General features: G+C 42.9%; 5 protein-coding genes, 2 long non-coding RNA genes and 2 pseudogenes across 8 annotated transcripts; 6 read left to right on the forward strand and 3 right to left on the reverse strand.

The window, feature by feature from the left end:
* The first annotated feature begins 449 nt into the window (after nucleotides 1-449).
* On the forward strand, nucleotides 450-2,685 carry LOC115197385 (tubulin alpha chain-like; annotated as a pseudogene).
* A 634-nt stretch (nucleotides 2,686-3,319) lies between these two features.
* LOC115197384 (transmembrane protein 263) lies at nucleotides 3,320-8,037 on the forward strand. Its single transcript, XM_029758836.1, has 3 exons — nucleotides 3,320-3,699; nucleotides 5,587-5,654; nucleotides 6,258-8,037. Exons 2-3 carry the CDS (start codon nucleotides 5,594-5,596, stop codon nucleotides 6,554-6,556), a joined length of 360 nt encoding a protein of 119 aa, XP_029614696.1. The 5' UTR covers nucleotides 3,320-3,699; nucleotides 5,587-5,593; the 3' UTR covers nucleotides 6,557-8,037.
* A 39,466-nt stretch (nucleotides 8,038-47,503) lies between these two features.
* On the reverse strand, nucleotides 47,504-52,970 carry LOC115197386 (carbohydrate sulfotransferase 1-like). Its single transcript, XM_029758837.1, has 2 exons — nucleotides 52,829-52,970; nucleotides 47,504-49,795 (listed from the first exon to the last, which is right to left on the reverse strand). Exons 1-2 carry the CDS (start codon nucleotides 52,968-52,970, stop codon nucleotides 48,651-48,653), a joined length of 1,287 nt encoding a protein of 428 aa, XP_029614697.1. The 3' UTR covers nucleotides 47,504-48,650.
* Nucleotides 52,971-60,540: 7,570 nt separating this feature from the next.
* Nucleotides 60,541-61,652, reverse strand: LOC115197387 (uncharacterized). The gene is made up of 2 exons (XR_003879011.1): nucleotides 61,285-61,652; nucleotides 60,541-60,970 (listed from the first exon to the last, which is right to left on the reverse strand). It is a non-coding gene; the product is annotated as an uncharacterized LOC115197387 (long non-coding RNA).
* A 22,224-nt stretch (nucleotides 61,653-83,876) lies between these two features.
* On the forward strand, nucleotides 83,877-86,030 carry LOC115197388 (transcription termination factor 2, mitochondrial). The gene is made up of 2 exons (XM_029758838.1): nucleotides 83,877-83,951; nucleotides 84,372-86,030. The coding sequence occupies exon 2, from the start codon at nucleotides 84,383-84,385 to the stop codon at nucleotides 85,526-85,528; it is 1,146 nt and encodes a 381-aa protein (XP_029614698.1). The 5' UTR covers nucleotides 83,877-83,951; nucleotides 84,372-84,382; the 3' UTR covers nucleotides 85,529-86,030.
* Nucleotides 86,031-91,391: 5,361 nt separating this feature from the next.
* Nucleotides 91,392-107,212, reverse strand: LOC115197390 (cryptochrome-1). Its single transcript, XM_029758839.1, has 9 exons — nucleotides 106,447-107,212; nucleotides 96,058-96,166; nucleotides 95,505-95,647; nucleotides 94,586-94,859; nucleotides 93,930-94,382; nucleotides 93,667-93,818; nucleotides 93,129-93,331; nucleotides 92,699-92,794; nucleotides 91,392-92,432 (listed from the first exon to the last, which is right to left on the reverse strand). Exons 1-9 carry the CDS (start codon nucleotides 106,602-106,604, stop codon nucleotides 92,347-92,349), a joined length of 1,674 nt encoding a protein of 557 aa, XP_029614699.1. The 5' UTR covers nucleotides 106,605-107,212; the 3' UTR covers nucleotides 91,392-92,346.
* Nucleotides 107,213-109,354: 2,142 nt separating this feature from the next.
* LOC115197391 (ankyrin repeat and BTB/POZ domain-containing protein BTBD11-B) lies at nucleotides 109,355-218,490 on the forward strand. Of its 2 annotated transcripts, XM_029758840.1 has the most exons (17): nucleotides 109,356-110,475; nucleotides 180,236-180,385; nucleotides 190,807-191,011; nucleotides 193,151-193,303; nucleotides 194,126-194,288; nucleotides 199,666-199,755; nucleotides 201,498-201,599; nucleotides 202,357-202,450; nucleotides 205,378-205,513; nucleotides 205,733-205,965; nucleotides 208,625-208,803; nucleotides 210,513-210,618; nucleotides 210,814-210,916; nucleotides 214,666-214,747; nucleotides 214,964-215,032; nucleotides 215,975-216,088; nucleotides 216,747-218,490. In XM_029758840.1, the coding sequence occupies exons 1-17, from the start codon at nucleotides 109,608-109,610 to the stop codon at nucleotides 216,954-216,956; spliced, it is 3,057 nt and encodes a 1,018-aa protein (XP_029614700.1). In that variant the 5' UTR covers nucleotides 109,356-109,607; the 3' UTR covers nucleotides 216,957-218,490. The 2 variants fall into 2 exon arrangements, with proteins under 2 accessions (XP_029614701.1, XP_029614700.1); XM_029758841.1 differs by lacking the exon at nucleotides 201,498-201,599 and having other exon boundaries at nucleotides 109,355-110,475; nucleotides 216,747-216,956.
* On the forward strand, nucleotides 199,844-201,307 carry LOC115197392 (uncharacterized). The gene is made up of 2 exons (XR_003879012.1): nucleotides 199,844-200,781; nucleotides 201,028-201,307. It is a non-coding gene; the product is annotated as an uncharacterized LOC115197392 (long non-coding RNA).
* A 4,719-nt stretch (nucleotides 218,491-223,209) lies between the features above and the next one.
* On the forward strand, nucleotides 223,210-237,252 carry LOC115196686 (membrane protein MLC1-like; annotated as a pseudogene).
* Nucleotides 237,253-239,997: the final 2,745 nt, after the last annotated feature.

Below are 239,997 nucleotides of genomic sequence, written 5' to 3' on the forward strand. Positions count from 1 at the left end.
CATGTGCTCTTTATGACAATGTTAAAATTAGGTGAAATATTTTTTGGACTAGAATTTGGGCCTCCAAAGAAAATCGTAAGGGCAATTAAATTAATGAATCATGAAATAGACAGACTATAGCAGGGGTATTCAACTCCTTCCCTGGAGGTGCAGGGTACTGCTGGTTTTATGTTCCAACATAATTAATTGCACCCACCTGGTGTCCCAGGTCTAAGTCAGTCCATGATTAGAGGGGAATCATTTTTAAAAAGCGGTGGAACCAGCTTGGAGATCCGGATTTGAATTTGAGGGGGCTAAAGTATAGCCTGATTTCACCCTATTGTTGGGTACAACTTGGTAGCAATAAATGACATTAGCCCTGTAAATCAATGTCAATTGAAAGCCACACCCCCACAATTGATTGCTGAAGCGTCTATAAGCCTGGCCCATTTGACAATTTGTCTTGTGTTTAAGGTTAGTGGGCTGTTGTGGTGTGCGTTTGACAAATATGTTTTAGCTAAAACTTAGTTTGATATGAAGATATTTTTGATTGTTTGCACTTGTGATTTACATGAAGAACCTGTTAAACTGTTTCAGGATTTGGTCAAGCGTTTATTCCTAAATTACATTCCATTTGTAGCTGCTCAACAATGGTAAGGTGAGGTTTTGGCATGTTTTGTATTTTCAAATCTAATACCTATTTTGAGCTTTTCTCTTGAGTTATGTTTGCGCCAGTGGAGGCTGTTGCAGGGAGGACGGCTCATAATGGCTGGAACGGAATAAATGGGATGGCATCAAACAATGTATTTATTTGCTACTATTCCGCTACAGCCATTAACATGAGCCCATCCTCCCCAATTAAGGTGCACCAACCTCCTGTGGTTTGCATGTGTATTCAGGTCAAAAGTATATTTAATTTGAGCAACACTACCTGGCATTTTGACCCTAAATAGTTGGGCTCCAACATGCAATATAGCACATCTTGAAAATGGTAGGCTATGGACATAAAATTCAATTACTTTTGTCTTGACAGAGGGAGTGTATTTCTATACACATTGGCCAAGCAGGTGTCCAGATGGGCAATGCATGTTGGGAATTGTATTGTCTGGAGCATGGTTTCCAACCAGATGGGAGAATCCATGAATCCAGTACTGCTTCCCTGGCTGATTCCTCGTTTGGTACCTTCTTCAGTGAGACTGGCGGTGGGAAATATGTTCCCAGGGCTGTCTTCATAGATCTGGAGCCTACAGTTATGGGTAAGGAACATATAGTTGTATAGCTAGCTCTACAACCTCAATGGTATGAAATGGCATGGCGTACATTGACATGTAATATCTTGAATTGTTTTTACGGCACGTAGTTTCTTTTTATATAACACTAGTCTTTTCTGCATATACCAATCTAATGTATTCTAGATGAAATGAGGAATGGACACTACCGTCAGCTGTATCACCCTGAACAACTCATCAGTGGCAAGGAGGATGCTGCCAATAACTATGCACGTGGCCATTACACCATTGGCAAGGAGATTGTGGAGTCTGTACTGGACAGAATGCGTAAAATGGTGAGTGGTTCGATCTCTAGTTGCAAGTCCCACTATGGTGAAATTTGGATGAATTGTTAATGTGTGCTCATTCACCTCAGGCTGACCAGTGCATTGGACTACAAGGATTCCTTATATTTCATAGTCTTGGAGGTGGGACTGGCTCTGGCTTTGGTTCTCTCTTAATGGAGCGCCTGTCTGTAGATTACGGGAAGAAGTCCAAACTGGAGTTCTCAGTCTACCCTGCGCCCCAGGTGTCCACGGCAGTTGTGGAGCCCTACAACTCCATCCTGAACACGCATGCCACTCTGGAGCACTCGGATTGCTCTTTCATGGTGGACAATGAGGCCATCTTTGACATCTGCAAGCGTAATCTTGGTGTGGAGCGTCCATCTTATACCAATCTGAACCGCCTCGTTGCCCAGATCGTCTCCTCAATTACTGCCTCTTTGCGCTTTGATGGTGCACTCAATGTGGATCTGACAGAGTTCCAGACCAACCTGGTTCCTTACCCCCGTATCCACTTCCCCCTGGTCACTTATGCTCCCATCATCTCAGCAGAAAGGGCCTATCACGAGCAGCTCTCTGTTCCTGAGATCACAAATGCCTGCTTTGAACCGGCTAACCAGATGGTGAAGTGCGATCCCAGACATGGCAAGTACATGGCCTGCTGCTTGCTGTACCGTGGTGACGTGGTGCCCAAAGACGTCAACGCAGCTATCGCCTACATCAAGACCCGCAAATCCATCCAATTTGTGGATTGGTGTCCGACAGGGTTCAAGGTGGGGATCAACTACCAGCCGCCTACTGTTGTGCCTGGGGGTGATCTGGCCAAGGTGCAGAGAGCTGTGTGCATGCTGAGTAACACCACAGCTATTGCAGAGGCTTGGAGTCGTCTGGACCACAAGTTTGACCTGATGTATGCCAAGCGGGCCTTTGTGCACTGGTATGTGGGTGAAGGCATGGAGGAGGGGGAGTTCTATGAGGCCAGAGAGCACATGGCTGCTATGGAGAAGGATTATGAGGAGTTGAGGGCAGACTGGTGACGGTTGTGAGGCGGAAGAAGATGAATACTAAATCTGCCTCCCAACCAGCTTGTTCTCTACTTGTTCTCCAAGCAGCTTCTTGTCTAATTATAATAAAACTCAAAGCGTTTAAATTCTTAATGTGTCACTTACTTTTGATTTTTTACTTGATAAATCTGTTGATTTGGTCGGCAGGTGTGGCTGTGTATAACTGGAATGAAGAGGTCCTGGAATGGCTTATGAACTTTGTGGGTGGCATGCGACTTGGTCATGGAAGATTAGCGCTTGACAAGATGGCTGGGGTTGTTGGTACATCTGCACTTAACATTTTGTGTGCATTCTGACTACTTGACTGTAGTTAAGCCTTTAGCAGTGCATCTTGCACCACAATTATGATGGGGAGGAGTATCTTCATAACTGACTAGTGTAAATCAAGCTTTGTCAATGGGACAACAACCTGTCTGTGACTGCACATAGTATGCCTTACATTGACAAGTTTGACCATGATAGTGCACTATCGCCGCAGTGTCATCGAGTGGTTGAGTGATTAATATGCAAATAGAAAAGATTAGCACCTTTTGCATAAAGCGCATTAAATTATTCCCAGCTATCATTGTAGAGCTACACTTTTTTTAAATCGGCAACTTAACCGTTCTCAAAGACTAAACCATGTATACTACTACGTTGGAAAATGTGCCAAATTATGCCACCACAGCTCTGAGCTGTTCCACCCTGTTAATATAGTGGTAGACAGTATCCGCGCATACTGTCTAATACCAACAGGCTCAGAGACAATTTCTGTCTACAAGCCATCAGACTGCTGAACACGTGAACTGGGCTGACCACCTGCTCGGTCATCACAACTGCTGCTACCAGACTGATAATAGCTAAATACTAAATGTTAACACTTGCCCGGTGATCCCGCTTCCCCAAAACACTAAATATTGGACTATTATGCAAATTGTTTTCTTCTATTCTACTGTACCATTTACTTCGTTTGAATCTTTTATTTCTTATTGTGGCATCAAAGTACCTCGTTTACTGGCGACTTTAATAACCATATCTACTGTAGCTAGCTAGTTCCTAAGGGAAAAACAACGTTGCTAACAGTTGATAGCTGCAACGTCAGAGAACAGACACAGAAAAAACAAGGTAAGTGTACTTTTGTTAACGCGCGATAATTTAAGACGTATGAATCGATTTATATAAACGTCGTGTTATAAGATACAAAAAGAAAAAGCCATTCAACACTTGCAATCTCGAAAATAAATGAGCGTTAACTAGTTTGCAAATGATCTAGCTACTGTTAGTTAGCTAACTAACGTTAGCTATCCATGCAGTTTCCAATATGAGTGATTTCGCTAGCTAGCAAAAAGTTGGCTAACAAAGTTACTTTTCGCTTTTGCCCCACTAACTAGCTAATTTGAAACCATATATATATCAGACAACTGTTTCAAGTAGAACGTTTTGTTTCAAATTGAGCTCGCTAATTGAATGAGAGGATAGCTATTTTGCTAAATCGTAAAGCTAATTAACTAACGCTAGCTAACCATGCTATTGAGCACGCTAACTAGCCTAGCTAGCTTGTCAAACTCAGTTGGAACACAGTTTGGTTGGGCCATGGCTTGCTTGTATTACTATGTATTTGTATTCATCAGATAATAGTACCCAGCTAGCTCAGTAATCTGATATTCTTCAAATGGGACATTAATTATGTACTGTAACAAGTGTATATGTCCTCATCTATCCACTGTAAATAATTTTGGAGTTACCCGAATGACATTGGCAGCCTGCTGCCACGTCAGTGACCATACCCAGCTAAATAACAGCTTATTTCAATATTTTAGATTTAACCTCTTTTGGGTGTTCATTATGCTCACAAAACGATTTTGAAGTAGCTAGTACTTAAATGTAAGCGTGAATATATTAAATTTATTAAATTGTTTCCATCTCCACATATCTGAGTTATGTACCAGAAATTCTGTCTACTGAATCTATATTCATACCAGCTTGGCTCTATGCCTAACAGTTATAAACGGTCTTCAATTGTTGCTTACTTAGCACAACTGGACCCCTAACCCTTTTACTGTGAAATGAAGGTACTCTAGCCAGCACCTAGATAGTTTTTGGTCCATTTCTAATTTCCAGACTAGTGCTATGCCTAAAAGAAATAGGATAATTAAGCTTTTACACAATGGTGTATCTGTGAGTGTGCTATGTTGAACTGTGGGGGGCACGTGAAGAGCAACGTTTGCTTATAGAGGAGGCTAGTTTACTGTAGTTTGAAGTACAGTTTGATGCCACTGTAACTGCCACATAGGAATGCCCTACAGGCTACATGCACGTAGAGCTGTTGAACAGCACATGTTTCTACAACACTAATTAGGCCCATTAGATCATGTTCAAAGGTCCTCAGCAAGCATATGACTTATGTTGACTCTGTTCAAGGCTTCCCTTCTAAGACTTAGGCTTTATCATGTCTTTGTATTACTATCATGTGCATATCTTCTGTTTGGTGCCGTTAACTTGCCGCTCTGGTCTTGAAATGTCTTCGTGCTCCTACTTTGCAGGTGGTGCGCTCTGTCAGATAAGAACAACAAATAAAAAGCTACCGATTGACTAAAATAAATGAATTCCATGTTTTGTAAATTTCTTGATTTTCATCTTGTTGAGTTGAACATAGCTGAGAGCCCAGTCATCCCCCCCCCCCCCCCCCCCCCCCACTGGCTCTCTCAATCAGGCTCTCTATCTGCTTATTCTCTGTGGTTCAACAGTAAACAGGTCTGCCTTGTTTGGCGTTGTTAGAAGTAGGCAGCACACCCTGGCTTAAAGTCAGATAGAGGAATGGTTAGTCCAAAGGCAATCCTTCCCCACCTTGTTTTTCAAGAACTTGCCTAACCAAACGCCCAACTGCCAGAGGCAAAATGTTTGCTCTATGGTTTTCAGAGACTATGGTGCCACATTTGGGAAGAAGTCATGATATAGTCTACTTAAGTGATGATGAATTGGTTGACTTTACCTGTTTTCTCTCCTGCCTAGAGGGAATATGAGTCAAAGCGAGCAGCAGGATGAAATCCCAGCATACCTCAAAGACGAGCATCCAGCAGGTCAGTTCAGTCTCTTTAGTTGCCAATAACAAGCTGATGAACATTGAATGGACAATGATAACACGTATTGTACACTGACACTCAGTAATGTAGTAGGCTACATAACAGTAACTTGAATGCCATCCTATCACTGAAGATCTTATTAATAGGCCTAACTACGGTAAACCTGAATTTTTTTTAAATGTCCTCACAAATTCGATGTCTGAGTGAATCTTAATATGTCTGAGGCATTTTTATTTGTACCAATAGGTGGCATTATCGTTCCATCTTCTGCATTGTTAGTGGCTCTACAGTTTCTGTCTAGCCCACCACACACTGATTCCTTTGTCATTAGAAGCAATGAGGGCTATTGAGGGCCATCATAACTATATTTAGCTTTATCTTTCTAGTGGAGCTATTACTCTATCATGTGGTCACAATAGACCATTCTAAGCAGAAGACATGGTTCAATGACACAAACTTCCATGTAGAAGCCTATTCATCATTCTATTGTGGCACTGTCTGTACAATGTGGAACGGAGATCTTTTTCCATAAACTGGGGAAGTTGCTCTGTTCCTCTGCTTAACTTCTCTCAACACTAACACCCTATTGTGTCTCATCAGACGGCAACAAGGATCACCCCGCGCCCCAGCCAGGCATGTTCTCCAGAGTGACTGGAGGACTCTTCAGTGTCACTAAAGGTGCTGTGGGAGCCACTGTGGGTGGGGTGGCCTGGATAGGAGGGAAGAGCTTCAACCTGACCAAGACCGCCGTCACCTCAGTGGCTGCTGTTCCTGGCATTGGGGTGGGGTTGGTGAAAGGAGGTGTGTGTGCTGTAGCTGGAGGCGTGTCTGCAGTAGGCTCAGCGGTGGCCAATAAAGTTCCTATTGGAGGAGGCAAGAAGAAGGACAAGTCTGACTGAGGAAGGGGCGGACGGCGATGCCGTTTTGGGTCTCGTGTCTGTGTCGTCTACAGTGTGGAGGGGCCTGGAGGGCTACAGAGGATTCAAAGTTGTGTGTGTGCGTGCGCACTTTTTGTGGAGGCCTACACTCTGATCCGCAAGTGTCTATGGACCACTCTCATTATGTGGCATGGTCACTGAGGGGGAGACTAAATAAGGGGTTTCCTGGTCAGCAGTGCAGGGGCCACCCCACCCGTCTTTGTCTGTAAAAGTAACCAGTGCCTCAAACTGTTGGAATATGAAATGACTGCCTGTGAATGTTGTATTTACTCTGTAGATAAAAAACCAGCCAAGAAAATATTAGGCCTATTTTATTGCTTAGTATTTGTTCCATCTCCTGGCTGCTGTTTAAGAAACAGGCCAAGAACATTTTCACAATGTTTAAGGCGGTGTTCATGTTCATTGCTGTATTTGGCAGTCAGACAATCAGTGATCGATGCCTAGTCCGACACCTCTAACAGTAAATAAAGAGGATCTCATGGGGGGGTTTGGTGCTGGGACTGCACAGGGGGTTACTACCTTGACCCCTGAGCTGAGGTGTGGTTCAGATTGAAGAAGCCAGCACCGGGCTGCTCCAACCACCAAGGCAGCGCCTTGTTTTGAAAGGCATTGGTGACGGCAGGGAGTTGATGGCTGCACTCCATCTCTCTGATTGATTCTGTTTCTGAGATTACGGACTCTGTGCGTCTGGGGCCCAGCCGCTCAGCCTTGGTGCTCTTTCCCACAACAACACTCATCACTCTCCCGCCGCTCCCCAATAATTACCGCGGCACGCTGGGGTTTTAACGCTACCTGCCAGGGCTATGGTAGACTGAACACTGCTAGGGAAGTCAATGTTCCTGACTAGATGTTTATGCTGGTGGATATTGTTTTCTTTTGTTTTTTCTTCTTCCCCTGTAAAGTATACGATTTATATCTCAAACTCCCCGTTTCTGATGTGAGGGGGATTTTATTTTCATAGGGATTTTATTTCTCCACCAGGGAAATGCTCTAAAGTGGAAATGTTCATTTCCATTTGTCTTTTTCATCTTCAGAAAATGCTCTCTGGTGCAAGTAATGTAACCTCATGTTTTTCAATGACAGAGTAGTTTTAGGATCCGTTTCCCCTTTGATGGTATGGACTCTTCATTTTTTCACTGATGGTGCGTCGAATCACGGAGCGCTGTCACTGCTGTTCCTTCCTCTCTTGCTATATTTTGTTCTTTCACTTTATAACAAGGTGGCTTATTCCCACAAGAAAGCCTGAACTAAAGTAACTTATTCATTTTTTTAAACTTATCACTTATGTATCTATCATCTTATTCCGTAGTCCACATGTTGTTCTACTGCCAAAAAACAAACTAGCCTACTTTAGCATTATCCATTTTTTATTCAATTTAAGGAGTTGTCTTTTTCTATTGTTGGTATTAGAAATAAAAGGTATTCATATTATCAATATACAGTACCAGTCAAAAGTTTGGACACACCTACTCATTCAAGGGTTTTTATTTATTTGTACTATTTTCTACATTGTAGAATAATAGTGAAGACATCAAAACTATGAAATAACACATGGAATCATGTAGTAACCAAAAAAGTGTTAAATAAAACAAATTATAAGTAGCCACCCTTTGCCTTGATGACAGCTTTGCACTATTGGCATTCTCTCAACCAGCTTCATGAGGTAGCTATCTGGAATGCATTTCAATTAACAGATGTGCCTTGTTAAAAGTACATTTTGGGAATTTCTATCCTTATTAATAGGTTTGAGCCAATCAGTTGTGTTGTGACAAGGTAGGGGTGGTATACAAAAGATACCCCTATTTGGTAAAAGACCAACTCCATATTATGGCAAGAACAGCTCAAATAAGCAAAGAGAAACGACAGTCCATCATTACTTTAAGACATGAAGGTCAGTCAATATGGAAAATTTCAAGAACTTTGAAAGTTCTTCAAGTGCAGTCGCAAAAACCATCAAGCGCTATGATGAAACTGGCTCTCATGAGGACCACCACAGGAAAAGAAGACCTAGAGTTACCTCTGCTGCAGTGGATACGTTCATTAGAATTACCAGCCTCAGAAATTGCAGCCCAAATAAATGTTTCATAGAGTTCAAGTAAAAGACACATCTCAACATCAACTGTTCAGAGGAGACTGCGTGAATCAGGCCTTCATGGTTGAATTGCTGCAAAGAAACCACTACTAAAGGACACCAATAATAAGAATAGACTTGCTTGGGCCAAGAAATACAAGCAACGGACATTAGACCGGTGGTAATCTGTCCTTAGGTCTGATTTTTAGCCATGTCTTTGAGAGACGCAGAGTAGGTGAACGGATGATCTTGGCATGTGTGGTTCCCACCGTGAAGCATGGAGGAGAAGGTGTGATAGTGTGGGCTGCTTTGCAGGTGACACTGATTTATTTAGAATTCAAGGCACACTTAACCAGCATGGTTACCACAGCATTCTGCAGCGATACGCCATCCCATCTGGTTTGCGATTAGTGGGACTATTATTTGTCTTTCAACAGGACAATGACCCAACAAATCTCCAGGCTGTGTAAGGGATATTTGGCCAAGAAGCAGCATGATGGAGTGCTATATCAGATGACCTGGCTTCCACAATCACCCGACCTCAACCCAATTGAGGTGGTTTGGGATGAGTTGGACCGCAGAGTGAAGGAAAAGCAGCCAGCAAGTACTCAGCATATGTGGGAACTCCTTCAAGACTGTTGGAAAAGCATTCCAGGTGAATCTGGTTGAGAGAATGCCAAGAGTGTGCAAAGCTGTCATCAAGGCAAAGAGTGGCTACTTTGAATAATCTAAAATCTATTAAGATTTGTTTAACACTTTTTTGGTTACTACATGATTCCATATGTGTTATTTCATAGTTTTGATGTCTTCACTATTATTCTACAAAGTAGAAAATAATACAAATAAAGAAAAACCCTTGAATGACTAGGTGTGTCCAAACTTTTGACTGGTACTGTAGTTCTCTACCAAAGGATTTGACTATTAATCAGTGGATTCTTAAAATTGGGTGTGTAACCTACACATTTGTAACATCACATGGATATTTCTTTTGTTCAAGGTTTGTCTATAATTTAATGGAAAAATATATGAAAAATGAATAAGCCTCAGAGCAGTTGTTTTGCCCATTTGTCATTAAGGTTTGACGGTGTGAATAGGAACTAGGATAATCAGTTGTTTCCTATTTGTTTGGCTTGTCAACACTGCGGAGATGAATTTCAGTAGCCCCCTCCCATAGCTCCTACTGCTCTGTTCTCTAATCTAAAAGGTCTGTATAGATCAATATAACAGTAGAGTCACGTAGCCTGTAAAATAGGCTGCTTAATCCCAAATCTGCCCCTTAGGCACTTTGTGTAGATGTGAGAGGATTGGATTAAGCAATATGTTAATAGTGCCACGTTTCCCTCTGATATTGCTCTCCAATCCTTTCAGGTCTACACATATGCATAGGGGGTTGAGCGTAGGGGTCGATTTGGAATTAAACTTTTGTTGTTCGCCTCCACCATGTCCCTTTTACTTACTCTGTATCTAGTCTTCTGTGAACACCGAATGGGTAAGGGATAAGTGAAGAGTTTAGAATCCGAAATGGAACTGGTTCCATGACGATCAAAATGATAGTTATATTTTCAAAGCCAAACTGGTGGACGTTTCATCTTGAGATATTTCAGCAACAGAGCAGTAAATGAGTCCATTTGAGTGTGTTCACTCTTTTGCTTGCCGTACAATTCCAGAGTCCAGTTGTAATATCAGTATACTGTCTGATAGTCTACTCTCAGGACGAGGAAACTTCAGGCTGTCACACTGGAATAACTGATTCCTCACCACGCTACATAGACATAGGCAAACAGTTGTGGTAATACAGACCTTTCACACTTTTCCAAAGCAGTTGTACACTGAGTATACATTAGAAAGACCTTCATAATATTGAGTTGCCCCCAGAACAGACTAAATTCATCGGGGCCTGGACTCTACAAGTTGTCAAGTGTTCCACAGGGATGCTGGCCCATGTTGTCTCTAATGCTTCCCACAGTTGTGTCAAGTTGGCTGGATGTCCTTTGGGTGGTAGACCATTCTTGATACACACAGGAAATTGTTGGCTGTGAAAAACCCAGCAGTGTTGCAGTTCTTGACACAAACTGGTGCGCCTGGCACCTACTACCATACCCCGTTCAAAGGTACTTAAATATTTTGTCTTGCCCATTCACCCTCTGAATGGCACACATACACAATCCATGTCTCAATTGTCTCCAGGCTTAAAAATCCTTATTTAACCTGTCTCTTCCCCTTCACCTACAACGATTTGAAGTGAATTTAACAAGTGACATCAATATGGGATCATAATTTTCACCTGGTCAGTCTGTCATGGAAAGAGCAGGTGTATTTCATGTTTTTTTATACTCTGTATATGTACTGTATGGCACTCACATAAAAACAAATTACTTGTGGAGAATGAACAGCCAAATGTTGTATGATATGACTTCAGGTTGAGCAGGAAAGTACAACTGTGAAATGGTACTAGATTTTGTATAGAATCTGCATGTTCATGACTCTTGTCATGAACTGTGTTCGTGCAGCATTTCAAATCCAAATGTTCTCAATCTCAAACCTTTTGTCTTAGAAATGTCTCTGTTTCTCACTTATTATGAGGAAGAGGTGGTGAGAAATCCAGAATGGATCTCCCCTGCCGTCTAGACAGTCTAGAATTCACACACTTACATCAATGTGTAACTGGGGGCTTTTCTTCTTCCCTGTTCCACTGTCTATCAGTGCCTGGAGGGAATTGACGTGCGGCAGCTTCACACAGGGACTGTAACCTTGAGCCCCCTGTGCATTAGTCGTATGAGTTAGTGGCGATACCGTAGCTTTCACACTCGGCGGATGAAGGAGATGAAATGCCCCAGCCTTTTCCTCAGCTGCTAACAAGGTTGTGATTCAACCTTTTGGATGAATCAATAATGAAGCCCATTGGTGCGAAGTCCAGGAGCTAGAGATTTTACACTTCAAAGACCCAATTTAAGTGGTGGCTGCTGAGAGCGAGGCTGAGGTGACTGTTCCAAGAGTGAAGAAGAAATAAATCACTTATACCTTTTTATATCACTGCTCACTAGTGCTCACTGCTCTGCTTAACACTGTCGTAATACCTCTTGACCATCATAGAAACAGAATCTAAGTAGGCCTATAAGGGTCATTGTAAATAGTGGTTGATTAGTTGACAATCAGAAACAATCTAAGTAGACTTATGTGGATCATTGTAACTAGCGGTTGATTAGTTATGTGTGATTAAAATATGCTCTACATCTGAGACCTTGCCATATTCTTTTTAATTGACCAGACTTGGAAGCTTGTTTCGACCCAAGAATCATAGATGGTGAAGATTAAGTGGTCTTTTTTGTCTTTTAGTTCTTGATCGAGAGCATAAGGGAGATATATGCCTCAAGGCTATTCAATTTCCTAGACTCAGATGTGGTTCATTGAAAAAGACTTCTCCAAAATGGTTGTTCGCTAAAGCCAGACTTAAATGGTCGGTGACAGAGGATCCTGCACCAGTATTTGAAATTCTGTGTCGTATTTCACAGAACCAAGTCAACTCAGACTGAATAGGCTTCAGTGAAAGCTGACCAGGTGAAGAGCCAATTTGGCCACCTAATCTCTGGGATTAACTAATTGGCCTGTGATAATGAGATCACCTCAAATAGCATCAGAATCTCACTGTCCCCTGCTGCCGAGCTGCCATGAGTTTCATGACTCTTAAGTAAGAAAAATAACTATCAAAGTCTATACACTTACTTCTGTAAATCGCTCTGGATAAGAGCATCTGCTAAATGGTTAAAAGATGTGTGTGTGTGTGTGTGTGTGTGATATATATATATACACACACACACACACACACAGAGTGAGCTCCAAAAGTATTGGGACAGTGACAATTTTGTTGTTTTGGCTCTGTTCTCCAGCACTTTTGATTTTGAATGATACAATGGTTAAAGTGCAGACTCAGCTTTAATTTTACGGTATTTTCATTCATATCGGTTGAACTGTTTAGAAATTACAACACTTTTTGTACATAGTCCCCAAAAGTATTTAATTCACTTATGTGTATTACAGTAGTAATAAATTAAGCATTTGGTCCAATATTCATAGCATGCAATGACTACATCAAGCTTGTGACTCTACAAATGTGTTGGATGCATTTGCTCTTTGTTTTGGTTGTGTTTCAGATTATTTTGTGCCCAGTAGAAATGAAAATAATGTATTGTGTCATTTGAGAGTCACTTTTATTGTAAATAAGAATATAATATGTTTCTAAACACTTCTACATTAATGTGGATGCTACCATGATTATGGATAATCCCAAATTAATTGTGAATAATGATGAGTGAAAAAGTTACAAAGGCATAAATATCATACCCCCCCAAAATGCTAACCTCCCCTGTTATTGTAATGGTGAGAGCTTAGCATGTCTTTGGGTTATGATATTTGTGTGTCTAACTCATTAGAAATGGATCTGGCAGACTGACCTTACTTCACAGATAGATTACAAATTCAATGTATTCAAGGCTGAGACGGAGAGCTCTATACTGACATTGAGAGGACACAGAAGAATAGGTAAACCTACTGCAGTAGAGCAGATAACAGGCCTACCTATGTCCTCACAGTCCAGGATCAATGTCATGTCACATACTGTAGCTGTGGAATGTGTGACACAGTGTGGGTTTGATTAAACTCCATCACTTAAAATGATAGAGGGACTCAGTGAAGAAAGTCCCTTGATGAAGCTGTAATAATTTTGAGGAACAACTACAGAAACACAAAGTAACAAGGCTGAAAACGGAAAAAGTCTCCTGAATGTACAATGGCAGATTCCCCCTCTGGGTTCCAGATGAGAGATTTTAGTTTGCCTCTGAACATGTTTGGTTTCATAAGACTAATCACACAGTGGGGAGGAATGCATCCCAGAAGTCCAGTGTGTGCATAGAGTCAGTGCAATAGTTTTTTTTTTTTTTTTTTAAAGGTCAATGCAGGTAGCCATTTGATTAGCTATTTAGCACTCTTATGGCTTGGGGGTAGAAGCTGTTCAGGGTCCTTTTGGTCTCAGACTTGGTGCACTGGTACCATTTTCCGTGCGATAGCAGAGAGAACAGTCTATGGTTTGGGTGGCTGGAGTCTTTGACAATTATTTGTGCCTTCCTCTGACACCGCCTGGTATAGAGGTCCTGAATGGCAGGGAGCTCGGCCCCAGTGATGTACTGAGTCGTACTCACCAACCTCTGTAGCGCCTTGCAGTCGCGTGCCTTGCAGTTGCCATACCAAGCGTTGATGCAGCCAGGCAAGATTCTCTCAATGGTGCAGCTGTAGAACTTTTTGAGGATCTAAGAGGCCGTGCCAAATCTTTTCAGCCTCCTGAGGGGGAAGAGGTGCTGTCGTGCCCTCTTCACAACTGTGTGGTTGTGTGTGAACCATGTTAATTCCTTAATGATGTGTACTCCAAGGAACTAGAAGCTCTCGACCCGCTCTACTACAGCCCCATCGATGTGCAGGAGGCATGCTCGCCCCTCCTTTTCCTGTATTCCACAATCAGCTCCTTTTGTCTTGCTGACGTTGAAGGAGTGGTTGTTGTCCTGGCACCACACTGCCAGGTCTCTGACCTCCTCCCTATAGGCTGCCTCATCTTCATCGGTGATCAGTCCTACCACCGTTGTGTTGTCAGCAAACATAATGATGGTGTTGAAGTTGTGCCTGGCCGTGCAGTCATGAGTGAACAGAAAGTACAGGAGGGAACTGAGGGGGCCCGTGTTGATGATCAGTGTGGCGGATATGTTGTTACCTACCTTCATTGCTTGGGGGCAGCCCGTAAGGAAGTCCAGGATCCAGTTGCAGAGGGAGGTGTTCAGTCCCAGGGTCCTTAGCTTAGTGATGAGCTTGGAGGGCACTAAAATGTTGAACACTGAGCTCTAGTCAATGAAGAGCATTCTCACGTAGGTGTTTCTTTTGTCCAGGTGGGAAAGGGCAGTGTGGAGTGCAATAGAGTTTGCGCCATCTGTGGATCTGTTGGGGCGGTATGCGAATTGGAGTGGGTCCATGGTTTCTGGGATAATGGTGTTGATGTGAGCCATTTTAGTGCCTTTTAAAGCATTTCATGGCTACAGATGTGACTGTTACGAGGTGGTAGATGAAGGGGAGAAGACAGGTTAGAGAAGGATTTTTAACCCTTGAGACAATTGAGACATGGATTATGTGTGCCATTCAGAGACTGAATGCGCAAGACAAGATTTAAGTGCCTTTGAATGGGGTTTGGTAGCAAGTGCAGTGGCAATTTTAGCATGTAAATCTTGGTGGGGGGAAAAAAATGGGATGCATGTCAGCAAAGCTACAACACTAAACAATACATTAATTGCACTATAATGGTGACAAACGGTGCCCACAAACTGTTAGGGCCTACATAAAGCTGTCCCAACACCTTACCACTGCTACACCTGACTATCAGCAGAGCCTTGTCTGGCAGTGAAACAGTTCATTCAGCCTCATTTACTACCTTTTAAAAAAACAAAGCTGATATGGCTGACTTGCTTAAACAAATGTGGTTTCTACTGACAATTGAGATGTACAAACTATGGCATAAGGGGATGACAAGCAGATAAGAGGCAATCTGTAATTTCGATTAAGACATTAATGAGCGAGCTAGGATGGACGTAGTCAATATAACTATTTGTTCAGCACTTTTGAAATGTACAGTAACAGAATTCAGAACATGGGCCGTTCTTACAGTGTTCTCCCTGTACACCAAGTCAGAACCATAGGATAAATAAAGGGGGCATGTAAGCAGACAATGAAGCTCTTAAAATATTAAATGATTACATTTGTCAAAAACAGGTTATAGGGTACATCTGCACCCCCAAGTCAGAACAGTAGGCAAAATGAAGAGGTGAAAATTGAGTAAATTATTAGGGAGAGACACATGGGCTACTAACAGCTTACTACACAACATACACTTAGTATTACTGTCTTAGCTACAGTATACATATCTCCCTGGCATATTAAATCATTTATGCAGCAGCATACAATACATTTGTGGACTCACCTTGTTGTGCTGTGCTCACTTCAACAGGAAGAGGGTGCGGCAGTCCTTTGTGGGCAAATTTTGTCATCAAACTTTGACATCAAAGTCTGGCATTCTCTGGATTTATGGTGCTTTCAAGACAACTGGGAACTAAAAAAGAAGGTTGAATCATGATGACGTCAGTGATCTTCATGTCGTAGTTCTAGAAAGCGGCCCGAGTTCCGAATATACAATTCCAAGTTGGATGAAAGTTCAAAATGTATTTTCCCAGTCGTACCTTGTTTTTCCCATGTTCGCAGTTGTCTTGAACTCACTAAAGTCAGATTTTGCAGTTCTGAGTTAACAGTTGTTTTGAGCGCGGCACAAATCATGTTTCATTGACAGCATAGCCAATGTTGAATGTTTATAATTTTAAACTAGAGAAAAGAGACCCTTAATCTCAGATTTGGGACCACACAGCCACTCCACTGAATAGCAGGCAAATGATTGCTTTGCAATACTTGCAGTTAGCCACGGATTCCTTCCAAATCACTCATTGTTGAATTCGCGATTTCCAACTTGTTGTGTAATGTTTATGTCCAATGGCCGATGAGCACAGACACATGTTATCTAGAATCTCTCTTCATTATTTCTCTAAATATGACAAGGATAAAAAAGGATTTGCCAGTAGATTGTCGACTTGATTCATGATGATGACTGCTAGCTAATATTTTGAAAGTATGATGTTGACATGATCAGTCCAGTTAAAGCTACTGTATAATGTGATTTGATGTCATTTATCTGTGTCCAATAACCTTGAGCCTTCTTGGATGGGCACTTCTAATATAACTCTAGGGCAGCACCCAAGGGGCTAGAATTTTCGAGCTCTACCCTGAGACTTGGCGGTGACGTAGTGTCCCCATGAGTGACAGAACACTGAGCCAATCACGACGCAACGCTCCGTATTTTCTGCTGGCTTGCCCCACCACCACCACAAAAAGCACTGAGCTAGGCTGAAACACCTGCATTTTGGAGCTGCCTTACTCAAGAAAATAAAAAAGAGACCACGTTTGTATGCGGCTTTATTAACTCAATTATATGTGTGTCAAGAACTACAACGCTGCTGGGTTTTTCATGCTCAACAATTTCCTGTGTGTATCATGAATGGTCCACCACCCAAAGGACATCCAGCCAACTTGACACAACTCCGGGATCCTTGGGATGTCCCTACCCCATTTAAGTTGAAATGTAAAATGGTTACGGTTAGGGTAACGGTAGGTATTAATGGTAGGGTTTAGGGTAGGGACGTCCTATGGATTTCGAATAGTACTGACCCTTCTTCAGTCTGGCCAGAGTCCGTCGAAGAACAGGAAGTTACTTGTGGTTGTGGTTTTTGACGATGGATTTATGGGATCGCTACCAGCAACTTGTAAACAATTACACATTCCTATAAGTGAGTACTATTTTAATAGTATGTTAAAAATAATACACATTGGCTGTTAAGCCAATTATACTTTCTGACTGTTGCATCCCATTTTAGTTTATTGTGATGGTAATGATGTTTGTTTTTGATTACAATTACTATGTGGAAGTAGCTAGCTACAGAATAGCCTAGCTCAAGGATGGGCAACTAAACGATATCATAAACATTATCATAACCGCCATCGATAAAAGACAGTACTGTGCAGCCGTCTTCATCGACCTGGCCAAGGCTTTCGACTCTGTCAATCACCATATTCTTATCGGCAGACTCAACAGCCTTGGTTTCTCTAATGACTGCCTCACCTGGTTCACTAACTACTTCTCAGATAGAGTTCAGTGTGTCAAATCGGAGGGCCTGTTGTCCGGACCTCTGGCAGTCTCTATGGGGGTTCCACAGGGTTCAATTCTTGGGCCGACTCTTTTCTCTGAATATATCAATGATGTCGCTCTTGCTTCGGGTGATTATTTAATCCACCTCTATGCAGACGACACCATTCTGTATACATCTGTCCCTTCTTTGGACACTGTGTTAACAAACCTCCAAAAGAGCTTCAACGCCATACAACACTCCTTCCATGGTCTCCAACTGCTCTTAAATGCTAGTAAAATGATATGCATGCTCTTCAACTGATCGCTGCCCACACCTGCCTGCCCGACTAGCATCACTACTTTGGACAGTTCTGACCTAGAATATGTGGACAACTATAAATACCTAGGTGTCTGGCTAGACTGTAAACTCTCCTTCCAGACTCACAGTAAGCATCTCCAATCCAAAGTTAAATCTTGAATCGGCTTCCTATTTCGCAACAAAGCCTCCTTCATTTATACTGCCAAACTTCCCCTCCTAAAACTGACTATCCTACCGATCCTTGACTTCGGCGATGTAATTTACAAATTAGCCTCCAACACTACTCAGCAAATTGGATGCAGTCTAGCCATCCGTTTTGTCACCGAAGCCCCATATACTACCCACCACTCCGACCTGTATGCTCTCGTTGGCTGGTCCTCGCTACATATTTGTCGCCAAACCCACTGGCTCCAGAACAAGACAGGGAATTTTTACTAGGATTAAATGTCAGGAATTGTGAAAAACTGAGTTTAAATGTAATTGGCTAAGGTGTATGTAAACTTCCGACTTCAACTGTAGCTCCGTGTTATCTCAGCTCACTGGTCACCATAGCAACACCCACACATAGCACGTGCTCCAGCAGGTACAGTGGGGGAAAAAAGTATTTGATCCCCTGCTGATTTTGTACGTTTGCCCACTTACAAAAAAATGATCAGACTATAATTTTAATGGTAGGTTTATTTGAACAGTGAGAGACAGAATAACAAAAAAAAATCCAGAAAAACTTTTGTCAAAAATGTTATAAAATCATTTGCACTTTAATGAGGGAAGTAAGTATTTGACCCCTCTGCAAAACATGACTTAGTACTTGGTGGCAAAACCCTTGTTGGCAATCACAGAGGTCAGACGTTTCTTGTAGTTGGCCACCAGGTTTGCACACATATCAGGAGGGATTTTGTCCCACTCCTCTTTGCAGATCTTCTCCAAGTCATTAAGGTTTCGAGGCTGACGTTTGGCAACTCAAATCTTCAGCTCCCTCCACAAATTTTCTATGGGATTAAGGTCTGGAGACTGGCTAGGCCACTCCAGGACCTTAATCTGCTTCTTCTTGAGCCACTCCTTTGTTGCGTTGGCCGTGTGTTTTGGGTCATTGTCATGCTGGAATACCCATCCACAACCCATTTTCAATGCCCTGGCTGAGGGAAGGAGGTTCTCACCCAAAATTTGACAATACATGGCCCCGTCCATTGTCCCTTTGATGTGGTGAAGTTGTCCTGTCCCCTTAGCAGAAAAACACCCCCAAAGCATAATGTTTCCACCTCCATGTTTGACGGTGGAGATGGTGTTCTTGGGGTCATAGGCAGCGTTCCTCCTCCTCCAAACACGGCGAGTTGAGTTGATGTCAAAGAGCTCCATTTTGGTCTCATCTGACCACAACACTTTCACCAGTTGTCCTCTGAGTCATTCAGATGTTCATTGGCAAACTTCAGACGGGCATGTATATGTATTCTTGAGCAGGGGGACCTTGCGGGCGCTGCAGGATTTCAGTCCTTCACGGCATAGTGTGTTACCAATTGTTTTCTTGGTGACTATGGTCCCAGCTGCCTTGAGATCATTGACAAGATCCTCCTGTGTAGTTCTGGGCTGATTCCTCACCGTTCTCATGATCATTACAACCCCACGAGGTGAGATCTTGCATGGAGCCCCAGGCCAAGGGATATTGACAGTTCTTTTGTGTTTCTTCCATTTGCGAATAATCGCACCAACTGTTGTCACCTTCTCACCAAGCTGCTTGGCGATGGTCTTGTAGCCCATTCCAGCCTTGTGTAGGTCTACAATCTTGTCCCTGACATCCTTGGAGAGCTCTTTGGTCTTGGCCATGGTGGAGAGTTTGGAATCTGATTGATTGATTGCTTCTGTGGACAGGTGTCTTTTTTACAGGTAACAAGCTGCGGTTAGGAGCACTCCCTTTAAGAGTGTGCTCCTAATCTCAGCTCGTTACCTGTATAAAAGACACCTGGGAGCCAGAAATCTTTCTGATTGAGAGGGAGTCAAATACTTATTTCCCTCATTAAAATGCAAATCAATTTCTAACATTTTTGACATGCGTTTTTCTGGATTTTTTTGTTGTTATTCTGTCTCTCACTGTTCAAATAAACCTACTATTAAAATTATAGACTGATCCTTTCTTTATCAGTGGGCAAACGTACAAAATCAGCAGGGGATCAAATACTTTTTTCCCCCACTGTATATTTCACTGGTCATCCCCAAAGCCAACACCTCATTGGCCGCCTTTCCTTCCAGTTCTCTGCTGCCAATGACTGGAACGAATTGCAAAAATCACTAAAGTTGGGGACTTATATCTCCCTCACTATAAGCGTCAGCTGTCAGAGCAGCTTACCGATCGCTGCAGCTGTACACAGCCCATCTGTAAATAGCCCATCCAACCAACGACCTACCTCATCCCCATATTTGTTTTTTTTCCTGCTATTTTGCACACCAGTATTTCTACTTGCACATCCTCATCTGCACATATATCACTCCAGTGTAAATTGCTCAATTGTAATTACTTCGCCACTATTGGCCTAATTATTGCCTTACCTCCTTACTTCATTTGCACACACTGTATACAGATTTTTCTATTGTGTTATTGACTGTACGTTTGTTTATCCCACGTGTAACTCTGTGTTGTTATTTTTGTTTGCACTGCTTTGCTTTATCTTGGGCAGGTCGCAGTTGTAAATGAGAGCTTGTTCTCAACTGGCCTACCTGGTTAAATAAAGGTGAAATATATATTTTTTTAAATAAAAACTGACGTCTCAACTTACTGTTGAGAATTAGAGTAGTAGAATACACAAGGTGGAATTTTGAAATTTTGTTGTGCATCAGCAGTTTTTCTCTTGTTAAGTCAGTCAATCAATTAGACCAAGTCTAGCCAGCTATCTAAACTTGTAGAAATAATTCCAATTACCAATCTGGGGGGAAATTGATTTTGTTTGTCACGCTCACTCAGATATCATATTAAATATGTCAAACATTTCTCTTTGCCCGATGCCAAAATTTGTACAATTGCAGGAAATTAGCTGTAAAACTGCTGATTATTCTCTCCGCCCCATGGCAAAATTGGTAGAATAGCAGCCAACGTTGTTTCAACGTCATTTGTCAATGTATTGTGACCTGGAATCTACGTGGAAAATACATTGGATTTGAAAAAAGTAATCACGTAAACCTGTTTTGAGAGTGACAACCACATGATTATGTCATCATTGTAACCAAATTTCAAATAGACAAACTTGGCTCAGATGGTCCTATCCAAGCAGTAGATACAGCTTCTTGAAATGTTGATATTTGGTCGAGTTTTCAACCAAACAGAATTCAGTATGACCTTTTATAATACTGTAAATAGCCTAAGGTTAAGACTATTTTACAAACTAATGTAACATTCGACCTTAAAATGAGTAACACATCCATGACCACATTTTGAGGTTACTGTAACTATACATTTCTTTTTATGTAATCATATAAAGCGTGCATGTTCAGGATAGCATGCATAGGCCGTCACAACTAAATATCTGACATTGTATTTCCATTTGAACTTTGCTGTGCTTTTAAATGGTTCAAAGCGCAGTGAAGCAAGAAAGAGAAAAATATCTTGTTCGTGTCTCCCCTTTCCATAGTGTTCCATATTAGTTTGTAGCTCAAATGTTTTTTGAAGCTACATACAGAAGTTGGCATACCGACTTCAGACGAGTCCCGTGACATTTGTGGGGGTTGTAGAGCAAAAACGGAGAGTCTCTCCTTTCCATAGAGTGGTCATAATAGTTTGTAGGCCGGAATTTCTCAAGGTCTGACGAACACCGCTGTAGCTCGGCCACCTTCCACCGCAGATGCGGAAGGCCAACATATGCAGATGCGGTATTTTATTTTATTTTTTTATCCTGAAAACTCCCCAGTCCTTAACGATTACAAGCAGATTGTTTTTCTTTTTAGTACATTTTTTACCCCTTTTTTTCTCCCCAATTTCTTGGTATCCAATTGGTAGTTACAGTAATGTCTCATCGCTGCAACTCCCATTGGACTCTGGAGAGGCGAAGGCCGAGAGCCGTGCGTCCTCCGAAACACAACCCAGCCAAGCCACACTGCTTCTTGATACAATGCCCACTTAACCCGGAAGCCAGCCGCACCAATGTGTCGGAGGAAACACCGTGCACCTGGCGACCGTGTCAGTGTGCACTGCGCCCGGCCCGCCACAAGAGTTGTTCGTGCTTGATGGGACAAGGACATCCCTGCCGGCCAAACCCTCCCCTAACCCGGATGATTCTGGGCCAATTGTGCGCTGCCCCATGGGTCTCCCAGTCGCAGCCGGTAGAGTCTGGACTCGAACCCAGAATCTCTAGTGGCACAGCTAGAACTGCGATGCAGTGCCTTAGAATCCCGGCGCCAATCGGGAGGGCCCAACGATTACAAGCATACACATAACACGATGCAGTCACCATCATTCTTGAAAATATGGAGAGTAGTACTCAGTAATGTTTTGTATCAGATTTGCCCCAAACATAACACTTTGTATTCAAGACAAAAAGGTAATTGCTTTGGCACATTTTTTTCAGTATTACTTTAGTGCCTTGTTGCAAACAGGATGCATGTTTTGGAATATATACAGGCTTCCTTGTTTTCACTCTATCAATTAGGTTAGTATTGTGGACTAACTACAATGTTGTTGAGCCATCCTCAGTTTTCTCCTATCACAGCCGTTAAACTCTATAAATGTTTTAAAGGCACCATTGGCCTCATGGTGAAATCCCTGAGCGGTGTCCTTCTTCTACAGCAACTGAGTTAGGAAGAACGCCTAAATCTTTGTAGTGACTGGGTATACACCATCCAAAGTGTAATTAATAACGTCACCATGCTTAAAGGGATATTCAAAGTCTGCTTTTTTTATTTTTACCCATTTACCAATAGGTGCCATTTTTTGCGAGGCATTGGTAAACCTCCCTGGTCTTTGTGGTTGAACCTGTGTTTGAAATTCACTGCTCGAGTGACCTTGAAGATAATTGTATGTGTGGGGTACAGAGATGAGGTAGTCATTAAAAAATGATGTTAAACACTTATTGCACACAGTGAGTCCATGCAACTTATTATGTGACTTGTTAAGCACATTTATACTCCTGAACTTATTTAGGCTTGCCATATCAAAGGGGTTGAATACTTATTGACGCAAGACTTCAGCTTTTCGTTTTTTAATTCATTTGTAAAAATGTTAAAAAACATAATTCCACTTTGACATTATGGGGTATTGTGTGTAGGCCAGTGACAAAAACATCTACATTTAATCCATTTTAAATTCAGCCTGTAACACAAGAAAATGTGGAAAAAGTCAAGGTGCATGAATACTTTCTGAAGTTACTTTACATGTAAACAGGGCTGAAAAGTGACTGGTATTTTCTCTGTACTATCAGAAGAGTTTTTCCTGACCACATGACCTGATCAGGAAAAAGTCCAGACCCTAAGGCTTTTTCAATCTCACCTCTCCTTTTTCTTATGACCCTAATTCACAGAACAACACAGGTTTCTTCTACTGCAGCACAGTAGCAAAACAACAGGCCCACTTTGACTCTCAGTTGTAAAGACAAAGCCACTCCTTGTATTGTAAAATACCCATTAGAGAGCCTCTGGGGTAGAATCCAGGAAATCAAGTAAACAGTTCTCTGAAGGACTGACTTGGTTATTTCCCTTTATGGAGTGGAGTCGTAGTAACTGCACGGATGTGCCTTTGGGAAATACAACCCAGCCAAGAGGGTTGGGTAACATTGTGTGTTTGTGTGTGTGTGCAAAATAGTTTGTCTGAGGCTGTTGAACCATGTGTCTGGAGTTTCTGAAAATCTCAGTTTTTAGAAGTCATTTGCCTTTCAACTAATTTTAGAGTGTAATACGCTCTAAGCTCTGGGCATGCTGAATGGTGTTGGTACAGAGTCTCATTGTTTGGCCTTCATCAACCAGGTGCAGCGCATTATACACAATCATTAAATAATACCCAACTACCTGCATGGATTGACACTATGGTAGCTGGACTAGACATTCCAACAGGGTTGGATTGTTTATGGTTGTCACTCTTTTTCCATCCATGTTGGTGTAGTGTACAGATCAATAGTTAATTGGTCAACTCAGTAGTTCAACTCAGGTTATTATTGACCCCATACCATGATATCTCTCTGGTAAATGTTGGGATTGGTCCTTATTGGTAATTAATTGTCTTCACATCCATTTCTCCAGGACACTAGGTCAACAAGAAGGTCAGAGCCAAAGTTATTTTGTTCATATTTTCTTAATGGCATTTCCATAGTTGATCAAGGTCTTAAACAAAATTGTGGACTCAATATTCACAGATGGTGATTAGTCGAGGTTTCTCAACACAGTTGTCAGGAGACAACATAGTCCCATCGCAGCAGGTTATGCTCTGCACTTTGTTACGCCAGGGAGAGGGATAGAGAGAGAAGAGAAAGTGAAAAAGAAAGACAGAATCCCTGTCTATGATACGTGACACTCCACCACTCCATCGCAAGGTTCTGCCTTATCACACCTAAGAGCTTAAGCTGCTACATGTATCCCCTGGAGATGTGCTTAATCATACAAATGTCACCACAACAATATAATGAAATAGGTTGTTTCCCCCTCTAATGACTCCTGCTCCAAAGGCAGCAGTGACACAATAGGCAGTAAGGAGGCATTCTGAGCTTCCTGGTGGATAGCACATGCAGATGGAAGATGGAGTGTGCTAGCAGTAGCAGACCCGCTTGCCTCTTTAAATATTCCCCATGTTACAGTCGTAACATAATATCTTTGAGAAGTTAGGACTTTGATTTGTGAGTTTTCTCATAGCCAAACTGGTTTTCCAAATGTAACCGGTGGAAATCAAACCTGGGTTTCCGGCTCACTAACCCAATGTCTTAACTTTCGACTTCCTTCAGGTCAAAGGGCGACAATTGAGTTAATGTCTTCCCTTCGCTATACACAAATATTCCTCAATTTATACAGGAAACTTTTAGCTCCTTATACCAGTTAAGTAAAAAGACTGTCTTTCTGTATTCTTATAGTTAGCCAGCTTCCTCTGTCCATTTGACAAGGTATCATAGTACCCAATGGGACAAGGTCATTGTTGTTGAATTGTGTAACTCACAACCATTTAGTTAAACAAAGGTACAGATTATGGAATATGATATTATGAGTACTGTTAAATATCTGGATATTTAACAATTAAATGAACTGAAGGTGAACTGAAGACGTAGACTCAGGTGTCCTGACTCCACACAGCATTCCATTCACTGAGCACCCACTCTCTCAGACAACATTCTAGATAACATTTTACAAGACTGAGATTAGTGAGAAGCTCCCAGAGGCTTTTTCGCTGGCTGATTAGTGAGAAGCTCCCAGAGGCCTTTTAGCTGGCTGATTGCTTGAGAGTTGTTATTGTAGAACACACAAACCTGATTTGGTTTTTGAATTATGTTCTGAAAGGCTTATTTGTTGTTATGTTGATGTATTCATGCTCTGTCCCTGCTGTATGCAGTCCAGCTCTAAGGATATTGATATGCTCTTACTGTTCCTATTAGCCTGATGGACAAGCCCAGCAATCCATGAATGCAATGGAGAAAAAGAGAGTAAAATACAGGTACCTAAGAAACAAATTACACTGACTGATTACACTGACAGATTACACAAATTGAGAACACGTGGCTTTGAGTTTCTTTCACTCATGGTCATGGACCTGGCAGTATAAAGGTCTCATTTATTCCCATGTGATCAATAATGATCTTATAACTGGCCTAATTCAACTTGCTGCTCAAAGGTTTCATTGACTAATCTGTCAAACATACAATTTGCGCTGTGTGTGTTTTTAGATTCCCTGGGAAAATACAATCGAGCAGAGCTGACAGTTCATCTTGTGCAGACATCCGTAGACACCCTATTCATTCCACCTTTTGCTTTCAGCACACACAGCACAGATAATAGTAATGGAGAACAAACCCTCAGTCAATGTTACAAGGAGACTTGTCTTGCAGAAGGGTGTGTTCCTTGAATCTCGTCTTCTCCGCTTGTCTCGTCTTCAACACTTAATACACTGTATGAGTGGGAGGCTGCGGCAAACATGCTGTAAGCCTCTTGGGTGTCTGGGCTGGCTCGGTGGCCTGATTGGGGGAGAGAAGCAGGGTTCTCCTCCAGCAAAGTCACTGTGGCCCTCCCGGCTCACGTCGGCAATGGTGTACAATGGTCTGCAACCAGTCATTATGCTAAAAAGGCCCTGAGCAAGATGTAACAACCAACAGCCTCCGCCACTGCTCAACACAGTTCATATGCAGAGCCCATGGGCTGTGTGTACTGTAGGTTCAGAACTTCTGTGAAATAGCACAATTGAAAATATGTCAAATAAAAATCAGAACTGGATGGTCTTCAGAGATAGTCCATTTCAGAGATTGTCCATTTGGAAAACCCATTTGCGACCAAGCTTTCACTTCCTGACTGATGTTGCTTCAATATATCCACATAATTTCCCTTCCTCATGATGCCATCTATTTTGTGAAGTAAACCAGTCCCTCCTGCAACAAAGCACCCCCACAACATGATGATGCCACTCCCATGCTTCACAGTTGAGATGGTGTTCTTCGGCTTGCAAGCCTCCCCCTTTTTCCTCCAAACATAACGATGGTCATTATGGCCAAACAGTTCTATATTTGTTTCATCAGACCAGAGGACATTTCTCCAAAAAGTATGATCTTTGTCCTCATGTGCAATTGCAAACCGTAGTCTGGCTTTTTTTTATGGCAGTTTTGGAGTAGTGGTTTCTTCCTTGCTGAACGGCCTTTCAGGTTATGTCGATATAGACTCGTTTTACTGTGGATATAGATACTTTTGTACCTGTTTCCTCCAGCATCTTCACAAGGTCCTTTGCTATTGTTCTGGGATTGATTTTGTACTTTTCGCACCAAAGTACGTTCATCTCTAGGAGACAGAACACGTTTCCTTCCTGAGCGGTATGACGGCTGCGTGGTCCCATGGTGTTTATACTTCCGTACTATTGTTTGTACAGATGAACGTGGTACCTTCAAGCATTTGGAAATTGCTCCCAAGGATGAGCCAGACTTGTGGAGGTCTACATTTTTTTTTCTGAAGTCTTGGCTGATTTCTTTTGATTTCCCCATGTTGTCAAGCAAAGAGGCGCTGAGTTTGAAGGTAGACCTTGAAATACATCCACAGGTACACCTCAAATTGACTGAAATTATGTAAATTAGCCTATCAGCAGCTTCTAAAGCCATGACATAATTTTCTGGAATTTTCCAAGTGGTTTAAAGGCACAGTCAACTTAGTGTATGTAAACTTCTGACCCATTGGAATTGTGATACAGTGAATTATAAATTAAATAATCTGTCTGTAAACAATTGTTGGAAAAATGACTTGTAGATGCCCTAACCGACTTGCCAAAACTATAGTTTGTTAACAAGAAATTTGTGGAGTGGTTGAAAAGCAAGTTAACGACTCCAACCTAAGTGTATGTAAACTTCCGACTTCAACTGTATATATACAAAAACGTATATATGGGGGATTGGAAATAATGCTGACAATTACATTGATGGAAGCTGATCTAACCCCTAAAAAATTAAAATAAATATATATAAATGATGCCACTCTGTGTGGGAGGGGGAGAAGCTCAGAGATGTAGGCTATTTGCAGGGGGGCATAAAAATCTCAGTTGGGGTTCTTTACTAAAGTGAACATAAGATAATTCTAGTATGGTAATAGACCACAGATGTTGAAGGCAGGTTTGTGGTGGAGATTGCCAAGAACATTTTTGGCCCAGCATTGTGATGTGTTTCCTTGAAATTCATACACCAAGGGCAAGAATTAGCGCTCAAAGAAGGTCCCATCCATAAAATGATAACCCTGTGCCTACTACTTCTCTGAGGATATCCTTAACCATGGTGCCCTGTCTGAATTCAGTAGAGTGAGGTTTAATCCATTCAAGTTTTATCTTCATTTTTTCCTTTTTCGAGTTCCAATCTCTTCTCAGAAAGAAAGATAATGTTGTATGAGATTTCACACTTACCATCATACGACTTAAAGGCCTTTTCAAAATGGTGAAAGTGTGGCTTTCAGAGCCACAAATTTCCTGTGACTTTCGTGTTTATCAGAATAAAGGAGGTCCTTTCATGTTCTGCATGGTTGACAGAGTCAGTATTCATCTTTGGGAGCTGTAGAATGAGAGCCTTTTCATGGCTATATTCATCTCTTTGACCGCAGAAGTCCTTTCCCTCTCCTGAAATTGGAGATATAAACCAGTAGCCACACTACTAAGGAAAAGGTTGAATGCAGTCTAATGCTAACCATGCTGCATCTCTGTGTCTATGGTTTCTGACTTTAGTTGAAAAGTTTTCTTATTGATAATAAAGCCAGGCACTTTAATAACTTGAAAGTCTTTTTTCAACCTCTCACAGCCACTCTTGACTTCCAAGAGTAGAAAAGCTAAGTTGTTCACTGTTGTAGATGGAAACCGGTGCTCAAATTAGAATGTTTGTCATTTAGCAGGCACTCTTTTACAGAGTGATTTACAGGAGCAATTAGGATTAAGTTTCTTGCTCAAGGACACGTCGACAGATTTTTCACCAGTGACCTTTCAGTTATTGGACCAACACTCTCAACCGCTAGACTACCTGCCACTATCAAATGCACAGAATTGTATTATTCTCTTATTGCGTTGTGAGGTAGCCTACATTTGGCTATAAGCCTATTTCAAACCAATTCAGGTCAGTTCACTCAAATGCTTTCTCAAAAGGCAGCATACTATAGGACCTACAGTATGCTACTACACTAAATAGCTAAGTAAAGCTACTGCTCTAAAGATAATTTACTTTTAAAGTAATTTAATTTCAACATTCAAGCCTACTTGAATGGGGCCTGCCAGCAGACACAAGCCTCAATCATTTTAATCAGATTTTTAAAATAGCATGTGCATGAGTCAATGCTTCTCGGTATCTTCTTTAATATATTTGTCCATTGGCAAGGGCGGATCTACACAATCACAATTTGAGACAAGACCATTGTGTTTATTCTATTAGTGGCAAGAACTCGGATTCTAAAAGCTTGCTTAAAAACCTACTTTATGTCCCCGATAAGCCAATAAATTCTTCTTCATCAGTTTGTTTTAGACTCCATCATAGCACTGAGACTGCACTTGTGAAGGTGGTAAATGACCTTTTAATGGTGTCAGACCGAGGCTCTGCATCTGTTCTCGTGCTCCTAGATCTTAGTGCTGCTTTTGATACCATCGATCACCACATTCTTTTGGAGAGGTTGGAAACCCAAATTGGTCTACACGGACAAGTTCTGGACAAGTGCTGGCCTGGATTAGATCTTATCTGTAAATTTCGGTGTTCCTCAAGGTTCCATTTTAGGACCACTATTGTTTTCACTATATATTTTACCTCTTGGGGATGTCATTCGAAAACATAATGTTAAATTTCACTGCTATGCGGATGACACACAGCTGTACATTTCAATGAAATGTACAGCCCCAAAATTGCCCTCGCTAGAAGCCTGTGTTTCAGACATAAGGAAGTGGATGGCTGCAAACTTTCTACTTTTAAACTCGGACAAAACAGAGATGTGTCACGTCCTGGCCAGTAAAAGGGATTATTTGTTATAGTAGTTTGGTCAGGGGGTGTTTGTTTTGGGGTTTTGATGTATGTTCTATATTTTATATTTCTATGTTCATTCTATGTTCCCTATCCTTGTTTTGGATTTCTGTGTTTTGGCCAGGTATGGCTCGCAATCAGGGACAGCTGTACTTCGTTGTCGCTGATTGGGAGCCATACTTAGGTAGCCCTTTTTCCACCTGTTTTTTGTGGGAAGTTGATTTTGCATAGTTGTGAGTAGCCTGCAATACTGTTCGTTCGTTGTGTTTTGTTTATTGTTTTGCTGGTTCACGTTTATTAAAATATGATGAACCCAACCCACGCTGCGCTTTGGTCCCCTTCTTCTAACGACGGACGTTACAAGATGCTTGTTCTAGGTCCCAAGAAACAAGGAGATCTTCTGTTAAATCTGACAATTAATCTTGATGGTTGTACAGTCGTCTCAAATAAAACTGTGAAGGACCTCGGCGTTTCTCTGGACCCTGATCTCTCTTTTGAAGAACATATCAAGACTGTTTCAAGGGCAGCTTTTTTCCATCTACGTAACATTGCAAAAATCAGAAACTTTCTGTCCACAAATGATGCAGAAAAATTAATCCATGCTTTTGTTACTTCTAGGTTGGACTACTGCAATGCTCTACTTTCCGGCTACCCGGATAAAGCACAAAATAAACTTCAGTTAGTGCTAAATACGGCTGCCAGAATCCTGACTAGAACCAAAAAATTTGATCATATTACTCCAGTGCTAGCCTCCCTACACTGGCTTCTTGTTAAGGCAAGGGCTGATTTCAAGGTTTTACTGCTAACCTACAAAGCATTACATGGGCTTGCTCCTACCTGTCTTTCCGATTTGGTCCTGCCATACATACCTACACGTACGCTACGGTCACAAGACGCAGGCCTCCTAATTGTCCCTAGAATTTCTAAGCAAACAGCTGGAGGCAGGGCTTTCTCCTATAGAGCTCCATTTTTATGGAATGGTCTGCCTACCCATGTGAGAGATGCAGACTCGGTCTCAACCTTTAAGTCTTTACTGAAGACTCATCTCTTCAGTGGATCCTATGATTGAGTGTATTCTGGCCCAGGAGTGTGAAGGTGAACGGAAAGGCTCTGGAGCAACGAACCGCCCTTGCTGTCTCTGCCTGGCCGGTTCCCCTCTCTCCACTGGGATTCTCTGCCTCTAACCCTATTACAGGGGCTGAGTCACTGGCTTATTGGTGTTCTTCGATGCCGTTCCTAGGAGGGGTGCATCTCTTGAGTGGGTTGAGTCACTGACGTGGTCTTCCTGTCTGGGTTGGCACCCCCCCTTGGGTTGTGCCGTGGCGGAGACCTTTGTGGGCTATACTCGGCCTTGTCTCAGGATGGTAAGTTGGTGCTTGAAGACATCCCTCTAGTGGTGTGGGGGCTGTGCTTTGGCAAAGTGGCTGGGGTTATATCTTTCCTGTTTGGCCCTGTCCGGGGGTATCATCGGATGGGGCCACAGTGTCTCCTGACCCCTCCTGTCTCAGCCTCCAGTATTTATGCTGCAGTAGTTTATGTGTCGGGGGGCTAGGGTCAGTCTGTTATATCTGGAGTATTTCTCCTGTCTTATCCGGTGTCCTGTGTGAATTTAAGTATGCTCTCTCTAATTCTCTCTTTCTTTCTTTCTCTCTCTCGGAGGACCTGAGCCCTAGGACCATGCCTCAGGACTACCTGACATGATGACTCCTTGCTGTCCCCAGTCCACCTGGCCGTGCTGCTGCTCCAGTTTCAACTGTTCTGCCTGCGGCTATGGAACAATGACATGTTCTCCGGACGTGCTACCTGTCCCAGACCTGCTGATTTCAACTCTCTAGAGACAGCAGGAGCGGAAGAGATACTCTCAATGATCGGCTATGAAAAGCCAACTGACATTTACTCTTGAGGTGCTGACTTGTTGCACCCTCGACAACTACTGTGATTATTATTATTTGACCATGCTGGTCATTTATGAACATTTGAACATCTTGGCCATGTGCTGATATAATCTCCACCCGGCACAGCCAGAAGAGGACTGGCCACCCCTCATAGCCTGGTTCCTCTCTAGGTTTCTTCCTAGGTTTTGGCCTTTCTAGGGAGTTTGTCCTAGCCACCGTGCTTCTACACCTGCATTGCTTGCTGTTTGGGGTTTTAGGCTGGGTTTCTGTACAGCACTTTGAGATATCAGCTGATATAAGAAGGGCGATATAAATAAATGTGATTTGTTTTGAATGTTCAAATCCATTAGAGGGACCACTCTCTTAAGAAAAATCACCCCCCAAAAAATACCACTTAAGTAATATGAAAACAGACACACAATAGTCCTGGGGTCAGTGTTACGAGAATTTTCAATCCCAATGTTCATAAACTGAACTTCAATCAAACTACTCAGTCTGCCCCCCAGAATTTGTAAGATTCTGGTTGAATGAAACAGACGGAGGCCCAGCTTACAATGATCAGAATGTTTATTCACGAGGGCTCTGAATATCATACAAGTACACAGCCTTTTATACCTAACATTTGGTCATACCATATGTCATACCCCTTATAAATGCCCCTCCTCTTCTTTAACACTGTCAATGCTTATTTACAAGTCTTCTCCATCACATATATTGCTTATCATATCCTGCCCCATGTTACATAATCTACTGCAAGCCTAAAGGTTTCTCCCCTCCCTGGGTGGGGAGACCTTCTTCCTGTTATCAGTTTCACAGTGGTCACAGGTTGTCTGCTGTCTGTTAACAGTTTCTCTTTTCCTTGAATGTCTCACTTACATTGCTAAATAGTAAAGTCTTAGCTTGTCCTATGCACACACAGTTATAGAATTAGTCTTATAATCACTCAGTTATACATTTTCAGGGTGGAATCATTTTGTCAAAACCTTAAACATATAAATTATTTTATCAGTCAGAAAAGTATATTGGGTACAAAAGCCTGCTTCACAGATATCATTTTCAGACAAATCAGATCCTGTAAATGTTTTTCCAATCTTTTGGGGCATATTGTGTGTGTGCGTTTGTGTGTGTGCGCTTGTTTGCATTTGTTTGTGTGTGTGTGTGTGTGTGTGTGTGTGTGTGTGTGTGTGTGTGTGTGTGTGTGTGTGGGGAGACCAATGCTCAGGTGGCCAGGAAGCATGCTAATTAATTCAGCAAGTGAACTCAACAATGTGAATTGGGCTGGAAATGCCTGTGAATCCCACGCTATGGGCCGCTCTGCAAGGAATGGGCTCCACCAGGTCTAACACATCTATGGGGAGGGAGATGAGATGGTTTACACTAATTAAACATGCCATATGTTGCCACTCTCCCCCAGCACAGCAGATGCTCTGACAAACTATCAATTATTGTGAAAATTAAACCTATCAGGAGGACATAGACAGCAGAGACCTTCAACACAATGATGACTGCTCAAATCTAGGCTGTCCTGGCGTATAGACTATATGTTAGCTCAGCTCCAGCACTGAACACTTTGGTTTCTTCTGTTTGGGAGTCATTAACAGGTGCCCATCACTGTCCAAGTACCCATTAGCTACTTCTGCCCGTTTATAGTAATCAAATGAGGTGAAGACATAATTTCCCACAGCCTTTCATAATACAAAGTTTCAGAATTCATCATTTGATTTTCTATGAGAATAGATATGATGTGCTTTGTTGGTGTTAACACCTAAAGAAACGGTAAGAAACAGCAATGCTCGCTCTGCTTACCGTAGATAGCATCAAGAGCCTCCAGATCTCTTGCTGCGGCTGAGGGCAACGTGAGGAGCAGAGAAGATTTTCTGTTGTCAGGATACTGATGTTCTCAAGGGACTTTTGGCTGCCTACATCTGTGCTAATTAGACCCTCAGTCTTTGAGAACCTGCTAGAACCCGTCAATTGTATCTTTGTTAAGATCATTTGCACCCCGACATGTTTTAAATCTACAGACTGAAGCTCTGGAAGCCTAGTCAATATAGCTAGCGTTCTCATGGACCAAAAGCTGGGCCTCTGGATCGATGATGATGATCCTCAACAACCATCAACTGGGATTACCATTCTCAGGGTGCATTTGAGGCCAAGTAGCTAAGACTCGTTTAAAGCTAATTAGGTTTGCTATTATTGAGAGTGGAGGCTTTTGAAAGAGGCTCCGATTCAGCAGAACATGTGGTTTGAGCCTATTCAATGACCCTAAAGATTCTGTCAATGTTGGAAACGTTAGTACAGGCTATGTTCACGCAGGAACGAAGAGGATAAAGTATGTAAATTGCTAAATATTGGACAATGGGCATAATAGCTGACTATGGTCCAATTATGAATGAGCCATGCCATTGTTTCAAGTTCACTTCCATTCATCACTTGTGATTCTTTTAACCAGCAGTAGTCACTTACCTTCTGGTACAGTATATTCATTCTCTTCATCAATGTAAATGTATCTGGTGGAGTTCGAAGCAATACTATTCCCAGTCTCATACACAAAAACAAATAATCATGATTGCAGAGGGGGTATCAATTACTCTTTTATTAACCAATCAATCTAGCTGGGGCATTTTCACTTGCTACTTCCTCCTCCCATTAGATCGGCTGACAAATGGGCTGGCTGAATTGGTTTCCTGTTCATTATTATTAGGACGCAAAACAACGTTGGGTCTGATGGATGAACATCAATAGCATGAGTTTGCCATGTGGGCCCGTTCCCTGTTCTGTTGTTAATCTGGTTGCAGTATCTGTGTACTCTGAAAAACCGGACAGAGGAGAGGAGAGAGCAGCAGTATACAGACCCTCTGATTATATTTATGAAATTCAATTACTCTGACATAGACAGATGGAGCCGCTGTCAGGGGAGAGGTCCGTCATTTGTTAGCATCAGCTGATGTGTCAGCCAGGGGTGCCGATGGGACCCAAACTGTGTGACTGGAAACAAGAGGAGTGGGGAAGCAGAGAGGAAAGGAGAGGAGAGAGGAGGTCTGCAGTGACAGCGGCTGGTCTGTCAGGTTCAGGGCAGATTTTCCATTGGTTGCTGAAAGCCCAGGATTAGACTGTATGCCATCTTTCCCAACAGTTACTCACAGGTCCATTCAAACTCTTACTACTTCCACTGTGTTTGGATCTGTGGCATAAAAAATATGAACAGCATTAAAAACACTTAAATGACCACCTTTGAACCAAAAGAGACAGCTTCATGTGTGTTGTCACAAAAAGCTATTGCTACAATATCTCGTATATGGTTCTATCTCCCTTTCTTTGCCTGTTTCTATCCCTTTCGCATATTGAAATGAGCAGTACCTTGGGACTAGAAAGTTGTGTCTGACATTTTTGTCAAAATTTTGTTTGTCACATGTAATTGATCTTTAGATGTTTCTTCATAAGTCTGTGAAGTTAGATTTTTTTAATAAGTAAGTGAAAAAAATTAACAACTAGAAAATTCTGTCTGCATGAACCCATTTTAATTTATGGTTCTATCTGCAATCCAATCACAAGCCTGAATTTATACAGATGGACCGATCAGAACACGTCTTTGCCATCTCCCTTTAAGTATGGTCTAGGCTAGTCTAGCCAGTGATAATGGCACACAAAAAAAAAAAACTAAACTCAGAAATCTTAAGGTAAATTAGGTTGTCACATTGTTGTTCAGTGATGACAGTTATTAATCTTAATGTATTTCATATGTTCTGACTATATCTTGGTAAAATAAGGATATAATTTATGTATTCAAATAGCTACAGTTTTCTTAACTCAACATGTCTAGTTCAGAAGTGTCAGATAGAACCTCAAACCCAGATTGACATTTCAGAGCTTTAAGGTTCTATCTGTGATTGCATCCTCCTAAAAAAAAATCTGATTTACAAATGTCTCAGGATTTTGATACTCTGTACTTTAGGTACCTTTAAAGTAAGGACCTTAATGGGTTATGAAAGAAGAATTCTCAACAAACAGTTCTGAGATCTGGCATGTGAAAACTTTGATTCTCAATATCTCAGAACTATGCTACAGTGCCTTGCAAAAGTATTCATCCCCCTTGACGTTTTTCCTATTTTGTTGCATTACAACCTGTAATTTAAATTGATTTTTATTTGGATTTCATGTAATGGACATACACAAAATAGTCAAAATTGATGAAGTGAAATTCAAAAAATAACTTGTTTCAAAAAATTCTAAAGAATTACAAATGGAAAAGTGGTGCGTGCATATGTATTCACCCCCTTCGCTATGAAGCCCCTAAATAAGATCTGGTGCAGCCAATTACCTTCAGAAGTCACATAATTAGTTAAATAAAGTCCACCTGTGTGCAATCTAAGTGTCACATGATCTATCACATGATCTCAGTATATATACACCTGTTCTGAAAGGCCCCAGAGTCTGCAATACCACAAAGCAAGCAGCACCATGAAGGCCAAGGAGCTCTCCAAACAGGTCAGGGACAAAGTTGTGTAGAAGTACAGATCAGGGTTGGGTTATAAAAAAAAAAAAACTGAAACTTTGAACATCCCAAGGAGCACCATTAAATCCATTATTAAAAAATTGAAATAATATGGCACCACAACAAACCTGCCAAGAGAGGGCCGCCCACCAAAACTCATGGACCAGGTAAGGAGGGCATTAATCAGAGAGGCAACAAAGAGACCAACGATAACCCTGAAGGAGCTGCAAAGCTCCACAGCGGAGATTGGAGTATCTGTCCATAGGACCACTTTGAGCCGTACACTCCACAGACCTGGGCTTTACAGAAGTGTTGCCAGAAAAAAGCCATTGCTTAAAGAAAAAAATAAGCAAATATGTTTGGTGTTCGCCAAAAGGCATCTGGGAGACTCCCCAAACTTAAGGAAGACTGTACTCTGGTCAGATGAGACTAAAATTGAGCTTTTTAGCCAGCAAGGAAAACTCTATGTCAGGTGCAAACCCAACACCTCTCATCACCCCGAGAACACCATGTTTTTCATCGGCAGGGACTGGGGTACTGGTCAGATTTGAAGGAATGATGGATGGTGCTATATACAGGGAAACTCTTGAGGGAAACCTGTTTCAGTCTTCCAGAGATTTGAGACTGGGCCGGAGGTTTACCTTCCAGCAGGACAATGACCCTAAGCATACTGCTAAAGCAACACTTGAGTGGTTAAAGGGGAAACATTTAAATGTCTTGGAATGGCCTAGTCAAAGCCCAGACCTCAATCCAATTGAGAATCTGTGGTATGACTTAAAGATTGCTGTACACCAGCGGAACCCATCGAACTTGAAGGAGCTGGAGCAGTTTTGCCTTGAAGAATGGGCAAAAATCCCAGTGGCTAGATATGTCAAGCTTATAGAGACATACCCCAAGAGACTTGCAGCTGTAATTGCTGCAAAAGGTGGCTCTACAAAGTATTGACTTTTGGGGGTGAATAGTTATGCACGCTCCAGTTTTCTTTTTTTTTTTTGTCTTATTTCTTGTTTGTTTCACTAAAAAATATATTTTGCATCTTCAAAGTGGTAGGCATGTTGTGTAAATCAAATGATACAACCCCCCCAAAAATCAATTTTAATTCCAGGTTGTAAGGCAACAAAATAGACAAAATGCCAAGGGGGTGAATACTTTCGCAAGCCACTGTATGCGCAGATAGAACCTTATAGTCACAATTCACTGCCTCGCTAATTTACACACATCCTATTAAAACAAGACCAAGAGGTAAAGCTAGTTGAAGAAGCATATTGCCCATTTAGGTTCAGTTCCGTTCTGTGCCCTTTGCCAGTGAATTATGTATGAGTTTCCCTGTGAAGATGAGAGTAGTGTGGAATTCATTGAGGAACTGCTGACAGTTCTGGTGCACCTTTATCCAGAGGGGGAAAAGAAACAAAAATAAAAGGAGTCCAATGTAAAGTGAGCCTATCCCCTTCAGGGTGTTGGAATATTAGCATAGAGGGAGAGAGTGCTGCAGCATTCCCCCAGAATCCACCATTCTTCTGGCATAGCATGGAAGTTCTATAGAAGGGGGCGTGGAGCTCCCGGTAACAGGGGAGAGGTAAATGGTACTAATATAAGCAGCATGTGTGATCTGTTGAGATTCAGGGAGGTTGTGATCCTAACACACATTCTCACAGTCTCTCAGATACATTATGTCTGAGGTCTCTACCCACTGGGCACAGACATTGTACTTTTTGAAAATCAAATCAGTTTTCCATGTTGATTCACTGTCATCACATTACATTTTTTGGTTGATTTAACCAGTTTTTGCCCAGTGGGTAGTCTCTCAGGTGCCATACATACATTGTAACTCCTTACCTCCCCTAATCGTCAGGTCGGTATTCATAAAGCATCTAGGAGTGCTTATAAATTCAGGTCCCCCCTCTTATTCTTTATGACTTAAAAGGCGAATATGATCCTAGATCAGCACTCCTGTTCTGAAATGATTACAGACCCAGCTCTAGAGTTCCATGAAAACAAAACAACTTCCTCCTTGAGATGTCTATTAAAAGCAAAGCTGGATGAAATAAAAGAAGGGAGAGATGCAAGCCAGTAGGGAACAATAGCCACATTGAAAAAAGAGTGTAGCCGCTCACTTTAAGGGATCTGCCTGATGATAGATGTGAGTATCCCACTGAGATTGAAGACTTTTATAGTCTTGAAAAGTTTAGACGAGAGAAGATTCACAGGCACAAAGCAGCCTTTAGAACAGTGCTCTTAGCGATGTGCATTTCACATGTGAAACAGTGAAAGGATACATACTGTAGCCTACATTTAAAGAGCTACAGAATTTACCCTATAACATCTAGATTTCCCTTTCTTCTTTTACCTGGAACTCAAGCACTTTAACCCTTTCATTTAATATACAGTATTGTACCAGTTTCAGTAGACCAATGTTATGTTCAATAACTACAGTACTGGAATACTCACAACATCTATCCAAGCCTGTGTGAAGGTCTGTTTCTGATTTTGCTCATGGAATTGTCATGCCAAACGTGAGAAGAGAGCAGTAACAGACTGACACCCAGGCTACATCAATCCATACAGGGATGTACAACATGTGTCACTGTGTTTACCTTTCTATTTCAAGTCCTTATCTTGTCTATTAAAATAGCTTAAAATAGCTCTCCCCTCTTTATGAAAATATGCCGCTGTTTGAAATGTATTTTTATGACCTCTATTACCTCAAATTGTAATATGCCTAATTACCCTTAGCGTTATCACAGCAATTTAGCAATAACCATATGCCCTTGTGGTGCAGCGAGCATTCTACTTTTATTATTCATTTAAAAAAAAAAAAATTCACCTTTATTTAACCAGGTAGGCTAGTTGAGAACAGGTTCTCATTTGCAACTGCGACCTGGCCGAGATAAAGCATAACAATTCGACACATACAACAACACAGAGTTACACATGGAATAAACAAAACATACAGTCAATAATACAGTAGAACAAAAGAAAACAAAAAGTCTATATACAGTGAGTGCAAATGAGGTAAGTTAAGGCAATAAATAGGCCATGGTGGCGAAGTAATTATAATATAGCAATTAAACACTGGAATGGTAGATGTGCAGAAGATGAATGTGCAAGTAGAGATACTGGGGTGCAAAGGAGCAAGATAAATAAATAAATACAGTATGGGGATGAGGTAGGTAGATAGATGGGCTGTTTACAGATGGGCTATGTATAGGTGCAGTGATCTATGAGCTGCTCTGACAGCTGGTGTTTAAAGCTGGTGAGGGAGATATGAGTCTCCAGCATTTTTGCAGTTCGTTCCAGTCATTGGCAGCAGAGAACTGGAAGGAAAGATGACCAAAGGAGGAATTGGCTTTGGGGATGACCAGTGAGATATACCTGCTGGAGCGCGTGCTACGGTTGGGTGCTGCTATGGTGACAAGTGAGCTGAGATAAGGCGGGGCTTTACCTAGCAGAGACTTGTAGATGACCTGTAGCCAGTGGGTTTGGCGACGAGTATGAAGCGAGGGCCAACCAACGAGAGCGTACAGGTCGCAATGGTGGGTAGTGTATGGGGCTTTGGTGACAAACGGATGGCACTGTGATAGACTGCATCCAGTTTGTTGAGTAGAGTGTTGGAGGCTATTTTATAGATGACATCACCGAAGTCGAGGATCGGTAGGATGGTCAGTTTTACGAGGGTATGTTTGGCAGCATGAGTGAAGGATGCTTTGTTGTGATATAGGAAGCCGATTCTAGATTTAATTTTGGATTGGAGATGCTTAATGTGAGTCTGGAAGGAGAGTTTACAGTCTAACCAGACACCCAGGTATTTGTAGTTGTCCACGTATTCTAAGTCAGAGCGTAGTGATGCTGGACGGGCGAGCAGGTGCGGGCAGTGATCGATTGAATAGCATGCATTTAGTTTTACTTGCATTTAAGAGCAAGTAGATATAGGTCTGTAGCAGTTTGGGTCTAGAGTGTCACCCCCTTGAAGAGGGGGATGACCGCGGCAGCTTTCCAATATTTGGGAATTTCAGACAATATGAAAGAGAGGTTGAACAGGCTAGTAATAGGGGTAGCAACAATTTCGGCAGATAATTTTAGAAAGAGAGGGTCCAGATTGTCTAGCCCAGCTGATTTGTATGGGTCCAGGTTTTGCAGCTCTTTCAGAACATCAGCTATCTGGATTTGGGTGAAGGAGAAATGGTGGGTGCTTTGGCGGGTTGCTGTGGAGGGTGCCGGGCAGTTGACCGGGGTAGGGGTAGCCAGGTGGAAAGCATGGCCAGCCGTGGAGAAATGCTTATTGAAATTCTCAATTATAGTGGATTTATCGGTGGTGACAGTGTTTCTTAGCCTCAGAGCAGTGGGCAGCTGGAAGGAGGTGCTCTTATTCTCCATGGACTTTACAGTGTCCCAGAACTTTTTTGAGTTAGTACTACAGGATGCAAATTTCTGTTTGAAAAAGCTAGCCTTAGCTTTTCTAACTGCCTGTGTATATTTGTTCCTAACTTCCCTGAAAAGTTGCATATCACGGGGGCTACTCAATGGGCCACGTGGTTGACCAATATGTATAAAGCTTTAGTGCATCCAGTGGTAGGGCGTGTTGTGAGTGCTTGAGTACATCATCGTGCTGCCTTTGTGAGCTGTGAAGTGTGTAGTATCGCTGACAGTACTACATTGGGTGTTTCTGGCTCGCATTTAGCTTGAGGACTTGTATTCAAGACGCTACTCTGCTGACTGGACTGCTCACTATGAAAAGCCTGGCTCATGTGAGTCAACGCAAAAAATATTCAACGGCTGCCAGCAATGGAATATAGGCCAGAGTACAAGACAATGGAATAATAACAATGAAACTTAAACTCTAGAAACTACTATCTGATAGTGATGTTATACAGTGCCTATGGTGCATGTCAGAGGAGGCTGGTGGGAGGAGCTATAGGAGGACAGGCACACTGTAATGGCTGGAAAGGTATAAATGGAATGGTATCAAACAAATGGAAACCATTTTAGACTCCATTCCATGAATTCCATTCCAACCGTTACAATGAGATCATCTTCCTATAGCTCCTCCCACCAGCCTCCTCTGGTACATGTTACGCAGACTGTATATAGGCCTAACCATGTTGAAAAATGTAGTGTGTTTATGTTTGTGTGTGTGTGTGTGAGTGAGTGTGCCATGTGTGTGCCTTGCCCGTCGTGTGTGTGTGTGTACAGTGTGCGTGCACCGTGTGAATGCCAGAATCTTCCCATTAAATCCATCATGAGGATTCCACTGTCAGTGCAGTAGGTGAGGAATGAAGTATAGTTGAGGTGTAGGACTATGAGTGGGCTAGAAGAGGTTAGGAGGCAGTGGCGGGATGAGGATGGAGGGTGCATCTCTGAGCAGGAGAAAATAGCAGTGTGTGAGTGATGAGGATGACAGAAGCTGATGTGTGCTCAGAGCCTGTGTGGCCCCTGTAATAAAGATACGGAGCCACAGAGTGGTCTCTTCACCACTCCTTAATCCCTCAGTAAATGACATGTTCGGCTCCCCAAGAGGCGAGTGAAAAATGCTAACAGTTTGTCCACTGTTGGGACCTTGATAGCGTCTGGAAAACATTTTGCATACTGTATAATGTCAAGGAGAGATCATTTTTTCATCTGGATTTTGTATAAAATAAATATGAACCTTTAGGAAGTCTAAGAACAAGGTGTAGCCTAATGCTAGAAATATCAAAGAAATTACAATTGATCATTTTGGCTGTGGACTGATCTTTGAGTGCAAGCTGGTAACATTTCACAATTGGTTTCCGCAGCCGATGTAACTGGAAAGTCTGGGCTTTCTTCTTTCACCAGTGTGTGGCCTTTGCTTGATCAATGTTTCCTGAGAAGGAGGTCATTTGTGTCTTTCCCTGAAGAGCAGAGATGGTTCTCTTCTCTCCCCCCATTGGCTGTAAACTGTCCTCTTTATATTGGAATCAATGGAACAGAGTCAAACACGTTGTCTCCATGTGTTTGGTACCGTTCCATTGATTTCATTCCAGCCATTACAATGAGCCCATCCCCCTATATCTCCTCCCACCAGCCTCCTCTGGTGCACATGCACACAAAGCACTCACACTTTACAATGTCATCACTGCATCTGATGACAGCCATTGGTGATGGCCAGCCTCGATAAGTCCAAATTTGTCAGCAGGGTTAAGGACAGGGAGACGAGAGAGAGGGGTATCGAGTGTGAAGAGATGGGCGATTAGCTAGCGGACTGAGTCAGGCCACTCGCAGCTTTGTGTGTCAGAGTAGGATGGAAAAGCCAATGAAACACTTCTCTAAGGGTGTCATAAACCCTGCTTTATGGTTGGTTTGTGTAGCCTTGCAGATTAGGTTCAAAGAAAGACAGCTCCTCTCTTTCTCGCCACGCATCTTAAATCCTGTTTCTATTCAGTTTCCTCTGTAGATAGATTCTCAGGGCGGCTGTGAAATATCCCCGGAGTCAGCAGCTATGGAACAGCTACGGGGTCGGGTGAAGTTACTTTACCACAGGGACTATTTAACTATTTGAGCACCGGAGAGGAGAGCATGACTGTGCTAATCAAAGAACACACATTTCTGCCATTTTGGTATGATTTGCTCTTGGTATTGGCATTAATAGTTCCTGAGGAAGCTGAGAATATCTGTGTTCAAAGGGGAAAGCTGCAATGTGTGCACTTGAAAGGGTGGGAAATCAAAATCCAATCAATATTGCTAGCTATATACAATGATTAATGCAATCCCAGCTAGCACATTTGGCTCCTTGGAAGTGGTGGGAACGTACATTTTTGGTTTCCCATTGGTTCTGGAAAAGAAGCCATGAGTTTCCTGACCGGTAAAACTGAAACGTTCTGAGAATGGAAGTGAACATTTCTCCTGTTCTGGGAACATACATTTTTTAGGTTGCAGGGAGGTTCTGAGAATGTTTTACTATGGTTCCCTGAAATCTTTGCTAGGAGGTTTTATTAACGTTCCGAGAACAGAAATTATAGGTTATTTGAAGGTAATGAAATAACATTCAGAGAACATGTTTCAATAAGACTTTTAATAACACTGCTAGCTTAGGTTGATTGCTTTGAACCAATAAAAAAAGAAATGTGTTTGCATGATTAATGCCTAAGCAAATGTCCATGTGTCCTATCTGTGCTTGGAGTTCCCACCTGAACACACTCAACAAGATAGAGGATAGAGAGAGTTATGTCGATGTCGAAGAAAACTTGTGGGAGGAGGTCAGAGATCTGGCCGTGTGGTGCCAGGACAACAACCTCTCCCTCAACGTGATCAAGACTAAGAAACAACATTAAGAATGTTGTTTCGTAATGTTCTCTGAACTATTTGAGAACATTCCCAATATCAAACCGGTTGGAGAACCTTCCTAGGACATTAACAACATTTTAATTACAAAAGCAGCATTCGCAAATGGAGGATGGCTTTCACTTCAGCAGTAATACATTTATGAACTTCTTTGAGGAAAAGATCATGATCATTAGAAAGCAAATTACGGACTCCTCTTTAAATCTGGGTATTCCTCCAGGGCTTCATTGTCCAGAGTCTGCACAACTCTGCCAGGACCTAGGATCAAGGGAGATACTAAAGTGTTTTAGTACTATATCTCTTGACATAATGATGAAAATAATCATGGCCTCCAAACCCTCAAGCTGCATACTGGACCCTATTCCAACTAAACTACTGAAAGAGCTGCTTCCTGTGCTTGGCCCTCCTATGTTGAACATAATAAACGGCTCTCTATCCACCGGATGTGTACCAAGCTCACTAAAAGTGGCAGTAATAAAGCCTCTCTTGAAAAAGCCGAATCTTGACCCAGAAATTATAAAAAACTATCGGCCTATATCGAATCTTCCATTCCTCTCAAAAATTTTTGAAAAAGTTGTTGCGCAGCAACTCACTGCCTTCCTGAAGACAAACAATGTATACGAAACGCTTCAGTCTGGTTTTAGACCCCATCATAGCACTGAGACTGCACTTGTGAAGGTGGTAAATGACCTTTTAATGACGTCAGACCGAGGCTCTGCATCTGTCCTCATGCTCCTAGATCTTAGTGCCGCTTTTGATACCATCGATCACCACATTCTTTTGGAGAGATTGGAAACCCAAATTGGTCTACATGGACAAGTTCTGGCCTGGTTTAGATCTTATCTGTCGGAAAGATATCAGTTTGTCTCTGTGAATGGTTCGTCCTCTGACAAATCAATTGTAAATTTCGGTGTTCCTCAAGGTTCCGTTCTAGGACCACTATTGTTTTCACTATATATTTTACCTCTTGGGGATGTCATTCGAAAACATAATGTTAAATTTCACTGCTATGCGGACGACACACAGCTGTACATTTCAATGAAACATGGTGAAGCCCCAAAATTGCCCTCGCTAGAAGCCTGTGTTTCAGACATAAGGAAGTGGATGGCTGCAAATTTTCTACTTTTAAACTCGGACAAAACAGAGATGCTTGTCCTAGGTCCCAAGAAACAAAGAGATCTTCTGTTGAATCTGACAATTAATCTGGATGGTTGTACAGTCGTCTCAAATAAAACTGTGAAGGACCTCGGCGTTACTCTGGACCCTGATCTCTCTTTTGAAGAACATATCAAGACTGCTTCAAGGACAGCTTTTTTCCATCTACGTAACATTGCAAAAATCAGAAACTTTCTGTCCAAAAATGACGCAGAAAAATTAATCCATGCTTTTGTTACTTCTAGGCTCGACTACTGCAATGCTCTACTTTCCGGCTACCCGGATAAAGCACTAAACAAACTTCAGTTAGTGCTAAATACGGCTGCTAGAATCCTGACTAGAACCAAAAAATTTGATCATATTACTCCAGTGCTAGCCTCCCTACACTGGCTTCCTGTTAAGGCAAGGGCTGATTTCAAGGTTTTACTGCTAACCTACAAAGCATTACATGGGCTTGCTCCTACCTATCTTTCCGATTTGGTCCTGCCGTACATACCTACACGTACGCTACGGTCACAAGACGCAGGCCTCCTAATTGTCCCTAGAATTTCTAAGCAAACGGCTGGAGGTAGGGCTTTCTCCTATAGAGCTCCATTTTTATGGAATGGTCTGCCTACCCATGTGAGAGACGCAGACTCAGTCTCAACCTTTAAGTCTTTACTGAAGACTTATCTCTTCAGTAGGTCCTATGATTAAGTATAGTCTGGCCCAGGAGTGTGAAGGTGAACGGAAAGGCTGGAGCAACGAACCGCCCTTGCTGTCTCTGCCTTGTCGGTTCCCCTCTTCCCACTGGGATTCTCTGCCTCTAACCCTTTTACAGGGGCTGAGTCACTGACTTACTGGTGTTCTTCCATGCCGTCCATGGGAGGGGTGCGTCACTTGAGTAGGTTGAGCCACTGACGTGGTCTTCCTGTCTGGGTTGGCGCCCCCCCCTTGGGTTGTGCCGTGGCGGACATCTTTGTGGGCTATACTCGGCCTTGTCTTCGGACGGTAAGTTGGTGGTTGTAGATATCCCTCTAGTGGTGTGGGGGCTGTGCTTTGGCAAAGTGGGTGGGGTTATATCCTGCCTGTTTGGCCCTGTCCGGGGGTATCATCGGATGGGGCCACATTGTCTTCTGATCCCTCCTGTCTCAGCCTCCAGTATTTATGCTGCAGTAGTTTATGTGTCGGGGGCTAGGGTCAGTCTGTTACATCTGGAGTATTCTCTTGTCTTATCCGGTGTCCTGTGTGAATGTAAATATGCTCTCTCTAATTCTCTCTTTCTCTCTTTCTTTCTTTCTCTCGGAGGACCTGAGCCCTAGGACCATGCCTCAGGACTACCTGGCATGATGACTCCTTGCTGTCCCCAGTCCACCTGGCCATGCTGCTGCTCCAGTTTCAACTGTTCTGCCTGCGGCTACGGAACCCTGACCTGTTCACCGGACGTGCTTGTTGCACCCTCGACAATTACTATGATTATTATTATTTGACCATTTACGAACATTTTAACATCTTGACCATGTTCTGTTATAATATCCACCCGGCACAGCCAGAAGAGGACTGGCCACCCCTCATAGCCTGGTTCCTCTCTAGGTTTCTTCCTAGGTTTTTGGCCTTTCTCAGGAGTTTTTCCTAGGGAGTTTTTCCCAGCCACCGTGCTTCTTTCACATGCATTGCTTGCTGTTTGGGGTTTTAGGCTGGGTTTCTGTACAGCACTTTGAGATTTCAGCTGATGTACGAAGGGCTATATAAATAAATTTGATTTGATATGAAATTTGATTTAACCATGTTTGAACTTTTAGGAAAGGTTTTTTAAAGTAATGAAATACCAATAAAAAAAATGTTGTTGTCAAGTTACTTAAATGGGCTGAGAATGTTCCAAAGCCAAGCAACTATCCTGCACCATTCCCAGAAAGTTGTGGGAAGGTTGTATGCAAAATAACCATAGGACAACCATGCTATCATCAAGCTCTAAGAATCTTATGGTTTTTCGAACATTATTTGCTAGTTGGGCAATGCGTTTTCTTCAGGAATTACCTGCAGAACTCATCTCAATAAGTAAGACTGAGGAGAGTGTCTCAACAGTGAAATGCATGGGCTGGTGTCTCGAGATGGCACGTTACCGCTCACTGTTTTGGGCACTGAGGCCAATTGCAAATGGGAAACCTGGCAAAGGACCCATGGTTGTCTCCTCTCCTGTGTGTGAGATGCAGCCTGCCATAGAGAGGCTGTTAGCTAAACTAATTCAATCATAGGCTGCCCAGCTAGCACATTTGGTTCCTTGGATGTTGTGGAAACGTACGTTTTTGGTTTCCCATTGGTTCTGGGAACGAAGTCACACGTTTCCTGACATATAAAACTGAGCATTTTTTAAAGGTTTGAGAACATGAAAATGAATTTGCTTAGATATTTCAAAGATATTGCAAAGATATTTCTTTTTTTATTGGGGCATGGTGTTGGTGAGATTCGAACTTATGTTCTCTACCTATGGAATTAGTCCACTGCACCACCAGGACAGAGCTAGCATGCCATGTTTTTTTTTAAATCATTCAAGGCTGTTCATTTTAGTCTATACAAATCCCAATTTAACAGAAACAAGCACTCATTAAGATCAGGTGTGGCCAATTAGTGGGTGCGGCCAACACACCTGAACACGCTGAACAAGATAGAGGATAGAATTTTGTTGATGCTGAGAAAGGAATGTATGTTTTTAAATAACATTCTTAGAACGTTTTCTTGTGGGTTTTTTTATGGAAAGTTTTCTTAATGTTCTGAGAACATGACTTTAAATATAACCATGAGGAAACCTGTAGAAAATGTTATGATGAAGTACTGAAATTCTCACCTAAGAAACATATGGTTCTCAGAATATTATGTGCTAGCTGGGTATCCTGCACCATTCCTAGAACATTGTGGGAAGGTTGTATGCAAAATAACCATAGGAGAATCACGCTTTCACCAAACTTTAAGAAACATATGGTTCTCAGAACATTATGTGCTAGCTGGGCGTATTGTTATCAAACTTTTAACATTATACATAAATTCTGTCCACTAGGATTCTCTCAGAGTCAATACTATTGATTGTATAATTCCCCACATCAGCAATGACAAGATTTAGGTTTGGTTTGAAGACAATCCAAATTCGATAGGAGCGGAAATAAAATGATAGATGTTGAATTAGCACCAGGCTCAGTTACATAAATTATTCTAACCACAATGTCCTTGTCTGTAGGTTTTCATTTTGATATTGAAGGATTGTCGTGTGACTGACTTCAGCACAATTAGCCTAACTTAATCAAATTAACACTATTTGTTTGTTATGTTAAATCAATTTATTTAGAAAATATTAAATTTATAAACAGACCTTTTCGATATTTTGACAAACCTGATTTACAGTTGACAGTTACAGACTTAAGACAAAGCACTGACATCTTTTCTTTTAATAACACATATATTATAGTATATACAGTGCACCAACCAAAGACCTAAATCTGAAGTGTTCTGAAGTGTACATTTGAAATCAGGTTGCAATACAAAGTAGGATACAGGCTCTGATCTTCATGGTGTGGTTACCTGTGACATTTTAAGCTGTTTCCAGGCATCATTCAGAGCATTTTCGAAGATGCTTTGTCAGGCAAGCACTATAATTTTCATTTCACAAAAATCCCCTCAATCCCTTTAAGGTGAGCATAAATGGATGACCTGCATCGAGCCATTCTCAGAAAACATAACACCATTAGAGTGACTAGAATTACTGTACTAAGCGCTGGCATCAGTGCAACGTCAGCCATTGATATTCTAGGAAATAAACACGAATACAAAGTGTTGAACATAGACACATTGAATTTCCAGGATTAAAACCATAACATTTTAAGGTAAAGTATAAATCTGGCCTTAAGTATACATGTAGCTTCCTCGGGTCGTTGCTGTGAAAGTCAATTTACCAGGTAAAATAAGGGTGAATAAATAAGAGCAGAGCCAGGAACGTTGAATGGAGCAGCACATAAACACGTACACTAAGAAGCTTTATCTAAGACGACTCAAAAACCTGAGATTCTCCTCGATACTGTCAGGAAACATACTGGGCTGGCAGTTGAGTTCTGTTGGTTTTTGGAATGTAATTTTCAAACCACATGCAAACTGTAAATGAAACGCATTTAAATTCCCAACAATTTTGGGGGGAAATATCTTAAATTGCTAGGCATAAACAAAACATTCTTGGAGATATTAAATGCAATGAAGACACACACAGACAGACAGAGTCATTGTCATAATCATAGTCATAAAACGTTTACACAGGCAGCCCAATTCTGATTGTTTGCCCAGTTATAGGTCAAAAGATCAATTAGTGGAAAAAGATAAAAATTGGATTGCCTGTGTTCGAGTGAAGACACAGACAACATATCAGATACACTATGGAGCTCTTGTAGCATTATATCCAACCACCTGCATGGTCACAGTTATACGAGAGTCTGAAATGGCCTGGGCTCCACCAGACTATTAGACATGTTTCTCAGATCAGCCACAGAGTGGACCGCCCTGTAGCCTAGAAGAGAGAGTGTATCATTGCACAGAGTCTGCAAAGTCCTCACTATATCAAACCCTAGTCTCAGCCTCCAGCTCTCTGCTGTGTTTTTGGAGTCTCTGGTGGTGGAGTACTTATAGTTCCACTCGGATGTAGGAGGCGCGCTGTTGTTGGTGTTCTGTGCGATCCACGAGTGCACGCTTTCATCCATCTCCAACCCCACAAACCTGTAGATCTCCTGAGCCTTCTCCTTGGGGTTGAGGGCCAGGTCCTCGTAGCGCACCAAGAGGTAGCGTCCACGCAGCCACGCCGGCCTCTGCAGCCCTGTCTCTGCCGAGTCTGCCATGTCCCTGCAGGTGCTGGTGATCTGAGCTAGGTCTACGTAGCGCGGCTGCCTGCCTGTAGCATTCCAGATCTTCCAGGCACGAAACTGCTCAGAGAATGCCATCATGCGCGAGGCCAGGATGGCTCTGGGGTCGCGCACCAGGTGAACGATCCTCAGGTCTAGCCGTGGGTCCTCGGTCAGGGTGCGCAGGTCCCCCACCTCAGGGACACGCACTGTCTTGATGGCCACGTGACCCCGTGACAGACACGCAATGGAGGCCAGGGTGAGGTTCAGCGCCCCGCACTTCTTGGGGCACCAGGTCTCATCAGGCTGACTCCCAGAGGCCGAGGCCCCCTCACCACCCTCGGGGCACACAGGGGGGGAGCAGAGAGCTCGGCTGGAACTCCGGCGGAAGAAGGACCCAGTGACGTGGTCCTGGGGCTCAGGGCGGATGTAGTTCTCCAGGAAGCGTAGATCACAGGTGTAGAGGTTGAGGAGGAGGTCCCTGTAGGCCCCCAGCAGGGCCCGGCGGTCCAGGGCCCGACGCAGTCTGCCACTGGAGTTGGTGAAGGCCTGCTGGACGTGGTAGAGGGGCTCGAACGCATAGAAGATGGCCGGATGCTGGTTGAAGAGCTGACCGGTGAAGGAGGAGCCGCTGCGGGTGGTGGCGAACAGGAGGATGTGGCGCCGGGAGGCCATGGCCGATGTTTCCATGGGCAACGTGTTGTTCTCACACAGAGCTCTCCACCTGGAGTCTAGAAGGACAAGGGGACAAGGAGAGGATATCTGTACCCATGTAATACACATAGTAGCCTATTGTACTGTGATAGTTGCAATAACTACAGTAGCTGCATATGCTTCTAGAATATGATACAGTTGATTAAGTATTAAAAAAGTATATATACAACAGTATGGGTCTTAGTTGACTTATTTAGAGGGCAACTTCATGATTGTTCTTTATTTTACTACTTTATGAATACAACTTTTAATATTAATTGGTTGACTTTCATACAATTTCAGACAAACATGTTCTGCAACCAATCCTAAGCTCTTGGCACATGGACACGTGGAATGAAAGAAGCTTATAAAAGTAAAATAGAATCCAGTATCATCATCATAACAGAGGACTAAGAAAAACCAACTGAAGACTCTATCCAGCCAATTTGCTTAAATAATTCAGAAAGTAGGCTAAACATGCATGAGTAAGATGCTTGTCTGCCGATGTTTACCCAAGGACTGGTGAAATGTCTCCTCTCTAAATATAGAGCGGATTGCTAACGTGTAATTACTGCTGATGAGGAGTTGATTGCAAAGGGGTCGTTACTTTTATCTGGAGACGAGCTTGACGAAAGGCGTATACAGCCACCCCGCGAAAGCTGATTAATGAGGATAAACTGGTGGATAATTGTCAAATGAATAAAAATGAATCACAGATATTACATCTCTCTCATCCTCTCCTCCATGAAAAGGGGAATTCCCTTGGGTAAGGATTAGCTTACTATTTGCTCTCTCCCTCTGCTCCTCGAGAGTCACTGACTAATGACCCCACGCAAACAAACTTTCTTCCCGTATGAATACCACATAAGGGTTTTATGTGGGAAAAATTTCACAAACTCAAACTTGTGAACCCTGAATGTATATACTCAATTAGTCGGTTTTTGAAATATATTATCAAGCAATTGTAAAATAAAATGTCTATGTATGCCCTCTACTGGTCGCATTTAAAGTGACTGCTGGCCATCAGTTGAGTCTTGTACAAGTTATTGCTACTATGTCTAATCAGTGGTGGTCAGTGCCGTTTAAGATGAGGGAGGACCATTTTTTTTTAATGAGCATGGCCTTATTTCTATTACAGCATATTGGATGATTGTCATTCATATTCCATTCACCCAGTTCAATGTAACATTGATAGGCTTAGGCTACTACATGATACTCAACATGTTCCCTGTACCCATCATGAGTTTGCTACAACCTAGCCTATGGATTAAAGTTTACAATGTAGTGGCACACAGGTCGAGAGGAAAAAGATTTTAGGTGACAGACAGTGACACATGGACATACAGTGACACATTCAATACCAAGTTACACACTCTTGCCTGTACCTAGCTGATCAGGAGTATAATCATTAGTCCAGCAGTTGCAAAAGGAGAGTTTCTATTGGACAAATTCAGGTATCCCCGTTTCATTCTGTTTGCTTCCGTTTAAGAAACATTTTTCAACAGAATCCTTTCACCTTTTCCCTTTGCTTGTGGACTTCAATGCACAGCACATCAGCTGTCTGACGGCCAGGCAAAAAAGCCTTTCCAAGCCAAACCTTCATATCATAACCGCTACAGACAGCCTACATTGTTGTCACCATATTAGCTAAAGTAACATCATAGTCAACATAGCTAATAGAATTAACGCGTTAGTAAACCCGCTACAATCGTGTAGTGCAGTATACAGTCAGTAAGCCATTTAGTAGTTATACCGGTGGGACCCGGTGGCAACAAATTAGTAAAACCAAAAGCTTACCTTGACTTGGAAGAGTTCCAGTGTTGGATAGTCATAGCCAGCAAGCTAACATAGCATCCCTCTGTTTGAGCAGGGTGTTTGAGTAGGCTAAACTACAGTAGCTAGCTGCATTTGCTACGTAAATAAGTGAAAGTAAAAAAAATATATCTCACTTGCTCCTCCTTCATTTTTGAATTAATTAATTTGTTCAAAACTGTTCAGCTATTGTCTCTCTCTCTTTGAGTCAACTACTCACCACATTTTATGCAGTGCTAGCTAGCTGTAGCTTATGCTTTCAGTACTAGATTCATTCTCTGATCCTTTGATTCGGTGGACAACATGTCAGTTCATGCTGCAAGAGCTCTAGGTTGGAGGATGTCCTCCGGAAGTTGTCATAATTACTGTGAAAGTCTATGGAAGGGGGTGAGAACCATGAGCCTCCTAGGTTTTGTATTGAAGTCAATGTACACAGAGGAGGACAGAAGCTAGCTAGCTGTCCTCCGACTACACCATGGTGCTACCCTACAAAGTTGTTGAGGCTCCTATAGACCTTGTGAATGTGAATATATTTTGTGTAGTTTTATCTATATAAAATATATTTTCTTAAATGAAATTCACTGTGGAGGATGGTCCTCCCCTTCCTCCTCTGAGGAGCCTCCACTAGTCTAGCTACATAATAGAGGTATCAGTTTAAACCCTACCAGTTACTGAGCAAGACTAGAACACAGTCTCAATGAAAATTCTACTTTAATTAAAGAACAAAATACATACAGTCGAATGTACAGCTACTTCTGTTTGTTGCTCAGTCTTGTTATGTGCTTTGCAAATAGAGCCTTACCTCTGGGCTGTTGGCTCTCACAGCGGTAGACACACTAAGTACATACAGTACAATGCATGCTCCCATGTGTGCTCCCTAAGCCATATATACAGTCCAGCCACTTTGTGCTTGTTCTGTATTAGTGGTTACATGCTTGGCACTGATATGCCTATACCTTTGGGCAGCTGGCTCTGGCAGTGGTAGACACACACAAAGTAGGCTAGAACATACAGCAGAATGTGTGCTCCCTAAGCCATATACTAGTATAGCCACTTTGTGCTTGTTTTTCTGAGTTAGTGGGGACATGCTTGGCAGAGTTTTGACCCCACCTTTGGGCTGTGGGCTCTGGCAATGTAAGACTCCTCAGTAGACACAGAAAGTAGATACACTGGAATGTGTGCTCCCTAAGCCATGTAGAGTACAGCCAATTGTGCTTGTTGTTGTGCATTAGTGGTTTCATGCTTGAGTTTTCTCTTACCTTTGGGCTGTCGGTTTTGACAGTGGTAGACGCCACCGTGGCAGGGCCCGGACAGGGAGTCTCTCAGGGTGCGGATGGCTGTGTACTGGACCCCCAGAGAGGCACACACCAGCAGCAGCACTGTCTTCCAGGAGCACTCCATGCTGCGTCCTCCTCCGGCCTTACATCCTTCACGCTGCAGCCACCAGGGGAAACACAGAGAGGTGACACTCCTCACACATTGTCCTCAGGGAGAACAAGAGCGATGCAGAAGAGTAGTCCTCTGGGATTTTAACTTTCTGCAGACATTCTGACCAGAGCAGGAAAGAAAAAAATATTTTACGAGCAGCTTTTTTTCTTCTTCGTAACGTTGCAAAAATCAGAAACTTTATGTAAAAAAAGTATGCAGAAAATGTATCCACGCCTTTGTCACAGATTAAACTACTGCAATGCTCTACTATCCGGCTACCTGGGTAAGGCACTAACTAAACTTCAGCTAGTGCAAAATATGGCTGCTATAACCTTGACTAAACTCAAAAGTGTGATCATATTACTCCAGTGTTAGCTTCTCTACACTGGCCTCCTGTTAATTCTAGGGCTGATTTCAAGGTTTTACTGTTAACCTACAAAGAATTACATGGACTTGCTCCTATTTACAGTGCCTTCAGGAAGTATTCACACCCCTTGACTTTTTCCTCATATTTGTTGTGTTAACAAAAAAAATCTTTGATTTTGAATCACTGGCTTACACACAATAACCCATAATGTCAAAGTGAATTATGTTTTTAGGAATTTTTCCAAATTAATTCAAATCAAAAGCTAAAATGTCTTGAGTCAATAAGTATTCAACCCTTTTGTTTTACATTTTTTTGTCAATTTTTATTTAACCTTTATTTAACTAGGCAAGTCAGTTAAGAATAAATGATTTTTTTACAATGACTGCCTACACTGGCCAAACCTGGACGATGCTGAGCCAACTGTGCGCCGCGCTATGGGACTCCCAATCACAGCCGGTTGTGAGATATTGTTATGGCTAGACTAAATAAGTTCTGGAGTAAAAATGTGCTTAGCAAGTCACACAGTAAGTTGCATAGACTAAGTGTGCAATAATAGTGTTTAGCATAATTTTGGAATGACTACGTCATCTCTGTACCCCACACATACAATTATCTGTAAGGTCCCTCAGTCGAGCAGTGAATATCAAACACAGATTCAACCACAAAGACCAGGGATGTTTTCCAATGCCTCGCAAAGAAGGGCACCTATTGGTAGATGGGTAAAAATAAAAAAAGCAGACATTAAGTATCCCTTTGAGCATGGGGAAGTTATCAATTACACTTTGGATGGTGTATCAATACACCCAGTCACTACAAAGATACAGGCATCCTTCCTAACTCAGTGGCCGGAGAGGAAGGAAATAGCTCAGGGATTTCACCATGAGGCCAATGGTGACTTTAAAACAGTTACAGTGTTTAAGTTATAATTGAAATGTAATGTAACTTGCAATGTAGGATATTAGTCCAGTTTAAAAACAATAAATCAAATCAAATTTGTCTCATGCTCGAATACAACAGTGAAATGCTTACTGACAAGCCCTTAACCAACGATGCAGTTTTAAGAAAATACCAAAAAAATCTAGTTAAAAAAAGTAAGAGATAAGAAAAACAAATAATTAAAGAGCAGCAGTAAATAACAACAGCGGGGCTATATACAGGGGGTACCAGCAGTGGCGGTTCTAGACCATTTCAACGGGGGGGGGGGGGGGGGGGACAAGCTGGGGCCAGTTGTACTGTTAGAGGGGTCAGTTACATTAGACATTATTGTTGTCATATCGTTTTGCATGTGGTACGATACTGTTGTGTTCCGCCTAAAGCCGTCCCTCTAGAAAATATGTGGGTTAAATTAGTGTTCTGCGTTGCCACTGTCTAATAATGGATGTAAAAAAAGAACGATAGCAAAAATGTGTTATGTAAAAAGTATTTCATACTCCACATTTAGGGGGGCCACAAGGGGGTCCAAAATTGTTGTCACAGGGGCACTGGCCCATCTGCCCCCCCAGAGCCGCTAGTGGGTACCAGTACAATGTCAATGTGTCAATGTGCGGGGGCACTGGTGTCGAGGTAGTTGAGATAATTTTGGACACGCAAGTAGGGTTGTTAAAGTGGCTATGCATAGTGTGGGGGGGGGGTGCAAATAGTCTGGCTAGCCATTTGATTAGCTGTTCAGGAGTCTTATGGCTTGGGGGTAGAAGCTGTTTAGAAGCCTTTTGGACCTAGACTTGGGGCTCTGGTACCGCTTGCCGTGCAGTAGCAGAGAGAACAGTCTATGACCAGGGTGGCTGGAGTCTTTGATGATTTTTAGAGCCTTCCTCTGACACCACCTGGTATAGAGGTCCTGGATGGCAGGAAGCTTGGCCCCGGTGATGTACTGGGCCGTACACACTACCCTCTGTAGTGTCTTGCGGTCGGAGGCCGAGCAGTTGCCATACCAGGCAGTGATGCAACCCGTCATGATGCTCTCCATGGTGCAGCTGTAAATTCTTTTGAGGATCTGAGGACCCATGCCAAATATTTGCAGTCTCCTGAGGGGGAATAGGTTTTGTCGTACCCTCTTTATGACTGTCTTGGTGTGCTTGAACCATGTTAGTTTGTTGTTGATGTGGACGCCAAGGAACTTGAAGCTTTCAACCTGCTCCACTACAGCCCCGTCGATGAGAATGGGGGCGTGCTTGGTCCTCCTTTTCCTGTAGTCCACAATCATCTCCTTTGTCTTGATCACGTTGAGGGAGAAATTGTTGTCCTTTCACCACATGGTCAGGTCTCTGACCTCCTCCCTATAGGCTGTCTCATCGTTGTCGGTGATCAGGCCTACCACTGTTGTGTCATCAGCAAACTTAATGATGGTGTTGGAGTTGTGCCTGGCCATGCAGTCATGAATGAACAGGGAGTACAGAAGGGGACTGAGTACGCACCCCTGAGGGGCCCCCGTGTTGAGGATCAGTGTGGCGGATGTGTTGTTGCCTACCCTTACCACCTGGGGGCGGCCCATCAGGAAGTCTAGGATCCAGTTGCAGAGGGATCTCTTTAGTCCCAGGGTCCTTAGCTTAGTGATGAGCTTTGAGGGCACTATGGTGTTGAACGCTGAGCTGTAGTCAATGAATAGCATTCTCACATAGGTGTTCCTTTTGTCCAGGTGGGAAAGGGCAGTGTGAAGTGCAATAGAGATTGCATCATCTGTGGATCTGTTGGTGCGGTATGCAAATTGGAGTGGGCCTAGGGTTTCTGGGATAATGGTGTTTCAAAGCATTTCATGGCTACAGAAGTGAGTGCTACGGGTCAGTAGTCATTTAGGCAGGTTAACTTAGTGTTCTTGGGCACAGGGACTATGGTGGTCTGCTTGAAACATGTTGGTATTACAGACTTGTGAATGTTGACCTGTTTAAAGGTCTTACTCACATCGGCTGTGGAGAGCGTGATCACACAGTCATCCGGAACAGTTGGTGCTCTCATGCATGTTTCAGTGTTACTTGCCTCGAAGTGAGCATAGAAGTTATTTAGCTCGTCTGGTAGGCTCGTGTCACTGGGTAGCTCTTGGCTGTGCTTCCCTTTGTAGTCTGTAATAGTTTGCAAGCCCTGCCACATCCGACAAGCGTCGGAGCCGGTGTAGTACGATTAAAAATAGCCAAATAATTTTTTTCAAGCAACAAAGAAGTTACAATCAGTTGTTTGCATCATTTCTTGTTTTGTATCTCATGAAAGAGAAAAGAAACAGAGAAATGTGGTTTTAAAACTGATCTTGTTTCAAATAAATATTTTATAAATAAGAGAAAACAGACGATGGATCAACAACATTGTAGTTACTCCACAATACTAATCTAAATGACAGAGTGAAGAAAATAAGGAAGCCTGTACAGAATAAAAATATTCCAAAACATGCATCCTGTTTGCAATAAGGCACTAAAGTAAAACTGCAAAAAATGAAATGGCATAGAAATGTACTTTATTTCCTGAATACAAAGCGTTATGTTTGGGGAAAATCCAAAACAACACATCACTGAGTACCACTCTTCATATTTTCAAGCATGGTGGTGGCTGAATAAGGGTATGCTTGTCATCGGCAAGGACTTGGGGTATTTTGGGATAAAATGAAACAGATAGGCAAAATCCTAGAGGAAAACCTGGTTCAGTCTGCTTTCCAACAGACACTGGGAGACAAATTCACCTTTCAGCAGGACAATAACCTAAAACACAAGGCCAAATATACACTTGAGTTGCTTACCAAGTTGACATTTAATGTTCCTGAGTAGGGTGGTGGCGGTCACGAAATTTCATCAGCTGGTGATCACCAAGCAAATAACTGTCGGTCTCACGGTAATTGACCGTTAATTAACATAAACACATTTAGCATCTCCTGGTTTCCAGTCCACTGATGCAGACCTTTGGAACATCTACATTTTGAAAAGTCAAATAAATCCATGTCATATAGCATACAACTTCACAATAAATCCATTATTTATTTTAGACGGGTCTAAAGAAGCATGATATGAAAAAAATTTAGTCTATTTCAGAAGAACAGAATAGCAGACTCTGAGTTGTCCTTATGTTAGGTCCTGATCTGGCAATGCCAAATGGTTGTGGGCCACACTAGTTCATTTAGCAGACAAGATTTGCTTAGCATTCCGTGGCATTATTTTATATTCTGTTATAGTATGAAGAATACAATTGAACAAAGCTGAATGAAATAGAAAGAATATTTTCCCCAAACGATTTGAGGAAGTGTACACATGCGGCTATTATGTGTTGAGCGGTTAACAAAGAAATAGGTAATCCTATATTCTTAATTTAGAGTTATTAATGTAACTTGAGTTGTTCTACAAATGTTGAGCTATATGTTTAGATTTTTAATACATTGTAAGGCTGCATGATGCAACAATAATGATGATTTTTTTAAAGTTTCTTGAAAGGCATGAGCTCTGCTTAGTTTTTTTTGCACAGGCTGTTCACATTTCATCAGTCTCTCATTCACAATTTTAGAAGCACTTGATAATGCCTCGAATTTCCCTGCGGCATCCCCTTTGTGTGACCATGATGCACCCTAAGAAAATCCAGGCAATTTGCAGCCCTTCTCCCTAAATGCTGCTCGCTCTGAAGCACCTCTCATCTCACCCACACAGCTCTCCGTCACGTGATCGGGTCTTTCTCACAGGCTACAAGTGAAGACTTGACCTATTCTATTGTGTAAGAAACAAATATTCCAAACATGGTCTGGGACAGTTGTGGGATGCGGTAGATTCCAAATTAATACAACCACGCAATGAGGCTGACGCAACAGATGAGAACGTTTACCTTAAAATGTTAATAAACTATTAGGTTATTTCTTCATATTATAAGCACAGCAATGCACACATGGCAGTTGGCTTTAAGCGTGAATGATCCATTAGCAGGAAAACACCATTCTCAAAAGTGACCGCAAATGTGATTATGCATGTAATGCTTTTATTATAAAGGTGCATTTTTATGGGGAAAATTATCTTCCCCAAACTTGAAACTCACGCGCTGCTTATGTATGCCAGTTAGGCTCTACACCCCTTGTAAAGCGGATTAATGTGCTTAAATTTAAGAAGTTATTTGGCCACTTTAGTTGTGATACAAACCTTATTAAAACATATAGGCCTATGGACTAGACTACATGAGGCGTGCGACTATGATTCGAACAAGTTGCAAAAAAAGGCTTTATGCTGGGCATCATTCACAAGTGATAATATATAATTCACAAGGGATAAGCTAATATTGTCACCAATCAGACTATTCTTGATTTAATATTGTCTTTACATATACTAAATAATGTGTGTGAACTATTTTTTTATTTAGAATGGACCATTATCATGAACCTGTCTCGAAACAGGGGCAGCCGAAAAATAGTGACCGGAGAACACTTTTCCCCGGTGGTTTATTTTCATGCCAGCCAGGTAGGCTATACTCCTGCTGTAAATACAAGCAATGTGCTTAATATTAGGAAAGTTATATAAATATAGTAGGCCTAGCCTATAGAAAGCTGATCCTCCTCTTTTCAGTGGAGGCTTATCACTCAGTTTTCTCACGCAATTGCATAGCCTATTGAAATGGACTCTCATGAAGTGTATGATTATATTTTTGAATACATTTGCATTGGTGTCAGAGTGATTGGAGGGACAATAGAGTGCTGAGTACCAGGCAGTTAGCAAGTTTGGTAGTCTACTAATGACCATCAGCAGCATCAGAGCTTGGAGAAGCTTAATTACATGACTAAACGGTCACGTGGAATTTAACTGCCTTCATGACTCGTGACCGCCGGTAATACGGTCAACGCAACAGCCCTATTTCTGAGTGGCGTAGTTAAAGTTTTAGCTTAAATCGGCTTGAAAATCTATGTCAAGACTTGAAAATAGCTGTCTAGCAATGATCAACAACCAAATTGACATAGCTTGCAGAATTTTTTAAAGAATAATGTGCAAATATTGTGCAATCCAGGTGTGCAAAGCTCTTAGAGACTTACCCAAAATGACTCACAGCTGTAAGGGCTGCCAAAGGGGATTCTAACATTCACTCAGGGGTGTGAACACTTAAGTAAATTAGATATTTCTGTTCTTCATTTACTATAATTTTGCCAACATTTCTAAAAACATATTTTAACTTTTTCATTATGGGCTATTGTGTGTAGATGGGTGAGAAAAAAAAGTATATTTAATCCATTTTGAATTCAGACTGTAATAACAAAATGTGTTTTTTCTAGTTTCCTGTGTGATCTTAGGTATGTTCTCTCTCTCCCCTCCCAGAGAACCTGAGCCCTAAGACCATGCCTCAGGACTACCTGGCCTGACGATTCCTGGCTGTCCCTGTCCCCAGTCCACCTGGTCATGCTGCTGCTCCAGTTTCTGCTGTTCTGCCTGTGGCTATGGAACCCTGACCTGTTCACCGGAGGTGCTACCCAGACCTCTCTCTCTCTCTCTCGCTGCTCAGCTTTGAAAAGCCAACTGACATTTACTCCTGAGGTGCTGACCTGTTGAACCCTCTATCACCACTGTGATTATTATTTGACCTTGCTTGTCATCTATGAATGTTTGAACATCTTTGATGTGGCCTTAATGGCCATGTACTCTTATAATCTCCATCCGGCACAGCCAGAAGAGGACTGGCCACCCTTTGGGGCTGGTTTCTCTCTAGGTTTCTTCTTAGGTTCCTGCGTTTCTAGGAAGTTTTTCCTAGCCACCGTGCTTCTACATTTGCATTGCTTGCTCTTTGTGGGTTAAGGCTGGGTATCTGTATAGGCACTTTGTGACAACTGCTAATGTAAAAAGGGCTTTATACGATAGATAGATAGATAGATAGATAGATAGATAGATAGATAGATAGATAGATAGATAGATAGATAGATAGATAGATAGACAATGCTGACAGCTAAAAGTGTGAATACACCATTTTAAAAATTGGTTTGGGCCCCCCTGAGCGGATCCTGCTTGCCAGAATCTCTCCCAACTCTCTCCTCTGCCAGGGGGGCAAGTCACATACAGTAGCTGACATGCAACAGCCACAGGCAGAGCAGCTGAGAGAGAAGAGCGCACTCTCCCAGAGAGAGGAGCTCTACTGACCTGAGGCTACAGACTAACACCGGTGATATGACAGAAGATGAATCTGGTCCTACATGCCTCCCTGTGCCTCACAGAAAAGAGAAATGCAAACTGACACTTTGAGATGTGGAAAGGTCAATTGTGGATCTTATCTTGTACATTTTGACTTACAGCACTTGTCTTTACACTGAATGCATAGACATGATTATTAATAAACAGGACATAAATGCCTCATGCAATATGCAAACTTATGCAGGTGTGTGCATTTACACACACACAATCACATAGGCTATATACACCCCACAGAGCAACATCAAGTAGTTCGACAGACAATAGATAAGCTACAAAGGAAATAACTAACATTTTGTGGTGGTGGTGTTGGGGTGCTCATGAAAGTTTATAATCATCTCATGTAAAAAAAATGGCAAGTGTTAATAAAATATTGAACATATAGGTGCATTTTAAACAAAAGACTGATATCTAAATGTTATTCAAATAAAACTTTATATATGTCTCCTCCATCAACTCAGAGCAACAGGGTGGAAGGCGTCGTGTACCTGGGTGCCAAGAAAAATGTACAGTCAATGACATGTTCTCTAAGATATAAGATAAGAAATCACATAATAATTCAAGCTATCGGTGGCGCAGCGCCAACATCATCCAACATAACCGTAGCCTATATGTTGCACGGCTCGGTAACCTGTGCAGTCCAGGTAAGCCTAAACGTGAGTTCAAGTCCGTCGTAATTCATCACTGGCAGTTACTATATCTGATAATAACAGTGTAGATAATATACTAGTTCACAGTCACACAAATGTTGCCGTATGAACCAATACGAAATACAAAACAGCAATAAAAAAATGCATCTTACCATATAAACTCTTTGCCAAATCAGCTCGGTAAAGTCAAATTCATTGGTGGCACCCTTTTAGAGGAGCTCCGTAAAGCATCTTCGTGTTCTCGACGGTTTGTCCAGTAGCGGAGTGGGATGAGCACTGGGAACTGAGAGCGAGCAGCGCCCGGTTGTGGAAACGCGCGATTGAGCAGCAGAGAGCGCTTGAAGAGGCAAAGCAGTAAGCCTCCCCCGTGTCATTTTCAGCCCATAGCTGACTCAATAGTTGGTTTCTTTCGATGTCTTATATAATAGGCTTTGAATCATCACACATTTTAGAATAACTGTAAGACTATACTAGATTTGGGCAAACAGGTTCATATGGTAACCAAAACAACCTGCCCAGATAGCACATTTGGTTCCTTTGAAATTGTAGGAACAAATGTTTTTGGTTTCACATTGATTGTGGGATCAAAGCCATAGGTTTCCTGACCGGTAAAATGTAAAGTTTTTTAAATGTTCTGAGAACAGATGTAAAAGTTTTCACTGTTCGGGAACATTTATTTTTAGGTTGCAGTGAGGTTCTGAGAACGTTTTACTCTGGTTCCTTGAAAGGTTTCCTGGGAGGTTTTATTGATGCTGAAAATGGAATTCATAGGTTATTTGGATGTTTTGAATAACTTCCTCAAAACTTTAACTGAATGTTCCATTAAGACTTAATGACACTGCTAGATAATTTTGCGTTAACTGTTTTAAACTCCAAGCACAGATAAAACACATGGAAATTAATTTCCTTACGCATGCAACCACATCAGTGAGACCCAAACCTATAATCCTCTGTTTTCTGTCCATGGAATTAGTATTCCATGGACAGAAACATTCTGAGAATGTACTAAAGTTTTCTTGTGGTTTTAATGGAACGTTTTCTTAATGTTCTCGCAACAATTTGAGGACATGACTTTAAATAGAACTATGAAGAAACCAGTAGGAAACGTTATGCTGAAGAACTGAAATTCCCACAGAAGAACGTTGTTTCTTAACATTCTTGGAACAATTTGAGAACATGACTTTAAATAGAACCATGAGGAAACCTGTATTAAACCTTGTGCTGAAGTACTGAAAATCCCACAGAAGAATGTTGTTTCTTAACGTTCTCTGAACTATTTGAGAACGTTCCCATGTCAAACCAGTTGGATAACGTTCCTATAACATTACCAAAATTGAAATTAAATACAATCCGGTTTGAATTTTTATGAAACATTCTGTTAAAATAATGAAATACCAAGAAAATACCCACTGGGCACAGATGTCAGTTCAACATCTAGTTTTGTATTACACTTGGTTGAGTTGTCAATTAACGTTAGTTCAATGTGAAATCAGCCAAAATTGGGTGAAGAAAATAAGGAATTCCCTTATGTTGATGACTTTTTTCACATCCAATCAGTTTTCCACATTGATTCAACAATTTGTTTTGCCCAGTGGGTAACGTTTTTTTTGTCAAGTCCCTTAAAAGTGCTGAGAATGTTCCAAAGCCAAGCAACTATCCTGCACCATTCACAGAAAGTTGTGGGAAGGTTGTATGTAAAATAACCATAGGACAACCACGCTCTCACCAAGCTCTAAGAAGCATATGGTTCTCAGAACATTATGTGCTAGCTGGGTGATAGGATATTGGTAACTATTGAAACTCTTCTCTAACATAATATATCAGTGCAGTGTGTCCGTTTTGTTCATCTTTATGTGGATATATACTGTAATTCGGCAGTGTGCAGAATATCTCAACAGACACGGTCGCCCTAGTCAGACTCAAGTAGCGTTCATACCTGCCAAGTATATTACTCGCTAACGTTCAGTCCCTGGACAATTAAGTACACGAGCTCAGGGCAAGGATCTCCTTCCAAAGAGACATCAGGGACTGTAACATAATCTGTTTAACGGAATTATGGCTCTCTCCGGATATATTGTCTCTGTCCATCGCACTGATAGGAAGACAGAACTCAGGAAAATAAAAGTGGTGTGATTGTGGTAATGTACAGGAACTCAAGTCCTTACCATTAACTGTTGATGCACCCTGCCCAGCCATGCTCAAATTGATAGTCCTCATTAAAGTCCCGTAGATCACTTCATTACTCCCTTTTTGTTTACAAAGCTCTACTACACAAGCTTCTGACCTACCTCACTTCACTGTCAAAATAAAAAAGATTTGACACCAAACCCATTCACAGGGATGGTTAACTCTCGAGGTTCCACTAGTATATACCAATCTGGGAAAATACGCCTTCAATTTTAGTGCCCCCCCATTTTTGTAATAGCCGACAAAACTTCCTACATCTTGACTCTCTGGTGCCTCTAGGGCAGTTTAGGACTTTAATGTTGAATGACTTTAATGAGAATTGGAACTGTTTGGATTTAATGTAAATACTTGTATTTGTGGTATTTGATGCTGTAGTGTTGTTTCTGTAATGTGTAATTTATTACATTTTTATTGATCATTTTGAATGTGTTGTATTGCTGTCCTCAGGACACCATTGTAAATGAGACCTTTGTCTCAACGGGTTCCCTTGAATAAATAAAAGTAAAAATAAAATAAAAAATGTCCATAGAGTCATCTGTGACCTGAGATTTGATCTACTGTAACTTTTCATTAATTAATTTAGTTCAATTTCAGTTTGATCACAGAATGTAGGATTTTGTAGTAATGAAACGTTGAAACAACATCTCTACACAAACTTTGAAGATACTCGTTACGTAGATAATAAACTAAGGCTAAGAGACTGGCCAATTAAATGAATGTCACATTGTATAAAGTTAAACTATATTAATAAACAATTTATATTTCAAACTATGAAATATATTTGTAGGGTATAAACTGTATTTGTTTCTATATTACTGCCATATTACTGAAAACTCTTCAAAGAGTATCTTTCTTTTTTTGTACTTTTTACCCCTTTTTCTCCGTAATTGGTAGTTACAGTCTTGTCCCATCGCTGCAACTCCCGTACAGACTCGGCAGAGGCGAAGGTCGAGAGCCATGCGTCCTCCAAAATGACCCTGCCAAGCCGCGCTGCGTCTTGACACACTGCTCACTTAACCTGGAAGCCAGCCGCACCAATTTGCTGGAGGAAACTCTGTACAGCTGGCGACTGAAGTCAGTATGCATGCACCCAGCCCGCCACAAGGACTCGCTAGAGCCCTGGACGATGCTGGGCCAATTGTGCGCTGCCTCATGGGTCTCCCAGTCGGCTGCGGCACAGCCGGGGGTCTGTAGTGGTGCCTTAGACCACTGCGCCACTCGGGAGGCCTTCAAAGAGTATTTTAAGTAATCCCACAGCACCCCACTCCCCCTCATATCCCCATGAAAAATGAACACCCTTGCCTTTCGTGAACTAACACTTGCACTTTTATTTAAATTTATTCTACTATCTCTGACTTTGCTGATAGCTACTTTATTGAAGAAAAATGTACTTACTATGACTGAGATATGTGTTTGTTCCATCTAGCTTTCTTAAATGCACTAACTGTAAGTCAGTCTGGATAAGAGTGTCTGTCTGCTAAATGACTAAAATGTAATGTATTTATGTACTGCATATTACTGGAAATCAAGCAGAATAACATTGCTCAGGCTTTCTAATAAATTCATTGAACAGTTTAGGAGCACGTTACATTAGAGGAAAAGCTTGCCTTGTGTGCCCTTGTGGTTGTTTTCTGAACCAAATTTAACTTCCGCTGTTGGCATACTGGTAGGTTGAAATTAGATTTCCTTTCACCTGCATATTATCTTGCAACAGAGCCTGCTCTAAGAGGTGCTTTTTACTCAGTCAACTCAGACAGAGCATAGAGGGAACTCAGGGAAGTTAACTTTCCCTCATAGATAAAATCCTTTCTCAGAGAGAGCTGTACTTTTCCCTGTCACAGTCTGACTGACAGCTTATCTGATTGACAGAACAAACCTCAAAGAAAATAAATAGTGCAGGAAGTTACTGAGCCCAGATCTCATAAGAAAGGTTGTGTGTGTGTGTGTGTGTGTGTGTGTGTGTGTGTGTGTGTGTGTGTGTGTGTGTGTGTGTGTGTGTGTGTGTGTGTGTGTGTGGGGGGGGGGGGGGGTTGAGCTGTCACAAGTAATGTGGGGGTGCAAGCTCAACAATCAGGCTGGTCTCACAGACTAGACGTAACATAGTAAACAAAAATCCAGGCCACTCATATTAAAATGATATGTTAAGTTTGGTATGGTTACATAAGACAGAAGGTTACTTAAGGCAAAAACGGAAGGAGAGTGGTTGGTCGGGGTGGATGGGTAGGCAACACGAACGTCTAGCAAGCCAAAGGTTGCAATTCGTAACATATCATATGAAATGGATGATGGACATCCACAAATTAATACACACCATACCAAACGTAACATATCATACAAATTTGAGGGTCCGGGATTTTTGTTTACTATGTTACATCTACCCCTGAGTCCAAGTTGCAATAGTGGGCATGAGGCAACATGGCGACCCAGGGAGTCTTACATCACACACAGTAAAAAATCACTATTCTGTTAATGGCGGTCTAAACCCCCACAGAAATTCAAGATTAGTCGTCTAAGGGAGATGTGTGGGCATTATGTTGGTTAGAGTTGAGGATGGATGGTACAATATAACAGAAAGGCAGGAATGGAGGACCAGAGAGAGATACAGTTGAGAGCAACGCTCCCCCTCAGTGTTCTTGGCAGCTCAAACTCCTTTGTGTGTGCTTGCCTTGTACAGTACAGGATAACTTTGTCTGGAAATCTGCCTTGGCCTAGCTTTGTGTTTTAATGTAGCAGTGCTCTGTGTAGGTAGATACGGCCCAAAACCCTGCTTGGGGATGACTTTTGTTTTGCTTTGTTTTGCTGTGTTTTCTGGAGACGTTTAAAAGGTTAAAACAAGGGTCATAATAGGGCACACAAACTCAGGTGGTTATAAATAGCACTGTCAGAGGGACAAACAATTCTAAGATGAAAGGGCAGCTCCAAAAAATTATCCTGAACTGCAATAAAGGAAATATACTCGGACGTCTGAGAAATATCATCTCCAAGACAGATGCTGCCATGTGTAGCCAGTCTCTGAGCCAATATCCTACGTTTGCAATGTGACTATGTCATAGCGTTGGAAACAGTGGGATAGATCTGAAACACGGTTAACAAAATCGACCACCCGGGAGTAATTGAGCTGTTAAAGGTGAACACTGACCCCTAAATAACCCCTCGGTCAAGAGGAGCTAGAGGACCCTTCCCCCCACAGGCACAGAGTCAACTGAGCGAGCCTGCTAGGCTGCTATCAGGGCGACATGGGTTATGACAGCAGGTATCCTCCACAGAAAATGAAGAAAAATAGGGGTCATTGTGTCACTGTAATCTCGTGGGGAGGCTGTGTGTGTGCTGACATGGAGAGAAATGCTTGCTGTTGCCGCTCCATTTGAGGGGTAAGTAGCGGGTCCAGGGTAAATCCCTGTTGATAGCATGGCAGTGATGTATTGTAAACTGCCTCTGATGATCTGGGTGAGCAGTGGGGCATCCCTCCTGGCTGCATTGATGAAAATAGATCTTGATGATCAAATCAAAGTGTATTGGTTGAGTACACAGATTTGCAGATGTTAGGTGCAGCGAAATGCTTGTGTTTTAGCTCCAACAGTGCAGTAATAATTAGCAATACAAATGTTAAAACAATACACACATAATCCAGAGAAATTAAGAAATATCAGAACGAGTAATGTCAGAGACTGGAATATAAATATATATTCATACAGTATAATATATATACATTACCGGTCAAAAGTTTTAGAACACCTACTCATCTTATTTGAGCTGTTCTTGCCATAATATGGACTTAGCCATATTTGGTAAAAGACCATCTTCTGTATACCACCCCTATCTTGTAACAACACAACTGATTGGCTCAAACACATTAAGAAGAAAAGACATTCCACAAATTAACTTTTAAGAAGGCACACTTGTTAATTGAAATGGATTCCAGGTGACTACCTCATGAAGCTGGTTGAGAGAATGCCAATTGTGTGCAAAGCTGTCATCAAGGCAAAGGGTGGCTACTTTGAAGAATATATTTTGATTTGTTTAACACTTTTTTGGTTACTACATGATTCTATATGTGTTATTTCATAGTTTTGATGTCTTCACTATTATTCTACAATGTAGAAAATAGTACAAATAAATAAAAACCCTTGAATGAGTAGGTGGTCTAAAACTTTTGACTGGTAGTATATACATATAATATATATATATATATATATATATATATATATATATATCGGATGAGACATGACTCGAATACGGTATGTACAGAACATATAAAGTGGGTAAAACTGTATGTAAACATTATCTGTTGGGGCTAGGGGGCAGTATTTGCACGGCCGGATAAAAAAACGTACCCGATTTAAACTGGTTACTACTCTTGCCCAGAAACGAGAATATGCATATAATTAGTATATTTGGATAGAAAACACTCTAAAGTTTCTAAAACTGTTTGAATGGTGTCTGTGAGTATGACATAACTCATATGGCAGGCCAAAACCTGAGAAGATTCCATACAGAAAGTGCCGTGTCTGACAATTTGTTGTCCTTCGGTTGCATCTCTATCGAAAATACAGCATCTGTGCTGTAACGTGACATTTACTAAGGCTTCCATTGGCTCTCAGAAGGCGTCAGAAAGTGGAATGGGGTGTCTGCTGTCTCTGGGCGAAGAACAGCAGGAGAATTTGTGAGTGGTCAGCCTGGGGACGGTGAGACTTAGAGGCGCATTCACGAGAATTCAAATTTTTTTCCTTTCAGCCTTTGAATGAATACAACGTCGCCCGGTTGGAATATTATTGCTATTTTACGAGAAAAATAGCATAAAAATGGATTTTAAACAGCGTTTGACATGCTTCGAAGTACAGTAATGGAATATTTTCAATTTTTTTGTCACGAAATGCGCTCGCGCGTCACCCTTCGGATAGTGACCTGAATGCACGAACAAAACGGAGCTATTTGAATATAACTATGGATTATTTGGAACCAAAACAACATTTGTTGTTGAAGTAGAAGTCCTGGGAGTGCATTCTGACGAAGAACAGCAAAGGTAATCCAATTTTTCTAATAGTAATTCTGAGTTTAGTGAGTCCAAAACTTGGTGGGTGTCAAAATAGCTAGCCGTGATGGCCGGGCTATGTACTCAGAATATTGCAAAATGTGCTTTCGCCGAAAAGCTATTTTAAAATCTGACACGATTGCATAAAGGACTTCTGTATCTATAATTCTTAAAATAATTGTTATGTATTTTGTGAACGTTTATCATGAGTAATTTAGTAAATTCACCGGAAGTTTTTGCTGGGTATGCTAGTTCTGAACATCACATGCTAATGTAAAAAGCTGTTTTTTGATATAAATATGAACTTGATTGAACAAAACATGCATGTATTGTATAACATAATGTCCTAGGAGTGTCATCTGATGAAGATCATCAAAGGTTAGGGCTGCATTTAGCTGTGGTTTTGGTTTTTGTGACATATATGCTTGCTTTGAAAATGGCTGTGTGATTATTTTTGGCAGGGTATTCTCCTGACATAATCTAATGTTTTGCTTTCGCTGTAAAGCCTTTTTGAAATCGGACAATGTGGTTAGATTAACGAGAGTCTTGTCTTTAAAATGGTGTAAAATAGTCATATGTTTGAGAAATTGAAGTAATAGCATTTTTGAGGTATTTGTATTCTGCGCAGTGCGATTCCACTGGCTGTTGACTAGGGTGGGACGCTCGCCCAGGGAGGTTAAGTGACAAGTGTTCAATGACTAGAATACAGTATATACATATACAGTGGGTAAAACAGTATGTAAACATTTTTAAAGTGACCAGTGTTCAATGACTTAATGTACATAGGGCAGCAGTCTATAAGGTGCAGGGTAGAGTGCTGGGTGGTGCGTTGAGCTGACCGCACCACCCTCTGGAGAACCCTGTGGTTGCAGACGATGTAATTGTCGTACCAGGTGGTGATATAGCCCGACAGGATGCTCTCAATGGTGTATCTGTAGAAGTTTGTGACTGTCCGAGTGGCAAAGCCAATTTTCTACAGCCTCTTGAAGTTGAAGAGGTGCTGTTGCGCCTTCTTCACCACGCTGTCTGTGTGAAGGGACCCTTTCAGGGTGTCAGTGATGTGCACGCCGAGGAACTTGAAGCTTTGGACCCTCTTCACTGTGGCCCTTTTGATGTGGATGAGGGAATGCTCTCTCTGCTCTTTCCTGTAATCCACGATCTGCTCCTTCGTTTTATTGACGTTGAAGGGGAGTTTTTTTTCCTGGTACCTCTACGCCAGGGCTCTTACCTCCTTGCTGTTGGATTTCTCATCGTTGTTGGTGATGTGTCATCAGCAAACTTAATGATTGAGTTGGATACATGCATGGCCACGCAGTCATGGGGGAACAGGGAGTACAGGTGGGGACTGAGCACGCACCCCTGTGATGCCCCCGTGTTGAGGATCAGCGTGGCGGAGATGTTGTTGCCTACCTTCACTACGTGCGGTCGGCTTGTCAGGAAGTCCAGGACTCAGTTGCACAGGAAGGGGTTCAGACTGAGGACCTTGAGCTTAGTGATGAACTTGGAGGGCACTATGGGGTTGAGCTGTAGTCGATGAATACCATTCTTACATAGATATTTATCTTGTCCAGGTGGGATAGGACAGTGTGCAGTGCAATGGCGATTGCGTCGTTCATAGATCTGTTGGGGTGATATGCGAATTGTAGTGGGTCTAGGGTGTTGGGTAAGGTGGAGGTGATATGATCCTTAACTAGCCTTTCAAAGCACTTCATGATGACAGAAGTGAGTGCAATGGGGCAATAGTCATTTAATTCAGTTACCTTCACTTTCTTGGGTACAGGAACAATGGTGGATATCTTGAAGCAAGTGGGAACAACAGAATGGGATATGGAGAAATTGTATATATCCGTAAACACTCCTGCCAGCTGGTCTGCACATGCTCTGGGGATGCGGCTTGGGATGTCGTCTGGGCCGGCAGCCTTGCAAGGGTTAACACACTTAAATTACTTACTCACGCCGGCCACAGAGAATGAGAGCACACAGTTCTCGTGAGCATCGGGGGCCCACGTCGGTGGCTCAATGTGGTTTTCCTTGAAGCGGATGAAGGTGTTGCGCTTGTCCGGGGAGCGAGGCGTCGGTGTCCACGACATGGTTGGCTTTCCCTTTATAATACGCGATTGTCTGGAATCCCTGCCACATACGTCCTCACCAAGTCCTCACCATTAACTGTCGACCGTACGAACTGGCCATGACTGACCCAGCAGACTCGGACCAGCTCCGCAATGTCATCTCCTCCCAAGGAGCCACCATTGGGAGACACGAGGAGTTACTTCGAGATCTTATGGAAGGGTTCCAGACCTTGGCAGAATGCCATGACCGTGCCTTGAATGCATTTCTGGAGAAATTCCATGGATTATCTGTGAGGCAGCAGGCCACAACAGTAACCTCCCAGCCCGTCAGTAACACCGCTGTCAGCAGTGCGTCTCTCCAGACCACCCGGCTTCCCGAAAACCCCGCTTACCACCTCCGGAACACTTCGCTGGAGGGTCAGGAATCTGTCGGACATTTCTTTCCCAGTGTTTCCTCATCTTTAAGCTGCAGCCCTTGTCCTTCCCCTCGGACCGCTCGAAGATAGCGTATCTCACAACGCTAATGTTCGGGAGGGCTCTCTTCTGGGTTACCGCGGTGTGGGAACAACAATCTGCCGTATGTTTCAGCCTGGGGGAGTTCGTGGCTGAGGTAAAAAAAGGTTTTAGATTCTTCATTGTCCGGGAGAGAGCCTGCCCGGAAGTTACTCCAGCTTCGCCAAGACTCCCGCAAGTTGGCTTCCGAGGGTGCTTGGAACACGGAATCCCTGTTCAACACATTCCTTCATGGATTATCGCAGGAGGTTAAGGACGAGCTTGCAGCCCGGGATCTCAACTCGCTCATCGCCTTGATCATCCGGATCGATGGGCAGCTACGGGAACGTAGGAGGGAGAGGAGGTCTGATTCCGGTCACAATCGCTCGCCCAGGGATCCCACCTTGCCTCCGAGGAATCCCGGAAGTCCCTGGCGTCTACGTCCCTGAGAGAATCTGAGCTTACCCGAGTTCCCCCGAGAGTCTCCGAGGTCTGCCGACTCGCCTTTTCCCGGAGCCGATGTAACTCGGCAGAGCTAGACTGTCTCCAGCCGAACGCTTAAGCAAACTTAACAGCCAGAGTTGTCTGTATTGCGGAACTGCCGGTCATTATGTGTCTACCTGTCCATTGAAAGGACCAGGCTCATCAGTAGGTACGAGTACTCTGGTGGGCCATATGGATAATTTTTCTTCTCCCCTTACTCGCACCCCTCTCCATGCCCTCCTTCTGTGGTGTGACCAATTGAAATCTCCCCGGGTTCTCATTGACTCTGGGGCCGACGAGAATTTCATGGACGCCATCCTGGTGTCTGAGCTGGGCATCCCCACTCAGCCCCTCTCCATTCCCATGGACGTTAGAGCACTGGATGGGCGCTCTATAGGCAGGGTCACCCAAAATACTACTCCTATCCACCTGCGTGTGTCTGGGAACCACAGTGAGTCTATACAGTTTATGCTCATCAAGTCTTCTCAGGCTCCCGTGGTATTGGGGTTTTCTTGGCTCCAGTGCCACAACTGGACTGCTGGTACTATCATGGGCTGGAGCCCGTTCTGCCATGCCCATTGCCTGAAGTTGGCACAGCCTGCCCCGGGACATCTTCCTGTGGGCTCAGATGTTTGTCCCAGACGCTACCCGCTCCCCGGTCCTGGAACGGGCTCATTCCTCCAGGCTTGCCTGCCACCCTGGCTCCCGTCAGACCCTGGCCTGCGACAACACTTATGGTGGCCCAACATGGTCCCTGATGTCTCCGCGTTCGTCACCGCCTGCACTGTTTGTGCTCAGAACAAGACTCCTCCCCAAGCTCTGGCTGGCCTCCTTCAACCTCTTCCTGTCCCTCAGCGTCCCTGGTCACATATATCCCTGGATTTCCTCACTGGTTTCCCTTCGTCTGATGGAATCACAACTATCCTCATGGGGGTGGACAGATTTTCCAAAGCTGCCCATTTCATTCCCCTCCCCAAGCTACCTTCTGCCAAGGAGACGGCCCAGCACATGGTGCAGCATGTCTTCCGGATCCATGGACTTCCGGTGGACATGGTCTCCGACCAGGGTCCTCAGTTCTCGTCCCGGTTTTGGAAGGCGTTCTGCACACTCATTGGGTCGTCGGCCAGCCTGTCCTGTGGGTTTCATCCTCAATCCAACAGCCAGTTGGAGCATGCCAATCAGGACCTGGAGACGACTCTTTGGTGCCTTGTCTCGGCCAACCCCACCACCTGGAGCCAGCAACTCATGTGGGTGGAGTATGCCCGGAACACCCTTCCCTGCTCGGCCACTGGGCTCTCGCCCTTCGGGTGCTCTGTGGGTTATCAGCCCCCACTCTTCCTGGAGAAAGAGGAAGAGGTCAACATACCCTCGGCCCAGATGTTAATCTGCCGCTGCCGGCGTACCTGGAAGAGAGCTCGGTCCGCTCTTCTCAAGACCACCTCCAGGTATCGTCAACAGGCAGACCGCCATCGGACCCCGGCTCCCCGCTATCATCTCGGGCAGAGGGTATGGCTGTCCACTCGGGATCTAACCCTCCGGGTAGAGTATAGTTTATACCTGTGTTTTCTATTTGTCTGTTGCCAGATTGTCTTGTCTCGTCAAGCCTACCAGCATTTTTTCCCATACTCCTGTTTCTCGTTAGTTCCTGTTTTCTAGTTCTCTCGGTTTTTGACCATTCTGCCTGCCCTGAATGCGATCTGTAAGATGGTTCCAATATGTAGGCCTATATAAAACATTATATTTGGGAGCAGTATAAGGGTGAGTGGACATTCTCCCTTTCTCTTTATATTGGATCTTTGTCCAGCTACTGTAAAAATGTTAGATGGGCTTAAACCCCTCCATAGTCTGCGTTGTTTTATTACTATATGCCCAAGGGAAGCAATTACGGTGCCTGTAAGTATATCTAGACATAGCCTATTTGAAACAAGTTGTTGTTTTAATTTGTTTAAAATTTGAATTATTCACTCTCTTTTTAGTGAATTTATTCTTTTAACATTTGGCAAGTCCATGCTCAGCCATAATGCAATTTACAGTAGGCCTAGCCCCTCTATCAGTGCGAATGCTATGTATATATTTCAACATTGAAGCCATGAAATTAATCAGAACAATGTGTAGTGCAAACAGGTTCAAGTTAACATATTTAGCAAATATGGGATAGGTCTACATTTTGTTATTTTGTTTCTGTAAGCTGTATAATAAACTATAACTAACATTGTAATTGGAGTTGATTCCAAGGCAATACATAAAAGACTGTAAATACACAACTTGAAGCAACCACATATTTAGCCATGATACACGTTCTGATTGGCCAGTGAGGGACCAAGCCTCGAAGCACCCACAACTAGTTCATTCATCAAAACTCAGCCCTTTCGCGCCCACGCCAGCATCTGCGCTGATATGTTCTCATAGAAAAATGAACATAAATCTTTATCTCCCCGGGACAGAATAGACACCTGACAGGAGAGACCAAACCAGTCATTGAAATGGTTAGTGTGTGTGTGTGTGTGTGTGTGTGTTCAGACCCCAATGACTTGTCCTCACCCCTGTCTGGCTCATATTGTTTGGGCAATTCCCTCCCTCCCTCTCTCTCTTTCTCTGTCCCCCCCATCAGCGCTGCTCTCTGGTGCATAATTGGGGCCATTAACACAGCACATCGCTCTCTAGACACCAACAGCCCAGCCACCTCTCTCTCCTCTCCTCTTTCTCACCAACTATTTCTCACTCACAGTCACAGGGCTCGCATACATTATATTCACAGGCAGGAGTAATGGACCTGGCAAATTACAGCCGAGCACACTAAGCAGCACAACAGGCTCAGCCAGCCAGGCAGCTGCCAGGGACTCACCAGGGACACCAAGCAGCACATAGCCTGATTCTACATGCCCCTGATCACATGAGGCTGGAGGGGCAGTGAGGGATCTTGCCTGCATCTGTTGATTGTGATGGCGAGAGTTGTGGGATAGATAATCAGTGTATTGGGATTCTGGTCAGTGGCCAAATGTTTTCTGGAGAGGGGTGTACGGGCCCAAGTGAAACAAAGGGAGGTTTTGGGTAAACAGTTGGGCTAGCTTAATTTCCTTACATCATTTCATTGGTGAGCTTGTAGAATATTTAGTTATGCTCTTTTTTAATTCCTTACTGTACCATGTGTTGTTTTAATATCTTCCTCTGTTAAGATCCCCTTTTTTGCATTACAAACACACACACACACACACACACACACACACACACACACACACACACACACACACACACACACACACACACAGTTAGGCTGATCCATTTCCAGTCTTATCACTCCCACTTTCACCCTACAAACTAGAAAGTGTGTTTGAGGGGTGTTCTTTGCTATAACTTTTGCGTGTTTGAGCTCTCAGGGTTGGTGTGTGTCCGTTCTTAAATAGGCATGAGAACCAGCAGCAGCTGCTCATCTCTTACATCTGTGCAGTTATCGATCCACGTTCTGGCCTCCCTGTGACAAGTTGAGTTTAAAACTGACAGAAATCTATGATAGTTGATACATGTAACTGTGTGTGCGTGCGTGCGTGCGCGTACGTTTACTTGTGTGTGTGTGTGTGTGTGTGTGTGTGTGTGTGTGTGTGTGTGTGTGTGTGTGTGTGTGTGTGTGTGTGTGTGTGTGTGTGTGTGTGTGCGTGTGTGTGTGTGTGTGTGTACTGTGTGTGTTATTGAGTGACATAAAACTCAATGATCAATGATCAATGATCCTTTGTATTTCCAAATAAACCTTCAAAAATTGACTGTGTTTGACTGTGGGAAACCTAGATTTATAATGGAGGAAGTGTTCCTGTCTGCAGTGCATCAGTGTATCTAGCAGTGAATTATACTCCTGATTATGCACTGAGACTGCCCTTTGTTCTTGTGAAGGTGAGTTGTACAGCTTTGTCCCCTGAGTATTTATGTCTTCTTTAATGTAGTTATTTAATGTCATAATGTAATGTATTATAGAATCATTTATGAAAGCTGAGGGTCACCTTGCAAAAAAATAGGACTAAATATATATCCTTATAAAAAATGATACACGTTTATCACCGCAGCAGAAATCTTTTAAAATAAGATGTTCTATTTTCATTGGATGAAGTTATTTTTCATTCCATATACTGTATGTGGCAAATCCGTAAAGTGGTTTAAGTCAGTAATGCTATGCATATTTGTATGAATAGCCTTGTACACATAAAACGCATAATTATTAAGATCTTATTATGATAATAAGTGTATCAATTTCAACCCACTGTAAAATCAGATACTCATATCAGTTACAAGACGGAAACCTAATCCCACCGATATAAAGTATTCTCTTCTAAAACATATAAAAACAACAAAGACTTCAAATACATTTTGGCAACAATAAACCAGCATGGCAACATGAACATAAAGGACTATATGGTAGGTAAGAAAAATACCTCTCAAGCTTTGGGAAAGCTTTTCAAAGTACTTTTTAAAGTCTGTTTATTTTCGCATACCGACTGCGTTTTGTGCACATATTCGACAGGAAATGGCCTAGAGCTGTTTCAGATTACAGTCATACTTCATTTCAGTTATGTATCTGTGCCAAATATTTTTTTTTCTTTCTTTGGATTCAATTTGAACAAAAAAGGGCTGTGATGAATATTTACAGTAACGTTGCCTTGTTGTCTCTGATTACACTACTTTTGCAAATCAGACCTTTTTTTGTGGTGCGCATGTACTCTGTATACCACAAATCACTTTTTAAAACACAGCATTATGAGGGCATATCATCAGGAAATAAGGAGAATGACAGAAACCTAGAGCAATGATTAGTAAAAAAAATATCTGGAGATCAGCTGAGAAAGTCTCCATTTAAACCCATAGATTCATGGAGTGTCAGGTAGCCTAGTGGGAAGAGCATTGGGCCAGTAACTGAAAGATCTCTGGTTTGAATCCCTGAGCTAACTAAGTAAAAAATGATTTACCCTATAGCAAGGCACTTAACCCTAATTGATCTGGAAGAGAATCTGCTAAATGACAAAAAATGTCAAATGTATGTCTTATTGGCCCAGTACACATCCTTAGGATTAGGCTATCAAATGAAGCTCTGAATTGAAAACAGAATCATGACATGGGATCAACCATTGTATCCATCAAATCAGTAAATAGTTTTGAACTAAGTACTTAAAGGGTCATCAAATAAAAAAACACAACACAAGTCCAAAGCTGTTAGGGGCCTTGTCCATTTGGGTTCAGTTTTTCCTCTTCATTCATCCCAGTGTCCATTGTTTTCTGTCCAGACCCCATGGCCTCTCCTCTCTCTGTATCGGCGGCTTTTCTCCGACGCACAACCACCACAGCTGCTATGACCACCACGACTACAAGCACAGCAAGCACTCCACACACAGCAATTACCATTGTGTTGGAGGCATTGTCTGGTTCTGGTTCCGGTGATGTGTTGGGGTCGGTTCCTCTGCCTTTGACTATGTCCTCTGGTTTCTCTCTTATCAGAGTCAGAGAGGTCACCTGTTTAGAAATGCATATGTCTATGTTGTCCTCTAGCCAGATGATGTCCTTGTTGCCATCATCATCATTGCCCTCAGTGTATTCATCATCATCAAAACTGCCTGCGTAGTCGTCACCGTCAATATAGTCTGGGCTGCCCAGAACCACGCACCAGAATTCCCCTCTGTCCCCCTCGTTGAGGTCAGACAGTTGGAGAGAGGAATCCTGCTCAGAGAAAACCACTCTGCCCCTCAGATCAGCAGGAATGGCAATAGTTTTATCATTCGAGTCCAGAATCAGTTGTTCTTCTTCCAGTGGTCTTCTGTAATACCACTGCACACGGTGAGACTCCTCTTTGCCTTGGGAACATTGTAGAACAGCATCCCCTCCATCAGAAAACTGTCTCTCAGTGGGTTCTCCACTGGGGCAAAGAACCAAGGCATACTCAGCAACAAGTAGTGAGGCAGAGAAACATTTATATTCCCCAGTGTAGTTGGCAGAAAGTACATGAACAACCAATGAGAAGTTATCATCATCACCACTGACCAACATGTCAGACTTTACTGACTCAGACTTAACATTGCCCATTGGTGTCTCCCATTTCTGATCATGGCTCTTCGCCTCAGAAGGACAGGCGAGAAGCACTTTCTCTCCCACAGATGTGAAGGCAGTCTTGGGGTCGACATAGTCAATGTTGGGGATGTACATGTTCTGAAAGCTGAGGCATCTCTGTCTATCCATCACCAGGCAGTAAAAGTGATGACTGTCCTTCAGCATGCTACCAGAAACATTGAGAAAAACGCCTCTGTCCTTCACCTCGATGACCCCCTGTAGCTCCTCCTGTAGGGGTACCAGAGACACACTGGTGTCCAGGAAAAGGGTAGCCTTATATTTGGGGAACACCTCATGGTACCATCGAATGGTCTTCCCCTCCAGACTTGTGGCATTGATGTTACAGTTCAGTTCTGCCCCTCCGTCTGGCCGCTCAGAGATCTCAACAGAGCTGATTTCCTGGTTACACACAGACAGCTTGTGTTCATGCTTGTTGGCCAGCGCCTTGTCCTTCCAGCATTCCCTCCTGTACATGCCTGAGTCGGACTGTCTGAGCTGGCTGATCTGGAGGCCCAGCAGCTGGAGCTGGTAGGTGAGTCTGATGCGGCCCTCGAAGTCTGTGGGAGGCGAAAGGGGTGCCGTCTCATCCGAGGAATTAACCAGTAGCTGGTCTCCCTCAAGAGCTGATCTGAAAACAGTGATGTAGTCGACTCCAAAGCAGTATCCCATTTCTATGACACCTCCCTCTGTTCTGAAGATGGCCCCTGGTACCTCTGGCGCCTCACAGTAGGCTGTGTTGACTATAAAGAACAGTAGAAATTCCCTAACAGTGGTCATTCTGTTCTGTACTTTACTCCTTGTCCATGAGTTAGTCACACTCTGGGGATATGTTCTCCAACTATGCCAACTCAGAGTAACCTTTTATGGGTTGTCAATGAGATCCTCCCCCTTAGACCATATCTCAGCTGCCTCTTCTCTCCCCCCACCCCCACCCCTCCACACCCAGTCATGCACACACAAACAAACACACACACACACACACACACACACACACACACACACACACACACACACACACACACACACACACACACACACACACATACACACATACATACATACATACATACATACATACATACATACATACATACATACATACATACATACATACATACATACATACATACTTACACTTTCTCTCTAATTATTTTAGCTAGGGTGGACCTGAGTATGGAAAAGTGTCAGATGTAGGTGGAAAGTCATCAGAGTCATTCTTCTTTCATTCTCACTCTGTGAAGAGCGCTAAGAAGACAAAAATAAGTGTGTGGAAAGAAATCTGAATTAAAAGTCATGTTCCCTGATGTCACTTTGCAGTGTCTATGCATGGTTGGACTGGTTTGATTCAGTCATGGGTGCAGTTTATCACCATGCCAAGGGCCTCTGAGGGTGGATGCAAGTGTGTGTGTGTGTGTGTCTCCTTGCGTGTGTGCAGGCATGAGTGCATGTATGCAAGTGCATATGTGCATTGTTATGTTCCTCGCCATTGTGCAACGCGCTGGAAGTTGCAACTTGCTCTGTATTTGGTACGATTTGATCAGTTTTGTTGTTTGATGATAGTCATTTAATGTGCATGGTGTAATACAACCAACGCCAAATCCAAAGCCAAAATACTTTGGTAGGTTATGGATGGGCAGAATAGCGTGCAGAAACATCATTCTGCTGCACCACATTCTACATGTGGCTAACATTGTACAGTGTGGCTTTGATTTTAGGTAACAGTTTCATTTCACACCGTGCACATTGCAAGTTGCTGTTCTGTAATTTCTTCACACAAGGTATTTATTCATGTCTAATTTTCATCATTTTAGTCATGACAGGATGGCAGGAAGGGAAGGCAGGGTGCTTGGCCCCAGTGATGTACTGGGCCGTACGCAATACCTGCACTCTGTAGTGCCTTGTGGTCGTAGGCCGAGCACTTGCCATACCAGGCAGTGACGCAACCAGTCAGGATGTTCTCGATGGTGAAACTGTAGAACTTTTTGAGGATCTGAGAACCCATGCCAAATCTTTTCAGTCTCCTGGGTGGGAATGGACTTTGTCGTGCCCTCTTCACGACTGTCTTGGTGTGTTTGGACCATGATCATTTGTTGGTGATGTGGACACCAAGGAACTTGCAGCTCTCATCCTGCTCCACTACAGCCCCGTCGATGAGAATGGTGGCGTGCTTGGTTCTCCTTTTCCTGTAATCCACAATCATCTCCTTTGTCTTGATCACGTTGAGGGAGAGGTTGTTGTCCTGGCACCACACGGCCAGGTCTCTGACCTCCTCCCTATAGGGTGTCTTATCGTTGTTGGTGATCAGGCCTACCACTGTTGTGTTGTTGGCAAACTTAATGATGGTGTTGGGAGTCGTGCCTGGCCGTGCAGTCATGAGTGAACAGGGAGTACAGGAGCGGACTGAGCACGCACCCCTGAGGGGCCCTCATGTTGAGGATCAGCGTGGCGGATGTGTTATTACATACCCTTACCACCTGGGGGCAGCCCGTCAGGAAGTCCAGGATCCAGTTGCAGAGGGAGGTGTTTAGTCCCAGGGTTCTTAGCTTAGTGATGAGCTTTGAGGGCACTATGGTGTTGAACGCTGAACTGTAGTCAATGAGCATCCTGTCGGGCATCCTGTCGAGCTGTATCACCGCCTGGTACGACAACTGCACCGCTCCAACACCGCAGGGCTCTCCAGAGGGTGGTGCAGTCTGCACAACGCATCACCGCGGGCAAACTACCTGCCCTCCAGGACACCTACAGCACCCGATGTCACAGGAAGGCCAAAAAGATCATCAAGGACAACAACCACCCGAGCAACTACCTGTTACCATCCAGAAGGCGAGATCAGTACATCAACGTGCATCAAAGCTTGGACATAGAGACTGAAAAACAGCTTCCATCTCAAGGCCATCAGACTGCTAAACAGCAATCACTAACTCAGAGAGGCTGCTGCCTACTTACAGACTTGTAATCATTGGCCACATTAATAAATGGAACAGTAGTCACTTTAATAATGCCACTTTAATAATGTTTACATATCTTGAATTACTCATCTCATATATACTGTATTCTATACTATCTATTGCATCTTAGCCTATGCCGCTCTGTCATTGTTCATCCATATATTTATATTTATATATATATATATTCTTATTCCATTCCGTTCCTTATTCCATTAGGTATTTTTTTTTATTTATTTTTTGTCATTTAGCAGACGCTCTTATCCAGAGCAACTTACAGTAGTGAATGCATACATTTCATACATTTTTTTTTTTCCCCCCTGTGCTGGCCCCCCGTGGGAATCGAACCCACAACCCTGGTATTGCAAACACCATGCTCTACCAACTGAGCTACAGGGAAGGCCAAGGTATGTGTTGTGGAATTGTTAGATATTACTTGTTAGATATTGCTGAACTGTCGGAACTAGAAACACAAGCATTTTGCTACACTCGCAATCTGCTAGCCATGTGTATGTCACCAATAAAATGAAGTTGGCCTTGTCGAGTGTCTGAAGTAAATCCTTTGCATCCGACTCGTTAAAGAAAAAATCTTTGTCCAGTACGAGGTGAGTAATCGCTGTCCTGATATCCAGAAGCTCTTTTCGGTCATGAGGGACGGTGGCAGAAACATTATGTACAAAATAAGTTACAAATAACGCGAAAAAACACACACAATAGCACAATTGGTTAAGAGCCCGTAAAACGGCAGCCATCTCCTCCTGCACCAATCCTGCTTGGACTCGAGTCAGAATCACAAATTTAATGACTTAAGACTCAACTTTTTATTTATTTATTTTATTTATTTCACCTTTATTTAACCAGGTAGGCAAGTTGAGAACAAGTTCTCATTTACAATTGCGACCTGGCCAAGATAAAGCAAAGCAGTTCGACAACATACAAAAACACAGAGTTACACATGGAGTAAAACAACATACAATCAATGATGCAGTAGAAAAAAATAAGACTATATACAATGTGAGCAAATGATGTGAGATGATGGAGGTAAAGGCAAAAAAATGCCATGGTGGCAAAGTAAATAAAGTATGGCAAGAAAAACACTTGATATAACTTGATATAAAATAAAATAAATTGAGACTTGACTTGGAGCCTCAAGACTCGGGACTCGACTTTGGCTTGGGACTGATGACTTTAACTTATCTGGCCAGGTTTTGTAAGGTTTTGTCACTCATTTTGTGGCACAGAGTCTACATGAATTACTCTACACGCAGCAAGAGACAGAAGCCGCAGCATCGCCCTTGGCTAGTGAAACGGAGCGGCACATTGTCAATTAACACAGGTCGCGTAAGCTAGCGAACAGATTGCTGATTTACTGTGGTGTACAGCTTTAGGATCGGGTGCAACACAAACATCAAATTGTAGGAAGAGAGGATTGCCATAATAAATAAATATGCAGCTCCAAAAATGGTTTGGTGATCAAGAATATTAACTGTTTACTTTGGTCAATCTACTTGTATATTTTGTATGAAATGGCGCTTTCATCATTGGATCACCAAGACCTGTAAATAAATCTACACTCAGAGCACGTCAACATGCCTTGCCTTCTGCTGATTTCACGCCCTTACGACTGCTACAAATGCCCTATTTTACAATTACATAGACTAGTCAAAATGTGTTGTAGACAAAACATTTTTTTTACTTGACTTGAGACTTGACTTGAAAACTTGTGACTCTACTCGATTTGACTTGCTCTTAGAATGTACGACTTGGACTTTTCACCCGCTCTACTTGGGACTCAACTTGAGACATGGACCTTGTGACGTCAACTTGCTTGTGCTCGAATAATAGTGACTTGGTCCTACCTCTGTTAGATACATTGTAACCCATGTCCTTTATCAGTGGGCTACATAGTGATATTGTATAAGTATTGGTTAGGTTTTAAAGTTCAGACAAATGTGTAATGCCAGAAGAAAATCGTATTCTTTACAGCATAAAGATGAAGTTCACACAACTTTCTCTCTGTGAATTACACATCATGTACAAACTACATATCGCTAAGGACTCTTTGCTCAAACAGCCATGAGCAGACAGATAAGGAGGTTGTCAATAACTGGAGTTATTTTGCTTTAAGCACCAGCTGTCAGAGCAGCTCACAGATCACTGCACCTGTACATAGTCCATCTGTAAATAACCCATCCAACTACCTCATCCCCATACTGTATTTATTTATTTATCTTGCTTCTTAGCACCCCAGTATCTCTACTTGCACATTCATCTTCTGTACATCTACCATTCCAGTGTTTAATTGCTATATTGCAATTACTTCGCCACCATGGCCTATTTTTTGCCTTACCTCCCTTATCCTACCTCATTTGCACACACTGTATATAGACTTTTTCTACTGTATTTTTGACTGTATGTTTGTTAATTCCATGTGTAACTCTGTGTTGTTGTATGTGTCAAACTGCTTTGCTTTATCTTGGCCAGGTCGCAGTTGTAAATGAGAACTTGTTCTCAACTAGCTTACCTGGTTAAATAAAGGTCAAATAATAATTTTTAAAAAACGTAATAACTAGAGTCTCTTACCTTAATTATTCTATTCTCTTTAAGCATTTGGACTGTACTACAAGTTATGCAGCTAATTGAAGGGATTTTTACAATGTCAGCGGCTGCATCCCCAAAAATTGTCCAACTTCAGTCTTACTCCCTGACCTCTACAAAAACTAAGGGGTGCTGATCACATGAGCTACATACAATAGTACTGCTGATTAGGTAGATCAGATCTAATTATGCCATAGTACCTGCCTGGCTGCCTGCATTCAAGCCATTATCCCCAGGTGCCTTTACATATTATGCAGACTTACAATAATGAGCTCCAATTTCCTCTCAGTCACCAGATTGGGAAGCTACATACATTTCCTGAACTGGGCTGGCAGAACAGCCTGTGGAGCTGGTGATCAAGCAGTGTGATTAAGCCCCAACTGTGAGAAACTTTCCCTCTCTGTTCACTCCAGTTTAGCTCTGTGCTGATTACAGTGATCAGTGTCTGTCCCACATGTTGCTGCTTCTGAGATGCATTGACTGCTATTTGATTTGAAATATACATTTGCCAAAATACCCTAATTACTGGAAGTGTATGGTGCAAGACCAGAGCTCTGAGGAGAAATGTAAAGATAAGAAGATAAGACAGAAGGATACTGGGCGTCGTGACTGTTCTGCTTCCTGCAGGCAACTTTAGTCAGAAGCAGAATGAAAGCATTGCTACATTACATCTCTTCTGTGATCTATATGATCTATGTAAAATTAGTTTAGTATCCATTTTAAGCTGGAATAATTTTAGTCTGCCTTTCAGTGGCTTGAGGGATGAGTTTAGATTTTTGCATACGGTGTCAGCTGTGCACTACCGTTCTTGTACACTTAGTTGCGCTGTGGTGCATCTGCAGATAGTACCACACCGCCATACACCAAAGAAGCAAAGTTCAGTTTCATAACGAAACGTCACATCCTCTGAACGCTGCTAACAAACTCAGGTACTGTTATGTACTTCTCTTTTGTTTCTGTCTGGAAAGTACAAGGGACATGAAATAACATGCATTTTAATTGAATCAATAGTCAGTTTGCAATAGTTGTGTCTTCCAAGCATCGTCGGATGTCATCACTATTGATCCTGCTTGCCTTTAGCAACCTATCATAGCTGTCAAGGCAGCTAGCTAATTTAGCTAACCGTAGCTAGATGACTAATTCAGACATTGACAGACCAATGTTATGACCTTATGACTGATGTGATATTGTAACATTTTTCATTATTACTAAGTTGTTAAGTGCTGAGTTTATGTTCCCTTTGTTTTGATTCACAAATATATGTTTTGTATGTTTTATAGTCAAGAGTCCGTAGCAAGCTATCTTGAAAAAGAAAGGTCATATTACTATCTTTGTTATATCCCCCCTAGGTGAGACCTGCATGGTCTGTGACTGTGCACCCATGTTGCGATTAGTCACAACGTCGCTATGCCGCCACTGTCGGCGGGTTCGACATCTCCGCCCTCTCAGGGCCTTCTCAAACCCGGGAGGCACAGCAGAGAACCAGGTGACCGTGGAAGCCCTCTATGACCTTTCTGTGGACATCCAGAAGATCCGCCAGCTCAAGGGCTGGGTCCTGCATCAGAGCCCTGCCTATGTGAGTGAGACGGCCAGCCTGCTGCGGGACATGGGAGCAGAGGGGCCCATGATTGCCCGGGTCCTGGAGCTCTACCCCGAGGCGGTCCTCTGCAGCCCGGAGCAGCAGCAGGCCCAGAGGGAGCTGTGGAGGTCCATCTGCCCCAGAGAGAGAGAACTAGTGGGCATCATTGAGAAGTTTCCCGCCTCCTTCTTTACCTCCAGTCACCACGCCAACCAGAGGGCCAACATTGACTTTTTCCAGAGTTTACACCTAAACAAGCGCATTGTCACCAAGCTGATGGCCAGCGCCCCCCAGAGTTTCAGCTGCCCCGTGGGGCAGAACGAGGAGATGGTCTGCACCCTGCAGCAGGCCTATCTGGAGCTGGGGGGCGACGCAGATAACATGAAGACCTGGCTGCAGAAGCTGCTCAGTCAGAACCCCTTTGTCCTCCTCAAGCCCCCGGAGGTGCTGAGGGACAACCTGCTGTTCCTCAGAGACCGGGGTTTCACCACCTCAGACCTCCTCCGCCTCCTCTCCAAACTCAGGGGGTTTGTTGTCGAGCTCAACCCGGACAGCATGCGCCACACCCTGGCCTACTCGCAGGAGACCCTGGGCTGCTCAGAGGCTGAGCTCCGGGACATGGTGCTCAACTGCCCAGCCTTGCTTTACTACCCTGAGGTCATCCTGGCTGAACGCTTCGAGGGCCTGCTCAGAGCTGGAGTCACTATGGCTCAGATTACACAGACTCCGACCGTTCTGGAGCTGACCACACAGATTGTAAGTTACCGGATCCAAAGACTGCGGTCATATGGCTATGATGTACGGACAGGCAGCCTACAGGCCCTCAACGGCACTAAGAAGGACTTTGAGATGAGTTCTGGTAAACTGCAGCAGCGAAGGGAAAGACCACTCTTCAACCCTGTTGCCCCGTTAAAGGGTGATGATTGACCTTGATTTCATGGTCTAAAATGCAGAACATTCTTATATCACCATAGGGAGAACTTGAATCAGGATTTTCTTTCAGCTGAATGGTATTACTGAGGTTAGGAGACAAGCTTGCCTTGAAAGTAGTCTTGCACCGCAGACAATTCCTCCCCAAGTGCATTTAGCCTGGGGATAACGTTACCAAGTGCATTTAGCCTGGGGATAACGTTACCAAGTGCATTTAGCCTGGGGATAACGTTACCAAGTGCATTTAGCCTGGGGATAAGGTTACCAAGTGCATTTAGCTTGGGGATAAGGTTAACTTGAAAGAGGCAACGCTTCATTTTATCTGTGCAATATTTAAATACTATTAGGATAACAATAATATTTGCATATTATGATGCATTGTTGAATACGTGTTAAGCAGATGTTTTGCTGAGTGTTGGGAATTGCCTATGTATTGAAGCCAATATGTGTCAAAATAACCCCCTCAAAACATCCTAATAAAACCATTTTATTGATTATTCATGGTTTTGTGTATGAAAGGTATCATTGAAGGTACACTTTTATAAACAGTAATGAGCCATAAACTTGTTTGCTCTACAGCCAGTGTCATCAGTGTCATTGTGGATAACATAATCTCAGTGTCTTGATGGCAGCATCACTTTTGTCCCCTTAAGCAAGTGTTTTGTACAGGGTTTTTGTTTTATTGGCTGATAAGATTACTCTATTAGTCTTTGAAGTGCTGAAATCAAATACCAGTTCATTTCTGCCTGACAGGGAAAGCAAAATATGATTTCTTTGGTTGGATTTGCAAGAACTGTATTGACTGTGTGTATAGGTCTAACACACACTGTCATGTCTGATTTGTCATGGGTATAGAACTGATATTGATCTGTCAAACGCAGCTGCCAACTTGGCTTGTATTGAGAACTGAAGTGGAGTTGCATTTAATATGTGCAGAAACTAATTTGGTCAGCTTTTCACCTGCCTTACACCTGCCGTGGTTTTAGATTAGTGCGCACATGTTAATTCAAGGTAAAAATCGCTATGCAGCCTTGCTGAGCATATAGGCCTACCCCAAATACTGCACTGTAAGCTTCTTTTAAAGGCCTCGCTGAGAGTTTAAAGCCTGCTGGAGCCCTTGAAACATGCTCAGAGTGCTTTTTAATGGGGAATGAGCAGCACAGCTAACAAAGTCATGACTTTATGCTTCAAGGTTTCCAGCTCACTGCCAACCAACAAACTTTGACAGCATCTGAAGCAGCACCCCATTGCCTCTAGAGAACTACTTTTGACCAGAGCCCTAGTGAACAGGGTGCCATTTCAGATGCTTCTATAGTCCGACCAGAGGGGGAAGAGATCCAGCTCAACAAGACTGCTGTAATCATGGCAAAAACAAAATGCTATGTACATGTTCATGAATTTGGGTTCTCCAAAGGGTATTTTTATATGATTTGGGTCTAGTTCCGAGTCATGTACAATTTCAAAACCAGCCGGCTATAAGGATATGTTTGGGGATATATTGCAGTCCCAAAAGTTCACTTTTATTTTCTACAGTCGGTTTCAATGACAGTGACTTCGCCCTCATACATTGTCACACCGAGTTATATTCAGTAACCTCCAAATTGGTGCCATCTTTTTAAAGCAGAGTACTACCCACTGACCTCTTGGTACAACCTGAACTTGTTTTATGAGCTCAAATACAGTATGTTTTCTGTTAAAAGGTTTGCTTTCATTTGAGTGTAATGAACAAGACCATGCGAAGGGTACAAATGCAAATTCCGTTTTTACTTCTTTCTCCCTCTCTCTTCCTTGTTCCCTCTCAATGATGATCCACTGTCACCACGTCCTGTCTGCTGCCCCACGGCGACTATGTCAGTCTGGATTATCTCTTAAAGCAGGAGAGGTTAATAAGAGGCAGTATAAATTGTTATTTTTCAAATGTGACACCTGGTATTATTAGCCTGGGTTACACATTGTTTTTATGGGGCATTAATCAGGGTAAATAGGAAAATAGATGACACCTGCAATTAAAATGTATGATTTTCAGCTGCAGCGACAGCATTGCAGAGAATTAAGGTGGTAAATATTCCATGTCTGAGGTCAGTAGGGCATGGAGAATGAATGTGTGCTCAGAGACCACGGCTAAGCATCTTTCTCCTCAGCTGTTATAATACCAGGATATCCCTGACATAATGTGCGTCCCAAATGACACCCTATTCCCTATGTAGTGCACTACTTTTGACCAGGACCCATTAGGATTTAGGTGCCATTTGGGACATATCGATAATGTCCCTCAGTAAAGGTGACCCTTCTGGGATACATTTCCATATAGTAATTTCCGTTGTGTTGTGGTATACACAAGTTGTCTGAGTGGATGTGGGCAAGAAGTTCTTTGATACACAATTATATAGAGGACATAAGGTCCTAATCTGTCTGACAGTACTCAGTCAGTTTAAGTAAAGTTCTAAGAAACTGGTTCACACACCACATCCTATCCACATCCATGACATTGGATAAAAGTTGTATTAAGAGGGAGGGAAAATGGAAATTGGTTTCAGGGGCCATACCCACTCTTTTCTCTATGTCCTGTCTTATGTCTCCATCTAGAGGATCACTTACCTCAACACTGTATACTGAAAGATGGAGTTGAATGAATTATTACTGATGACAAGTATTCGATTAGCCATGATGACAAATACAATATCACGGCAAGTTGAAGAATTTAAAGGAACTGTATTTAAGTATCATTACAACTTACATCACTACATTGCAGACATTCTTCAATAGTAAACATTTGCAAGAAATCTAATCCTTCCCTGTAGCTCAGTTGGTAGAGCATGGTGTTTGCAACACCAGGGTTGTGGGTTCGTTTCCCACGGGGGGCCAGCACAGCAGAAAAAAAAAAGAAAAAAAATTGTATGAAATGTATGCATTCACTACTGTAAGTCGCTCTGGATAAGAGCGTCTGCTAAATGACGTAAAATGTAAAGGTAAAAATTTAATCGCTCTCCTACACCTTTCAAGAAACATAATTCAGAATAAACATTCAATAATATATATTTCCTGTATCATTTAAAGCACCAGTTGACATGAAACACTTTTGAAATCATCATAATTACAAGTATTAAAACCATTTCAGCCTTTGGGTGGTGACTCCATAATGTAAATTGCCAAATGATATTACATTTTCAGTCATAAATCGTCATAAATATCAGAGCATACATAAGAGCAAGAGTGGCCTGGGGTGAGTCATAGCAACGTGGGCACTTCCAGGAACAACCCCCCCCCCCCCCCCCATCCCTGGTGCTCATGTTGCTATGACTCACCCCAGGCCACTCTTGCTCTGACGTAGGCTCTGACTCAGAGAGAGCCATTGGTTTGGACCTTGCACAATATTACTGATGAGGGGAGAGGATAACAGGGGATTGATTATGCATCAGACAAGGAAGGCCACTATATGGGACAGCAGTGGCTCAATCGTCTGTGGCAAACATGAAAATCTGTCTATATTTGACAACACATGACATGACTAACAGTAACAAATCTGATTGGGATGGACATTGTCATGACATTGCCCTCTTTGGGTTTTCTATGCACCACCCCCCTACCTCTGTCTCCCCACACCCAGGCTCTGTGAGAGCGGTCGTAAATTCCTAATGAGAATGTCCTGCCTCATGGCCACAGTATGGAGACAGAGTGGGTTTCATAGAAAGAACCAAGGAGTTCTTCCACCTCACAGGACTGGAGAACCGAATGACATTTATGTTCTGGAGAAGGTATAAAAGATCGGTGAAGAATCCAGCTACGAACTGGTCCGTTTCGTACAGTTTTGTGAAGCTCATGAGAGACAATACGGCCACATTACCATGGCGCTGTTTATGTAATAGCCTCAGTTGTGAGACTTACATCTAATGGTTGTATAAAATGAATGAATAAGGATAAAGCTATTTGTGAAATTGTGTAATGTGATTTTGGACTGTTTAATGAAGGGAACTCCAATTCCCTTTGGAGTTTAACTCAATCAGAGGCACGCCCCCATGAACAGATGGGACCTGGCGTCATGAGACAGACTTTTTCTGTTATTCCGAATATAACCCCCAACCAGGGTTTCTATCACCAGACCAGCTTACCTCGATAACGAGAGGGCCAAGGTTTGACCATGCATTCCTCTTTCTGAACTTTAACCATACCACGTGGTTAAACTCTTAGACTATCGATACCGACAGAATAAGAACAAGTCTTTGATATTAATTACTAGTCTGCAGCTAGGAATTCGGTATTATTGAACGTGAAGACCGACGAAACATCTGTCCTATAACGACATTAATGAATGTCACTTTGAAATATCCATTCTAACCGAGAGAGAGAGAGAGAGAGAGAGAATGCGAGGACAAACTCTCCAACAGAACAAACTTTACAACAAAGAACCCGACGACACACTGAGCGTAAATATATATATTGATTGCAATTGATCCCGAATGAGTGAGCGTTCATGTGCAAAGGATTAGCATTTCAATTGTTATAATTATCAACTCTTATCAACCTTTTGTCTAACAAGCCGCCATGCCGGTTTAGCTCACTAGGGCACATTCTATCATTTCCTTGTAACCATATCTACTGTTTATGCATTTCTGTGAATGACTTAGTTAGTAAATAAATGATTTTAAGACAATTGATGGTGCCCCGACTTCCTAGTTAATTACAGTTACACGATTAATCAGTTTAGTCGCGCATATTCTCTCTTTGTTCTTGTTTCCTTTTTAGGATGCAGGTGGGCGGAGTTTGGAGGGTCGTCAGCTACATGGGAAACACCTGGGCCCGGGTGTGTCCCAGGATAAATAGACCTCTTCCACATTGATTGAGGAGACTCTCTCCATGCAGACACAGACAGATTTTGGTTGTGGCATTTTTGTGGCTATTTGGTTTGTTTGCGTTGGCACCTTTCAACACCCCTCATTATCACATGTATACACGTGACCACTCACTTACACTACTGACTGCTGACTGAACACACACCATTGTTAATTGTATTTACTTTACTTCAGTTAATAAATATATTTTGTTATTCTTTATCTCCACGTTGTCTCCCTTTTTGTTACGGGCTTTGAGCCGGTTCGTGACACCATCCACACTAACCAACCACGTTTTAGTTTTTGCCTTAAGTATCCTGTTATGAAACCATAAACTTAACATATAATAATTAGAACGTTCCAGATTTAAGTTCACTATGTTACGTCTAGTCTATGAGACCAGTCTGCAAGTTTACAAGTGTTTATATAATACACTGATATGCAGGCAAGTTTAAGAGGATCATTTAATTGCATAACGACAAAAATCACTGATTTGTTTTTCTGGGTATGACAACTGTGGACATCAATGGAGGCTGATGGGAGAACAGATTATTATCATGGCTGGAATGGAGCAATTGGAATTGGAGCAAATGGAATGGCATCAAGCACATGTGTTTGATGCCATTCCATTCGCTCCATTCCAGCCATTGTATTTGATAACTTCACGATTGTCTGATCCCTCCTGATGACCCAATTGGACATGACACGGCCACCAGGAGGGATCAGCCAATGAAGTTGGAAGTCCCACCCAGTTGACTACATTTTTATGGTGGAAGCCCTCAGCGGCGCTGCCCATGCTAATAGTCTTTTGGTTACACATCTGGAATTTGCGCACATATCTGGAACGGCTTTTTCTGGATGCAACATGACCAACTGGGCTGTCCATGTTTACCACTCATTACAGCAATTGGAAGTTTTTAGTTTTGATACATTTTACTTTGCATTCCTCATTGAGCTTTACAACAAACAATATTTGCATACCCATGACATAAAAAAAAACAGCCTACAATAAATATTACTTTGAGCCGGTGTTACATTTTGCACCTTTTATTACAGCACTATACAGAACAGTCAGTCTTTATACAAAAATAACAATTGGTTTACAACTTCACCAGAAAAAAAGAATAAAACATGCAATATACCCTTTTTACTGTATACATTTTGAGTTGAATTACTCACACGCTTATACAGAAACGTTTACATCATTCCCTTACAACGATTTTAGAGGTTATGCTGCCTTAAAAATGGTTATTGGAACCTCATATTTCTGAACTTCTGACAGCATTATACCCCATAGAATGATAAGTGTTTCCTGACCATTTAACCTGACGATTCCAAGTTGGGTCATCAGCTTGAGGCTGATGCCATTCTCCATGTCTAGGACTGCACATAACATCACATAACATGCCCTCAGGCTCAAACAGTCACCACCCAGTGTTCTTTCAGCAAATAACGTGTGCCTCCATCTTCGATACATGTATCCCCAAAGGGAGCACATTTTTCCATAGACATTTTGGGGAAAGAGGACAAACGTGTGTGTCATTTATTATAAATGGAACTGAGGCTTGTATTCCCAGCACCACAAAGAAGACAGTTTGATGGTGTGCATATTATAGAGTATTGGGAGTCATGTCGTGAAAGGGCTTCTGTCCTGACACCATCACCTCTATCTAGTAACACTGGGAACAGTGCGACTATGTGTTTGCGATTCTCCACAGAGGTTGAATGTCACAGACCGCGATGCTGCGATCAGTTCTCTGGGCATCATGTGATTTGATGTTCCCCATAGCTCAATGTGGGATGTTAGCAGCCTCCCTTCCTCTGCTCCATCTGTTCATACTGCTGCTCACACCACTGAGGTAGATGTGCTCCTGTACAGTTGAAGAGTCAGGGGAGGAGGATGCAGTGCTTCAGGTGCTGGTGGAGCCTACTGGAGGTCAACAGGTTAGCTGGTACCCCCTCTCCTCTACCCTTCCACATCAGGGACTAGATGCTGGTCTGTCTCTGGGCCTTGTTGCTACCCCCCGGTGTGAGGTCCTCATTGCTACGCTTCACAGCAGCCTGTCCTCTGCCTGAAAAAAATAATACAAAATTACATGATATTGTTCCCTATTACATTTGTTATGGGTGTCTGCTTTGACTCTTGTAACTTCCACCCACGGCCCACATATCTGAGATGGATGAAGTCACGGTTCAATCTCGATGTAGATGAGATGGGCAGATAACATGCAGGTTAAAGAAAAAGTTAATTTGTCCTTTAACCCTACTCTTTGGAAAATGCAGGTTTTGCTGTGGTAAGGACAGCCAAGGAACCGAGGAGAATGGAGAGGGTCTTTACCTGCTTGAGCGACTGCCTCATGCTGGATTTCTTCAGGGGAGGTCCCCACACCATTTCCACCATTGTTAGGATTAGCAGGCACTGTCGCGAGCAGCCCTGTGAAGTGCAGACAAAAGAAGAGTTGTGCAGTCAGTCTACCACACCCCCATAGAGAACAACTGATAATGATAATATAAAAGACAACAAAGTCACTGTATCGGCAAAGAATCTCAGAATAGGCATACTGATCTACGATCAGGTCTGCCCTGCCTTATTCATTATAATTTAAACGGCAAAACTGATCCTAGATCAGTATGCCTATTCTGAGACACTTTGAATAGCTGAATAGCTTATCATTGAAATCATTTGAGTAAGTACCAGAAAGTGGCTGATTTTAAGCAGATTTTCAGGCTATTAGCTGTAGTTTCAGCAGGTTGTGCTCGGTGCTCACCCAGACCGCGGTAGCAGGAGAGCTGTTGGTAGATTTGCGTCATCCTCTGGATGTTGAGGCGGCTGGCCTCGGTGTGGTGCACCATGGGCTTGGGGTAATGCATGCCGATCACGCACTTGGCTGCCTTCTGCACACACTCGGGCGCGTTCCAGGGGTCAAAGATGTACTTGGCCGGAAAGGCCTTCAGTATGGGCAGATAGCGCCTGGAAGAACCAAACAGAGAAATGATATTGCTTTAAAAAAAAGAACCGCGGTGACACACTTCTTCTGCAATGAACAATCCAGAAACAAATGTACATTTCTAGTGGGTACAGCATGGACATTTAACCAAGACTCTATGAAGTGTATGACGTGACATCGTGGTCTAGCAGTTTGTCATGGTTTTCTGCATGTCCCACATGTTGTCACAAGCATGGTGAAATAAAGCACTGAGGTCTATTACTTTGAGAGTATTTCAAAAGGAAAATAACATGAGTGTACCACACTGGCTAAATACAGTGGAGGGGTGGACAACTGGGTGTAGGTAGGGTCTTCTCACCGTATGTAGTCTCCGTTTGGGTCTGTCCTCCTGCCGAAGCCCACAGGGCAGTAGCAGTGGAAAAACTGCTGGAAGAAGGAGCTGCACGAGAGCCACATCCAGCTGCCTGCGTTCACACTCCAGTCTGCATCCAGGAGCAGCTCCTCAAATACCTGACAGGTAAATAAACACACACACGGTCAGATAACACAGTCATACATTTTCTACCTACTTGTCACTTCGTCTCCCCGCTCCCTCTACCATCCCCTTCCTCCAGTATCTACCTTCATGCCCTCCTCCCAGCTGATCCACAGGTCTCCCCGGGTCAGGAAGCAGGCCACGGCGTGTCTGGCCAGGTGGTGGATCCAGCCCTCCTGCCTCAGCTGGGTCATGATGGCGTCAATCCAGGGGAACCCTGTCCTCCCCTCGGCCCACTTGGCCAGCGCTTCCGGGTTGCGGTCCCAGGGGATCTGCACACACACCGGATTGCCCTCCATTTTGTCGAAGCGGGGGTTGTTGGTGGCTGTGGTGTAGAAGAATTCGCGCCACAACAGCTGGCCATAGAGCGAGAGGGGCGGAGAGCTGTTTTTCTTCACCTTCCTGTAGAGGTCAGTGAGTTTGAAGTAAAAGAGGCGACAGGAGAGGCAGCCGAAGCGGAGGTAGGGGCTGAGGCCTGTGGGGCTGGCCAGCAGGGAGTTGGCGTTCATCCGGGGACGCTCAAAGTTGGCCACCCAAGCCTGGAACACAGAAGGTTAGTGTTTGGGTCACAGTGCAACACACTGACAAGGAGTTCAGAAAATAAAATAAAGAGGGGAAAATAAAATAAAGAGGGGGGTTGAATTGACTGAATTGAAATGGAATTGACCCCAACCCTAGTACTGTATGTGTCCAAAACACTGGTTCAGTAGTGCTGGGATATAAAGAAGGGACTACTCCTCACCTTTCTCTCCAGGTGCCTCTCCAGGCGAGTGAGGGCCTCGGTCTCTCCCCCCGGCCATACTGCTGTAGCCAGGCCTTCGGTCTCAAAGCCAAGCTCCTCCAGGGAGGGCACGGCAAACTTGTCGTCATGGTCATCACTGATAGGCGTGGCACACTTCCTCATGACCTCAGCAGTGATGGTCTCAGCGGGCGATTCCACGGCATCCATGTGACTGATGAGCGCCTGGAAACGCTTGTAGGTGAGAGGGGACTGGCCTCCGTTTAGCTCGATGATCCTACAGAGACACATGGACAGACATGGAGGCATTTAGTGCATCACGTAACACTAGCATCATGGCATTATTCATGAATATGTTTCTAATACATCATGTTTGCGTATTTGCACAACTTGATCACTTGGGTTGTATTCTCACAATATCTACCGTGTGTGTGTGTGTGTGTGTGTGTAACTATTCTTGTGGGGACCAGAATTCCCCACAAGAATAGTAAATGAACAAAAACTTGACCAACTGGGGACATTTTGTTGGTCCCCATGAGGTCAAATGCTATTTCTAGGGGGTTTAGGGTTAAGGTTAGAATTAGTGTTAGAATTACGTTAAGGGTTAGTTTTAGCTCAGTTGGTAGAGCATGGTGTTTGCAACACCAGGGTTGTGGGTTCGATTCCCACGGGGGGCCAGCACAGAAAAAAAAAAGGTATGAAATGTATGCATTCACTACTGTAAGTCGCTCTGGATAAGAGCGTCTGCTAAATGACGTAAATGTAAATGTTTTATGGTTAGGAGCTAGAGTTAGGTTTCGGGTTAGGTTTTTGGGTTAAGGTAAGAGTACGGGATGGGGTTCTGGAAAATATCATTTTGAATGGGACTGAATTGTGTGTCCCCATAAGATTAGCTGTACAAGACTGTGTGTGTGCCACTCACTTGTCCAGGTCGTAGAGCGTGTGGGAGACTTTGACAGTTACCTCCACACCGGCCTCGCTGGCCAGCTTCTGGATGGCGGCGTCACGTTCCTTGCCAAAGGGCTCAGAGTCGTACTCATAAGACAGCTGGCTGGTCTGCCATTCCTGGGAGGCAGAGAGAGAGGGGAAACAAGGTCAGTCAACATGATACATAGGAGACCTTTACCGTTGTAAATATAGAGATAGTGGATGTCACAGAAAGGTCCTCATAGAAAATAACATGGATTCCAATGGAATTCAAATACTTTCACATATACACTGAATATACAAAATATTAATAAACACCAGAAATAATATTGAGTTGTGACCCCCCCCACTGTATCAGCATATCTGATACAGTGGATTTATGGTACAGTTACTGTGACAGTGTTTCTATGGGGCATACTGTATTTCTATGTGACATAGCCTAATGTATTTCTATGAGTTATAGGCTACATGAACAGTACCGGAAGTGTATGTATGGTACAGTAGTGTAATGGGTTTACTACAGTAAGGTAACTATGACTTGACTATACCTGGAACAGCCTAGGGAAGACATCAGTAGGCTGGCCCCGGATGACAAACAGACGGGAGTTGAGCTTGCGGAGGCTGGCGTCTAGGTCCTCCAGACATTGTAGTAAGAACCTGGAATCAAACAGAGGAGATGATCAATCAAGTGATTGTATATCGGAGAGGAAATAGTTTTAGGCATTGATTTAGTTAAATACAGTAAATGAATGGGTACTGCAGTGCATTTGGATACTTGTCTTCAGGAAAACAACAGGTATTTCAGTTGAATGATGATCCAAAAGCCACATTAGTGACTGAACAAATGATCCCTGTTTCATATGATCCATCATGTATCATAGGTCTTCGTGTCAGAAGCCTTGGCTTCTTCAAAATGATAATAGCTTGAACTGGAAAGATCAGAGGGCTAGTGGAGAGGAAGTACAAACATGCGATGCTACTTCTCTCAGTTCGTCACATTATTCAGAATGACTTAGCATCTTAGCCTATCGCACAATGTCCTCCTGAACAACAAGGCAATCAGTTAGGATAGAAGATGTTAGATGAATATTCCCTCAATCAGTTTCCCTCATAAACACTCAAACAAACAGGTGACAATATAGGCTAGGCTATATTGAAATGATTCATGCCCTCACAGATAACCTACATACATAGGCCTACTCCTCTGTCTGCTGGTATAAAACTGGCCTAATTGGCCTACCATTTAAAATACCAAGTGGAAACATCCAGTGGACAATCTTGACCAAATGGAACTTACATTCCATTACCTTAACAGTAAGGTCACTAACATCCCAGCCTTGTAGTACACTTCAGCTCACAGCAAAGTAGTTCAACAAAATGACTGCTGCTTGCCTCCCTCAACAGGCAAATCACAGCTAGTGCAACAAGGCCTCATAAGAATGGGAGTATTCATTCCTGAGTAAGCGTACACAAAGTCTGTATCAACATTTAAAGAACATCTCTGGCTAACAGTAGTTCTCCGCCGAGGTAAACTAGCATACTTTGTGATAATCCTGGGCCCCTGGGGCAGGACTGCTGGACTGACCCTCTACAACAGTCCTCGGCTCGACCTTCCCCATTCTGTTGTGATATTGTCCTCAAACTACATAGGCAGTGTTGATAACAACACAGCGGTCCTCTATAGCTCAGTTGGCAGAGCATGGCACTTGCAATGCAAAGATAGTGGGTTTGATTCCCAGGACAACCCGTTTGTAAAATGGATGCACGCATGACTAAGTTGTTTTGGTTAAAAGTGTCTGCTAAATGGCATATATTAGTGTCGTCATTGTGTTATGCAGCCAATAAATCTGCCTACTGTTGGATATGACAACATGGATATCAACCAAGTTAAGAGAGGGTGACTGACATCCTGTTCTGTGTTAGGTGACTAACTTCCCCTAGGGTGGCTTCCCATCACCCGGCCTATACCCTCAACTGAGAATGGTGTCCTCCTGTTGTGTTTTTCAATTCACACATCAGTAAATGCTGTCTGGGGCTTGTCACCAGCTGTACTCTACTTGGAACTCTTATGAAACATGCAGAGTGGTTAGCAGCAGCACTGCAGGGAGGTTTTAAAATGTGATATCTGAAAGGGTAGTGTAGCCTATGACTTATGACAACTAGTGGCCCTACAAGAAATGTCATCTTCATGCATACACTTGAACAGTCGGGTAATGCAAGGTGACCACAAAGCGAACATAGCACAATATTGAAAGGTTGCAAACTGAATTTCAATGGATGCAAGCCTCTGTGTCCAATGGTGAGATGTCACCAGACTACAAAATAGATGCTATGGGGCTCAGGGACAGCGTTATGGACGGGCCTTAGTGGACCTGGTCTGCCCTACTTCCTTGCCAGTCAAAATAAAATATTTGTATATTATTTATTTGCAGAGCCGGTGCCAGAACAAATCAGATGGACACGCATTTGATTTCTATAGGCAGGCCTGTTTTTTCCCCACGGGACCTCCTGTGTGCAACGGGTGTTATAGTAAAGACCATAGGCACAATGGGTGTTATAGTAAAGACCATAGGCACAATGGGTGTTATAGCAAAGACCATAGGCACAATGGGTGTTATAGTAAAGACCATAGGCACAATGGGTGTTATAGCGAAGACCATAGGCACAATGGGTGTTATAGCAAAGACCATAGGCACAATGGGTGTTATAGTAAAGACCATAGGCACAATGGGTGTTATAGTAAAGACCATAGGCACAATGGGTGTTATAGTAAAGACCATAGGCACAATGGGTGTTATAGTGAAGACCATAGGCACAATGGGTGTTATAGTAAAGACCATAGGCACAATGGGTGTTATAGTAAAGACCATAGGCACAATGGGTGTTATAGTGAAGACCATAGGCACAATGGGTGTTATAGTAAAGACCATAGGCACAATGGGTGTTATAGTAAAGACCATAGACACAATGGGTGTTATAGTGAAGACCATAGGCACAATGGGTGTTATAGTAAAGACCATAGACACAATGGGTGTTATAGTGAAGACCATAGGCACAATGGGTGTTATAGTAAAGACCATAGGCACAATGGGTGTTATAGTGAAGACCATAGGCACAATGGGTGTTATAGTGAAGACCATAGGCACAATGGGTGTTATAGTAAAGACCATAGGCACAATGGGTGTTATAGTAAAGACCATAGGCACAATGGGTGTTATCGTAAAGACCATAGGCACAATGGGTGTTATAGTGAAGACCATAGGCACAATGGGTGTTATAGTGAAGACCATAGGCACAATGGGTGTTATAGTAAAGACCATAGGCACAATGGGTGTTATAGTGAAGACCATAGGCACAATGGGTGTTATAGTAAAGACCATAGGCAACTCGTGAGTTTCAAGTTTGGGGAAGCTTACAATTCATCCTACAAATCTACGTGCCAGTTATGATCATTTTTTATATGCGCATTTTCGTGGTAAACAGTTTCATTTTAATAATAACATTTTAGTTTCTCAAAATAATTGTCACATGGTTAATCATAAAAATGCAAGATCACCAGCCTTATGGACACATTGGTACACCGTGATCCCTGGGCGGCTAAAGAAATGAGCACATGGAAGTCAGAGATAGCCTATAGGCAGCAGTAGGCCTAGAACTTCCATCGTCAACTAAGTAAAATACATAGGCCTAAAGCTGACCAAAAAAAAACCAAAATATTGAAAATATCCAGAGTGCATGCATTCTGGAGAGCTGAGTGCATGCATTCTGGAGAGCTGAGTGCGTGCATTCTGGAGAGCTGAGTGCGTGCATTCTGGAGAGCTGAGTGCGTGCATTCTGGAGAGCTGAGTGCGTGCATTCTGGAGAGCTGAGTGCGTGCATTCTGGAGAGCTGAGTGCGTGCATTCTGGAGAGCTGAGTGCGTGCATTCTGGAGAGCTGAGTGCGTGCATTCTGAAGAGCTGAGTGCGTGCATTCTGGAGAGCTGAGTGCATGCATTCTGGAGAGCTGAGTGCATGCATTCTGGAGAGCTGAGTGCATGCATTCTGGAGAGCTGAGTGCATGCATTCTGGAGAGCTGAGTGCATGCATTCTGGAGAGCTGAGTGCATGCATTCTGGAGAGCTGAGTGCATGCATTCTGGAGAAAGACACCCATATCTTTGCCACACACCCCTCCTATTCTTGTCTCAACATTTTAAATTATACTCAAGACATTATCTTCACACATTTTAGATGCTTTTCACTGACAGCCTGGCCTATTGCGTGTGGCCTATTGCCTGTGGCCTATTGCCCAAATTGCTGGCTTCCCAAATAAGCACTTGTGATTTGAAACAATCCACAGCAAAAAAAAATGTAAAAAGCTAATGATCCTCTGTGGCTAAGCCAAGCTCTATGGTAAAGTATTTGAATGATTTTATTTAGACTGGAGTAATTATATAATTTTGGCAAAACATCAATTTACTTTAGGGGAAGCCAGCATCCGAACAGTGCACCTGCCAACTTACCATTCTAATTCACAATTGGCTGAAACCACAGTTCTGTATACAATGACGAGATGCTCATGTCTCTGCTTAACAATGTGAGTCATTGTCCCAACGGCGGGAATACAGGTGACAAGCTTAGGTCTGCATATTATGACCATAGAAACACATTGGGCTTATTCAGGATAGATTTTGGCGAAACTGTGTCGCTCGGTCTTACTACAAGCATTTCGCTACACCCGCAATAACATCTGCTATATGTGTGTATGCGACTGTAGCGTGGTTCGTTCTGCGTTGTGTACTTTTAATCAGGACACTGCCACAACTGGAATTATGATGGTTGAATCATGTTTATTGGTCCTGCACACGAAGAGACAACACACAATAGGTTAGCCCTCGGTGCAGTCACAGCTCTCGGGCACCTTGCTAGCTGAAGGTCCGGCAAAAGAGCGGGAACTGCATACATACATTCAGTGCCCATCAGCACACTATACAATACAGTTAAAATTATATACAACATATTCTGAACAAAATAAAAGACATACCTGCACACGAAGAGACAACACACAATAGGTTAGCCCTCGGTGCAGTCACAGCTCTCGGGCACCTGCGTGACCACATAGCAACTCACTCAAACACGGTCCCAAATACTCCCGAGTTACAATAGGTACCCTAATTAGCGAGCTGGTGAAAGTTAACATAAATCTTTATAATTGTTCACATTGTAACAAACCCTATAATTGCGTAACAGCACTTTATGTAACTTTACCACAGTTTTATATTGCCAAATTACGGCGCCAAGGACAACATACCTTGCTAGCTGAAGGTCCGGCAAAAGAGAACGATAACAGGGTCCGCAAGTACAGATAACCCGCGATGGACCAAACCAAAATATACAAACTTTTACAATTAGGTGTATTTACAATATAGATATCAAAAAATGTTTGTACACTGAAAAATAACATTAACTATGCTGCTGTAATTAAATAAAGAAAACACATTGAATTATTATTATTGTTATTAACTTATTAACATCCCCTCTTGCCCTGGCCTACTTGAACTGTCCTTGCGTGCAACTTGGTGCATAATCTAGGGGAACAACATCACTCTACTACACGACCAATGCAATTAGATTTTACTATATGTAGCCCATGTATCCGATGCTGTCTGGACAGAAAAACATATGACATGCCATACTCTTTTTGTCCAGACAGCATCAGATACATGGTCTACACCTACGGCGACAGAGGGGCGCTGTTTCGTTCGCTCTGATGATTTATCTGAGATTGATGGGTCTCTTTCTGTCGGCTTACGTCTAGGTCAAAGAAAAAAAGCCAGGTTGACGATGACGTTATTTCGCGTCACCCAGAATGAGTAGACGCTGGAGCAGGGACGATGACTCCTACTTTACTAGTTAATGAGTTATTAGCCCAGGTATAGATAATGTGTAGTCAGCAATGTGGGAGTGGTTGCTTTCTACAAGAGCCCAAAATGTGGACATTTCTAGATATCTTTGAAAAGTGTGTTAGATAAGGAGATTTTTTTTGTCTTAAAGGGCCAATGTTATATTTGTTGCTAAGTAGCCAATAGGCAGTAGCATAATGTGTCTGATTCTCTGTAATAATGGCATGGGAATAATAATGCATTTTGTTTCGTAAAGTGGTTTCTTGCATCAAACACAACATTTACATAAGTATTCAGACCATTTGCTATGAGACTCGAAATTGAGCTCATGTGCATCCTGTTTCCATTGATCATCCTTGAGATGTTTCTACAACTTGATTGGGTTCCACCTGTGGTAAATTCAATTGATTGGACATGATTTGGAAAGGCACACACCTGTCTATATAAGGTCCCATAGATGACAATGCCTGTCAGAGCAAAAACCAAGCAATGAGGTCGAAGGAATTGTCCGTAGAGCTCAGAGACATGATTGTGTCGAGGCACACATCTGGGGAAGGGTACCAAAAAATGTCTGCAGCTTTGAAGGTCCCCAAGAACACAGTGGCCTCCATCATTCTTAAATGGAAGACATTTGGAACCACCAAGACTCTTCTTATAGCTGGCCACCTGGCCAAACTGAGCAATTGGGGGAAAAAGGCCTTGGTCTGGGAGGTGACCAAGAACCCAATGGTCACTCTGACAGAGCTCCAGAATTCCTCTATGGAAGGACAACCATCTCTGCAGCACTCTACCAATCAGGCCTTTATGGTAGAGTGGCCAGACAGAAGTCACTCATCAGGTAAAAGCACATGACAGCCCGCTTGGAGTTTGCCAAAAGGCACCTAAAGGACTCTCAGACCATGAGAAACAAGATTCTCTGGTCTGATGAAACCAAGATTGAATTCTTTGGCCTGAATGCCAAGCATCACGTCTGGAAGAAACCTGGCACCATCCCTACGGTGAAGCATCGTGGTGACAGCATCATGCTGTGGGGATGTTTTTCAGCAACAGGGACTGGGAGACTAGTCAGGATAAAGGCAAAGATGAACAGAGCAAAGTACAGAGAGATCACTGATGAAAACCTGCTCCAGAGCGCTCAGGACCTCAGGCTGGGGCGAAGGTTCACCTTCCAACAGGACAACGACCTTAAGCACACAGCCAAGACAACGCAGGAATGTCTTCGGGACAAGTCTGAATGTCAATGAGTGGCTGAGCCAGAGCCCGGACTTAAACCCAATCGGACAGCTCTGAAGAGACCTGAAAAAAGCTGTGCAGCAACACTCTCCATCCAACCTGACAGAGCTTGAGAGGATCTGCAAAGAATTGGAGAAACTCCCCAAATACAGGTCTGCCAAGCTTGTAGCGTCATACCCAAGAAGACGAGGGTGTAATCGCTGCCAAGGTACATCAACAAAGTACTGAGTAAAGGGTCTGAATACCTCTGTGATATTTGCGTTTATTTTTAATAAATTAGTAAAACTTGTAGAAACCTGTTTTTGCTTTGTCATTATGGGGTATTGTGCATAGATTTATTTTCACTATTTATCTAGCACTCTTGGTGCTTCTAATGATGTTTAGGCTACTGATGTTGTTTTCATAATTTAACCACGCATCTTGCTGACCGTGCATCTTGTAGGTTGGGGTATTATTCTTTTTTTTGTCATTATAAAAATAAGCCCTTTCCGCGTTCCATCACATATCTTTTCTGTTTCATAGTTGTAAAAAAGGCACTCCACGTATTTTTTATTGAATACTTGAATGTGTTTTTACATGCATCTTACAGTTACAGAAACAAATAAATGCTTTTCCTTCTAATATTACCTAAGTTATTCATAAACACAACCAAATGATTATTTTTGCAATACCATATATGAAATGTATTAATTACATTGTTAGAATGTTTTAGTCAGAATAATTGCTCCTTAGCTCGAGGTCCAGCGATTCTAATTTAAAAATGATTTATTGTGCAGTGCATGCACACATAGGAGGTCCCGTGAAAAAACACGTACCCCCTTATGGAAATCAAATGCCCGTCCAACTGATTCATTCTGGGGTGATCAGATGTGATCCAGATGTGATCCAACTGATTCATCCCTGATGATCAGATGAAGCAAACCATTCAGAAAAATATATATTAACAGAAACAATGTCTATGGCTAAAATGTGCATACATTTTAATGAATATTTCTGGCGTTGTTACAATTAGTCTAGTAGTAACGGTTTATATCCTCTGGACAGCGCACTCCGACACCAGGTCAAACAGACACTCTCCAGACGAAGCCTCTAAAGGGTTGGCTAGGCTAAATCCTGTCTAAGCTTCAGTTGTTCCATTGACCTGGAGCAGATTACACACACTGGGAACTTTATATTGGCTAAGCCTATTTATAAACTGGGTGGTTCAAGCTCTGAATGCTGATTGGCTGACAGACGTGGTATATCGAAACGTATACCACGGGTATGACAAAACATGTATTTTACTCCTCTAATTAAGTTGGTAATCAGTTTATATATGGCCAATATACAACGGCTAAGGGGTGTTTCCAGGCACTCAGCGTTGCGCATCAGAATAGCCCTTAGCTGTGGCATATTGGCCATATAGCACACACCCTTGGGCCTTATTGCTTAAATATACATTATATACAGTACCAGTCAAAGGTTTGGGCACACCTACTCATTCAAGGGTTTTTCTATATATATTTTTTTTAAACTATTTTCTACATTGTAGAATAATAGTGAAGACCTCAAAACTATGAAATAACACATATGGAATTATGTATTAACCACAAAAGTGTTAAATCAAAATATATTTTATAATTTAGATTCTTCAAAGTAGCCACCCTTTGCCTTGATGACAGCTTTGCACACTCTTGGCATTCTCTCAACCAGCTTCATGTGGTAGTCACTTGTAATGCATTTCAATTATTAGATGTGCCTTGTTAAAAGTTAATTTGTGGAATTTCTTAATGCGTTTGAGCCAATCAGTTGTGTTGTTACAAGGTAGGGGTGGTATATAGAAGATAGCCCTATTTGGTAAAAGACCAAGTCCATATTATGGCAAGAACAGCTCAAATAAGCAAAGAGAAATGACAGTCCATCATTACTTTAAGACATGAAGGTCAGTCAGCGCGGAAACGTTCAGGTTTCTTCAAGTGCAGTCGCAAAAACCATCAAGCACTATGGTGAAACTGGGTCTCATGAGGACCGCCACTGGAAAGGAAGACCCTGAATTACCTAAGTTCATTAGACTTACCACCAGCCTCAGAAAATGCAGCCCATATAAATGCTTCACAGAGTTCAAGTAACAGACACATCTCAACATCAACTGTTCAGAGCAGACTGCGTGAATCAGGCATTCATGGTCAAATTGCTGCAAAGAAACCACTACTAAAGGACACCAAGAAGAAGAGACTTGCTTGGGTCAACAAACATGAACAATGGACATTAGACCAGTGGAAATCTGTCCTTCGGTCTGATGAGAGTAGGTGAACGGATGATCTCTGCATGTGTGGTTCCCACCGTGAAGCACGGAGGAGGTGTGATGGTGCTTTGCTGGTGACACAGTCTGTGATTTATTTAGAATTCAAGGCACACTTAACCAGCATGACTACCACAGTATTCTGCAATGATACGCCATCCCATTTGGTTTGCGCTTAGTTGGCCTATCATTTGTTTTTCAACAGGACAATGACCCAACACACCTTCAGGCTGTGTAAGGGCTATTTGACCAAGAAGGAGAGTGATGGAGTGCTGCATCAGATGACCTGGCCTCCACAGCCACCCGACCTCAACCCAAGTGAGATGGTTTGGGATGAGTTGGATCGCAGAGTGAAGGAAAAGCAGCCAACAAGTGCTCAGCATATGTGGGAACTCCTTCAATACTGTTGGAAAAGCATTCCAGGTGAAGCTGCTATGAGAGGAATGCCAAGAGTGTGCAAAGCTGTCGTCAAGGCAAAGGGTGGCTACTTTGAAGAATCTCAAATATAAAGTATATTTTTATTTGTTCAACACTTTTTTGGTTACTACATGATTCCATGTGTTATTTCATAGTTTTGATGTCTTCTACAATGTAGACAATAGTAAAAATAAAGAAAAACACTTGAATGAGTAGGTGTGTCCAAACTTTTGACTGGTACTGTAGGTCACAGCTGCATAGGTCAGAGCTGCATAGGTCAGAGCTGCGAGGAGAGCAGAGTGCCGTAACCACCCTAATGACACAGTGCCCCGTTTCCCCTACAGCCCTGCCTTCCAGGGTAACTTACATCATTGTTACTGCTACGCATGTTCTCAAACCTGCAGAAATTGATTCTCCTGAACACACGTTTCAATGAAGAACACATCACAACGCTCACCATTGTTATGGTCATAGAAACAGAGTTTCCCACATACAAGGGGATGTTTTCCATATGTCATTCTCCCTTTCGCTTCTCTAAATTGAGTATGTTATTCTCCCCTTCTTTTTATGCTTTAATTTCAAATTGTCATAAGTGTCCAAACTAAAGCAACATAGTATCTGGGCTAAATGAAAGGGAATTCAAGGTCAAGCAGTTATTGCAACAGTCATTGGTCCCCTGGAATGCCCTCGCTTCCAGTTTTGTACATAGTTGTTTAACTCAATTTACTGTAGTCAAATAATTTTCTCTGTATTTTTTTGTAATAACTTAGTCATTTGCAGTCAATGTACTATAACTGTGTACATACGTGTGGAGCCTTTAGGGATGCTCTTCTTTCTTGCCTAGGGGCACACACACTGTCATTCATAACCACTACGCCCTACTTTTAAAATGTACTATAACTGTTTGCATGCACTGCATAACATTCTTCCTATTCCCTGTGGTGCTTCTAGGGATGCTCTACTTTACTGCCTAGGTGGCACACCAAACACACTAATGTCATTCATAACTAAATATTTCTGAATGCAGAAAGCAGGATGTGTGACCCACATCTGCGCTACACACATCTGTGTTTGGTGTGAGTGCAACACAATGTGAGATGGAAAAACAAAACAAAAACGTCCTTGCCTCCACCTGCTGATGCCCACGTTGGAGGACCCTGCAAACCAGGGGTCTAGGATGTAAACACAGCGAAGGGTGTCAGCTCCCCGGATAGACTCCTTCAGCGAGGGGTTGTCGTGGAGCCGCAGGCCCTTCCTGAACCAGTGGATTGTGTTGCCAACCATTTCACTTCCTGTCCCTTCTTGTTATGTACACGAGTCTTCTGAGATACCGCAGCGTTGACCACAAAACGCTCACGAATTAAAACAATATCCCTCGCCTGCCCAAAATGTGTTTCGGTTCTGTCGCCTTGCTGGTTTTATAATGTATAGCTACTGAAGTGATCTAACCTTGTTCCATCAATTTGTCCATTGTGATGAGTTCACTGCTGCCGCATTGATTTGGTGGCCTCTGATAAATACAGTGTAAGGACAGGTCTCGCTCGCATCAACTTTGTATAGAGCGCATTAAGTAAGACATTGTTTTATCTTTGCTAATTCTTTTCAACACGAATGTAAAAATAACACTTAAAAATGATGTTCGACCTGCTATTTTGCTTGTTTTCCTATAGCAGGTCGAAAAAAATGAATCCTTGCCTTGAGTCGTAGCGAGTGAACTAAAATATGCCTATAGCAATATATTGCTAGAAGGTTTTGATCAGAAATTAGTGTTCCAATATCATTCGAATGTATTCCAATAAGCAATTGTAATGTTCTTCGTTTACAGACGGCATTGTCAACCCCACGAAATAACTGTTATTTCCCAACATCTCCACCCACAGAGGCACGAGGATTGAGATGGACGAATCTGATTGGTCAATGTTCCCAGTTACGTAAGGTTCGTTCGCTCACGTTTCTGTGGTGTGCTTACGTTGGCTTACTTCTTGCTATTTTGTGTTTTTTTCTTCCACAAAGGCATCATTTATACTTACTATCCTAGCAACACAATGTGTTATGTTTAATCAGTTATTTACAGCCTACTTTAAACACCATAGTTTGAATATTGAGTTTATTTTGTAGGTTGTCGGCAAAAGTGTTTGCTGCCTGCCCGCGTCATGATTAGTTGCGCAGGACCCGGATACGCACGTGTACTAAGTCAAGGCAAAAAAATATTACACAATGTATAGGTAGGCCTAGTGGGCAGCCCAGCACAATCACAAGCCTGCGCATGTGATGAATCGCATATAGTCTACTCTTTATTATGTCTTGCCGTGAGACTATGTATGTACCTATATGTATTTACGTTAAAATGGTATCATTTCAAAATTGATTTCAACCAAATAACGCCTATTCTAGCCTAGAGATTAGCTCTACCAATGCAGAATTTCAGATGTGATCAAATTTCAATCAAAAAACTTCTGCAAGGATCATAACGTAAACACCATCTCTGAGATGAATCTAATAATCAAACCCTATTGTATTAGGGCCTACACTTGAATTACATTGTCCTTAAGCATGCGGTAAGGGGAATATCATCATTTGGGTGATGGTGACCGTGATACTGTCGTTAGTTTATATTCACGAGACAAGGGATGGGTGGGTAGTTGGGTGAGGAAACATGCAGTTTGAATATCTAGACACTAGATGGTAACATGCAATCACTATATAGATATAGTATAGTGAATGATATAGGCTACGTTTATCAAGGAAAGGTTCAGAGTCATAACTGTGTAACCTTTGCATATGTAAAACAAATATGTAAAAAAAAATTGATATAGTAGCCTTCCTTATCGGGAAATGTATGGTGGGGATAGATCTTTGACATAGTGATTGAGGTTTGTAAACTGAGCACCAGGGTGCAGTGTTGCTTCAATGATAAGCAGCCTACAACTACAGTCAAATGTACCAACAATCCTCTCCCTCAATCCCACAGATATCAACAGTGCCCCATGTCAGGATGATTTACAGCTAAATGAGAAATATCCTATGTCCCAATTATCTCTCCTTCCTTCCAAAGTGTGTGATAGTTTACTTCCCTTTACTGACTAATATGGTGGAACATCCCACTAGCCCAAGCCTCCACCAATCCAATGCTTTTAAATTTATCTGAAGTAGCCTCGTGAACAAGTGTACACTTTAGGAGAAAGGCAATATTATTGGGATGCAGCCATGGCTATCTATGGCATAGGGCTATCAATCACCTTAGGGACATTTTCTGTTGTTGCACATACATGTTGACAATATGGTATGTACATGTCTCTCTCTCTTTCTCTATCCCCCTCTCTCTACTCCCCTATCTATCTATATGTCTATCTCCCTCTCTCTCAAACACATTCCGTTTTTGAGTGCCTGTAACACTTTTCAGCTTGTCGAAGGCTCAATCCACACACACACATCTCTCTCGCTCTCTCTGATTGTGATCAAGCCTTGGTCAATACAATTATGCATCTTTAATAGTCGATGATGCAGTATAATGTCTGACCTTGGCAAGGAATTCAGATGTCTACTTTTCAATGAGCTCTAGCTATCTCCTTGTAAGGAACCACATTATGCATGTCATCCATTATTAATGGCCTTGAGTCATGTTACCATTATTGCTGTCAGAACAAATGCCTAAGGGACTTTGCTATCCATAGCATGACACATTATGTGGATAATCACATTATCCAGTTTATCCAATCCATTACAGTCAGACCATTAGCCTTGAATTTTGAAATCGTGTTCAAGTTACAGCATGTGAAAGGACTGCTTCATTTATGAAGGTATAGTTTCAAATAGTAAGCAAAAAAATAAAGAAAATTAGATGGATTTGAAGAGAAAATAATTATATAGATATTTCAAATCCACTCCCCATATGGGCTATACATTGAATTGAGTAGCCTAATGTAAATTAAATTGAATGATGAGGTGGTCCTAATTCAAAATCTCTCTCACTGCTCGAGTTATCCCGAGAGTGTATTGGCCGTTTGAAGAACATAGCCCCGCCTCCATCTACCAGGATCTTACTGCGTAAAACACAGACCACTGTAGCTGCTCTATGTGCTATGATGGAAACACTTCGAAGTTTTAGTTTGGATTGAGAAATATCAACTTGATTCGTTTCCACTGAAGGCAACGGGATAAAATATTGACACTTCAAAATACATCGCAGTCGGGCTTTAATTGCGTTCATTTAATTGCATTGGGCGACGTTGTGAGACATTTTGAGCCATTAATTCCAAAGTCCTCTTTACAGTATGAGGTGCAGTTATGGCAAGCAGTAGTAAGAAGTCAGTGGCGAGGACCCTGGAGGATCTGACGCTTGATTCGGGTTATGGTGGAGCAGCAGACTCCTTTAGGTCTTCCAGTGCTTCACTGTGCTGTTCCGAGGCACATATACCTTATGCGCATGGGGGGAATTTTTGGCATTTAACCGACTCCATGCACAGTCGCCACAACAGCCTGGACACGGTCAACACAGTCTTGGTCGAAGACTCCGATATCCTGGATTGCTCCGGCCAGTGCGCTAAACTACCCGAGCTCGAGGACGTGCCATGGAGCCTCGGGGAAGTAGAGAGCGCACTGAACAAGGACGAAGAGTTGAGGCTGGGGGTCGTGTCACAGGAGATCCTGGCTAGGCTCTCGGTCCTCATAAGCCGCGCACTCGTGAGGGTCGCCAGGGAAGCGCAGCGCCTGAGTTTGCGCTATGCCAAATGCACCAAATATGAGATTCAAAGTGCCATAAAGGTTGTCATGTCTTGGACAGTCTCGGTGAACTGCATCACCGCCGCACTCAGTGCCTTGTCTATGTACAACATGAGCACCGAGGACAAGTTCAGCCGCGGAAAGTCACTCAGATGCGGACTCATTTTCAACGTGGGGAAGTTCTTCAGGTGGATGGTGGACAGCCGAGTTGCGGTGAGGATCCACGAGCACGCTGCCATCTACCTGACAGCGTGCATGGAGAGTCTTTTCCGAGAGGTGTACGCACGCGCACTGCGGAGCGCGCTCGTGGAGAAAGATAATGGGATCCCTAAGTTCACTGTTGAGTCCCTCGAACAGGCCATCAACAACGACTCGGAGTTATGGGGGTTCCTGCAGCAGTATCAATACCTCATTTGTGGGAAGAATGCAAGTGGTAAGTTGTGTGTACATGACTAGTTCTGTGACGCATCTACTCAGTGCGTTATTCTAACGAATTCTTCATAATTGTGCCCAAAACATGGTGAAGGGATTTCTTATCACCATCTGTAATAAAGTCATTATCAAGTTAGGAGTTCACTTTCTCATACTACAACATTTCTCGATGGACAGGGAGAAATAATCATGACTTCCCATATCCCCTCTGAATTTGCCCATGTATTTTTTCCTGCGTCCGACATGGCAGGATCATCCTGGGTAACCCCTTTGTTGAGTTGCTGTATTCAATATGTTGATGTATGAGCACAGAGAATGGCCCCTTCTGTCACTGACATCAATGAGCATGGTTTATTTATGATAATGGAGGAGAGTGGGGAGAGAGAGCACCTAACCCCTCTTGGCTATGATCCATCTATTAAATAGATGGCGTTCTCAGAGTTCTTCTTCAGTGTTGTGGTACTGTGAATGCATGATACATTGAAGCAGGCTATAATTCACCAGGGAATATCTTTTGGATTTTCGTTCATGTCTTTAGCTTCTCATGTTTATAAGGGAAATTATCTCATTGCTGTGCAATACAGCTTTCAAACCTAAAAAAGGGCCATTTAAACATAAGCTCTTACCTTCAGACTTCTTCATTGCTCATCCATACAGCAATACATTTAATCAGTTATAACCCAATAACCTAATGTAATAATAAGGTAATGTAATAGCAGACTGTATTACCTCTGTGGTAGATGCATTTAAAGTGCTGCTGTGGCTCCATACTCCAACAGGTTTATGTAATACAGAGCCCAAGGACACATAAGTGTTATCATGCGTTATTTTGAGTGATGTGAATGGGACTGAGTTGAAAACACAGAGGAGAAGTCCCTACTGATGCTGTGTTAAAGAGAGCTCAGGGGCAGGAGAAAGAGGACATGTCAAATGGCTCACACAATGGTCAGAAGGTGGTGGCTCCTAAAGCCAAACAATTTTTACATTGCACATTGTCACACCTATTGCAATGGCGACAAGAGAAGGCCTTAACTGTGGCCTAACTGTAGAAGGTCATGACTTTCACAGCATTCTCATTTCCAATCTGTAACGATTTATCAATTATCTCAGTGCTGGTTGGCCTTTTCACCCCATCCCAACCTTAACCATCCCAACCTTAACCATCCCAACCTTAACCATCCCAACCTTAACCCCTTTATATTGTTCCAACATTCTTTCTCTGCCAAGTAGGAGTAGGCTAATTGAGGTGATTTTTCAGTATTATGGTCATGTCGGCTCCTCTCTCAGACTCAAGCGATGCATATCTTTATAGCATCTCTGTTGCAACCAGAGCTATTTTCTTTTGCTGGTGCTTTTCATAAATATAACTCCAAATACATTGAGGCGTTTAAATCTCCCTGTATGACTGCTCCTCCCGTGCCCCTCTTCATCCATCCTCTCCTCCCTGAAGCCCTGAAGTAGCCCCCTTTGCTGGCAGTGTGGGCTCCTTGGTCAGAGAGAGTGTATTTGTCCTGCAAGTTGGAGGTCAGAACACCTATTTTGCAAGTGTAATTGTTATAGGGCCCAGAGTTTCTCCTGACCATGTGATCTGACCAGGGAAAACTCTGGGCCTAATAGGCTAAGGTCCCAGAGGTCCTCGTCAGGTCATGTGGTTAGTAAATACTACTGGAACCTAGTTTTAGTTAACACCTTACTTTTCAAATGTCCAAAACCAAGAGAGCAGCATGTTATATCTAAAGAAAACACACTATCATTCATTGGAATAAGCTGTTATTATACAATCCTCTACATTCCCCACTTTCCGGTGTGAAGTAAAGGCGTATTAATGTACTGTATGTGGTGAGCATTTCAAGTCATGGAAACCATTGGAACACAACAGGGTCCATTACCTCGACCACACACTGCTTCTGCTTACACAACACTCTTCCTCCTATTCCTTTCCCCTGTTCTCACGTATACTGTAGCTACTAGCGGTTCTCCGTTGGCACGTCAGGCATATGGTAATGCTGGCTCACCCCTCCCACACACCCGGGGGTTCATTTCAGCAGTTACTGCCTCAGTATTCTGCTCAGGTGTTGGGTTCCCCTCTCTGCTTTTGGTATCCTGTCAAGACAGGAAGCTTGTTCGGTGGTGGAATTGCAGTGGCAGCCCCCGCAAGCTCAAGGCAGGGGTTGCTTGTAATTTCCCTTTGTACATGTCACGAGAAATGTATCGAGAAACAGGACATTGATGCCCAGGGGTTTCTAACCCCTGAGGATGACTCATAATCACACCTTGGCTGTGAGATGTCATGACTTTAGTGATGCACCTTTTCAAGTCTGGGCAGATGTTATGGAGATAGATGGTAGCTGGGAGGAGGGTCTCACCTCATGTGGTAGAACCCTCTCCCATGGCATTTGACCCTTCACACAGCTCCCACTCCATCAAACGGTGACATCCAAGTACAGAAATGCTTCGCAGAGTACATAGCTCTTTGAGATGCAGGAAAATACAGCACTAGAATGAATAGGCCTTCTGGGAATGGCAATCAAAAATTGACATTTAAGCAACAAAAATCTAAATATATTTTCCTCCATAATTGTATTTCTATTTTGCTGCATGCAGCGCAAGTTAGACACATGAGGCTTACTTTGTTTAGGCTTAAGATAATAAGATGTTTTATGTCAGTATGGTATGCTGTGTCTGGGTGTGTGTCTCTAGAGTCTATGAAGACTGCAGCTGTGAGAGAATGTGTAGGTTGAAGTTCCATTCAGGGGGTTCCATTCAGGCTAGGGCTCCTTTGTGCCTCATCCAGTGTTTCCCTGTGAGGTCGGTGCCTGGCGGCCGGTGCCCACAGTATGACATGTGCTGTGGTAAGCATTGTGGTCCACCAGGAATGACAGCGGTCTGCTGTGGTACCAGCCTGTACCAGACCCGGTAATGTCTGGGGCTGGGATATCTGTGGCAGATAAAAACACACACGTACACAAATTCATACACGCACACACACACACACACACACACACACACACACACACACACACACACACACACACACACACACACACACACACACACACACACACACACACACACACACACACTGTCTCACACACAGTCACACACACGTTATGTTATTCTATCCTCATGGGGACCTAAAATACATTTCCATTCAAAATCCTATTTTCCCTAACCACTAACCCTAAACATAACCTTAACCCATAACCCAAACCCTAAACCTAACTCCTAACCCTAAACCTAACCACTAACCCCTTACCCTAATTGTAACCCTAAACCTAACCCCTAAGCTTAAAATAGCCTTTGTTCTCATGTTTTACTATCCCTGTGGGGACTTTTGTGGATTTTAGGTCCCCACAAGGATAGAATAACCAACACACACACACACACACACACACACACACACACACACACACACACACACACACACACACACACACACACACACACACACACACACACACACACACACACACACACACACACACACACACACGTACGTGCGTACACAAGCCCCTTGCAATTACAGAGCAGAACTGGGTTTAATAATGAGGAGCTAGGGCAGGCAATGTTAATGTTAGATGGTGTGTGGCAGTGATTTCACAGACATTTGAGGCGAGGAGGGATTCTTGCCAACTTTACCTCAGATGATCAAGCACTAAGACGTGATCAAAACCAGGCAACTCCCCACCCAGGACCCAAGGTGGAGATACACTTTAGAAACACAATCTATCTTCAACATTAGGCCTTAGAGGCCTAAGAGGATTTCTGAAAAACATTTAGCCGTCTTCCTTTCTCATCCACTGCTGCGCATGATGACACATGTAGCTGGCAGACTGGCACTAAGTACTGTCACTTTGCACCAGAAAGACAGAAACTGAGCATCAGCACCATTGTATCCAAGAAGAGCTTGGAAATATCATCCTATGAAAAACCTGCAGTCTGCAGTGCTGTACCAGCAAGCAAGTGCATGCAATAGGGAGACCACAATAGTTATCCGCCAAGGATTTGAGACATCGGGGTGAATCCTAACTTCCAAATGTATTTGGCCTCCCATTGATATCACTGCATGACTAAGTAAACATTTTATTTAAATGGAAGTTAGGATTCAACCCATAGTGAATGGCTCATGGTGTGTGGAAAATCTGGAATTTTTGTAGAGAGGCTTTGGCATGAGGAAGTTAACAACAGATCAGTACTTCTGAATTTAGCTGGAAGAAGACAGTCTACAAGTTTCAACATGTGGATTAGTCAGACAAAACTGTGCTGTCACACAATCATTCTCTATAGCCTTGCTGCTAGTGATTACTTCTCTTACTGTAGCTTGGAGGCACAATCTAGTTCAGCATGCAGTATTTGGGTTGAACATTTGTTCTGGATGAAAATGTATTAAATCAACTAGCATTAGTTTATATATTATTTTGTTTTTCATTTCAAATTCAAAATGAATATAGCCAACAATAGAATTTGATTTGTAATTTGTTGTCATTTACTACAATGCTGCAAAAGGCTTATTGTCAGTGACAATGTGTATTTCACCTTGCTGCTGCCTATGGGAAGGAGAATAGCTCAAATTGACTCAGACAGTGTGGCATGTCGGGGCAAGACATGATAGGTGAACTATGAACAATGGTCTCTCTGTCTTTCTCTCTCTTTCTCTCTCTCTCTCTTCCCATTGTCTTTTCTCTGCTATGTTTATGTTTCCCTCAGCCGACACCAGATTTTGTCAAATAAAGCCTCTAATCTGGTCAAAGATCAACATCAGGGTCTTTCTATAAATAAAGGCGTCAATGTGTGACATCAGGGTAAAAAAAATAATGGTTTGATATACATTTAAATATACATTTTCTTGCAACTTCACATGTGTAGTTACAGGATTAAGAGTCTAGATAGGCACAATGAGACCATAACTCTTAGCAACAACAAAACATCTACATCATTCAAAATGTCACATGAAATATGGACATTGAATGTTGCTTCGTCATGCCTATTAGCCAGGTCTGTTTGTGCTTTAGTCAACTTCTCTATCATTTATAGCCATGCTAATCCTTCCAGAAGAATGAAGAAGATAAACAACAGCATTTCTATATTTTTTATATAGTTGATATAATCATTTAATACAATAATATAATACAATGGGTTCTGTCAACAAAGTCACTGACAATAATAATAATAACCAAGAATGAAATCATTATAATCAGTAAACTCTTCAAGCAGTGTGTGTGTGTGTGTGTGTGTGTGTGTGTGTGTGTGTGTGTGTGTGTGTGTGTGTGAAAACTCGACATCACATTCTTGCTTCCTATGTCCTTGTTTCCTCCACTCCTTGCTTCTCCTTGAAAGTGCATTGGAGACAGCGGGGAAGAACCTTCCCTCCTCTCCCCCAATGTGCTTTGAGAGGGAGGTGAGGAATGGAGGAAACAAAGGGAGAATCTCAATTGCATTTCCTTCATTCCTCATGTCGGATCTTCACCTCTGATTTTCTAATCCAATGGGTTTTGAGAATGAGACGAGGAGAGAAGATGCAGCAAATCAAGGAAATGCTATTGAGGACAGAGGAAGCAAGTATTTGACAGCTATTAACAATTTTTGACAGTGCCAGACTGACTGACTGACAAACTGAGCTACCATAAAACCCATGGCGTGTCCAGAAACATCCCCTAGCCCCTACTGCCCAGAGTCTAGACACTTGTGGAGATCTGAGCGGGATTGATAGGTAGTGACATGGTGAGAGCTCCACCTTACCCTCTGAAAGTCTTTGTGCAATTTTGGCAGTATTGCTTACACCTGTCCAGTTTTCTCAGATCTCCACAAGTGTCTATGGGTAGGACTAGGGGTTGTTTCTGGACAGGACCCCACAACCATTCAGGTGTGTGGTGAACCTACAGCATGACACTTGAGGTATTGGTTGGATGTTTCATTCCATTGCTATACACACACAGATTTGCACAGGTGTAAGCTGGACACACCCACAACACCCCACCAGGCTGATCAGACAGGTTTGGATAGCTGGAGACCTGCTGCAAACAGTTAAAGGATATATTTACATGTCTACTATTCACACCCGTGCTTCATTCCAGCTAGTTAGATGTGCAACCAGTGACTAACATTAGTTAAGGCATATCTCTAGTCTAGCAATAGATACTGTTGTTTTGGCTGTATACCATCATTTAATACGATTTTGTATTTATTTAGCCTTTATTTAACTAGGGCAAGTCAGTTAAGAACAAATTCTTAATTACAATGACGTCCTAGGAACAGTGGGTTAACTTCCTTGTTCAGGGGCAGAACGACAGACCTTGTCAGCTCAGGGATTCAATCTAGCAACCTTTCAGTTACTGGCCCAACACTCTAAGCACTAGGCTACCTGCCGCCCCTGCCTTCCCAGATTACCAATGGTTAGCTAAGTAGCTAGGAATTATCAATCAGCTAACCATTTACAGTAACAGCAGTTCATTAATAAGTTAATACACAGTAAATCTTGTGCAGAAATGTAGAAATCTTACCTTATCTTGGAACTGTGGCACGGTATGAGCAGAAAATAATACATTTATGGAATGGAGTTGGAAGGGTGACCTCCTACTTTGAAAGGACAGGAAGAGTTGGCTGTGCACTTGACCAGGCATTCCACATTTAACCCCAACCACATTTAACCCCAACCACATTTGAACATCAAAAAGTCAAGTCGTTTTTTTGGTTTATATGGGGGGATTTCTATTAAAAAACGAATAAACAGGCAGTTTTCATGTTCCCAATTGCTCAGTTTTAACTTGGAAAACAAAAGACCAAAACATACACAGACCGTAATCTTATCTTAAGAATCTTGATTTAATGTTGTCTGGGAAGTAGGCTAATTATCTTGAGCGTCATAACAACAGACACCAAAATGCTCTGTCAATCCTCCAGATCAACATTCATTCCAGCCCTTTGGCTGTTAAACTGCGTGCAGTATCACACTCTTTAACACTCGACTGTCATTCAGAAAATCCTTTCCTGAATCAGCTGATGTTGCGTGATAATGTCACCGTGAAACTAAACAGCTAGACATCAAACAACTATTATGTGTAATTATTGAAGAACCCTGTTAATGACAGTATCCATTTTTGTTTTATTACTCATATTAAAGTTACTCTTTCTGTTTGAAGCATTGTATTTTGCAATCACATACATTATTTTGGATCAATGTGTAATTGAATTGATAAATGCTTAGTATATTATATAAGACGAAGAACATGTATCATTAATGTAAGGAAAGGAAGGTATTGTTTAAAGTCACCAGATTTCTGTCAAATCTGTGAAGACTCCAAGCGTGAGAAAGGGTTTATACATAGATTTTGATTCAACTCATGAAATACATTGAATGTATCTATGTTCCCCGGTTATATCTTAATGTATTCACATGAAAAAAAAGGCTAAAAGCTCCAAACAGTTGTCCACTACAAGAAATGCTCACTGGTACCCTAGTTTATAGAAAGACCCATCAACAGAAAGGCTTCCAGATTACCAAAAATATCTTCTTGATTACAACAAATCCACCACCCTATTTCTCACCATTGAAAGAAACCGTGAGGACCTGCACTCCCAATAACCCCTAACAAACTCTGATTCTCTGACTGATGGGCCTCGGCTGGTGCAGTGCTGGTCCGTACTCCGCTTTAGGATTACCACACGTTCAGAAGAGTTTACACATTTACATGCTTCTCCCCACTCAAACACCAGCCATTACATCACTGTTGATGGCTTTGATAGGTCTCTGATGATCACCTAGTCTATTGACACTAAGACGATGGTGAATAGGGCCTGATTGTATGATTACTGAACCTATGGGGTATTACGTAGTAATGGTGTGTGTTTATCTCTACAGAACACCCTTCATATGTGTTATCCGAGGATAGCTGGGGGGAGTTTAGTTGTGGATGTTTGCGTCGCTTGCTATGTTCCATTATCCAGTCACTTGAATATGGAAGCTCAAGACTGGTTGATAGTCATAAACAGACCAATAACTACAGAGATTAAAACCAACTGAATGAAATAAAGATGGCTAGATACCTAATCGACACCACTGACTTAAAAAGGTATTGGTTTGGGATCATTTACTTTATTATAATTTTCACTTCAATCATTTAGCAGACACTCTTATCCAGAGCGACTTACAGTAGTGTGTGCATACATTTGCATACATTTTCATACATTTTTGTACTGGTCCCCCGTAGGAATGGAACCCACAACCCTGGTGTTGCAGCTGAGCCACACAGGATTATAATATATTTTGCTGCATTCTGAGGTGTTCTTAACCTTTAACAGCCGTTTGCTGGTATGAAATGTCAATGGGAACACTATAATATACTATTTCCACTAATCCTCAGCTATGGCAATGGGGCTCTGTCTTGTGGCTTTGTGAGATAAAGGTATAGGGACACTATTATTGTAGCCTTGTGTAAACCACTCTGTGTGCTTCCCCTACAGAGGGGAAATAAATGACTATCAGCTGTACAAACACAGAGCCTGATGTCGTTCATATAGAAGATATAAACATCTTTGCTCCAGGCATGTCACCGTCTCAGAGAAATAAACATGTACCTATTCCCATGTGATTTCTCATTTGTAGTGTTATTGAAGGTAAAGACGGTTCAGGACACGGGGAACAACATTAAGACAATTTATTCAACATACTGATGATGTCACCGCAGACATGCTCCGTGTGTGTGTGTGTGTGTGTGTGTGTGTGTGTGTGTGTGTGTGTGTGTGTGTGTGTGTGTGTGTGCGTGTATGTTTGAGAAAGAGAACAGCAATCACATAATTATACTTTTTTTGCTGGGTCACTTCCTAGAGCCCAGTGGAACTGCTGATGGAATACTGATTCTGCTCCGAAGGACCGCTATCCCATTACTCCCATGTGAGATCAGAACGGTGACCTCAGGAGTGTGTGTGTGTGTGTGTCTGCACTTCCTCCCTCTGCCCCTAACAGCTCTCACAGCCTTGGCCCTTGCTTCAGTCAGAAAACCCTCTAACCTCCCTCCACCCTAGTCGGATGGATTCCATAAAATTACTCCTGAAAAGAGGATATCTCTATTCTCTCTCTTCTCTGAGTCTCCTTTCTCAGTGCATTCATAATGCGGCATCTTTCTGTCATGGCTTTTATTCAGAGTAAGAGATAGGTCGTATTCACTAGTTCTATTTAGATGAATTAGGCAACAAATGGAAGAAAATGGACTGAAACAGGGAGAAACTACCTGAACTTGTCCAATAAGAAACACTCATTTTCTATGGAATTTTCTTTGCTACGGTGTTCAGAACCATGAGTTTGGGTGACCTTGTCCTTTCCTGGCTGTCTGGCGGGGGTCTAATAGTGCTGTCAGTCCAGACATTGAGGGCCCCGCTGGGAACCCATTCCTCCCTTCAGCCCTGCCTACTGCAGACTGAGAGACAGACACATGTGCCTGGGCCTTGACAGATATCCCCCTATCCAGCTTCCTTCTCTAGTTTCAGTATGTGTGTGTTAGTGATGGGTGGAGGTGGGTAGGTGGGTATGTATGTGTGTGTGGGTGCATGTGTGTGGGTCTGTGGAAGTGTGTGTGAGTCTGTGTAAAGTGAAAGCCTGTCAGAAACCATATTCATACAGGCAGCTCTCTCTCCCTTCCCCCCTAACTCTTAGACACTGACTGAGTAGCTCCGCTCAGCCTTGTCTAGTACCCACGACATATGTTACGCATTACTCCTCGAAACGCATTACTCCTCAAAATGCATTACTCCTAAAAAAAACATTACTCCTCAAAACGCGTTACTCCTCAAAATGCATTACTCCTAAAAAAACATTCCTCCCGAAACGCATTACTTGTCGAAACGCATTACTCCTAAAAACACATGACTCTTCGAAATGCATTACTCCTCAAAACGCATTACTCCTAAAAAACATTACTCCTCGAAACACATTACTCCTTGAAACACATTACTCCTCAAAACGCATTACTCCTAAAAAAACATTACTCCTCGAAATGCATTACTCCTAAAAACATTACTCCTTGAAACACATTACTTCTCGAAATGCATTACTCCTAAAAACACATTACTCTTCGAAATGCATTACTCCTCGAAACGCATTACTCCCAAAAAACATTACTCCTCGAAACACATTACTCCTCGAAATGCATTACTCCTCGAAATGCATTACTCCTAAAAAAACATTACTGCTGGAAACGCATTACCCCGAAAAACATTACTCCTCGAAATGCATTACTCCTAAAAACATTACTCCTCGAAACGCATTACTCCTAAAAACATTACTCCTCGAAACATATTACTCCTCGAAACGCATTACTCCTAAAAAGACATTACTCCTCGAAATGCATTACTCCTAAGACATTACTCCTCGAAATGCATTACTCCTAACAAAACATTACTCCTCGAAATGCATTACTCCTAAAACATTACTCCTCAAAACGCATTATTCCTCTAAATGCATTACTCCTAAAACATTACTCCTCGAAATGCATTACTCCTTGAAACGCGTTACTCCTAAAACATTACTCCTCGAAACGCATTACTCCTAAAAACATTACTCCTCGAAATGCATTACTCCTCGAAATGCATTACTCCTAAAACATTACTCCTCGAAATGCATTACTCCTAAAACATTACTCCTTAAAACGCATTACTCCTCGAAATGCATTACTCCTAAAACATTACTCCTCGAAATGCATTACTCCTTGAAACGCATTACTCCTAAAACATTACTCCTCGAAACGCATTACTCCTAAAACATTACTCCTCGAAATACATTACTCCTCGAAATGCATTACTCCTAAAACATTACTCCTCGAAATGCATTACTCCTAAAACATTACTCCTCGAAACGCATTACTCCTCGAAATGCATTACTCCTAAAACATTACTCCTCGAAATGCATTACTCCTCGAAACGCATTACTCCTAAAAACATTACTCCTCGAAATGCATTACTCCTCGAAATGCATTACTCCTCGAAACATTACTCCTCGAAACACATTACTCCTCGAAACGCATTACTCCTAAAAAACATTACTCCTCGAAATGCATTACTCCTAAAAAACATTACTCCTCGAAATGCATTACTCCTAAAACATTACTCCTCGAAACACATTACTCCTCGAAACGCATTACTCCTGAAAGGTATATGTATTTTTGTTTCATTACATTTTTTATTGCAAACATGGTGGTTTCTGTGTGACTCTTATTTCATCCTCACTGAGGATCAGTGACACACAGAATAACAGGCTCGTTGTGACAAAACAGATGGAGTGTAGGTAAAGCATGGCCCTTCATTTTGGCATCTTATTCCCTACATAGTACGTCCATGTGTTTGGGGAGAGGGAAGAACACTTAAGATTAGATTTATATTTGTCTTAAATAACCGAAATAAAGAAGCTCAGATGGTTTCTCTATCGAGGGAGCATTTTGTAGTTTTACTTAAAGCTAACTGTTTGTGTTGCCATATATATTTGCTTTATGGCTTAGTAACATGGACTAATGAACAGCACTTCTAAATCTCAGTGCTTTACAGGGTAATGTTCAATAAGGGAAATATTTATAGTGCAGCTGTATCTGGTAACTTGATCTATTCAGCAGAGTCCAGAAATTACAATAATTGGACTCAAGAGAGATTAAAGGGGTACACAGAGGAAGAGAAGGAGAGAGAGAGGTGATAGCACTTGCAACAGTTCGAGATGTTATCAGCTCTAACTCCAGAAGGCTACCACTATTTCACTGTTGTGTGTTGTTCTGTACTAGATGTGTTCAAAGTTAGTTCACCCTAGTGATTTCTGATCAATGGCAGGTCACTACTGGGTGGTAGATAAGTAGATGATGTGGTCGTTGTCTTTATTTTCTCACTATCAGTCATCAGACAGACACTGAAACTAAATATACAGTGATTCACAGGGACTGGCAGAGCAGGTGACAGGTTAGATTGTGACAGGTGTGTCAGGCCTTGTCTCAGCATGTCGCCCTTTGTGAGCCAGACAGGTGTGTGTGAGAGAGTCTAGCACACTTCCTGCACTGTGGAAGTCTCCCGTTCAAAGGAGCCACAGATCAAGTAAGGATGTTCACTAAGAACAAGTTACCAACAGGTTTGCATAGCTAGAGACCAGGCTGGAGTTAGACTGGTGATATGGTATATAAGTATTCTTGAGAGGCAAAAATCTCATTCGGAAACCAGTGAAATAAGTGTAGTCAGTGACTTTGTGTTGTTTGCTACCGTGGAGTTATCAGCCATAACAAGCCTAGGCACTGCAGTTGTTTAAATTATCAAATGAACAATTAGACACACAAACTCCTACATTAAAGCCTTTCTAACTCACATCCCCCAAATGAATGAACACCTTCATCAGATTTCCTGTTCCTGTGTCTGTCTGTGGGCCCATGCAAGTGAAGCTCAGTCACAGAGAAGAAAGCTCTCAGGTCACATGATTCAAATAAGCTCTCTCTCATTAAGTCCCTGACTGTGGGCCGTGGAGCTGAGTGCTGTGTCTGGCTGGCTCGTCTGTGATCACAGGGACAAAAGACAGTGTGTTTGATGAATTTAAACAGCGGCAAGCTAATTACGGTGATGAATGCTAACAAATGTGTCTCTTCCTATCTGGGGTTGTAAGGAAGGAGGTTAGCTAGTCCAGTAGAACTCCAGTGGTTCTGGAACGTTCCTCCTAATGTTTTATGGTAGTATTATTACTCTCAGGATGGCAGGGGGCCCAGGGATAAGGGACGAGGGACTGTGTTCAAATGGCAAAACCGCCATATTTTTCTCCCATAGCTTTTTAGTAAATGTCACATTCAGATTTGAAGGCACCGGTTCAATAATCATCTATATTGAAGTTCCCTATTGGAAAAATAAAGTTATTCTATTCCATTCCATTGTACTTTATTGCTCCCCAGAAGACTATGAAAGATGTTAAAACAGTATTCTCTGCCCCTATAACCTTCTGCACACCTGCAGACCTTATCACCTCCTAGTTGGTAATCTCATTCACAGCTGCAGTCAGTGAGAGACAGACTTTGACTGGTTGGTGCACATCGTATTGCTACCAGATCCAGAGCTGAGCGATAGAGAGATAAATAAGGAGGCACAGAGAGAGAAAGAGAGAGAGAAAGAGAAAGAAAGAGATAAACAGAGTCAGAGAGAGGGGGAAGTGAAGGAGAGAAAGAGAGACAGAGAGAGAAAAAAGAGCACTAAGCCCTGCACCCTGCACCCTGCAGTGAACTCCTGGGGCTGTCTGCAGCGTGCTGGCAGGGGGAATCTGAATCCATCCAATTTGGTCTATTTGCTCTGCTAACGGTGTCTAAAAGTAGGCCAGCCTGTGCCTAAAAGCAGAGCTGCCAAAATGACTGCACAAGCACAGGCCTGCACTTGACAAGGAGGATGACAAGAGGTCTGGCAGGAAGGGCAGGACACAGGGCTGCGATTGAGAAGAGGAAGTCCTTAAATATAAGTCAAAAAGAGACCGGGACAGCCGTACTATTATTACTACAACCAACCAGCCCACATTGTTAAAGAAAGCCAAGCTGTGTGGTATGGTGCTTTATGCTTGTGGTAGCTAGTAAACTGGTTGTGTTCTACTACAGTACACTGTCCTTCTCTCAGCACATATCCAAGCTGCAGGCTAAGGTTAAATCTAGACTTGGTTCCCTCTATCGTAATTGCTCCTCTTTCACCCCAGCTGCCAAACTAACACTGATTCAGATTACCGTCTTAGATTACGGAGACGTAATTTATCATTTATAGATTGGCAGGTAAGGGTGCCGTTGAGCGGCTAGATGTTCTTTACCATTTGGCCATCAGATTTGCCACCAATGATCTGAGATACCTATTGCAACCCTCGTTCTCCACATACAACACCCGTTCTGCCAGTCACATTCTGTTAAAGGTCCACAAAGCCCACACATCCCTGGGTCGCTCCTCTTTTCAGTTTGCTGCAGCTAGCGACTGGAACGAGCTGCAAAAAACACTCAAACTGGACAGTTTTATCTTCATCTCTACATTCAAAGACTGAATCATAGACACTTATTGACACTTGTGGTTGCTTCGCGTGATGCATTGTTGTCTCTACCTTTTTGCCCTTCGTGCTGTACCATGTTTGTGCTGCTGCCATGTTGTGTTGCTACTGTGTTGTTGTCATGTTGTGTTGCTACCATGCTGTGTTGTCATGTGTTGCTACCATGCTGTGTTGTTGTCTTAGGTATCACTTTATGTGTGGTGTCTCTCTCTTGTCTCTCTTGTCGTGATGTGTGTTTTGTCCTACTTTTTTTTTATCCCGACCCTCGTCCTCGCAGGAGGCCTTTTGTCTCTTGGTAGGCCGTCATTGTAAATACGAATTTGTTCTTAAATGACTTGCCTACTTAAATAAAGGTTAAATGAAAATAAAAAATAAAAAAACAAAGCTCAGAGAACAGAGCAAAAAAGACCAACAGAAATGTATGGCTATAGGCTAATACCAGCATTTGGTCTTATGCTTATTTTGTTATGTAATCTCTTCATCACATTGTGCTATAGGCTGCAGATGGATGGTGATGCATTGTGACACCCTGTACAGGGATGTACACAGTCATAGCCATAACCACAGGGCAGTGTTCTGTGATAATGGGGTGTAAGGGCATTCTGATAGACCCTTGGCCCCCTCTGCTCTCTCTATCTCTCAGCACCTCCAGCTGTGTGATAACCAAAACAGAGGCAGAGGGTCGTCAGGGCGGACGATTGATGCTGACCCCTGTGCTCTCCGCTCTCCCCGGGGGTCCCGAGTTGTCACGTGGACCTCAATACACCCGCGGAGGCTACCACAGGCTATGGGGGGGTGTTGAGTAACCAGCCGTGTGCCCCCAGGAAGTGAACAGATCCATACTTGATTAAACGATTTAACATTCCACAGCATCAGATTCAGAGAACTCTCTTTTGTTGTTCTGTAACCCCCTCCCACCCCTCAGAATAGAACGGTCCAATGCAAAGCATTGATTTTCAGACCAGTTTCTGCTCTAATGGATAGAACGATGGGCTTCATTTTGCTGTGATGGGAGCCTGTCAAGCCCTCTAGCCATAGTCGATAGTGATGGGCCAACAATCAGCAGCAAAGCTAGAGACTAGAGAAAACTAGAGAAAGACAAACGGCTAAAGAGAGACAGCTCTTATTGCCCAGAGGGATAGGCTAAGGTGGCTGTGAAGCCAATATTCCAACTGCTCCACCACACCCAGCCACAGGGGAGGGCAAATCTGTCATGATGTTTATAGCAAGATGTTCTTTGCTTCTCATCCTATAGGAATCATGTGAGAGAGCCAGATAGCATTTTCTTGAGTAATAAGGGAAGAGAAAGGGAAATGGGATATCTAGTCAGTTGCACAACTGAATTCCTTCAACTGAAATGTGTCTTCCGCATTTAAACTAAGCCATCTGAATCAGAGAGGTGTGGGGGGCTGTCTTAATCGATGTCCACGTCATCGGCGCCCGGGGAGCATTTGTTGTTGGGGTTAACTGCCTTGCTCAAAGGGCAGAACGGCAGATTTTTCCACCTTGTACATTGTAACATACATTGTACATTGTAACAATCAGTAGCATGCTTCCTATACCCAAGAGGAATTAAATAGATGTATCTGATGTTGCTGTAACATTTTTTAAAGGACCAGGGGATAGTGGTTGCAATTCAACGCATGATAAATAAAATCCTTCGCATGTCAGTGCTGGCAGGCTGAAGAAATAGGAAAGCGTACTGTCCTGTCTGTTATCATCACAATGTGTATATACAGTTGAAGTCGGAACTTTACATACACCTTAGCCAAATACATTTAAACTCAGTTTTTCACAATTCCTGACATTTAATCCTAGTAGAAATTCCCTGTTTTAGGTCAGTTAGGATCACCACTTTATTTTAAGAATAGGAAATGTCAGAATAATGGTAGAGAGAATGATTTATTTCAGCTTTTATTTCTTTCATCACTTTCCCAGTGGGTCAGAAGTTTACATACACTCAATTAGTATTTGGTAGCATTGCTTTTAAATTGTTTAACTTGGGTCAAACGTTTCGGGAAGCCTTCCACAAGCTTCCCACAATAAGTTGGGTGAATTTTGGCCCATTCCGCCTCCTCGCTCACACACGCTTTTTCAGTTGTGCCCACAAATTTTCTATAGGATTGAGGTCAGGGCTTTGTGATGGCCACTCCAATACCTTGACTTTGTTGTCCTTAAGCCATTTTGCCACAACTTTGGAAGTATGTTTGGGGTCATTGTCCATTTGGAAGACCCATTTGCAACCAAGCTTTAACTTCCTGACTGATGTCTTGAGATGTTGCTTCAATATATCCACATAATTTTCCGTCCTCATGATGCCATCTATTTTGTGAAGTGCAACAGTCCTTCATGCAGCAAAGCACCCCCACAACATGATGCTGCCACCCCCGTGCTTCATGGTTGGGATGGTGTTTTTCGGCTTGCAAGCTTCCCCCTTTTTCCTCCAAACATAACTATGGTCATTATGGCCAAACAGTTATATTTTTGTTTCATCAGACCAGAGGACATTTCTCCAAAAAGTACGATCTTTGTCCCCATGTTCAGTTGCAAACCGTAGTCTGACTTTTTTATGGCGGTTTTGGAGCAGTGGCTTCTTCCTTGCTGATCAGCCTTTCAGGTTATGTTAATATAGGACTCGTTTTACTGTGGATATAGATACTTTTGTACCTGTTTCCTCCAGCATCTTCACAAGGTCCTTTGCTGTTTTTCTGGGATCGATTTGCACTTTTCGCACCAAAGTACGTTCATCTCTAGGAGACAGAACACGTCTCCTTCCTGAGCGGTTTGACGGCTGCCTGGTCCCATGGTGTTTATACTTCCGTACTACTGTTTGTACAGATGAACGTGGTACCTTCAGGTATTTGGAAATTGCTTCCAAGGATGAGCCAGACTTGTGGAGGTCTACAATTTTTTTTCTGATGTCTTGGCTGATTTCTTTAGATTTTCCCATGATGTCAAGCAAAGAGGCACTGAGTTTGAAGGTAGGCCTTGAAACACATCCACAGATACACCGCCTATTGACTCAAATTATGTCAATTAGCCTATCAGAAGCTTCTAAAGCCATGACATCATTTTCTGGAATTTTCCAAGCTGTTTAAAGGCACAGTCAACTTAGTGTATGTAAACTTCTGACCCACTGGAATTGTGATACAGTGAATTATAAGTGAAATAATCTGTCTTTAAAAAATTGTTGGAAAAATTGCTTGTGTCATGCACAAAGTAGATGTCCTAACCGACTTGCCAAAACTATAGTTCGTTAACAAGAATTTTGTGGAGTGGTTGAAAAACGAGTTTTAATGACTCCAACCTAAGTGTATGTAAACTTCCGACTTCAACTGTATATTGGATTCTTGATGTGAAGGATAACTGAATTGCCTGTGCTCTAGACATTGTTTAGGGCAGCCATGAAGGTTAAGAGTATGATTGAGTAGGGAGATTTATATGCCACCATAGAAGGTTATTGTGTATATAATCTGACTGCGTAGACCATGAGCTGTGCAAATTGTGTTAGGATTTGAATAATTTCCTCGGGTTTGGTCTTATCACAGGGCCTGATTGTCAATGGAGAAAAATGAGGAAGTAGCGGAGGATGATTTTGATCTGTTCATGGACCTCATACAAATAAATCACGCTACATCGGTCACTCCAGCTAGCAAAGTCACATTCACCATCCATTCTCATCAGAAATAGTGACAGTTGAAAAGCAACTCAGACAGGAACTACAAAAACTTGAAGGTAATGGATTAAATAATGGGTTCAGAAGTCCAAGTGGTACGGTTACACTTGTAGCTCTACTTATGTATGCATTCATAAAGCCTTCATAACAGCTATGTAAGACCTAACATTCATCATAGGCAGGCATAAACATTATGAACAATGGCATAAGATAGCAGTCAGGCTTTCTAAGTAATTATTTTCCTTCTGGGTGTGATAATGAGATATTGTCAACTAATATGGTAGTTATTAGATATTTCTTCTGGCATCTCAGAATCCCAGGAGTACATTTGATGGCTGGAGGCCTGTATTAAACCCTCCCCAGCCTAGCCATCCCGTCAGTCAGAGTGACAGGGACCGTGTCCTGGGATGCTCGGCCAAGCTTCGTTCACTTCTGGTGCACTCACCCATCCCTATTGCTCAACCGTGCCTAGTCAGACAAAAACCTCACAAGCTAAAAGTTTATTCAGCGGTACGTAGGTATGTACAAACATACTATCTCTGCACCACCGATCTCTAATGATGGGCGTTGTTCTTTATTTGAAAATGCAGTACATGTTTTTTGTTTTGCCGTTGGGGTATATACCTATCAGTGTGTTTTCAGCTGTACCTATCCGCTGTGTCTGTGTTGTTGAGATGCATTAGAACAGAAATAATAGAGACTGCCACAGTATATGAACTGAATCAATTCAGTCTTGTCAAAGACCTCTCTAGAATCTGGTAGATATACATTGTGTTTTTTCATAGCTGCTGCTCAGTGTTCTACTGTTAGACCTGTCATGGTTCTGAACATGGAATAATCTCTTTCTTGGAAACATTGTAGAGAACGTGAGAAATATGAGACTACAGTCATTTTTTATTGCCATCCATTATGTTGTGCCTTCTGTGCATTACATTGATCTTTATTTCCCTGCCCAGTCCTGTCTTTCTCCATCCAAGAATAAACCACTCATAAGTCTTTATTGCCTTAAGAGGCAGGGGGTTTACCTACATTACATTTTGAATGACGATGAATGCATACGAGCATTGACTGTATAGGATATCTCTCTGAAATCAGACATTGTATCTCCTCACCCAAGTGGAAGGCATCATAAGGCATCATGGGAAAATGACTCAAGATACTCTATGCTCAGTAGGACCATTAAGCTCTTTACTTTCCACTGAATTCACTCTGTGCCACTGGCTGAGCCTCAATGGCGTTCAAGCGCCATTAAGGAGCCATAAAGTTATGCTTTATTTGAAAATTAAATCCACTTCATTTGCCTTGGGAGGGAAAATAAGTGTTTTGCCTTATTTTAGATAGTGCCGCGGTTACCGACGAAGCAAATGACATTATATGAAGCTAGCTATTAGGAATGCTATGCAGTTCCTTGAAATAATTATGTTTGGTGTTTCAAAGTCTCAGAAGGTGTAAGTAGTTCAACAGCAAGGGTATATTGCCATATGGAATATGCCCCAGTCAGTCACCTTCTAGGCTGTGAACACTAGTAATGCCAAACCCATGCTTTAAATGCAGCACAGTCACTGGAAACTATCTCAGGAATCCCCCTCAAACACCCAACAAAATGATATCATCACCCCTCGCCACATTCAAAACAAACACACTTGGGCAGCCCACTCCAAACCTTCCCACTGTGTTTTGCGTGCCTCAGGGTTTTGATTCATTGACATGTTTTTTAAAATCGTTGTTAGCCATACTCAGCAAACCCCCACAGATTTATAGCATCATTAAATAGGCTTTTGATTTTGAAGTGGATGGCTCCATTGCTCATAATGATGGGTCTTTAAAAGAGTATTATAGCCCATCTCTGGGATTGGGAAGACTGGGAAGACCCAAACCCACAGTGATGTCATAATGGAATGCCATCCAAGAGGGAGGGATATCTGGCATTCCCAGGAATGGTTGCTCCTTTAAAATTCTGCCAGTGATGTAAAATACTTAGAATGCTCGGTTACTAAACTCTTCCCCACACTTTTACTGCTCTAAAAAAGAACAGTATTCCAAAGTATCAGTTTATTTTATGAATTCAGTGCTGCCAATGAGTACAGTGCTCTTAGGGTATGACTTTATGCATGATTTATTACCTTTATTTAACTAGGCAAGTCAGTTAAGAACAAATTTTTATTTTCAATGATGGCCTCGGAACACTGCCTTGTTCAGGGGCAGAATGACAGATTTTTACCTTGTCAGCTCAGGGATTCGATCTTGCAACCTTTCGGTTACTAGTCCAACGCTCTAACCACTAAGCTACCTGCCGCCCCAATTAGTTGATGACTTGATATAATTGACAGGATGGATAGCTTCTAGATGAGTATGCAGTGCTATGGATAAGATAGCCAGTCTCTGATGCACAATGGCCTCTGGACCTATTGGGATCTGGGATGGGAGAGGGGACCAACCTGATTGGTGGCTTGGTTTGTGGGTTTGTCGGCATTGGGGGTTTTGAGATGAGAACAACATTCCCTTATCCACATGCAAGAACCCTGTCCCGTATAGCTCAGTTGGTAGAGCATGGTGTTTGCAACACTAGGGTTGTGGGTTCGATTCCCACTGGGGACCAGTACAGAGAAAAAAATTACTACTGTAAGTCGCTTTGGATAAGAGTGTCTGCTAAATGACTAAAATGTAAAAATGTAAGAACATGCACTGTGTGTGATGACAGCAGTCCATTTTCTGATGCCAGGCTTATGCGCTGTAGCTCGATGTGAAACAACAGAGGTGTGTATTTATTGAGTTTGACTGGATTTGTTGAAGTTGTGCTCTCGTAAATTGTTCAACCACGGGCTAATATGGGGATTTTCATGTTCTTTATAGGTTCGGAATAATAAAAGACTTGGGTTTCATGGCTGGTATTTAGACAGTCAAACTTTAAATGCGAAAGTTTTGGAATAACAATTTTTTTTACTGTTTGTGTATGATTATGTGACATTTTAGTGATTTGTTTTGTGTTTGTTCAGGAAGTGTCAATAATATAGATTTAGGCTATACAGACAGAAACATATTTCATAATGACCTTTTATCACAAGTTCAATTTTATGCTGATGTAGACATAAAAGCTTGCAGAGATGGAAAGAAAGATAGAGATAGAAAGTGAAAAATAGTGATGATATATATAAACTCAGCAAAAAAGAAATGTCCCTCTTTCAGGACCCTGTCTTTCAAAGATAATTTGTAAAAATCCAAATAACTTCACAGATCTTCATTGTAAAGGGTTTTAACACTGTTTCCCATGCTTGTTCAATGAACCATAAACAATTAATGAACATGCACCTGTGGAACGGTCGTTAAGACACTAACAGCTTACAGGCGGTAGGCAATTAAGGTCCCAGTTATGAAAACATAGGACACTAAAGAGGCCTTTCTACTGACTCTGAAAAACATCAAAAGAAAGATGCCCAGGGCCCTGCTCATCTGCGTAAACATGCCTTAGGCATGCTGCAAGGAGGAATGAGGACTGCAGATGTGGCCAGGGCAATAAATTGCAATGTCCGTACTGTGAGACGCCTAAGACAGCGCTACAGGGAGACAGGATGGACAGCTGATCGTCCTCGCAGTGGCAGACCACGTGTAACAACACCTACACAGGATCGATACATCCGAACATCACACCTGCGGGACACGTACAGGATGGCAACAACAACTGCCCGAGTTACACCAGGAACACACAATCCCTCCATCAGTGTTCAGACTGTCCGCAATAGGCTGAGAGAGGCTGAACTGAGGGCTTGTAGGCCTATTGTAAGGCAGGTCCTCACCAGACATCACCGGCAACAACGTCGCCTATGGGCACAAACCCACCGTCACTGGACCAGATAGGACTCTTCACTGACGAGTCACGGTTTTGTCTCACCAGGGGTGATGGTCGTATGCGCGTTTATCATTGAAGGAATGAGCGTTACACCGATGCCTGTACTCTGCAGCAGGATCAATTTGGAGGTGGAGGGTCCATCATGGTCTGGGGCGGTGTGTCACAGCATCATCAGACTGAACTTGTCATTGCAGGCAATCTCAACACTGTGCGTTACAGGGAAGACATCCTCCTCCCTCATATGGTACCCTTCCTGCAGGCTCATCCTGACATGACCCTCCAGCATGACAATGCCATCAGCCATACTGCTTGTTCTGTGCATGATTTCCTGCCAGACAGGAATGTCAGTGTTCTGCCATGGCCAGCGAAGAGCCCGGATCTCAATCCCATTGAGCACGTTTGGGACCTGTTGGATCGGAGGGTGAGGGCTAGGGCCATTCCCCCCAGAAATGTCCAGGAACTTGCAGGTGACTTGGTGGAAGAGTGGGGTAACATCTCTCAGCAAGAACTGGCAAATCTGGTGCAGTCCATGAGGAGGAGATGCACTGCAGTACTTAATGCAGTACTTAATGCACCAGATACTGACTGTTACTTTTGATTTTGACCCCCCCCCCCCTTTGTTCAGGGACACATTATTTCATTTCTGTTAGTCACATGTCTGGAACTTGTTCAGTTTATGTCTCAGTTGTTGAATCTTGTTATGTTCATACAAACATTTACACATGTTAAGTTTGCTGAAAATAAACACAGTTGACAGTGAGAGGATATTTCATTTTTTCTGAGTTTATAGGGAGAGAGAGAGGGCTAGAGAGAAAATGTAAAGGAGAGAGAAAGAAAGAGAGATGTAATCAGAGTTTCTACACTCTTAGAAAAAAAGGTGCTATCTAGAACCAAAAAGGGTTCGACCTGAAACCAAAAAGGGTTCTCCATGGGGACAGACACAGAATCCTTTTGGAGTCCTTTTTTCTAAGAGTGTATCAGTCCCTATGAAGAAGAGATCCACCTCCTTCAAATCCTCTCTCACCTGAAGCTTATTGTTCCCTGTGGAGTAAGAGATCAAATCAAAATCCAATCAAATTTTATTAGTCACATGCGCCGAATACAACAGGTGTAGACCTTACAGTGAAATGCTTACTTACGAGCCCCTAACCAACAATGCAGTTTAAAATATACGGATAAGAATACGAAATAAAAGTAACAAGTAATTAAAGAGCAGCAGTAAAATAACAATAGCGAACCTATATACAGGGAGGTACTGGTACAGTGAGTCAATGTGCGGGGGCACTAGTTAGTTGAGGTAATATGTACATGTATGTAGAGTTATTAAAGTGACTATGCATAGATGATAACAACAGAGAGTAGCAGCTGTGTAAAAGGGGGTGGGGGCAATGCAAATAGTCTGGGTAGCCATTTGATTAGGTGTTTAGGAGTCTTATGGCTTGGGGGTAGAACGTGTTTAGAAGCGTCTTGAACCTAGACTTGGCGCTCTGGTACCGCTTGCCTTGCGGTAGCAGAGAGAACAGTCTATGACTAGGGTGGCTGGAGTTTTTGAAAGTTTTAGGGCCTTCCTCTGACACCGCCTGGTATAGAGGTCCTGGATGGCAGGAAGCTTGGTCCCAGTGATGTACTGGGCCGTTCACACTACCCTCTGTAGTGCCTTGCGGTCAGAGGTTGAGCATTTGCCATACCAGGCAGTGATGCAACCCGTCAGGATGCTCTCGATGGTGCAGCTGTAAAACCTTTTGAGGATCTGAGGATCCGTGCCAAATCTTTTCAGTCTCCTGAGGGGGAATAGGTTTTGTTGTGCCCTCTTCACGACTGACTTGGTGTGCTTGGACCATGTTAGTTTGTTGGTGATGTGGACACCAAGGAACTTGAAGCTCTCACCCTGCTCCACTGCAGCCCCGTCGATGAGAATGGGGGCGTGCTCGGTCCTCTTTTTGCTGTCGTCCACAATCGTCTCCTTTGTCTTGATCACGTTGAGGGAGAGGTTGTTGTCCTGGCACCACACGGCCAGGTCTCTGACCTCCTCCCTATAGGCTGTCTCGCCGTTGTTGGTGATCAAGCCTACCACAGTGTGTCATTGGTAAACTTAATGATGGTGTTGGGAGTCGTGCCTGGCCGTGCAGTCTTGAGTGAACAGGGAGTACAGGAGGGGACTGAGCACGCACCCCTGAGGGGCCCCTGTGTTGAGGATCAGCGTGGCGGATGTGTTGTTACCTACCCTTACCACCTGGGGGCATCCCGTCAGGAAGTCCAGGATCCAGAGGGAGGTGTTTAGTCTCAGGGTCCTTAGCTTATTGATGAGCTTTGAGGGCACTATGGTGTTGAACGCTGAGCTGTAGTCAATGAATAGTATTCTCACATAGGTGTTTCTTTTGTCCAGGTGGGAAAGGGCAGTGTAGAGTGCAATAGAGATTGCATCATCTGTGGATCTGTTGGTGCGGTATGCAAATTAAGGTGAGTCTAGGGTTTCTGGGATAATGGTGTTGATGTTAGCCATGGTCTGACTTTCAAAGCACTCCATGTACAGATAGAGATGACACGGTATGAAAATTTCATATCACGGTTATGGTGACCAAAATTATCACGGTTATCAGTATTATCGCGGTATTGTTAAAATGTGCTGGAAATGTTCAAAAAGTACTGATACACACACTGAAATCATTTCACCAAGTTTTATATTGAAAACCAACAAACAACAAATAAAATTACCATCACTGGGTTTGCCTGCTGCACGCCCACTCTGTAAACAAGGGAATAGCAAATGTATTATTATTATTGGTTTTGTTACGTTATATTTATTATTATTATTATTCTCTCTCTCTCTCTCTCTCTCTCGCTCTCACACACACACACACACACACACACACACACACACACACACACACACACACACACACACACACACACACACACACACACACACTACACAGTCTATCTTCTGTGTTGCATTTGTGTATATGTAATGACCCCATGCACAATTTACATAAATACAAATGAGTCTTAAGAAGACAATGATAGTAATTGCAATGAGCCCAACAATTGACATAAATACTGGAGTCTTGTATAGGAGTCTATAGGGTTTCTCCTGTTGGAACACTTTTACAACCAAGTCGACGGCTGCCGGATTTTAAAGGAACAGAATATGTTGGTTGGTTGACTACATAACGTGTTATCGTGTGCAATGGGTGAATAGATTCTGCAGACACACAACGCATACAGCAGCAGAACAACGTGTAGTGTTTTTACAAGAGTAGGTAACACTGAAAGCTTCAGTTCACATTATTGACAAGCTATTAGCAAGTTACAGACAAACCATGACATGTTCCCCCATTCCGAAGTCCCCACATCATGCATTGAGCTAAAAGTTAACTTACCTTGCATTCACTATAAAGTAGTAGGTGGTGGTCACGAAGATGACTCAAGATATTTGAAGTGTTGCCCCCTTTCGCAGCAATTTTTTTGTTGCATGTTCTGCAGCCAGGGTGACCATCTTCGATTAAGTTTCCCTCAGCACTCTTGTAAAACCCAAAATACGACCACAATATCTCCAGAGCGCTGTCACTGCCTTCCGCCATGTTTTCACACAAAACAAAACCCACGTTGCATGCTGCGCCTGTGTCAGACTGTTGCTAACTTTGGTTGATGCTGGACAGTATTTTCCGTGAGTTTTTCAAACCATGTTTGATCAAACATGGTTTTAATAATAAATTTGAAATGGTAATACTAATCGTCGGGAATTTTACAGTGAAACCGGTAACCGTTTCATCCCTAGCTACAGACGTGAGTGCTACGTGTCGATAGTCATTTAAGCAGGTTAACTTAGTGTTCTTAGGCACAGGCACTATGGTGGTCTGCTTAAAACATGTTGGTATTACAGACTCAGACAGAGAGAGGTTAAAAATGTCAGAGAAGACATTTGCCAGTTGGTCAGCGCATGCTCGCGGTACTTGTCCTGGTAATCCGTCTGGCCCTGCGGCCTTGTGAATGTTGACCTGTTTAAAGGTCTTACTCACATCGGCTACGGAGAATGTGATCACACAGTCGTCCGGACCAGCTGGTGCTCTCATGCATGTTTTAGTGTTATTTGCCTCGAAGTGAGCATAGAAGTAGTTAAGCTTGTCTGGTAGGCTCGTGTCACTGGGCAGCTCTCGGCTGTGCTTCCCTTTGTAGTCTGTAATAGTTTGTAAGCCCTGCCACATCCGACAAGCGTCAGAGCTGGTGTAGTACGATTCGATCTTAGTCCTGTATTGACACTTTGCCTGTTTGATCAATGTGAGACGCTGCGTCTCTGACCCATAACCCTGTGCTCACTCATTCAGTCATAAAGATGCATACAGTATCTATCCCTATGGGTTCAGCAGTGTAGTCCTCACATCAATGGCCTGAACTAACATAGGAGAGAACAACACACAACAGTGAAATAGTGGTAGCCTTCTGGAGTTAAAGCTGATAAAATCTCGAACTGTTGCAAGTGCTATCACCTCTCTCTCTCTCTGAGGGACTGCGGCAGCTGGGAGTAGTTTTAGTATAAATGTCGAATCAATAAAAAACATCATATTTTTGGCTGTAAGTTCATGCCGGAGAGACGCTCTCCTTTGTGCTGTGGATTCAATCAGATCAGAGCCGTGAGTTCTATTGCTGGCTGCACACCACAACTGCCAGCTGGGTTAATAGCTCTCTGTGCCTTTCTTAATCTAAACATTTTTCACTTTAAACTCTCACACAGTCACAGCCAGCCAACCACACTACATGGTGATCTTGTGCGGCTGTTCGGCCATGGAAACCCATTTCATGAAGCTCCTGACTAACAGTTATTGTGCTGATGTTGCTTCCAGAGGCAGTTTGGAACTTGGTAGTGAGTGCTGCAATCGAGGACAGCTGATTTTTACGCGCTTCAGCACTCGGCGGTCCAGTGCTGTGAGCTTGTGTGGCCTACCACTTCGTGGTTGAGCCTTTGTTGCTCCTAGAGGTTTCCACTTCACAATAACAGCACTTACAGTTGACCGGGGCAGCTTTAGCAGGGCAGAAATTTGATGAACTGACTTGTTGGAAAGGTGGCATCCTATGACGGTGCCACTTTGAAAGTCACTGAGCTCTTCAGTATGGCTATTCTACTGCCAATGTTTGTCTATGGAGATTGCATGGCTGTTTGCTCGATTTTATACACCTCTCAGCAACAGGTGTGGCTGAAATAGCCTAATCCACTATTTTTTTATATATAGTATATATACCTCAAAAAACAAATAGAAAAGATTGATCCACTGTCAACAATTCAGGTTTTATTTGAAGGTCTTACCACTCAAATGGCTTTTATGTCCAAAGCGCAGTCCGTGTGTATTGCAGTGGGGCTGATCAATGTAAGGTCACATGTGGGGACATGAGTGGTACAGGCAGTACACTAACTGACTCTATCCTAGGGCAGTATGGGCATGGCCTAATATGGCATTGGTAGACAGTGGCCATTCAGCACTTTCTGTTCAGTACAATGGGACAGAGTGAGGTACAGAATAACAACAATAACAGAATCATGGCGACTACAATAGAGGATCCCAGCCCTCCCACAACTTCTACTGATGCAGAGGGTGAGCTACCATTACTCATTTCAATAAGAATAACAAGCTTCAGCGTTTATGGTCCGCTCACACTGCCCCCCAAAAAGCCAGAAGAAGCAATTTCATTGGTTCTAGCCAGCACAATATGGGGTGTGTCTGTGCAAGGTTGTGATTCATTGGTTTACTTTCTGGCATCGATTATTTACGCAAGTAGTGTGAAGGGACCCTAATGTTAAACAAATGCATATTCATGCTTTTGAATGGAGTACTTTCTGGCAGTGAAGGGAGTACTTTCTGTACCTTTGTACTTGTTTTTAATTTGACCAGATAGAAGTACTTACACTAATACTACTACAGAGCTGCCAACTCTCCCACATTGGCTGTGACACACACTCTTCTCACGCACTCACGGCACACCTCTTACATCTATTACATCTAACTCATTGAAAACTACTGCTTTTATTTTTCGAATTTGTCCATTTGCGCGTTAACTTTTCAACTGTGCTCCAAGTCGTTTTGAAATCAAAGCATCTGTGCCTGCAATTTAACATCACAAACGGAACTTTTATCATTGTCCTGTCTTGCCACAGCACTGTGAACTGGCACATTGAAGCATATGATTGGTCTAGTTATATGAGGGATCAAGGGGATTGGATGCATGTTTTAAAGAAACATGGAGCTGACTGGAGAGACAGAATGTTCTCCCCTGATTTTATAAAACTGTAAACCGAAATTGTGTTTTTTACATTGGAAAAAAGTAGAGACAGAGCTAGAAAATGGTACATCATACACTACAGTTGAGGAACAAAGGGAAAGTAATTCTGCTTTGAAAGTTGATAAACTTGTAACCCCACTTTTGAGAAAATGGCCCTTGAATGTTTTCGTAAACCTACTGGATAGCTCTTCTTTGTCTACACCCATTCAGCATCGTTCACACCCTCTTAAGCCCCACCCAGCTCTTTAATAATTCACATGTGAGGCCATGTGCTAAACAGAGTACTCTAGTGTACTAAACAACCAAAGATTTCAAGACTGAAGGCTGGTTTATACTACGTCTATCGACATGTCTGTATACAGTTGTCGCAGTGACATCATGAACATTCTATTATCGTCCGACATCAAATTTGTCATTGCCGTTTATGTAAAAGTATAAACATAAAAACGACAGACTGACATCAGCAGCCCGGTAGTCCAAAATAGCATAACTGGTGTATTTTAACACCAATAAACCTATCCGTTTAAAAATGTATTTAGTACATATCGATCTAGCAAACCAGGCAACTAAAATCAACTTTCTACACAATGTTTTGGTTAGTTTCTAGCTTGTTAGCTAGCTAGCTAACCTTAAATTACCTGGCTAGCCAGTTCATATAATAACCATATCATATAGTTGACAATTCCATTTTTCTTGAAGGTTTGGTGATATTGAGAAATTAATTTTTATAACAAGAACATTTTCAAACACCCAACACTTGGGAAACATAGATCAGGGGTGGCCAACCTTCCTGGAGAGAAAGCAAGATTTTCTTCCAGAACTAATGTAAAGAGATAGCACACCCAAATTAAAAAACAATCTATGATTTGGTTACTTTCTGCCATCAACCATTAATATAAAAACATTCCCTTTGCAGAGCTTTGGTGTAGTGGTAACACTCCCCGGCACATGACACACAACTTTCTACCTGAGAACAGGGATCTATCCCTGCTTCCAACCCACCTACTGTTTCTAGCATTTGCCTGTCTCCCTATCTCATTTCAGTACTGTCTAAAGTAAGTGTCAAATCACCTACAAAAAGACGTAAAAAATATAATTCTTTGCATTTTTTACATTTCAATTTTGAGTGGTCATTTAATGTTCAAAGCATCCTGAATACATTTTTTTTCACCCTGGTCATAGGCCTAAGCCATGTCAGAATACGTAGAATTGCAGGAAATTAGCTTTAAAACAGTAACATTTTCCCAGTCCCCCTTCTAAGGATTGTGACAGGGGCAATGAAATTCTCGCTCAAAGCTTTCTTCAAAAGTTGGCAGCCCTGCTACTACCTCCCACCTGTGTTAACGACCTGCAGCAACCTACCTCATGCCCGTCTTTTATCAGACAGCCCTCCCCTCTTTCCCTCCTTCCCTTTTATGTGATTTATGCACCAAGTTGTGTTTTATGGAAATCGTACACTTATACTAACTGGACTAAAGAGTCGGTTTGTAGTAACCCTTTTGAACTGCCATATTTTCCGTGGTGTTTTTTTTGGTGAGAATATCCTGGTGTTTTAGCTGGCTCAGTGTGAACACTGTTACTAGCCTAGACAGGTAGCTATAATGACCAGTCTCAGATATCATGTTCCATCCCTGGGACATTTGTCTCAGTACTCAGTTTCACAGTTGAGAGTTAGAATTTGTCCGACAGGTCACCCATGAGCTACTCAGAAGTATTTTCTCTGCATTTGCATGATTGTCTTTCATTTATTCTAAACTCAGAATGCAGAACCAAATTGCACACTAGCTATCTTAAATTTCGATTGCTAGCTAAAAGTTTGTCATTACTCAGGAGATTAGATTTATTCCAAAATATTCTCAAATATATAGGCCTACAACTGAAACTCATCTGCTTTTCGAAAAAGATGGAAATGACTGCCTGCATTGTAAGCGCAGGCCGCAGAGATTCCTGTAATATATGGAGCCTGATTTTCCCATGAACTGATCAGAGAGCCTCCTACACCCCACAGTCTGCATGCTGTACACATTAAACCATGTGCTGGTGAGGTTTCTGGCCTACGCTCTTGTGTCAGTCCAACATGTAGTTCTCAGATTGCTCTCTGCTCTGTCAATGCCACGCCTTCTTTTTATGTCTATGATTGGTCGAACAGTAGCCTGGTCCCAGATCGGTAGCTGATTTAGCCAGCTATTCTGACAGAGTTGGCTAAACCACATACATATCTGAGACAAGGCTAGTTGGTGTGGTAGTGGCCTGTCAGCTTTGTGTTGAGGTTATCCCTTCAGTTTATCAAGGCGATGGTTGGAGTGGTGGAGAGTGATGGCTAGCTCTAAATGGAAAGCTGTGGGCCAACCCTTGGGAAGGCCTCCAGCCAGTGAGGTCATAATGGCTTTAGTGGTGTCAACACCCTCAAGACATGTGCTCATCCGTGTTATTTTGTAGCCATAATACAACTTTAGGCAGCTATTCAAGCCAAGCAGTTTCGAGGTCCACCCTTTTAGCGTTTTGGTCGTCCATGCTTATTATACTTTGTGCATGGACACCCTTCATTAAACAGAAGAGATGGGAGTCGAGGGACTCCAGAAAAGAGGGAGAAATCTGTCACAGGGCTAGCTTGTTTCAAACTAACCAAAACAAATGATCACTAACTCTGTGTTTGGTTAGCCCCAAAGAGTTGATGTTAGCTCCAGAGCAGGGGCAGCTAGCTATGCCCTAGGCTAGGTTTGCTGCTATCCTTTCAAATTTGTGTGAAACATTGCTAAGCCCTGAGCTTTAGAGCTCTCTTAGCTCTGGGCTAAGCAGAAAATGTGTAAATCCTTTTCCCCAAACTATCCCGCTGCATAATTTACTTCAATAAACTATGTTTATTGGGCCTATTTTAGAGTTGCGTGGCTGTAAAAGTGGCATGGAGCTGGGAGCTGACGAAGGTCTGCTTTATATTTCATATGCTCCTGCAACCAGCCTCCAGGGAGGGGCTATAAAGACACTCCTGACCTGCAAAACTATGAACTAAAATCTAAATCTGACCCTTACCCTAAACCTAACCTTAACCTAACCCTTAATCCTGACCCTAACCGTAACCTATTTTTAACCAATTTTGAAATGAAATATTGGTTTGTAGGTCAGGACTGTCCGTATAGCCTTTTCCCAGCGCCCAGCCTTCTTTCTTGTGGACAGACATTAGGCAGAACTTGTTTCTAAGCTGCCTGCTGCAGATCATATCGTTTTGTCTTTTCTTCAGTTGCATGTTTCTTGCCAAGGTCATTAGAGGAGACACTGTGTGGAGGGAGGGAGACGTCAACTGAGACATAGGACTGATTAACAATCACGTTGCTGTCATTTTAGATCTCCATAAATTACAGTATAATGTCAGGGAAAGTGACTCTGTCAAATCTATGCCAGCATTGGCTCGTTGGCTCAGTCTGCTGTATATGCCTGATAACTGTCTTTATGTTATGTGGTTGTCTCACCTAGCTATCTTTGGATAAATGCACTAACTGTAAGTCGCTCTGGATAAGAGTGTCTGCTAAATGTAACTGACCATCACTCACTCTCTCCTTCACCTCATTGATTTTCCTTTTTGCTCTAATTGTTCATTCCTTGGCATTCATCACTCCTCCCATTCATCCTTTCTCTCTTTCTTTGTCTCCCCCTCTCTCTCTCCCACTCTTCTTCTGTATGTCTCCTTCTTTCTCTTTCTGCGAAGGTAGATTACAGCATGACTCAGTCTAGAGGGAGTAAGGAGGGGGGTTGCATTCATTTCAAACACCTTTTTGCTACAGCCAAATACTGTTATTTTGCTGTTATCCAGAGCCCAGATAAATTTGAAACACTCAAGGGATGCAAATATAGCACTGGGAATTTGAGAAATAGATATACTGCTTTCATACTTCTCATACACCTGGGAAATGTAATTAAATTGATGTAAGTACAGATATGTGAATATATGTACACTATATGCATAAATTAGTATGTGGATGTAGCAAACTGCTGAATATGATTTTTGCTTGCAAAGAAGAGAGAAGTTTCAGAGAGAGGGGGAGAGAGTAGTTTCAACCCAAAGTGAATAATTCAGAGCTTTGGGAAGGCCTTCTATCAGAAGAGAGGAACAGGAGTAGAAAGACGCCCAGACATCACAAACACACACACCTGCCCGAGTGATGTGGTTGCCATCTGCTGGAGAGTCGTTTTCCTCCAAGGTGTCGACTCACCTGTCATTCATGAGATAGCAGTCTCTGATGACACAGGTGGAGAGTTAGAATCCTGCTCCAGTTGTGTCCCAATCCAAATGAAATCTGTCCGTTAGTTTTATCCTTTGAGGGATGTTCTACTTTTGTTGCTTCTCAGGCCATGAAAATACAAGTGGATTACAGTATATAAATAGACCATCAATATTATAGACGGATCATAAAGTTGTCCTGTTTTATTAGAGCGCTAGTAAGTGTTTATATACAGTATTACTAGGGCCCAGAGTTTTTCCTCAGGTCAAGTGGTCAGGAATAATACAGAATCCCAACAGGATCTCTTGTAGAACCTCATGTCTTATGGGTCGCACACATCACACCGAATGTAGATCTCCTGTTTGTCTACCGTTCGTTCAGTGTGCTGTTGACGTCTGACTGCCAACATTTTTGCACAATGTAAAATCGGTTTGTACTCTCGAACTCTCGGCAGGCAACACTATTCGTCTGTTCGAGCCCTTAGGTCTATAAGGCCTGCTAAGGCTTTATTTGTTCCTTGCCTTTACTTACAGTGCCTTTAGAAAGTATTCAGACCCCTCGACTTGTTCCACATTTTGTTAAGTTACAGCCTTATTCTAAAATGGATGAAATAAATACAAATACTATTTGTTTCAAATGTATAAATGTATTTGTATAAATATGTATTTATATAAATGTATAAATATATTTTTTTATTTTTAATCCCAGCCCCCGTCCCCACAGGAGGCCTTTTGCCTTTTGGTAGGTCGTCATTGTGAAAAACAATTTGTTCTTAACTGACTAGCCTAGTTAAATAAAAAAAAATACAAAATAATTTGTAAAGGTCCCACAGTTGACAGTGCATGTCAGAGCAAAAACCAAGCCATGAGGTCGAAGGAATTGTCCGTAGAGCTCCAAGACAGGATTGTGTCGAGGCACAGATCTGGGGAAGGGTACCAAAACATTTCTGCAACATTGAAGGTCCCCAAGAACATAGTGGCCTCCATCATCCTTTTTTTTTTACCACTTTTTCTCCCAAATTTCGTGGTATCTAATTGGTAGTTAGTCTTGTCTCATCGCTACAACTCCCGTACGGACTTGGGAGAGGCGAAGGTCGAGAGCCGCGCATCCTCTGATACACAACCCAACCAAGCCACACTGCTTCTTGACACAATGCCCAATTAACCCGGTATCCAGCCGTACCAATGTGTCGGAGGAAACACCGTACACCTGGCGACCGTGTCAGCGTGCACTGCATCTGGCCCGCCACTGGAGTTGCTAGTGCTTGATGGGACAAGGACATGGCCTGGCCAAATTGAGCAGTCGGGGAAGAAGGGCCTTGGTCAGGGAGGTGACCAAGAACCCGATGACTGCCAAAGGTGCTTCAACAAAGTACTGAGTAAAGGGTCTGAATACTTATCTAAATGTAATATTTCAGTTTTTATTTGTAATACATTTGCAAACATTTCTAATCCTGTTTTTGCTTTGTCATTATGGGGTATTGTGTGTAAATTTATGGGGGATTTAACAATTTTTTTAATACATTTTAGAATAAGGCTGTAACGTAACAAAATGTGGAAAAAGTCAAGGGGTCTGAATACTTCCCGAATACACTGTATGTATGTTATGAACAGAGCCCTTTTAATTAGTTCATTGAGTCTTCTCCTCTCACAATGGCCATGGCATGACTCACTGAGCCAATTGGTACAGAGATTAGTGGCACTCCATCTCCCACACTGCTTCAGGATATGGATGAATAGGGAGGTAGAGAATCAGTGTCTCTAAATGAGCTTTATTGATCACTAGGGAAAGGACCAGGGAATGAAGTTGGGCATCATTTAAAGCACCTATCTGTACTCCCCATAACTGTTCGCATCATCCTCCTCAGTAAGAGCAGTGCATTGCTGTGTTTAGTCTTCATTCTGAGGGCAGACTTAATCATAATCAAAACATAATTAAGAGTAAAGTGTCTCGGAGGGCCTAGTCGCATCACTTTTGTGATTGTTTTCTTCACCAGTCAAATGAAAAGCCATTAAACGAGTCTTAGTGGTGGGCCATAATGGATTCATCCTGAATGGTTTGGCGAACTAGCCTCTGTCTCTGAATGAGCCCCATTTCTGCAGAGAGGGGTTTTAGGCCCCCGTCAGCTAGATCATTCTCACTGCACATATACACATTTACACACACACACACACACACACACACACACACACACACACACACACACACACACACACACACACACACACACACACACACACACACACACACACACACAACACACAACACACACACTATAACATTTCTCCATAGATAGCAGGGCAGGCAGAACTTGTGTTCCTCTCCCTGGGGTGCTTTTAATCAACCTGTGCCTCATGGTTTTTCATTAATTGTCTCTGTGGGAAAGTAGGCTGTCTTCTGGCTCTGGCTGTCTGGCAGGGTAATCTGGTGTTTTATTAGGAGTGGGGTGGAGAGGACTGCGAGCCGTTAGGAAGGTGATCAATACATGTCTCTTCATTGTCTCAGACTGATCTCTTCATCTCTTTATCTCAAGGTGCCTATCTGCCCATCTGAGTGTCAGGAGAGTAAGGAAACTAAGAATTTGGAAAACTGTAATGTAATACTATTACTGCACATTGCTGCCATCTCAATAATTGATGAAAGTAAGTTTATCTGGGACTGTGAAGGAGGGACAGCATGTTAGCCTACAGCTCATCATCATGACGTCAATGACTCCACACAACCACAGACACCTCCAAAAAGCAGATTTGAGGTTGGGCACTCAGAGCCAGATGCACTCTGTAGTCCTTGCTTAGTGGTATAATGTTTTGTACGGGAATGAGAGATGAGCCCTATGTTAAAGACTGAAGGAGATGTCTGAACCTGCTGAGTGGATATCCTCTGGTAGCCCTCACTGGTTACCACCTGGTCCTGTGTAAAACACGGCCCCCGAAATAGGAAACTTCAGCAGGTTCCATGAGCCCGAGGAAGAGTAGTGTAGAAAAAGAGTGGATGTTTCTAAACTGCATTTAGCCATGATTAATGATTCCTTGTACTGGTATATGGTGCTGTTTATAGGAAAAGGTAAAGGGGGATACCTAGTCAGTTGTACAACTGAATACATTCAATTGAAATGTGTTTTCCGCATTTAACCCAACCCCTGCTTTATTACTTAATCGAAGTAGTTGATACAACAGAATAAGGATGTTTGGAGTTTTTGAATATAGGCCTACATTTCTTCAGGAACATCATTCTTAAGAATGGTATATTTTGCTAGTAAGATAATATGCATTTGGATCAAATGACATGTGCAAACAATATGTGAAAGTGATGAATTATCTTCTGTTGTGAAGGCAGCTTCCTGCTGAGTTTCGATCTTCATGGCCTCACAGAAGACTGAACTAAACAGGGATGGGAGGCGAGACATGGAGAAAAAAATACATTCCAAAGTCACTAGGTAATATTCTGACTTTCGAATTGAGAACACTGACAATCTGTTCCCTCCTGCGTGAGTGGGTTGAATTGACTGAAATGGTAGGATTTTTAAAACAGATTGTATCAGATGATTTTTAATATATGTGGGCAGAGTAATAACATATGTGTCCTGAAGCAAGACAGTCAAACCTGTGTCACAGAGTAAGTCAGAGAAAATAATAGAATGCTTTGTTCCTTTAGGGCAAATATGTCTGGCAACATACAGCAGCTCCTGGAATACATACACAAAATCAAAAACACAGGACATACAACATTTCACTTGTGGACAACACATACAGTATCACAAGACATACTTCGGACATATAGATAAATGCTAGAAGTGTGGGGTTATGGTTTATAGTCCGTCTGTGTTTAGGAATGCATTTCCGGTCTGTTCTGTAGAGTGGGATTTTGAGTCTTTGGTCGGACTGTAATGTTTGGTATTTGGCGTTCAGCAGGTGTGTGATGTCTTTATTGATCTGTTTGGCTTTGTGGATGGTTCTGGTTTTATAGAGGGATGAGACGCTTTGGTACTTGACACCTCAGACTTGAAATGTTGACTGTTTTGTGAATTGTGTTGGTGTTTGTTATTGACAGTGAACCATACCAGCCAAGGAAACAGAAGGTGAGAATGCTTTCGATTAGTTTCTTATATAAGAGGTGGAGTATTGTGTTGTCCACATTGGAGGAGGTGCAGTCTTTGTTGTCCTTTTTTTGAATATTGCCTGTGTTAGAATTCCAGGTTAGTTGAGAGTCAATGATTGTTCCCAGGTAGCAGTATTCTTGTACAGTGTCGATATTGTCCATTTTGATTTTGACCGGTTCCAGATCCTCAGCTTTGGTTCGGAAGTCGATGATAATTTATTTTGTTTTTCTTGACAGTCAGTTGTAGTGAGTGGTTGTTGCTCCATTCTGTGAATGTGTGTATTTCTTGCCTGTAGTTGTTTTCTCTCTGTCTGTAGCCTTACAGGGTAGCTCCCAAATGGGACAGTGTATTAGACAAAGCACCAGAGACTTTTGCTGCTTCAAATAGTGGAGTTCAATAGCACTGTCTGTCTGTCTGTCTGTCTGTCTGTCTGTCTGTCTGTCTGTCTGTCTGTCTGTCTGTCTGTCTGTCTGGATTAATTTGATGACCCGTGGCAGTTTTACATAATCTAATAGCTGTTGTAAACTGGATGGTTCGAGCCCTGAATGCTAATTGGTTGACAGCCGTGGTATATCAGACCGTATATGAGAAAACATGTATTTTTACTGCTGTAATTACGTTGTTAACCAGTTTATAATAGCAATAAGGCACCTCGGGGTGTTGTGGTGTATGGCCAACATACCACTGCTAAGGGATGTACCCAGGCACTCTGCGTTGCGTCGTGCTATACCACACCCCCTCGGGCCTTATTGCTTAAACAAGGCACAGCTGTGAGAACTGAAATGACTACAGTATGTGTGTGAACAAGTTCAGAAAAATGAAAAAGTAGTTAATGAGACAATGTAACAAATGGTGCATATACTGTAGTGCAGTGAGTATTAATCTACATGAGAAGAGTGAAGGACATTAAGCAGCCTTGGACATGGACACATGCCATCTGTAAGTTGGAATAGAAACACACTGATTATTATGCAGACTGCACACATACTGTATGCTCAAAGGCACTCTTGACTCTAATGCACGCTCTCTTACACACTCACACACACTCGCGCACACACACACTTAACGTAGCTTCGAGACACCAGAGAGGGAGTATTGTAAGGGGGGATTATTAAAATAAAATAATTCATTCCACAAGTCTAATAGCCAAGTCAAAGTTTAACTTTGATCAACCCTCTGATTGGATTGGGCAGCTAAGTGTTTTGGAAAACTCTTCTAGAAGGTTTGCTGCCTTTGGCTTTGAGGCGGAGGCCCTCTATTCATAAACATAGTCTCCGTCAAGAGCTTGGCTGTCATTTCTCTGGCAGCCGACTCTGTGTGTCTATTGTGAAAAAGGCAAGAGACTGCTTTAACCCTTTACACTGGTGGGAATTGGCCTTTATGGATAGGGCTGAAATGTTTCTTACAGAAGAAAAATGAAATGCATAAGCATGGTAGCAATTGAAAGGGAACAGTTTGGAGATTATGGGAAAATGATTTGACCAAAGTTAAGGACACAACAGTTACCTGACACAAGACTGAATCCAAGCATTACACTGTTGATTTTATGTGCATTTTACATTTATTGTACTTTTTGCCGCATTTGTTGATAATGAAATCTGAAAATACTCTGGATACATTCAGTAACATGATAAGAATATTCTTGGAAAATGTGGGGGGTTTGAGTGAAAGGACTAACTGGTGTTTCTAAGTGGCCACAAACCTCTCCAACGTGATCACAGTTCCTAAGTCATTTCAATTCACTGTTGTGACTCAAAGAAGAGTCTTCAACTATAAGGTGCTTTTTTTGAGCTCTCCTAGCTGTGCCGTTGAGGAACTACAGCAAGCACACTTGTAGTTGTTTGGTTTGGAACACACCCCTGCATCCCTGCCATCACACAATTACTGTTGTTGTTTACGCAATCCAAAAACGGTCCATTATAAATGGCATTCTGGATCAGGTGGGAGTCATTAGAAAGCTAGACCAGCATGACTAGTGAGAAAATATGATCTTACAGTGTTAGGCTTTCACAAGGCAATTCAAAGAAACAGATTGTTATGTTGGTACGCATAGCAAGGAGTCATAAGTGCAATCATGTGTGTGTTCAGCTGGAATTTTCGTCACAATAGACAAACATAGGGTCATTCTGTTCAGAACAACACAGGGTGTGATGTACAGGAGGTTGGTGGCACCTAAATTGGGGAGGACGGGCTTGTGGTAATGGCTGGAGCGGAATGAGTGGAATGGCATTAAATACATCTAACACATGGCTTCCATTGTGTTTGATGCCATTCCTTTCGCGCCATTCTGGCCATTATTATGAGCCTTCCTCCCCTCAGCAGTCTCCTGTGGTATGAGGACATCAAACATAGTGATCATAAACGTTGACACTGTATATGACATGAGTTTTATGATATGGAAATGTGAAGTGCACATTTGGACTTGCTTGTATGACATCAAAGTGGTATTTATTTATTTTCAAATTTTTTCTCACCTTTTTATAATCCTAAATGACTCATCTTTCAAAATACATAGTCCTCTTAATTTACAGCATTTCCCTTACTCAGACAACAAAAAAATGCAACTTCTTGTGCGGTGCTCAAGTTCAGAACATCTGTCAGTCAAAACCCATACAGAGCTGTGAAGCGCAGAGCCTGAGCTCTGACATCATTTATAGCATGTTACTGTAGAGCCACTGCGTTCCAATTTAGGTGTTTATACGGGTACGAGTGTAAAGGGTTAACGGCTTAAGGGTAATGAATAACACAAACAGAGAAAATCTATTACATAGATCATTATGACCAAGCAGAACAGCAAGCCCCTCAATTTAGAAGGAAGGGTGGTTTGAGAAAGGTGGTTTGAGAAAGTCTATAAAATAAAATGTTAGCAGAACTAAAACTTTACTTTTTACCTCAAAGACGAGTTGTTATGGTACTTTTATATTCTGCTGCCATGTATTACTGCTAGAGGTCGACCAATTAATCGGAATGGCCGGTATTTTTGGACGCCGATTTGGCCGCAATTTTTTTTTATATATACCTTTATTTAACTAGGCAAGTCAGTTAAGAACACATTCTTATTTTCAATGACGGCCTAGGAACGGTAGGTTAACTGCCTTGTTCAGGGGCAGAATGACAGATTTTTACCTTGTCAGCTCGGGGATTCAATCTTCCAACCTTACGGTTAACTAGTCCAACGCTCTAACCACCTGCTTTACATTGCACTCCACGAGGAGCCTGCCTGTTACGCGAATGCAGTAAGAAGCCAAGGTAAATTGCTAGCTAGCATTAAACTTATCTTATAAAAAACAATCAATCATTCATAATCACTAGTTAACTACACATGGCTGATGATATTACTAGTTTATCTAGCCTGTCCTGCGTTGCATATAATCGTTTAGGTACACGTTGGAGCAACCATAAGCATCAATGCCTTTCTTAAAATCAATACACAAGTATATATTTTTAAACCTGCATATTTAGTTAATATTGCCTGCTAACATGAATTTCTTTTAACTAGGAAAAATGTGTCACTTCTCTTGCAACAGAGTCAGGGTATATGCTGCTGTTTGGGCCGCCTGGCTCATTGCAAACTGTGAAGACTATTTCATCCTAACAAAGACAGCCGACTTGTGAAGGTGAAATTGTGTCACTTCTCTTGCGTTCATTGCACGCAGAGTCTGGGTATATGCAACAGTTTGGGCCGCCTGGCTCGTTGCGAACTAATTTGCCAGAATTTTACATAATTATGACATAACATTGAAGGTTGTGCAATGTAACAGGAATATTTAGACTTCGGGATGCCACCCGTTAGATAAAATACAGAACGGTTCCATATTTCACTGAAAGGAAAAACGTTTTGTTTTCGAGATGATAGTTTCTGGATTCGACCATATTAATGACCTAAGGCTCATATTTCTGTGTGTTTATTATATTATAATTAAGTCTATGATTTGATAGAGCAGTCTGACTGAGCGGTGGTAGGCAGCAGCAGGCTCGTAAGCATTCATTCAAACACCACTTTCATGCGTTTTGCCAGCAGCTCTTCGCTGTGCTTCAAGCATTGCGCTGTTTATGACTTCAAGCCTATCAACTCCCAAGATTAGGCTGGTGTAACCGATGTGAAATGGCTAGCTAGTTAGCGGGGGGGGGGGGTAATAGCGTTTCAAACGTCACTCGCTCTGAGACTTGGAGTAGTTGTTCCCCTTGCTCTGCATGGGTAACGCTGCTTCGAGGGTGGCTGTTGTCGATGTGTTCCTGGTTTGAGCCCAGGTAGGAGCAAGGAGAGGGACGGAAGCTATACTGTTACACTGGCAATACTAAAGTGCCTATAAGAACATCCAATAGTCAAAGGTATATGAAATACAAATTGTATAGAGAGAAATAGTCCTATAATTCCTATAATAACTACAACCTAAAACCTCTTACCTGGGAATATTGAAGACTCATGTTAAAAGGAACCACCAGCTTTCATATGTTCTCATGTTCTGAGCAAGGCACTTAAACGTTAGCTTTCTTACATGGCACATATTGCACTTTTACTTTCTTCTCCAACACTTTGTTTTTGCATTATATAAACCAAATTGAACATGTTTCATTATTTATTTGAGTTAAAATAAGTGTTCATTCAGTATTGTTGTAACTGTCATTATTACAAATAAAGAAGGAAAAAAAATAGTCAGATTAATCGGTAGCGACTTTTTTGTTCCTCCAATAATCGGTATCGGTATCGGTGTTGGAAAATCATAATCGGTCGACCTCTAATTACTGCATCAGTTAAGGCCTCCAAATGTCAGTGATATTAAGAATGACTCACCTTGCCCAAAGTGTCTGTCTGTATCTGTCTGTCTATCTGTCTGCCAGTGAATATCTTTCCCATTTCCACTCTTCACAGTGATTTACTCGTACAATGACCTGCATCTAACGCTAATTCATTTCACATTCAATCAATGTCATCTTCTAGCTCTTTGAAAAAATTGTGATTTGTATAATAGCAGCCAAGTATTCAATGAGGTCCGTCCTTGGTCACTATTAGAAACTATTCTGATTCTGGGTTGAACTTCCAGTCCTTATAGCTTAAAAACTGAATGTACAAAACATTAAGAACATCTGCTCTTTCCATGACATAGACTGACCAGGTGAATCCAGGTGAAATCTATGATCCCTTATTGATGTCACCTGTTATATCCACTTCAATCAGTGTAGATGAAGGGGAGGAGACAGGTTAAATAATCATTTTTAAGCCTTGAGGCAATTGAGACATGGATTGTGTATGTGTGCCATTCAGAGGGTGAATGGGCAAGACAAAATATTTAATTGCCTTGAACGGGGTATGGTAGTAGGTACCAGGTGCACCGGTTTGAGTGTGTCAAGAACTGCAATGCTACTGTGTTTTTCATGGTCCACAGTTTTCTGTGTGTATCAAGAATGGTCCACCACCCAAAGGACATCCAGCCAACTTGACACAACTGTGGGAAGCATTTGAGTCAACATGGGCCAGGGGGTGGCTTGAAGCCCTTTTCTACTACATGGAGCTGTGGTAAAGCACAACTATGACTCTCCGGACCCTGGAGAGGATACTATTGCTTTACAATCCCTGCAACACATCAAATATGATGTCAACTTGAATTTTATGCTCGGACTATTGGTTAGAGTAACAATGGTACTATTGTAACATTGTTTTTCGGCTGTACTAAACTTTTCCTTTTTCGAAAGGGCTTCAGCATCATAGCCTACATTCCATAGTACTGCCTTGATATTTTTGAAAATAAAAATGACCTTGCCGAATACCCAATAGGCAATCTCAAGACTGTTCCCAACTTCTCAAACCCACAAAAAACTATTTAGCTGTAGCCTCATGCATTCGAATGACTCTGCCTTGTTTAGAAAGGTCAGGTTTTAAGTCTAAACTCTGTGGTCATGTCGGGCCATTAACCCTCAATGGGCCAGCAATGCCTGGAGCAACCTGGGGAATGGACCACTGTTAATTAGATATAATGACTTGACCCTTTGTCTGATGATGATAATGATGGACTATACATGTACATTGATGAAGATGATGAAGAATATGAGGACGAGCATGATGCTGATAGTTGATAGACCTTTGAACAAACATGGGCCAGTACTTCAGTACTGTATAAGCTGTAGCCATGAGAAAGTTCAGCAGTTTTACGCCAGAAGTACAACTGTAGAATCATTTCAAGTGAGTTAGCCCAGTCACTGGGCTATAGAGTCCACTGCTGTTTTAAAAGGTGCACCACGCCTAATGAACTAGTCCAACACTGGGCCTATACAGCCAGTTCAACAATGATTCCCTTTTGACATTCATATTGCGTCTCTGTATTCTGGTCAAAGTTGGACTGGGCACTGTGTAAAGTGAAGCAATAACAGGGTTAAGGAAGAAAGTGTGGGAAGTATGTGTGTACTATGTGTGTGCTTGCTTGCGTGCGTTCATGCACATGCATGTATGCATATACTGTATGTGTGTCTGTGTTTGGGTTTACTTGGGCCCTTTCCAGCCAGTTTCCTCCAATGTTTTTTATGTATTTTTTTATTTCACCTTTATTTATCCAGGTAGGCTAGTTGAGAACAAGTTCTCATTTACAACTTGCTCCACTTTCATTTTATCCGCTATTGAACACAGTATATTCCGTCTTAAATTTGATCAATTATTTACATTTTAGGATACCTAAGGATGGATTAGGAAAGTTGTTTGAAATGTTTGGACAAAGTTTACAGGTAACTTATTAGATCATTTGTCGTCATGTTGGGCGAGTTGGAACCGGTGTTTTTCTGAATCAAACTCGCCAAATAAATTGACATTTTGGGGATATAAAAAAGGAATTTATCAAACAAAAGGACCATTTGTGATGTTTCTTGGACATATTGGAGTGCCAACAGAAGAAGATCTTCAAAGGTAAGGCATGAATTATAGCGTTATTTCTGACTTTCGTGTCGCACCTGCTTGGTTGAAATATGATTTTCATGTGTTTGCATGGTGGGGTGCTGTCCTCAGATAATCTCATGGTTTGCTTTCGCAGTAAAGCCTTTTTGAAATCTGACACGGTGGCTGGATTAACAAGAAGTTAAGCTTTATTTTGGTGTATTGCACTTGTGATTTTATGAAAGTAAAATATTTCTAATAATTTAATTTGAATTTCGCGCTCTGCAATTTCACTGGAACGTCTAGCCGTAAAATGTTAAAGTTGTGCTCTTGTTGTTATGTATTCCCCACCCTCTTTGCATTGCATGTGTACAGTACAGCTGAATGTGTCAGTGTGAAAGACTTGTTGGAAGGACAGTGAAGTCAACACTGTAATCAGCTCCCATTCCTTGTGTGACTTACTGAACCCAACATGAAAAGCATACTTCAAACTGCACTAATGAAACTTTGAGCTGATGTTAATCGGCATCTTCAGGTCCATCACTATCGTTCAAAATCAACCGGAAAACAATGTGGACATTGTTTCTCTATGTGGCAACATTTTCAAAATTTCTCTCTCAAAAAAGTGAAGTTGACCTCGGCTCTTCCTCTGAAATTATTCTTAAATTCCCTGCCGTGTAGACGTGTTGAATGTAGATGACACTTCCACCTTTGCATGGTGTTCTCCCATTTGAAAGTGACAGAGAATTGGGCTACAGTGGCCCCTAACAGTCGGGTCGTTCCTTTGAGAAGTCAACCACGGTACAGCATGGCAACACAAGGCCCCAGTCTCATCACTCTCTGCCAATGTGGCCCCACTTCCATTGTCCACTATATTACACCCAGCTACTCTGCACAGTCAAAATGATAGATTACGTTAGGTGAGTTAAACAATTACCCAGCCATTTTGACCTCGCTCGCTCACAAATTACCACTCGGTTCCCAAAACAACTCTGAGAAGACTAATGATTTCATACTCTTAAGAGGGAAAGAAAAATGTTTAAAGATAATACTCTGCGATAATAATGCTTTCAGGAAGACCCTCTCTTCTAGATGTACTGTGAGTCAGTTGAGTGTTGGGTCATTTACTTGGTTGATGATGGATGGAATGTCTATTTTTAAAACCTCACACACAACTTTCTTCTTTCATAAAGATCAGGAGGAGAGGAAGAGACCCACAGCATTTGGTTTGTCTGTATCTATCAGATGACTTTTAGTACAGCTACTCTCTGCCCATTATCTGGTACAGTATGCCAGGAATTTGGGTTATTCATGAATGAGAGCAGGGCAGAGGAAGTGTGTGTGTGTGTGTGTGTGTGTGTGTGTGTGTGTGTGTGTGTGTGTGTGTGTGTGTGTGTGTGTGTGTGTGTGTGTGTGTGTGTGTGCGCGTGCACAGGGGGAATGTGTCTGGCGTGCTTCTTTCTGTCATGATGCAGGAAACAGTGGGGGACTGACTGCTCTCTGTTGGACTCTGTTGGGATGGCTGGAGCTATCAGTCATTAATTCTGGCCATTTATGGCGTTTTCCCCAACGGATTATACAGATATGTTGTTCGATATCGCTTTCACAACGACGTGTTATGTGATGAATATGGAGCATAGTGTTTGCTTGCGTGTGTGTGAATAAGAAAGAGAAAGGGGCAGGGTGTGTGTGTGTGTGTGTGTGTGTGTGTGTGTGTGTGTGTGTGTGTGTGTGTGTGCGTGCGTGCGTGCGTGCGTGCGTGCGTGCGTGCGTGCGTGCGTGCGTGCGTGCGTGCGTGCGTGTGTGTGTGTGTGTGTGTGTGTGTGTGTGTGTGTGTGTGTGTGTGTGTGTGTGTGTGTGTGTGAATAAGAAGATAAGAAAGAGAAAGGGGCTGTGTGTGTGTGTGTTTGAATAAGACAGAGACAGGGGCAGTGTGCGTGTGAGAGAGAATACAGAATAAGTACAAGAGGAGGTTAGGGATTTATTGATGTAGATGTATTTTGATTGCATTCTGTGTGAATAGGGTTTGTTTGTTCTCTTACCATATCCATGAGAGGTAGAGGAATAGGCCTGGAGTAAAAAGAAACTGTTGTGGAATGGCTTTTTTTATTGTGGCTCCATTATTAACCCTTGATGTTTGCATATGAGAGAGAGAGAAAGAAGGGAGGGAAGGGAGAGATAGAGAGAAGGAGAGGGATATATATATATATATACAGTTGAAGGTGGAAGTTTACATACACTTAGGTTGGAGTCATTAAAACTTGTTTTTCAACCACTCCACAAATTTCTTGTTAACAAACTATAGTTTTGGCAAGTCGGTTAGGACATCTACTTTGTGCATGACACAAGTAATTTTTCCAACAATTGTTTACAGACAGATTATTTCACTTATAATTCACTGTATCACAATTCCAGTGGGTCAGAAGTTTACATACACTAAGTTGACTGTGCCTTTAAACAGCTTGGAAAATTCCAGAAAATGATGTCATGCTTTAGAAGCTTCTGATAGGCTAATTGACATAATTTGAGTCAATTGGAGGTGTACCTGTGGATGTATTTCAAGGCCTACCTTCAAACTCTGTTTTTCTTTGCTTGGCATCATGCGAAAACCAAAAGATATCAGCCAAGACCTCAGAAAAACATTTGTAGACCTCCACAAGTCTGGTTTGTCCTTGGGAGCAATTTCCAAATGCCTGAAAGTACCACGTTCATCTGTACAAACAATAGTACGCAAGTATAAACACCATGGGACCACACAGCCGTCATACCGCTCAGGAAGGAGACGTGTTCTGTCTCCTAGAGATGAACGTACTTTGATGCGAAAGTACAAATCAATCCCAGAACAACAGCAAAGGACCTTGTGAAGATGCTGGAGGTAACAGGTACAAAAGTATCTATATCCACAGTAAAAGGAGTCCTCTACCGACATAACCTGAAAGGCCGTTCAGCAAGGAAGAAGCCACTGCTCCAATACCGCCATAAAAAAGCCAGACTACAGTTTGCAACTGCACATGGGGACAAAGATCATACTTTTTGAAGAAATGTCCTCTGATCTGATGAAACAAAAATAGAACTGTTTGGCCATAATGACCATCGTTATGTTTGGAGGAAAAAGGGGGAGGCTTGCAAGCCGAAAAACACCATCCCAACCGTGAAGCACGGGGTTGGCAGCATCATGTTGTGGGGGTGCTTTGCTGCAGGAGGGACTGGTGCACTTCACAAAATAGATGGCATCATGAGGACGGAAAATTATGTGGATATATTGAAGCAACATCTCAAGACATCAGTCAGGAAGTTAAAGCTTGGTTGCAAATGGGTCTTCCAAATGGACAATGACCCCAAGCATACTTCCAATGTTGTGGCAAAATGGCTTAAGGACAACAAAGTCAAGGTATTGGAGTGGCCATAACAAAGCCCTGACCTCAATCCTATAGAAAATTTGTGGGCAGAACTGAAAAAGCCTGTGTGAGCGAGGAAGCCTACAAACCTGACTCAGTTACACCAGCTCTGTCAGGAGGAATGGGCCAAAATTCACCCAACTTATTGTGGGAAGCTTGTGGAAGGCTTCCCGAAACGTTTGACCCAAGTTAAACCATTTAAAGGCAATGCTACCAAATACTAATTGAGTGTATGTAAACTTCTGACCCACTGGAAATGTGATGAAAGAAATAAAAGCTGAAATAAATCATTCTCTCTACTGTTATTCTGACATTTCACATTCTTAAAATAAAGTGGTGATCCTAACTGACCTAAGACAGGACATTTTTACTAGAATTAAATGTCAGGAATTGTGAAAAACTCAGTTTAAATGTATTTGGCTAAGGTGTATGTAGACTTCCGACTTCAACTTTATAACACAGGAGGCTGCTGAACGGCTCATAATAAGTGCCGGAACGGAGCAAATGCATTGGAAACCATGTGATTGATGTATTTGATACTATTCCACCTATTCTGCTCCAGCCATTACCATGAGCCCGTCCTTCCCAATTAAGGTGCTACCAACCTTCTGTGATATAGAGAGAAGGAGAGTGATAGAGACATAAGAGAGTAAGAGAGGGGAAGGAGAGAGAGAGAGAAATGGAGACAGAGAGAGAGAGCAAGAGATAATACACCGTATGGGGTTATCTGGCACTGTCACTGTCACAGAGAAACATCTGTCACCAAACACATGGCTGAAATACAGTTGATAAATTTCTTCCTGCCTTGTTCATCCCAGTCCCACATTCCTAGTGGTCTTTCTAGTGGGGTCTGACTCATCGGACTCTGCCCTTCTGATTGCTGTCTCAATATGATGGATCCTGAGCTATCTGCTCTGACATTTAGTCAATAGCGACACTGCATAGAAGAGGAATAATCACAATGGTTGTTGGTGCAGAGGTTGGAGACCTATCATGATATGTGTAAGGGATGCTTCACGGTTCCTTTAAGAGAACATCCTTTAGATCCTAGGAGAAAATTCACATATTTTAGTATCATGCTGTAGTTACTGGCCAGGTTTTTTGTAATGTAGGGTTGGATGAGTTGACCTACTGACTGTCAGTTTAGACTTCAGCACTGAAGCTCCATCCGATTACCTCGACCAACCCAATATCACAGATTATTGAGAAATAGACACATATTGCTTATTGGAAATGTGTGACAGACACACCAAAAAAGTTAAACAAATGTGTGTGCAGAACAGGATTTTGTATACAGTGAATTTCAATCACAGATAAAGACAGTAGGTTGCTAAAGACAGAAACAACAGGAGGGAGGTTGATCGGGGAGCAAGGGTGGGCATATACCGCGAACGTCTAGCAACCCAAAGGTTGCGTGTTCAAATCTCATCAAGGACAACTTTAGCATTTTAGGATGCCTGTCACGAATTTGGAATAAGTAATTTGTGTCTATTTCACAATAAGCATTGTGTGTTGACCTGGACTCCACGAGGATTCTATTTTCATTATTTGACATATTTGATTTTCATATACAGCATCCCGTGGCGTCAAGTGGGAAGTTTGTAGACATTGAAAAACATTGACTTGAAAGGTTCCAATGTTAACAAATGGCAGGATATGATGTCATCTATGTACAATGACTCAGAGGAAAATATACCCCTACAGCAAATGTCATTTTATGCTATTAGTCATATAATTATTTCCACCAGAGCCTCTGAAGCTAAATGAGTAATTACTATAGCACAGTGTTGTGTTAAATACCGTAAAATGGAAAGTGTGTTTGTCAACAGTTAATTTGTCCTCTCAAAGAAGTATGTTTTAGTCATTGGGACGGGGATTTTATATAACAATGCCCTCACCACACAAACAGATGAAACTGTTATGTACGCTATTTCCCCTACGTCTGACCAGGCAATGTTGGAGCTGTAGTCGGATTTTGTTGCCTTGCACAAAGTTCTGGTTGATTAAAAATTGGTACTTAATGCAGGAAAAACTAAATGTATGCTGTTTGTTAATTCTCGTAGAAATATTTCAGATGGCTTACACAATTATGCATTGCATGGTTCTTTCATCCAGCTGGTTCCTGCCAATAAATATCTGGGCTTTGGATTTAGAATTATTTGACCATTGAAAAACATACGGATGAGCTAGTTAAGAAGCTGAAGTTTAAAGTAGCTTTTTATAGAAATAGATCATGCCTCTCCCTGAACAGCAGGAGGCAGATTGTACAGTTAACTTTTCTGCCAGTTCTTGACTACGGTGACACCATTTATCGGAATGCAGCAGCCACTACTCCTAAATTCGCATCACTGCATCATGCATCAAAAGGTTGTCTGGTCCTCATTAAATTCCCGTAGATCACTTAATTATTCCCTTTTTGTTTACAAGGCTCTACTATAGAAGCTTCCAACTTCGTTGTTTAAGTATAACAGGGTTAGTTAACTCTTGAGGTTCCTCGGGTCTCCACCCAACTAGGTAAATCTACTTTTAGTTTTAACGCTCCACATTTTAGGAATCACTTACAAAATTCATTACATTTAGATTCCCTGGTTCCACTAAGGCAGTTTAAAACCCTGAGGTGTGCAATTGTTTTGACTGATTGACTTTAATAATTTGTTTATGATGCCTGTGATGTTTGATGTTCTAATATACAATAACAAGTATCTTGTATCTTGTAGTTTTATCTTTCATTTATGTTCTCAGGTCACCATTGAAAATTAGACCCTGGTCTCAATTGGGCTCCTCTGATTAAATACAAGTGATTAATAATAAGATACACACACTCTCACACACACCCCATCCCCTGGCCTCGGTCCACTCAGATAAAACAGATGTGGTTGATGTCAAGTGAAAGAGTAGGCAGGACATGACTAGCTGTATCTGCATGCTTTGGGGTAGATACAGTCACAGAGGAGTGAGCAGAGCACAGTGACTTCTCTCTCTGCTGCCTCTGATTGCTAGCATTGTCTGGAAAGCATCCTGCAGGGAGCATGCGACTCATGGATATTACACACAGTGTTATTAACCTTGACAGAAGAAATGACATGAAAAGAGGGTAATAACAGAGAGTGAGTAAGCTATTACCTCAGGATAAAAGAACAGGGCTTACAGAAAATTGTTTTTCCTCAGATTGGAGGGAATTGTGTAATGCTGGTTGGGGTTGTTTTCCTGTGGTGTGTCAGTCAGACCTTGTCCTCATTTCCTCCTATGTGTGTGTGTGTGTGTGTGTGTGTGTGTGTGTTTGCATGTGTGTGCGTGATTGTGTGTGTGTCTGTATGTGGCAGTATATGTATGTGTGTTAATGTACATGCCTGTGTGTGCACATACGCATTTATCCATGTGTGTATGACAGCTCTAGCCTTTTGGGGGCCCTAATTGAGATTTTGTCTGGGGTCCCCCACCTTGCGGCAAAACATTTTCGTGGCCCCCCTCTTGACAGTGGAGAGAAAAATGTCAGTTTTCTGCAATTCTACATATTTTGCCATGGGGAAGATTAAAAAAAGTGCAATTCTTTAACAAATTTCATGCATGGGGTGCCATGGGGTGAAGAGACATTTTTGCAGTTTTAAGGTACATTTCCTGCAATTCTACATATTATTTTAGTGGTTAGAGAGGTGAGCCAGCAGCCGGAGGGTTGCCAGTTCAAATCCCGGGTCCAATGGGAAATATCTGGCGGGAAGTGAGCTGGCAACCGAAGGGTTGTTGGTATCAAATCCTAGACGCCATTGCCGGCCATTGTGCCCTTGAGCAAGGCACAACAACAGCTCCCTGGGCTCCCAGTGAGGCAGCCCCCCCGCACCTCTCCAAAAACCTGTATATGTATGTACAGTGCCTTCAGAAAGAATTCACACCCCTTGACCTTTTCCACATTTTTTGTTTTACAGACTGAATTTTAAATGGATTAAATTGAGATATTTTGTCACTGTCCTACACACAATACATCATAATGTCAAAGTGGAATTCAGTTTAAATAAAAAATGAAAAGCTGTAATGTCTTGAGTCAATAAGTTTTCAACCCTAAATAAGCAAGCCTAAATAAGTTCAGGAGAAAAACATTTCCTAAACAAGTCACATAATAAGTTGCATGGACTCACTCTGTGTGCAATAATAGTGATTTGAATGACTACCTTATCTCTGTACCCCACACATACAATTATCTGTAAGGTTCCTGAGTCGAGCTGTGAATTTCAAACACAGATTCAACCAGAAAGACCAAGGAGGATTGTCCAATGCCTCGCAAAGAAGGGTACCTATTGGTAGATGGGTAAAAATGAAAAAAATATCATTTTGAGCATGGTGAAGTTATTAATTACACTTTGGATAGTGTATCAATACACCCAGTCACTACAAAGATACAGGCGTACTTCCTAACTCAGTTGCTGAAGAGGAAGAAAACCGCTCAGAGATTTCACCATGAGGCCAATGGTTATACATTGCTATGACAGGAGAAAACTGAGGATGGATCAAAAACACAGTAGCTACTCCACAATACTAACCTAATTGACAGAGTGATAACAATGAAGCCTGCACATAATAAAACTATTCCAGAACATGCATCCTGTTTGCAACACGGCACTAAAATAATACTGAAAAAAATGTGGCAAAGCAATTAGCTTTTTTGTTATATTTGGGGCAAATCCAATACAACACATTACTGAGTACCACACATATTTTCAAGCATAGTGGTAGCTGCATCATGTTTTGGGTATGCTTTTAATCATTACAATTGAAGAGCTTGAAGAATTTTGAAAAGGAGTTTTTCAGGATAAAAAATGAACAGAATGGCACTAACCATGTTCACCTAAAACACAAGGCCAAATCTACACTGGAGTTGCTTACTAAGAAGACAGTGAATGTTCCTGAGTGGCTGAGTTACAGTTTTGACTTAAATCTGCTTTAAAATCTATGGCAAGACTTGAAAATGGTTGTCTAGCAATGATCAGCAACCAATATGACAGAACTTGAAGAATTCTGAAAATAATAATTGGCAAATGTCGCATAATCCAGGTGTAGAAAGCTCTCAGAGACTTACCCAGAAAGTCTCACAGCTGTAATCGCTGCCAAAGGGGAATCTAACACGTATTGACTCAGGGGTGTGATACTTATGTAAATGAGAGATGTCATTATTTCATTTTCAATAAATTTGCCAACATTTCAACAACAACAAAAAAATCACTTAGTCATTACAGGGTGTTGTGTGTAGATGGGTGAGGAAAAATAAATATGTAATCCATTTTGAATTCAGGCAGTAATACAAAAGAATGTGGAATAGGTCAAGGGGTATGAATACTTTCTGACGGTACTGTATGTGTATGTGTGTCTTTCAGCGAGGTTGGATTGAAAGCGGAGGTCAAATTTCAGTTGGACCTTGTGTGCAATTGACCAATAAAGTGATCTTAATCTTGTATTGATTTATACCATGCTAATATGATATCTGAGTGAGAATGACTAACTAAATCAATATGGGCCCCCTGGACATGCCCTGCATGCTCGGTCAGTATTCAGATATCTGGCTAGACTAATTACTAATAAAAAAATGTTTAGCTGACATGGCTAATTGAGTGACTGTCAGGGGTCCCCAAGCGGCCGGAGGCCCTAAGCGACCGCTTATGTCACTTATGCCTGGAACCGGCCCTGTATGATAGTATGTGTGGCTCAGTAACACGCTCATGGTTTATCTCAGGCTGTCAGTCTCTGTGTGATGCCATCCACCCTGGGCTGTTGCCAAGCTGCTCTGGGACCAGGGATTTCTCTGTTTATGCTGATGCACCTGCCTTCAGTCTATCTGTCAGCCTCTCTCTCTCTACCTGAAGGTAATCCTTCAATCAGGCCCAGTCATTTAATACACACATGCACACACACACACACACACACACACACAAACACACACACACACACACACACACACACACACACAAACACACACACACACACACACACACACACACACACACACACACACACACACACACATACACACACACACACACACACACACACACACACACACACACAATGTAGATACAAGCTTGTTTGTTTTGTCATCTAATTTTGAAGATAAATAGCTAATTACAGTAGTTGTAATGAGATATTGATTTCCCACAGAAAAGTAAGCCGTGAGCAGCTCTGAGGGTCGCCTGTCAATCCCAGTGCTAGACACTCGTTTTTTGTTAACACCTATCCCAACCCTTAACTTAACCATTCGGAATGAATGCCTAAACTTAACAGTGGAGTTGTTTTGTTTTAACCCTATTCCTAACCTTAACCCTTAATAATTTGGAATGAATGCAGGAGGAGCTGCATAAAGGAGGAGCTGCAGCAGGAGGAGCAACTCACGGTGTCCAAAACACCTTCAAATTTGATGTTTAGAGCAACTTGAAATGGGTCATTTGGGGAAACCTAGATAAAGGTCAAACTGTGAGATCTTGTTGGTCAAGAGGTAGCCTGGTCCCAGATCTGTTTGTGACGTTGTGCCAACTCCTATGGTCTTGTTTGGTAATGAGAGAATATGAGAGAAGAGACTAGATGAACATATAAAAAACAAATATATATATAATAATAATTTAGCAAACACTCTTATCCAGAGTGATTTACAGGAGCAATTAGGGTTAAGTGTCTTGGTCAAGGGAACATCAACAGATTTTTACCTAGTCGCCTCAGGGATTTGAACCAGCGACCTTTGGATAACTGGCTCAAGACGCTTAACCGCTAGGCTACCTGAACCACTAGGTTTTGGGTATATGATGTACATGGATCAGACAGTATGGAAGTTTAGAGAGGCTTTCAATCTAAGCCAACAACCATGACGCCATACGATGGTCATCAAATGGCTGTTGAAGTGTCAAATGACTCACTCTATATTGGCGTCTGGAAACAGGTTGTTACACACATATGCACTCTGATTTCCTTTGCCTTTAATGTCAGCACAAGGGCACATTAGAAGTTCCTTTTTTCCGAGCTACATCATTTCTTATTATCTATTTCTTTCCTGGCCTTTTATTCACTAGCAGTAAGTGAGTTTTCCGACCTAATGGAAATTGTACCTGTATGCCATGTACAGTGACTTCAGAAAAGTAGTCACCACCCCTTGACCTTTTCCACATTTTGTTCCACTTTACAAAGTGGGATAAAAATGGATGTCATTTACTGTTTGGGGGGAGGGGAGGTCTACACAAAATACTCTGTCATGTCAAAGTGGAAGAAAAATGTGAACATTTGTAGAAAACATGTGCCATATAAAACACTAATATATCTTGATTACATAAGTATTCAACTCTTTGAGTCAGTACATGTTAGAATTACCTTTGGCAGCTCTTGAAAATATGGAGAGTGGTACTCAGTAATGTGTTGTATTAGATTGGCCCCAAACATAACACTTTGTGGACAAAAACACTTTTTGCAGTATTACTTTAGCGCTTTCTTGCAAACAAGATGCATGTTTTGGAATATTTTATTCTGTACAGGCTTCCTTCTTTTCACTCTGTCAGTTAGGTTAGTATTGTGGAGTAACTACAATGTTGTCGATCCATCCTCTGTTTTCTCCTATCACAGCCATTAAACTCTGCAACTGTTTTAAAGTCACTATTGGCCTCATGGTGACATCCCTGAATGGTTTCTTTCCACTCTGGCAACTGAGGAAGGACGCCTGTATCTTTGTAGTGACTGGGTGGGTGTATTGATACACAATTCAAAGTGTAATTAATAACTTCACCATGCTCAAAGGGATATTCAATGTCTGCTTTTTTTTTACCCATCTACCAGTAAGTGCCTTCTTTGCGAGACTTTGGAAAACCTCCCTGTTTTTTTGGGTTGAATCTGTGTTTGAAATTCACTGCACGACTGAGAGACATTACCGATAATTGTACGTGTGGAATACAGAGATGAGGTAGTCATTCATAAATCATGTTAAACACTATTATTGCATACAGTCCATGCAACTTATGTGACTTGTTAAGCACATTTTTTACTCCTGAACTTATTTAGGCTGCCATAACAAATGGATTGAATACTTATTGACTCAAGACATTTCAGCTTTTCATTTTGAATTAATTTGTAAACTTTTTGAAAAACATAATTCCACTTTGACATTATGGGGTAATGTGGGTATATATATATTTAAATTCAGGCTATAACACAACAAAATGTGGAAAAAGTTGCGAGGTGTGAAACCTTTCTCAAGGCACTATATGTATTTAACTGTTCTATGGGTGTGTGTGTGTGCATGTGTGCGTGCGTGCGTGTGTGTGTGCGTGCGCAGGTTGGTATATACTGTATGTATGGGAGGGTGAGGGAAGAGTGAGGTATGGTGAATATGAATATGTGTAGGAGGGTGGGAGAGAATGGGTGTATTTTTTAAATTTATTTCACCTTTATTTAACCAGGTAGGCCAGTTGAGAGCAAGTTCTCATTTACAACTGCGACCCGATAAAGCAAAGCAGTGCGACAAAAAACAACACAGAGTAACACATGGGATAAACAAAAGTACAGTCAATAACAATAGAAAAATCTATATACAGTGTGTGCAAATGGAGTAAAGAGGTAAGGCAATAAATAGGCCATAGTAGCAAAGTAATTACAATTTAGCAAATTAACACTGGAGTGATAGATGTGCAGATGATGATGTGCAAGTAGAAATACTGGTGTGCAAAAGAGCAAAAAATGTAAATAAGAATGAGGCGAGGCAGTCATTTGAGAAACCAAGGCTGTTGAGTCTCCCGATAAGAATACGGTGATTGACAGAGTCGAAAGCCTTGGCCAGGTCGATGAAGACGTCTGCACAGTACTGTCTTTTATCGATGGTGTCACGGCTGTGTGGAGAGACGGACCAAGGCGCAGCGTGCTCTGAGTTCCACATCTTTAGTTTTTGTGAAACTTACAAAACAAAAAAGGAAACAAACAACTAACCGTAACATCAGAGGTGCGACATGCACTAACTCAAAATAAGATCCCACAAAAACCAGTGGGGAAATGGCTGCCTAAATATGATCCCCAATCAGAGACAACAATAAACAGCTGCCTATGATTGAGAACCATGCCAGGCCAAGATAGACATAAAACAACCTAGATAACCCACCCTCGTCTCACCCTGACCGAACCAACATAGAGAATAAAAGGCTCTCTATGGTCAGGGTGTGACAGATGGCGGTTATGATGTCGTTTAGTACCTTGAGCGTGGCTGAGGTGCACCCGTGACCAGCTCGGAAACCGGATTGCACAGCGGAGAAGGTACGGTGGGATTCGAAATGGTCAGTGATCTGTTTGTTAACTTGGCTTTCGAAGACTTTGGAAAGGCAGGGAAGGATGGATATTGGTCTATAACAGTTTGGGTCTAGAGTGTCACCCCCTTTGAAGAGGGGGATGACCGCGGCAGCTTTCCAATCTTTGGGAACCTCAGACAATACGAAAGAGAGGTTGAACAGACTAGTAATAGGGGTTGAAACAATGTCGGCTGATAATTTTAGGAAGAGAGGGTCCAGATTGTCTAGCCCAGCTGATTTGTACAGGTCCAGGTTTTCAGCTCTTTCAGAACATCTGCTATCTGGATTTGGGTGAAGGAGAAGCTCGGGAGGCTTGGGCAAGTGGCTGCGGGGGGTGCGGAGCTGTTGGCCGGTGTTGGGGTAGCCAGGAGGAAAGCATGGCCAGCCGTAGAGAAATGCTTATTGAAATTCTCAATTATCATGGATTTAACGGTGGTGACAGTGTTTCCTAGCCTCAGTGCATTGGGCAGCTGGGAGGTGCTCTTATTCTCCATGGACTTTACAGTGTCCCAGAACTTTTTGGAGTTAGAGGTGCAGGATGCAAATTTCTGTTTGAAAAAGCTAGCCTTTGCTTTCCTAACTGACTGTGTACTGGTTCCTGACTTCCCTGAAAAGTTGCATATCGCGGGGACTATTCGATGCTAGTGTAGTACACGACAGGATGTTTTTGTGCTGGTCGAGGGCAGTCGGGTCCGGAGTGAACCACTTATATCTGTTCTCTGTTCTTAGTTCAACATTTTTTGAAAGGGGCATACATATTGAAGATGGTGAGGAAATTACTTTAATAGAACAACAAGGCATCCTCGACTGGCGGGATGAGGTCAATATCCTTCCAGGACACCCGAGCCAGGTCAATTAGAAAGGCCTGTTTGCAGAAGCGTTTTAGGGAGCGTTTGACAGTGAACGGATGCAGGCAATGAGGCAGTGATCGCTGAGATCCTGATTGAAAACAGCAGAGGTGTATTTGGAGGGCAAGTTGGTCAGGATAATATCTTTGAGGGTGCCCATGTTTACGGATTTAGGGTTGTACCTGGTGGGTTCCTTGATAATTTGTGTGAGATTGAGGGCATCTAGCTTAGATTGTAGTGTTAAGCATATCCCAGTTTAGGTCACCTAGCAGAACGAACTCTGAAGATAGATGGGGGGCAATCTATTCACATATGGTGTCCAGAGCACAGCTGGGAGCTGAGGGGGGTCTGTAACAGGCGGCAACAGTGAGAGACTTATTTCTGGAGAGATTCATTTTTAAAATTAGAAGCTTGAACTGTTTGGGAATTGACCTGGAAAGTATGACAGAACTTTGCAGGCTATCTCTGCAGTAGATTGCAACTCCTCCCCCTTTGGCAGTTCTATCTTGACGGAAAATGTTGTAGTTGAGGATGGAAATCTCAGAATTTTTGGTGGCCTTCCTAAGCCAGGATTCAGACATGGCAAGGACATCAGGGTTGGCTAAAGCAGTGAGTAAAACAAATTTAGGGAGGAGGCTTCTGATGTTAACATGCATGAAACCAAGGCTTTTACGGATACAGAAGTCAACAAATGAGAGCGCCTGGGGACACACAGGGCCTGGGTTAACCTCTACATCACCCGAGGAACAGAGGAGGAGTAGGATGAGGGTATGGCTAAAGGGTATCAAAACTGGTCGTCTAGTGCGGTGGGGACAGAAAATCAAAGGAGCATATTTCTGGGTGTGGTAGAATAGATTCAGACAGGGGTATGGTAGGGTGCGGGTACAGTGGAGCTAAACCTAAGCATTGAGTGACGATGAGAGAGGTTGCATCTCTGGAGGCACTAGTTATGCTAGGTGAGGTCAACGCATGTGTGGGAGGTGGGACAAAGGAGGAATCTAGTGGGACTAGGGGCTCCGCAGTAAAATAAAACAATGATAACTACCCTAAACAACAGTATACAAGGCATATTGACATTAGAGATAGACATAAAGCGAGGCATAAAGCAATCACAGGTGTTGATTGGGAGAGCTAGCTAAGACAACAACGGGTAAGACAGCAACTGCTAATCAACTAAGACAACAACAACAGGTAAAATAGCGATGAATGGGCAGAGAGGGTCAGTTAACTACACACAGGGCCGAGTTCGAGGCTGGGGCCGACAGATAAACCAAATTAACAAAATAGAGTACCGTGATTAATGAACAGGTCAGCAGGCATCAGCTATGTAGCCAGGTGATCATAGGGTCCAGTGAACAGCAATAGATGAAACAGGGAAGCCGTTAGGTAGTCGTTACTACGCTAGCAAGTGGGAGACACGGCGTTCATAAAGATAGCAAGCCGGGGCTAACAGAAGCATCTTCACCGACGTCCGGCAAGGGCCGGTTGAGGGCACAACGGACGGAATTATGTCTGAAGACCATCGTGATGGATCGGCGGGGCTCCGTGTCGACAAAGGTTCCAGGCCAATTGGCAAAAGAGGTATTGTAGTTGGAGTAATTTTGTTTGCTAGCCGGGAGATGCGCCTGGCTTGAGGCTAACTGGTGCTAGCTTCGGGACAAGGGTGTTAGCCACTATAGCCACTCGGTAGCAGCTAGCTTGCTGTGATCATCCGATGCAAAGGTCCAGAGCTTACGGCAGGAATCCGGTGATGTAGTGGCTTCTAGTCGTGTTAGTGAAGAGTCCGGGAGGCATCAGCTGTGTAGCTGAGTGATCATAGGATCCACTGAGCAGGCTGGGAGATGGGCCTGGCTCAAGGCTAGCTTCGGGGCTGGGCCACTAAGTAGCAGCTAGCTAGCTGCGATGATCTGGAGTAATGGTCCAGAGCTTACGGCAGGAATCTGGTGATGTAGTGGAGAAAAGCAGTGTGTGGATGCATAGGGTATATGTTGGGCGGGAATGAATGAGAATGGATGAGTAAATCGATGGGTGTAAGGGTGTCTGAGAGTTAGGGAGGGTGGGAAAAGATGGGAGGTTGGGACAAGCTTTACTTGGGTGGGTAAGGTTGGGAAAGGATGGGAGGTAGGGACAAGCTTAGCCTGGGTGGGAAAGGATGGGCAAGGATGGGTGGTAGGGACAAGCTTAGCTTGGGTGGGCAAGGATGGGCAAGGATGGGTGGTAGGGACAAGCTTAGCTTGGGTGGGAAAGGATGGGCAAGGATGGGTGGTAGGGACAAGCTTAGCTTGGGTGGGAAAGGATGGGCAAGGATGGGTGGTAGGGACAAGCTTAGCCTGGGTGGGAAAGGATGGGCAAGGATGGGTGGTAGGGACAAGCTTAGCTTGGGTGGGCAAGGATGGGGGGTTGGGACAAGCTTGCCTTGGGTGGGGTGAAGGGCGGAGAAAATAGGAAGAGGGAGGTAAAGATGGTACAACAGTACAATGTAATTCTTAGTTCTGGACAGATTAAGAGAAGATGTCGAAACCTCATTATTCCTTTTTTGTCAGTATAGCTAAGCTATAATGGTGGTTATTGGTAAGAGGGGAGAGGGGCTCTATCCGAGGGACTGGGACGGGGAGACTGGGAGGGCATCAGGCACTTCTCTGAGATGTGTGTGGGGCCTCCACTCATTTCACTTCAGTCTCTTGGTGGACCCACTCTCCCCAAGTAGACACCCACAAGCCACTATATTTTCATTTAATTTACAAGGTAGTACAAACTGACCACAATTCTTAAATGGCAGACTTTCTCCAATGTATATACAAAGACATAATCCACAGGCTTTTGGTACATCAGGAGAGGAGTTAGAGTTTAAAATCCCTAAAAGGCGTAGCGCCTCAAAGTACAAAAAAGTTATTTGCTTTGTGACTTTTGTGTATTCTCTGTTAAATGTCTGCTCAGACCACATGCTCACATACTCTATATACACAATATATACAGAAGTATGTGGACACCCCTTCAATTAGTGGAACCGGCTATTTCAGCTACACCCGTTGCTGACAGGTGTATAAAATCAAGTACACAGCCATCCAATTTCCATAGACAAACATTAGCAGTAGAATGCCTTACTGAAGAGCTCAGTGACTTTCACCGTCATAGGAAGCATCGTCAGCACAAGAACTGTTCGTCGGGAGATTCATGAAAAGGGTTCATATGGTCCGAACAGCCGCACACAAGCCTAAGATCACCATGCGCAATGCCAAGCGTTGGCTGGAGTGGTGTAAAGCTTGCCACGATTGGACTCTGGAGCAGCGGAAACTCATTCTCTGGACGGATGAATCACGCTTCACCATCTGGCAGTCCGACGGACTAATCTGGATTTGGTGGATGCCAGGAGAACGCTACCTGCCCCAATGCATAGTGCTAACTGTGACGTTTGGTGGAGGAGGAATAATGGTCTGGGGCTGCTTTTAATTCTAGATGATTCTGTGCTTCCAAATTTGTGGCAACAGTTTGGGGAAGGCCCTTTCCTGTTTCAGCATGACAATGCCCCTGTGAACAAAGCAAGGTCCATACATGCCTATTTTCAAAGGATGAAGCTAAGAACATTAACAACTTCATAGTTAAGAACAGTACAACATTGTGGGAAAAAATTTCACTTATTTTACAAGAACCAATACCACACCATAAAACACACAACACTAAGGAATGATCCTAGATAGATAGATAGCTTTTCAGAATTCACAGATAAATTGGTTTACATGGCAAACTAAAGGCATAGAAACTGTATATGACTTGGAAATCAATGTATTTCCATGACAGAATAAAAAGCAATTTTGGACTGACCAATGTAAATATTTGCAAATACTTAAAAGTTTCATATCAAGAAATTCCGAATTTGGGAATCATCTGTCTGCTTCCACCAGGCATTCCACTGATTTCAAAACTCGGTCAACTTCTTGCGTGACAACAACACTATTGATCACCGTTTCTTCTGATGACAGTGATTTTTACGTAAGTCAGAGAGAGTCAGCATGGCATGATCATCCTCCAGAAAGTAGTCCATCACAACTTTTCCCGCTGATCTTTGTTGATAGCGCTATTAACTTCAAGGCAGCAATACAACACTTTTTCAGTTCTTCATGATATCTTTCAAAAAAATCCTCAGTAGAAAGGATTTTCCAAGCATACTGGGCAGCTCATGTTATAGACAGAAGCATGCTACATGGGAGACCAATCCTATCTCCTCTCTCGGCCCGTCCAGCCCATCCATTATCTCAGCCAATCATGGCTAGTGGGAAAGTTCCTGTATTTTTCCGTGGCTAAACCAACTAGGCTCGTAATTTAACAATTGTATTGGTATTTACAGATGGCATACAAGTTTGTTATTAAGGCACAAGAAAGTTCACATGTTCCAGAAGCATTTCTGACAAAAAAACACATTTTGATATATATCTTTTTTTTTTCTTCAAATGCCTCTCCTGTGAGGTAGTGATGTCCGACATACTCCTAGCTTCTTGAAACGGGCTGCAAATGCTTTACTGTCTATATATTGAAAGTGTGTGGGGGACGATGAGAAACAATGCAGTTTGAGGCCATGTGGCGGAGAGTGATGCGAGCGGTGGAGATGGGGGTGTGAGCAGGTGGGTCTTGGCAGGGGTGGCAGGGGTGATGGTGTGGATGTTTGTAAGCGTCTGTATGTTGTTGTTTGTATGTGTTTGTTTCGTATTGTTTAAAAATATATAAAAAAATCATACAAAATATAATTGTATCTGCTTGCAAACATGTTCAAAGGACCCACATGGTTCTCTCCAAGAGGAAACCCACACCTCCACTGAAACAGGGTTCAAAGAGGCAGAAAGCGTTGAATGCTTGACAGATGGAATTCATTAGGTTTTGTTGATGTGTGTTTGTGCATGTGTAGATAGTTGCCTTTGCGTGTGTTTGTGTGAGATTTAAATGGAAGTTTATATCTGATATACGTATTACTGTAAGAAAAAACGACAAAATCTTCTCCTTGTACTGGGATGTATAGACTACAGCTATGCATCGTTTGAGGCATAATTATGTCTCTGTCGTATTGTATTTGTAAGTCGCTCTGGATAAGAGCGTCTGCTAAATGACTTAAATGTAAAATGTAAATGTATGTTTCTTTGTATGTGTGCTTGCATGGATGCGTGTGTCGTGCGCATGCATTTGTGTGTGCATACATGTGTGTGTTCTTGCATGTAAGTATGTGTGTGTACATGTGTATGTGCGTGTTTACAATATGTGTGTGTCTGATAGCGTGTTGACATGCTCTCTCCCCAGACCATGTTCTATATAAGCAATAAGGCCCGAGGGGGTGTGGTATATGGCCAATATACCATGGTAAGGGCTGTTCTTATGCACGATGCAACACGGAGTGCCTGGACACAGCCCTTAGCCATGGTATAATGGCCATATACCACAAACCCCCGAGGTGCCTTATTACTATTATAAACTGGTTACCAAAATAATTAGAGCAGTAAAAATAATATGTTGTCATACCCGTTGTATACGGTCGGATATACCACAGCTTTCGGACAATCAGCATTCAGGTCCCGAACCGTCCAGTTTATAATACTAATAGAAGCATACATGTGCATGTGTAGGTCTTTTCTCCCAGGGCCTGTGTGATCTCACTTTGTCAGAGTGGTTGTAGCCTCCAACTTCCAACACGTCCTTGTGGCAGCTATACAGCACTAACCCATTAAAGACTTATGGTCGTTGGCTGTCTCAGACCGAACTGTGGTTGCTATACAGTACTAACCCATTAAAGACTTATGGTCGTTGGCTGTCTTAGACCGAACTGTGGCTGCTATACAGTACTAACCCATTAAAGACTTATGGTCGTTGGCTGTCTTAGACCAAACTGTGGTTGCTATACAGTACTAACCCATTAAAGACTTGTGGTCGGTGGCTGTCTTAGACCGAACTGTGGTTGCTATACAGTACTAACCCATTAAAGACTTATGGTCGTTGGCTGTCTTAGACCGAACTGTGGCTGCTATACAGTACTAACCCATTAAAGACTTATGGTCGTTGGCTGTCTTAGACCGAACTGTGGTTGCTATACAGTACTAACCCATTAAAGACTTGTGGTAGGTGGCTGTCTTAGACCGAACTGTGGCTGCTATACAGTACTAACCCATTAAAGACTTGTGGTCGGTGGCTGTCTTAGACCGAACTGTGGCTGCTATACAGTACTAACCCATTAAAGACTTATGGTTGTTGGCTGTCTTAGACCGAACTGTGGCTGCTATACAGTACTAACCCATTAAAGACTTATGGTTGTTGGCTGTCTTAGACCGAACTGTGGTTGCTATACAGTACTAACCCATTAGACTTATGGTCGGTGGCTGTCTTAGACCGAACTGTGGCTGCTATACAGTACTAACCCATTAAAGACTTATGGTTGTTGGCTGTCTTAGACCGAACTGTGGCTGCTATACAGTACTAACCCATTAAAGACTTGTGGTCGGTGGCTGTCTTAGACCGAACTGTGGTTACTGGGTATCCCAGACCAAGCCCATACTCAAGCACTTGTACAGTCATCCCAGGCATGTGTACTCCGCCTCTCATCTAACTCACATACAACTCTAGACATTTCACTCACAGTTGTATTTGTACCACTGAAAATTGGCCTACAAATGTCAATGCATACGGGGAAATAAAGCTGTTATGCAATGTACTGTATGTTATATTCTCTCTTCTCTCTCTTACTTTCTGCATCACTGTTTCCCAGGCTAGCTCCATCATGTCTGATTCCTCTCTCTGTATACATATGGCCACCATCTGGTCTGGCAGGGGGATGTCAGAGCCCAGAGTGAGCCAGCTCCAGCTCCCTCAAAAGACTATGTGCAGTATCAGGGTTAACCCCTTACAGGAACACCTGGTACAGTACATGGTGCAGTACACTCTGCAAAGAAAGAAAGGAACAATAGGAAAGACTCTCTCTCTCTTTTTCCTTATCTCTTTTCTCTATCTTTCTCTCTCCCTTATTCTTGTTTTAACATACAGACATTTCTTTCTCCTCTCTCTCTCTGCTTATTTGATACAAGTCACATGCCTCTGGTCTAAGTTGTATTATTCATCTCTAAATCCCCTAGAACAGTGAGTACAGTACACAGAGGACAGAGTGACTTAGCAGACAGACGGACTCCTATATTTCATTGTTGTCCCTGCTCTGTGAGAAACCCAGGGAAACTACTCCCATGGAGCTGCAGAGTTTTCTGGGGAAGAACCAGGCTCTAGTGCGTCCCTCGAAAATAGATTTAAGTGCAGGGTAAAGCCACATCGAGGTCACAACTCCTTCAGTCAAGCATGGGGAAGTCAGAGAGGCAGGGCCTGCCTCCAAGCAGGGCTGGTCCTGCATGCTAGGCATTCAGCCCTACAGACAGGGGGTGGCAGAGATAGACAGCCTATAGTAACCCTGCTTTGTTCCCTCTTTTCTCCCTACATAGCTCATTGGTTGTTGTTGTTTTTCCTCTAATAGGCCTATATAGTAGCTCAGATGGATTTGCTCATATGTCAACATTTATAAGTAAAGCAGTTATTTGATAATCAATGTTTCAACAGCAAAGTAAACTGTATTTTTTTTTAAATTACATTTAATAGTAACTGTAACTATTATGTTCTCCTTGTGGCAGTAGAATGGAGTCAGTGTTCCAAACCAGTGCTTTTAATGTCCCAGGTCTTTTCTATGAGGCTGTATGACACTGTCCACTTTAGAATTACCCTATTATTGAGTACTAAGCATTCATTATAGGGAGAGATCTGAATGGGGGGCTCCTCCTGTACACAACCAATTATTCATCATTCAGTGATGAGTGGCTTGCCTGGAGGATCTCTCTCTCTCTCTCTCTCTCTCTCTCTCTCACTCTCTTTTTTCTCTCTCTCTCTTTCTCTCGTTCTCTCTCTCCCTCATGCATTTAAACCTCATGACTGAATAGCAATAGCCGTCACTTGGCGCAGGTAGTTAAAGAGATTCAAAGTCTGAAATGTATTATTCAAAAGACACAATGGCTACTGGATCCCACCACTGCCACCACATGCATTTTTGATAACAACAACATCAGAAAATAATTTCATCATCTAAATTAATAATCTAATCTCTGGTGGCTGAATATTGCCAGGTTTGAACCACAGCACAGTGACAGGGACATAATCAGGAGAGGAGTCCTGGCTTGGCTTTTTTGTCACGCACAGAGAGAGTGGTTACAGTACTTTGGTTGTGGCTGGAGTGTGTGTAAGAATGTCGGTGTCCGCTGTGTCGCGGACACCGGTGTCTTGCTCCCAGACAAGCTAAACACCTTCTTCACCTGCTTTGAGGATAACACAGTGTCATCGACGCGGCACCCTCCCAAGGACTGTGGGCTCTCGTTCTCGTTGGCCAACGTGAGTTAGACATTTAAGCGTGTTAACCCTCGCAAGGCTGCCGGCCCAGATGTCATCTCTAGCCTTGTCCTCAGAGCATGCACAGACCAACTGGCTGGAGTGTTTATTGACATATTCAATCTCTCCCTATCCCAGTCTGCTGTCCCCACATGCTTCAAGATGGCCACCATTGTTCCTGTACCCAAGAAAGAAAAGATAACTGAACTAAATTACTATCGCCCCGTAGCACTCACTTCTGTCATCATGAAGTGCTTTGAGAGGCTAGTTAAGGACCATATCACCTTTATCTTACCTGACACCCTAGACCCACTTAAATTTGATTACCGGCCCAATAGATCAACAGACGATACAATCACCATTGCGCTGCACACTGCCCTATCCCACCTGGACATGAGGAATACCTGTGTAAGAATGCTGTTCATTGACTACAGCTCAGCCTTCAACACCATAGTACCCTCCAAGCTCATCATCAAGCTCGGGGCCCTGGGTCTGAACCCCGCCCTGTGCAACTGGGTCCTGGACTTCCTGACGGGCCGGTGCCAGGTGGTGAAGGTGGGAAACAACACCTCCACTTCACTGATCCTCAACACTGGGGCCCCACAAGGGTGCGTACTTAGCCCCCTCCTGTACTCCCTGTTCACCCATGACAGCGTGGCCACGCACACCTCCAACTCAATCATCAAGTTTGTAGACGACACAACAGTAGTAGGCCTGATTACCAACAATGATGAGACAGCCTACAGGGAGGAGGTGAGGGCCATGGCGGCGTGGTGCCAGGAAAAAAACCTCTCCCTCAATGTCAACAAAACGAAGAAGCTGATTGTGGACAGTGTGGTGAAGAAGGCACAACAGAGCCTCTTCAACCTCAGGAGGCTGAAGAAATTTGGCTAGGCCCCTAAGACCCTCACAAACCTGTACAGATGCACCATTGAGAGCATCCTGTTGGGCTGTATCACCACCTGGTATGGCAACTTTACCGCCTGCAACTGCCCAATGCATCACCGGGGGCACACTGCCTGCCCTCCAGGACACCTACAGCACCCGATTTCACAGGAAGACCAAAAGATCATTAAGGACACCAACCACCCGATCCACTGCCTGTTCACCCCGCTATCATCCAGAAGGTGAGGTCAGTACAGATGCATCAAAGCTGGGACTGAGAGACTGAAAAACAGCTTCTATCTCAAGGCCATCAGACTGTTACATAGACATCACTAGCTGGCTACCACCCGGTTACTCAACCCTGCACCTTAGTGGCTGCTGCCCTATATGCATAGACATGGAATCACTGGTCACTTTATTAATGTTTACACACTGCTTTACTCATTTCATATGTATGTATTGTATTCAATTCTACTGTATTTTTGTCAATGCCACTCCGACATTGCTCGTCCTAATATTTATATATTTCTTCATTCCATTATTTAATTTTAGATTTGTGTATTGTTGTGAATTGTTAGATACTACTGTACTGTTGAAAATTGGAAAACAAGCATTTCGCTACACCCGAAATAACATCTGCTAAATATGTGTATGTGACCAATAAAATGTGATTTGATTTGAACTCAAGCAGTTCTTCCCTGAGGGCAGTGGCTTCACTGGCTTGCATTAAAACACAGTGAGTCACCTTGCCCCAGCCAAGCCTGTGAGCAGCCTGCACTTCACTGTCAGCTGGTCTTGCACCATCACTGCATGATTCTGCACCCTGCATCACAGTAAGGTCAAGGACTGGGAAAGTTAAAGCCAAAAGCTAAAGTGCAAACTTGCAAGGTGTTTTTCAAGCACATACTCTCATTCATAAATCAATTAATACATTTTGAGGATATTAGCAAAATTACAGGGTCGAAAACTGTGAGCGAACCCAATTTTTTCTTCAGGGTCTTGATACGGGTCTTTACTTTGGCCAAGTTTCATAGTAAACAACTCTCTGGCACCCCTTGGAAATCCTGACTTTTCAGTGATCTTCCGCGTAAAGCCTGTCCAGCTCCAACCGAACTGTGTTGGTCTGACTGAAGGATGGCCAAGGGATGGAGAGATGACCGGGGGAGCCGAGAGAGAACAGGAAGGAGTCTTACCTCGCCCATCAGTATGACCCTCTTCTCCCAATCCTCCTTCTCTTCTTTCCTCCGGTCTCAGGTCACACACAGGCCTGGCACCCATGGACTAAGTGGATGTTCAGGTCATGGCCTGCATGTTGAGGGCCTCTGTGGCAACTGGCAAGAGGGTGCCTCTGCTGCCAGCCAGCCCAGCCTTGCTTATGGGAAATCAAGGTGACACTTCAGTGTTATTTTAACTCATAGCATCCCCCTCATAGAGTCCTCCTGATGTCGCCTTTTCTAGCTTTTACTATGGCACAATGCTCGAAATTTACCTCCAGAAAAATGCGGCTGTTATAACGTTCACCACAAAAATGATGGGTGTTTTGCTAAATCACTGCACATCAAAGGTTGAGGAACACATTTAGCTAGCTGTATAATGGTGTGAAAGTGGTGGCAGGGGAGGGGAGAGATGCCAGGACAGCTCCCCGCTGCTTTAAGTGCTTAAAGCTGGATTTCCTGGAGCGTTGCTCTGTGAGCTGGCAAGATAATAAAGAAGGTGTTTCAGAGAAATCCATATTGTGCCTATGTGCTTGCTGAATATGTGTATGTGACCAATAAAATGTAATTTGATTTGATTAAGGTAGCCTGGTCTGTGGTCCGGGATCTGCTGTCTTGCCAACACCTACAGTCATTGTTATGTATTGCACAAACAGATCTGGGACTAGGCTACCTACCTGTAAAAGTCTTCCACCAAGGCATTGGTTGATACTGTAAGTTAGGTTTGGCTGGTGCTGTATCAGACATCTGACCCTATCCTACTGAAGCAGATGGTTGGGTCTCATGTTCTTTGTTAGAGGGACATGTGTTTGTACGTGGTCCCCCGTAGTGTACCTAGCTGAGGTGTATAATGGGAGGGGTCACGAACACTGAGCAGTGAGCTGTGGCTCTACACCACACAACACCTGTTATCCCTGCGTCACGGCAACCAGTCACCCCCCCCCACTGGCTCTCTGTCTCCATGGTGACTGACTTTCATTACTGTCAATATTCTGACCATCGTCACCCTGGAGGAGAAAAAAATATAGAAATATGTTTGCACTCAGAAATTAACTGAGGTCTCTATTCTATGTGTAACAAATTAGTCTCGTCATGTGTAATGGGTCAGAGGAGGATTACTAAATTCCCTTAAAGCCATTTTTTCCCTTAGAGACTGATGAATAGTGTAAACTGCAAGGCTAGGCAGCAAGTCAATTAAATTCGCTGCATATTGAGGAGGAAGTGTTCAAACCAAAGCTACTTTCCCTTTTCCCTAGGGGGTATAGGGCCATTGGTTATAGCCATTTTGTAATTTGACACACCGCAGGCGTGAGTCGTGGGAAGCGGTAGCAGCACTGCGCTGCTGTGGAAGAATAGGAAATGGGAAGGAAAGCAATCTGCCTCGTCATCCCCTGAGCAGGAGAGAATGACTAATGTAATTTGTGGCTGCAGCTATGATGAAACTGCCTCCATGATATTAGTTTAGGTAGAACACTCCATCTGAGCCAGACTGAAGAGGGATAGGTACAGCATACAAATATGAGCACGTACCCTCATTTCTGCAGAGCTAAATGGCCATATTTGAAATGAGGAACTAGAATTTAACATGGCCACCTGATGGATTAAATCTGAATAAAATCACACAATAAGTAGGTGTGGAATCATGTGATAAAGTAAGGTGCCTCACTGCCAAGGGAGGTGGCAGTCGAAGTGAATATACATAACAGATCCACAAAAACAAGAAAGGCTAGATTATTAAACTGTTTAGCAAACAGTGTTCTACAGCTATTTACCTCACAACAAGCATCTCGCATTGAAACGTGAGGACAGAGACAGGTAGGTAACCATCAGCAGCCGTCTACCCCCTTCCTAAAACAGACTGGCATAAATACCAGCTGGTAACACTGCTACCTGGCTTGGGTCATACCCAACTCACTTGTATTTATGAGTTGTATTTATGAGTTGTATTTATGAGTTTATTTACTTGTATTTATCTCTAAAATACATAAAAGTACCAGGGCATTCATAAATTCATCAACTGCCATACAATTCATGAACTAAAAATAATACCGAGCTCTTCCATGTATATAACAGCAGATGTTTGGGCATACATTCAGCAACAGGTAGAGTTTAATCACTGTCAGGAAAACACTGCAAAGGCAGCACTAAGCCGCGTCATCACAAATCATATATATATATTTGTTTTTTTCTCTAAGCAATAATACTCTATGAAACACAGGCAGTCAAAGGGAACATTTCTGAAATAGAGGGGATGAAGTATCCTCTCCCTGTTCCAATGACTCAACTTGTAAACAGCAAACGATTACACCCTAGCTCAGCGACAAAGACTGCCAGGCGTTGTTCCTCACACACAGTGATTGCTTGTGTAGACAGAAACACAATACAGTATACTCCTCAATGTCCCCTCTACGAAGATGGCTGACACTGAGCTTTAGGGACAAACCATTCACCTGTTGCAGTGCAGTACAAACCAACATATCTAATGAACATAAACCTTTCCTGCAATGGAGAAGTCACTTCTCCTGACTAAAAAAGAACCAACTCATGCTGTATTATGATTATTGTAACTTTTCACTTATTTGATATTTTGTTATCCAGTGAGTCTGGGTCCATCGTGAGTCTGTCTACTGTGTTTACACATTGGTTTGTTCTTAACCACCTGTCTCTTTTCTCTCCTCTTCCTCCCTCTCAACCTCCTTTCTCTCTATCTCCCCCCTCTGCCTCTTTCCCTCCTGCAGGTGTGCTCAGCCTACCAGAGAGCCTGACTCTGCATCGGGACCAGCAGCGGTCAGGGAAGAGTGGGGAGGGCCACTCCTACAGTCAGTCGGAGCTGCGCTCCATAGAGCAGTGCCTGCTAGCCACACGGGTGGGAAGCATCTCAGAACTCAGTGAGTATACTTAGACAGACATACAGTATATATTGTACACTGACACACATATTGGGTTTTTACAATGCCTTTGTACATTGTGTGTGTGTGTGTGTGTGTGTGTGTGTGTGTGTGCATGCATGTTAGAGTAAGCCCACTCAGGTCTCTTTTTTTACCCCAAGAGAGTCATTTCTCCTGAAGCATCCATATGATTTGCCTTCTAAGATGAACATGTACCCCAGAAGTCCCGATAACGAGGTCAATGGCAGAGAATTCCAAATCTATCCATTATTCAAACAATGTAAGTAGGCGTTTGAATGGTCAATACATTTCTTGGAATAGATTTACATATGCTTTAAGGATTAGGACGGCAGCGAGGTATTCTGTTTCACCTACAGCCTTTCAGGGAGTTCCAGGATCACTATGAGACATCTGTCTTCTTTCCCCATGTTGTCATCTGTTGTAAGTGGAAAAACTACTGCAACTGTTCTCCAGATCCTTGCAACAAACCTGGTAAATTAATATACAGTGCATTCGGAAAGTATTCAGACCCCTTGACTTTTTCAAATGTTGTTACATTACAGCCTTATTCTAAAGTGGATTAAATTGTTTTTTCCCCCTCATCAATCTACATACAATGCCCCATAATGACAAAGTAAAAGCAGTTTTTTTTTTTGCACATGTATAATTTTTTTTTTCAAAAACGGAAATATCACATATACATAAGTATTCAGACCCTTTACTCAGTACTTTGTTGAAGCACCTTTGGCGGTGATTACAGCCTCAAGTCTTCTTGAGTATGACGCTACAAGCTTGGCACACCTGTATTTGGGGAGTTTCTCCCATTCTCTGCAGATCCTCTCAAGCTCTGTCAGGTAGGATGGGGAGCGTCAGTGCACAGCTATTTTCAGGTTTCTCCAGAGATGTTCCATCGGGTTCAAGTCTGGGCTCTGGCTGGGCCACTCAAAGACATTCAGAGACTTGTCCCGAAGCCACTCCTGCGTTGTCTTGGCTGTGTGCTAAGGGTCGTTGTTTTCATCACGGATCTTTCTGTACTTTGCTCCGTTTTTCTGACTAGTCTCCCAGTCCCCGCCGCTGAAAAACATCCCCACGGCATGATGCTGCCACCACTATGCTTCACCGTAGGTATCGTGCCAGGTTTCCTTCAGACGTGACGCTTGGCATTCAGAAAATCTTGTTTCTCATGGTCGGAGAGTCCTTTAGGTGACTTTTGGCAAACTCCAAGTGGGCTGTCTTGTGCCTTTTACCGAGGAGTGGCTTCTGTCTGGCCACTCTACTATAAAGGCCTGATTGGTGGAGTGCTGGAGAGATGGTTGTCCTTCTGGAAGGTTCTCCCCTCTCCACAGAGGAACTCTGGAGCTCTGTCAGAGTGACTATCGGGTTCTTGGTCACCTCCCTGATCCCCTGATTTCTCAGTTTGGCTGGGCGGCCAGCTCTAGGAAGAGTCTTGGTGGTTCCAAACTCCTTCCATTTAAGAATTATGGAGGCCACTGTGTTCTTGGAGACCTTCAATGCTGCAGAAATGTTTTGATACCCTTCCCCAGATCTGTGCCTCGACACAATTCTGTCTCTGAGCTCTACGGACGATTCCTTTGACCTCATGGCTTGGCTTTTGCTCTGACATGCACTGTCAACTGTGGGACCTTAAATAGACAGGTGTGTACCTTTCCAAATCATGTCCAATCAATTGAATTTACCACATGTGGACTCCAATCAAGTTGTAGAAACATCTCAAGGATGATCAATGGAAACAGGATGAACCTGAGCTCAATTTTGAGTCTCATAGCAAAGGGTCTGAATACTTATGTAAATAAGGTATTTCTGTTTTTTATTTATAATACATTTGCAAAAATGTCTGAACCTGTTTTTGCTTTGTCATTACGGGGTATTGTGTGTTTTTTAAAATGTTTTATTCATTTTAGCATAGGACTGTAACGTAACAAAATGTGGAAAAGGGGAAGGGGCCTAAATACTTTCAGAATGTACTGTACATGTATGTTTTGTGAAAACCTCTTCCACTTGAGAATATGTTGAGCTCTTGTATAATGCTCTTAGGGCCATACACAGTACTGTATCTCTTCCAATGGCATTTCGATAAACTGTAGTCCGTCAAGGCCATTTTTGGGTGAGTGAGTGGGCCCTTCATTTGAAGAGACACATAGTTCAGTCTGGGAGTGTGGTTGAGTTTGTGTCCTCAGCTCATTTCAGCTGACTAACCAAGAAACGACCTGTGATGTCCAGAAGTGCTGAAACCTCTAGTCTAGTCAGTGTAGATACACAGAGCAATGTCATTCTAAGAACACATGCAACAACACAGAAAGACTTTAATGCTGTCTCTTTCAGACGTGAGGTCTCTAATGCCGTCTCTTTCAGATGTGAGGTCTCTAATGCCGTCTCTTTCAGACGTGAGGTCTCTAATGCCGTCTCTTTCAGACGTGAGGTCTCTAATGCCGTCTCTTTCAGACGTGAGGTCTCTAATGCCGTCTCTTTCAGACGTGAGGTCTCTAATGCCGTCTCTTTCAGACGTGAGGTCTCTAATGCCGTCTCTTTCAGACGTGAGGTCTCTAATGCCGTCTCTTTCAGACGTGAGGTCTCTAATGCCGTCTCTTTCAGACGTGAGGTCTCTAATGCCGTCTCTTTCAGACGTGAGGTCTCTAATGCCGTCTCTTTCAGACGTGAGGTCTCTAATGCCGTCTCTTTCAGACGTGAGGTCTCTAATGCCGTCTCTTTCAGATGTTATGTTGACATTTGGCCAATGTTATTGCATCTGACACGATGAGCGACCCAAAGCACCCTGTGTGTCCAGCGTCAACACTTATCATCAGAATAAACACTGATCCAATTCTAATCTGGATCAAAATGGAGTCCCAGGCATACAGAGCGCTAAGTTACATCATCAGGCTCTGTACATGGAATATTTATGGGGTCACTCTGGGACTCATTCAACTGTGTTGACACTGCAAATACAGTGACACAGCTGTAGCGGCCAAGGATACCTCTCGATGCCTCTCGAGCTTATTTCCAAAGGTAATATCAACGCAGGAAGTTTATCTTGTAAATAGGCCCGATGACGTGAAAGCATATGTGCAAAGTTCAAACTGCAGAATGAATTATGGAGAAAAGCAGAAACGTCAACAACGGACGAGCTATCAGACTGTCACAGAGGGAGAGGGAGAGGATAAAGACAGATGATAAAAAATCAGGCAAAGTTAAATTTAGAGATTTGCATATTCTAGGTATAGTGTTTTTCCAATGGCGTTTAGATGTCCATTTAAGACTTATCGATTTTTCTGCTTTGTTAGTTGTGTCATCTATTTTGTGTTAAATGCCATACAGGCATATTTGAAACGGCAGTCTGTCAAAGTCCCCACAAAACGAGCTGTCATCTCTGACATGTTTCAACAATACCTCAGAGAATCATCATCAGTCAGTCGGAGATTAAATTAGGTAAAGTCTTCCTTTGAAGTAGAGAGAAAGAAATTGATCATGTAATTATGTACATTTAACAACAATGGCCTCATCCTATTCTTGGAAATGTCAATAGCAGGCTATTTTCATATGGAAATCTGTAGAAGCAACCACTAGGGAAAAGTACCTCAGGAAATAATGTCAAAATGATGACCTCAGTGATTGCTTTCTACACCACCAGAAAAACTGTTTTATGTTCATATAATGTGGGGTCCTTATTGGAGCCCATTGTCTGATGTTTAGGAACAAATGAGGGGGTTATTTGATTTTGAACCAGAATCTATTTGGATCAGGACTCAAATCTGAACACAGATCATATCATCTCCACAGATCTCCCTGTATCATAAAACACACACGTGCACATACACTCACATTTTACATTTATTTATCGATAATAAAAATAGGCAATACATTTTTTAAACAGTTTGACCTGCTATGTTCCTCTGCTTCTGTCAGAGCCTTGGAGAGAAACGTCCTGGACCTACACAGGCCACTCACAATTAAACACTATCATGGCTGATTGGCAGCAAATCAAAGTCCAATAGCTCTGACTTCACCTGCGCTATTCTGTGCACTACACTACACATTCTCCAACTGCAAAGACCAAATATGATAAGAAGTTGTGTACAAAACATTTCTAATACCGCTTCTACTTTCTGTCTACTGGTAAATGTTTGGTCATGGCTCCTGTGAGATGGACTCAGCTTCTACCCCATTAAACAGTCATTACACATCACGCTCTAATGAACGCTTGGCTGTTATGTGGGCACTGAATAGCTGGTAACTCACCCCTAAGGTGCCAACACTTCTAAATCCCCCTTGTAAATATACGCGGTGATTGTACTCCTGAGAAACAGAACTAGACGAGAACCCAGCTCATTGCAACAGTGAACAGGTTTTAGGAGATTATCTTTTGATAACCATGTAGATCCTGTAGACAAAGCGGATGGTGCCCTGTTGAACACTTTAAAAAGGCATTATAGTTAAGATGCATAGCCAAACACTAGAGCTATGATACCAGTCTGTCTCCTACTTCCCTGCTCACTGTTGCTGGAAAGAATGAGCTAGCTGGGATGAAATTAGCAGTAGCTTGAATCCCATTGATAAACTAATAGCATTGTAGACTAGCTCTTAAACGGCTCTCCTTCCTCCTCGCCACCATTATGGCTAACACAAAGTACTGTCTAGTCCAGTATCCATGGTGACATGACAGCTTTTATTAGAGGACATGACAGCTAGCCGTTTCCTATTCCTGCCTATTATACTGGACCCATATGTTATCTTGGCTATGCATGCCTCTCTAATATCAATATGCCTCGTCCATTACTGTCCTGGTTAGTGATTACTGTCTTATTTCATTGTAGAGCCTCTAGCCCTGCTCAATATGCCTTAACCAACCATGTTGTTCCACCTCCTACATATGCGATGACATCACCTGGTTTAAACGTCTCTAGAGACTATATCGCTCTCATCATTACTCAATGCCTAGGTTTACCTCCAATGTACTCACATCCTACCTTACCTTTGTCTGTACACTATGCCTTGAATCTATGCTATCGTGCCCAGAAACCTGCTCCTTTTACTCTCTGTTCTGAACGTGCTAGACGGCCAGTTTGTATAGCCTTTAGCCGTACCCTTATCCTACTTCTCCTCTGTTCCTCTGGTGATGTGGAGGTTAATCCAGGTCCTGCAGTGCCTAGCTCCACTCCCACTCCCCAGGTGCTCTCATTTGTTGACTTCTGTAAATGTAAAAGCCTTGGTTTCATGCATGTTAACACTAGAAGCCTACTCCCTAAGTTTGTTTTACTCATTGCTTTAGCACACTCTGCCAACCCGGATGTCTTAGCCGCGTCTGAATCCTGGCTTAGGAAAACCATCAAAAACCATGAAATCTTCATCGCTAACTATAACATTATCCGACAAGATAGAACTGCCAAAGGGGGCGGTGTTGCAATCTACTGCAAAGATAGCCTGCAGAGTTCTGTATTACTATCCAAGTCTGTACCCAAACAATTCGAGCTTCTACTTCTAAAAATTCACCTTTCCAGAAACAAGTCTCTCACTGTTGCTGCTTGCTGTAGACCTCCCTCTGCCCCCAGCTGTGCCCTCGATACCATATGTGAATTGATTGGCCCCATCTATCTTCTGAGCTCGTGCTACTAGGTGACCTAAACTGGGACATGCTTAAAAGCCTGGCCATCCTACAATCTAAGCTTGATGCCCTCAATCTCACACAAATTATCAATGAACCTACCAGGTACAACCCCAAATCGCCCTCCAAATACACCTCTGCTGTTTTCAATCAAGATCTCAGTGATCATTGCCTCATTGCCTGCATCTGTAATGGGTCTGCAACCAAACAACCACCCCTCATCACTGTCAAACGCTCCCGAAAACACTTCTGCGAGCAGGCCTTTCTAATCAACCTGGCCGGGGTATCCTGGAATGACATTGACCTAATCCCGTCAGTAAAAGTCCCTTCCTCACCATCTTAAATAAGCATGACCCACTCAAAAAATGTAGAACAAGGAATAGATATAGTCCTTGGTTCACTCCAGACCTGTCTGCCCTTGACCAGCACAAAAACATCCTGTAGCGTTCTGCATTAGCATCGAATAGCCCCCGTGATATGCAACTTTTCAGGGAAGTTAGGAACAAATATACACAGGCAGTTAGAAAAGCTAAGGCTTGCTTTTTCAAACAGAAATTTGCATCCTGTAGTACTAACTCAAAAACGTTCTAGGACACTGCTCTGAGGCTAGGAAACACTGTCACTACCGATAAATCCAGTATAATTGAGAATTTCAATAAGCATTTCTCTACGGCTGGCCATGCTTTCCACCTGGCTACCCCTACCCTGGTCAACTGCCCGGCACCCTCCACAGCAACCCGCCAAAGCCCTCACCATTTCCCCTTCACCCAAATCCAGATAGCTGATGTTCTGAAAGAGCTGCAAAAACTGGACCCATACAAATCAGCCGGGCTAGACAATCTGGACCGTCTCTTTCTAAAATTATCGGCTGAAATTGTTGCAACCCCTATTACTAGCCTGTTCAAACTTTCTTTCGTATCGTCTGAGATTCCCAAATATTGGAAAGCTGCCGCGGTCATCCCCCTCTTCAAAGGGGGTGACACTCTAGAACCAAACTGCTACAGACCTATATCTATCCTACCCTGTCTTTCTAAGGTCTTCGAAAGCCAAGTTAACAAACAGATTACTGACCATTTCGAATCGCACCGTACCTTCTCCGCTATGCAATCTGGTTTCAGAGCTGGTCATGGGTGCCCCTCAGCCACACTCAAGGTCCTAAACGACATCATAACCGCCATCGATAAGAGACATTACTGTGCAGCCGTATTCATTGACCTGGCCAAGGCTTCCGACTCTGTCAATCACCACATTCTTATTGGCAGACTCGACAGCCTTGGTTTCTCAAATGATTGTCTCAACTGGTTTACCAACTACTTTTCTGATAGAGTTCAGTGTGTCAAATCGGAGGGCCTGTGGCAGTCTCTATGGGTGTGCCACAGGGTTCAATTCTCGGGCGACTCTCTTCTCTGTATACATCAATAATGTTGCTCTTGCTGCTGGTGACTCTCTGATCCACCTCTACGCCGACGACACCATTCTGTATACTTCTGGCCCCTCTTTGGACACTGTGTTAACTAACCTCCAGACGAGCTTCAATGCCATACAACTCTCCTTCCGTGGCCTCAAACTGCTCTTAAACGCAAGTAAAACTAAATGCATGCTATTCAATCGATCACTGCCCGCACCTGCTCGCCCGTCCAGCATCACTACGCTCTGACTTAGAATACGTGGACAACTACAAATACCTGGGTGTCTGGTTAGACTGTAAACTCTCCTTCCAGACTCACATTAAGCATCTCCAATCCAAAATTAAATCTAGAATCGGCTTCCTATATCACAACAAAGCATCCTTCACTCATGCTGCCAAACATACCCTCGTAAAACTGACCATCCTACCGATCCTCGACTTCGGTGATGTCATCTATAAAATAGCCTCCAACACTCTACTCAACAAACTGGATGCAGTCTATCACAGTGCCATCCGTTTTGTCACCAAAGCCCCATACACTACCCACCATTGCGACCTGTACGCTTTCGTTGGTTGGCCCTTGCTTCATACTCGTCGCCAAACCCACTGGCTGCAGGTTATCTACAAGTCTCTGCTAGGTAAAGCCCCACCTTATCTCAGCTCACTGGTCACCATAGCAGCACCCACTCGTAGCACGTGCCCCAGCAGGTATATCTCACTGGTCGCCCCCAAAGCCAATTCCTCCTTTGGTCGTCTTTCCTTCCAGTTCTCTGTTGCCAATGACTGGAACGAACTGCAAAAATCTCTGAAGCTGGAGACTCATATCTCCCTCACTAGCTTTAAGCACCAGCTGTCAGAGCAGCTCACAGATCACTGCACCTGTACATAGCCCATCTGTAAACAGCCCATCTTTCTACCTACCTCATCCCGTACTGTATTTATTTATCTTGCTCCTTTGCACTCCAGTATCTCTACTTGCATGTTCATCTTCTGCACATCTACCATTCCAGTGTTTAATTGCTATATTGTAATTACTTCGCCACCATGGCCTATTTATTGCCTTAACTTACCTCATTTGCACTCACTGTATATAGACCTTTTGTTTTCTTTTGTTCTACTGTATGTTTTGTTTATTCCATGTGTAACTCTGTGTTGTTGTATGTGTCGAATTGCTATGCTTTATCTTGGCCTGGTCGCAGTTGCAAATGAGAACTTGTTCTCAACTAGCCTACCTGATTAAATAAAGGTGAAATAAAAAATACAAATAAAATATATCCAACTGTAACATATCAGTGGTTGTTTTCTGTACTTCAGAAGAAACTCATTGTCTTTGTGTAGAGAAAGGCACAGTTCTGTGGCCGAGAGTATTGCTGTTGGCTTGTTGTGTTTAGTTATCTCACTCCTCAGCCCTACGCCTGCCTGCCTGCCTGCCCGCCCGCCACCCAACTCCAGGAAATGTCACAGTCCAACATCAATAAGAGATGAGGATGGATGTTAGACCATCTCACTGAGCTGCCTGCCTCAGTCCCCCATCCCCCTCATTCCACTGCTTAATTAGGGCACTATTACACTGTCATCACACTGTATTGTACTCCCTTTTGGTACAATTAGTGTAGGGAGGGTGTAGTGTGTGGGTGTGCAGTGTGTGTGCGGTTGTGCTGCTAGCATGTCAAGGCTATAGGGTCTCAATTATACATCTGAATTGCCAGTGTGTGGTGGTTGTTGTTTGTTTTCATCAGATCCGCTAGCCCACTCTGTTCTTTGCATTGCATCATACTGTTCCATACAATGCTGCACTGTTTCTCTTATCAGTCGAGCACTGACATCTCCCAGATCTGCTGTCTGTAAGATAGACTGTTGATTCCAAGCATCCAATTCCCTCCTTTTAGTCATGCTTCCACATGTGCCCTTCTCTCATTGTCAAGGCAAAAAACAAAATATTGACAACAGGCAAGCCACACAATTATGATGCTAAACAAACCATTTGTCTCTTTGAATGACTGTCCCCATAGACTCATCCCTTTATTGGTACGAATGCTTGCTGTTGCGTTTCCACTGAATGAGTTTGGTGAGAAATAGATCCCTCTTAAATACCACTGTTTAGTCTTTAATTGAATGCAATGTGTTGTGATTGTGTAACAGACCCCTACAGTATGTGTGAATGTGAAACCAATGGAACGTGCCATTACACTATAACTCTATTACTTGACTGACAGATTAGCGCCATGTCAACCTATATCCGGACGATATATATGTGTGTTTATTTGGATCCCCATCAGCAGCTACTCTTCCTGGGGTCCACAAAAAACACAAAACATGACAAGTAACAAAACACTGATACACTGATAGACAGGGACAGTCACACAAATGTAACATACAATCAATACAACAACAAAAAATGTGTTAGATGCATAATAATGTTATTTAAACAATAAGTGTTTTTCTGTTATATACACAGTAACAAAAGTGTACGGGCTGATAGGGCCCAGGACTCTCAGAATGTCATGCTATGATAGAGACGCAGAACAATCTGCAGTATGTTTCTAATGTATAGTAATGGTGTCATATCGACAAGATGTGCTTTTCTGCTCTATATAGTAGAAATAGGGTGAATACTGGTACTCGTTGTGTCTATGAGATAGCATAAATAGTGCAGCCTTTTGAAAAACCCTCATGTACAGTTTTACTGTGTCTCAGTGGGATTCTAGTTGGGCCCAGCTGTCTCGTTGTCTGGCTTCCAGGTCTGCAAGGCATTCGAAGGCAATATGTCCTGTCCCTTTCAGCTCAGTAAAAATTTTGTGGAAAACTGTTTTTGCCATGCCATTTGAAGCATCTGGAGAATATTCACATTTTATGAGGAAATCCTTTTAAGCAGAGAGTTTGAGTGAAACCGCATGACCTAAAAGTACTGGAGGATTATGCAGAGCATGAGGAAATAGCAAGGAGAGTATTATGTTCCTAAATATTCATATTTCATAAAAAACAGTTGTGGCTATGCTTTTACTCCACGGAAGCTCCTTTAGAGAGGATGGTGATGAACGTCTGTCTGTCTGTCTGTCTGTCTGTCTGTCTGTCTGTCTGTCTGTCTGTCTGTCTGTCTGTCTGTCTGTCTGTCTGTCTGTCTGTCTGTCTGTCTGCCTGTCTGTCTGTCTGTCTGTCTGTCTGTCTGTCTGTCTGTGTTTATGTCTCTTCGCCATAGACATTCTCTATATTATCTATCTCCCCTGACAGCGTGCGTGTGCATGTGTACACGTTTGTGTGCGTGTGTGTACACATGCGTGTGAAAACAAGAGGACATTCCCTCCATTTCTCTATGACCTTCTTCTTGTCCAGCTCCTGATTTTATTGTGGATGAGTGTGTAACCCCACCCCTCTTTTCATTGTGTCCTGCAGGTGACCTGGTCTCCCGGGCCATGCACCACCTCCAGCCGCTGCATGTGAAGAACCATAGCAACGGGACGCCCATCCACCAGAAGAGCAGCCCAGTACACTGGGAGCCTGAGGCGCTCTACACTCTCTGCTACTTCATGCACTGTCCCCAGGTGGAATGGGAGAACCCCAACGTAGAACCCTCTAAGGTTACCCTGCAGACAGAGAGGTAACACACACCTCAAATGAGACTGTTATATATATGGTAAAGTTTGATTCACATTTATGATTCACAGCTCAGGAGAATCTCTGCCCTGTACTGAACCTCCACATTCATCCTTTGATCAGATAATATATCATGGTAGTACTTTAATTCTATGGTGAACCAAAGCCATTCTGAAGTACGCCAGTTTTAACAGTGAACCTCCAAAGTCTCCCCCACATCCCTAAACCAGATGTTTTCCTATAGAGGATTAATATTTCCATTGGTTCAATAGAAATGGAGTCAATTGACAGCTTGTTAAGGTATAGTAAGCCCTAACAATCACCTGTGTGGGAAAACAGCAGGAAATGACTTTTGAAACAGACTCATATCCACACATGCACAGTCAAAGGTGATGGCTTTGATTCAGTTGGTGTCACTAACATAGTCATTACAGTTCAATACAAGTTAGAGGCTGTATGGAGTCCATGTTTTAGAATGTATGGAGTCCATGTTTTAGAATGTATGGAGTCCATGTTTTAGAATGTATGGAGTCCATGTTTTAGAATGTATGGAGTCCATGTTTTAGAATGTATGGAGTCCATGTTTTAGAATGTATGGAGTCCATGTTTTAGAATGTATGGAGTCCATGTTTTAGAATGTATGGAGTCCATGTTTTAGAATGTATGGAGTCCATGTTTTAGTGTGTTCCCCTAAGGGGAGCTGTTCATGTGCCGTTTATCTGCCACTCGTTTTGACGCAGTGTGTTTTAGGGACTGACTGCCAACATTTTTGTGCAATTTTACATGTAAAATCGGTTTGCGCTCGGTTTGCAAATTATGGCTCACAACTTTGTACAGATGTGCTAAGTACTCTCGGCCGGCAAACGCAACCAGTGTGTCCGTGCCTTCAGAATTTGATCAAACTCTTACCCTGCTGGGAACTGGGAAGCTGATGTCATTGGAACCAAATTCAAGAACATACATTTTTTCTTCTTACAGTCCTACGCAATATATTTTTGAAGAATTCTGTGTTTGATGACTTTATGGCAAATAGTTATCTATCTACATAGTTTTTCCTGGCCATATCACATGGTGAGGAAAAAGTCCTGTACATTATCTCTATAAATGATATAACCTCACCGGCCCAGTATGTCCACAGGCTATGTGGAAACCCCTGTCAGGGGAAGGGGAAGTGGGTGGAAAAGCTGACAGTTGGTTATGAGCAGGCCTCCTCCGGAGTTCCAGACTTTACTGCCCTGTAATGGAGAGCTAACGGCTAATATGTCCCCCAGGTCTCTTTTCCCCAGTCTGCTTCAGCTCTGCGCTCTGCAAAGAAAGGTTCCTAACGAGCAGATTGGTAGAGTGGAATTGGGAAAGTTGTGTGATTCCAATCACATTTTAAAACTTGGCTAGGTCTATGCCTAATTATGAGTCTTCAAAGATAATGTAATATTTTGAAAACACGTGTACAAATTACTTCATAATGCCTCAAGGTCACATGTTTCCCATGTCTTTGAAGAGAGTCATTTGCATTTGTGCAGTGATGAAACCTTGAATCTCTAAAGAGCAGGATTCTCCCTCAGGCTAGAATAGCATTGATGAATGACAGATTGATGATGAGTGACATATAGCTATTACAAATAAAGGAGTGAAGCTGGGGTCAAGGACATTCAACACATTGAACCATCCTGTATGAGATATCAAGCAGTGACTTAGTCACCTCAGTATTATTCAATATTAACATTACATATATATTCATAATAATGTCTATGACAGAAAGGTGCAGATACATATTAATATTTGTAATGTCATTTGAAATGGGAACCAGCTGTTAGGGTCTCTGAATAAAGGAGTAGGAGGAATAGCAAACTTTGCTCCAAGACACAGATCTCAAGTCAGTTTTGTGTCCCTCCAACCCGGATCCTCTGAATGGTAATGGTTTGAATTTCTGTAAGCTAAGCTTATCCAAGGTATGTACTGAAACCAGACAACAACCAGACTACATTCAGCCAGTAGCTGATATTGATGACTGCTGTCTGTGTGTGTGTGTGTGTGTCTGTGTGTGTGTGTGTCTGTGTGTCTGTGTCTGTGTCTGTCTGTCTGTGTCTGTCTGTCTGTGTCTGTCTGTCTGTGTCTGTGTGTGTGTGTGTGTCTCCCCCTGCAGGCCATTCCTGGTTCTACCTCCTCTGATGGAGTGGCTCAGGGTGTCGGTGGCCCACGCAGAGCACCGCCGTAGCTTCTCAGTAGACAGTGATGACGTCCGGCAGGCCGCCAGGCTGCTGCTGCCAGGGGTGGACTGTGAACCACGCCAGCTCAAGTACGGCATGGAAACACACACACACAGGGCACGCAGGCACACACGCAGGCTTGAAACACACACATTCAGTATGAACTCAGAGACACACGCATGCACATACGCAGGGATGGACGCATGCACGTGTTCACACACACATACATACATACACACACATTGAGACTCATATTTCCCTCACTAACTTTAAACATCAACTATCTGAGTAGCTAACCGATCACTGCAGCTGTACATAGTCCATCTGCAAATAGCCCACCCAATCTACCTACCTCATCCCCATATTGTTTTTATTTACTTTTCTGCTCTTTTGCACACCAGTATCTCTACTTGCACATCATCATCTGGTCATCTATCACTCCAGTGTTAATCTGCTAAATTGTAATTACTTCGCTACTATGGCCTATTTATTGCCATACCTCCTCACGCCATTTGCACACACTGTATATAGACTTTCTTTTTTTCTATTGTGTTATTGACTGTACGCTTGTTTATTCCATGTGTAACAATGTGTTGTTGTTTGTGTCACACTGCTTTGCTTTATCTTGGCCAGGTCGCAGTTGTAAATGAGAACTCACACACACACACACACACACACACACACACACACACACACACACACACACACACACACACACACACACACACACACACACACACACACACACACACACACACAAACCCAGGATAACCTCATACAGTAAGCATTTGTCCTCACATTGACACTAATCAGTTAACATGCAAATCATGTCCATCCAGAGGATTGATAGGAAGCTGAGTGTAACTCTGAATTCAGCTAATTGATTTCCTTTCCTGTGATTTCCCTACCAGGACAGATGACTTCTGTGCATCCCGGAAGTTGGATGCAGCATCCACAGAGGCTAAGTTCCTCCAGGACCTGGGATTCCGTATGCTCAACTGTGGCCGGACCGACCTGGTCAAACAGGCTGTCAATTTGCTGGGGCCTGACGGCATCAACAGCATGAGTGAACAGGTTAGTTAGACACACGCATACACACACACACACACACACACTGCTTGGGGAATCTGTGTATCACACATGGTGTGAGGATTTGACTTACGTTCCTTACAGCAGACACAGCACCAGTCCACAGGGACACCTTGCAGGCAGGCAGGCAAGCACTGGCAAAGATACTCACACTCTGACAAGCACGAATGCACCCCTTCGGCCTCATGTGCACCTGGATGGATATACACACACATGCCCACACCCCCAACCACCCACCCACATTCTCAACTCAATTTGACCCGGCACTTTTTATATTTATTTAAATCATTTTAGGGTTAAATTGCAGATCGATTGTGGCTTCTATCAGTGTAATTCTGTGCATAATTTCCAAACCCCCATATATTTTGGGGTATATATATATATATATATATATATATATATTTTAAAAAATATATATTTTCCTTTATTATTTTCCCTTAACTCTACCACCTAATTGGAATAAACTAATGGACAACAACACATACAGTAGGCTTCTACTTCCAGCATATACATACTATTTACATTTTACAGACACAGAATATTTTACATTAGTTATGTTTTTTTTTTCCATCCTTCAGCTACACTCAACCCCCATCCATCTCTGAACACCATCCAGTTTTGATTTCTATTCGCCATATATTTTTCAATTGTGCTGTGATGTTTCACAAACGTTCTAAACCTTTCTATTATCATAGTTTCTACAGATTGTAAATTAAAGATAAGAGTATTATTATATTATTGATCGATTAACTATGACTTTTCAAATAACCCAGCAGTGCTATTTTCAGAGTTAGCTTCAGGTAAATGTTGCAATTCTTCAGCCATTCCTGGACCTGTGACCAAAAACAAGCTACATATGGACAGTACCAAAACAGAGGATCTAATGATTCTGTCTCTTCACAGCAAATTCTGCAGAGCCGGGAAGGTTGTATCCCCCATATATATAACATTCTATTGATTGCAAGAATTTGTATAATAATTGAATTTGAAAACACAAAGTTTTGAATCTAGCGTCATTTTGCTGCATTTAGTTGGTTGTAATTTTGGGTAGAGCATATACACTGCTCAAAAAAATAAAGGGAACACTTAAACAACACAATGTAACTCCAAGTCAATCACACTTCTGTGAAATCAAACTGTCCACTTAGGAAGCAACACTGATTGACAATAAATTTCACATGCTGTTGTGCAAATGGAATAGACAACAGGTGGAAATTATAGGCAATTAGCAAGACACCCCCAATAAAGGAGTGGTTCTGCAGGTGGGGACCACAGACCACTTCTCAGTTCCTATGCTTCCTGGCTGATGTTTTGGTCACTTTTGAATGCTGGCGGTGCTTTCACTCTAGTGGTAGCATGAGATGGAGTCTACAACCCACACAAGTGGCTCAGGTAGCGCAGCTCATCCAGGATGGCACATCAATGCGAGCTATGGCAAGAAGGTTTGCTGTGTCTGTCAGCGTAGTGTCCAGAGCATGGAGGCGCTACCAGGAGACAGGCCAGTACATCAGGAGACGTGGAGGAGGCCGTAGGAGGGCAACAACCCAGCAGCAGGAGGGCAACAACCCAGCAGCAGGACCGCTACCTCCGCCTTTGTGCAAGGAGGAGCAGGAGAAGCACTGCCAGAGCCCTGCAAAATGACCTCCAGCAGGCCACAAATGTGCATGTGTCTGCTCAAACGGTCAGAAACAGACTCCATGAGGGTGGTATGAGGGCCCGACGTCCACAGGTGGGGGTTGTGCTTACAGCCCAACACCGTGCAGGACGTTTGGCATTTGCCAGAGAACACCAAGATTGGCAAATTCGCCACTGGTGCCCTGTGCTCTTCACAGATGAAAGCAGGTTCACACTGAGCACATGTGACATACGTGACAGAGTCTGGAGACGCCGTGGAGAACGTTCTGCTGCCTGCAACATCCTCCAGCATGACCGGTTTGGCGGTGGGTCAGTCATGGTGTGGGGTGGCATTTCTTTGGGGGGCCGCACAGCCCTCCATGTGCTCGCCAGAGGTAGCCTGACTGCCATTAGGTACCGAGATGAGATCCTCAGACCCCTTGTGAGACCATATGCTGGTGCGGTTGGCCCTGGGTTCCTCCTAATGCAAGACAATGCTAGACCTCATGTGGCTGGAGTGTGTCAGCAGTTCCTGCAAGAGGAAGGCATTGATGCTATGGACAGGCCCGCCCGTTCCCCAGACCTGAATCCAATTGAGCACATCTGGGACATCATGTCTCGCTCCATCCACCAACGCCACGTTGCACCACAGACTGTCTAGGAGTTGGCAGATGCTTTAGTCCAGGTCTGGGAGGAGATCCCTCAGGAGACCATCCGCCACCTCATCAGGAGCATGCCCAGGCGTTGTAGGGAGGTCATACAGGCACGTGGAGGCCACACACACTATTGAGCCTCATTTTGACTTGTTTTAAGGACATTACATCAAAGTTGGATCAGCCTGTAGTGTGGTTTTCCACTTTAATTTTGAGTGTGACTCCAAATCTAGACCTCCATGGGTTGATAAATTGGATTTCCATTGATTATTTTTGTGTGATTTTGTTGTCAGAACATTCAACTATGTAAAGAAAAAAGTATTTAATAAGATTATTTCTTTCATTCAGATCTAGGATGTGTTGTTTAAGTGTTCCCTTTATTTTTTTGAGCAGTATATTTTATTGGCTGCATGTGTGACATAACTCCACCAGTCCTATTTATTCTCCCAAAATATATATATACATTTTTATCAATTAGTATATTTAAGTTTAACAATAATATTTGTTGTATTATTTATTCTGTCTTTTCTGGTGGATTAAACTGAAATTGCAACCAACTTTCTATGGCTTGTTTAAAACAAAATCGATATTTTGGAGATTATTTCATTTTAAAATAACCGAAAGTGAGAGGTTGTAATCTGAATAAAGGGAAAAATGCCATTCTTGAACTTGGAGTGAGACATTTCCTCAAATTGTGAGTACAAATGTGTTTACATCCCTGTTAGTGAGCATTGCTCCTTTGACAAGATACTGTATGCCACAGCAGTCAGGTGGATGGATTATCAAGAAGCTGATTAAACAGCATGATCATTACACAGGTGCTCCTTGTGCTGGGGACAATAAAAGGCCACTCTAAATTGTGCAGTTTTATCACACAGCACAATGTCACAGATGTCTCAAGTTTTGAGGGAGCGTGCAATTGACATGCTGACTGTAAGAATGTCCACCAGAGCTGTTGCCAGAGAATTTAATGTTAATTTCTCTACCATAACCCGCCTCCAACATTGTTTCAGAGAATTTGGCAGTACGTCTAACCGGCCTCACAACCGCAGACCTTATGTAACCACGCCAACCCAGGACCTCCAATTGTTGCATTTGCTTTTATATTTTTATTCAGTATATGTTAAAGATAAAAAATATATTTGTTGCATTTTGCTGATATTTGCTGATATTCCATACAGTTTGCTTTATTTTTTATAATATATTACATTTTATCTTTTTTGAATAAGTTCCTCCATTTCCTTTTGTTTTTCCTCTAACTTTCAGTGCCTCTATGGTACAGTTTTTATTGTTATCTTTCTGTACTGTTAGTCCCGCTATGTTCTTTGTTAATATGAACTCTTTTGACCTAAATTGTTTTTGTTTTAAAGATGAGTATTGAATTGCATGGCCTCTAAATGCATATTTAAAAGTGGCCCATACAATAAGGGAATCTGCTGTACCTATGTTTTGTTGGAAAAAGTACCGTAATTTCCGGACTATTAAGCGCACCTGAATATAAGTCGCACCCACTGAATTTAAATTTTTATTTTATTTTGAACATAAATAAGCCGCACATGTCTATAAGCCGCAGGTGCCTACCCGTACATTGAAACAAATTAACTTTACACAGGCTTTAACGAAACACGGCTTGTAACAAAAATAAATAGGCTTTAACGAAACACGGCTTGTAACAAAAAAATAAAACATTTGCAGTAAGCTTTAGTTGTCTTTTTGCACTGAGTCAATTCCTCACGCTGTTGTTTCCAACGTCTTATCATCGACTCATTAAGACCAAGCTCCCGTGCAGCAGCTCGATTTCCTTTTCCAACAGCCGGATCAATCGCCTTCAACTTGAAAGCTGCATCATATGCATTTCTCCGTGTCTTTGCCATGATGAAGGTGACAAAATGACTACCGTAATCAGAATGGTGGGAAGTTTGAGCGCTCGATTTAATCTAAACAGTAAACAAAAAAGTTGTTTGACCTTAACCCGTTCGGCAATTTCATTGGTCTAATGAAAGCTTCATGCCGCCAAAAAACTGAGCACGTCACAGAATGTGTTTTTTTGAAGAAAAAAAAATTTGAAAGCGGGAAAAATCCATATATTAGCCGCGTCATTGTTTAAGCCGCGAGGTTCAAAGCGTGGGAAAAAAGTTGCGGCTTATAGTCCGGAATTTACGGTAAGTTATAAATTCTTCTTTCTTGGTAGAAAAAAGGTTGTCATCCAAAAGGCTTTGATAACATGTCAGATATCCCCCCCCCCCCACACACACATCTAATGTACCAGCCACATTCATTTTTAATGGAAACCCAGTTTTTAGTTCTAGGCTGTTCTGAGCTGAGGAACCCAACTCATTCCCTTCAGACTGGGTGTCTTTGATGTTTAGACTGACTGAGTAGCCTAGTGGAAACGCTGGCTGTTCCCAGTCACTTAGAGCTATGGAACACTACTCCTCTGAGTTTTCCATGACCCACTCCACATGCTAGTTAATCAAAGTGGCTGGAGGGGAACTTTCAGACATGGAGTCCAAGTGAGCTGTGAGCACATCCAAGAAGTCAGATACTGGTCAAACTGAGGATTGTTGCCATGTGTTGATGGCTTCAACCTGTGCACATGTAAGGGAGGTGGTTCGGTGAACCACGTTTGCATGATGAGTAACCTTGTCTGAGACCCGAAGACTTGTGTTAGCTCCCCGAGCTATGCCTAAGCTTTAGCTCAGCGGGCTAACATAGTATTAACTCACAGTATAAAGACAGTGTAAAGCAGCCATACACTGTCATACAAAAACATTGTGGCTCAGTTGGTAGAGCATGGTGTTTGCAACGCCAGCATGGTGTTTGCAACGCCAGGGTTATGGGTTCAATTCCCACGGGGGGCCAGTACAAGAAAAAAGAAAGAAAAAAAGAAAAACATTTATGAAATGTATGCATTCACTACTGTAAGTCGCTCTGGATAAGAGCGTCTGCTAAATGACAAAAAAAATCAAAAAATCTGCTTTATTCAACTCACATAACCCTGAACATATCTGTCAAACAAAACACGAGTCCACCCTAACTGTAAGTTGACCAATTAATCATCTGACCCCTGACTCCCTGTGTGATTCATCTACCAGGGAATGACCCCTCTGATGTACTCCTGTGTGAGAGGGGATGAAGCCATGGTCCAGATGCTGCTGGACGCTGGAGCCGACATCAACAGTGAGGTCAGGGACGATGGCAACACCATGTTGTGTAGAATGGTTTGTGTGTAGCCTGATCCCAGATCTGTTTGTGCTGCCTTGCCAACTCATATGGTCATTTTCATGTTGTGACAAGACAGCACAAACAGATCTGGGATCAGGCTAATTTATGTGGTGCGAGATAGGAGAAAACTCAGATTGTGTTGTCCCTCATTTGTCCCCACTCCTCCTCTCCTGTTGCCATGCTGTATAGTGTGTAGAAGGTCATTATTTCGAGGCATGGGCCACCATACTGTTTACTGTACAAAATATAATAACACTGTTGACAATTTAATTACACAGACACAACTGTAAGCTCACCTTTTAGCTGTACCTTTGATACGAAGAATGATAAGATAACGTTAAATACTGTACTAATATGTTTGAGTCATTTGTCAAGGAGCCCCTGGTAACCTTAGGGGGTTCTTTGGTTGTAGCCTACTTACATGTAATGGTGGCCTATCCCTGTTGGTCCTAGCCTTGGCTAATCACCTCATGCATGTGTAACCCACCAGCATCACGCCAGAGTTCATGTCGCCCATAATAGTGATAAACCCCAGAACAAAGCACTCAACACAGCATCCCATGAGGCTGAAAACTTGTTATTTTGACCGCTCATTATCATCGCAGTGAGGTCATAACTTGTCGTTAATGCAGCAATGATTTATCTCAATAAAGTTAAATGGAGCATGTGACTGATTTGATTGATTAGGAAATGTTTTGCTTCCAGTATTTCTGAAGCACCACACACACACACACCAGTCAAATAGATTAAACATTAATTAAAAATGTTACTTCTGCCTCTGTGTACCCTCAGAGTAATTGAGGAAAAGTAAATGAAAGTAAAGCAAATTAGAGAAAAGTAAATTAGAGAAAAGTCTGAAACGAGTCTCTTTGCTTCAGAGGCTCTGAGAGATGCGAGGGAATATGAGTTTGTGTGCTTCGTTCACGGGTCTGTCTCAGCCCCTATCTGACTGTCTGCCTGAGAGGAGATGTGGTCTAGTTACTGAGGTCTAGAAAAAAGAAACGCACACCTATAAAGGCGAGGTGCTGGCTAGTGGAGCAGAACACTAGAAAATAAAGGAAAGCCGCACACTCTAAGAGCTCAGATGCAAAAATTTTAATAACCAACGTTTCGACAGCTAAGCTGATCAGGATACCCTGATGAAGACAGCTTAGCTGTCGAAACGTTGGTTATTAAAATTTTTGCATCTGAGCTCTTAGTGTGCGGCTTTCCTTTATTTTCTAGTTACTGAGGTCACCTTAGGTCAGTCTTGGACTCAGACTGGACTCAGAGTCATGTCTATCGCTGTCAGACACACCAGGGCTGGAACAGAGTGGAAAGTTTAAAGTATCAAATAGGACTACACGACTAAGCGGGACAAGACAGAACTAGATGGGATCTATCGAGTTGGTTAGAAACAAGTCAGGCTATTGTGCAGAGGATGTCCGCTTTTGCTAGTTACCTCAGGGTCATATTCATTAGGGCAAGCAATGGACAACTTTTTTTTAAAGGTTTGGAAATGGAAAACAGAAATGAAAGTTTCTTATTGGACAAGTCCAAGTAAGCCTTCCCTGTTTCTGTATGTTTATTATGTTTGGTGCCTAATGAATACGACCCAGCACTCCTTTAGATTCCCCCCTTTAGCTGCTTGTCTTTGCTGCATAGACTAGCATTTTAATGGCTTCATATCTCTCTCCCCTGAACCTCCCCAATGACTTCCCAGGTGCCAAACACAGTGCACAAGTACCCCTCAGTCAACCCCGAAACGCGCCTGGGGACACCACTCACTTTCGCCGTGTTACACGGACATGTCCCTGTCGTGCAGGTAGTGATGTCATCCTTTTTCACCTCACTGTGTTTTCTGTCTGTTCACCTCCCATTGTGTATCGTGTCAGGCAGGGTGGGGGTCAATTCAGAAAATTCAGGAAGTTAACTGAAATTATTTTTTCATTTAATAGCAATGAGAAAAATTGGAATTGGAAGCTTGGTTTACTTCCTGAATTGACTGAATTGAGATGGAATTGACCCCAATCCTGGTGTCATGGTTATTATTATCATGACTTATAAATGGTAATAATAATGGCTAAAATGTGTTTTCTCCTTAATCCTATGAATGTTGTGTCTATTGAATGTCGTTGAATGCTGAGTGAACTGAGCTTGAAAACTCAATGTAAACTGGTTAAAATGGAAACACTCAATACATTTAGGAGTGTTTGTCCCATTTTATTGTCAGAAAAGTACGAGCTGATTCTCTACTTCCTTCTTTCAGTGTGCACGCAATGCATTAACTTAGTGGAAACAGGACAATCTGTTTGTCCCCGTTGCTAATGGTTATCAAGCACAATGGACCAACATCGCAATGATTTTTCCACTGAACTGCTAGAACTAATTACTTCTACATCTCGAATGAAAAGGTGTAGCAGCACTTTTTCCACAGCCTCATGGAAGGGTTTTGGAAGGACATGGAAATCACATGGGCTGAAAGCAGAAAAACAGCATTTGTGGTTGAATAAATGCAGATTTAGTGTCCAGGCTTTTTGGGGTAGAACCGTCCCTAAGCTGCCTCCCCCTGCCCTCCATAGCTGCTCCTGGATGCCCGGGCCAACGTAGAGGGCTCCCTACAGGACGGTATGGAGAACTACACAGAGACCCCGCTACAGCTTGCCTCCGCTGCAGGTACACTATGCACTATGCAGATCTAGAAGATGTAGCATACACATACTGTACACACAGACACCTAGCAGGTCTAGAAGATGTAGCATACACATACTGTACACACAGACACCTAGCAGGTCTAGAAGATGTAGCATACACATACTGTACACACAGACACCTAGCAGGTCTAGAAGATGTAGCATACACATACTGTACACACAGATACCTAGCAGGTCTGGAAGATGTAGCATACACATACTGTACACACAGACACTATGCAGGTCTGGAAGATGTAGCATACACATACTGTACACACAGATACCTAGCAGGTCTGGAAGATGTAGCATACACATACTGTACACACAGATACCTAGCAGATCTGGAAGATGTAGCATACACATACTGTACACACAGACACCTAGCAGGTCTAGAAGATGTAGCATACACATACTGTACACACAGACACCTAGCAGGTCTAGAAGATGTAGCATACACATACTGTACACACAGACACCTAGCAGGTCTGGAAGATGTAGCATACACATACTGTACACACAGACACCTAGCAGGTCTAGAAGATGTAGCATACACATACTGTACACACAGATACCTAGCAGGTCTAGAAGATGTAGCATACACATACTGTACACACAGACACCTAGCAGATCTAGAAGATGTAGCATACACACACTGTACACACAGATACCTAGCAGATCTGGAAGATGTAGCATACACATACTGTACACACAGACACTATGCAGATCTGGAAGATGTAGCATACACATACTGTACACACAGATACCTAGCAGGTCTAGAAGATGTAGCATACACATACTGTACACACAGACACCTAGCAGATCTAGAAGATGTAGCATACACATACTGTACACACAGATACCTAGCAGATCTGGAAGATGTAGCATACACATACTGTACACACAGACACTATGCAGATCTGGAAGATGTAGCATACACATACTGTACACACAGATACCTAGCAGATCTGGAAGATGTAGCATACACATACTGTACACACAGACACCTAGCAGGTCTGGAAGATGTAGCATACACATACTGTACACACAGATACCTAGCAGATCTGGAAGATGTAGCATACACATACTGTACACACAGACACCTAGCAGGTCTAGAAGATGTAGCATACACATACTGTACACACAGACACCTAGCAGATCTAGAAGATGTAGCATAGACATACTGTACACACAGACACTATGCAGATCTAGAAGATTTGGCATACACATACTGTATACACAGACACCTAGCAGGTCTAGAAGATGTAGCATACACATACTGTACACACAGATACCTAGCAGGTCTAGAAGATGTAGCATACACATACTGTACGCACAGACACTATGCAGGTCTAGAAGATGTAGCATACACATACTGTACACACAGACACCTAGCAGGTCTGGAAGATGTAGCATACACATACTGTACGCACAGACACTATGCAGGTCTAGAAGATGTAGCATACACATACTGTACACACAGACACCTAGCAGGTCTGGAAGATGTAGCATACACATACTGTACACACAGACACCTAGCAGGTCTAGAAGATGTAGCATACACATACTGTACACAACAACACCTAGTAGATCTAGAAGATGTAGCATAGACATACTGTACACACAGACACTATGCAGATCTAGAAGATTTGGCATACACATACTGTATACACAGACACCTAGCAGGTCTAGAAGATGTAGCATACACATACTGTACACACAGATACCTAGCAGGTCTAGAAGATGTAGCATACACATACTGTACGCACAGACACTATGCAGGTCTAGAAGATGTAGCATACACATACTGTACACACAGACACCTAGCAGGTCTGGAAGATGTAGCATACACATACTGTACGCACAGACACTATGCAGGTCTAGAAGATGTAGCATACACATACTGTACACACAGACACCTAGCAGGTCTGGAAGATGTAGCATACACATACTGTACACACAGACACTATGCAGATCTAGATGTAGCATACACATACTGTACACACAGATACCTAGCAGGTCTGGAAGATGTAGCATACACATACTGTACACACAGACACCTAGCAGATCTAGAAGATGTAGCATACACATACTGTACACACAGATACCTAGCAGATCTAGAAGATGTAGCATGCACATACTGTACACACAGATACCTAGCAGATCTGGAAGATGTAGCATACACATACTGTACACACAGACACCTAGCAGGTCTAGAACATGTAGCATACACATACTGTACACACAGACACCTAGCAGGTCTAGAAGATGTAGCATACACATACTGTACACACAGACACCTAGCAGGTCTGGAAGATGTAGCATACACATACTGTACACACAGACACCTAGCAGGTCTAGAAGATGTAGCATACACATACTGTACACACAGACACCTAGCAGGTCTGGAAGATGTAGCATACACATACTGTACACACAGACACTATGCAGATCTAGATGTAGCATACACATACTGTACACACAGATACCTAGCAGGTCTGGAAGATGTAGCATACACATACTGTACACACAGACACCTAGCAGATCTAGAAGATGTAGCATACACATACTGTACACACAGATACCTAGCAGATCTAGAAGATGTAGCATGCACATACTGTACACACAGATACCTAGCAGGTCTGGAAGATGTAGCATACACATACTGTACACACATATACCTAGCAGGTCTAGAAGATGTAGCATACACATACTGTACACACAGATACCTAGCAGGTCTGGAAGATGTAGCATACACATACTGTACACACAGACACCTAGCAGATATAGGCAGACTAGCTGAGATGTTCATGGATAGACACACACAACATCCGCAATATGCCACCTTCATACACACATTCTCAGTTCAACTTGACCCTCAACTAATATTTGATATATTGCCCTCTTCCCCAGGTAACTTTGAGCTGGTCAGTTTGCTGTTGGAGAGAGGAGCAGACCCCATGGTGGGAACCGTGTATCGTAACGGTATCTCTACTGCCCCTCATGGAGACATGAACTCCTACAGTCTAGCAGCAGCACATGGACACAGGTAACACTGACTATACTCACAACACAAGACATGAGCAAGAAATTATAGGTTTGAGAGAAAACATATGTCTCTCTCGCTTGCGAACACACACACATACCCCCCACTCCACACACACACGCGTCACCAAACATTTAACATCATAGCTTCCCTGCATTATCACTACATTATCACCTCTATCACTATTATCACGTATCTCTGTCTGCTATCCTCCCCGTAAAGGAACGTGTTCCGCAAGCTGCTGTCCCAGACGGAGAAGGGGAAAGGGGACGTGCTGTCCCTGGAGGAGATCCTTGCCGAGGGGACAGAGGAAGAAAGGGGCCTGGAGGAGAGGAACCCCTCCCAGCTGGACCTGGTCCGGACAGGCAAGGCCAAGCTCAAGGCCCTGAGAGAGGCCATGTACCACAGCTCTGAACATGGACATGTGGATATCACCATCGACATACGCAGCCTGGGTTAGTACATACTTCAGTAACACTTTATAGTCTATCTACAGCAGGGGTGGGCAACTCCAGTCACACCTGACTCCAATAATCACCTAATCATGATCTTCACTTTAGAATGACATTTGATTAATCAGCTGTGTTTGATAGGGATGGAGGAAAGTGTGACACCAATCAGGCCTCGAGGACTGGAGTTGCCCACCCCTGATCTACAGTATATAGTATAGATCAGTGGTGGCTGGTGGCACTTTAAATCAGAGGACAGGTTAATGGCTGGAATGGACTAAATGGAATGGTATCAAATGCATGGTTTCCATGGTTTCCATGAGTTTGATACCATTCCATTAATTCCATTCCAGACATTACTATGAGCTGTCCTTCCATCACCAGCCTCCTCTGGTATAGAGGCTCAATAACCAAGACCATATAAGTAACATGTTCAGATGCCAACTGCATGTCTGTGGACTTGCAACAGGGAACGATATATAGACGTTCACCTCATCCACCATGGACTTAGTTTCAGGTCAACTGCATATTTGTAAACAACATGTACTTTCTTTAGGTCTTCACAATGCAGTAATTACAGTATAGATATGCGCAGCCTTTTGACAGTATAATAGATATACATTCAGGTCTGACCTGTACATTGTAATCTAAGAGATCCATATTGCCGTGGCCATTCGCTTGCATTCTAGTCACATGAAGCAAATTGTAGATGTTCTGCCTGTGTTGTTGTTGTTTTTCCAACGGAATGAAGGCCGGCTGTTTGTGTAACAACCTTGTGTTTTTTTCCATTTGTCTCCTCATTCCATTAAGGTCTGTTAGTCTGTTCTCACCGTTTTATATTTATTATACACTGCTCCAAAAAATAAAGGGAACACTTAAACAAAACATCCTAGATCTGAATGAAAGAAATAATCTTATTAAATACTTTTTTCTTTACATAGTTGAATGTGCTGACAACAAAATCACACAAAAATAATCAATGGAAATCCAATTTATCAACCCATGGAGGTCTGGATTTGGAGTCACACTCAAAATTAAAGAGGAAAACCACACTACAGGCTGATCCAACTTTGATGTAATGTCCTTAAAACAAGTCAAAATGAGGCTCAGTAGTGTGTGTGGCCTCCACGTGCCTGTATGACCTCCCTACAACGCCTGGGCATGCTCTTGATGAGGTGGCGGATGGTCTCCTGAGGGATCTCCTCCCAGACCTGGACTAAAGCATCCGCCAACTCCTGGACAGTCTGGTGCAACGTGGCGTTGGTGGATGGAGCGAGACATGATGTCCCAGATGTGCTCAATTGGATTCAGGTCTGGGGAACAGGCGGGCCTGTCCATAGCATCAATGCCTTTCTCTTGCAGGAACTGCTGACACACTCCAGCCACATGAGGTCTAGCATTGTCTTGCATTAGGAGGAACCCAGGACCAACCGCACCAGCATATGGTCTCACAAGGGGTCTGAGGATCTCATCTCGGTACCTAATGGCAGTCAGGCTACCTCTGGCGAGCACATGGAGGGCTGTACGGCCCCCCAAAGAAATGCCACCCCACACCATGACTGACCCACCGCCAAACCGGTCATGCTGGAGGATGTTGCAGGCAGCAGAACGTTCTCCACGGCGTCTCCAGACTCTGTCACGTCTGTCACGTGCTCAGTGTGAACCTGCTTTCATCTGTGAAGAGCACAGGGCGCCAGTGGCGAATTTGCCAATCTTGGTGTTCTCTGGCAAATGCCAAATGTCCTGCACGGTGTTGGGCTGTAAGCACAACCCCTACCTGTGGACGTTGGGCCCTCATACCACCCTCATGGAGTCTGTTTCTGACCGTTTGAGCAGACACATGCACATTTGTGGCCTGCTGGAGGTCATTTTGCAGGGCTCTGGCAGTGCTCCTCCTGCTCCTCCTTGCACAAAGGCGGAGGTAGCGGTCCTGCTGCTGGGTTGTTGCCCTCCTACGGCCTCCTCCACGTCTCCTGATGTACTGGCCTGTCTCCTGGTAGCGCCTCCATGCTCTGGACACTACGCTGACAGACACAGCAAACCTTCTTGCCACAGCTCGCATTGATGTGCCATCCTGGATGAGCTGCACTACCTGAGCCACTTGTGTGGGTTGTAGACTCCGTCTCATGCTACCACTAGAGTGAATGCACCGCCAGCATTCAAAAGTGACCAAAACATCAGCCAGGAAGCATAGGAACTGAGAAGTGGTCTGTGGTCTCCACCTGCAGAACCACTCCTTTATTGGGGATGTCTTGCTTATTGCCTATAATTTCCACCTGTTGTCTATTCCATTTGCACAACAGCATGTGAAATGTATTGTCAATCAGTGTTGCTTCCTAAGTGGACAGTTTGATTTCACAGAAGTGTGATTGACTTGGAGTTACATTGTGTTGTTTAAGTGTTCCCTTTATTTTTTTGAGCAGTATAGTTTTGTTGACAAGATATATTGCTGGCAATATTAACAATGGGAATCAGTGTAAACAGACGGGAGAAGTTGGAGGCAGACAGGAACATTCTAGCTAATGAGATGGCAGATTTACATGTGAACAACAGGCACAACTCTGATAGTGTTTTTTCTCAAAGTTGGCGGGATGTCAAGTGTGTGTAGATGTAAACATCTCTGTGTGTGTAGATGTAAACATCTCTGTGTGTGTATGTGCCTCAGGGGTCCCCTGGACGCTGCACACCTGGCTGGAGTCTCTGCGGACGTGTTTCCTGCAGCATCGGAGACCACTGATCCAGGGCCTGCTCAAGGAGTTCAGCTGTATTGAGGAGGAGGAGTACACACAGGAGCTCATCACCCACGGCCTGCCACTCTTGTTTCAGATCCTACGAGCCAGCAAGGTGACTGGATATCATGGCCTGTATTCAAAAAGTGTCTCAGACAATTGCTGATCTAGGATCAGGTCCCCCCTCTTATTCATTATAATCTTAAAGGCCAAATGTATTCTAGATCTGAGTTGGGCACACATCTAACTTTCTACACTCAGCTTTTTTCCGTATCCACATCCCACTTTTTTCAACTTTGAACTGTGTTGGTTGCATTGGGAAATTGGTCACATAAAAAATAAACGTAGAGATAATTGGAATTTCAGAGGGAATACACAATGTGAAGCATGTTGTCAGATCCCAACATCCCCTGTTCTTCTTTACCTCCATATCTGTCTCTTTTTTCCTCTCCTGACAGTGAAGATAATCATGTCTTCTTTCTGCTTCACAACCATACCCTTATGAAGGAGCCTATGGACGTTTTTATTCCCCTTTATAGAAACATGGCCTACTCGCTTGGCTCAGTCTCCTCTGCATTCCTATGAGCCCTGGTCAACAGTAGTACACTAAATAGAGAATAGGCTGGCATTTGGAACACGACCCATTTGTCTTATTGTGATTATATAATGCAGCCCTCAGCTCCACACTGACTGGCGGAACCCCCCAGGCCCAATCCATTTCAATTAGTGCATTGATTTATGATTTATGCCCTCCGCTTCTAAATTGTACCCATTTTTCAAACCCCACCCTTCTCTCTTTATCCCCTCAAGATTCACTGCAGCATTAGATCCAACATAATACCTCAATAATATATTAGAACAGTTCAATGCCTTTTCTTATATATCAACTAACTGTTGGCCTGTCATGTAGTTGGGTTTGTGCATTATTGCTAAGAGAGAGCAGATGAACACACACGTGCATGGACACTCTCACACACACATGCACACCCACGCACACACACACACACACACACACACATACATACACACACGCACACACACACATACACATAGACATACATACACATACACGCACGGACACAAACACAGACAAACGTACAAACACACAAAGCCCCCGCCACACACCGCCCTCTCCTGTCCCATTCCAGCAGCTGCTCTTGTCCCTGTCAGGGTTGATCTATGGCAGAGGCAGTGATACCTGCTCTATGAGACGCCAGGGACCCCCGTCACTGTCTGTCCTGTCATATCCCCGCTAATAATGTGTGACTTCAAGGTAGAGAACGTTCATCTTCCTCTAGCCAGACTGTGTGTGTGTGTAACAGTCTATTTACACCTCCTTGTTTAACACACACACACAAAGGGCAGACTGATGCACAACAGAGAGTAACACTGAGAAGATGTGTATGTTTTCATGTTCAGGATGTGATATGACAAATGTGGACTTATTCTATAAACGGGACTTGTTATTATGTTCTCCATACTGGTGTGGCACACAATACATTATAGCAGCAGTTACTGCAACATTTGTGATTTATTCAGTCCATCAACAAGTGTGGGTCTGTTACCCTGGGTCCTCTGTGGTCTGCAGATGTTATTTTTCATCCTTCTGAAAGCAACACTAGATAATCTAGTCACTGATTGACTGTGAACACCGGTGCTTATTTCATCAGCAGCCTTTGTGACTTGACCTACTGGGAAATGTGGAAGTGAATGTGGTAGTAGATACCTGTATCTGCCTTTATCTATATTGTGTGTATGGAGTGTATAAAACCTGTCTGATATCTAACTCCCCTGTATTCCCTCTCCCTATCTGCGATGTTCCAGAATGAGGTGATCAGCCAGCAGCTGTCTCTGATCTTCACCCAGTGCTACGGGCCGTACCCCATCCCCAAACTCTCCGAGATCAAGAGGAAACAGACCTCACGCCTGGGTGAGCAGGAGAAGAAGGATTAGGTCTTATTACTTAGTAGTAAAAGTTAGATTTCTGCTATGGAGCACGTCATACATAACACTGCACTGATTCACATCAGCATAGACAAATGCTCCATTTAGTGGCCAAAGATTGTCATAAACTAGAAATTCAGAAGTGAGTTGCAATAAAATAGATGATGAATCTGCCTTCCAGATCCTCATTTCCTAAACAACAAGGAGATGTCAGATGTGACCTTCCTGGTGGAGGGGAAGCCATTCTACGCCCACAAAGTCCTGCTCTTCACCGCCTCTGGCAGGTCAGAACACTGCTCTCTCTCTCTCTCTCGCACACACACACACACACACACACACACACACACACACACACACACACACACACACACACACACACACACACACACACACACACACACACACACACACTAGGCCAGTTTCCCAGGACACAGATTAAGCCTAGTCTTGCACTAAAACACACTAATCTAGGATGGTGTTAAACTGCATCTGGGTACATTCCTACTTTCACCCTAATAGGGACTTATGTAGATCTGAAATGATTGCATAAGTAGAAGAAATATGGTATAAATTCCACCTTAACTATCTACGTAACTCCTGATCCCAACTACCCATACATAACTCCTGTCCCCAACTACCCTTACATAACTCCTGTCCCCAACTACCCTTACATAACTCCTGTCCCCAACTACCCTTACATAACTCTTGATCCCAACTACCCTTACATAACTCCTGAACCCAACTACCCTTACATAACTCCTGATCCCAACTACCCTTACATAACTCCTGATCCAACTACCCTTACATAACTTCTGATCCAACTACCCTTACATAACTCCTGATCCCAACTACCCTTACATAACTCCTGATCCAACTACCCTTACATAACTCCTGATCCCAACTACCCTTACATAACTCCTGATCCAACTACCCTTACATAACTCCTGATCCCAACTACCCTTACATAACTCCTGATCCAACTACCCTTACATAACTCCTGATCCCAACTACCCTTACATAACTCTTGATCCCAACTACCCTTACATAACTCCTGATCCCAACTACCCTTACATAACTCCTGATCCAACTACCCTTACATAACTCCTGATCCAACTACCCTTACATAACTCCTGATCCCAACTACCCTTACATAACTCCTGATCCAACTACCCTTACATAACTCCTGATCCCAACTACCCTTACATAACTCCTGATCCAACTACCCTTACATAACTCCTGATCCCAACTACCCTTACATAACTCCTGATCCAACTACCCTTACATAACTCCTGATCCCAACTACCCTTACATAACTCCTGTTCCCAACTACCCTTACATAACTCCTGATCCCAACTACCCTTACATAACTCCTGATCCCAACTACCCTTACATAACTCCTGATCCAACTACCCTTACATAACTCCTGTCCCCAACTACCCTTACATAACTCCTGATCCCAACTACCCTTACATAACTCCTGATCCCAACTACCCTTACATAACTCCTGATCCAACTACCCTTACATAACTCCTGATCCAACTACCCTTACATAACTCCTGATCCAACTACCCTTACATAACTCCTGATCCCAACTACCCTTACATAACTCCTGATCCAACTACCCTTACATAACTCCTGTCCCCAACTACCCATACATAACTCCTGTCCCCAACTACCCATACATAACTCCTGATCCCAACCACCCATACATAACTCCTGTCCCCAACTACCCTTACATAACTCCTGTCTCAATCAAGCAAATCAATCAAATATATTTATCAAGCCCTTTTTACATCAGCTGATATCTCAAAGTGCTTATACAGAAACCCAGCCTAAAACTCCAAACAGCAAGCAATGCAGGTGTAGAAGCACGGTGGCTAGGAAAAACTCCCTAGAAATGCCAGAACCTAGGAAGAAACCTAGAGAGGAACCAGGCTCTGAGAGGTGGCTAGTCCTCTTCTGGCTGTGCCGGGTGGAGATTTATAACAGAACATGGCCATTAAGGCCAGAGGAGGAGAGAGAGAGATGAGAGAATTAGGGGGAGCATATTTAAGTTCACACAGGACACCAGATAGGACAAGAAAATTACACCAGATAGGACAGATTGACCCTAGCCCCCCGGCACTGTGAAGAGACACACACAAAGGTACAGAGATATGCATACGCATACATTGTGATATTGTTTTATGGTGGTATTAAACATTTTGTATTGTAGATATGTAGTGGTGTAATAATGTTATATGATGTACTGTTTTATCTTTTGTTTTATATGTAATGTAAGTGCTTTAATATGTTTGGACCCCAGGAAGAGTAGCTGCTGCCTTATCAGCAGCTAATGGGGATCCTTAATAAATACAAAATTCAAATACATAGACTATTGCAGCATAGATACTGGAGGCTGAGACGGGAGGGGGGGGGGGGGGACTGTGGCCCTGTCCGACGATAACCCCGGACAGGGCCAACCAGGCAGGATATAACTCCACCCACTTTGCCAAAGCACAGCCCCAACACCACTAGAGGGATATCAACAGACCACCAATTTACTACCCTGAGACAAGCCTGAGTATAGCCCACAAAGATCTCCTCCACCGCACGAGCCTGAGGGGGTGCAAAACTGGACAGGAAGATCATGTCTGTGACTCAACCCACACAAGTCGAGATGAGTCTTCAGTAAAGACTTAAAGGTCGAGACCGAGTCTGCGTCTCTCACATCGATAGGCAGATCATTCCATAAAAATTGAGCTTGATAGGAGAAAACCCTGCCTCCACCTGTTTGGTTAGAAATTCTAAAGACAGTAAGAAGGCCTGTATCTTGTGACTTTAGCGTACGTGTAGGTATGTGCGGCACGACCAAATCGGAAAGATACTGTAGGTAAGGGCAAGTCCATGCAATAGCAGTAAAACCTTGATATCCTCCCTAGCCTTAACAAGAAGCCAGTGTAGAGGCTTGCACTGGAGTAATATGATAACATTTTGGGGTTGTAGTCAAGAGCTAACAGCTGTGTTTAGCACTAACTTAAGTTTATTAAGTGCTTTATCCAGGTAGCCAGAGAGTAGAGCATTACAGTAATTTAATCTAGAAGTGACAAAAGCATGGATTAGCTTTTCTGCATCATTTTTGGACAAAACGTTTCAGATTTGTACAACGTTACGAAGATGGGAAAAGCTGCCCATAAAATATTCTTGATATGTTCGTCAAAAGAGAGATCAGGGTCCAGAGTAACGCCGAGGTCCTTATTTGAGACGACTGTACAACCATCAAGATGAATTGTCAGATCCAACAGCAGATCTCTTTGTTTCTTGGGACCTAGAACTAGCATCTCTGTTTTGTCTGAGTTTTAAAGTAATACATTTGCCGCCATTCACTTCCTTATGTCTGAAACACAGGCTTCCAGGGTAGGCAATTTTGGTGCCTTCCTCATGCTCCAGCAGGTATATTGCACTGGTCATCCCAAAAGCCAACACTTCCTTTGGCTGACTTTCCTTTCAGTTCTCTGCTGCCAATGACTGGAACGAATTGCAAAAATCTCTGAATCTGGAGTCTTTTATCTCCCTCTAACTTGAAGCATAAGTTATCAGAGCAGCTTACCGATCACTGTACCTGTACACAGCCAATCTATAAATAGCACACCCAACTACCTCATTCCCATATTATTACTTACCCTCTTGCTCTTTTGCACCTCAGTATCTCTATTTGCACATCATCATCTGCACATATATCACTCCAGTATTAATGCTAAGTTGTAATTATTTTAGCCTCTATGGCCTATTTATTGCCAACCTCCCTACTCTTCTACATTTGCACACACTGTACATAGATTCTTTCTATTTTTCTTTTATTTTGTGTTATTGACTGTACGTTATGTGTAACTCTGTGTTGTTTGTGTCACACTGCTTTGCTTTATCTTGGCCAGGTCGCAGTTGTAAATGAGAACTTGTTCTCAACTGGCCTACCTGGTTAAATAAAGGTGAAATAAAAAATAAATAAATCTCTTTTTTATTCTCTCTCTGTCTTTCTTTCTCTCTGCTTAAGGTTTAAGTCTCTACTGGCGAACAGACCAGCTGCTGAAAACACATGTATTGAAATCAGCCACGTCAAATACAACATATTCCTGGTGCGTTCATAGAGAAAACAACTATTCTGTTTACTTAGACATATGTTTTCCCCTTGCAATCTAATCAAATTGATACATGAATCAGACAACGGTGTGATAAATTCTCAAAAGGGAATGTTCATACAAAAAAATACCCAGATTCTTTCCCATAACAGTGTAAATCCATTGGTAGGTTTGTTGTGTTGTGTAAACGTCGGTTCATTCGTACTGTTACAGCTGGTGATGCAATACCTCTACTGTGGTGGGACGGAGCATCTGCACATCAGAAACACAGAGGTTATGGAGGTGAGACTGTTAGTCCATCTGCACATCAGAAACACAGAGGTTATGGAGGTGAGACTGTTAGTCCATCTGCACATCAGAAACACAGAGGTTATGGAGGTGAGACTGTTTGTTAGTCCATCTGCACATCAGAAACACAGAGGTTATGGAGGTGAGACTGTTAGTCCATCTGCACATCAGAAACACAGAGGTTATAGAAGTAAGACTGTTAGTCCATCTGCATATCAGAAACACAGAGGTTATGGAGGTGAGACTGTTAGTCCATCTGCACATCAGAAACACAGAGGTTATGGAAGTGAGACTGTTAGTCCATCTGCACATCAGAAACACAGAGGTTATGGAGGTGAGACTGTTAGTCCATCTGCACATCAGAAACACAGAGGTTATGGAGGTGAGACTGTTAGTCCATTTGCCACGTTGTCAGTCGAGTCATGTTTTCTAAGATGCAATAAGACTCAACCAATATACAGCTGGTTGAGAGAATGCTAAGAGTGTGCAAAGCTGTCACCGAGGCAAAGGGTGGCTACTTTGAAGAATATAAAATATATTCTGATTTGTTTAACACTTTTTTGGTTACTACATGATTCCATATGTGTTATTTCATAGTTTTGATGTCTTCACTATTATTCTACAATGTAGAAAACAGTAAAAATTAAGAAAAACCCTTGAATGAGGAGGTGTGTCCAGACTTTTGACTGGTACTGTAGATAGATGCATGTTCATAATCAATACATTTTATATACTTCCTGACACAAGGTGGGCAGTCCCAGTTAGTGAAGAGCAATATTACAGTCCAACAACATGTACTACTTAACCATAATAGGGTCATGTTACTAGCCTGGTGACTGGGCCGAGATCTGTGTCATTGTGACCATACAGCAGGATAAGGCAGCCTAAATAGATCTGGTGCCAGGCTATAATTGTCTTCTTTTCTGGTGTGTGCAGCTGCTGTCAGCGGCCAAGTTCTTCCAGCTGGAGGCGCTGCAGAGGCACTGTGAGATCATCTGCTCTAAGAACATCAACACAGAAACCTGTGTGGAGATCTACAGCCACACCAAGGTGAGGGGTCGAGTTGAGAATGTGTTGTACAGCAGTACCACACATGGGTGGCTGTGTGTGGGGGTCTGCTTGTGTATGTCTACTATCTATTCAAGCACGTGTGTATGAGGCCGTGGGTGTGAGTTTGTGTGTGATCATGTGTAAACATATTTGCCTGTGCTTGCCTTCCTGCTCGGTGTTTGTGCCATTTGCAGTATGCACTGTAGAAATGCATGCAAATAAACATGTTTGATACACAGATTCTTAAGTAGATGTCTCCTTAATTAGTTTGTGCAGCACTGATGAGGGCATAGAAGCCGAAACGTATGCTCCTTTTACAATACAAAATGTTTAATACCACCATACAACAATATCACAATGTATGCGTATGCATGTCTCTGTACCTTTGTGTGTTTCCTTCTACACCTTGCACTTTAACCTTTTGTATTCTTTTGAGCATGGATTCAATTAAGTATATTATTTTAGCATCTCTGCCTCCTTGAGTTGTTCCTTTGTCATGGTTTTAGTGTGAGTACCTTTTGAACTCTACTGATACACAGATTCCTCACGCAGTGTGTGTGTGTGTGCTTGCTTGTGTGCATGAACAAACATGTATAGGTTTGGCATCCAACTCAAGCTAGACAACACTCAACTGTTCTCAAACCTTCTGCTCCATCAGTTCCTGGATGTCCCAGATTTGGCTGTCTACATCGAGGGCTACTTCCTGAAAAACATGATGGTGCTGATTGAGCTGGAGCCCTTCAAAACACTGCTGTACGACACGCCTCCAGACAGTCCCGCCACCGACGTACTCCTGGACCTGGAGAAGACCCTGGGCATCCGCATCCAGTCCATCCACCTGTCCTCCTCCAAGGGCTCCATTGTCTGATTGGTTGATTGATTGAGCTGCTAATGGGACTGGAACTGTCTGTCTGTCACCATTGACCCCAGTTCAACACATAGCTGTACTGAACCACACTCGACAGTGACACTTTTAAATTGCTTGCTGTGCTAACACCCCATTGCCATTCTCCTGCAGCCTACTGAGCTTTGGGCCGAGCACTTAGGCAAATGGACAGCGCTGGAACCCCAGAAATTGTGAAAAGGAGATTTTCATAGGGCTGAAGCAAAGCTGACTCATCACAGCAATAGTGGGACTATATCGCTGAGATGCAGTGAGGAATGTGTGTGTGTGTGTGTGTGTGTGTGTGTGTGTGTGTGTGTGTGTGTGTGTGTGTGTGTGTGTGTGTGTGTGTGTGTGTGTGTGTGTCTGGGATCATTCGTAAAGCCCCAGTCAACATTACTTCGCTCCTTGACATTAGTCTCCAGACTGCAGTCAGACCTGCCATTGTCCACATGTCTACTGGACAGAATCATTGTTGGTACTTTTCTCAGCATGGTTCTGCAATCCTACATAGCTTTATAGTCTATTTATAACTGGGCCTAGCCAAACTTAACATAAGAGCAGACCTGAGTTCAATATTATTTGAAATAAAATACTTTTAGCATTTGCTCTAGTCTGCCCGGGGTGTCAGATTGGTGCAGTTTGCACTTTTGTGACTATTCTATTGGTTCCATTGTGCCAGGCAAGCTCAATCACGCCTAGATAAAGTATTTAACATGATTTCAAGTAGTATTTGAACCCTGGTCTGCTACATGTAAGAGTGATATGTGGATATACTGTATGTCATGTGGTAGTATGTTTTAAGGGAGTCATGCAAAGGAGAGAGGTATTGGGAAATTCTTCAAGCTACGTTTGGGAAAGCTGGAGAACAGAAAACACATTTCCTTCCTTCATCCGCTGTTAGAACTGTGTAAATATTGTGAATAAAACACAGAGCTATGGCTCCTCTTGTAAGTTAATGTATATATCCTACAGATGTTTCTTGTTCTCATGCGTCTACTCATTGGATATGGCTTTATAAAATGCTGTTCTTTTCAATGTGTTATCGTTCTGTATGTTTCAAGTTGCATGTCATGAGAATGACTGTTTTGCTTGTGTTCAGTTTGGTTTAAGAGTGGCATGAGACTAAGAGAGGGAGCAGGAACGGTAGAGGAACGATATTGTCAGCATGTGTCTCTAAATGTGTAGACGTGTACTGGTGTCTTCATTTCAGGAGAGAACGGCTATGGGCCTGTATTCAAAAAGCGTATCTGAGTGGGAGTGCTGATCTAGAATCAGGTCCCCCTGTCTGTATAATCACATTCATTATGATCTAAAAGGATCAAACTGATCCAGCACGCCTACTCTGAGACACTTTATGGATAGGGGCCTAGTTCAAAAGATGATCAGGGTCTATCCTAAACCGGAGATGCGTCATCTGTTGTGTTTTCCAGACATTGTGAAACTACATGTAAATGTGTGACTCAATATCCGTTTCCTCCATAAAGATTAATATAAAGAATGATATGAATCCTCCCTAGATATCAACTGGTACAATTCTTGTCTCGAACAACAATCTCAACGATTTTTCCACTGTGAAACCTTAGTAAATGGTCTCCAGTTGTTGTTGGAACCTATGGATTTACCCTCTGGTGTTCTGTCATTAGCTGGATCCCTCATGGCGGAAGGTTTGGGAGTGGTCATGTGACATCATCACACACTTCACAAGCTGTACTACAGAGAATAAATGAGCTTTAGGTTGCATCCCAATTGTCCACCCTTCTCCCAAAGTGTGCACTTGCATACTTCCAGTCATGGATTTCACAGTGGTGAAAACTCCCTTCAGCCAATACTTACACCAATCCAATTGTTTTAAATCCATGACAGGGAGTGTTCAAGTGCGGTCGGAAAATCAGGGAGAAGGTTGGAAAATCAGGGAGAAGGTTGGAAAATCAGGGAGAAGGTTGGAAAATCAGGGAGAAGGTTGGAAAATCGGGATGTAGCCTTACTTTGTCTAACTTTGTCTTGCTGCTAGGGAAAGGGGGATACGTAGTCACTTGTACAATGGAATGCATTCAACTGAAATGTGTCTTCTCCATTTAACCCAGCCCCTCTGAATCAGAGATGTGCAGGGGGCTGCCTTAATCAACGTCATCGGCACCCGGGGAGCATTTGTTGTTGGAGGTTAACTGCCTTGCTGAAGGGCAGAACGGCAGATTTTTCCACCTTGCTGGCTCGGGGATTCAAACCAGCAACCTTTTGCTCCTAACCGCTGGCCTACCTGCTACTGTTCAAACTTAACTGTGATCAATAGATATGAATGTCTGTAGCCTGGAATCCAAACTGATGTGCTCAGTTCATTATGGTTTAACTTCATGAAAGGGAGCAAATCAGTTTGGATTCTGGGCTAATGAATGCCTACAGAGCACTGCTGAAGCCCTTGAGACAGTGCTCAATGCTGGGAACACATACAATGTACAGTGCACATAATGCAGTATACAAACAGGATTATGATATTATGAGCCATGGACCTCTTAGTGGCTAGAGGGAGAGAGATCAAGAGAAGACAAGTAGACAAAGAGAGGTAGGCAGCATTGGAGAAGGAGAGAAATAGAGAGAGTGACAGGCAGCTACTGTAGTCAGAGAGAAGAGAGTGAGAGAGCACTCAGATGAAGAGAGATGAGCAAGTATAAGAAGAAGAGAGAATCAGTGCCACTGTGACAGCAGTGCAGAGAGAACTGGCTTGTCATTGTCCTCTGCTCTACTCTTCTCTAGTCAAGAATCTGTGTTTTTACTGTACAGGACACTACTAGCTGAACTGAACTGTTTCATCGTGGACTCCCAGCTTGTTTATTAAAGGGACGGACTGTTTAGATTCATCTTGCAGTTCGATGTTATTTGTAATCTAATTCAGTCACCACTGTGCTTGTCTGTCTGTCTGTCTGTCTGTCTGTCTGTCTGTCTGTCTGTCTGTCTGAGTACTGAGTAAGTGGGTCTGGCTTGCCAAACAACATGATGAATCACAATTAAACCATTACTCCTGATATGAATAAGATGACAGGACTATAATGACACGCCAGGTTAGTTTGCTCTGGGATTTTTTTCTATTTGCAGGTGTGTAAAAAAAACTGTTACGATAGATGGATAACTGTCCTCTGATATGACCTTAGGCACAGTGGTACTGTGTTGGACTACAGGCCTACAGATGTAGGATCTTAATTTGAGCCAGATTGCTATGACAGGAAAATAATCCATCCGCAACAGAACATTTGAATTATTATGTGGATTATAATTCTGGACATTTTTGTAGGAGTTAATACATTTTTCGTAAGAGAAAATCAAGTCTGACATTTCAAATTGGAAATTATACACTCCAGAAGGCTTTTTAAACCTCAAATACACTACAGTATACATGTATTCTCCTGCAACATGGTGATCAAATTAAGATCCTACATCTGTATGCTTTACTTAGACTGATCAGTCATGCAGTGTATGTGTTCTTTGCATTGTGCAGTGTGTGTAGAGGGGACAGAGTAATGGTGAAGGGAGGTAGAGGGGTGGAAGAGTTGTTGAGTATCCATAGATACGGCTGTCCAGTAACAATATTAAGCTGAGAGTATACTGCTGTGCTCAGTCTGAATAGAATCCCTGTTTACGCAAACATGCGCATGCACACACACACACATCTTCCTGTGGCTGCAGCAGTCCTCTGCGGAGTGTGCTGACAGAAATAATAACACACACATACTGATCCTATTCAAAAGGATGTGATTTAGGGAAAAATAATTTGGGGAAGCTGATTGGGAACACTGGAATGAACTTCAATCAGATTCACTGTGTCAGATGTGAAAAGAAACCACGTGATTGACCGAACCAAATGCCTCTCTGTCTCTTTTATAAAGCCCTGCTGGACAACTTGATTTACTTGACTGTGAAGTGTAGCTAGCTACTGTTGGTTGGGCAGGGGAAAGGAGGAGGGGCGAGGCAGGAAATCCTAGGGGGGAGAACCCCAAATGATTTAACTGAACCAATAAGAACATTTTCTTGTGTGTGTGTTTCTGTGTGTGTATGTGTGTGTGTATTCAGTGTACATGTCATAGTAAGTGGGCTGAAGTACACTATATATACAAAAGTATGTGGGTGTCCCCTTCAAATTAGTGGATTCGGCTATTTTAGCCACACCCATTGATGACAGATGTATAAAATCGAGCACACAGCCATGCATTCTCCATAGACAAGCATTGGCAGTAGAATGGCCTTACTGTCATCAGATGCCACCTTTCCAACAAGTCAGTTCGTCAAATTTCTGCCCTTCTAGAGTTGCCCAGGTCAACTGTATTTGTTGTTATTGTGAAGTGGAAACATCTAGGAGCAGCAACAGCTCAGTTGTGAAGTGGTAGGCCACACAAGCTGGCTCAGAACAGGGCATTACGGCTGGCCCTTGGATGTACACAAAGAGCTAACATTAATAATATGCATGTCAATCTCTCCTGGCTCAAAGTGGAGGAGAGATTGACTTCATCACTACTTCATCACTAGATATTGACATGCTGAATGCACCGAGCTGTCTGTCTAAACTACTGGCACACAGCTCGGACACCCATGCATACCCCACAAGACATGCCACCAGAGGTCTCTTCACAGCCCAGAACAGCCTATGGGAGGCGCACAGCACTACATAGAGCCATGACTACATGGAACTCCATTCCACATCAAGTAACTAACGCAAACAGTAAAATTAGATTTAAAAACAGATAAAAATAAACCTTATGAAACAGCAGGGACTGTGAAGCAGAACGCTTAAGAATGCTGAAGCGCATAGCGTGTCCTCGGTTGCAACACTCACTACCACGTTCCAAACTGCCTCTGGAAGCAACCTCAGCACAAGAACTGTTCGTCGGGAGCTTCATGAAATGGGTTTTCATGGCCGAGCAGCTGCACACAAGCCTAAGATCACCATGCGCAATGCCAAGCGTCGGCTGGAGTGGTGTAAAGCTCGTCGCCATTGGACTTCATCATCTGGCAGTCCGACGGACGAATCTGGATTTGGAGAACGCTACCTTCCCCAATGCATAGTGCCAACAGTAAAGTTTGGCGGAGGAGGAATAATGGTCTGGGGCTGTTTTTAATGGTTCAGGCTCCTTAGTTCCAGGGAAGGGAAATCTTAACGCTACAGCATACAATGATATTCTAGACGATTCTGTGCTTCCAACTTTGTGGCAACAGTTTAGGGAAGGCCCTTTTCTGTTTCAGCATGACAATGCCCCCGTGCACAAAGCGAGGTCCATAAAGAAATGGTTTGTCGAGATCAGTGTGGAAGAACTTGACTGACCTGCTCAGAGCTCTGACCTCAACCCCATCGAACACCTTTGGGATGAATTGGAATGCCGACTGTGAGCCAGGCCTAATCTCCCAACATCAGTGTCCGACCTCACTAATGCTCTTGTGGCTGAATGGAAGCAAGTCCCCGTAGCAATGTTTCAGCATCTAGTGGAAAGCCTTCCCAGAAGAGTAGAGGCTTTTATAGTAGCAAAGGGGGGACCAACTCCATATTACTGCCCATGATTTTGGAATGAGATGTTCTATGAGCAGTTGTCCACATACTTTTGGTCATGTAGTGTATTTGTTTGTATGCTCTCAGTGTGTGAGTAGATGGGAGGGAAGGGAAAGGGGGTCTGCCCTATCCAGCTCTGCCCCTAGCAGAAGCCCCTTCTCCTCTCTCTCTCTCTCCTCATCTTCTCTCCTCTCCTCCTCTCTCTCCTCTCCTCTCCTCTCCCCTCTCCTCTGCACTCCTTTGCTCTCCTCTCCTCTCTGTCCCCTCTCCTCCTCTCCTCTCTCCTCTCCTACTCTCATCTCCTCTCTCTCCCTTCTCCTCCTCTCCTCTCTCTCCCCTCTCTTCCTCTCCTCTCTGTCCCCTCTCCTCCTCTCCTCTCTCCTCTCCTACTCTCATCTCCTCTCTCTCCCTTCTCCTCCTCTCCTCTCTCTCCCCTCTCCTCCTCTCCTCTCCCCTCTTTGTCATTCACAGGCCGTATCTCTCGGGCACAGAACGTGCTGTCAGCTTGAGGGGCATGTGTTTTTGTTCTCCTCTGTGAAAACTGCTAGCTCCAGAATTGTTTTCCCTCTTCTAAAGAGAGTGAGAGAGAGGGAAGGGAAAGTGGGAGAGGGAGGGAGGGAGGGAGTGTGAGAGAGAGGGAGAGGGAGAGAGCGAATAAACATTCTCAGACCAATGAAAACAAGTGTCTTCTATATGAGATTATACAATTTCTGTGTCCATTGAGAGATAACTTGTGGGTACATTGGGGAGATACTACAAGACAGACAACTGAAGAGGTGAGTGGGAGAGGAAGATGGGGAAAGGGGAGAGGAGGGGATGGGAAGGGAAGGAGGGGGTGAAAAGGGTGATGTTTGAATCAGAATAGACCTTTAGGACAGATGGGCAAGGACTATTGTAGGATTAAATTATGTGTACATTTATTTGCACATATTTTCTATTTGTATTGATCTTGTTTCTTGCTGTCCCATTGTTATCCTCAACGTTATAACCACTTTCTACTACACACCATTTTCACTCAGAGCTAAATAATGCTCTCCGAGTTTGGTTAAGCTGAATTATTGTGATTAATATAACTCATAATAGATCTTGTTGATCTTAGATTTTTATATTGGAAAGAAGATATAAAAAAATCATGGTTAATGGTACAGAAAACTATTTTGTCTTATGACAATTTGTACAAAATCCTTATTTATCAACTGATAATTAACTGAAATAAATAATAATTTCCATTTGTGCAACCATCTTTATCTTCCTAAAGGACCAAAGACGATGACGTTATCGTTTGATTCCGATTCTGATTACTCAGTGTCTGAATGTCCACTCTCACAGAGACATTTCCTCAGACCCAGCGTGACCTCCCATTGGACCGTCGGGGGGCACTGTCAATCATCTCACCATGATGCAGCTGGACCATCTGTCTGCCGTGGAGGAGTTCAGCTACGCCCAGATGCCCACGCTGGAGAGAGGAGCTGGTGGGGGTACAATGGGACGGCGGGACGGCGGGACGGCGGGGGTGTGTGGAGAGGGACCGGCCAGAGAGCTACACTGTGGACGTGAGGGCCAGTGACCTGAAGCTTGCCCACTCTGAGAAGCCCATGCACCCCTGCCTCAGCTATAGGACCTGGCTCTACAGTGTTCTCATTGGGGTAAGAGGTCAGGAGGTTAAAGGTCAAGGGTTAAAGGTTAAACGTTGCTACAGCAGGGAGTTGGTCAACTCTAGTATTCCAGAAAACACAGTGCTGCTGGTTTTTTGTTTGTACCAGGAATGTATTGTAAATGTTAGTCATAGTCAATGCCATTGACTGGTTAGAGAGTCCACAGACCTGGTTACTCCAGTCACCGTCTGATTTGAAGGCAGAAACACAGCATAACAGCATTACAGCATCCTTCGAGGAGGAGATGTACACCTCTGGTTTAAAACTTTTTCTTAGGTGTGAATGCAGAGAGAACAGGGGTAGCGTGACAAATTTTGGTAAGTGAACTCTCCTCTAGGCAGTTTACGTACTAACCACTGCGTGTGTGCGCGTGTGTTTGTGTGTGTGTCTGTATCTGTGTCTGTGTGTGTGGGTGGGTGGTCCACAGAGCAGTCTGTTGGTCACGGCTGGCTTCTCTCTCTACCTGGGCAACGTGTTTCCTGCTGCTATGGACTACCTGCGCTGTGCTGCAGGCTCGGTGAGGGGCTCTTAGCTGACTAGAGTCTGAAAAAAGGCTGATCCTCATGTCCCAGAGCTATTTGTGCTGTCTATCCAACTTCTATGACAAATAACATAGGAGTTGGCAAGACAGCACAAACACATCTGGGATCAGGCTAGGAATGACCTGATAGTAGCATGAAAATGGCACCGACGGACAGGGCTGCCGTGCTTCTAGCTCTTAGGTAACGTTGCTGCAATATTTCAATTTTTTAAGTGTTATTACTTACAGCCGGGAAGAACTTCTGGATATCAGAACAGCTGTAACTCACCCAAATTACCAGCATTACGACCAGGAATACGACTTTCCCGAATCGGATCCTTTGTTTGTACCCTCCAGGCCAATTGAACTGATTCCAGAGGCTGTTCCAATACATCACCGGCGGAAAAGAGGTACTCGGAGGTACTCAGGAGGTGCGCACACCACCCACCGCTTCCGAGTATATTACTCGCTAATGTTCAGTCTTTGGATAATAAAGTTGACGAGCTCAGGGTGGGCTTTCCTTACAGAGAGACATCAGGGATTGTAACATACTGTCACGACTCCTACCGAGGGTGACTCCTCTCCCTGTTCGGGTGGCGCTCGGCGGTCGTCGTCACCGGCCTACTAGCTGCCACCGATCCCTTTTTCCCTTTCTGTTTGTTTTGTCGAATTAGTTTAATCTGTTTTCATTTAGGCTTGTTAGTTGGGCTATTTAAGCCAGTAGGCCCGCCTGTTCTTTGTGCGGGCTTAATGATCCTTCCACTGTGTTCGTTGTGGTGGATAGTATATTTTGGGCGTTTGTATTTTGGTGCGCCCGGCATTTTGGGCGAAATACTTTTGTGCGTAATAAAGCGCTACATTGAACTTTCTGTCTCCTGCACCTGACTCCGCACCCACTACGCCCAGACCGTTACACATACTCTGTTTCACGGAAACATGGCTCTCTCTGTATATACTGTCTGAGTTCATTCAGCCAGTTGGATGCTCAGTTCATCGCGCAGACATGAATACATATCTCTCCGGGAAGAAGAAGGGGGGGGGGGTTCATGTTTTATGATTAACTACTCATGGTGTGATTGTGATAACATACAGGAACTTAAGTCCTTTTGTTCACCCGACCTAGAATACTTCACAATCAAATGCCGACCATATTACCTTACAAGAGAATTCTCTGCGGTTATAGTCATAGCCGTGTATATTCCCCCTCAAGCCAATACCATGACGGCCTTCAAAGAACTTCAAAGGACTTTATGCAAACTGGAAACCACATATCCTGAGGCCGCATTTATTGTTGCTGGGGATTTTAACAAAGCAAATTTGAGGAAAACTTTACCGAAAATCTATCAACACATTGACTGTAGTACTCGCGCTGCTAAAACACTCAACCACTGCTACTCCAAATTCCGGGATGCCTACAAGAACCTCCCCCGCCCTCCCTTCGGAAACTGAGATCACGACTCCATTTCGCTCCTCCCTTCCTATAGGCAGAAACTCAAACAGGAAGTACCTGTGCTAAGGACTATTCAACGCTTGTCTGACCAATAACAATCCGCGCTTCAAGATTGTTTTGTTCATGTGGACTGGGATATGTTCCGGGTAGCCTCTGAGATCAACATAGACAAATACACTGATACGTTGACTGAATTTATCAGGAAGTGTATAGGAGATGTTGTACCTACTATGACTACTAAAACCTGCCCTAACCAGAAACCATGGATAGATGGCAGCATTCGCGCAAAACTGAAAGTGCGCGAACCATCACATTTAACCATGGCAAGGCGACTGGGAATATGGACGAATACAAACAGTGTAGTTATTCCCCCATAAGGCAAGCAAACAGGGCAAAACATCAGTATAGAGACAAAGTGGAGTCGCAATTCAACTGCTCAAACAATCTACAGACAATCACGGATTACAAAGGGAAAACCAGCCACATCACGGACACCAACGTCTTGCTTTCAGACAAGCTAAACACCTTCTTCACCCGCTTTCAGGATAACACAGCACCACCGACGCGGCCCGCTACCAAGGACTATTTGCTCTCCTTCTCCATGGCTGACGTGAGTGAGACATTTAAGCATGTTAACCCTCGCAAGGCTGCCGACCCAGACGGCATCCCTAGCCGCGGCCTCAGAGCATGTGCAGACCAGCTGGTGTAGTGGAAATATTGAATCAAATATTTCTCAGATACCGGAACTTGTAAATTGAAATAGACTTTATTACAAAAGTAACAGAAGCTGAGCAATTCCATGGAACAACTGAATTCTCTTGTTACAGACCTCAGGCTTTATAGGTTTCCACCTCCAGATAACACACATGGTCACTCCTCTCTATGTAAATGATTAACACCCCTTGTCCTCTTGCCACCATTATCTTTCTGTTTCAATTCTTGCTTGTTAACGCCCACATCTGACTTATCTTTGCTCAGTTTAGATTATATTGGTGGCGGTGCCATAGTATTAATACAAAAAAGAATACATTTATTGCATATATATGTTCCTAATGTAAGTGATTTTCTAATAATACTTGATTAGTACAAACACATCTTCTTTTTACAGGTACATGGCTTGTGGTGCCTATATTATTTAACTACGGTACACATTTTCTGCTTGCGTTCTGTTTTTACATATCTAGTGATTAACTCTATGTTGACCCAGCCGTGTACACTCCCATGGATCCTGTCAGGGCTTTCTGAAGGATCGGACTAATACGCAGCGTGATCATAGTTCCACATCTTTTATTCAGTCGTGAAACTCATGCAATAAACCATAAATTTGAAATACAAAAACAAGAAAGCCGTGACGCAGAGCAGGCATACACTACTCACAAAATAATCACCCACAAAACACCAGTGGGACAAACATCAACTTAAATATGGCCTCCAATTAGAGACAATGACAACCGGCTGCCTCTAATTGGAGGTCATGCCAAACAAAAACTAACCTAGAAATACAAAACTAGAAACTAAACATAGAAATACAAAAACGGGCAAACACTCCCTGTCACGCCCTGACCTACTCTACCATAGAAAATAACAACTTACTATGGTCGGGACGTGACAGATCCTGCTTACGTTCTGCTTACACATGTCTATTAATTTACCCTATGTTGATTCTGCTCACTACTTCTGGGAGAACAGTCTAGGTACTGGAAAATCCCCATAGTACTGGACATTGTCCAACACTGGCTGGAGTGTTTACGGACATATTCAATCTCTCCCTATCACAGTCTGTTGTCCCCACATGCTTCAAGATGTCCACCATTGTTCCTGTACCCAAGAAAGAAAAGGTAACTGAACTAAATGACTATCGCCACGTAGCACTCACTTCTGTCATCACAAAGTGCTTTGAGAGGCTAGTTAAGGATCATATCACCTCCACCTTACCAGACACCCTAGACCCACTTCAATTTGCTTACCGCCCCAATAGATCCACAGACGATGCAATCGTCATCGCACTGCACACTGCTCTATCCCATCTGGACAAGACGAATACATATGTAAGAATGCTGTTCATTGACTAGATCAGCCTTCAACACCATAGTACCCTTCAAGCTCATCATTAAGCTCAAGGGCCTGGGTCTAAACCACACCCTGTGCAACTGGGTCCTGGACTTCCTGACGGGTCACCCCCAGGTGGTGAAGGTGGGAAACAACACCTCCACTTCACTAATCCTCAACACAGGGGCCCCACAAGGATGTGTGCTCAGCGCCCTCCTCTACTCCCTGTTCACCCATGTCTGCGTGGCCACTCACGCCTCCAACTCAATCATCAAGTTTGCAGACGACACAACAGTAGTAGGCCTGATTACCAACAATGATGGGACAGCCTACAGGGAGGAGGTGAGGGCCCTGGGAGTCTGGTGCCAGGAAAATAACCTCTCACCCAACGTCAGCAAAACTAAGGAGCTGATTGTGGACTTAAGAAAACAGCAGAGGGAGCACCCCCATATCCACATCGACGGGACCGCAGTGGAGAAGGTGGAAATCTTCAAGTTCCTTGTCGTACACATCACTGACAAACTGAAATGGTTCACCCACACAGACAGTGTGGTGAAGAAGACACAACAGCGACTCCAACATCAGGAGGCTGAAGAGATTTGACTTGGCACCTAAAACCCTCACAAACTTTTACAGATGCACAATTGAGAGCATCCTGTCAGGCTGTATCACAGCCTGGTATGGCAACTGCACTGCTCGCAACCACATGGCTCTCCAGAGGGTGGTGTGGTCTGCCCAACGCATCACCGGGGGCAAGCTACCTGCCCTCCAGGACACCTGCAGCATCCGATGTCACAGGAAGGCAAAAAATATCATCAAGGACAACAACCACCCGAGCCACTGCCTGTTCACCCCACTATCATCCACAAGGCGAGGTCAGTACAGGTGCATCAAAGCTGGGATCGAAAGACTGAAAAACAACTTCTATCTCAAGGCCATCAGACTGTTAAATAGCCATCATTAGCACATTAGAGGGATTGAAATCACAGGCCGCTTTAATAATGGAACACTAGTCACTTTAATAATGTTTACATATTTTGCATTACTCATCTCATATGTATATACTGTATTCTATCCTATTCTACTGTATCTTAGTCTATGCTGCTCTGACATTGCTCGTCCAAATATTTATATATTCTTAATTCCATTCCTTTACTTTAGATTGTGTGTGTTGTTTGATATTACTTGTTAGATATTACTGCACTGTTGGAGATAGAAACATAAGCATTTCGCTACACCTGCAATAACATCTGCTAAACACGTGTATGTGTCAAATAAAATTTGATTTGATTAGAAGTAGAGCCCATGACAGATCCTTACTGTAACAGGTCTACATTATTCTAATAATATACAATGAGTATACAAAACATTAGGAACACCTGCTCTTTCCATGACATAGAGTGACCAGGTGAATCCAGGTGAAGACTAGGTTCCCCTATTGATGTCACTTGTTAAATCCACTTCAATCAGTGTAGATGAAGGAGACAGGTTAAATAATATTTGTTTTGCCTTGAAACAATTGAGATATGGATCGTGTATGTGTGCCATTCAGAGGGTGAATGGGCAAGACAAAATATTTAAGTCCCTTTGAACGGGTATGGTAGTAGGTGCCAGGTGTACCGGTTTGAGTCTGTCAAGAACTGCAATGTTGTTGGGTTTTTCATGTTCTACAGTTTCCTGTGTTTATTAAGAATGGTCGACCACCCAAAGGACATCCAGCCAACTTGACACAATTGTGGGAATCATTGGAGTCAACATTGGAGTCAGCAACATCCCTGTGGAACGCTTGACACATTGTAGAGTACATGCCCCGACAAGGCTGTTCTGAGGGCACAAGGGAGTGCAACTCAATATTAGGAAGATGTTCCTAATGTTTTGTACACTCAGTGTATATTACAATAGGCAATACACAAACCTGCTTACTTGCCAAAAAAAGTATTCGGACCAATGGTGGCTTTGACGAGGCAGCACCCCACTGCAGGCAGGCCAATATCCTGTGTATGTATTTATATAATATCGCTTCCCAGGCTACATAGCTATGGTGTAGTATATACAATATTCAGAGACAGTCTCTGGTTCGGCGAGATTAGTATTTGTGTGTTTCTTTGTTTCAGAGTATCCCAGCAGCAGTTGTCAGCTTTGCCATTTCCAAAAACCATCAAGTTGCAGTGAGTTCACAATAAATAATCTTACACTACTCAATGAGCATGTGTATTTTTTGTGTGAATTCTGTCCATGGGCTACTGATCTAGTGCTTGTCTCCTGCTGTCCATATGTCCCCTTAATACTGTAAACAAGTCCCCTTGATTTTAGAAGCATGTCCCTGATACAGCTGCTAATATATTGTACCTTTGTGATTGACAGGTGTCAAATTTCCAGGTGGTATTTGTGTCAACCTTTGCTGTGATGACTACCTGCCTGGTGTGGTTTGGCTGTAAGCTGGTGTTGAGTACCTCTGCTGTCAATGTGAGTCTACAGCCAATCATTTCTTTTCTCAATTGTGTGTACACTTTATGTGGTTACCGTAATGCAAAGCTTTGAGGGTCTTCAATTGTTTGTTTGCATGATATGCACACACACACACACACACACACACACACACACACACACACACACACACACACACACACACACACACACACACACACACACACACACACACACACATCGTAGTATACAGATGTTAAATCCATCTCTCTCCCTGTCTCTGACCCTACTTCCCTCCCCTGTCTCTCTCTCCCATGGCCCTATCCCCTGTTCAGATCACCTTTAACATCATCCTGCTTGTTCTGCTGGAGGTGCTGATTGCCAGTACAGTCATTCTGTCAGCATGCTCCGCAGAGGACTGCTGCAGCCACAGGAAGGTGTGTGTGTGTGTGTTTTTGTGATTGTTATTGCTACAAAGTGATTGTTATTGCTACAAACACAGTTTGTGCATTTATTAGCTGCACTGTAATTTGTGCTGTATTGTGTGGTGTGTAAGATTGTTTGCCTGCATGCCATTTTAAGATACCGCCCTCTCTCTCTCTGTCTCCCTCCCGCTGTATGTTATCTCTTCCCCTCTCCATTTCTCCCTCTCCCTCTACCCCACTTTGTCTCCCCTCCCTCTCTCCCTCAGACAGTTACGTATGATGGTCCTCTGGTTCAGACCCCTGCCGTCTTTCCCACTCAACTTCTAAAGGCCTACTCTGTGAGCACTTAGACACGGAGTTTGTGTGTGTGTGAATGAGATACATTAGACAGTCTACTATGTACTGTACTCCTAAGAGCGAATGTAATGTTTGTGCATTGAAACACCACATATACTGTACAGTACACTGGCTACATGTTTGTTCTTCATTTACACCAATAGTCACTGCTGTGTATTCCCAATAGTCACTGCTGTGTATTCCCAATAGTACTGCCGTGTATTCCCAATAGTCACTGCTGTGTATTCCCAATAGTACTGCCGTGTATTCCCAATAGTCACTGCTGTGTATCCCCAATAGTCACTGCTGTGTATTCCCAATAGTCACTGCCGTGTATTCCCAATAGTCACTGCTGTGTATTCCCAATAGTTACTGCTGTGTATTCCCAATAGTACTGCCGTGTATTCCCAATAGTCACTGCTGTGTATTCCCAATAGTACTGCCGTGTATTCCCAATAGTCACTGCTGTGTATTCCCTATAGTCACTGCCGTGTATTCCCAATAGTCACTGCTGTGTATTCCCTATAGTCACTGCCGTGTATTCCCAATAGTCACTGCCGTGTATTCCCTATAGTCACTGCCGTGTATTCCCAATAGTCACTGCCGTGTATTCCCAATAGTACTGCCGTGTATTCCCAATAGTCACTGCCGTGTATTCCCAATAGGTCACTGCTGTGTATTCCCAATAGTCACTGCCGTGTATTCCCAATAGTCACTGCTGTGTATTCCCAATAGTCACTGCTGTGTATTCCCAATAGTCACTGCCGTGTATTCCCAATAGTACTGCCATGTATTCCCAATAGTCACTGCTGTGTATTCCCAATAGTCACTGCTGTGTATTCCCAATAGTTACTGCCGTGTATTCCCAATAGTCACTGCCGTGTATTGCCAATAGTCACTGCCGTGTATTCCCAATAGTCACTGCCGTGTATTGCCAATAGTCACTGCCGTGTATTCCCAATAGTCACTGTCGTGTATTGCCAATAGTCACTGCCGTGTTTTCCCAATAGTCACTGCCATGTATTCCCTATAGTCACTGCCGTGTATTCCCAATAGTCACTGCCGTTTATTGCCAATAGTCACTGCCGTGTATTCCCAATAGTCACTGCCGTGTATTGCCAATAGTCACTGCCGTGTATTCCCAATAGTCACTGCCGTGTATTGCCAATAGTCACTGCCGTGTATTCCCAATAGTCACTGCCGTGTATTCCCAATAGTCACTGCCGTGTATTGCCAATAGTCACTGCCGTGTATTCCCAATAGTCACTGCCGTGTATTCCCAATAGTCACTGCCGTGTATTCCCAATAGTCACTGCCGTGTATTCCCTATAGTCACTGCCGTGTATTCCCTATAGTCACTGTCGTGTATTCCCTATAGTCACTGCTGTGTATTCCCAGTAGTCACTGCCGCGTATTCCCAATAGTCACTGCTGTGTATTCCCAATAGTCACTGCCGTGTATTTCCAATAGTCACTGCCGTGTATTCCCAATAGTCACTGCTGTGTATTCCCAATAGTCACTGCTGTGTATTCCCAATAGTCACTGCTGTGTATTCCCAATAGTCACTGCTGTGTATTCCCAATAGTCACTGCTGTGTATTCCCAATAGTCACTGCTGTGTATTTCCAACAGGTGATTGAGGTGATAGCAGGAATCTCGGCTGTGTTTGGCGGTGTCATCGCTCTCAACATGGACGCCTTGCACCTGGGTCCATACCTGTCTGTCACCTTCTTCTGGATCTTAGTGGCTGTAAGGCTGTGTGTGTTACAATGGGTCTACACCATTGGTTCACAAATATTTTCTACCCCGCCACAGACACAAAACTGCTTCCAGACACATCCAGTCTTTATTCATGATCCAATAGAGAGTCTGGCTGTGACTCAACAATGGGTGAAAGACTGAAACACCTCTATTTTGTTCCCTGTCTCTGCAGTGTTTCCCCAGTGCCATTGCCAGCCATGTCGTAGTAGAATACCCCAACAAGTGTCTGGTGAGTTTTTAAAGGTTATGTATTCTGGACAGGTGTCATCCTCAACCATTACCTCACTGAATGAAGACTATCTCTTTCTCTCGCTCCTCCCCCTCTCCCCCTCAGGTGGATATGTTGATTGCCATCAGCAGTGTGACCTCCCCCCTGCTCTTCTCAGCCTCAGGCTTCCTCTCCTGCAGTGTGCTTAGTTTCATTGACATCTTCTTGTATGAGGTGCCTACAGCTAAGGTGAGCCGCCTAGTGTTCTGTGATAGATAGAGTCTCTGTACATGCGATGAGTTCAGTAGGACTGCCTCAGGTCAGCCTCCAGCTCAAAGTCATTGTCACTTGTGAATCCAATGTTTTTGAGAATCATGGTCAAGGTATAACTAACAACTCTGCAGAAATTGTAAAAACATACAGAGCTTTTCATGTTTTTTTATTTTTAAATGTAACCTTTATTTAACAAGGCAAGTCAGTTAAGAAAAAATTCTCATTTACAATGACGGCCTACACCGGCCAACCGCGGATGACACTGGGCCGATTGTGCGCCTCCCTATGGGACTCCCAATCACGGCTGGTTGTGATACAGCCTGGATTCGAACCAGGTTGTCTGTAGTGACGCCTCTGGCACTGAGATGCAGTGTATTAGACCGCTGCACAACTAGGGAGCCCATGTGATGGTATTAACTCAGATATTGAGTGAATCCAACATTTTGAGAAAGGGACAATCAACATGTTCAAAATGTATATACTTAAAGACATCCTCTAGCGATTGTTGAACTTTTACTGTTGAAAAGTGATATCCCAAGTTTGAGCAAATTAGTGTTTTTTTTAGACACAACTGCAAACTTCAAAGAGTAGGACATTCAATGAGTTAGTCTGATGGGAATTTGTGACGTCATCGGCCTCCCCATTTGTCAGAGGAAATATAGAGGAGCAATAGACTTGTGTAATGCCATGACTTACCTGGACCACCTATTGAGATGTGCCTTTTGTTAAGTAAATCAGATGTTAAGTGAGGTGAAAATGAGACTGGAGTGACACTTTAATGACTCTGTGGTTACAACTCAGATGGCGTACAAAAACAATATGTATGTGTGTCCCTCTAGCAATCATATGACATCCTGCTGCTGATTCTGATGGTGTTGCTGCTGGTGCAGGCAGTTCTGACTCTGGCCAACGTGGTGCACTGTGCCTCCTACAAGAGTCAGCTCCTCATGGGGGCTCCAGAGTGGGATGACAGCCAGCAGCTCCCAGCTCTACACTTAGAGGTACATTACAAACACATTCTGTACCTACTGTTTACACAGTCATGCAGATTCACATAGACATGAACTAGGACTGCTGCACACATCAGGCTCTCTCCTCTCTCTCTCTCAAACACATGCACGTACACACACACACACACACACACACACACACACACACACACACACGCGCGCGCACGCACACACACACACACACACACACACACACACACACACACACACACACACATAGAGTTTTGGCAGATGTGATGTTGTGCTCTATGACTAACTGATGTAGAGTCACTGATGCTTAGATAGCTGGTACATCTCTCACATCAGTCTCTCTGGAAATGTCACTGACGTGTGAGGAGGACTGACACTTATGTAGCACATGAAGATGTGGGAAACTTACTCCTCAGCATTGTATCCATGTTTACGTCGCTCAAGAACTAGCTTTTGAGTGGCACGACGAGTATAGATGCTTGAGGGAGGATGGTGTTTGTGAAGCAAAGGTCCCGGGTTTGAAACAAGTATTCAGACCCATTGACTTTTTCCACATTTTGTTAAGTTACAGCCTTGTTCTAAAATTGATTGAATAAATGTTTTTCCTCATCAAATCTACACGCAATAATCCATAAAGACAAAGCGAAAACAGGTTTTTAGAAATGTTTGCAAATGTATTAAAAATAAAAACAGAAATACCTTATTTACATAAGTATTCAGGCCCTTTGCTATGAGACTTTGACTTTGACTTTGAAACTGAGCTCAGATGCATGCTGTTTCCATTGATCATCCATGAGATGTTTCTACAACTTGATTGAAGTCTACCTGTGATAAATTAAATTGATTGAACATGATTTGGAAAGGCACACACCTGTCTATATAAGGTCCCACTATTGACAGTGCATGTCAGAACAAAACCCAAGCCATGAGGTCGAAGGACTTGCCCATAGACTTCCGAGACAGGATTGTGTCGAGGCACAGATCTGGGGAAGGGTACCAAAAAATGTCTGCAGCATTGAAGGTCCCCAAGAACACGGTGGCCTCCATCATTCTTAAATGGAAGAAGTTTGGAACCACCAAGACTCTTCCTAGAGCTGGCCGCCCAGCCAAACTGAGCAATCAGGGGAGAAGGGCCTTGGTCAGGGAGGTGACCAAGAACCCGATGGTTACTCTGACAGAGCTCTAGAGTTCCTCTGTGGAGAAGGGAGAACCTTCCAGAAGGACAACCATCTCTGCAGCACTCCACCAATCAGGCCTTTATGGTAGAGTGGCCAGACGGAAGCCACTTCTCAGTAAAAAAGGCACATGACAGCCCTCTTGAAGTTTGTTAAAAGGCACCTAAAGAAACAAGATTCTCTGGTCTGATGAAACCAAGATTGAGCTCTTTGACCTGAATGCCAAGCGTCATGTCTGGAGGAAACTTGGCACCATCTCTACAGTGAAACATGGTGGTGGCAGCATCATGCTGTGGGGATGTTTTTCAGCGGCAGGGACTGGGAAACTAGTTAGGATCGAGGGAAAGATGAATGGAACAAAGTAAAGAGAGATGATGAAATCATTGATGAAATCCTGCTCCATAGCGCTCAGGACCTCAGAAGGTGAACCTTCGCCCCAGTCTAACAGCACAACAACCCTAAGCACACAGCCAAGACAACGCTGGAGTGGCTTCGGGACAAGTCTCTGAATGTCCTTGAGTGACCTAGCCAGAGCCTGGACTTGAACCTGATCAAATATCTCTGGAGAGATCTGAAAATAGCTGTGCAGCAACGCTCCCTATCCAACCTGACAGAGCTTGAGAGGATCTGCAGAGAATGGGAGAAACTCCCCAAATACAGGTGTGCCAAGCTTGTAGTGTCATAGTCAAGAAGACTCGAGGCTGTAATTGCTACCAAAGGTGCTTCAACAAAGTACTGAGTAAAGGGGTCTGAATACTTATGTATATGTGATATTTCAGTTTGTAATTTTTAATACATTTGCAAAAATTTCTAAAAACCTATTTTTGCTTTGTCAGTACGGGGTATTGTAACCGTTTAATCAATTTTAGAATAAGGCTGTAACGTAACAAAATGTGGAAAAAGTCAAGGGGTCTGAATACTTTCCGAATACACTGTATGTGCTGAATCGAGAGGAAGTGGTACTCGCTAAGCAAGCAGAGTGATGTCCTTTACACTTATGTCTAAGCCGGTCATTCATGGAGTAACAGTATGTGGTGCAGTGACGACATGCAGACTGCAGTGACAAAAGTCTCTCTATTTTCTATTCCAACCTCTCTCCTATCTATCCCCTCTTCCCTTTCCCTTCTTCCCTCCCTCCAGCTTGCTCTCTCAGCAACAAGCATCCAACGGAACACTGTGGGACTTTGACAAAGACAAGGCCTGGAAGGCGGTCGTGATCGTGACACACTGAACAGAGGAGGAGGAGAAAGGGGACAAAACAGAAAAGACAGACAGGGGAGAGGAAGGAAAAAGAAATCATAAATATCAGTAGTCAGTTTCACTGTGCGATAGAAGACAAGGAGGAAAAGAGATAGTATGATGAGAAAGTTGGAGCAAAGAGGAGGATGACAAAAGAGTGAGGAATCGAGAGGAGGGATACAGGATGAATTGTGTGATGTTATAAGCATTCAAGTCTCTCAGATATAAAATGTTTATACATGCTAAAACAATCTGCTTACTGTGTACAATCTGTAGACCATTGGGTACTCTCATTCCTCTTTGTGTTGTATTTGCAGCTCAGTATTATTTTGGTCTTTGTCTATATGTAGTGAACTTTACGCATAGGACTTTAGGTCTAATTGATATTGACATGAAGATGTGTAGAGTACATTCAGAAAGTATTCAGACCCCTTGACTTTTTCCACATTTTGTTACATTATATACTTTTTCTAAAATGGATTAAAAAACAAATTCCCCCCTCATCAATCTACACACATTTTTGCAACAAAAAAAAGACATTTCACATTTACATAAGTATTCATACCCTTTACTCAGTAGTTTGTTGAAGGACCTTTGGCAGCAATTACAGCCTCGAGTCTTCTTGAGTATGACGCTACAAGCTTGGCACACCTGTATTTGGGGAGTTTCTCCCATTCTTCTCTGCAGATCCTCTCAAACTCTGTCAGGTTGGATGGGGAGCGTCATTGTACAGCTATTTTCAGGTCTCTCCAGAGATGTTCGATCGGGTTCAAGTCTGGGCTCTGGCTGGGCCACTCAAGGACATTCTGAGAATTGTCCCGAAGCAACTCCTGTGTTGTCTTGGCTGTGTGCTTATGGTTGTTGTCCTGTTGGAAGGTGAACCTTCGCCCCAGCCTGAGGTCCTGAGCGCTCTGGAGCAGGTTTTCATCAAGGATCTGTTCATCATTCCCTCGATCCTGACTAGTCTCCCAGTCCCTGCCACTGAAAAACATCCCCACAGCATGATGCTGCCACCACGTTTCACTGTAGAGATGGTGCCAGGTTTCCTCCAGACGTGACGTTTGGCATTCAGGCTAAAGAGTTCAAGCTTGGTTTCATCAGACCAGAGAATCTTGTTTCTTATGGTCTGAGAGTCTTGCTCAGTTTGGCCGGGCGGCCAGCTCTAGGAAGAGTCTTGGTGGTTCCAAACTTCTTCCATTTAAGAATGATGGTAGCCACTGTGTTCTTGGGGACCCTCAATGCTTCAGACATTTTTTGGTACCCTTTCCCAGGTCTCTGAGTGCTACGGACAATTCCTTCAACCTCATGGCCTGGTTTTTGCTGTCAACAGTGGGACCTTGTATAGACAGGTGTGTGCCTTTCCAAAGCATGTCCAATCAATTGAATTTACCACAGGTGGACTTCAGTCAAGTTGTAGAAACATCTCAAGGATGATCAATGGAAACAGGATGCACCTGAGCTCAATTTCGAGTCTCGTAGCAAAGGGTCTGAATACTTAAGTAAATAAGGTATTTCTGTTTTTCTTTTTAATACATTTGCAAAAATTTCGAAAAAACCTGTTTTCGCTTTGTCATTATGGGGTATCATGTGTAGATTGATGAGGGGGAAAAAAAGTAATACCTTTTAGAATAAGGCTGTAATGTAACAAAATGTTGAAAAAGTCAAAGGGTCTGAATACTTTCCGAATGCACACAGTACCTTCGGAAAGTATTTAGATGCCTTCGGAAAGTATTTAGACCCCTTGACAGTCAAACGGAAATACAAAAAAAATCTGTTTGACTGTGATCCTGACTCAGTTGACATGCCAGTAAGTGAAATCAAACAGGTGATCAATCTGTCATGTGACCGAATGCTGCAGACAACACATTCATGGGTCACTATGGAGGATTTTGGTTCCTCACTCAAAGGGAATAGTGTGCCGTCTCCCTCCGAGCATTACAACTCATGGTATGCTGATTCAGTGCTGTCATCCGCAATAAAAACAAATATCGATTCAGGTTAGATGTGACAGCACTGTTGACCACGCCCCCTGACCTTGAGACCTCGGTGGGACTTGCATCAAGCACACCCATCTCATTAGTGGTGGTGGTGAGATAAGAGATATGTCAGTTTCATTTGCAATTGAATGTCATAGCCTCACAGTAAAAGTGTATGATGGTGAGTTGAGAATAACATCAGAAATACTGTTGGAATGTTTTACAATTGACTGTAATAGCCCCAATTAAAAAAGTTAACATTGGCTGTTAATTACATAATTATTTTTCACATGATTAGGGTCTTGAGAATTTTCAGATATCAAAATGGGGTTGTGGGCCAAAAAAAGTTTGGGAACCACTGCCTTAACTCTTTTAGCTAAACCTTCCCCTAACCTCAACCCTAACCCCTGGCTTAGCTAACGTTAGCCAGCCAGCTAATGTTAACGTTAGCCACCTAGCCACTTAGCTAACATTAGCAACAACAAATTTGGAATTCGTAACATATTGTACGTTTTGCAATTTTTTTCGCAAATTTGTAACTTATTATACGAATCGCAATGCATAGCATATTGCACGAATTGCAATTCGTAACATATCATACGAATTGTAATTCATAATTTATCATCCGAAATGAATGATGAACATCCACAAATTAATACATTCCATACAAAACGTAATATATAAAACTAAATGGAGTGTCTCCGGTTGCAGCCACAGCACATTCAATTGCTTTCTTGATCACCATTGCGATGCAGCAGTGGTGGAGAGGAAATCCTATATTTGGATGCAGTTATGAGGAGCGGCACCTAACCGGTGAAAACCGGCTAGGAACCTGACCGGAGTCTGAAGCGCGCGCCTTGGCTTGCTTGCTATCGATCTGACCTGTACGGGAGTCTTGCCAGAAACAGCCAACCTAAACAGCCTAGCTATAGCCAATCGTGATTAACCAGAGGCACCACATCACTGAGCAAAAACACAGCTGCTGCGGGTGGCGTGATTGGGGGGTGCGAGTTACGACCG

Source organism: Salmo trutta, chromosome 7, assembly GCF_901001165.1.
Source record: "Salmo trutta chromosome 7, fSalTru1.1, whole genome shotgun sequence".
Taxonomy (NCBI): domain Eukaryota; kingdom Metazoa; phylum Chordata; class Actinopteri; order Salmoniformes; family Salmonidae; genus Salmo; species Salmo trutta.

What these genes read in the sequence shown, in the direction of transcription:
- LOC115197390 (XM_029758839.1), bottom strand. Translation starts at nt 106,604, where the DNA reads ATGGTTGGCAACACAATCCACTGGTTCAGGAAGGGCCTGCGGCTCCAC. An exon ending in GTGGGCATCAGCAGGTGGAG is followed by an intron (nt 96,167 to 106,446) that starts GCAAGGACGTTT and finishes GTTTGATTCCAG; the next exon opens with GTTCTTACTACAATGTCTGG. An exon ending in CTCCTGCTACCGCGGTCTGG is followed by an intron (nt 92,795 to 93,128) that starts GTGAGCACCGAG and finishes TGCACTTCACAG; the next exon opens with GGCTGCTCGCGACAGTGCCT.
- LOC115197384 (XM_029758836.1), top strand. Translation starts at nt 5,594, where the DNA reads ATGAGTCAAAGCGAGCAGCAGGATGAAATCCCAGCATACCTCAAAGAC. An exon ending in CAAAGACGAGCATCCAGCAG is followed by an intron (nt 5,655 to 6,257) that starts GTCAGTTCAGTC and finishes GTGTCTCATCAG; the next exon opens with ACGGCAACAAGGATCACCCC.
- LOC115197386 (XM_029758837.1), bottom strand. Translation starts at nt 52,970, where the DNA reads ATGGAGTGCTCCTGGAAGACAGTGCTGCTGCTGGTGTGTGCCTCTCTG. An exon ending in TCAAAACCGACAGCCCAAAG is followed by an intron (nt 49,796 to 52,828) that starts GTAAGAGAAAAC and finishes TTGTCCTTCTAG; the next exon opens with ACTCCAGGTGGAGAGCTCTG.
- LOC115197388 (XM_029758838.1), top strand. Translation starts at nt 84,383, where the DNA reads ATGGTCTGTGACTGTGCACCCATGTTGCGATTAGTCACAACGTCGCTA.
- LOC115197391 (XM_029758840.1), top strand. Translation starts at nt 109,608, where the DNA reads ATGGCAAGCAGTAGTAAGAAGTCAGTGGCGAGGACCCTGGAGGATCTG. An exon ending in TGTGAACCACGCCAGCTCAA is followed by an intron (nt 193,304 to 194,125) that starts GTACGGCATGGA and finishes TTTCCCTACCAG; the next exon opens with GACAGATGACTTCTGTGCAT. An exon ending in GACATGTCCCTGTCGTGCAG is followed by an intron (nt 201,600 to 202,356) that starts GTAGTGATGTCA and finishes TGCCCTCCATAG; the next exon opens with CTGCTCCTGGATGCCCGGGC.